At 42.7% G+C, this 288,358-nt stretch overlaps 9 protein-coding genes and 2 long non-coding RNA genes across 27 annotated transcripts; 7 read left to right on the top strand and 4 right to left on the bottom strand.

The window, feature by feature from the left end:
- The first annotated feature begins 3,869 nt into the window (after positions 1–3,869).
- LOC124067420 lies at positions 3,870–4,713 on the top strand. The gene is made up of 3 exons (XR_006844751.1): positions 3,870–4,034; positions 4,375–4,420; positions 4,588–4,713. It is a non-coding gene; the product is annotated as an uncharacterized LOC124067420 (long non-coding RNA).
- Positions 4,714–14,674: 9,961 nt separating this feature from the next.
- LOC124066615 (minichromosome maintenance complex component 3 associated protein) lies at positions 14,675–29,445 on the bottom strand. Its single transcript, XM_046403154.1, has 29 exons — positions 29,316–29,445; positions 27,450–29,090; positions 26,837–27,084; positions 26,551–26,632; positions 26,177–26,321; positions 25,844–26,037; positions 25,619–25,758; positions 25,238–25,435; positions 24,540–24,808; positions 24,210–24,372; positions 23,864–24,021; positions 23,320–23,543; positions 21,288–21,490; positions 20,963–21,063; positions 20,669–20,800; positions 20,148–20,261; positions 19,893–20,045; positions 19,340–19,537; positions 19,065–19,133; positions 18,850–18,984; positions 18,589–18,742; positions 17,845–18,094; positions 17,561–17,658; positions 16,928–17,318; positions 16,525–16,761; positions 16,302–16,431; positions 15,718–15,903; positions 15,455–15,605; positions 14,675–15,263 (listed from the first exon to the last, which is right to left on the bottom strand). The coding sequence occupies exons 2-29, from the start codon at positions 28,963–28,965 to the stop codon at positions 15,096–15,098; spliced, it is 6,207 nt and encodes a 2,068-aa protein (XP_046259110.1). The 5' UTR covers positions 28,966–29,090; positions 29,316–29,445; the 3' UTR covers positions 14,675–15,095.
- Positions 29,446–29,801: 356 nt separating this feature from the next.
- Positions 29,802–31,196, top strand: ybey (ybeY metalloendoribonuclease). Its single transcript, XM_046403158.1, has 4 exons — positions 29,802–30,013; positions 30,125–30,256; positions 30,417–30,485; positions 30,811–31,196. Exons 1-4 carry the CDS (start codon positions 29,804–29,806, stop codon positions 30,904–30,906), a joined length of 507 nt encoding a protein of 168 aa, XP_046259114.1. The 5' UTR covers positions 29,802–29,803; the 3' UTR covers positions 30,907–31,196.
- Positions 31,197–32,396: 1,200 nt separating this feature from the next.
- Positions 32,397–43,344, bottom strand: usp37 (ubiquitin specific peptidase 37). Its single transcript, XM_046403156.1, has 24 exons — positions 43,162–43,344; positions 42,062–42,290; positions 40,925–41,075; positions 40,325–40,413; positions 40,114–40,229; positions 39,672–39,749; positions 39,351–39,439; positions 38,504–38,597; positions 38,151–38,306; positions 37,700–37,831; positions 37,385–37,508; positions 36,858–37,105; positions 36,654–36,771; positions 36,413–36,492; positions 36,046–36,210; positions 35,580–35,633; positions 35,219–35,366; positions 34,908–35,124; positions 34,554–34,720; positions 34,294–34,354; positions 33,862–33,977; positions 33,533–33,602; positions 33,124–33,262; positions 32,397–32,969 (listed from the first exon to the last, which is right to left on the bottom strand). The coding sequence occupies exons 2-24, from the start codon at positions 42,233–42,235 to the stop codon at positions 32,882–32,884; spliced, it is 2,874 nt and encodes a 957-aa protein (XP_046259112.1). The 5' UTR covers positions 42,236–42,290; positions 43,162–43,344; the 3' UTR covers positions 32,397–32,881.
- Positions 43,345–43,386: 42 nt separating this feature from the next.
- LOC124066617 (CCR4-NOT transcription complex subunit 9-like) lies at positions 43,387–48,002 on the top strand. Its single transcript, XM_046403157.1, has 8 exons — positions 43,387–43,778; positions 44,295–44,480; positions 45,429–45,544; positions 46,029–46,138; positions 46,241–46,350; positions 46,568–46,666; positions 46,791–46,882; positions 47,708–48,002. The coding sequence occupies exons 1-8, from the start codon at positions 43,761–43,763 to the stop codon at positions 47,874–47,876; spliced, it is 900 nt and encodes a 299-aa protein (XP_046259113.1). The 5' UTR covers positions 43,387–43,760; the 3' UTR covers positions 47,877–48,002.
- Positions 48,003–50,139: 2,137 nt separating this feature from the next.
- On the top strand, positions 50,140–63,492 carry plcd4b (phospholipase C, delta 4b). Of its 2 annotated transcripts, XM_046403362.1 has the most exons (16): positions 50,140–50,370; positions 52,765–52,847; positions 52,964–53,122; positions 53,795–54,023; positions 54,724–54,853; positions 55,000–55,231; positions 56,287–56,488; positions 56,760–56,904; positions 57,562–57,714; positions 59,283–59,453; positions 60,560–60,716; positions 60,965–61,081; positions 61,478–61,656; positions 61,755–61,887; positions 62,063–62,212; positions 62,699–63,492. In XM_046403362.1, the coding sequence occupies exons 2-16, from the start codon at positions 52,829–52,831 to the stop codon at positions 62,788–62,790; spliced, it is 2,268 nt and encodes a 755-aa protein (XP_046259318.1). In that variant the 5' UTR covers positions 50,140–50,370; positions 52,765–52,828; the 3' UTR covers positions 62,791–63,492. The 2 variants fall into 2 exon arrangements, with proteins under 2 accessions (XP_046259318.1, XP_046259319.1); XM_046403363.1 differs by lacking the exon at positions 50,140–50,370 and having other exon boundaries at positions 50,387–52,847.
- Positions 63,491–71,777, bottom strand: znf142 (zinc finger protein 142). 4 transcript variants are annotated; one of them, XM_046403359.1, is made up of 9 exons: positions 71,444–71,777; positions 71,333–71,359; positions 70,515–71,006; positions 70,164–70,391; positions 68,662–69,486; positions 68,348–68,525; positions 65,022–67,881; positions 64,608–64,713; positions 63,491–64,355 (listed from the first exon to the last, which is right to left on the bottom strand). In XM_046403359.1, exons 2-9 carry the CDS (start codon positions 71,352–71,354, stop codon positions 63,859–63,861), a joined length of 5,208 nt encoding a protein of 1,735 aa, XP_046259315.1. In that variant the 5' UTR covers positions 71,355–71,359; positions 71,444–71,777; the 3' UTR covers positions 63,491–63,858. The 4 variants fall into 4 exon arrangements, with proteins under 4 accessions (XP_046259315.1, XP_046259316.1, XP_046259314.1 ...); XM_046403360.1 differs by having other exon boundaries at positions 71,267–71,359; positions 71,506–71,777; XM_046403358.1 differs by having other exon boundaries at positions 71,506–71,777.
- LOC124066698 (mitochondrial chaperone BCS1) lies at positions 71,773–75,114 on the top strand. Its single transcript, XM_046403367.1, has 7 exons — positions 71,773–72,531; positions 72,663–72,802; positions 72,959–73,153; positions 73,712–73,775; positions 73,877–74,049; positions 74,277–74,394; positions 74,702–75,114. The coding sequence occupies exons 1-7, from the start codon at positions 72,212–72,214 to the stop codon at positions 74,952–74,954; spliced, it is 1,263 nt and encodes a 420-aa protein (XP_046259323.1). The 5' UTR covers positions 71,773–72,211; the 3' UTR covers positions 74,955–75,114.
- A 145-nt stretch (positions 75,115–75,259) lies between these two features.
- On the top strand, positions 75,260–81,314 carry LOC124066697 (sterol 26-hydroxylase, mitochondrial). 2 transcript variants are annotated; one of them, XM_046403366.1, is made up of 9 exons: positions 75,260–76,081; positions 76,565–76,746; positions 77,680–77,879; positions 78,039–78,236; positions 78,956–79,119; positions 79,312–79,478; positions 79,623–79,704; positions 79,976–80,176; positions 80,601–81,314. In XM_046403366.1, the coding sequence occupies exons 1-9, from the start codon at positions 75,860–75,862 to the stop codon at positions 80,730–80,732; spliced, it is 1,548 nt and encodes a 515-aa protein (XP_046259322.1). In that variant the 5' UTR covers positions 75,260–75,859; the 3' UTR covers positions 80,733–81,314. The 2 variants fall into 2 exon arrangements, with proteins under 2 accessions (XP_046259322.1, XP_046259321.1); XM_046403365.1 differs by having other exon boundaries at positions 79,566–79,704.
- A 616-nt stretch (positions 81,315–81,930) lies between these two features.
- On the top strand, positions 81,931–228,358 carry tns1b (tensin 1b). Of its 12 annotated transcripts, none has more exons than XM_046403346.1 (34): positions 81,931–82,208; positions 124,481–124,595; positions 135,841–135,878; positions 158,913–158,951; positions 174,192–174,233; positions 179,711–179,760; positions 183,386–183,557; positions 184,176–184,226; positions 184,320–184,442; positions 185,853–185,917; positions 187,137–187,220; positions 187,786–187,898; positions 187,974–188,034; positions 189,249–189,324; positions 191,918–192,047; positions 192,242–192,307; positions 192,672–192,788; positions 206,923–208,410; positions 209,681–209,761; positions 212,743–212,936; positions 213,027–213,165; positions 216,735–216,830; positions 217,516–217,696; positions 217,943–218,988; positions 219,131–219,217; positions 220,632–220,760; positions 220,997–221,089; positions 221,907–221,984; positions 222,425–222,493; positions 222,635–222,661; positions 223,066–223,234; positions 225,016–225,084; positions 225,267–225,296; positions 225,644–228,358. In XM_046403346.1, exons 1-34 carry the CDS (start codon positions 82,101–82,103, stop codon positions 225,780–225,782), a joined length of 5,565 nt encoding a protein of 1,854 aa, XP_046259302.1. In that variant the 5' UTR covers positions 81,931–82,100; the 3' UTR covers positions 225,783–228,358. The 12 variants fall into 12 exon arrangements, with proteins under 12 accessions (XP_046259302.1, XP_046259306.1, XP_046259301.1 ...); XM_046403350.1 differs by having other exon boundaries at positions 192,666–192,788; positions 213,027–213,102; XM_046403345.1 differs by having other exon boundaries at positions 192,666–192,788.
- On the bottom strand, positions 225,777–262,756 carry LOC124066699. Its single transcript, XR_006844642.1, has 3 exons — positions 262,127–262,756; positions 229,134–229,307; positions 225,777–226,113 (listed from the first exon to the last, which is right to left on the bottom strand). It is a non-coding gene; the product is annotated as an uncharacterized LOC124066699 (long non-coding RNA).
- Positions 262,757–288,358: the final 25,602 nt, after the last annotated feature.

Here is a 288,358-nt window from a genome sequence, read left to right as displayed (position 1 = left end):
GAGGAGGGCAGGGTGGCATTGGCTGAGGACAGTAGCCAGACCCTGAACCGCCAAATCCACCTGCAGGGTAGCACACATATGGGCCACCAAACTGAGGAGGGCAGGGCTGAGGAGGACACATCTGAGGAGGTGCAGGACCTGGAGGACACTGAGGGTATCCTCCTCCTCCCATTGGCTGAGGATAACAGCGGTTTCCTAGTCAAACAGAAGGGGGTGGAGCTCATCATTTTCTCTTTTAGTTTGTACACAGCAGATGTCAAATGACTGGGATGGGTTCAAGTAAAAGTGAGACGGACTGACAACGAAGAAAGTTACAGCAAGTGAGTTACTCACCTGAGTTCATGCCGTACATTTTGCAATTTCAGATCAGATCCAAACCTTGAAATCAAAGAAGGTGTTGTTAAAATGTAAAAGCAGATTCAACCAGTTGTAAAACCTAAAATGTTACATCGCATAGAAATTCAAAAACAAAACTGCAGTTCACTGTGTGCTTTATTAAATATCAGAAAACAGTCAGTGCAGGCCAGAAGAAAATTCATCACAAAGCCTTCAGCATGTCTGACTGATGACAGAATGAAACAACACGGCTAACAAAGGAAATACAGGATTAGAAATCTATGGACACACACACACACACACACACAGCTCAGCCACTAGTGGACTTACTGAGTGCTGGAGTGCAGATCCACAGACACAGCAGTGAACTGACTGCTTTTCTTACTGCTTTTATACTGTGAGAGGCCACACCTCAGACAGAAACAATCCAGAGCCTGACATCCAGTGGAGGACAAAGGACACCACTCCATTACTTCAGTAAAGTATAAGTACTCCTGCTCAAATATTACTCCAATCCAAGGGAGAGTGGAGCTCTTGCATTCAACAACACTTTCATGTTCTATAAGGAACTCTGAAGTGGTCCTGAATCGGTCTCACTTTAATACTGATGACATTACATGACCTGCATGAGAGACCATCAGCAACAAGAGCGGCTGTGTTTATGCAGTGAATATTAATGTCTGCCACCAGCTCAGATGTTGAAAGTGAATACAGTTTTTCCTGCTGCTCTGTAGTCTGGTGGAGCAGCAGCTGATGCTCCTGTATGGCCAAACGGGAGCGGGACAATGAGCTTCTGACTTCATTTTTGTCGTCCTGGTTACTGAGGTATATATTGCTGTTGGCTTGTTGTCCTGAAGACATCACATTGAATGTTGGTGGTTTTAGCGTTAGCTCAACAAAAGTAGCAGACGACCTCAGAATGAAACTCAACAGTTGCTCGCTGGTGTTTTTAAAAACAGAAAGCAGAGAATCCTGCATGTTACAGCGAGTCTCATGAATCAGGGAGCCTCTTAGATCCTTTAGATTCTTTACTGCAAGCTGAGAAGTAAGGTGACAGATTTCACTGACATCAAAAAAAAGAAGATTTTAAACAAAAATGATAGTAACAACAATGACAAGAAACCTCTAATGAACAAATGTGCAAGAAGTCGGGCAATTCTCAAAGATACTCGAATGTGGGCATCCGTTCGTCACCAGGCTGTGTGATGTAGCCAGTTAGTTCAACAGCTTTTTTGAAACCAACATTGTGAATAGTTTGAGATTTTATATGCAGTTAGATTTTATTAACTCGCAACAGCATTAACAGTGTTGTCAGTGATTAAACATGTTTTGCATTTGATAAGGTTAACCAGGACAAAGTCGCCTTGGCGAGGCTGAAACATTGTCTGGCGTAGATAAGCTGGGTGGAATTTAGGCCAGGCTGCTTTGCAGTGTAATATGTCATATCTTTATGAGATGTTTACTCTGCTGGATCTTAGAACAAAGCCTGATTTTGTCTGAATGAGACTTAACACAGATCGATGACAGGAAGCTGGTAGGGGCTGCCATCTTTTTGATTTGATTTCACTGCTGTCGTGTTGTGTGTGTATGACTGCGGTGTTATTGGTGTTTAACTCGGGCCTGGTTGAAGAGTTCCCTCACAGTGAGTGTTTTTCATTAGAAGAAGTGATCTTGCATCGTGAAGCCGCTTGGAGCCACTTTTGCTGTCCATTTTAATAAACAATTTGCCATAAGGGAGGGATGTTGTGGTTTTTAAATCCATGACTCAGTCTCAGACTTTTGATTCTAAGGTCACAAATCCATTTCCGATTTAATTTTTTTCAGCACTTAAACTATTGAACCTTGATTTGAAACCTGTTTGCTCTGTCACGACTGCTTCCTGTATGATGTTTTAACAGCTACATGTTTTGTTTTAATTTGGGCAGTCATTGTGAGATTGTGAAAGAGAGTTTGCTATCAGTGACTTGTTCAAATAAAGCTGAAGCTGATGCTGATAATTAAATAAACTTTAATTAAGGTCAAAGATAACAAATTAAGCTGCCACAGCTGCTCAAGAATGTCTTCATGTTTCAGTCCAACAGCAAATAAAACTATAAACACTCCAATGTTTCAGAGAGAACAATCAAGCAGTCACCGCAGCCCATTTTGGTTCTGATAAGGTTGCTCAGAATGTGCTTGTAATCACAAAACCTGGTCAGAGAATGACTCCCTGGAGGCATCGACAAAAACTGCTCAACTCGAGCAAAACACCATCCAAAAGTCCGCAGGACTCATCCTGTCAAAGTGAAGTTCTTAGCCCTCCTTTGGGCCAGATGATCTACTGCTGTGAAGGCTTTACAAATCCAGTCTTAATGTCTTGCAGCAGCTCTCAGTGTCTCATCTCGTCCGTGTTGACTGCGTCTCTCCAACCACTTGAGATCAAGTGAGGTGCTGCATTGATCCCTCTTGCAGGATATTCTTAAATATCCTGTGGTTTGTGAGGCACCTTTATTTTTAAATCTGGTAGCGTGCGCATGGTTGACATCAGACAGAAGATAATCTGTGAAGTCTGAGTTTGGCTTAAAGTAACAAAAGCATAGAGATTCTTAGTTTCAGGTGATTGAACACCAATGAAAATGTAATGATGAATATCAGATTCAGTGTGCACCAGTAAATCCCCCTGAACTCTGCATCGTGGACCTAATCCCCCTGATGGACTTGGAGTAAGTCTGAGGATCTTTCATGAGGCATATCAAGGAAATCGTGCGTTTTTTAAGGAAACTTATCAATACTAGTGATAAAATACCAGCTATAAAAGCACAGTATCAGAATACAAGTTGTTTGTGTTAGTGAAGGGAAATCAGAACACCTGCACGCTGACCCCACCTGAACCCACTTCACTGGCTAAGCCTGTTCCAGGGCTTTGCCAAAAGGCGTTGATAAGTAATCACAACTGCCTCGTCATTTGTGTCACCACGAAGCCTGCAAAGCTGCAAAGGCAGCTGCAAAGCCTTTGCAGATAAGTCTATTTAATATGTGTGGACAATTCTGCACATTGCTGTAGCTTTTAGCGATATCTACTTCCACAAATTGACACAATGCAGTAATTGCATTGCAATCATGATTTTTTGCTCTGAAGTTTGGGGGTTGAACCCAGCTGGGGGTCTTTCTGTGCAGAGTTTTCATGTTCTCCCCGTACAGGTTTTCTCTGGGGGCTCTGCTTTCCTGGCATACAGGTTAGGTTAAGTGGGAACTCTAAACTGCCCGTAGGTGTGGATGTGAGCGTGGGTGGTTGTGTCTTTGATCTGTCCAGGATGTACCAGAGTCTCAGCTGTGACTCCCCAGTGGATAAGCATGTGTAACTATCTATATGTGCTCAGTCACACAAACCTTTCATCGGAATTTCATGCTTTGTCTCCTATGGACAGAAAACCTAACGTCTCCATTGTGTTTATGAACTGCATGACTGCTCTCAGCTTAAGTTGTGTTGTTGTCTATTCCATCAAAGAGACATTTCACCTTTAAACTGAAATATAATAATAAAAGCTGCAGGTGGGAGTTGAGGCTCTGGCCCTGATGTTGGCCTCTGGATTGTTTCCAGCTGAGGTGGGGCTTCTTACTGTATAAAAGCAGAGTCGGTTCACTGCTGCGTCTGTGGATCTGCACTCCAGCACTCAGTGAGTCCACCAGCAGCTTTCTGAGCTTCATCACCATAAAATGTGTGTGTGTGTGTGTCTGAGTTTGTGTGTTGATTGATGTGTACTCATCTTGTATTTCCTTTCTTAACTGTATTGTATTATTCTGTCCTCATGTCAGACATGCTGATGTCTTTATGATGTGTTCATCACTGACTGCACGATGCAGGACTTCTGACTTCCACTGTCTAATGTTTAACAGAACACGCAGTCTTTTCCTCAGTGGACTGCAGTTTCTGTCTTTCTAAACAATATAATATTTTAGGCTTTACAACTGTTTAAATCTGCTTTTCATTAAAATTGTATTTCTCTCCTTATGTTAAATGGGGTTTGTGTTTAAATTATGTGGCTTTTTTAATTTCAGGCTTTGGATCTGACCTGAAGTTCGGCAATGTCGTGGTATAGCGGAGGTAAATACTTCAGCTCTCAGTCTTTTGTTTATTCTCCATTTTTTCACTTTTACTAAAACCCCACTGCTGTCCTTTTTGTCAAACTTGAATCTGAAGGAGCAAAAATTGACATCAAGTGTATCCAAACTTAAGCAGAGAATAATAAGCTCCGCCTCTTTTTTGACTAGGACACCAGTATCCCCATGGCTGCTTTCCTGAGCCAGGAGGATACCATCAGTGTCCACCGTGGACTGCCCCTCCTCAGGTCTGCCCTCATCAGCCCTGTGGTCCTCGGCCCTGTGGTCCTCCTCCCTGCCCTCATCAGCCCTGGGGTCCTCCTCCTCCCTGCCCTCATCAGCCCTGGGGTCCTCCCCCTCCCTGGCCTCATCAGCCCTGTGGTCCTCGGCCCTGTGGTCCTCCTCCCTGCCCTCATCAGCCCTGGGGTCCTCCTCCTCCCTGCCCTCATCAGCCCTGTGGCCCAGCTCTCCAGTGTGGACCAAGGCCTTGTTGGGCAAGTTGGGGCCATGGCCATGGACAAGGATGTGGTCCTGGACAAGGATGTGGCCCTGGACAAGGATGTGGCCCTGGACAAGGATGTGGTCCTGGACAAGGATGTGGCCCTGGACAAGGATGTGGTCCTGGACAAGGATGTGGTCCTGGACAAGGATGTGGCCCCGGCCAGAAACTTGCTGAAAAGTGCAGGCACAAGCACAAGTGTGGCCACCAGCACGTCAGGTGTCACAAGAAGGGGACGGAGTGTCACGGGGTAAGATTCAGTCGTGTTCACTTTATTCACAACAGGAAGTGTGGTTGGTTCAGTGTTCAGAGAAACAACAAGCTTAAAGGGTTTGTTTCTGTTGAAATAACAGAAATACTTTGTCATTCATGTTATAACTAAAATATTTTAAAGATTTTTTTATCCAGGGGAAAAACAGAGACTACAGATTATGTTTTTAATAATCTTTGAAGGTTCAGTGTGCTTGTGGGTGAACGAGCAATCATCCATAATGACAATAATCAGGAGTTGCAGGTTCATGAGCGTTAAAAGGTTGTCCTGACTGATGGACGCTTCCTGTTTGTCTCTGCTGCAGTCCTCCAGCAGCTCCTGCAGCAGCGACTCTGACTAGAGGAAGACGTCTGGATGGGAGGAGACACAAGACGAGCTGCCACCCGAAAACCTTCATCCTGCTGCCAATCGTCATCATAATCACTTTATCTGACCACTTAAAATTCAAAGTGTGTGTTTCAAAACTTTCTTTTCAAATACTGCAGCGTTGCTTTGTGTGAAAACGACTTCAGCATCAGTCAGTGTGTGACGCTGTGTTTGCTTTTCATGTATCAGACGCTGATCAGAATCATTTCCTCCTGATAAACAACGTAAAACTGCCTTCTGTCTAATAAAAGCAAGTCATCTCTACCAAACTTTGTCTCTCTGTTCTCTTTTCCACGTCACAACACATCTTTGTTGGATGAAACAAAAATCTCCCGTCACTCATTCAATTGTCAATTTTTTATTTATTTTTGTTCCAATGAAATAAACACCTACATGCTTCTGAGCAGCAACCAAACATCAGACCAAATTAGCAGCTGGTGATCAGGGCTGCCAGCTGGTCCCTTTAGTCCAGAACGAGATCCAGGATCAGTGAAGTCGGAGTATTTTATGATTAGACCTTCGGTTACTCCACCAGCTGCAGCTCATCACTTCTCAGCCACCAAAGTGGAAGGTGTGGTTGACCAAAAATCAAAGGCCAAACTTTGAGACCAAACTTAACTGGAAGTGAATTAACTTAACTTGGATTTTTCTTACTGATTGTGTCTTTAGGTGCCCTCACACTGAAAAGACCACAAAGAGCTGAACAAATACCAAAACCTGACGGTGCAACACCAAGCCTTCGCTACACGCTGGTCTGCTCAGACTGTCTGCTGAACGCAAAGCTCTCATTCACATGGTTGTTTAAATGTCAGCAGGGGCTGTTCTAGGATCAGTGGAGATCAGGTGCTCAGCCCTGAAATCTCTGATCTGAGTCTCGATCGATAAACATTCCAGTATAAACAAGAGCTGTATGAACAAAATGAAAACACAAAGTTTGGTAGAGATGACTTGCTTTTATTAGACAGAAGGCAGTTTTATGCTGTTTATCAGGAGGAAATGATTCTGATCAGCGTCTGATACATGAAAAGCAAACACAGCAAACATGGCGTCCCATCACTCAGAAGCTTTAAAACAGAGAAATTTGAATGTGAAGCGCTGAACTGAACTGATCGTGATGAGAATCAGCAGCAGGATGAAGGTCTCCAGGCGGCAGCTCGTCTTGTGTCTCCTCCCATCCAGACGTCTTCACCTCAGAGTCGCTGCTGCAGGAGCTGCTGGAGGACGACAGCAGAGACAAACTCTGTCAGCTCACTCAGTCAGTCAGCTCTTCAGGTCGTGAATTCATGATTTAACGGAATATCAGTAACACTTCAAATAAATTCCTTCTTGTTTCTTCCATTTCTTTCTTTCTTTTCGAGGGCAGCAAAAACCATCTGTGAACTTAAGACTGACGGCTCGCGTCCAGCAGACGCAGAGCAACGTTAGCGTCCATTAGGAGTCGTGTCTCTGTCTACCACAGAGGCTGCATGAGGAAATGTTCATATGTGTCATCTTTGGAACAGCTGAACCAGTTGGACTTGAAAGACCAAAAGAGATCAAATTAAAATGATTTAAATTCTTCCTTTCAGGATCATTTTTGTCGGATGGAAAATTGTTTTTTTTTTCTTGTTTGTTTTTGTGTTTGTTTTTTAATTTTTCTAACAATGTGGGCTGTGACTGAATTGCTCTCGGTTGTATTTAACTAACATTTTGATTGCATAAGTGAAATTAATATGACTTCCATGTAACACTTACACTTTGTCAGTGCTCTGCAGTGCAGCATTTAGAGACTCAGTGATTGACACTTCACAGAGGATCTTACCCTGACTGCCAAGTACCCACAGCACCACGCTCCAGGTCCCGGTCTTCACCACGGACAGCGGCGAGTCGTGGTATAGTAAGCAAATTTACCAGAAGACTGAGGAGGGCACCATTGTGGTCTTTGCTGAGGAAAGCAGCCAGTCCATGAACCGCCCGGGCGACTGTAGACAGTCGACACAAAGGGCGGAGTGCAGGACTGGTGTCGCACAAAGCCTGGACGACACTGAGCGTATCCTCCTGGCTGAGAATAGCATCCATAGGGATACTGGTTTCCTGGTCAAACAACAGGAGTGGAGCTCATCATTTTCTCTTTTAGTTTGCATGCACGACGATCTGTCAGTTTTTGATCTTTCAAGTGTTAAGAAAAAGACAGCGACGGGATTTTAGTGAAGGCAAAAAAGACAGAAGAGAGAAGAACTGGAGTTTTTACCTCTGTTGTTGAACGACATTTCTGTATTTCAGATCGGATCCAAACCCTGAAATTACAAAAGCCACGTAATTTAAACATAAATCTGACTTGTTGTCATGAAAAAGCAGATTTAAGCAGTTGTCAAACCTAAAATGTAAATTTTTTTCTGCAGTCCACTGCATGTTTCATTAGATATTAGAAAACAGTGCAGGTCAGATGTCCTGCATCAAGACAAAGAAGATAAAGACATGATGACGGAATAATACAATACAATTAACAAAGGAACTTACTGAGTGCTGGAGTGCAGATCCACAGACACAGCAGTGAACTGACTGCTTTGCTTACTGCTTTTATACCGTGAGAGGCCACACCTCACCTCGCTGCAGCAGGTGTATCATTAGTTAACTTTACCAAGTTACACATTTTGGTCAATGCCAAGATGAACTTTTGTTTAACATGAGAGCCACATCACGTTCATACTGGGTGTGTCTGCCTTAAATGTCACGTTAATTACCTTGCAGAACATGACAAGAACACAAGGCCAAAAGGTGAGTAAATTTCAGTCCCTTTTGTGGATGACACAATCTTACTTCACTTAACAAAATACCAAAAGGGTGGAGCAGCTTAGCTGAATCAGCTGAGGTTTGATGATAGTTAAGGTGTGACAACAACTCATCAGACCACATTTCTTTTATTCTTTGTTCAAAGTGTTACACCCACAGGGATAATATCAGCCCTTGTAAACAGTTTGTCTCAGCACAGAGCACACTGTCATAACAACACAAAATAAAACTAATGTGTTTGCAGAATGCTACCAACTGAATATGCTCTTCTTATACCCAAACTTTTCCAATCGTGTCCAATGTGGATCACCAACAGGCAGCCTGGACTCATTCGTTAGCTGAGTCGTATCGAGTACTGACTGTCTCCAGGGTTTTCCAGCTAAGCGTCCAGTTATCATTACGGTCCTCCCATGTTTTTAAGAGTCTGGTCCTGGAGATAACATTAATTTTCTAAGTGAAAAATGAAAGTGAAAATGTTTTTAAAAAAGGCTAATTAGGCTAATAATTCAGTAAATCAGATCAAAATATTTGGGCCCTTGGACAAGTGTTGATGACCCCTACGGTGCCTTTCAGGTAACATGAAAACCCAAACACACACATAAAGGCCCTCTGTAGTCTCAGTGTTGGGTGGACTCAGTGAGTCCCCCCCCCCCACTCCCGTTGCAGCTAACGTTAGCTAGCATCGTACTGTTCGCAGGTTAAAGCTGACGGTTGAAATCTCCAACACACTGCGTCTTCTGACCATTTCCCCATCCAGACTTGTTGAACCTTCCTCTTTGTTTGCTCTCACTGCAGAGCATCACTGCCTCCTTTAAAACTCCTGTAGTTTCAGTGCATCTTAATACAGAGATTCACATCCTGGACCCGACACAGTGGACCTGAGCGACCTGATGGACTTGGAGTAGTTTTGAGGAACTTTGGGTAGGCCTGTCATGGAAGTCACGTGTATTGTAAGGAAACGCACTAACACTGGCAGTGATTAAAAACATGTCTGTGAAAGAAATGAAAATGCAGAATTGGAGTTGGGCGTGTTAATGAAAGGAAATCAGGACGCCTGCACACTGATCTCCACTGCACCCAAACTGCACCCACGTCACTGTCTAAACCTGCACCAGGATTTTACTAAAAAGCTTTGATTAGTAAACACAACTGCCTCGTGCAAAAGAGGACACGCTGATATTTCTGCAGGTCACGTGGTTAATTGCAGGTTTGGTATTTGGTTTGGCAGAACACTGTTGTTGTTGTTGTTGTTGCTGCTGTTGTGTGAATCACCACACAGGAAGCACAGCGAAGCACAGCAGGTCAGTGATTTTACGAAGACGCATTGAACAAATGGTCAGTTTAACTGCAGTTCATCATGTGGTTTGTCCAAAGGGGTGTTTCTGTACTTACAGTAGCTCTCTATGAAGGCTCAGACCTTGTAGCCACTCAGACCAGGTAGTGACAGGTAGTGATAGTAGTGACCTGAGCAAACGGGATGTGGGATGAGTATCGAAGTACCAGTACATTCAGAAGGGACAGTGTACTTCTTGTACTGCTTGTGTGTTACAGTCTCCATCCTGTGGTGTTCACTGAAAGAGAGTAATCAGTAGAATAAATGAGACGCTCAGATTATTTTTCATGTCATTTATTTATAATGTCGATGTGTGCGTAGTTCACTGGTAGAATAGTGAACAAACACCCTGTAGACAATCAGTGTCGAGGATTCACCCACATGTTGGTATAGTTTCTAATAGTTTTACAGTCACAGGGACGTATACTTTAAGTACACATGAACTGCTTGCAGAGTTTGGCTTAAGTAACATTTTGGCTGCAGGACTGCTTGTAAACATAGTTGTTTACACAGTGCAGTATTGGTACTTTTACTACGATGTGTACTTCCTCCACCCAGACTGTCTGCCTCAGAAATGGTGCTCCAAGACTGAAAAATTCAGAACTGATGAGCGAGAGGCTCCCCCCCTCCATTAGCCGGCTGATGTGCCCTTGAGCAAGGCACTTAACCCCCCAATATGCTCCCCGGGCGCTTGATGCTGCCCACTGCTCCTGTGTGTGTTTCACTGCATGTGTGTGTTCAACTAAGGATGGGTCAAATGCAGAAGACAAATTCAGTGTGTGTATGTAAAAAAATATATACTGTCAATAAAGCTGATTCTTTCTCTTCTTCTTAAAACTTCAGTCGTCTTCTTCACTTTCACTAAAATCACCGTCCTTTTCGACAGGCTTGAATTTGGAGAACATATCAGCTGTCTTTAGTCTTGGGAATTTAACATACAGCAAAATGAACACGAACCAATGCTGAAAACAAATGCCGTTTGCATCTGTGGTGTGCATTGCCGCCTGCCACAGCGTCATTGTTGACATGACCACCAGATGGCGCCAAACTAAGACATTTTGAAATCAATTTGATTATGTGTGAATGAGATCCAGTATCAGTGTGGTCGAAGTATTTTATGATGAGGCCTTCTGTAACTTTAGCAGCTGCAGGAGTCGGAGTCTTAAACACATAAAGATACTCAGAGTACAGTGATGCCAATGAGGTCAAATGAAAAAGAGATTCAAAGTTTTGTAGAGATGATTTGCTTTTATTAGACAGAAGGCAGCTTTATGTTGTTTATCAGGAGGAAATGATTCTGATACATGAAAAGAAGAGTTTAGATTCTCTCACATTTTATGCAAGGTAGGAAAGTATGTGACTTTTAAATGCATTAATTAGCCCGATAAAACAAAAAACAGAAGAAATTTGAATGTGAAGCGCTGAACTGAACTGATCGTGATGTGAATCGGCAGCAGGATGAAGGTTTCCAGGCGGCAGCTCGTCTTGTGTCTCCTCCCATCCAGACGTCTTCACCTCAGAGTCGCTGCTGCAGGAGCTGCTGGAGGACGACAGCAGAGACAAACTCAGTCAGTTCACTCAGTCAGTCAGCTCTTTAGGTCGTGAATTCATGATTTAACGGAATATCAGTAACACTGTAGATAAATGAAACAGGATAAGAATCAATTTATGAAAGCATTAAAGAGTTTAAACAGTTAACAGTTAAACAGGTTGATTTAAAAAGCACATGACTCTTTTAAGCATTTTACAGCATTTAATTTGGTATGTCAATAAATCAACTTACCCTGGCAGTCCAGGACCTTAGCGACATCCAAATCCCCAAGAAGGCCCACACACATAGGGCTGGGGTGGAGGACCGCAGGGCTGTGGAGGACAGGGTGGAGGACCACAGGGCTGTGGAGGACAGGGCTGGGATGGGAAAGTCCATGGTGGACACTGAGGGTATCCTCCCATTTGCTGAGGATAACAGCCAGGATACTGGTTTCCTGGTCAAACAAAGGGGGCGGAGCTCATTATTTTCACTTTTAGTTTGCACGAAGCTGATGTCAATTTTTGCCCTTTCAAGTTCAATAAACAAAGTTTGGTTTGACAGAAAGGACGGCCAGGTGGTGTCGGCAAAAGAGTTACTCACCGTACATTTTGGAGTTTCAGATCAGATCCAAACCCTGAAGTGAAAGAAGACACTGAATTAGACACATCTGACATAACAAATCAATACACACACACATTTTATGGTGATGAAGCTCAGAAAGCTGCTGGTGGACTCACTGAGTGCTGGAGTGCAGATCCATAGACGCAGCAGTGAACCGACTCTGCTTTTATACAGTAAGAAGCCCCACCTCAGCTGGAAACAATCCAGAGGCCAACATCAGGGCCAGAGCCTCAACTCCCACCTGCAGCTCTAATTTCTTAAGATTTCTTAAGAATTTCTTAAGAACCTTAAGAACACACATCACACAACATTTTAACTATTTCTGACTGTTTTTAAAACAGTATGGCAGCTCATTATTCAGTTCTTGACTGAAGAGTCAGAATGAGTTTGACTCTCGTTAATCAGTTTTTCAGTCTGGGAGCAGAGAAAAGAGAAACTTTGATTCACCAGTTGACTCCTGAGACAAGACAGTCAGTGGGGGGCAAAGTATTCATATCGTTTACTTATGGAAAAGTTCTCAGAAAGTAACAGCATCACTCTGTGAAAATACTCTGTTACATGTGAAAGTCCTGCACTGAAACTTTTGTTTCAGTAAAAGTGTGTCAGTACAGGAGAATGTACTTAAAGTATTAAAAGTAAAAGAACTGCATTAAGGAGGATTTTACTGTTGAAGCTGGTTGAGGTGGAGCGATTTGAAACTCCTTTTGTGTAAAACTGCAACTAGTGATTATCTTCATTATGGGTGGATCTACTGATTATTTTCTCCTTTAATCAGCTAATTAGCTTGTTTTTTAAAAATTCTTAAAATAGTGAAAATTGTCACACAGCAACCTGTTTTATCCAACCAACAGTTAAACATCCAAATTACCAAAAAAAAAAATAATAATAAAAATAATAATTAAAATATTGTAAAGGCAAAACAGTAAATTTGTACATTTCTGCAGCTGAAATAATGAAAACTGAGTTAAAGGATTATTAAAATATGTTTTGATTTTCTGTCAGTTCAATAAAACAAAACTTTCATGCTTCACATTTCTCCAAATTCTGAACAAAATCCACTTTTTGTAGTGAACGAACTGAACACATTCAGTACATGTGAAAGAAAAGAAACGAGGATTAATCACAAGCAGCCGTGTTATTTAGCTCAGTCGTGTCTAAACATTTCAAAACCTCAAACCCTGGGAGCAAATAAAAGTCTTTCCACGCAATAAATAAAAAGACAGAGAAACACCTTTACAAAACATTAATGGATGGATGGATGAACCTGGATTTGAACTTTAATGACATGAAAACAGTTGGCGTCAGCTTTAAATGTGAGGGCACAGAATGGGAGTGCGAATGTGTCGATATCTGTGTTGTAACAGTCTCAAAATGCTGAACCTTTCAAGATCACTTTGTTACACAAGAACTGACATCTGGTCTCATCGATACGATTCAGACGCCTGCTTGATCAGCATCGTCTCCTGTGAGGGATTATTTTGTCTACACGAAAGATTTGCTTTAGGTTCCACATGTGCTGTAAGATATGGAAACATTCACACAGGTACACGTTCACACACCTGGAAGCTGCTCAGTGCAGCCACAGTCTGATCTGCCAATCACTGAGCAGCTCCACTGGAGGTGTTGGAGTTTGAGGGTCAGTGGTCAGACCCACAAGAGATCTGAATGAAGAACAGATTTTGTTTGGATTTTTTCAGAGCAAATAAATAAATAAAATACACATAAATGACTGAAGGCTAAACTTAACAGGAGACCTTCAGTCTGATCTGAAAAAATCAGCTGCTTTAGTTAGTAATTAGTTTTGTTGAGTGTTGTTCGAGTTTCATTAACTGCATTAGACTTCTGTCTCATTCAGTGATTAAAACTAACACAGTTTAAGTGTGTATAAATACATGATATATGCAGTCAATGTAAATGTAAATGCAGTGTTGAGTGCTCAGAGTCTGTATTACTGCTGAGGTACAAACCACATGGGTAAAATCTGTCCTCATGTCGCCTGTCTGTATGTGAGAGACAGACAGATGGACAGAGAGACACTGTGTTAGTATTAAATGTCACATTTCACAACACATACTGCATCCTCCCGCTGACAGGGAAAAACAGGATCCATTTTCTACTGAAGTCACCACAATGTTGCTACATATTCAGGGCGTAAAGGGAAAGTCTCCCACACTTTGAAGTTTGAAAGCAAACAGAAATGTTGTGTTAATATTTGGGTTCTTGTTCCTCTTTCATATTAGCAGGTTGAGTAACACTAGGAAACCTCGCAGTGAACTGAGCTCCTTTACAAGACTGAAGGTTAAGTCAGACAGACAAACTTACACGATGCTGTCATTAAATGTTTTTGATACCCAGAAATTAATTCAGTATGTTTTTCTGTACATTTTAGGCCTGTTTTTAATCATTAGCTATGGACTACTACTTTATGTGCATTAAATCTGCACTGACAGTACAGTGGTGGCAACAGACCTGCCAAAACACCAAGGCTGGTGTGGAAGAACTTGACTGGCCCACACAGAGTCCTGACCTCAACCCCATCCAACACCTTTGGGATGAACTGGAACGGAGATTGTGAGCCAGGCCTTTTGGTCCAACATCAGTGTGTGACCTCACAAATGCTCTACTGCATGAATGGGCACAAATTCCCACAGAAACACTCCAACATGTTGTGGAAAGCCTTCACAGAAGAGTGGAAGCTGTTAGAGCTGCAAAGCTGTCTGTGTGTTTACAATGAGACGTCATTAAAGTCCCTGTTGGTGTGATGGTCACATGTCCCAACACTTTTTGTCTATATAGTGTAGTTAAGAAAAGTTCCTTATCTTGCAGGCTGATCCACCGAGACCCTGTGTCCTCACACATGAGCAGTTTACATAAAAAAACAACACTTTTATTCAGTATTCAGCTGTTGGATGTTTTCATCAGTACAAAAATAAGTTCAAACCACACAGAAGTCAATCCAAATAATTCAACATGTTTAAGACGAGAAAAGTAGCTTTTCTAGAGGCTTTAGCACACTTTGAGAGTCATAAGGTTTGTGCAAAACCCAACACACACAATACACACACACATGAAAGTTAGAAAGGCAAAATCAAAAATTAAACCAAGAATAAAAATCTTGATTTTCTTTTCATATTGTACAAACCCAGACCTTAATTCACACAAAAATAGACACAGATTGTTGCAATCAGTGAAGTCCTAACAGAGTGAACCCAGAATGGTTTCTCAGTGTTCTGCTGTTGTCACACATTTCCAAAGCGCAGTCATCTGTTAAAAGATTTTTCCTTCATCAATCATCCACGATGCTCAGCAGACCACTCAGCTTCAGTCTGCAGGCCAGCTCCTCCTCTTGGCTAGCCAGAATCTCTCGCTCCAGTTCCTTCAGTCGCCATGCCACAGACATGGGCGTGGCTTTAGGTCGGTCCGCTCTGTCTGACGGATCATCAGGCTCCGACTTCTGGACAGTCCAAACAGGGAAAATGTGTGATTACTGCATTTCATAGACTGAAACATTTAGAAAATGTTGTTGCTGATGATGATTAACAAATTAGCTGTTATTAACTACAAACCTGCCACCTTCGCCATTTCTAGCAAAACAGTTTGGCAGTTTGAAAAAGGACATAACTGGTCCCAGGGCACACGTCGTACCTGTATGAGTGCAGGGCCTCGGGCTTTGGCTGTGGGTGTTTGTGTTATTGTTGTGGGCATGGACAACAGAGTGGAGGATGGAATGAAAAGCGGTGTGGACAAGTGGTCCACGGGGTCTCCGTCCAGCCAACGCTGAAGCTGGTCCATGCTCCTGTAAAACACAAACACAACGTGTACATTATATTTTACATAATAACTGTAATGGAGCCTTTCTGTGCGGGGTTGAATTCTATGCCAAAGTCATTGGTACTCAGTCGTTCCACCTTTTGCTTTCAGCCTTCTCCTCCTGTAAGCTCTGCAGGACTTTGTGGGCCAGCAGCTCCTGGGCCGTGGGGGTGTGTGTGATGTCCAGCGGGGCTGCCGGAGCGCCGACGGGCTCCACCAGACTGTGGAACAACCTCTGTCTGAGGGTCTGACTGGTGGGCGTGGCACAAGCAGCTGCACTCGCCCTGAGGGTCGAGGAGGAAGAGTAATTGGAAAAAGGAGAGAACAAAGAGACGACAATGAGATCTTCAGGGTCATGAAATCTTTGTCTTTTTTAAAAGTGAGTGGAAGGGACAGGAAGTCAAGGTTAGTTCATGGATGGAAGGTGCAGCACTGTGCAAGGACTGTGTACATGTGGAGGCCTGCACTGTCCAGTGTTTTACTTTAACATGTGATGCAGTGACAGATGTCAGTTACCTGACAGCAACTAAATCTCACCAAATTGATAAATGCTGCAGCACTAATTTTACCAGCTGGAGGTTAACGAAGAGTTCAATGCCCTGAACTGCCTCAAGGTCACAGGTTGCTGCCAGCTGTTTTAAAGTAAAGATGATGGCGGTGGCGGGTTTTTGGAGTTTCTCACCCTTCCTTCTCTTCTTGCTTCTCCCTGTGAGTTTGTCTGATGGCCTCAGTCCATTCCTCGGGTGGCTGGAAACCCTTCAAAGACTCAGTGGAGAAGTAGACCAGGATCTCCCCGTCCTCAGTCACAGCATCTTACATGACAAAACAAACAAATACACACTGAATGCGAGCCACACCTCATTGGTTCTTCACAGAGGAATAACCTTCTCCATGACTGTCCTCACCTTCGCAGACAGGTGGCCCAGGGATCTGCCAGTCTTTCAGCTTGTGGTCTATGCATATCATCAGAATGTCGTCCCAAGGGATCTGACTGAAGGCCGGACAAACAGTACGATGAAGCTTTAGCCTGACCCTTTCCAGAAGGTTTTCCAGCCGTGACATCAGCAGGGGCTGAGTGCGGCGGGAGACTGGGATCTGAGTGGCGTAGCCAAAGATGGAGGAGCAGAGCTCAGACCACGAGTCTAGTGGAAGAGATAATAACAAAGGTGGTGGAGAGAGGGAAAGATGGTTCATGAATACACATACCTGCTCTGTGTTCCTTTTGTACTCAAGAGGATTTTGTACAGTCAGGGAAGCATAAGAGAAAACCCTGCAGAGATAAATCAAAATGACATCTCAGTCACTGACCTGTGGCAGACAGCTGCTCCCACTGTGGCAGCTGCAGGCTCAGGATGACTTTGCGTAGCCAGGCCAAGTGAGCGACAGAGTTCCAGCCCATATGAGGGACAAAGTCACGGGTATCAGGCTGGCAGAACTCCCCTGGTGGCCACGAGAGTCTGCTGAGCTCCTGCGATGCCACTTTGTCAGCAATGTGAGCCAGGACAGCGTTGTAGAGTCGGATGACGGGCGCAGGGTCCTCAGAAGGCAGACACGCAGCAGCCCGCTCCTGGCGGTGGGCATAAACTCTGGGACTGAACTCACGACTCAAACTGGCCTCTATGAGCTGCACCAGGGTCTGGCAGGAGAGTGGGAAGGGTGGCGGAGCACGAGCCAGCAGCCAATGCAGAGCCTGTCTTAGCTAGACACACAGGACAAGAGCAGAGAAGGTGGTGAAGGCCATAAAGACTGGGAAGACTGGGATCTGAACCTTTTTGGCTTACACTGAAGGAGAGTCTACTTGTAAAACCTTACTGTACATCATATATAAATTGTGGGCAGTAAACTCATGTTTAGAAAAGTGAAGGACATTAAATACAAATGGTGAAACGGTTCAAAGAACTGTCTGTGTGTGGTGGGTCTCTGCATGTGGATGTGCAGTACCTGTTTGGATCCCTGAAGGTCACTTGTGGTCTCTGGTATGAAGAGGAACATGTACTCTGATATCAGGCCTTCCTTGACCAGTGTGTGCAGCATCAGGGCTGAGAGATGAAGCACCGTGACAGGAACATTTCAGTGTTTACACATTTTGTCCAGATTAATTCAGCTACTGCACCAAGAATGAAGCCTGACACAGAATACACCTTCTACAGCCAGCCTAAAATCCCAGTTTTGACTTTAATCGTAGAATATATTAACTAGAAACATATCGAGCTGTTATTAGCTACCTTCTTCCAGTTTCTGCGTATCCCCACCAACAGGCCCTGGCACCAGGATGACCAGAGGCAGCGGGCAGTGCCAGGTGCTGGCCTGTTGGAGCTGTTTGAGCTGAAGCAGGGCTGACAGCAGAGGCACATCCTGCTCCTCGAGTCCCATCAACATGGCGGGGAGCAGCGTGATAAGAGCTCCCGCCCCATGCAGCTCACAGCACTCCTCCATTTTGGACAAGCCGTCTTCGGTCAGAGGGCCCCGGGATGCCTGCAAAAAAATCATGTGATGTTCAGCACGGAGGCACAGAAGTTAATATCTTCATCTACATAAATAACAATTAATCAGCACCAACCTGGGTTGCTAATAAGTCGAGATACACTGTGTTTGACAGCTTTGCTGAACATCACTGACTGTGTTCAGAACATGCTGATCTCTGAGGAACATTATAAGTACGACCGTTTGTTGTCTCATGGTAACGGGTTCCTTCAAAGCTTGCTTCTCGAGATAATGAGATACTCGTGATCTCAATTTAATGACAGAAAAACCACAGATGACATTTCATTTTATCTTTGAATTCTAATCCCTGATATTTCTTCTAATTCTTATCTTCAGCTCAACCTTAAGACTATGCCATGTTGTGTTTCACCGCACATACGGTATGAGCATGTGACATCAGCGTCAGCAGAGACGAGCTCCACTGACTCAGAAACGTTCAGGTCTGTTTGACTGCAGTCACCCTGTAAGCTGCTGTCTGGTCTTACCTTGATGCTGATGTGCACTTTGTGAATGTGCTGTTCTTTTTCCTGGAGTGTGCTGGTGACACGGAGGGTCTGCAGAGTGCCATCAAGCTGCTCCTCACTCGACCCTGACCCCTTGTCACCACCGAGCTTCGCCTCCAGCCAGTCTGACAGGATCCTGCAGGAGAGGACACGCTTGATGAAAGGTTCGGTGAACACCGGGAGCCTCCGATCTTAACAGATAATCAAGGTGACCTGTTGTCATACTTAAGCACTGCTGCTCACCTGTCAGCCAGGCTGGTTACACTCTCGTGGTCGCTTGGTAAGAGGACAACAGCTTTCCAGAAGATTCGGTCGGGTGGGTTGGCGATATTCTCTGTCACCAGGGATGGCAGGTCGAGTGGCGCCCACACTGTTTCACTGAGACAAACGGCAAAAAGAGGTCAAAGTGCCGTTTTGTGATGTCGACCACTGACCAGATGAACATACTGACGACTTACTCGAGCAGCTGCTGATAGTAGTGGTGGACTCTCATTTGGTGAATCACTTCTTGTCTCATTTTCAACAACCTTGACAAAACACAAAACATGTGACTGGAGCAGAAAAGTGACATTTACTTCAAGTCGTATGTAGCGGGAAGGAGCACACAAGTTTGTAAAAAGAGCGGGAAACAATGTTGGCAAATTATGAACCATATTCACCACGTCTTCATCAAACCCTCATGTGCATCCCACAGACACACTGGTGTAACAACAGTGATTTAAAAGGAACAAACCTGGTGCTGGACAGGGCCAGGGTGCCGGCGTTTCCCAGGTTGACCAGACCGCGAGCCAGATCTGACATGGAGGGCTGTGCAGGGGCGCTGGGAGCCAGAGCCTTCAGTTTGAATCGAGGGTCCACACAGCAAGGAGCTGCTGGGAAGCTTCTCATCTGCCTCTTCAGCTGCCGGCGCACTGCGACCACATCACGCCACCTGGTGGTACAGATGAGACAAAACGGGACACAAGACACTTTGGTTTGGGCAGATTTTTAAAAGTTAAAAACATACAAGCATTTGTTTTTCAAGGAGAATATTCAAATTCAAGCATGTTTTTAACTTCTGTTAGGTAAAACTGAGCATTTACTAAACTTCCAAGACTTTGTACAAATACTGTAATAAATAGTAAGCCTTCTACTGGAGTGGTTCACTGATGTGTCAATATAACTGATTGACGGTAGCCCGTTATCAGATATTTATGATCGGCTGAGCAAAGAAATTCTTGGTTTTCATTGAAGAGTTTAGAGTCATGTGATTTCTCTGACTTTCCCACATTTTCGCTGTTTCTTACCTATTGATGTACTTGTGGATGCGTTGCAGCTCAGCCTCAAGGATGTCTTCAACCAGCAGAGTGATGTCTGCATTCAGAGTCTCCTCAACTAGACTGGCACAGACCTGCTCTGTGCATTTGGCCACACGGTCTGCTTTCTCGTTCACTGCCCGCCTGAAAAAGGAGGAAAAACAGGCGCCAGTTTAAATTCACTGAACCTCACTCGTGAAAATATTTGTGCCACTGGAAGACATGAAACTTGATGATAAGCCGTACTGCATCTCTGAGGTGGCGGCCTCCTTGATGGTCTCATCTAAAACTTCATGGATGAGCTCTGTGCAGAGCGAGAAGCTGAACTGGGCCAAGAAGGCCTCGTGCTCCTGCCTCCTCCTGCCACCGACAGACATGGAGAAGAAAATGTGAGTGAGCTGTAGCAAGTCTAATTTGATAATTGCTGTGATTATAATGCCCGACTGCAACTGTTGATCTTGTAGAAAAGGTACAGTAGTTGCTTTGCACTATAAATACTATTTTAATTTATTATATCCAACAATGATGCTGTGAAATGAAATCTGCATCTCTCACGGTGAAGTCCACGAGTGTTTTTGTGGAAAATGACTATGCAGCCCTCCTCCAGATGTCCGGATGCTTTAACAGTTTACAGTATGCTTGTAGAAATGGAAGTGTGTGTGTAACCTCCACACACAGACAGACTTATATCCTGTGTTTTGGGAACTTTCTTAACTGAGCTGAATGATAAAACACATCAGGCCGCCTGCAACTGTCGGTAGACCAACCTGGCTTCTTCAAGCTTGCGTTTCTCTTCAGCCACACGCTGCTGTTCCAGCTTGATCTCAGCGGAGGACATCTCCTGCAGCATCTGTCCCAACACCTCACTCACCAGAGACTCTGCCTGCATGCTGCTCTCGCTGCAGACCCAAAGGCAATGATACAGAAAGTTAAACAACTGGGTTGGGTTTGGACCTCCTCTGCCTCTGCACACCCACTAATTCAACAACATTAATAATAAGTGCAAGGAAAGGAAGTAAAACATGATTTCAACGTATCATGAATGAACAACTCAAACTTACGCAAGAGCTGCCGTGGCGTAGCTACTGGCAGCTTCAGCGACCTCTCGCGCTGTGGCATCGACCACCTCTTCAATCACACTATCCAGTACAGCCGAGACGTCCTGCAGGAGAGCACAAAAACAGCACAGCTACTGTCATGCACAGTAAAAACAAAAAGGACAGCAAGTTCAGCATCGCTTCAGTGATCACTAACCAATAAATCTGATTCTCTCCTTAATTAGTAATATCAAATGTCAGGAAGAAGCTAAAAAAAATCCTAACTTCTGCTAAAGTCCAAGCCATCTTCGATGGGTGCTGAGATAAAGAGCTGAGAGATGGCGCTCACCTCATTGCTGTACACAGGCTGAGGTTTGGGTGGAGGCGATGGCGGTTTGACGGGCTGAGGTTCGGGTATCGGCTGGAACAGCTGCGGGGCGTCTGCTGGGCGGGCCGAGCTGTCCGTAACAGCTGGAGGCAACCTGAACACGGAGGGCACGTCTGGAACCTTGACGGCAGGTGCTGCTTTGAATTCAACCTTCGGAGCAGAAGCTGAGAAGAAACATTGCAGCTTTAGTTAACCTGTTTGTGCAGATAGGGTTAAAACGGACCCGCCGGCGGGTCCAGATCAAATTCGGGGATTTACTGCTCATATACGTCTCCCATTTTCGAAATACAAACAAAATACCCATATATCTATCTTCTGTCATGTCAGAGCTTTGTGCTAAAGGAAAATTGGCTTATGTTATAAATACGTTATTCAGAAATAGTCACATTAGCTTAGCATAGCAATTCCCATTGACGAACACAGGAAGTAACATCCTTCTAAAACATTCATATTTATAAAGTTTTAACATTTCGAGTGAGCGCAAATGAAGGCATAATGTCATTATTTACCTTTTAGTCGTGTGGAAACTGGTCTTCATTGCATGGGAAAGGTCAAAACAATGCTTTATGTCCTTAGTCATTCCATCGTGTAAAATAGTCGTATTTCCCCATAAAAATCCACCGCGGTCTTCTCTAACTCGTTCTGACCAGCAATCGCAAATTTACTCGTAATGTTATACATGAATAGAAACTTGAAGATGTCCTCTACAAAACCAAAAGGTATTTATTTGTAATCCGCTGAGTAATTTCCGAAGCAGACGCTGTGTTTCATGTGTGCGCCGTGCACCCGAGTTGTAAACACAAAAGCATCGTCCAACTTTCTTCCTTGTTGCCGGTGTCAGGCTCATCTGAAGTGATTGACACCTCTTTCAACGAATAGTAAACCGACAAATGAACATTTAGGGGTTAGGGTGTCATGATTGCCCCAATGATGTCTGTGGACAGGAGGCGTGCGTAAAGCCCTGCGCCAATGATGTCTGTGGACAGGAGGTGTGCGTAAAGCCCTGCGCCAATGATGTCTGTGGACAGGAGGCTTGTGTAAAGCCCTGCGCCGCAGCTGAACTCATCGGGAGTCATTGACCGACGTCATTACGCATGTGTAACCTGGCGAATTAGCAAGTGTCACCGTGTTGTTGGCAAACTTTTGTTTGTTTGGTGAAGTTTGCAGTTTGAAGTTTGCAGTTTGCAGTTCCTGCAAGTTTTTACCTCTACACATCATGGCCAGGCCTAAACGGACTGTTTTCACTTATATACTCACAATCACTCCAAAACATATTATTTAGTAGGTACTATATAGGTATTTATAGGTATTTATAGTATTTATAGGTACTGAAGTTCTTGTGAATTTTAGTCTGGAATGCAGTAAAATGTATTTGTACTATTTCAAAATGAAGGAAAAAAAATATTACAATCACCCCCTTTTGTATGGTGCAATTTTTTTTTTGGAGAGCTTGGAGAGGTTTTGGAGAGGTTTTTGGAGAGGTTGGAGACGCCTATTTGTACCCTATGGAAATGGTTGTGTAGCACCTATGTACTTTTATGTATCTACTTCAAATTTTGGATTTTACTTTCCAAGACCATGTAGAATCAGGGCATGTACAGTTTGACAGTTTGATCTTTTCTTATCAGCCTTGAACTCACTGAAAACTAAAAAAAAGTTAGGCGATTTTTACTTTTTTGACATTTTATGCTATGTATGATCTTCTGAAATGGACACTTAATGAGTAAAATAAACAGCTAGACATCAATACATGTCTTGGCCCATGTGTCTTCTTTAATTTAAGCCCCCATTTAGCCATGTGCTACATGTATAGCATGAGATAATGAATGCTGAAGGCTATGTCTACAAAACGTCTCCAAATTTTGCTGAATTCCTATTTGCAGAAAGGGGTTAATGAGGCTGATTCTCTACATTCTCACAGACGTGATGAGGTTACATACGACTTCACGTGAGGCAGATTCAAGGCTTGGGCTCAGTGAAATCGAGTCTGTACCTTTAATCCGGCTTGGACCGGGCTCAGCCAGCAGACCTTCTCCAAGGTACTTGTTCTGGGAGTCAAAGCTGCAGACAGGAGTGTGCTGAGGGGGGTTGGGGAGGGGGCCGCCGTTCACCACCTCACCGGTCAGCACAGTTTTCTTTGCGAGGATGACCTCTGACTTCTTCTGGGACAGCGGCAGGTCTGGCTCCTGATAGGTTATCCGACTCAGCTCCACCACACTGTGAGCAATGTGTTATGAAACTTTAATTGGATATTTGCACAACATACTCTGAAGTCATGATGCTTCTTTCTCAGGGTTTAAAGTAATTTCATTTTGGATCTTGTTTGTCTGATATTAAAAAACAACATTTCACTGAAATGTACAGAACAGCAACATGATGCAGCATTCTATGAAGATAATTACATTTTTGCTCATAGTTACTAAACTCTGACATACACAATTGTTTTTATGTGTGACGGCGGGGCTATCATCAGGAGTTCACAACTTTTTATTATCAAATTAAGCCAAATGTCTATCAGACCACTAACAGACACTCACTCATCATTGACATTGAGGCCGTACTGCTGGATGAAGTCAGTGGCCTCTGCGCTGCTGCAGAACATCAACATCCGAACTATGTCCTCAAGTGGAAACACAGTCGATCGTGGACCCACAGTGTGGGCCAAGTTCAGGGTCTTCAAGGCCTTAGCTCTGACCTGAAGATCGAAACCCAAATCGAAGGGGATGCGAGGGAAAAATACATCAAATCATACCATTGTAAATGAGGTTATGTGAAGTTTGGAAAGAGAAATAAGAGGACATTAAATATGATCTCTAGGATTCTTCTGATTTTGGATGTCTTTGAGATTGATCTCGTCTGTCCATGATGGAAACAGTTTCTAACCTGATTGAAGTATCTGTGCATTAGGCAGCTGGCGAGATAGGAGCCTCCTTTCACCAGCTTGAAGAAACGCACAAAGTTGTTGCTGTTGACTGCTGCGAACGCTTGCACGGCAAACTTAACCTCAGGGGAATTGCGGACTTCATCGCGGAACTGCTGCACCTCACTGCGGACATGAAGTGTGAGGAAGTATTTCATTACAACTCAGTCACAGCAGGAGATGTATAAAGTCATTTTCTTGGGAAAAAAAAGAGCAGGAGTTTTACACATCCATCAATGACATTTCAGCATTTTTAATCAACCATTTTTGTATGTGCGATTTGACAGACTGACCGAAGGATGTCACCGTCGTTGAGTTTCAGCAGCACGCTGTACTGGCGAAACTCTGCCTCCTGGGGGCAGTAGGTTTGACGCATGGCCAAGTCCTGGTACATTTCTTTGAGACTCTGGAGGCACTTTGTCATGTTCTCGTTGTTGATCTTGGCATCGAAAGATGAGATGTGCTCCTCGCAGAGGTGGTGAGCGCAGTGAATATGAAAGCGCGTGCACTTCTCAATCAGAGACACCGTGTGTGGGCAGCACAGGCGCTGCTGGGTGATGTCCTGTTGGTGTGAGAGAGGAAAGGCCGGGCTTCGAAATCAGTCTACAAAACACGTGACATGACTTCACCCAGACAGTTTGTTGAAACAACTGATGGCCAGCATCTACAGTTCAGTCAGCTGTGTGTGAAGAAGAGCTCGTAGCAAATATTGGTATTTGAACTTAAGGGTTTTATGAGCTTCACTCAGATAGCTACAAGTTTCCCTAAAACTGATGTGTCTGAAGTTAGAATTTGGAGATAAACACATAAAATGAGAGAGGAAACCATTCAGTCTTCAGTCTTGCCTGCATCGGTATAAAGTGTTTTTTTTTACTATCCACTTGTGGGAATGCTTGTGAACTGACAAAGTATTTTCAGCACACAATAAACCTAATCCCACACACAGTCTGTACTGCTCAGTGACAGCTGAGATCTGAAGAGGCCAGCTTACCTTGCGGATGCCGCGGGTTCTATTCCAGACAAAGTCATACCAGTCGCGGTAGTTATCGCTGCCCTGGTCCATGATCTGAGTCACCAGATAGTCCATGGTCATGCTGAGCACAGGAAGGGGGCGCAACTCATGGGGCAGGGGCTCCTCCTGGTCGGCTGACGAACGACTGTACTCTTTAATGGCTGCTGTGTGATCCACCTAATCAAGACAGGATACATACACATACGAATATGCAGATGTACCCACATAACTTTTCTGCGCTGCAAAAGCCAAAAAAAGGTGCCAAAGACATGATGAAACACGCGCACAGTACTGTTTGTGAGGTCTGATAAAAACCTGTACAGAATACAAGCTGAAGGCAGAAGACATTTAAGACCTTACCAGCTCAGTATCTGTGATGACCTCGAATAAGCTCAGCTGCTTCCGTGTTTCCCTCATGTACCTCTCTTTCTCTGGACACATGTCAGGACAAGTACCCACAAACACCTGAGACAGGTTCAGGTCTGTCCTCTTAGGCCGACCTGTGCGGATTTTTTAAGCTCAGAGTTAGAGTGTCTCCCATGTTTTTAGACCTTATTAATAGACTGGTGTGGGAGGTGGCTTGACCTTGACGCAGGATCTTGTCTTTCTGCTCCAGGAGGCGGTACTTGTCCTCAGATGTCTCAGCCACTTGGCCAATGAGTTGGAGGAGGGAGGAGGGTATCGGGCGCTCTGAGCTCGGGGGCTCTGTGCTGCTGTCTTTCTGGGGTTCAGTGTCAAACTGCAGACACTTGGCCAACGATGGCCTCTTCACAGGAGACCTGACCCATGAAAAGACACAAGTGAGACAGTCACAGCACTAGAGCAACTTTTCCATTGCCATCTAAAAAATCTGACATAAATCTAACTCTGAAGTGCTGTTATGATGGAAAACACTTTTCACAAAGGTGCAGGCGTTACCTGCTGGTTAAGGACATCACGCTGCTGACTGCAGGGCCTCTGAGTGTCGGTCTTCTGAGAGGGGAGGAAGACGCTGTGTCCTCCTGAGTTTCCCCCTCTGTCTCCTCTGCTCTTGCTGCAGGTCTGCTCTCTTTGTCACCTGGACCTAATCCAGAAAAATAATAAAAATAACCCAGAATCTATGCAACAACTCATTGAAAGGAATTAAAGGCAATAGAAAATAAACTGCTGCTTGCAAGTTCTGATTCGAAATCATTTTTGCTTGTTTGTCTGCAAACAAGCAAAGTGATATCAATACAGCAGATAATTAGCTGTTGAGTACTACCATTTGCTTTTCTGTTATTTGAGTTTTCCTACAAATATTAAATATTTACTCTGCTTCTTCTTCTGCCACAAGAGAAGGAGTTCTTGTCGATGCAGGACTCTGCCTTTCTTCTTTGCTTTAGCTGCTGATGCCTGAAAGAGATAACAGTTTGTGAGAAATCATTTTGTGATTTCACTGAAAACTACACACCAACTCTGGAGTTAAAATGAGCTTAGTTGGGCAGGGAAGTGAGGTCACAGGCTCAAGTTTCAGTTTTGGCAAAGCCAAAAAACTCAAATTGGCCAAAGTATGATGAACTTGCTTTAATATGGATAAGTAGCATAAAGTTAACTCACGTGGTCATCAAAGTGAACGATGGCCAGGTTCTTGGCAGGTCGACAGAAGACCTTGCGAACTTTGCCAAAACGACCAAAGTGCTTTTCGATTACGTCCTTCTTGTTGAGGGCTACAGGCACATTCCTGCACTGGATGGCGGTGCAGTCGGTGGGAGACATGTTTCCCAGGCTCTCCGAGCTCTCCCTGCGCACGCTGCGTTTCACAGGGGTTGTGGTTTCCAGCTTCGGGTCTGGGGCTTTTGCTGAGTCTAGAGAGGGATGATGAGCAGGCGAGTATATTTTAATGATGAAAACCAACATTTTAAGTCATTTAAGATATCCACATGAAATTCAGCAAGATGAAGTTTTTGTACTTCATCAAAACCAAAAATTGTTGTGATTTTCATAAAAGAGGCGAGGGGAACTAAATGTGCATGTTCCGTGCTGCCAGAAATATCACAAATATGGATTAATTCCTACCAATTATCATATTACAAACTAGTCAGCTAATCTGAAAAATCATTTAGGCCACAGTCATATAAATGTCATTTTTATCATCAAAGTTGTGCTTTAATACACCCATGTTGGTGCAAAATGCATATAATACATAGTATGTATGATCTGGATGTCTCACCCGAATCTTCAACTTTTTCCAGCACGTCCTTGGACCCTGCTTGCACTGTGGGTGGTGTAGCAGGTAGGTCATCGCTCTGAGCCTGGACTTCCCTCACTGTTTCCTCTGTGGTTGATACTTGCTGCTGTGTGTCCTGTGGGGCATCTCGCCTCACTGGATTAGGGCCATCCCTACGAAGATCACTCAGTGCCCGACCAAATAAACCTCCCGGTGGGCCACGGGGCCTCATTAGGGGTCTCTTTGAGGGTTGTCTTGGTGAATCTGCTTCTGCTGGAACGTCTTCCTCTGTGGCAGGCTTCTCTGGACCAGTACTGCTGACAGCCGGATCTTCTTTGCGCTTGGTGCCTTTGCTCAATCGCGCAAATATATTTGTATCCCCTAGAGCTTCAGGGTTGCTCCCTTTCTCATCTGTACTAGGTTCTGTTTTAGCTTTGGTGTCTGCAAAGGCAGAAGGCTGACCAAAACTGGTTCCTCCAAACAGGGGTGTTGCCTGGGGCTGGGTGGCTTTGGCTGAGAAGCTGAAAGTTGATGGGGTAGTGGGCTGGGAAGTGGGAGCCTGAGTGCTGGAGCTGGATGGGGCAGCTGGCTGGGAAAAGGTGAACTGCAGAGTGTTGGAGGGACCCCTGCTGTTGTCAGTTGTTAGTGGGTTGTTTTGAGCAGAGACAGAGGGGGCTGCAGCTGGTTGTGAAAAGCTGAAGCCCAGTGGCCCAGAATTAGCCCCTGTCAGTAGGGAAAAGCCAGTGGTGGTGGCACTGCTGCTACTTATCATACTGGTACTCGTCTGGGACCCACTGCTGCCAAAAGGTGAGCTGGACACTGAAGTAGTTTGAGGGTTAGTGGGCTCAGGGCTGGAACTGAAGATAGGTTTGAAAAGCGCCTCGTTGGCTGGCTTGAAACTAAACTCGGATGGTCCAAAGCTTCTGTTTTGGGTCACACTCTGAGCTGTGCCAAATACACTGGTGGTGACACTGGTAGATGAGGGCTGTCCAAACACAGACTGTCCAAAAGCCAGTGGCTGAGGTTGTCCTAAGGAAGTGGTCGAGCCAGAAGTCATCTGGGGGTTTCCAAACCCAGGCGGTTGTTGCCCAAACCCTGGTGGCTGTTTGCCAAATCCTGGTGCCTGTCCAAATGCAGAAGGCTGCCCAAATGCAGGTATCTGCCCAAAGACTGAACTCTGGTTCGGTCCACTGATCTGGCCAAAAGCTGGTGTGGTGCTACTGCCAAAGCCCGAGCTACTCATTCCTAATGACGGCTGTCCAAAAGCAGGAGTTTGACTTACGGTAGGCAGCGAGGGCGGCTGTGTAGAGGTCTGTCCAAAGGCTGGGGTCTGTCCGAAGATGGTACTTCCATGAGGTGAGGGCTGTGCGAACGCTGAGGGTTGGTAAAAACCCATAGTTTGGGACTGATTGTTTGAACTTTGCTGCCCAAATGACTGGAACAAACCAGCCTTTAAAGTATTGCTCGGGGCTTGGAAAGCTCCACCCTGTGGGCTGCCAAACGGATTGGATGGATTCATGGCGCAAATATTAACGGATGTTTAGTATCGCAGGCTTTTGCACTCCGAAATGTTTCTCATCCAGGCATTCAAACAGCACAAATCTGTTGCACTGCTCCCGTCTCTCGGCTTTCTGGTGTAACACCCTACCACGTCAAAAAACAATAGAACATTATGAAGGCAGAAAATAATAAACATGCGCTGATCGGCCGCTAGCATAAGCTAACGCCAAAACACTGTTCAAGTTATCTCCGCAAAGTTTGTTTCGTTGCCCTTAAGGTTGTGTTACTGACACAGTAAAAAAGTCTGGAAACATGGCAAAATCAGACATATCTAACAAGAAAAAGGAAAGAAAATCTCATCTCTCACACCTTATGCCTGCTATGTTGAGTTTTTGCTCCAGTTCAAACACATAGTCCCACATCCGGTTCCGGTCCGACGATGTTTGAGGTCCCCATTCAATGCGGGGTTCCGTGTGGTGTTAGTCAACGTTGCGACCGCCTCGTTGTTCGAATGGATTTTGAACGGGCAAGCGACCGCTTTTCATAGACGATAGGATATGTTTAATTTCTCCTACTTGCATTGTAATATCTAGTACTAAGAGAACGCTTACGTGGTCGGTTTCTGGGAACTAAATGTTGATACTGCCGCTGGGACGTGTCACCTTGAATTCTGTCTGTCCGGACTGGCTAACCATCGCTGACCACGAAAGTAAAGGAGTCCCTTCTCGTAGACGTGCCACCACAGAAATATTGTAACTGCTCGTTGTTGGAGTCACCACAGCAGGTTAGGTTTAACTTCCACTTATGCGTCAAGATTTTTTAGATTGTCCCTTTCTCTTCTTACGCCGAATGTAAAAATGGGAGTAGTACTGCGGAACCTCCAGAAGGTGGTGCCTCTTCGCCGCGCCAGGCTGCGCAGGGATGTTGACATGCTAAGACATATATTGGGCGTTCAGAAATTCGACCTGGGCATCGTTTGCGTGGACAACCGAAAGATTCAGCAAATAAATAGCATATACAGAAAGAAAAATGTGCCTACGGATGTTCTCTCATTTCCTTTCTACGAGGTAACACTTGCTAACACATGGAGTCATCAGACTTGACTAAGAATTCTCCATTAGTTTTTCCAATTTTTCTTTGACTAATCACAATTGCGATGATACCTTTCAACTTTTCAGGACCTGAGACCCGGTAAGCTGCCTTGCCCCCTTCACAGAGATGAGCTGAACCTTGGGGACATTTTCTTGGGAGTGGAATTTGTGATGAAGCAGTGTCAGGAGGAGTCTGTAGATCTGTACGGAGCCCTCACTGTGAGTAGCTGCGCCACTGAACACTATCTTTCAAACACGCGTGTCGACTTCCACCCACGGTCATGTGTTGAGATTTGCAGCGACGTCTTTCAGGGTGCAGAATTCGTTTTGTTAAATAAATCAGTCAATGGAATTGTTCCTCTTTTGCCTCGTGTTTTAGGTTATCACTGCACATGGCATCTGTCACCTGCTGGGCTACAGACATGAGACTGAGGACGAATGGACTGAGGTTTGTACGGCGAGTGTGGCTGAACCCGCACTTTAACTGAAGAAAGGGTGCAAACTGCCTGGAGAAAAGCGTCATTGCTTTTGTTTCTATCTCTCTCTGAAAGGCATTTTCATCTGTTGAGCACAGACGCACCCCATCACAAGTTTAAAAAGCAAACTCTGCTGACACGATTGTTTTAGTTGTGTACGATTTGATGTCTGGTTTGATGCGCCCAGGTTCATCTGGATGTGAATTTTTTAACTCTATGAACTACAACTATTACAGAGGAAATATGTTTCAAATGTGGGGTTTAATTTGTTGTTGTTGTTTTTAAATTTGCTTCCAGATGCTGCAGAAGGAAAAGTACGTTCTGAGTGAGTACAACAGACTCACAGGAAGTCATCTGGAGCCGCTGACCAAGAAATGCACTCAGGACAGGTGACAACGGAGCTCACCTGTTGGCTTTACACTTGCATTTGGTGCACCACGGTGGGAGTTCGCCGTCCGATGATCAGGTGGACTGCTATTTGAATAAAGTAGTTTTATTAATCCCCCCCCCCCTTTTACAAACACACATTGGATGCTGCCTTCTCCACAACCACGGTTATTTGCAGCTACTGTTTTAAAAGGACTTTTATCAACTGGCAGCAGACCTGTTTGGTTGCGGGTGTCCTTTTCAAACACTGGATGTTAGTTAAACATTGAATAAAGAAAAGTCAGTTCATGTTGTAATATTTTATTAAAATCTGCTTTAGGAAGAGTCAGTTGTGTATGAAGGGTAGAAAAAGCTGTTCATTTTTTCTTAAAACAAATACATCGTACCCTCTTTACACTGCATTTGGGACAGGATTTCCAGGAAAGCAAAATGTTTCAGAAATTTAAATCTAAGGCAGACACAAAGAAAAGGAACCAGTTTAAGCAACTTATCTGCAGTCACAAGTGATGCATTCAAGGTGCAACAGAATACTGTACCTCCAGGAGTCAGCTGATAACGCTCACTTCCTAAAAACCACAACTACAAAGGAGAAGGTATCGAGAATACCGTATTCAGTCCATACTGATATTTTATTATATTTTTATGTTTTATAATGCTATGTCATTTAGATTCTCATCTGTAATGCGGGGAGTTGAGGGAATAATCTGATGTGGTCTGAAACTGTCCAGCAGACACAACATTTTAACGCAGCACATTAGCCACAGTGTACTGAAATGTGACTTCATTTTTACAGTGCTAACAAATAAGAGCCATACAACCAGTTTCTCGTACTGAAACCAAGAGAGGAATAACAAAACACTTTCTGCTGCTCCATTCTATAAGCATGCCTGATAGGAACTAGTCAAACAGCATTAGCAGAGCATTAAGGTGATAAGTACTGTATACTGGCCTTAACGGTGGTGAAACAAAAGACATGACATCACAGCTAACTTCCCTGGAGTATTAATGACGTCTCTTTGCCGTGGCATAAACTGCTGGGTTAATTACCGTACGTTAAAATCAACCCTCTGCTGCAATAAATAGAAAATCTTGGCTTCTTAGGAAGGGAAATCTGACTTACACATTGCTGACAAACATATTCAAAAACAAGGTTGTGCAACATTCAAAGTAAAGCTTGTGTACACATTTATAAAAAGATTTCTTGGGAGGCACAAGGTCAAAACCCCAAAAGAATTAAGAGGGATTTACTGAGAAAAGATCAGTAAAAACAGGCTTCTTATTGATGGGCTCATGGATTTTTTTATATGGATTTTTGTCTATAATATGGAGACAACCACACGCACACAAATTAGTTCATAAGTAAAGCACAGAAAGCAACTGGGCAAACATCCACACACACTGTGATAGAAAGCAGATTTGAACTGGCCAGTTTGTGCCAGAACATAAATATTGCACCAAATGTACCCGCTAAATACAACAACCCTCTAACTCTATAATAGCTTATACTCAACATAGAATATATCTTTATTTAGTTTATATAGGAAATAAAGGGTCCGGAAAACATACAATCCATGAAGCACCAGTAGCACCTGGTGTTTGATAGTGAAAGTCTGAATGAATGGCATTAAAGTTTAAAGAAGTGTATCAAGAAACAAACAGAAAAAAAAAACTTTACAAAACAGTTTGATAAAATCAAAGCAAAGAAAAACTTCAGCCCCAAAAACATGGCGGCATTTTGATCCACTGAACATTTTTAACTGCATTTCTGGTATCTAAAGGAGTCTAGACAGTTTAGCGCCTGTGCTGACACTTACAGGTGCTAATTTAGCAGGCCATTTAGTAATTTGTCGAGGAAAAGAAGTGCCTGAAAACGACCAAAAACAGGACGGCAATCAGTAGTACTCAAGGCTGTTCAGAGGAGAACTCCATCTACCAGGGTCCAAGCCGTGGATGTGTGGGTGGCTGTCCAACGAAGCGCCACTCAGAGAGGCTGCAGGACGTTCCTTCCTGCCTCTGAAGTGGCGCTGGCTCCAGATCTCTCCATTTCAGACAGCTGCTCGAACACGTCCCTGAGCACACACAAGAGGAGAACGTGTCAGAAGAAAAAACACAGATGCCTTCCATCAAAAGAAGCTGGACAGGATCCACCAGGTTCATTATGGATACAAATGCTACACTGACACAGGACAGGAGTTATTTCAGATCACTCATCTGGCTACTCACTTGTGCATGTAGAAGAAGATGTAACCGCTGCGGTCGCGGTCTCTCTGGACGGCTGCTTCCTGCGTGCGTGACACGTCCAGGTCATTGTAGGTCAGCCACGACTGCTTCTTCATGTCGTACACGTCACTGATGTAATGGCCTGGGATGGAAAGTGAATAAAGTGGTGAGGTGATTTCACTGGCAAGCTGAATGTTGTGCAACATCAAGAGCTAAGAAACCAGCCTGGACAGCCTCTATCAGCTATTATCAGCTCATCAAACAACATGGAGCGTAAACAATACAATACTTTTGCATCAACACACAAGCACGTAAAAGTTGGCACCATGCTCCTCAGGTTTTATATGCAGATGTTCAGTCTGAAATCTTTTTGGCTTTATTTACAGACAGAGACACACGAGTGTATGCTCACCTGAGGAGGAGCTGCTCCCGATGTGACTGACGACACTGATGAGTCTAAAAGAGTTGGCCAAGTCTCCGCTCTGTGGATTATAGTGTTTATAAGCAGGTTACAATGAATGACACGTGGTTCAGTGTATCCAGTGCAGACTGTTTATCATTAGTGCAGCCGGAACGTTTAGCAGACATGTTGTAGCAGACTACGTATCTTCAGTATGTCTGCAGTGTATAATGTTTGCCTTTCAGTTTATTGTGGAAGTAGAACTCTACTCATGATCCAGATCGCTCTACGTGTTTAAAGATCACAAGGTGGATGGTGTGTCACAGCAGACTGTTGCCTACCTCAGCGTTCCTCTTCAGACTCTCAGCCTCTGCCTCAGTGTACTCCATGTCCAGCACATCCTCGTTGCCAGAATCGTCATCTGAGCACAGCAGCTCAGGCAGAGAGTTGTTAAACTCTGTTGTGTGAACAGGAGACAGTTGTGCTGGTCACGTATAACGGTGTCATTATGTGGAATAATTTAAAACATTAAAAACAGCCGACACTGTAATGTGCTGCTTTGCACTGATGCTGTCAGCCTGGGGTCGTTTGCATGTTTAAGAAGGAAAGGACAACGGGGGAAAAACACGGGAAACTGGACTGAATTTTGGATTCTTTTAACAGTCTCAGTGATGACCTCCACACCACCACTTTTACATACTCAGCCATCACCAACATGCAATAATCAGGCCCATGAGGCAGCGACTCAACATTCAGTCAGTCTTGGTTCTTACCTTGCAAACTGAGCTCAGTGGCCCTCTTCAGATCGTCATCCTCTCTCATCTCTTGGGCCTCCTACATGGGGTGAGGTATTATTACTTCACAGATATAGAGTAAGAAATTTCAACATTGCATGTTCACTCAAGTCATGTCTGCTGGGTGTTACAGGTCTGCTTCCACATCAGCAACATGCTTCAGTGGAGCAATGAGGGATGTATTTAGATGGAGCAGCACTGTTCCAATCCTGCAGATGACATGTAGCCTTTAATCTTACATGCTCCTGCAGACTCTGGGCCAGAGCCTGCTGTAGCTCCTGTTCTTCTCTCTCTTGATCCAGACTGTACTGCTGGACCCAGTCCAGTTCTCCCTGCTGCTGCACACTCTCTGGAGTCTGGTTCTCCTTGTTCTCATCCATGGTCAAGTCCAGCGAATCCAGCACATCTACACAAGATCACACTAGTGAGTTTAATAATGACAATGATGCCTTGCCTACAACTTAAAAATCTTCAGCCAGTCAAGTTAACACATTTTACTATGATGCCTAAAATCCCTCTATTATATATTTATATAAGTCCTTTAATAGAAACCCCATCTACTGAAATGTTATAGCCACATGGCGATGGACAACCTGCAGGCTGTTTGGTGTCAGTTTCCAGCAGATCTGCATGATAGGCCAGGTCATGTGCATCTGTGTCCCCAAAACCTGTGTCGGGGCTGCTGGTTGGCTCATCCTCCAGGGAGGGTGGAGCAGACAGCCCTGCCTCTTGCCGACTCATCTCCAGCACGGCCTCGAGCATTTCGTCATCATTAATACCACTGAAGTCCGCAGAATCTATTGCTGGTCTCTGCAGTAAACACATAAACAGGGTCAAAACACACAGAGACAAATAAAAAATGAGGCGGAATCATAATAGTTGAGGTTAGTTAGCAAATGCTCACCTCTTCGGGTCGGTCGTCGTCTTCAGGCAGACAGCTGCTGAGGCGTCGCTTTCGGCTGGCGCTCACCTTTCTGTTAGGCTCTTCTTCACTGTCAGAGTCCACGAGGACAGAAGTGCAGCTGGCGTTGGCCACCTTTCCTCCAGTCCGCCTACATGCACAATCATAAGATTCAGTGAAGCAAAAAGTAGAAAACCAAGTCTGGGCACACTTCAAGTCCTTCTTACATCATGCAATATGTGACACATATGTAAATCAGGGAGGACGAGCACAGAGGAAGCTGCAGCACATTTGGGAATCCTGTGGTGTTCACTCTGAATGTAACACTTCCTTTATTTGAGATTCTTGAACGAGCAGCACTTACCGAAGAGGTGCTGTGGAGGAGCTGATCAACTGTGACGTTTTGAGCGTTCTGGACCTTTGAGAACAACAAAGAAAACATTTAGAGGCCTAATTACTCGTTCCATCATCTCTCAGCCAATAGGGCCAAATCAACAGAGTCCTTAAACTGAGAATTGGCTTAATGATTTTGGTGATTCAGGTTCCCTTGCCACAAAGTCAAGTCAATTCAAGGTTTTTTGGCTTTTTACTTTTGGTGAATGAATTTATGCTTCAAAAACCATAAAAGTTCAGATTACCATTATAAACAAAACATGTGCCATAAACTTTTATTTGCTTATTTTTGGCAATAATCCACAATTGAGCGGAAAAATTCCACTGGCTTCTTGCTGAGGCAACCTGGCCGAGGCTCTCTCAAAGTCTCGGTAACAGGCCAGATTGCGAAATGTTTGAAGTTATTTTTCATTTATGGAATGTTTAGGATGTCTTACATGGAGGCTTGGGAACTCCAGCTGAGGCTTATCGGGGGTCGTGTGGATTCAGTGCAGTGGGACAGTAAGGTCAGGTATCGTGGAATCACCACCTGCTGGCCCAGCTTGCTGTTCAGAGACAGCTGAGCGTTAAAGCTGTACCGTTTCAGGTGTAGGATGAGCACTCTGAGGGGAGAAAAGAGCCATCAGAACTCATAACTGGCATCTTTGTTTATCTTACAGTAACTACTAGCTGTGGGTGAACAGTGACTAAACGTACAGTGTGTTTGAAATGCAGGAAGCTTCTGCTCAACTCGGAAATATGTTCAACTTCAAGTATTTGACAATGAGTGTGACAACCTCCAATGGTGCACGTGCATTTAGATACCTGGGCAGTTTGCTGAATTTATGCGTAACAGTGGCTGCTTTTCCATTGCACTTTTCACACGAGTACTCAATTTCCTCCATCTACAAAAGGAAAAGGTAACATATCATTATATATCTACATGATGTTCGTCATTTCATGTGAGGATAATTACTTTCAAAAGAAAAAAAGAAGCTTGGAAAGTGCTCAGATATTAACATTTCATAGCATTTATTAGAACTATAACCTGTTTACACAGACTCACTCTGAAAAAGAGATCCAGAGAATCCTGAATAGAGCGCAGCGGAAGGGTTTTTTTCCTGCGCGGTAGGTCGATGGACAAGTCATTGAACTGTTCTCGCTTGGTCACCACCTCACCACAGCTGCAAAACAAAACGAAGGTTACTGCATTATAATGAAACATTTCAAGGATAAAATTCTTATGATCCAGCAGGAAAACAGGCCTTACCCCTTGCAGATGATGGTGTGCTGCACCTCAAACTCCATGTTTACCGCCACAGGGCAGGTGTAGATGCGGGAGGTGTCCACTTCTTCACCGGGCTCTGTCTTGGCTGCTGACGATGTTGCCTCCAGGCCATTTTCACCCACCACCGAGGACGATGAGGATGCCACATGTTCATTTGTCCAGCTCTTATTAATTTTCTCTACATCGTCCTTTAACTGGTCCAAACACTGACTCAGGAACTCATGTGCATCCTGGTTACCAGTGTGAGAAGCACAATGAATAAATTTAATAGGAGGGTGTGTATGTATGTTATGTCTTCAGTTTTCTGATATGAAAAGATAACACTGATTAGAGGTTTGTGAATGAAAGCAGGTGCAGAGCTTCACAAACAACAGTATATATTTGTTTTCTGGTAAGATATATGGCATGATATCCTCTGTAACAACCACACAACACTTGACTGGGGTACTTTTTCATGTACCAGTCCACCACAACTGCTCTGAACTGTTAATTCTACAGGGAGATCTTACATTCTGCATGTTTCCAGAAAAACGCTCCGCTGTGGAGGAGATGGCACTCTTCACTTTTCTCAAAAGGTCTTTCTTTGTTTCCGGACAGCCCACGTCCTTCTTGGCCATAAGGTGAGCAAAACGTCTACAGGTAGTCAAGACAGCACAGAATCATGTAGAACTACTCAACAAGTACCATAAAATTGCTACAAACACCTTCAAGAAAAGAGGTCTGCTCAACAAGCACATGAACAAACTATTTTCTACACAGATTCTTCAACAGGAATCACAGTCCCCCCTTAAATCTGGCCCAGTCTACAGAGTCTGACGCAGTACCTGAGCAATGCATTGATGGGCACCTTCTTCCATGGGATGCTCTGCCTCAGCATGTCATTGGAGAAGGAGGGGAGGCTGAAGAGGGACTGCAGGATGGCGTTCATATAGCAAGTGTTACCCAGATTGGAGAATCTGCAATATATGAATTAAAGAATTCACATATTGGATGAAAAAAAGGAAGAATAATGTAAGACACTATACCCTTTTCCAGGACTTACAGAGGCGTGGTTTTAATGATGTTACAAATGTTTATGTTTGGGATCATAAAAGTAAAACTACCTCTGAGGGACCAATATTTCCCTTTCTCACTAATAGCTAAGATGGGCAGCTCTTTCTGATTTCCCTTGTGTGTCATATGCTGTACAATAACAACACAAATGCAATCCAGTCTCTTTTCACATACACTGATTGCTTCTGCTCACACTCGGAGCTCATTGTGGCTTATTCTTACCCTTGCAATGGCGGCTGAGGCTGGGTGAGAGTGGAAGGCCTCTGCTTGTTCCAGCCACTGTAGTCCAGAGAGGGGCGCACCTTCTTGAAGGGAGTGGAGTGATTGGGCAGCATGAGGCTTCTCTTGACTGTGGTGCTCTGTGCTGTACTGGATGGCCTTCAGTACAAATTATACAGATGTGAGTGACTGACCTGACCATAAGATTGTTCAATTTGACAGTTAAATTTAAATGTGCTTGAAACAACAAATTCCTCCAGTAATCAACAGACAAAACTATATATCCATAAACTAAACATGTGCAATAATGTGACACTGTTCTCTTTATGTTTTACTGCAGCACTCGAAAAACTCACCTGTCCAGGAAAGAGTGACTCTGGCTGTAGTCTTTAGTGACAGATCCTCTGCCGTAGAACGACGTTGGCTGAAGGGGCGTTGAACCCAGTGGAGCTGAGGGTGATGGGATAAAGTGTTAAAAAAATGAACCTTTCTGTTCTGAATATACAGGTTAATGTTCCATTTATTATGTCAAAATTTGCAGATGACATTTACCCAAGTGCTCTAAAATGAATGAATGAATGGGAGTGTAGAAGCACCACAATTCACCAGGGCAAAGGTGACACGTCATAAAAAACTTTTCTTCTTCTTGAGAGAAGACTGACATAGCCACATTAAGTGCATATGAGAACCCTGCAAATCAGTGTGTGTCCCACTCTGAAACATTACTGGGTTATTATTCTGAAATGGATATAGGAAGTGTTGGTCAGTGTAGTGCAGGAACTTTAACAGGGTGTACAAAGCTTTGTACTAAGTATTGTTGCATGTAACACAATATTAAATGAAATAACCCGCACCACCTCGTGACTCATAACAGTTTCCTCTTTTATGGACATCGGACAGTCGTGTAGCAGCACTGTGTGCACATCTCAACTCTAGTTCATCATTCCAAAACTCAGGGCAACAACACCCTGTGGTGTTGAGCTAACTGGTCATCTGAGGGTTCCTGCTAGCTAGCTGCACACTGCTATCTCTCTCTACCTATACCTGACAAATACCAGGTCAGTTAGTTGGCATGGTATCAAACTGGTTTAAGCTTGTACACTGGAATGGAAAAACTGAAAACCTGCCCAACCCGAACAAACGGTTAAATTCAACAAGCAAGGTGCTTTAAAGATAGTGCTGTTGCTGAGTATGGCAGTTTACCTGAGCTCCGGTTCTCCTCTGCTTGCTTCAGTTTATCTTTGCAGCTCAACAGAAACTTCCTGGATGGATCTGAAGTGGCTTTGTTGTTGCTAAAAAAAAAAAAAAAACCAAACCAAAACCAAACCAAAACAAAAAAATATGTAAAACCTGTGTCTGCACAATGATTGTCAGTGTTATGTCCATACACGATGATCAGTGATACAATGTACAATACTGAACACATTAACATTATGGTATCTGTCTAATCACCAGATACGACAAAAATACCACCAAAAAACACCACAACATTCCAGTCTGGGCAGCAAAGTGTGTAGCTTTTACCTTGAGGAGTCATTTTCTTTGGGGTAGTCCTCAGACAGGTCACTTTCAGAGTTAAGGAGTCTCTTTCTCTTCTCGCTCCTGAAAAACAGTGTCACGGAACAATTCATTTAGCAAGCCTGAGGTGACCATTTTTAAATAGGAGAAAGACAAAAACACAACACCTAAAAAAGACGAGTCAAAGCTCTCCTTTAGGAGGACAGTGGCATGCAAAGTGGCAGTGGCAGGAAAACAGGCCCAGGGCATGTTGTTGTGGTCAGGATAAACAAAAAACCATTCCTAAACTTTATGAAAAAATACTGAATGCAGCTATTTTCAATTTTTGGATGATGAGTTTTGCTGTAATAATGTCAAGCATCATCACCCCCAGGTTATGTTTAAAAATGATCAAATTGTTCACATGACATAATTTACAGAGCAACAGCAACATGAATTTCCATCAGACCTATTCTCAGAGAGACCAGTGCGAGTCGGAGTGGAGGCAGCTCTGCTTGGACTGCCCAGAGGCTTCCTGGGTGTTGTGTCCTCCCGGCCTTCTGCACTCTGCCGCCTCGGTGTCGTCTGGAAGATATAAGGACATGTCTGGATATTTAAAATCAAATATAAGTGTATGGTTATCTACGTATTTTCAAGGTAAAAAATGTGTTCTTGCTCACCTGAGACCCTGATGGACTGGTCTCATTTTTCACAGAGCGGTTCCCAAGCACACTGAAGTTTGCACTTCCAAGGGATGATTTTAAAACCGCTGAAAGAATAGAAAAATAAGAACTGAGGACAAAGCCTGTGAATGAAAAGATTCCTTGGACAATTCAGTCTGGAGTTATAGCAGACTATACTGTTCCCCTTCTCACCCACCATAATATTTTACTTCACAGTAGGTGTAAGCGTGTAACAGCACATAAAATTTATGTGTCCACATGTATTTCAGTTTCAAGGTTGCGGTTTGGTACATTTCTTTTCAAGGAAGCAGAGAAAAGAAAAAAAATGTAGACAATAACATTTGTCTCATTTATTTTGACAAAATGTAAACATTCAACAGTGGTTCAGTGGTAACCATGGTATTTAAAAAAAAGAAAAAATCAAATATGTATATCATTCTAGTAATACACAAATGATTATATCGTGTAAATAATCAAGTGGAGTAGTTAGAAGTTGTTTGTTCTTTTGTTTATCAGTTCATCCTGTTGGCTTCTCACTATTCATTCAATGTTATGGTTCTTTAAACTCTCAAAAAAACAAAGCAGTGGTGTAATTACCTGTTTTTGCCTGCTTCAGCTTTTCCAGGTATTCTTTAGTCCTCTGAACCAAAGTTGGTGGCAGCTTATCCAGAGTGATGACACTGTTGTCCTTTAAAGTCAGTTGGATTCGGTTCAAATTCTGATTGATGGTCTTCACGTTCTGGTTCAGCTGATGGCAAGAAAAACAAGAGTGTCATACTAAAATATTTCATTTCAATCCTGACACACACCAACCAGTCCACTCTTTAGTGTGCAAGACATCTGCAGCTCATTCAGATTGTCTGAATTTGTACTGTAATAAATACAACGTACCTTCATGACTGGCTTCTGCTCAAAATTCTTTCACAATTAGTACCTTTATAAACAAAACATAAGACCCAAGCCAACTAGTCATTTAATTTGTAGGAAAGGTAGCCAATAAATGATCTATGACAGATCAGTACTCAAACGGTGCAATGGCAGGAGGTGACAGGCTTTGATATTCTTTTGCTTACCACCGTATGAGTTCTTACACTTTTATTTATTCATTTTTACAGCAGACATTTTACTTGTCTTGGTGGGAAACAGCATTTTACCGCTAACGTTTATGAGCTAGCATGCACAACTGCAGTAAGAGGGATGTACTAAATAGTTCAAACCTTTATTTGTAACAATCAATTTTAAATGCTGCACAATTTTTCCCCATTTCTATCCATTGTGCTTAAATCTGCTAATCCTGCAGATAAAAATTAAACTACAATAATATTACTGGTATTAGAATTAGCACCTGTATTAATTTGGCGGTCCAGCAGCACCACAAATTCATATCACCAAAATAACAAACAATCTTTTTTGCTTTACCTTTAACCTTCCCTGTTCTACTTAGGGAGAGTTTTCCTTTCTTTACTAGTGTTGGGACTAACCCCTTCACACTTCCAGCAGTAGGGAAACAAGACATGAGAATTTCACTTTGGTCAGGAGAAGCTGCAGTCTCAATGTACTGACAAACTGTAACCTGGACTACACATTTAATGCTAAAATGCCAACTCACAGTTCAATCTTTCCACTCTCCTCCTACACAATGCTCACACACACACACACACACTACACTTCAGAATCCAAAGCAATGTATCAGCATGTCCACCCATTATTGAATAAATTCAAATTAAATGATACCTGGAAAATTTTGGAAGCTCCGCCACAGCTGAACCTCAGACAAAGGTTGACTTTGTTGTCCTTTTCCAGAATCTCAAAAGTTCCCTCTCTCCATCTGGTGGTACCCCGGTCCATGCTGGTAAAGCGGATCTTAACAGCGCCACCGCTGGAGAGTTTGGGCACTGTGGTTGCCATGGCTTACTATCCAGTTGGTGCACTTTGGAGGCAGGGACTTGTGATGAGACAAATCCTACACAAGAGGAAAAATTGAAATAATTTTGTCAGTACAACCTCCGCATGTCATTCATAACCCACTCTCTGTGTCTAGACTAACTAACTAACCATACACAGAGCACATTGTATCTTCAACCAGGACGTTAAAGTAGCCTAACGAGCTAAAGCTTAATGATTCGAAACAAATCATCAGCGCTAATATTGCACGGCTTATTACAATCACAGCATAATTGAAATTTGTTTAGTTTACATTAGTTGAGTAAAAAAAACAACAACGCACTTAAACGAGCCCGCTATGACCAACACTTCACAACTGAGCGCCTGTTCAAAGTCACAACAAACTCCAAGTCAACCACAACCAACGTAGCAAAACAGCTACACCCGTTTTAACCGCCGACTTGCAACACAACATATGCTACACTCGTAGCGAATGAGACTGAATGCTCACAGAGTGGGGAAGCACATGCCACTTATACTGACTGCCTAGCGGTTCCATTAAGAGGCAATGAAGCCTGGTTTGCATTAGCCATCCAACTAGCCCCATGGCCAATCGGTATCGCGCAGAAAAGACGGGCGAAGGTGCCCGACACATTACGGTCAGCGTTCGTTATTTCTTAACGTTATTTTGACGAGACCAACAGTCACAAAATGTGCTAAACCAACAAAGTTACGAAAGAGCAAACCACGGTGGTACTACAGCAGAGCTGAATGTTCGGGATGCTGATAATGTCGTCCCATCATCAACAGACGCTGAATGGATGGAGGAGGCCGACATTAGCAAGTCGGCTAGCAGGCTAGCGGGCGCTAGCTAACTGGCTAATTTGCCTGATTGTAATTTGGTGATGAAAACAGTGTCACGGTTTCATTACATCGTCACAGTTCTTTACCTGTCGATGATATGTCCTCGTCTTGAAACTTTTAAATTACAGTATCGTTTATGTAGGTCCTCCGAGGGCAGAAAGTTTGTTTTGCCGGCATTCACCTGCTCTTCGTACGTCTGTTGTTGACAGTGTGGACCCGCACACGACGCCTCGAAGCAACACTACGCGATGATGGCGGGAATGTGAAAATTTACAACGGAAATGAAAACCGAGAGTTCTTCCTCCTCTCGCGATATTTATTTTTTTGTGTTTAGGTTACCTCCATGGCCGAAGAAAAACTCGCTAGCGGATTAACTATGTTATCTGACCTATAGCATTCCGTTTTGAGCTCTTGATGCTGTAATTGCTATAGATAATGCGAATATTGATGTTTTGTTCTCTTATCTCAATGAAGTTATGTTGCTTGTAAAACTGATTTACGCGCGTACTCAATTTCATTTGTCAAGACATTTAGCAGCTAGCTTGGGCTAGCTGCCCATACTTCGTGTTAGCGTTAGTTACGCCAACTTTATTTCATTGCATCCGCTTCATTTTGACATTACACCACTCTTCAGCTGACATAATAGTTCTAAACAACACAGTGGGACCACAAAGAGCCTCAGAGAATGCTTGCGACGGGAGCAGTAAGTATCTAATAGCATTCTGTACGGTACCTACCGTATTATTATACGTTTTCCCTTTGTTTCCCAATAAATTGGTTTAAGGTTGTGAAAGCGTAACGTATGTGTTATCTTCTGAAATTTGGGTATCTCCATCCTCAAATGACTGTAGATTCTCTGATCGGTGGACCACAGAAAAAATTTATCTTCTGGTTTCTGCCGTAACCAGGTGAACGGATAATGACAATAATAAGATCTCAGTAAAATTGGCAGTTCATTAGCATCGAGCCAGAATAAAGCTATTCGCTCCCATACAATCAGATGGAACTGTATGTTTTTGAATACCTTGATATCAATCATATGATGCTATATTGTGTGTATGTGTAGTGGTAACAAACATAAAAAATATATGTTGTATTGTTATGATAAACAAAATCACAGGTATTCTCCTTTCTCATGCTGTCAAATTGACACACAGTACTTATTCGGGATTTAACTGTGTGTTTATTATGGATGTACTCTTTGTCCTTCTTTTTACAGGCTGTTACTAACGTCACAGCCCTGGCCCAGGTAGACCGGGAAAAGATCTACCAATGGATCAATGAGTTGTCCAGTCCAGAGACCAGAGAAAACGCCTTGCTGGAGTTGAGCAAGAAACGCGAGTCTGTGCCGGACCTGGCCCCAATGCTCTGGCACTCCTGTGGCACCATTGCTGCCCTGTTGCAGGTATGTCTATGTGCCAACCTTAAGTATGCTGTTAAGACAAAAAAGAAATCCATATTTCTGACCCTCCCAGTCTTGTCCCTCACTAAATTGGTCTTGAGTCAAATTATTGTAACAAATCAAGGTGTCACCATGGACCAGACTCTGACTCCAGACCAACATGTCAAGCTGTTGATTCTTGTTTTTTGTTTTCTAGCTGAGAAACATTAAAACACTCAGGTCACTGTGTCTCACATGGAGATGAAAATATTAGGTCATATTTTTATATTGTCCAGTTTTGATTATTCTAACCTCCTTTTCACCCACTTTAGCAAATCTTCCCTGAATTATTTTCAAGTGGTTTAAATGCTGCTGCTGAACTGTTAACATGGGTCCTCTGACACAGATCTCTTTTGCTCAGGCCTGTTTTCACACTGACTTTTTGCAAACAAATGAAAAGTAAAAACGAAAAGTAAAACATGAAGTTATATAGGCTGACCAGTAGCTTCTTTTGGCCACTGGCATCCTGTGTGTGGGGAAATCAAACTGTGGTGACTGACAGTAGGTGTGAGAGCACCCTAAGGTCTCCAGATGAGGGTGTCTGTTCATAGAAGAAGAAGAAGAAGAAGAAGAATCAACTTTATTGACAGTATATATATTTTTACATACACATACTGAATTTGACTTCTGCATTTGACCCATCCTTAGTTGAACACACATGCGACACCCGGCAAATTACATGCAGTGAAACACACACAGGAGCAGGAGCAGTGGGCAGCGTCAAGCGCCCGGGGAGCATATTGGGGGGGGGGTTAAATGCCTTGCTCAAGGGCACATCAGCCGTCTAAGGAGGGTGGGGAGCATTTTTCGCAATAATCACTCCACCAGACCCAAAAAATCGTAACTGCTGTTGTGTGGCTTCAGTGTTAACTTTATCTTTTTTTCCCTTGTCTTTTTTCTTTCTCTTTTTAGGAAATAGTGAACATCTATCCATCTATAAACCCACCTACACTTACAGCTCACCAGTCTAACAGAGTGTGCAACGCCCTGGCACTTCTGCAATGTGTCGCCTCACACCCAGAGACACGGTAATGAGGAGTTCAGTTTAAGTTAAAAGAAGCTTCTACTACGTTTTCCTCCAGAAAGCTGTTGCTACTCAGTCTCAGGCTGTGTATTCCATGATGTAATTTGCTCTGAATTTGTTGAAATCTTGTGAAATGGTTCATTTATATTCCAGAACACAGTCAAAAGCCAAAAATCACTAGCAAAAAGTATTTGTGTGACAGTATAGTTCTTTAATGAATGTTGAAGGTAAAGCGCCAGAAGTGACTTCTTTATCAGACATGACACATTGCTCATTTCCTTTTAAAAATATGTCTTTATTGACACAGGAATATGTTTTGCGTCTGAAAACCGGGACTTTGATTCTTGCACTTCATTATTTGTAATGTTAATATAGCTTTTTATTTTTGACTCCATTGACAGTAGAATCTGTAAGGTTGACTTTGGAGTTTACATCTTTACTGTGCATTTAATTCTGTTCAGGTTGATTACATCTTTGTTTCTTTCCAGGTCAGCTTTTCTTGCTGCGCACATTCCTCTTTTCCTTTACCCTTTTCTGCACACTGTGAGCAAAACAAGGCCATTTGAGTACCTGCGACTTACCAGCCTCGGGGTCATAGGTAACCTTTACCCCTGCTTAGGCCTTTTATTTCTTGATTGAGGTGAATTTTACAAAATGTTTTCTTGATCTTTCTCATTAATGCTCTCTGTTTTTTCTGCAGGTGCCTTGGTGAAAACAGATGAACAAGAAGTGATTAACTTCCTCCTCACTACTGAAATCATCCCACTGTGTCTGCGCATCATGGAATCGGGGAGTGAACTCTCCAAGACGGTACTTAACTGTCCAATTTGTTTCCTGTCATTTAAAAACATATAAATACCTAATCTAATACCAGTTGTTTCTCTCAGCCCTCTGTTTATTAACGAGATTATGAGCATGTAACTGTCTTATTTTTCTCTCCTAAGATTGTAAAGAAAGAATATATTAACTGACAGGGTTATGACTTTAATTACCATCTTATCGTTCATCCCTTCATTTGCTTTGGCAGGTTGCCACATTCATCCTGCAGAAGATCCTGTTGGATGACACAGGCCTGGCTTACATATGTCAGACGTATGAACGCTTCTCCCACGTGGCCATGATTCTTGTATGTATCCCTTGAGAAACATCTGAATTTGATTGAATTTACTGCGCTGGTCTCTGCGCACTCCGTGACACTCAGTTATAAGAGAAGATCCTCTGTCATGATATTTTCGTCTTTTTTCTTGCAGGGTAAAATGGTGCTCCAGCTCTCTAAAGAACCATCAGCTCGACTGTTGAAGCATGTTGTTCGCTGCTACCTTCGCCTCTCAGATAATCTCAGGTAGAGCAACGTTGTACAAACACATTACATTGTGTGGTGATCTCTGTAAGCTGAGCTCCCTGGAAGCCTTTAACTTGGTAGAGAACATGAAAAAGCTGATGGCCAGTGCTTGCCACTAGGTGGAGCCACGATATAAACACAGTGTGTGGTGACTGTCAGAACTTAATGTTTACACACTAACTGCAATAATTAGACAATGATCAGAAAATGAATTACTGCTTTGGTGGTTAGTGAAGTGATACTTTTGCCCTTTTGGCTTCTTCCAGAATCTAAGAAAGCAACTTTTCAATGTTGCTTTGAGGTCTGGTAACTTCTAATGAGCTATTGCCATTTTTTAAATGTACATGATTTACATACAACACAACACATACTGTCTGGGTTGTAGCTGCTGTGATAGCAGGTCAGTCGCAAGTCATCTTAAATTGACAGCACTGAAGCAAAACCGAACAAGTTGTTGTTTTTTTTCTAGCTCCTCCAGAAAAGCCTTGTGTGTTTTATTAAAGTTTACCGATATAGTTTATCGACCTCATAGGTAATATGTAGCTCATTATAGCAAGCGTCTGTCCTTTTAAGGAGAATCAATAATTCATATCAGGGAAGCACGTTTCATAATAGAAGTTGTGCTTTTAAAGCTTTTTAATAATTTATTTATTTCATTTATCTGAGGGCTCCCTCTCCTCTGTGCGAGGCAGGGAGAGAAGTACAGACCTTATTTAAAGGTTGATCTCGTCACCATTTGGAGCCGTGAAAGGCGACGTGTTTGATAGCAAGGTGTCACTGACAGAAAAGCACATTGCTTTGTGACATGTGCGATTCCTTCCTCAGAGCCAGAGAAGCCCTGCGTCAGTGTCTGCCCGACCAGCTGAAAGACAGCACCTTCGCCCAGGTGCTGAAAGACGACACCACCACCAAACGCTGGCTGGCACAGCTGGTCAAGAACCTGCAGGAGGGCCAAGTCACCGATGCCAGAGGGATCCCACTGGCTCCGCAGTGACGGGGACAAAGACACAGAGGGACTCTCTCGTCACTGTCTAGATTTTGTATTTTGCCTAAAGTGGTGCTAAGACTGACTGCAACACGAAGGACATAATAAAGGAAGATTTGTTTTTGTTTCTGGGTAGATGGATTGATTTACGCCAGTTTGTCACCTGCACACACAAGGTCGCTATTACAAGCTAAAATGTGTTTCAGGAGTGAGACTGATAGACTGTCAAATCCAATACTGACATTGATATTTGAGAATGATTTAAATCCAGTAATGATATATTGACTGTTATTTGTTAAGATGTAAATGATTCTCCCTCACATTCGGTTTGTAGTGATGAAGACATGTCTGGGTTAGGATATTTCACAATCAAACTATTGACTTCACTATTAAAACAATGACAGTATTTTTTAACAGTAAACTGAAAACAACAGAAGAAGAACATGTTAAATTTCAAAAAAAAGTTCATTAATGGCCTATAAAACATTTTATGCTGCAGTTAACTGCACTGCATTGTTTACCTGGATGCCTGTCAGAATATCAATATTGATCTATCAGTCATCAGTCAGTTTCTGCTGCTAATGTCAGCTCTGATCTTTTGCTGTGTATCACTGACTGTAACACTTCATAGTTGGAGCAGTTATTTCTTTGCTTCTTGCCTTTCAAATAAGACTTTTTAATCTTCTACATGATTGGTTTTGTCTCTTCCTGCCTGAAATCACAGTATGTCCTTCTGTATAGTTTCATGTTTTTACCGCCTTCATATTTGGTGAGCGAGTATTATGTATAGTACTTCTGTCCAGAGCGAAATGTCTCGATCAAGATATTTCATACGTAGTTTTCCACCCAAGAAGAGCTGCTTCCAGTCTCACTCGCCGGAAAGACAGCATTGATTATGAAGGCCATATTTGACTTATTGTCTCATGGAGCCAGGAGCAGGAAGGGCTATTGGAGACACTCTCATTCTCTATGTCCCCCCTCACTGTGTGGTCTGGGAGGCTAGGTGCTATCCCAGCATGCATTGAGACAAAGATGGGGAACACCTTTGGACAAATGAGTCCAAATAGTTGGACTCAATGAATTGATTCAACCTTGTATTTGAGTCTTGGCTCCAAGTACAGCAGCTCAGATGACTCACTGTGTAAATAAAGAAAAACATCCAGTTTTGTGCAAGATGGATTTTTAATTGGTGGACACTTTAGAGTTACTTTAGCTTCACTCTTTGGCTGTCAGATGAGATACTGTCTCACCTGTGCTGTCTGAGTGCTCCATCTAACACGGGCCCCGATGGGCCTTCACTTCCTGTTACTGGAACATTAACAGACTGTTGCCCCTATAGGTTCCATTATCCTAAACGACCGAGATGGACGTCATGCATAGCGGAAACACCTATGATCCATTCCATTTGTGAGCACATCTGATGCCGTGGGAGATGTTTCTAAGTGTGCATTGTGTGTTTTTGTCTGCTTGCCTTTTATAAGAGAATGAGCCACAGTAGCTAAAGTCATTATAGGTCCAGGGAGCCTTTTAAATGAGTACATTAGAGCGACTGGGCTGAGAAAAGGGTTTTTTCCTACATCTGCCAGCCAATAAAATTCTTTCATGATTTCTTTGCATGGTAGAAGAAGTTCACACCACAGTTGCTGCATATTTACATGGATGTCGAACTGCAGTGAAAGACAAATTAAAGTGAACATTATAATGAAAACTGTCTGAAGCCAGTCAGAGCTCTGCAGCACGTGGCATACAGCCAAGCTCTACAGTAGTCCTAAATCAGTTTGTGCTCAGACTGCCATCTTTTGTTAGATATCAGAGATTTTATCAAGTAAAAGAAATTATAGGAGACCCATGCTGACTTGGGATTAATCCTGCAGATGTTGACTTTTTTCAAGCACAATTTCTTATTGTGTTATGATTTGGCTTGTTTCCCCAACACAGGCGGACCTTTTCCCAGCATTGTGTTGCTTGTTATCAGTGCTGATGGAGAGACATGAAAGTCACGCTACATTCTCAATCACCCATGGGATCAAGGAGAAGGGCAGGCAGAGCAAAGCACACCAAGTGGAGTGCCCTTCACCAGATGAACCAGTGAAAAGTCTGTGTATGGCGGAGTGAGGGAGTGGCAGGAAAGGAAGGAAGGCTGGTGGTGGTGGTGGGGTGTAAGGAAGGAGGAAGAGGAGGATGAGGATGGGAATGAGGAGGGGAGGGAGCAGAGCAGAGCGTCACGGCTTGTGGCAGCAGTGACTAAGGAATCAGATTTGTGGAGAGAGGGGAGGGAGCGGGAGGCTGAGCCAGATTTCCTTTCGCATACTCCCAGTCTTTTAAAGCCCTGAGCTCATAACGGTCCCTGGACTCTCCTTGAGTCTGGATCTGAGCGCATATACACCAATCTGAATCTTCTCTTTGGCCAGCCATCCAGGGTCCCACCCCTCCCTGGGAGAGCTGTCTCCTGAAGAGAGGCCACCTCTGGAGGTCTGACTCATAATACTGAACTGTATTTTAGGTAAGTGTAACTCTATTTCTCTGTCAAGGAACAAAGCAAATTGTAGTTTGTCTCTGTCTTTTTTCTTTTGCTGCAGTTGCATACAAACTTTGCTGAGGAGATGTTTTCATGTCTCGTATCACTGCTTCTGGTGCTAATTTGCTGTGCACAGCGATGGTTTAGACTCATATGGGTTTTACTGGATGGGCACTGCCTGATCAGTTGTTTGGTGAATTCTTTGCATAACTGTGTGCAGGACAGAAATCCCACTGTACAGAGGAATGTTCCTATTATGGAAAAAAAAAACAGATTTAAACTAAACTTAGAAGCACGTGAGGCAAAAGAACAAAGCTGATGTTTTTCATGTCTCAGTTTTTTATTCCCTATTTCCATCCAGTCAAATATCCCTATTAGTCATGTGTGTGTGTGTGTGTGTGTGTGTGTGGTCAGTGATCTCTCTGAAGAGGTGGCCTTCTGTGACTCATTTGGGCTAAGCAGAGCGCCTTTCCAAAACAGTTAAGCATGGTCCCAAAAATATAAAAGCTTAATGTGACCTAATTGTAGCTTAAAAGTCTGGAGGTGAAGTATGAAGGAGGGTGTGTGTTTGTCTGTTTCACAAGCAGAGTCTGAAAAAGTCAGATGGAAAATGTCTTTCACGTGGCTCTGCAGGAAAAGTGCAAAATATAAAAGCAAATAGCTGTGGAACAAAATGAGCCTCGCCTTCATGATCAGTCTGGGTTTTTTCCAGTGGGTGGTGATATTAAATTGTGAAGCAACTGTGAATACATTCCTTGCAACATGTCAGTCATAATGTGGTGAGAAGTCAGTCTCATGTTCTCATGAACTTGTGAGGCGTGTGGGGGAGCTGGAACAAGGAGGGAGTGAAACATCAAGAACCCAAGATCTGATCTTGTTGTTTCAGGGGACAATAAGAGGAAAGGGTAGCTGTCAGACAGGAATACAGACACACAGACTCAAGAAAATCTTCCTTTTCGGGAAGTGTTTGATCATATTTATCAGAGGACAGCAGAGACAGTAGGACTGTAAGGACTGTATTAGTTTTCACCATTAAGCAGAGCACCTGCAGCGCATTTGTCTGTTTGGGTCTGTTTTTAATGGGACACATTATGTTGGATGTATGGGATGATGCAGACTGCCCAACTCTCTGAGAGACACTCATGAGTCATAAAAAGTAACTTCTTTCATAAAACAACAGTTTTGCTTAGTAGATACACACTGAGCAGATGATGTACTTCTGTAAGAGCAGCAGTATCACAATGTAAAAATACTTTTAGATGTAAAAAATTTTGACTTATCGATCCAAATATACATAAAGTGAAGAGAGATGTGATTGTTCTATTGCTGTTTTACCTTTTTGTTTGTTTGTTTATATTTATTTTATTTTATATTGCTGTGCCAGCCATAAGGTTTAAGGGTTTGTTTTCAAATGTGTTAAATGTTTAATATGGGTCTTTGTTTTTAGCTGCGCAGCTAAAAGGGTCAGGGGGATCTCCAGAGTCATTAGAGTTCATCATGAGGGAACCATGATTGTTAATACCAAATGTAAGGGAAATCCATCCAATAGTTCTCAAGAGACATCAGTCAAAACCACGTTCTAGTGGTGCCAGAAGAAAAGTCACAGGATCACCAAAGTCACTGCGATGCGACTTCTGGAAACCCTGAATGTCCATATCAAATTTCATAATAATTCGAAATCCATCCAGTACAGGAAAGATTTAAGTCTGGACCAAGTTGGTGAATTGATGGACTGACAGAACAACGCGGCGGTATGTTTTTTGGATTTTCATTTTCCTAACAATTCTAATCTTATAGCGACCGCATTACAATCATGTACATAAATCAATTTTTAAAAAATCGGCTGGCCTTGATTTCTATCTGATCAGGCTGAGGCGGGCGCAGCACAGACTGCTGAGAGTGTAAGATTTTTATGAGTCAGCACACAGACTGCGGCAGCTGCCTTCCATGAGACTGTCAGTCTACTTGCAGCTAATGACTGACTAACGATTAATGTCGGCGTGAGTGGATTAAGATTAAAATGCTGACTGTGAAAATACCTTACTGGTTAGCGCGTGGAGTCCAGCACATCCTTGCAGATTGTGTCTTTCAGTATTTTGCTCAGGGATACTTCAGGGGCTCAGTGACTTACCAACAGGGGCCTGAACCCAGATCCACAGTAAGTCCCCTCACATCCCACTGCGCAACCTTTTCTGCTCCAATGAAACTCTTTCATGTCAAACAAGAGAGAACTAAATATAACTTTGAGGATGATGCTGAAAGTGTGCTCAGCAAGCCTCCTGTGGACAGTTGAAGCTTAGTGTTGTGCTGTAATCATTTGCATTTAGCTAGTTAATGTGTACATACAGCATTTACAAAATGTATTTTGTTTGGAAACAGGGAAAGCACCTGGAAGAAATCATCAGTTTCATCTGCAGCACATTTCCAGTGGCATGGTTCAAGAATGGCTCCTGAAGGCTCCCGTGAGTAAATGTTGTTTGCAGAGACTGAAGATAGAGAGCGTGTGTTCTGATGGTGTAGCAGGCTGTCTGAGGTATGACACAATCAGGACTTTTGACTTTTTGCACTAACTGATCAGGTATCCAAGATGATCCCCATGTCAAGGTGATGCTGGCAGGGTCGACGCTGAGAAAAGTCAAGTCCCGTTCATGGAAGAAGCAGAGGCATTTCCGCCTCCTTGAGGACGGCCTGACCATCTGGTACAAGTCCAGATGGGCAGGTAGAGGCCACTCCACATGTGAGTTTACCAACAGCATTGTACAAACATAGGAACTGTTGTTTTATTTGTATGATTTCATTAGCCAATCTCTGAAACCACTTTACACATGCACATATGCTTGCAGAGAGTTAAGTATGAGGATCAACATCACAGGTTAGCTTAGCTAGCATAAAGACTGAGAGGGAAACAACAATCCTGACTCTGTCCCAAGGTAACAAAAACCACCCATCGGCACCTTTGAGTTAACCCGCAAAAGCCCCAAGTTCACTCCATATCATTTTGTGCAAAGTTATTTACAATAGGGTACCAACGAAATTTTTTGCCTCAGGAGTCCCTAACAGTCCAGCTGTGGTGTAGCTTAATATAATTTGATTAGTTGTAATACAAAAACAGGAAAATAATCCAACAATAATCAGAATAAAAATAGTATAAACACTAACTATTACTTTAACACAACATTTTTCATGTTAAGGACCCTGATTCAATAAGATTTCTGCATTAAATGCTGTTTTTACAGAAACTGAGTGAAATCCTTGACCAAAATAGTCACACATTCTGTCATTGTGTCATATGTAGTAAATAATTACCCTTTTTGCTTGGGACCCCTTGAACCACTTGAGGGATCCCTGGGGGGTCCCCAGACCCCACATTGAGAAGCGCTGTGTTAACCGTACACTGATCATGTCTCAGTCTCAATCAGCGAGGTGGAGGCCGTGAGAGAGGGCCACCAGTCAGAGGTCCTGCTGAGCATTGCTGAGGAGTTCCCCGCTGACCTCTGCTTCACCTTGGTGTTTCACGGTCGCCAAGGCAACCTGGACCTGGTGGCAGAGTCGCCAGAGGAGGCCCAGGCCTGGATCCAGGGAGTGCGCAAGTTGATTCACAAGACTCAAACGATGGACGAGAAAGAGAGGCTGGACCAGTATCCTCTTAAAAAACAAACACATTTGTAGTGACATAAATAGAAATTATGGATGATAAAGAATGATGACTGATTGTTTCTATTAATGTCACAGAACTGATATTTGTGGCCTTGGAAGAACAGTGAACAAGAGTTATCAGGCAGGGTACAGTATGATGAGGAAGGAAATTATGTAACTTATCCAGGAAAAACAACAAAGCAAAATAATTGAGATAAAACCATTAAAAGGGCGGCACGGTGGTGCAGTGGTTAGCACTGTCGCCTCATAGCAAGAGGGTTCCAGGTTCGAATTTCGGTCTGGGCCCTTCTATGTGGAGTCTGCATGTTCTCCCTGTGCCTGCGTGGGTTTTCTCCGGGTACTCCGGCTTCCTCCCACAATACCAAAAACATGCACATCAGGTTAATTGGCTACTCTAAATTGCCCCTAGGTGTGAGTGTGAGAGTGTGTGGTTGTTTGTCTTTGTGTGTTGGCCCTGCGATTGGCTGGCGACCAGTCCAGGGTGTACCCCGCCTCTCGCCCGTAGTCAGCTGGGATAGGCTCCACCTCCCCCGCGACCCTGACGGATAAGCGGTATAGAAAATGGATGGATGGAAAACCATTAAAGTCTGCTCAACCCGTCAGATTGTTTCAGCTGTGGATTTTTCTCCAGCTGTTTGTGAGAGCAGTTCTGAGCTGGTGTTTCCCTCAGCATCTTCTCAGGTGGGTCTGGGACTGGTTTCAGAAAGCTGACAAAAACAAAGATGGAAAGATGAACTTCAAAGAGGTGCGGAAACTTCTGAAGATGATGAACGTAGACATGAATGAGGAACACGCTCTGCACCTCTTCACGGTGAGTGGATACTGTTGCTTCATCAGTGGAGAAAATGTGATTGAGGTAGAGTTGGCTCATTTTGCTTAAACAACTAGTTTTAAGGAGTGTGAACCATGTAGTAAAACCAAACCCATCTCAAGTGATGTATTATTTTATTTCAACAGATGGCTGACAAGTCGGAGAGTGGATCTTTGGAAATTGAGCAGTTTGTCCTCTTCTATAAGATGCTAACTCAGAGGGATGAAGTGTGGAAGGTGTTCCAGGACTACTCCGGAGATGGAGAGAAGTTAATGCTGGAGGAGCTGGAGAACTTCCTGAGGGTGGAGCAGCATGAGGGAGAGCAGAGTGCCCAGCGTGCCGCAGAGCTGATTGACCGCTATGAACCCTCTGAATCAGGTAAAGAGGGCTGACAGCAGTGCATCTTTATAAATAATACGGTACTTCAGTCTTCAGACTTCAAGAGGCCTCAAGACTTTTCTTGGACCTCAAGAGAAGTTAGCCATTGCAACAAAATGCGGTCTCACGTGATCTGTGCAATAGTAGGATTGTGCATAAGCTGTACTAATATTAAATATCATTTTAGATAAAAATCTAATGTTCTCTCAGTATTTTTCTGAGAGCAGTAGCACTTTGTTTTATTAACTTTTATGGTTTACATCCTCTTCATACATCAATATATGTGCACATCTTAATGTGATGTGTGTGTGTGTGTGTGAGAATCCTCTGGCTTTTAAGGTTTAAAATTTCAGTAATATTGCATTACTATGCAAGATGTGTTTGGACTTTCACTTATTGTTAACTTGCTTTCAATGATTAAACAAAGATAGACCAACTCTTTCCTTAGGGTTGAATGTCCAAGATGCCAAATTGTCATTACTTACTGAAATTTGTTACTCCATCTTGATCTTTATGATCTTCTAAATTGATAGATAGAATCGATTTTAGAGTGAATGATTGAACAGAGCAATGAAGTCCAGTCTAGATGGCAAATGAAAATGTTCCTGGGGATGTTAATGAAACTGAAAAACACTTACTTAAATGAAACAGTCTGGAGACGAAGTCTACAGGCGTCTGCACAATGAAATCTGTGCAGTCGTTTCAGTTAGTTTTAGACTGCATTCATAGATTTAGACAAACAAAACTCTATGCAGTTTATAGGATATATAAAGGATAATAAAGGAATCGTGTTCTTTGCTATACTAAGACCAAATGCCAATGATAATATTCCATCATTATCAATATGACAATAAGAACATGCTGATATTTACCAGGTTCACAATTATGATTTAGCATGTTAGTATGCTAATATTTGCTAATTAGCACTAAACAAAATTGCTTACAGCTCAGGCTGGGCTGTAACGTATGTGATTTTAAAGTCAAATAAAAAAAACAATAATAAAGCCTGGTTGTGCATTTGTGCTAACACCATCTCTATCCCGTCCTCTGTGCAGCCAAGAAGCAAGGCGCCATGTCGTTCGATGGCTTCCAGATGTACCTCTGCTCAAAGGAGGGCTCCATATTTAAACCTGAACATCTGGAGCTTCACCAGGACATGAGCCAACCTCTTAGCCACTACTTCATCTCCTCCTCACACAACACCTACCTGTTGGAGGATCAGCTGCGGGGACTCAGCAGCCTGGAGGCATACATCCAGTGAGTTTAGACAATCACATAAAACATACGGAAGTGAGTTTGCTGTGTTCACTGGAAAGCAACTTGACAGAGAGTTGACTTTATTTAAGGTTTAGACAAACATGAGAGCTGAGAATCACTTTGGAATAATTTTATCATGAGGTGAGGGACACAGAGGAAGGCTTCCCATAATTCATAAAAGCCTTCTTTTATAGATTAAAATGTGACACACACTTTCAGCTGAATCAAAACAATGATGTGTGTGTGTGTGTGTGTGTCTGTACGCACTTAGGGCCCTGAAGAGAGGCTGCCGATGTGTAGAGGTGGACTGCTGGGACGGCAGTGATGGTGAACCCATTGTGTATCATGGTCACACTCTTACTTCCAAGATTCTGTTTAGAGACGTAATTTCAACGCTGAAAGAATACGCCTTCAAGGTGAGGAACCCTTTTTCTGAAAAAAGATTTGTTTTGGTCAATTTACACAGAACACAAATTTGATCAGTTTGCCCTTGTGGTTTCCAAACGTGCAGCCCAGTCAAGATCTGATATTATATTTAAAAGTAAAAGTAAAATTTCTTGCTGAAACAGTTCACATGTGTTTCATATAATAACAAGGATGATTCACTAAAAAAAGATGCTGAACCACAAATGAAATTCCATTCACAGAGATGTGGCTACAAGCCACTAAAAGTGCCTGAAGAAAAGCATGGTTCTGGTAGTAAACAAACCCTTGAGAGCAGTTATAAACTGAACTCCCAGGACTGTCTGTGTGCCAGTGAAAAGTGTGAAATCCAGATGGAGAAGTTGGTAACGTTCCCTGCACATGGACTCAGATGTACCCGTGCTGGCTGAGTCACATGGAAAACAACCAGGAACTTCTCTTATGTCTCCACTCTCTTATTTTAACCCAGTCAAACCTTCCTACTCAGCTTTAGCTAAACATAATGAAGAAACAGTTTTGGGAGGATTGTGAAAACTCATGCTTAATGAAAATACTTGTGATGACTTTCATCACTGGGTTTGCTGGAGCAGATATGTCAGCATAAATAGCACAGAAAAGCTTTAAAGTGTCTTCTCCTTCCTGTTTGACAGGCATCGGACTTCCCAGTCATCCTGTCCCTGGAGAATCACTGTGGTGTGGAGCAGCAGACGGTCATGGCCCAACACCTCAGTCAGATCCTGGGTAACACGTTACTGACCACCCTGCTGGATGGGCAGATCCCTCAACAGCTTCCCTCCCCACAGGTGAGAATCCATTTGAGTTTTGTCACAAAACCTTTACAAAACAACGTAAATGCTTCAAATCCAGCAACTTCTTCTGCTTTGACAATTGAAACACTTTGTCCTGGCAGTGAATGACAAAATGAACAAAAAACAGACTATCTGACAATGTAAGGAAAACCGAACTGTTTAATATACAAATCAAAACATTGATTGAAATTTCAACCTCATAGTGAAACTAGATGAGAAGTAGTGGGATTGGCAGAGATTACAAAGGCTGTGAATGTCAGAAGCCTTCATTCAATTACCCTCAATTTGTGTTACAAAACATCATTCCAGATTCAGTGGATCTACATAAAACTCATTCAGACATGCCAGCACCACAGCTGATGGGTCAGTCCAACATGTCGAATTATCTCAACGCCTATTACATGCCATGAAATCTTATAGAGAGTGAATATACTTTAGTGACTTGTCTTTTAGTGTCACCACAGTGTTCCTATTTATGGTTTTGAGTGTTTTGAACTGTATGGGCCACTATTGGATGGGTTGCTATGGAATTTAGGACAGACACTCATGGTCCTCAGAGAATGACATGTAATATAACTTGGTGATCCTCTTAATTTCCATATGGCATCATCATCAGGTCATAATTTCAATTTGTCCAACACTTTGGTTTATAACTTATTCACTATAAGTGGAAAGACCTTGCAGGGGTGAAAAGTAAAGCCATGCGGAAGTGTCTTAAACCTGCATTCTTTCTAATGGCCAGCAGGGGGTACCTCTACTGGTTTCAAAAAGAAGTCTGAGTGTATGTGAGCTTATGAGAAAATGAGATTCTCACTCGGTTTATGACATCAGTAAACGGCTTTGTAATGAGTTTATGCCTTTAGTTGCTAGTTTCATATCTTCTTCAATATGGCATGATGTCCATATTGATAATAATGGTTGACTTCAGAGAAAAATATCTGATAAAGTGGCTACCTTTTTGACTGACAACTCGCTATAATGGCTTTTCCTTGGGTTCTGAAGCAAATCCAATCCAGATAGAGGCATAGCAATGCAAATCTTCCTCAGTGCCTCAGATGAAATGTTTCAAACAATACCCAGGGTAATCAGGGTACTACAGGTATCATTAACAATTCAGAGGCATTTTAAAGATTTATGGTTTGTGTGTGTCTTGTCATTACTCTTCCGATCCTAAAAGCTGTATAACTTCCAAACTCTTTTCCATTAGAGCACTTAGGACAATCAATGCTAACTTTATGATAAGATAAATACTATGAGGAATTCCACTGAGGATTTTGTCAATTAAATAGAGGAACATGGCTGCATTTAGTTAGAAGATAGCAAAGTGCAGGATGATGGACCACCTTCAGGAGTAGTGTGGGTACTGAGGACAGCAAGTGCTCGGACACAGTGACATCTGAGTGTCTTGTCAGTTTCTCTGCTGGGCCATCCTGCAATCCATCAGTCATTTAATCTACTTGTTTGTGCTTTCAAAGTGGAAAACATCTACAGATGAAGTGAAGCGATTATCATGCAGAGTATGAAGCAAACTGCTCACACTATTGTGTTGGTGTTCATTACAGGAACTAAAAGGAAAAATTTTGCTGAAAGCCAAGAAGATTGGCGGCCTGGAAGACTGTCTCGATGAAGCTCTCACATATGAAGTCAGCGATGAGGAGGAGACGGCCGACGGTGATGCTGAAAGTATGTCTACAGAGGACCCGCCTGCTGAGTGCCAGAACCACAGTGCCAAGGTGCATGAACTTGATGGGATTTTGCCACACTTCTTCATTCGAAGCCTTATTGCTTCTTAAGTATATAGATTTTTCTTACAGCAGGAGTGAAGTAAGACAGAAGACAGAGACGTCAGAAGTGATAGTGAATCAAGACAGAAGTGAGCTTGATAGTAAAGAGAGACAGGAAACTGGGTGGGACATATGAGACAGTGAGGCGAGACTGGGGTGAAACAAGGGAGATAGTGAACAGAAACAGGAAACAGGGATATTTAAAAGGAGAAAGATAGTTAAGTGAGAAAGAAATCAGCTTCTCCTTAGCTGTGGGAAAAACAGACCTCTGTGAACGCATGTTTGAAGATGTACGACTCCGCATTTCATATTTAACTTGGCAAGTTAGCCAAGAATGTGTGTTAACTTTGACAGTTATGTTGAGTGAATGAGCTGCCTGGTGAGGCTACAGCATTTCCCTGCTGGGCAGTTAACTGGAAGCATTTGTGGTTTTAATAATTCAATTAGAGCTGTTGAGGCAGAGAGAGGAAATTCAAATCATCCTTCCCAGAGTTCTGCTAAAGCTGATGCTGTAAAGCTTTGATTGATTTTTAACCCTGTAAATTACAAGCCTGTAATTAAATGCACAGTACGTAATTTCTGTCGCCCTCAATCCAAAAACAAAAGACACAAGCAGTGTAGGATCATGGGAGTTGTCTTCACTGTTAAACCAACAACACTGCAGATGAAAATCTAACTGATGAGACTAAGACAGAAATGTGCACAGACAAGGTAAAGCTTTGAAGTTTAATTCATGTTAAGTTTAGTCATGTTTGTCGACTTCCTTCTTCACTGTCTGACTCGCTCCTGGAAGTTTCAGGCGACCAAAGGAAATCAGAAACTCTTTCAGTCTTTCAGTTTTGTTGTCAACAAGTTATTATTTTTTCATTTCTACTCTTTTAACACTAATAAGTTTCTATTAGTGATAAACAAATTACCACACAGTTATTATATAATCAATGTGCTTTAATGTCCTGGGTTGCCTTCAAAATATATGGCCAATATTCACCCTTTGAGGTGACAGGAAAAGGTTTGTTTGTTCACTAATTTTGCATTTTATTCACCCTTTTTTGCAGAAGTCCAAGTCCAAACTGTCCAAAGAGCTGTCAGACTTGGTGGTTTACTGCAAGAGTGTGCACTTCCATGGCTTTGAGCATGCTCGTTTACACGCCAAATGCTATGAGATGTCCTCATTCTCTGAATCCAAAGCTAAAAGGCTCGCTAAGGAAACAGGTATCATGAACATGAAAAGAATGGAAAAGAGTGGGGAAATATTATATTTATATATTGGTGTATGTCACATTCCTCAGTTGAAACAATATGTCTGTTTTATTTTTTAATATATTATATGTAATCAACATAGTGGATCTCCTCAATGATAATTAAGTGTAGACAGTTAATAATTCTCTGTCATAGGCAGAGAAACAGGTGGATTTCTCTCTGTTCATGCTATAGAAATATGTTGTCTTTCTTCTCTTCAGGGACAAATTTTGTGCAGTACAACACAAGGCAGCTGAGCAGGATCTACCCCAGTGGCCTCAGGACAGACTCCTCCAACTACAACCCTCAGGAGATATGGAACATGGGCTGCCAGATAGGTGAGCGAGAAGGTCGCCCTCTGCTGGTTAAACTGAGCTTCTTCTCTGAAATCACTCAAGTTGCTATTGTTGAGGAGAGAATGATGATTGTATGGCATCCAGCTTATATCACGAGCAATTTAAACAAAAATAACAAAAAGTAAAGCACATAAGTATACTGTGTCTTTTCTGACAGTGTATTGAGGAGTAATTCTCTCTGTACATGCCCTCAGCACCAGGCCTGCCTCCCCTGCAGGGATGTTTGAGATCAGGTTCAGATACAGATGCTGACTGTTCTGGAACGACACCTGGACTCGCATGAACTTTGATAACTAGCTAGATGCTCTGGGAAATTACAGCCACTTGAAAAAAAAATCACTCCTAATTGCATTATTTCTTTTCTTCCTCTTTCCCAAGTGGCTTTAAACTTCCAGACAGCTGGTCTAGAAATGGATCTTAACGATGGGCTGTTCAGGCAGAATGGCTGCTGCGGCTACGTCCTCAAGCCGGATTTCATGAGAGATGGGAGCACTCAGTTCAGTCCAGAGAAACCAGAGGAGCGGCAGGGCTACAAACCACTTCGCTTGTCCATACAGGTTCAGAAACACACTGACGAACCATACAAGAAGAGACGAATTGTCTTAAGTTAATACCTACATTCTATATCTAACATGCAAACATGTTTGATTTTCAGGTGATCAGTGGGCAGCAGCTACCAAAGGTGAATCAGAAAGAGGGCTCTATTGTAGACCCCCTGGTCAGAGTGGAGATCTACGGAGCGCCACAGGACCAGACCAAGGAAGAGACAAGTCACATTAACAACAACGGTGAGGGTGTATTTCACATGAAACAGACATTCATTTACTTAGATGGTTTTGATGATATGGGGGCCAAGTTGTGAAAGAAAAGTTAGTACGAGTGCGAAAACATTAAGGTAACTCAATAAAGAAATGTGGGAATAAATGATATCATACTCACTCTTCTACCTTCCTGTTCCTGCAGGTTTTAACCCAGTGTGGAATGAAACTTTAAATTTTGTCATCCACGCCCCTGAGTTGGCGCTGGTTCGCTTTGTGGTCGAGGACTACGACAAGGCGTCCAGGAACGACTTCATTGGACAGTTCACTCTTCCCTTCATGAGCATCCAAGCAGGTGAGGGAAGAGTAAAGTGAGACCGCGAATTGCAGTGCTTATTTTACATGTGGATAAAAGGTCATTTTGTGTCAAATATTAGCAGCAGGGACCTGTCAACAGAAATGACTTGGTCCCAGAAAAGGTCCAGTAGATGGACCCTCTTCAGAGACATCCCTCTCTTTGCTATTATTGTCATTATCCTCATTCTCACAGGTGGCGGCTCCTTGGCTGACATTAACCCCCTCTTGGCTACTAACATTAGCTCTCATGTTTGTGACCTGGCTCGGAGCAGCTTCCTGAGCCGACTCAAAACAGTGGTCATTACATTATTATTTGAGCCTAAGGCTCTTGTCAGCTCCCACTTTTTCCTTCTCCCTCCTTTTCTGGAGTCCTGATTTAGGATTTAGGCTGGGCTCTAACACTCCCCTGCCCTTTTATTGGTGACCCTGCAGCAGCCCCAGGATTCACTCATTTCTGATCCTCTCAATGTCCGTACCTTTCCAGGATATCGTCACATACATCTGCTCTCTAAAGATGGAACAGCCATCCCTCCGTCCTCCCTCTTTGTCAGCGTCAGCATCTCAGAACTCACATGAAGAAGTCCAGGCTGAGGATATGAAGCGAAAGCTGGTCACACAAGTCTCAAAGGATGAGAAGCACCTGATCCATCCCCTTCACCAAATTCACCAGGAAATCAGACAACTACGCAGAAACAGGGACAGTTCATGTAGTTCTAAGAAAGCAAACTGTCTGTTTGTATTTATTTATATTAAATATTCGTGATTTTTAATTCAACTTTTTGTGGAAACATTACGTACAGGCTTTTCAGTGTTTATTGTCTATAAATGAAGGAACATGAAGAATTGCTGCATGTCTAAATATACCCGTTTACCTTTAAATGTACTGTATATCTTGAAGTAACAGATAACTCAGCATGTGTAGGACGTAATACAGGAACAGACATGAACATGCTGTGTATGATGTAAATGTGTGTGTATAGGCCTGTGAATATTCTCATTCATCCAGGTCATGGTTATCTCAAGGAAATTCAATCGAATGCAACTGCACTTAGTTATTTGTCTTTGAAGACGTTTCACCTCTCATCCAAGAAGCTTCATCAGTTCATGCTCGCTTGACTAGGCTGGGACTAGTCCTAAGTCCAGTTGCATTCGATTGAATTTCCTTGAGATATGTGTGTGTGTATACACTATAGGCCTGTAAATACATGCAGTACATTTTCTGAAGGGTTTCAACACCACACAGTAAAATTCAGCCATAAATAAACATTTTGGACTCTTTCACAGTTCAAGTTCATTTATTCACTTAAAGGCAGTTTTTTCACAGGACACACTTTCCTTCAGTCCAGTTTCTCACACTTGACGTTTACTGATTCGCCTTTTACAAGCTAATACAAAATATAAAATCAAGTCGTCAGGTAATACTGATGTGAAAGTTAAATTCCTTAAGGCAGTGACAGCCATCAGCAGGTGACCAGTGCACTGCACAGAAAGATAACCGCGACACTTTTGTTTTTCGCTGCCGTTTTTCAGGAGTTGAAACACAGAAAAAGTCTTTCCTCTTCTACTTCAACTCAAAAACAGGAACCAAAACTATTTCTAATTTTGCACAATTTATTTTTATGCTCTTATGATCGTGCCCTGTCTTCAGCCTCTTTGCACAACCTCTTCAACTACTTCTTCCTCCTCCTTCTCCTCCTCCATCTCTGCTGCTCTCTCATCCAGTGTCCCCCGCAAGGCTTCCTTCAGGGTCAGGCTGACTGCCTCAGAGTCCCTCACTACCCCCTGCTCCACTGACACCTCTGGATGGTGTCTCTGCAAATGTTTGGCCACCTGGAACTTCTGTTTGGCTCTGTAGGAGCAGTGGCGGCAGCAGAAAGGCTGCTGCTTGGTGTGCGAGAGGTAGTGATGTCTGAGACCGGCCGGCCACCGGAAGGCCTTGTGGCACAAGCCGCACGCGTAGGGCCGATCGTCACTGTGTTGACGCTGGTGGGTCTTCAGAATAAAACTGGTCTTGAAGGCTTTGCCGCATTTCTCGCAGATGTAAGGGCGTGCGTCACAGTGCTGCGTGTCCCGGTGGGCCCGGAGAGCATCCGCCCTGTTAGTGCGGTAGTCACATTCGTCGCAGGCGTACGGCTTGTCCCCTGCAGAAGAAGAACACACGATGCTGTTGTCCTTTTTAAACACACTTGTAAACTACATGGACAAAAACAAACTGTTCTCTAAAAAACATCCACGCAGCCAAGATATTATGTATTACTAAACTAAGTTCAGCTGATTTACAAGAATATTCTGGTTCTCATTTATAACATGATACCACAAAGTCTTGGTTCAAGTAGTTCCCTAATCTACCATAAAGTGCCAGAGTAAAATCATCAGTCACATGTGGCCTATACCTGTGTGTTTGGTCATGTGGTACTTCAGCTGAGTTGCCCACTTGCATTTGTAGCCACACTGTGGACAAAGGTACTTCCTCTCGTCTTGGTGAACCCTCATGTGAAGCTAAGAAGTTTTTAAAATACACAAAAATACAAAGGAACATTTCATTATGCTGTCAATGTCATATTTAAGTATGATTATTATACAGATCACTTTCACTTTCAAGGACCAATGCAACATATTGACTGGTATTAATTTTTTACTTAAATAAAGAAATGAACAATTTTGTTAAATACTTGGTTGCTTAAGAAATTTGTCAAAGATATGTAGTGACATTCCTTTAAAAGAAAACAATAAATAAATCTTCACATAAAACAGCACTTTTCATGGACTTTCATTTCAAAAACAACACGCTCACTCTCGAAGCTTACCTTCAACCTGGACGGATCAGTGCAGGTGTAAGTGCACCGCTCACAGCTGTAAGGCTTCTCCCCGGTGTGTATGCGAATGTGCCACGTGATCTTCTGCTTGTTCTGGGTCGAATACTCGCAGACTGTGCATTTGTACAGCCGCTTGCCTCCGTGTGAACGTAGGTGCTGCTCTAACACCAGCTGATGCCGGCAAGCAAACTGACAGGTGCTGCACCTGAGAGGCTTATCCTCGGGAGATCCCTCCTCGTGTTCATTCAGAAGGTGTTGAGCCAACAGCTGCCTTGTTTTGGTAGCAAAGGGGCACAGCTGGCACTGGTGAGCCAGGTGGCTTCTCTGATGAACCGCAAGGATTTCCTTTGTCTTAAAGGACTCCTGACAGGTGGGGCACTTTACCTGAGGGTGCTTGTTCTCTTGGTGGGTCTTCAGCGTGACCTCATTGCTACATGTGTAGTCGCACTGTTTACACGAGAAACGGACCTGGAGCTGGTGCACACGCTTACAGTGGTTTCTCAGGGCAACTTCTGAACTAAACTGAGCATCACAATGAGTGCAAGCATGGTCTAAGTCCCCCGTGTGGCATCTGAGATTGTGCCGTCTTACATCGTCAAGCGTGTAGCCACCAAAGTCACAGAGCGAGCAGGAGTGTGCTGGCTGTTTGTCGTGGATGCGCATCTTGTGCTGGCGCAGTTTGGCTGCAGCCCCGAAGGTCTTATCGCACATATTGCAGCTGTGGCGACCGATTCCTGTGTGAAGAGATTCATGCTCCTCCAAGCGATAGCGTCTTGTGGTGCTAAAAGGACAATACTGACAGCGGTGAGGTCGGGCACCTTTGTGCTTGAGCGCAACATGTTGGGCCATGCATCGTTCTTGTTTACAGGTGAAAGAACACTGCTGGCAATGTAAACGTTTAGGCTTAACAGCAGCAAGCTTTTTTCTGGTATGGGCATGCAGGGTGTGACGGATCAAAGCCGTTTTAGATTTGGCTACATATGAACATGTGTTGCACTGGACTTCACCTGGCTTTAAGCAGCCTTTCATTTCATGACTGTCCAATGCCCTTTTCTGGTTGCATTTAAATGCACAAGTTGGACAAGAGAAGGTCTGAAGTTTGTCGGAAGTTCTTTGATGGTGCTCTTCTATCAAATCCTCTTTTGCTCTGACTGACTCGTTATCACACTCATGACTATCTGTGTTCATTAAAGTGTCCCTGCAGGATGAGAGGTGTCTTTCAATCATTGCAACCCTGACTGACATAAAATTGCACAGCTTGCATTTGAATTTCCCATTATTTTCTATGTAAAGTGACTGCAGTGTAGCATTTTTTTGGTTATTGGAAGACATATGCTTTTTCGCAAGTTTGCCTTTCAAAAGTTTTTTTGTCTGAATTTTGTGTGGCTGGTGTTCTAATTCACTTGCTTCTCTGCGACAAAACTTCTGATCATTTGTGCAAATCCAATTTTGTGGTTGAAGGCCCATCTGACTGGAATGTGTTCTTTCATCCAATTGTTTGGATCCTTCCTGATCTACAATGGAGCTGTCCTCTAAAACCGAGCTTGCATTTGAAATGCCTACAAATACCCTTGTTTTTGGCCGAAGTGTTGGGCACTTCTTTGCACGGTGGCTGTCAAGGCCTCGCTTCTGTTTGAACTGTGCACCACAGTCCTGACACTTGTGTTCCTTCATCCTACTGTGGCACAAAGCCTGGCGGTGGTACTTCAAAGCAGTCTCCTTACTGGTTACATAAGGGCACTTGTCACACTGATAAATGTTTTTAGTTGGCACCACAAGCATCTGCACCCGTCCCTCCAAAACCATGGCCTCTGCTTGGTCCTTGTCGTGCTTCTTCATAGCTTTCAGACGCAGCGCGGATGAAAAACTGGAACTGATTGTTCCACCATCGTTCTCTCCCTCATGAGTTTGAATGTGACACTCCTCAGGATCAAATGGTTGGCTTGCATTAGTCAGAGGCTCATGGATGTGGTCAACATCACAGGGTTCATATTCCGGATCTGTCAAAGCTACATCGTCTTCTCCTGATGAAGACGCAGAGAACTCTGCCTTTTCTTGTGATGTGTCAGACTCATGACGGTTTGATTTGAGTGGGCTGGGAATTTGATTTGCACAGATCTCTTCCTCGTTTTGAAATGAGGGGGTCTGGTAGTCAGTGGTCGACAGTGTTGTTAAAACAAGAGTACAGTATTCCTCAGAACTGTTCACAGATGGAGGACTAACTGAAGGACGTTCATTAACAACCTGCTGAGTAACAACATCAAAAACATCCACAGAATCAACAGTTTGTGAAGCTGTTACACTTTCTTTGCTGGCACTGCGAGTTGCCGAGCCAAAAAGGTCGGACTGTTCTCGTCGAGATGATGGAGGTCCTTCAGAAGTGGACTGTTCAAACTGCTCAAGAGCTGTTGAGGATTTATTGTAAAAGTCCTGCATGAACTCAGTTGAATTCCTCTCGTTTTCCTTTGCAGCGTAGTTCTCAAGCCATGCTTTGTCCCCTGGCACATACCCATGAGCTTTCCTCTTGTGCAGGAAGAGGCTGATGTTACTGAAGGAGGAATACAAGCAGAGGGCACAGCGAAACTCTTTCAGCTTGGTATGTTTGCAGTTCTCATGGTTTTGGAGGGCTTGTCTGTAACTGGTTGTGTATGTGCAGTATTTGCACTTATAGACAGATGGTTGTTTGTCCTTTCCAGAATGTTTCGCCAACATGTGATTACGGAGCTCATATTTACGCTTGCAGGCATAAGCACAGATCTCACACATGAGTGATTTGGCCTGATGTCGCAATTTGTGGCTATTTAACTGATCCATGCGGTGGCTGCGGTAGGGACACTGATCACACTGATACCTAGGAGAGGAGAAGGGAAGTTCAGTCATAACACCAACAGTATATAAAATACTGCACCAGAGAGTTCTGTAGTACACTGTACACTGTAGTACGATTGTTGTTTCATAAAGTATAAACAAATTATGTCCAGTAGCCACAGGACACACAACCACTTAAATGCCTAGATGTTGGAGCGGCTACCTCAGTTACAAAGCGTTTGGGAAACACTGGAGACGATGTTGTGGTCATGTTTCATCCCACTAAAATCAATTACAGTATGACTGTACTTACTAACACTTAAAAGGATCGGGATGCCTCAGTACTACCACCACAGACAGAACCAAAGTAACAGGAGAATCAGAGGAACGTCAGTCACATGGTTTGTGCACAGCACTGTTACTATCAGCAAAACTCTTTGACAATTCTGTCTACTGAGCAGAGTAAATAAGGACACAGCCAATGGCTGTATGAGAAACCACTGAGGTACCTGAGGTCTCCAGCATGTTTCCTCATATGGACATTAAGATAGTGTTTCCATTTAGTCACATATCCACATTCAGTGCACATGAAGTTCTTGTCGTCTGAGTGGGTGAGCATGTGTTTAGAGAGGTAGGACTCATCTCGGCACCTAAAGTCACACAGGCTACACTTGTGTGGCTTCTCACCTATTACAGAAAGAAAAAGACTGAATGAGGAGATGTAGTGCCAAAAGTAGAAACTTTTACAAGAACAATCTAAGCAATAATCTAAAGATCAGAGGAGAAAAAAGGTTAAAACATTAAACATCTATTCCCTCCTCACCGCTGTGCATCAGCATGTGTCGCTTCAAGCCGCGTTTATGCGAGGTCACGTAGATGCACTGAGAGCAGCGATGGATCTTCTCATTGGCGTGCAAATGTCCAATGTGCTGCTCAAACTCCACGGGGTTAAATGTGACAAAGGAGCAAAAGTCACAGCAAAGCTTGTCATTTCCTGGGTGACCACGCCGCTGGTGCAGGAGGAAGACGTTCTTATTGGAGCAAGAGAAATCACACTGTGAACAGTGGTAGGCGAGGTGTGTCCGATAATGAGCCTCCATGTCCGTCTCGCTTTGAAAGATGGCACCACAGGCGTGATGGCGACATTCTAGAGCCGTGACCCCGTGCACTTCGGCGGCATGTCTAAGAAGATCTTTGCGCGAAGAACTCTGGAAAGAGCAATCCTCTTGAAAGCAGGCCAGTGGCTTACTGTCTGAGAGGATGTTGTGCGTCTTCATGTGGGCCTTAAGAGACCTGCTCTGGCAAAAGCTTTGACCACATGTGGGGCAGGGATAGCTCTGAATGTTCATGTCATCTCCTGCCCCTTCAGCGTGCACGCTGATGAGGTGGCGGCGGATTGCGTTCCGCTCCACGGCAGAATATTCACAGAAGGGGCAATGGTGAAGCTTTGCACCTGCCTCGCGGAGTCTATGTACACGCAGCTTGCTCTTGCTGGTGAAGAAACGCTTGCAGGTCGGACACTGGAGACTGGGGTCAGGAAAGTGTAAATGGAGGTGCTCCTGCAGGTGGGAGCGCATCTTGAAGCAGCGTCGGCATTTGGGGCAGGTGTGAGTGCGATAGATGTGCTCTGATCCCTCTGCAAGGTAGTCTGAAGGAAAACAATAGAAGAAATTATTTTTAAAAATAGTGACAAGGTTTGTGACAAAAGTAAGCACATTTTCCAATGACACATAAATGAAATAATTAAAACAACAGTAAAACATTTTGTTCCACTGTTCTCCGTGCTGTCAGATCAATGACGGCTGAATTCCATTTAGCTGCTTCAGTGTCAGGGCCCTGGTATTGTGTCCTCCCCTCGCACCCTTTTTTTGTCAAATGACATGTTCACCAATCACACACAGGTGTATTGTTCATAGGTCTTCATATTTTAAGCTATTCTGGGCAAACAGTAAGTCCATCAGTTAGATGTCCCATTTGAAATGGCTGTTTTACTAACCTTTAGTTAGACATTTAGTTTCTGTTGGGGCAAATCATTCATACATGGCACGTAAAATTCTCGTGCAAATGATCTCTTACTTCTTCAAGCATCTTTGTAAACGACTGTATGAATGATTGTCACATTTGGACTTACTTTATACTTACCAATCCAAACTGTCTCGTGATGTTAATACTTTAAGCAGATGTTTGCGTTTACCTTATTATTTTTGGTGCGTCTTGTTCTATTAGACTACCTGTATGTTTTAATGTCACTCCTCTGTGCTTTATTATTTCATTTAAAATTGACGCCTACTCAGTATGATGTACTAAGCAGATGGGTGTGCATACCTTTGGATGGCAGTGATGCAGTGTCCACTGCTGAAGGTCTGCCTCTTTCCATTGTTTTTCTCTTTCTTTTAATATTTTGCCTTTTTCCATCAGGCTGATCCCCACTTCGATCGACTGGTAAAGATGATACATAACCTGGATTGGATATCGGGTTTTGTTTTGGGCTGCCAGACACCTGAAGCTGGTGGCTTCCTTTAGTAGATACAGGTGTGGCTTCAGTCTCTTCCCCTATGGACAGATGTGCCAAAAACATATACTTATAGTCAGAAACAAAGCAATAGCATTACAGCCAACAAGACAAGATTTCTGCATTGTTTAACATAAAGCCATCTCCTTGCTTTGTCTGTTTACCTTGAGCGTTAGCTGGCTGATGGCTGTGCTCCGAGATGTGGTCTCTCAGGTCTTTTACATTTTGAGTGACAAACTGACACTGAAAGCAGCCAAAAGGCATGTGGTCTGGCAAGTGTCTCTCCATCTCACTTTGCGTGAGGAATGACAGTTTGCAGGACTGGAGGGTGCAAGGAACAAGAGTGAGACCATGTGTGGACATCATGTGGGTTTGATATTCTTGACGCTTGCTGCTGCTGAACTGGCAGCTTTGCTCAGTGCAGGGGAATGGACCTTTAGGGTCAGGTCCACTGTGGGTGCTTTTAAAGTGCCGTTTCAGGACACCTGACTTGGCAAAAGTCTCACTGCACTGAGAGCACTTGTATTTCCTCAATTGCTTTTTACTCACTGGAGCAGTCAGCCTATCTAAGCAGGAGTGAGAGGCAAACAAGTCTCTGTCTGAGAAAGTCTGCCCACATTTTTCACATGGTTGAGCTTCCACTGTGTCCATTGTGTCTGGAAGAACAGAACACGCAGCAGTTAGCCACAATGTAACTTAACAGCATGTTTTGTATCAATTCAATATTATTCTGGGTGGGCATGCACACATAACACTTTTATAGGTGATAGCTTTTAGTTGGCTGCTAGACATTGAACCCATATTAACCAAATGTTTATCTGTTCGGGTTCTGGAAAAAGTAAAAACACAACAGTCATGCGAAGACTGTACATGCATTGTGACCAAATAATAAACACTTGTAGTAATATACACGTACCACAAATGATCGCTTCACCGCATCAACATTCATCGACGTTACGCCACAAACACAATTTCAACCTACTGCCTGAGTTTCCGAGATCCATTCTATCTGAAAAACAGAAAACCAACCATTATTAGTTGAACAGTATCCTGCTCGTATAATTCATCTAGCGTTGTAATGCTACTTACTTACTTAGATGGCTGCCTCAACTTACAGTGGCCGAAATTTAATTTATTTTTTAATAGTAATCTCACCTGGTACCAATATTGTTCCACTCACGTCGCTGTTAAAGCTAGCTGAGCTAACGTTAGCTTCTTGTGATTTTGCTCGCAAACTGCTCAAGTTTTAGTTCCCGTTAGCAGGTAATGTCGCTGTTTCGGTCCGTATATGTCACAGTAAAATGCTCAAACTATATTATCCAATAAAATATTTATCTTAATTACTACTTATGTTGCATTGTCCGCAAAATTATGTAAAACAATAACAGTAATAAGAAAGAGGAACGAATGTTTGTACGCAGGCGAGTGGTCGGGATGATATTTTCCACACACAGGAAGTGCAGTAGAGGTCGCTGTCACTGCATAGCATCCATACATTGCACACATGGGGAGTTTAGTCGGCTGAACAGCGCTGTTTTCAAAGAAACTGTCAGTGCTTATTTGTAGTGGAAACTACGATAGTCTCCAAGATAGCCGTATGAAATGAAAACAGAGAAAGCAAGTCTGTGGGATATCAGCTAATTATATCACATGACTGGATGAATCTTTAGAAACCATCTGTTATTAGATTCACAACAGCACGTTTTTGGATCGACGGACGTCGTATGTTTTTTCAAGTCTATTTTCTGGACTTCGGCGCAGATTAAATGAGTTTACACCTTGTGTGTACCTCCGCGGACCAACAATGTGTTAGAACAGCTGTGTAGCGTAATTCCACTCAGGGCGTGCAGATAAAAGCAACATGCCCCTGTCGGACTTTCTGGACAGCCTGAAGGACAACCCGTACTTTGGGGCCGGGTTTGGACTGGTTGGCGTTGGGACAGCGTTGGCAGTGGCCAGGAAAGGTGCGCAGGTGGGGATGGTCTTCTTCCGCCGGCACTACATGATCACTCTGGAGGTCCCTAGCAGGGATAAGAGCTACCACTGGCTCCTGAGCTGGATCACCAAGCACGCCAGGCACACTCAGCACCTGAGCGTGGAGACCTCCTACCTGGCCCATGAGAGTGGACGTGTTCACACACAGTTTGACTTCCACCCAAGCCCCGGGAATCACATCATCTGGTCAGAAGATCGACTATATATTTCTCGAAATCTAGAGAGATGATGCCTGCATTTATTAATGTGCTTTATAAATGCTATTCTCTTCATCAGTAATACAGCACCTGATAACTGTATTCCATTGTGGTCTGCAGGTATGGGAGGAAGTGGATCAGGGTTGAGCGGACCAGAGAGAAGCAGATGGTGGATCTGCACACTGGAACCCCATGGGAGTCTGTAACCTTCACCGCTTTAGGCAGAGACCGACAGATTTTCTTTAATATCTTACAAGAAGGTAAAGGTTTACATCGGCCTACAGTTTGTGCCTGACACAAATTTACACTTTCAAATCTCACATATTCCTGTATGAGAACTTTGGTACGCTTGAACTGTGTTGTGTCTCTTTTCCACCGGGGCGTCATTTAGTGCAGTTGTTGATCATGTTTTACAGCGAGAGAATTGGCCCTGAAGCAGGAGGAGGGACGTACGGTGATGTACACAGCGATGGGTGCTGAGTGGAGGCCCTTTGGGTTTCCACGGCGACGCAGACCCCTCAGCTCTGTGGTCCTGGAAGCGGGTGTGGGTGAAAGGATTGTGGACGATGTGAAGGAGTTCATTGGAAACCCCAAGTGGTACACAGACAGAGGTAGATTATCCCGTCATTAGCCATGTGCTCACACCTACTCATTCATTGTATATGAATGTTGTCTTTGAGTATGACCTGGTTACGTAGTTCATGTTTTTGTGTCAGGACACTTATTGTTGTGAGGTGTTGTGCTTGTGAGCAGTGTCTGTTATTAAAAGTCTTTCTTGTTGGGGCATAATTGAGTCTTGGGCAAATGCAATTTCCCATATGGACCTGAATGCATCAACTCAGCAGAATTTCTTGTTGTTCTCAGTCAGAACTGCAGTGCCAGGACTTGAGAACAAACCACTGAAATCAACAAAAACAGAGAAATTAAACAGCAGATTTTTATACTCTACTGGCATATAAGGAAAATTCCTGTCTGGAATATGGGAAGTGGTTGCATAATTGGATAATGCTAGTAATGGTAGAAAAGTAGCATATGTACAATTTATAGTTAAACTGAATAATTTTTTCCTCAATTGTCCGCTTTAAGAAGCAGAATGTAGTCAAACTTTAAGTTATTCTGTGATGGTCATCTGTACGATCTTGTTAAATCTCTGTTGTTTGTCTCTGCAGGCATCCCCTACAGAAGAGGGTATCTGCTGTATGGCCCTCCAGGATGTGGAAAAAGCAGCTTTATGTGAGTGTGTGTTGGATTTTAAACCCTTCCTGTTTAGACTGACTGTATGTCAAGTACTTGTATATGAGTTCCTATACATATTTGTGACTCTTATATTTCAGCACGGCACTGGCGGGCGAGCTGGGCTACAGCATCTGTCTAATGAGTCTGAGTGACCGATCCCTTTCGGATGACCGTCTGAACCACCTCCTGAGTGTGGCGCCACAGCAAAGCATCATACTGTTGGAGGATGTGGATGCAGCGTTTGTCAGCCGAGACCTGCTTCCCACAGAGAGTAAGTAGCACGGAAACACCGTTTGATTGGTTTTGAATGGTACATTTCAAATCCCAGCTTACGTTAGCTGATGACATATTTTCATTGATTGGTCACCTTGTATTTTGGGCTTAGAACAGGTAGAACGAACTGCTAAGATGACTGCAGTTGTTCAGACACACCCTGTCTTTGTGTTTCTTTGTGTTTTGGGGATCCCTTTTTAAGCCCCTTTTGTCTTTACCTCCCAGACCCTCTGGCCTACCAGGGAATGGGAAGACTGACTTTTAGTGGCCTGCTCAACTCTCTGGACGGAGTGGCTTCATCTGAGGCCAGAATAGTTTTCATGACCACCAACTTCATTGACAGGTACTGTTGGAAGACAATCTGTGAACACTCTGCTCTCCTGAACCCTGTTTCCAGCCCCAAACAGCAGACAGTTAAGGTTAGCAACTAGCTGGTAAACACAGTCCAGCATTCAGTGGCAGATGGACAGAAGTTTTTCTCAGGAGTCAAAAAAAAATCAGCCGCTTGCGTTATTAATGTTAAAATGGCCGTAAAATCCTGCATGATCCGACCTGAGTGTGTTCTTTGATGTTTCACTGCTGAGTTTTGCACATATTTAGTATTTTCTGTGACCTTAAGCACCAGTCATGCTTGTAATGTCTGCACACAGGTTAGACGCAGCGCTGATCCGACCCGGCCGTGTCGACCTGAAGCAGTACATTGGTTATTGCTCTCACTGGCAGCTCTCACACATGTTCCGGCGGTTCTACCCTGACGAGCCTGCCTCAGAGGGAGAGCGGTTCGCGGAGCGTGCGCTGGCCACACACTCGGAGATCAGCGCTGCTCAGGTCCAAGGACACTTTCTGCTGCACAAGATGGACCCTGCAGGATCTATAGACAATGTTGCCCAAATGAAAGAATGACAGGAGTGGAAGGCGTTTGGAGATTCATTGCTGAATGAAGAGAAACATTTGTCATTTTTACACTTCCTGTTTAAGTTATGGTATGACATGTGCATCGATGCCACAGACTGTATATGCCGTTTATGGTTGATACCAAATAAATCAATTTCTGGTCAGTGCATTCCATCATGTAAAAGGCTTCTTCTGTAGAGCTGATCAATGGGCAGGAGTAAAGGAGGTTCTCAGTCCACAGGCGTAGTTTAAATGCACAGACAAAGGTTTTGCCACCGCGAAATACAGCTCATTAAAATTATAGTTTTCGGCTGAAAAATGTCTCAGTTGAGGTGGTTTCCCTCTTGGCAGCTGTCCCAGCAATGTCTCTGCTGTCCCCTCCTCCTCCGGATGCGTGTACTCAACTAATCCTTTGACTGACAGATCTGAATGCTTATTTGCTTGTACTTTTTTATTCAGTTCTTTCTTTAAGTCTCAGCGGGAAACAAATCTCGGGGAGGATGTTCTGTGTAGCTGCTTCTCTTGTTTTAGCTGATATTTGACCTCATGTATATATCAACATGGATCTGTCCTTTTTATTCTCTACAGTCAACAGTTTTCACTTGTTATTTAGTCGTTTATTTGGATGGTATTTCTGTTTCTGTTCATTACACTTATGTACATGAAAGGATGCTGTTATCATACATTTGAGTGATGTTATGTTAGTCAGAATCACATAATTTCACACTTAACCAGCACACTGAAAATGGCTTTTCAGAATTTTAATTATTCACCACAGATGAATGGCCCTTGGTCCTGGATCCTTGAGAGCTGTGCTGGAAGGGTTAAATGTTTTGTGAGACGTGGCCCCTCCCTGCTCTGCTACTCTCTTGGATATCACCGAAGCCCTGTGCATTTGCTAGTCTGCCCTCGTCATGGCTGCACGGCTGTCTTGGAGTGTGGTGTGGAGGAAACGCCCCGATGCTGTAGCCCGAGTCTGTTCCAGGGGGGTGGGAAGCGTCTCCTCTCCCACGGGGTCCCTCTCTACCTTCCAGGACAAGCCTCGGACAGTAGAGGACCTCCCACGTGTCAGCACCTTGGAGCTTTTATACAGACTGACATTTCAGGGTTTCTACAACCGTATGCATGAGCTACAGGTACGCCATGGTCTCCGGATGACAGATGTGCACATTCAGCAAGCTACAGTGACACGAGTGTTTTAATCTGCATCAGATTTTTATGCTTTTTAGAAATTTGCGATATAACTTTGCTCTGGTTGCTGAGCTGACCTGCTGACAATGTTGGTAATTTATAGGAGGGACTGAGAGACAGAAAATGTCAGGCTGCGTGCTTTAACAACAGCTGCTTACAGCAGCCAGTTTCAGCTGACTCTCACACGAGACGATTGTTCGCCTTCTTTGCAGGACCACTTTATATGAGGTGAACAGCATCTGGTCACTCTCTCGCTCGCTCACTCCTGTCATACTGGCTTTATATAAATACATTGTATTTATGTCTAATTTCATGTATTTGCTTGATGACATTCAAACTTATATGTTTATGTTTGTTCTTCTTACCTGATGAGATTGCTCACCGAAGGTTTTTCTGTTCACTCATCTGCCTTGCCTTCACTTTGTCAGATCTACGAGAAACAGCGATATGGGCCCATATTCAGAGATGGAATGAACGGAGTGTGCGTGAACACTCCGAAGCTGCTGGAGGAGGTCTTGAGAAATGACGACAAATTCCCTGTCCGAGGAGACATGTCCCTGTGGAAAGAGTATCGCGACATGAGAGGATACGGCTATGGGCCGTTCACAGAGTAAGACTGTAGAATGAACAATGTTCTACTTCTTCCAAGGCCTGAGTCCTGTCATGTGAGTGGAGTGGTTTGATTATGACCCGCTAACTGCTCTCACACTGGAAGGTTCATGTTCAGATCCTCAACAATCTTTGCCTATTGGGTTGAGTGAAATAATCAAGCACATTTTTAAGTATTCTGCTCAGTAGGACACCATTCAAACCAGCCATCATTCAAATGAGTCACTGGGACTGAAGTCTTTTTCAAGGTCATCCTGAATAAAATAATAATAATAATTATGTAATACAATACATGCATGTACAATACAACAAACAGTTAAAGACAACGCGTACATTCACAGTTCATTCAGCACATTCCAAGCCAGTCAAAGGGATCTTAATCTGCTCTAAATGGACCAGCCCTTCTAACTTTGCACATTCCTGCCTTTTGTTGAGCTTAATATTTAAGAGCCAGTTTCTCAATCTCAGTCTTACAGTGGTGACTTACAAGGGAAATGTTCAAACTTAATAATAAATATTAATAATAATCATAGTCTAAAAGTTTTATGGGTTTTATGTGCTGGATTGTTTCTCTGTCTGCATTTAGACGCTGAGATCTTCGACTCTAGAAGTTAACGCAGACAGCAAAGAAACAGTCCTTGTAAAATTACAAAAGCTTTCGTGAGTGTCAGTGTTGAATCAACTCTAGCAGCGTTTGAGGCTCCTGTTTGGATCATCCTGGATTGCATAGTGTTTTGATGTGTTGTAGTCGGTATACAGTCATGAAATGAGTGCTGAGTGCGGGCATCCAACAGCTGGGTGGAGCTTTGTTCACAATGCAGGACCTTAGTTCATCCTTCACTGGACACAATCAGTCTCTGGTGTTCATGTTATCATTGTCACCTGCAGCATGGAAAAAGATTTACCTGCTTTGTGACTTGATTTGTGTTCCCAGGAATGGGGAGAAGTGGTACAACTTCAGGGTGCTGCTGAACAAGCGCATGCTGCATCCGAGGGACTCTGCACAGTATAGCGACGTTGTCAATGTCATTGTTACAGACTTCATCAAGAGGATCTACTACCTGCGTCAGTGCAGCCCCACAGGAGATCTGGTGACCGATATGGCCAATGAGCTCTATCGTTTCTCACTAGAGGGTATGTAGAAATGTCTGTTCGAGCTGCAAAATGAGTGCCGAATCAGTTACATTGTGCACATTTGTTTTAATGATTTGCAGATAGGTTCTCGATCATTTCTCTTTCTTATTTTAAATATGAACCTTTTTTTTTTATTATATATTAATTAACCTCACTCAGCTATATCGTCCATACTGCTTGAGACAAGGCTTGGGTGTCTGGAAAAGGAAGTCCCAGAAGGTACGCAAGAGTTCATCAACGCCATATCCAAGATGTTCACCAACAACTTTATTGTGATGATGATGCCCAAATGGAGCCGCCGTCTGCTGCCCTACTGGGGGCGCTACATTGCAGGCTGGGATGGCATCTTCAGCTTTGGTGAGTAGTGAAGGAGAGAAATGCAGCTGAGCGACAGCGGAGATGTTTTAGGTGATTTGTTATGCATCTGCTTCTACTATTAATGCCACTTATTGCTTCAACAGTCTGTTCTGCTGCTCTACATTTATGTGTAATGTTACCATGCGTGTACAGCACTGTATGGATGACCTTTATGTATGTATTTTCTGTTGCTAGAGAATCCCTTAACCAAAACAAAAACAAAAAAAAAGGATGACGTTGTGTTGGATCATGGGGGTTGTGGTTTTCATCATTAAACAACCATCACTGCAGATAAAAATTGGGCTGCAAATGACTTATTTCTCTGGGTTTGAATGTTGTTGGAAATATTTAGGATAATGAAGGTGCACAACCCAACAAAAAAATACAATAGGTCCAATCATTTCACACATTTAAATGAGGAAATAACATGTTATGCCTCTGGAGCAAATGTTAAACAGCTTGGGAAATATGCTTATTTGCTGTCTTGTCTAAAGTTAGATGAGAAAATGGATTTTTACACTTTGGTTTTTGCACGCATTCAACAAACAAGATATAGCAAGTTAATTAGTGAGCTGTAGGATTGTTTGGCTTAAGGTTGTAGCTTACCTCTCAGTGTACAAACATGATGGCGGTGTCAATCTTTGGCGAGAAACTGCTGTTTGCTTTTATTTTGCAAGAGTAGGAGTTAATCTTCACTTCCATTCCTTTACTTATTGTAGCTACAAACTTGATTGATAAGAAGCTGGAGCTCATTCAGCAGCGCTTGGACAACAACCAGGATGTGAAGGGCGAATATCTAACATACCTTCTCACAAACACTCAGATGAGCACTGAAGACGTGTATGGCAACATCTCTGAGCTTTTGTTGGCTGGAGTGGACACGGTAAATCCGATTCTCTATCCGTTCCAACAGAAAAAGTCTCCTCTTGCATTGTAAGCTGTAGAAAAAGAGAAAAATAAAAATGAATCCACATTAAATCCCACCTTTTCCTCTGCAAAAGCATGTGAGGCATGTGTTTGTACAGCTATGCATCTCTCTGCCTGTTTAACTCAATGAAATTGTTTTGTTGTCAAGACCTCCAATACCCTCACATGGACTTTGCACCTGCTGTCCACGTACCCTGAATATCAGGACAAGCTTTATAAAGAAGTGTCCACTGCAGTACCGGCAGACCGGATACCGTCTGCTGAGGAGGTCACACAGATGCCATATTTGAAGGCTGTCATCAAGGAATCTCTGAGGTGAGGCCTGTCAGAGAGGCTACGGTGTTCAGCTTCCACACGGGCCATCACAGTGCAGATGACACGACAGACTTATGTCTTTTGCAGCAGTCAGGAATCAGTCCTAAACCAAAGCACACGAAATGATTCGCTGCTGTTTTGCAGGATGTACCCTGTGGTTCCTCTGAACGGAAGGGTCGTGGCTGACAAGGACCTTGTGGTTGGTGGCTATCAGTTTTCGAAGAACGTGAGTCTACTTTTTTAAGCATTTTCAGTCTTTCTGTACTTGTTTTGCATCTGTTTGTATGATAACTTCATTGCATAAAGGCCTGTGATGTTGAGTAATTTTAAAGTTGTGTTTAATTCTCTAACATTAACTACTGCAAATTACTACAAATATAGAACTATTAAAAGTGTGTGTGTTCTCTTCAAAAACCTGATAAAATGAAGCTGTAAAAACCAACCAAACAAATTCCCCAGAATTTCAATCCATTTTCTCTCCGCTGCTGTTTCTCCAGACCGGTTTCACGTTTTGTAACTACGCCATCAGTCACGATGAGGACACATTCCCGGAGTCGTTCACGTTTAAGCCGGAGAGGTGGCTCCGTGACGGCCATGACAGGCCAAACGCCTTTGGCACCATCCCGTTTGGCTTCGGAGTGAGGAGCTGTGTAGGCCGCCGGGTTGCTGAGCTTGAGATGTATTTGGCTCTGTTTCGGGTGAGTGACGAGTGAGAAAAACCCACAGCTGAAGAGCGACCATGAGCTCCTGATTACACGTGTGAAAGAAACAGACTTTTATTTGCTTATTTATTTTTTGCACAGGATAAGAATATTTATTTCAAAGCCCAGTAACTCGGGAAGCATTGATATCATTCATGGATCTGCAGAGCTGGGTGATGATTGTCTGTGGGTTTGTCAGATGGCTTTTTGTAAGCTTCATGCTAATAAAGCCATTGAATTGAAGACTGATTTGACGTGGCTGCCAGCAACACATAAGCAAGTGAGCCACAAGAGATTCCAGAATAAGATCCAGCAACGAGTTCAACTGTGTAATTAATACAAAAACTGGGAGGCCGTGGCCTCACTCTGCCGGGGGAAAAAATAAACGAACTTCACTAACATATTTTTCTCTTTCCTCCAGCTAATCAGGCAGTTTGAAATCAAGCCAGACGCCACAATGGGGGAGCTGAAATGTCTCAGCCGTACTGTTCTGATACCAGACAAACCAGTAAACCTGCACTTTGTGGACCGGGGAGGCAAAAACGCAGCCTGATCGGCCTTGCAGGTTGATCTGAATGTAAATGTTGCATATGAATGGAAAAACTTTTAAACTGTAGAAACACTTCTAAGAAAGTCAGACACAGTAAGAGAGTGAGAAAATGTCAGCAGGCCTGAAACCTGGACAACAAGGACTTTTGTAAGAACTGAGGAATCACCGAGCATCATGTACGTGTCAGAAAGATGGCGCAGAAGTTCATCAAGATTTTCTAAGAACGGGACGAGCAATGAGGAAACACACAACACTTTTTAGCTCAACAAGGTGGCTGATGATGCGAGCTTCAGACTTCCACTGTTTCCTACCTCCTTGTACTCGACTCCCTTCATTTAAATTCAAAGTTCCGCTCTGCTTTTCATGGTTTAATAATAATAATCATCATTCACAACACCTTTAGAGGGTGGCGGCAAGAATTTTATATGTGTGTGCGTGTGTGAACTGAAAGTTCAACTCCAGCCTCATTTCTGTTCCTTTCATAGCAAACTCAGATGTGAAGCCTTCACTTTGTATGGATAGAAAACTTCATATCTCGTATTCATGGATAAAACTTAAAGTGAATGAATAAAGATCAATAATGTGCAACATCTGTGAGCAGTTTCTGTAAACGCTTTGTAGGCCATTAAAGATAATTCTGAGAAATAGTAGCACTGCAACTTTGGTAAGTTTTGATTATATTTTAAGCAACAGAAACACAAAAAGGATGAAAAGAAAGGTTTTGCAAGCACACAAAGCAGCCCTGGAGAAAATTAATAGCATCCACTCTGTATACCACTTCAGAAAACAGCCAGCAGGGGGCAGCGTGACTACCTGAAACTAACACAGCTCTTGAACTTCACTCCAGGGACTCCTGCACTGTGCGAAAACTGATCTCAGTGCAGGTCGCTGATGAGCCCGGGACGCATGTGGACAACTGAGGTGAAAATCGAGCCAGTGGACACATTTTGCTCTAACTGGAAGGTTTGAAACCTATTAAGGAACCACTCAGCCCTCCTGAGTGACAGCCAATCACAAAATCACGTGAAAGCGCAAACCTAAAATTGTATGTGTGTGTGTGTGTGTGCTTGAGAAACACTTCGCTTGTTGCTCTCTGTGGTCTACCTGTTTGTCCTCCGCAGTAGTCTGTCTCCGGTGGGACGTGTCCTCCCCTCTGCGGGGCAGGCGGGGAGCAGCACTGCCTCCACGCTGCTGTCCGATGCTTGACTGACAGCGCAGTGATGCCAGACTGACTGCGCACATTTGTCGCCTGTTTGAGCTGAATGAAGCCACAGTGACCTCCGGCCGCAGCAGAGGCGTGACAGCAGGGCACCGAGCGGCTCGAGTTTTGAATGGGTTAGGACGACGTGTGCGCGCTGGCGTTTCGCTCGGATGGGATGCACGGTGAGCTTCATCTGCTGTGAAGAGGACTTTCTACAGATGCCTGTTTACCAACATGAGGTCGAAGAGGAGAAGAAGAAGAAAGAGAGTCTGAAAAAGGTAAGAGCCGCTGGCTGGAGAAACGCGCTCAGGGGGCGAGTGGGCGACAAGACGCGAGCTGACACTGAAGTTTGTCCAGACTTGTTTGTTCAGGTTGTTTGTGTGCAGTTGAATGTATGTTTTAGAGTTGACTATCTTTATATCGGACCATTAAAGAGAAGGACTTTCGAGCTTTGCTTCCACTTGAACTATACATAAAATGTGTGGACAAACAACAGCGACAACAAACGCGTTTTAATCAGCTCACAGTGGCACATAAACAGCCCGCGCAGCAGCAGCCACGAATCCAGGTGTGTTGTGTGTCTGCTAACTGCTTTGACATTAGGCATTCAAACGGTGAGGTTATTCACTGCCAAGTGACTGCCAAGGGCGACTCTGACAAGTCCAGGTTCAGTCGTGTTTACCCTCCATGACAAAAGGCGCAGGGATCATGAGACGCGGGTCTACCTGCACTGATGGAAGTGACGTCTCCTCCCTCTGATCCTGCTGCTGGTTAGTTCTGAAGTTAAATTTGAAGAAGTCGTTAAATCTAAGAGTGATTTTTGGCAGGCTGAGGCTCTAATTTTTGGCCTGTGGAATGTGGTGACCTGTGACCCCCACCTCCCCCTCCTCCCCCCTCTGTCTGACCCCAAATCTCACCTCACACAGCAGACCAGTCAGGGTTTTCTGTACATGTGAGTCTTCCAAGCTCCTCCACCTTATCACAGAAAAATCATCACTCTGAAATCTGCGTGATCTTGAACGTGTCACAGTGTCAAATTGTGCCTGTGGTAGGTGAGTTCACTTGGTGACAGCTTTTCCACATCCACAGGGCTCATATTAGGCCGACTGTTTCAACTGAACTGAGATTAAGCCAAAAGGCTGCGTGATTTCGTGAGACGTACGGCAGAATGTTTATGTGATTCGTGATTTATGCTCACTAAGACCACAGTCCCGTGTTGTCCTCCTTTGACGCGCCTTCATGTGCGTTTCCACTGCTTTTTTGCTGTGGTCAGGGTTTCTGTGTGATGGCGCCCCGCAGCCCCGTCAGATGAACTCAGAGTCAGAGTACCCCTTCATCAGCACCACCCGTCCTGTTTCAAATGTGTCCATTTGAACTGATGTCAAAGCAGAAATTGCAAACTAGTTTTCACAAACTTGCAATCTGCGAGGTTTTAAGACTGACTGAGGCTTTTTCGGGGGCGTATTTTGTGCAGCTGGAGTGACGTAGCTGGCAGTTAATTGGCTGTTGTGTCAATAAATGTGCTTTAATTAAAATACATATGGTTTTGTTTTCCATAATTTCTATTTTTCTTGTTTGTGCTTGTCTACCGTTTGTCAAGGTGCCCAACAACCACAGCTCCACCCCTGGTCTGGAATTAGCGGTAGGTGACACCTTGTAGTTGTGTCAGTGGAAAATACTTTTATTGCTGATATGATGCGTGCACTGCATATCCACAATAATTCCTGTGCTGCTGGGAAGTAACACTACACAGCCACTTTTCGACACGTCGTACGACTTTTCCTGGATATGCTGACTCGTCTGGTGGCACAGAGTAGGGCTGTGGGAAACGAACGGCCCGAAGTGATGAAGTGGTGCTAAAGTGTTGAAAATAGTCTCTCAAGTTAAGCAGGCAAGTGTCAGTCATGTTGCGTTTAAACAATCAGCACTGACTTTTCAGGAACATTTTAAGAGAATCTTGGAATATGTGGAGCTGTTTGTGGCTGAGGTTGAGTCCCAGTTTTCGTGTTGTCATCTGAGTCACTCAATCACCAAGTGCTGTAATTGTTCCTGGTTTGTCCTAAAGGCACTGTTGTGCATGTAATGCTGCTCAGCTTTTGTACTGAATGTTTTTCCATATCCTGAGCTTATATTTGCCTTCTTTTCTTCGTGCTTGTGTTTTATATCGTGTGAATTTGCTTCCTGTGGTAATTGCTCCTTGTGTATGTGTGACGATTGTGGTTTGTGTCCCACATGAAGAAGAGAGCTTGGATGCTCCTGTCAGCAGCGCTCAGGGAGGCCCACAGCGCAGAACTTTGAAGAGCGATAACAATCGGCCAAAAAGCAAAACCCTCATGTGAAACCAAAGTACACAACCGAGTCTTTGAAACAGATGAGGGGGTCTTGAAAAAGCTTCCAGAAGACCGTGTCTGCGCTGTGTGTTTTGAATCTGTGGGTTGTTCTTTAAAGGCGGTACACGGGCTGATGTAAGACCAGAACACAACCTGACTGTAAAGACCCCTTCACAAGAAGGTCGTTAAATGAAGACGATGCATCATCAGGGGCAGATTGGAGAAAGCAGTCCTACACAGAAACGTGAATTTTAATAATATTTAGAATCATGAAGACAATAATCATATAAACTATAAATGGCACGTGAAAATACTGTCTGTTTGGCCATTTCCACTGACAGTCAGTTTTCTTTAGGCCCGATCGGTTCGTTGTTCTGGTTCCCTCCTTCTGTATGATGGAATCCCAAAAGCTTGTGCTAAACACCCCAAATAAAACCCTGTGCAGCCCCTCCCAGCACATGGGCCCAGTAGCTGATACTGTACTGTTGATGTGAACGAGCAGCTGGTGAAGAGAGTGAAACGCAGCCGTGTTCAGATTGAATTTTCATCTTGTCTCACGGCATCATCTATTTCAGCCACCTCTGTCTTTCCTTTGATTCTGCGTGTAAGTAGGAAGGTAACACATGAGCCATATGATAAGCTGACAGTACATTGACCCTCCTTTTCTGCATCAGAGGGAGGCGCGTGAGGCATTTTAAGTACATTTCTCTGGTCTTGAGATAAAGTTGCTGTATAAGTCAAGTTCATGGTCGTGATGGCTGTTGCACTGGTGTGTGTGTGTGAGTGAGTGAATCTCACCTTGGGGCTTTGGACAGGAAGCGTTGTGGCGCTCCTGATGAGCTGGTCAGCACTGTGCATGGCAGCCTCTGCCCTCGATGTGAATGGCTGAATGTGGGAAGTGTCGCAAAGTGCTTTGAGGAGTCGACAGATTGGAACAGTGATTCACAACCGGGAGTACTTGTACCCCAGAGGCTACTTGTGGTGTAGCCAGGGAGCTTAATTAATTGGAAAGTCCAGCTTTTCCACTCCGTGTGGTCGTTTTACAGCTGAAAAGCTGACCAAACCCATTCATTCATTTAAGTGAAAATGTTGTCATTATATCCACTTTGATATGGTTAACAGGTTAATAACGTGAAGTTTTAAATTAATTCAATGAACATATTTGGGGCGTAAGTGGTGGTGATGATGAAGACGATCCGACTGGGATGCAGGTTTGCCTCTTACGATTATGGTTGGGATCTCAGGACCAGAAAAGCGCTATGTAAATGGGGACTCCACTTACTGTACGTATGTAGAGCCTGCACTTGGTCAGAGCCGGTCTCGCTGCTGGGCTCTAATCTTCATTTCAGTTTGATGCATGTCAGGTCCAGCTCTCCATCTTCCCCTGCTTCTGAATTCCCACCAAAGTGTCAGACGGCAGGCTGGGGCTTTCCTGGGATTTGAAGATTTTCGATAAAGGCACACGGTGAACTGAAAGTTACCTGCCGGCCCATATTGCATTCCAGTGGATGCTTTAGCTGTGGGGAAACAGTGCGTCCTCTGTGCTGTGTCTCTGGGGAGACCTATCATTTCACTCCTACCTGCCGGTGCTGACCTGCTCATGGGCTGCAGAACAAGACCCTCTCTGTGTGTTCCTCTGTGGAAAGCTGCCCAGTGTGTGCTTGACCCGGGAGACGGGTGTGATGCCTGAGTAAGGTTAACCCCCGTCATTTTCCCTTTAATGCCCATGCACACAGGAATTTAACCTTTATTTCAGAGCAGGAAGCTTCTTATACTGCAGTGCAGCATCAGAATGTCAGACAAAAACAAACGTGCACGTCGTTCATTCAGTTAGGCAGTTCTCATCAAAAATGAGAAAAGAGGTGTCCAAGGTGTCGTACCGGGCCGCCATGTTGTAAACAGACGCGATGAGGACAGAGAGGAACTGACATGCAGGACGCTATCATTCCACTAAATCTTTATAGAAAATAGTTGTTTACTGCTTGTTATTCACATGGCAATCAGTGCAGAATTTGCTGTATTTATTGGCAATATGTAAAGGATTCATATGAGAGAAGATATCAAAGAGAGCCAAGCTTGTGAGGTAAGCTGATATAAGCTGAACACGTAGATCCAGAATTGTGTGGATCCCTGCATCGGGCTGTCTTGATGTGGTATACGTCCCCCCTCCACATGCTGTTGCCAGCAGGTCAATCCAGCACTGACCAGCAAATAATCTGATTTCAGACACTTTTAAATGCTTCTCTGCTGCGCTGTTAGTCTCCTTATCTACTTATCAACTTCAGATGCATTCATTGTCATGCATGTATGAATATATTTCAGTGAGAAAGAGCAGATGTAAAGGAACACAACCATGATAACGAAAACACTTATGACCATTAAGTTTACACTGATATTTCAGTTTACTTTAGTCTCAGTTTTCACATCAGGTCACATCATATGTTTGTTTGACATGAGCTCCAGATAATGAACTCCCAGTCTTTAAGTGTGAAAATATCAAGTTTAGTGCTAATGCTGTATACATCAGTTTATTTGTGTAAACGTGTACTACGTCAGATATTCAAAATGCTGTCCAGGAATGTGTGTGTGTTTGTGTGCGCGCATACATGTGTTGAATTGCACAATCTGCAAGGAAACCCTTCAGCTTGAGCCAACAGCTAGCATGGAATCGTCTAATAACTTGAGCCTTTTTATCCATTCTGGAAGTCAACGCCTTTACTTTCAACGCTTCGCAGTCAAAGGATGTGTGAATCCGATGAGCGGATATTTCTTTTCCAAACAGCCTTTCAAGACATTAATGATTCGGTGATGCGTAACGTTACCCACAAAGCCTGTGGAACAAGGAGATAATGGGATACAAAAGGCGTTCATTGAGCTTCTTAGAGTGTCTTTAATTCACTTGGCAATGCACAGTGGATAGAATGACAGTCAGAACGATAGATTAAGGCACAGGGCGACTGTATTTTCCCTCCAGAGTCACGGTTGTGCGCCCCTTTTCTTGGAATGTAAAGCAGAGGCCTAACTTCCACCTCGGACTCGGACCTTGTGGCTTCAGTGCAGCATTATGTGCTCCGTTTAGCCATACACCACGCAGCCTCTATGGCTTTGTGTGCCTTTGAATGTGCCTCTTTATGCTGCAGTTTTGTTGATATTTCTCTACGTGGGGGGATTTTCTTGTCTTCTCCCTAATACTTGGCAAGGCGATGTGGCATTCGCTCTTGGCAACGTCCAAATCCCACAAAGTCTCACTCCGGGGGCCTTTGTAGCCATTCACAACACTTCCGAGTGATGGACAGGGAGCTCGGCTCTCCCAGGTCGCATCCCTTTTGCCTCAAAATGCGTCTTTTGTTGATATTTGTGGCTCTTCTTTTTTCCCGGGGTGTTTTTCATCAAGGTCGGATGCCACGGGGCTCCAAGGGTAATTACTGTGACAGTGGAGCAGAAGTTAGGCTGGGCTACCCAGGTCGCCCAATCATGTTTTCGTCATCGGGAGAATGTTTTTCTATGGGGACATAATAAATCCCCCCCTTTGACATGCTGCATTTACTCTGAATACACACAGGAAGAAAGACCCCACATTTTTTTTCCTCTTCTCTCTTTCTGTTTTGCACCGATGCTTGTAACAAGCCGAGGCAGATCATTGTTGCTGGTTCGCCCTCACGGCTTTTAAAAGGATAGGTTTGCACACTTAGGCATTCCACTGTGGAGGAATTTCATAGGTATTTGCATTGGAATGTGGTTTCTTACTGGACTGGGAGGGGGAAATATAATGGGATTTTCGAAACGTAACCATGAAGTGTTTAGTAAACATATAGACCGCTCGCTGTCTCAGGTAAGGCTGCTGGATTCACTGGACGTGGCTGACCTTTTGGGCCAAGGCCACGTCAATGGAAATGCATGCATTGTGAACACATTAATGTACTTCTTTATTAATGTTTTTGGAGAAACCCAAGTCTTCTCTTTACATGTGTAATACTGTATCTCCCGTGCCCCGAAGAGAACATGGGGACAGACCAGTTGATTGTTCTCTCTGCTGTGCCGTTATTATTAGTAGAACAGGAGTAGAAACTCAATAGCCCTCCATAAAAAAACAAAAAACAAAAAACGGCACATGTTCCACGTGCCGTCCTGATCCGTGTTAATGAGAGCAGGCGTGTCCCATCCTATGCACTGGGCAACGGAATCTTTAATTAAATCACACTCATGGACCCGATGCCACACATGTGTTGCACACGCCTGAAATCCTACACAAGCATCACCGGCGTGCCGCACATTTATAGCTTACACACAGGCTGAGAGTTTATTTACGGTTTCCCCAAGGCCGTGTTCACTCTGAATCTGGAAATATCCTCATTCTATTTTGTTCTTATGAGTATATAAGGCGATAAACTGATATGTAACATCAGATGCTAATAACTTGTGTCCAGTTTGAGTTCTGCCTTGTTGGGCTGTAAGTCGCAGGGCAGGGCTGCTTTACAAACAGTTTTGGTTTTGTATGGGAAGTTTTAAGCACAGATGAATTGAAAAGTATTTCATTGACATGTGATACCACATTTTTTTTGAAGTACAGAATTACTAGAGTATTATTACTAAATCCTAGTATGTACAATCGAGTTTCATATGTATGTTTGGAAAGCGTTTGATGGTCGTAATCATTCATCCTGTCCACATGAAGACACCCATTCCAAAAGAGGCTTCAAAGTGATGATACACAAAATCCCAACTCTTTGTTCTGAAGCTAATAAGAGGTTTCAGCAAAAATCTCATGCAGTGCGTCCTTGCTGAGCTGCACTGAAGGGACAGTAACGAAAATTAAAGATGGATACCCACTTAATGAGTCTCAAACAATTTGCTGACGCCTTCTGTTTGCTTTGGATGAACATCAGAACGTACAGAACGAGCGTCACGAGTTTAATTCGATCGAAAATCGATTGAAACAAGCTTTCAGTTTCAGTCATCGAAATCAAAAGCAAGTTGTGCAAACCTGGTTGTGCTTTTCTACCCTGTCTTGTTTAATGTTTAATTCCTGAAGTTTTTTTTTGTCTTTCTGAACGGTGGAATATTTTGGGTGAATATTATTTGAACTTGCCTGAACCAAAGCTGTAAAGTCAAGCTGTTGTTGTAAAATACTCCAGTCTTTTTGAAAGTTTAAATGAAAGTTGTCCTAGCAGAAAACCGATGATCTGTTGAGCTTGACAAATCCAGATGCTACAGTCCAACCATAGCATCAACTTTAACTGTGATAGAGCTTAAATTAAAAATTGAATTGAATCCTGACCTTACAGTCGAAGGTTGATTGGAATTGTGGATTTGGAGAATCGTGACGTCCATCATAAATAGTGTTGCGTTTGACCTGAACAATACTGGATTTCTGAGGCAGATGGTGAGACTGATAAAATAGGTCTTAAAGTGCCATGTTTTTACCTCACACATGCTCATTATAAACACTCACCACAGAGAAGCAGCAATTAGGATTAAATAACATCAGCAACAAACTATAGTATAAAGGCCTGTTAGTCTTAACGCATACTGAGTTTCTTATGTAATACATGGACTTTCCCAGACTGCAAGAATAGCATATTGGATTACCTAAATTGAGGGGTTTTACCCTTTAAGCCCATTTCATTTTACATCACATTAGTCACAAAAGTTCTGAGAACATAATCTGCTGCTGCTTTGCCTTCTGCGTGCTTGTCTGCCCTGGCAAGCCTTCACTGCCTGACTCGGAAAATAGTCTGAATACCTCCACATCAGTGCCCTGCGTTGTCAGGGGCTGTTAAACTGTGTACCAAGCTGTTATGTGTGCAGGTTGTGAACGTCTTGACAACGTAGGACAGCTAGATTGATGATACTTCTGTGAGTAGAGATTAAAGTTACATTTCGCCGTGCTATCACTGACGCCAACTTGACCCATATTTCTGTGGCAGTCAAAGGAAAGTGTTTATCACCAGGTGTGTGCTTATTACAAAAGCTGAGGAAGGTTGAGCATATCACATCGTATGTAGTAAAGTCTAATGAGTTATTTCTACACAAGATATGCAGATCTTTTATTTAGATACAGTATTTACATTGATATTATATTATATTTAATCCCAGAACAAAGAATTTGCAGGGGGAAAAAACGCACACTCAATATGTTTCACTGCTGTACTTTATCTTGGGTTGGTTGGGCTCCTCTCGTCAGAGATAACAGTAATGGGTTCAACAGTCTCCAGTCAGATAAAGTGCCTTGACAGCATTAGATGAAACAGGCCAAGCTGTTTTTAATGGCTGCACTATCAGTTAGCAGCTCCCTCCACTGCGACGCTGTTACTTATCACGTCACTGGGGTAACATTCCTGGGACCTCTTTGTCACTTTGTGTGATTGTCTTGTGTCTTATATTACCGCTAAGCTCTGCTGCAGCCAATCCTGTAACACCTGCCATCAGCATTCGTAAGGCTCCTCTCTGAGCTTACTGATAGCAGGATGTCATGCAGCAGGGCCAAGACACTCATCCGCTACCCAAAACAAATTCATGTTTTCGGTGAAAGTCTTGAATGATTGTTAATTGCAGGAAATCTTTGCTGCACTGTAGCACAACAATGCGGTTGAATTTTGTTTATTACTAGAACACTAAGTCATTCATGACTTAGGGGCTCTTTTATAACACTGGCTCAATATGCGTTTTCAGATACTGTTTGAAACTGAAAATTAGATGAAGTTGACACTTTAAGTCTTCATTAATCCAATCTGAAAGGGACCTGAAATCTGTTGAATTAATTAAAAAAGCAGATTTTACCAGCCATACTCAGCATTTGTTGTTAAATTCATGTCTGTTCATGTCTGCAACTCTACAAAAATCAAACCCATCAAGATTACAGAAACTTGTTTGCTTCGTATTATCTCAGACACTGGCCAAACATTTGAATTTCCATGGCTCTTTTATCTGCTGGGGAAAACCATGTGACGTTGTTTGCTTGGCGTCTGGGTGGGTCTCTGCCCTGCTGACTGGGGACAAGCTGACAAGCTGAAAGGAGAAGGAGGAAAACCAGTAAACAGTGAATACATTCCTCCTTTCACACTGCGACTTGTAGCCAAAACAGTGACAGAGTGCAGTACTTTATCCAAAGGCGGTTTTCTAAGATGCTCAGGCGCTTCAAAGTAGAGCTCACGACTTCTCACAGTTGTATGATTTTAATGATACTGTGCTTTTTAACCAGCAGGTGGGGACGTTGCCATTTAATTTTTTTTTTCCTCATTTAAACTGGCAGTTCCCACGCACTGAGCCTGAGACTCATGCAGTTGACTCACATCTCGCACCACATGTGCCTTTTCTCCAGTTAACTTCACCTCTCAGGGGTGTTTTTCAGTGCTGACGAGCTGCTCACTCTTCGCAGATGTCCCTGAACGCATCGCTCATCATCTCATCAAAAGGGTGCAACCACACATCATCGTTATGCACATTGCAACGGAGCAAGTGACTTTCACATAGCGTTAGAAGCTAATATTTACAGAAAGCCGTGCAGACGTCTGTCAGTGGGCTCCTTTTGTGAAGTCAGTGGGACGTCAGAGGAGCGTGTTGATGCTGAGCAGTAAGTTTAATCATATGCAGTGTAATCTGCACAGAGTATATCACGCTTCAGAGTAGTGCTGTAGATGTTGAAGCTGACGCTGTGGCAGCTGTGTGTGTGCATGTGTGGACATGAGTGAGTGTAACGTTTACACACAGATGGTTTACTTCAGTGAAGAAATGAACACACCTGTTTGAATTTAGCAGACAATTAATGAATAAACATCACAGCTTAGCTTGAATGAGGCATCTGACTGAAAGATCAAGCAGCTGAATTTGGTTCCTTATTGGATGTTTTGGGAGGTGGGGGCTCACACCTGATCTATGGCTGAGGCTGAGGGTTAGAGGACAGCAGCCCCCCCCAGGCTGAAGTCAAAAGTTGGCAGCCCTGACTATGACAACATAAACAATGTGCTACATCAGGACTTGCGAGGGTGTGGTTTGACAGATTTATTGGCGCCATCATAAACGGCCCAATGACTGTCATTATATTTTGATTTAAATCCAGCTGAATTCTGACTGGTTCACAGAAATATGCGTTTTGATCGTTTTGTGTTCATGCACTGCAGGACCACATGGCTGGTAGTAAGAAGATGATTGGGAAAATATGTTTCCACGGCCCAACAACAACAACTTTTTCTATGGACTGGGCTTTTTTTGAAGTGACTGCACAAGTAAGTCGGATTAAGACACAACTGTGACATTTTCCATGAGGGGGGGCTGAAACGTGACATGAAATGACAGAAAGGTGACAGGAAGGAGTCTTTTAAATGGAGACTTTTGACTTGCTAACCTGTTATGTTCAGAGGCTGACGAAAGTCTCCTCCTAGCTCCTAAAAAGCAAATGTTACCAAGTTATAAAATTTTCTAAAAGAGAAACCCCTTTTCTTGTAAAGCAGTGAATGATTCCAGTGTAAACACCATTAAAAGCTCCCATGCCGGGGTGATGGCTGTGTGATGTCCCGTCGCTCTCCTGCAACACGGCCTGTTCCTGAGAAGTTAATTCAATTAAAGCAGACAAAAGGCCACTGGCACCAATAAAGTTTGGGTGAAATGTGAAGCCGTGCGATGGACACACACACTGTCTTGTGTCCAGTCAAGCGTGATTTACATTTGCATAATGCTGGGCCACTGGGCAAGCTCACCGTCTCCATGGGTTACTGTCGGTGCCGAGAAGAAATTTAGCACTGCGTCCAGTGGATGTATCTGGTCTGAAGCTGACGGGCAGGGTGTCCTCCCTGTCATTACCACACACAACGACAAATACACACACACACACTTGTATATTACTACTGTAAGTTGTACTTGTAAAGACGGTGTTTGCTTCCTAACACCTGTAAGACTTTACTTCGAGCCTCTCATCAGCAGCCTTTATCTACATTTAAATCTCAGCGTTCCAAGTGCTGAATGACCTTAACTGTTAGACGCAGCACAGCAAGAAGGAGGATTAGAGTTCACAGAAGTGTGACAAGACATACAAGGCACAGACTGTGAAGGGGAACATTGAACTCAAGCTTCACCTGATGTGCAGGATATGACTGACACACATGATAGAGACAGTAATATGACCCACTGCTGTTGAGAATTTAGTTCTTCAGTCACGTTTTGGCTCTGAATTGCTCAGGCACAAAGCTGAAGTCACGCGTGCTAATTTGCATCAGCTGTTATTCATTCAGGCAAGTGTTGTTGGTGTTTATGAAAGGGGAATCGGATTTCCCAAACAGAATTGTGATTGCTGCTCATATTCTTTGAGAGCTGCCTCAAAGAGCGGAGACTTGTCTTTCAAATCCAGCTATCCAACAGTGATTGTTATTCATTTGTTTTATTTTCAAGTTTAATGTGTCAGATCGTTGGCTTGTTTCATCACATTCGCAGCAAGAGATAATTTGCTCCAATTCTGACTCCTTTCACTAATAAAATAGGAAATATTTTGGCCCATGCTAGAGCATTTGAAAGCCCTGCATGACCCCTGAATCTTTCTGCAGTTTGTGTGACTCCACAGTTTGCAGTCAGAGGTGGATCCTTCCATCTGGAAGATGCAGAGGGCCTTTAGATGTCATCTTGCCAGGGTACATTCTGTAGGATGTGCCAGGGGAGATACTTTATTTGCTCATTTATTTGATTTGCTGCCAATTATACTAAAACCTGGATTAGTGGTGAAAAGCAGTTGAGTGCATGGAGCTTTCTGGTCCATCAAAAACGCCAGATTAAAGACCTAATTGTTGATGAACTGAACTTGAAACAGCAGCATTTCATGTGGTTGTTCGCTCATCTTTCATCAAAGGCAGTCTGTCTCAGTTAGTTTTCATTCCAGGACTGTATCCACATAAACCATAAATCTTTGAGGATTACAGTTTTGCCTGTCATCCTTAGTAATCTGCCAGCGTCATCCCAAATGCGTCATTTCTTGCATGTATGGAATGTATAGCCTCTCAAAGGATGCTCTAAGCTGTTAGCAAAGCCACAGTGTTTCTTGGAAATTCTGTAAGAGATGTTTGAACTCGCCCTGTTTGCAGCTAAATAAATGTTTAAGGGATTTTATGTGTATGTTGGTTACTTGCCTGTATGAAGAAGAATATAAAAGATGTACGTAGAGTGCCATGTTTGCTGCCTGGCCAGTGGCTTTAGTGGCCTCTTGACACCGGCACCACTAAGTGTTGTGTGGTTTGGTTGCTCTTCAGATGATTCTGACAGTTGGCGATTGTGGTGAAAAGAGGCCAGCAGGGGGCAGTCAGTGTTGAGATCTGTTGGTGCAGTGAAGCTGCAGCAGTTATTTGTGCTAAAGAGGCGGCCCACTGTAATGTAGTGTTCATGTGGTTTAATCAGAAATGACAAGTGTGAGCTCATGCAACATGCACTTCCAATTTAAACCCATGTCTTTGCCTTTGCACACATGGAAGGCAGGACTACAGATATTTCAGACTCCCCTTTTGGCACCAGGATTGACGGAGGCCTCACTCATGGCTTAGCACTTTGAGGAGCGATAACAATCGTCCAGAAAGTAAACCCCCCTGTGTTAAAACCTAAGCACACAATGCGGTCTTTGATCCATCTGAGGTGGGGTTTGAAGGGCTTTAGGAAGAATGAGCCCTACATGGTTTCGACTCGGAGCTTCACAGTCTTTACGGTGCAGACATAGTTATGATTCATCGGTCTGCATATACATGCATGAAACACATTCTCAGCTTGCTTGTGACAGTTAACAATAGTTAGGTTTGGTCCAACACACTCAGAGATTTTTAATCAGTAGCTAATGAAGAGCGTGTGGTAGGATTGAATTAGGCCTCCTGGATCGGCACACTTTCAGTGTGTGTGTTCTGCTGATGATCCCCCCTCAGAGGCCAGCAGGCTGCCGCTGTGTTTTCATCACCAGCAAAGTAAATATCACCTCTTTCTTCAAAACCCTGTAAAAGTCATGTAGAGTGAAGAGTCAACTGGAAGAATGTTAATGTCCGATGCAGCTCCTGTTCCTTACCCGGCATGCTCTGCTTGCTAAGTCCCTCCACCGTCATGGATGAGTGACACTGAATCCGTCAGTTTCCATTAACTGTCAGTTAAAAAAAGTTACTTGGTCAGGGAACCTCTTCACCTCAACTGCCAGCACCTTCAGTGTGTTCATTCACTTGCCTGGAAGAGTTTTGTACCTTTTTGTAGCAGGAAAAACGCAAAGAGTAGACAGTGTTCTATGCAGGAGTCTATTCATTCTATCTTTATATTGTGAAATGCAGATAAACTGATATTAACAGCAAATTAAATGAACCGTAATCGAATTAACTTGGTCTTAGTAATGACATCGTACAGTGAGTCATTACTTTCCTTCATGCTTTCGGCACTCTTAATACAATCATGAAACTGAATTGGATGATTTTTCAGCAAGATTAAGATTATAAGAGACTTTGGATTTTGTTTGTAAGACAGTGTTGTGTTGTCTCTTACATCCCTTCAGCAGATTTCAAAAAGCTGACGGTGTCGTTTAAAGGTCCCCGATGTAGTAATGCATAATAATTATTTTATGTGTGTCTGGTCTCATCAAAAGGTATGAATTACACACCAACAGAGTTTCTTTAAATTGCTTGATCCAAAACCTGCAAGCATGTGGTGAAATCCGGATTCGACTGCCATAAAAAGCAAGTCCGCTCCGTTGATGGTTTAAACACTGACTTTGGCAAAAGTGCAAGAAACAAAAAAATCTCAGAGAGCAAACAACAGCTCCTGCTCGTCTCACTTTCAGTTAGGATCGCCTGACGCTGGCTTTCCATACTGTGTGATTGTGTATGTGTGTGCGTGTGTGTTTCCTCTCCCCTTGCTAACAATGCAGTAGAGGAAGTATGTCAGGATAAGGGCCAGACTGCGAGGCTCTCTTTGGTCAGTGCACCCAGCTTTGAGGGACAATAACATAGTCTTGCTAATCCCAGAAAAGCTAGCTCAGTGTTCAAGAAAGCCGTGGATCTGTGAGAAGGAATTACTGGCCCAGGTGTCTTCAAAGAGAACTCGGCGATGTCCCTCTGGCTGGTGAGTGCTGTTGCAACATGTCATGTTTAACTGTGGGTGGTCAGCGACTCGCTCCCATCGCCAGGTCAGTCCATCCGCAGCAAGCCAAACGGTGAAGCTGAGTCAAAGGACTTTCCAGGTCTCTTTGCCTGTTTTACTTTATCAACTTGCAGTTTTACTTAATGTCACCAAACTTCATGTTGTCTTTAGCTGTTGTCCAGAGAGACGATTCTGTGTCTTGTTTTCCAGTTTCCAAAACCAAACTAAGGTGTGGATTTTAAGGTTTTATCGAATCTGACTCCAGTACTGAATCTGATTCCTTTCCCAACTCCTTTTGAATCTTGTCTTAAGTTGATCGCTCGATTCAGCCCCATTAACTGCTCCTCGTTCATGAGGAGGTGTGAGATTTTAATTGTGAAATTTGATTATGAGCATATCAAGTGCATAAGACCAGCAGTGGAAACCACACTTTTATAGTCTGGTGTCAGTCAGGCTCAGGTGATCTAAGTTTGTTTTTGATTTGTCCTTTCCTGTGGACAGTGTAGTGTCCTCGTAGTGGAAATGAAATGCTCTTTTAGGCCACTTTGCCTTGTGGTGTTTATTGTGTGCGTTTTGACCTCGGACAGAGACAGTCTGTGCTGAGTCCATTCGTCTGCATGCCATGTCTCTCTGTCTCTGCCTCCTTTGTCCTGTCCTCCGATGTGGAAGTGTCACTCTCTGAGGTGTCCGTGCAGCTAATTAGTTTATGGCGGCGCAGAACGCAGTAACTTTCACACTGATGGCTGTTTCACAAGGCGTCGCCTCTCGTGACGGGAGCGGGGCCCACATGTGTCATTGTCTCTTAGGCAGTGGTCATCCTCAGCTGGTTGTCTCTTTTGTGAAAACAGGACACTCCTGTATTTATTCTTCATTTAAATGAAGGCAAAATGAAGAGATTAATTTAACCTGTAGAAGCTCTTGCTGGGTGACCACATGAGACGGCCACTGACATGAAGAAAGCACATTAAAATGTTTTTAAGCTCTAAGAAATCTTAAAGGGTGTTTCTTCACTAAGTGAAGAAAGACAATCCAGCACTTCACTGGACCTTCGTACCTTTTCATCACCTTGGCCTGCATCCTGTTCATTTCTGCCCCGTTTGGGCTTTTATGAGGCAGCTGATGACGGCTTAGAGGCCTTTGGTGTTTGAGGCCATTTGATAATTGTTGCTGGAAAGGTAAGATGGTTGCTGTGCTTTGTGTTTGGTTTCTGTGGATGATAATTGAATTGCTCACCCAGATTGTTTGTCATTTCAGAGATACTGTGGGGTATTTTTTTATGTTATTTTATTATTTATTCACTTATGATTCATTTGTTCCAGTAGCAGAAATGTAGTTGTATATGTATATATGTAAATGAGAATGTAAAATTCTTAATATTGCAGGATCACATTGATTGTTAATCATTTTAATTGGTGTAGTTTACATTTTGATGCTTTAAAGAGATCTCTCTGTGTACTAAAGTCAGAAGGGTGTTAATCTTCTCGCTGTCACATTGTGATACTCAAACTGAATGGAGGATCGCAGTGAAAGGTCTCACTCTTTTTAAAGTGGAGCAGTGCACTTAATTTCTTTTGTGTCAGTGATCCATTAAAACATTCTGGTTCAGGAAAAATGATGGAAAAACAAATACAGATTTTCACAGTTTACTGCTGCATGGCATCGAATTCTGAATATTCTTTATCAATTCTCCCCAGACAGCATTATCAGAGGTTTGAGCTGCAGTATCACTTGCATGCAGCCGCTGAGATTTGAACTTGTGCCCAGGAAGCTTTGTTATGCTTTGTCCCTTCGTCTGTCCAAAGAGGCTTTGGATTATAGCCTTTCTTAAAAAACAGGATGCATCTAAATGTGCTCCATTTTGTCACCAATCCGGACTTACATTTCCCAGGATTACCGATTCACCAAAACTATTCCCACCTGCCGACTTAAGATAGAGCAAATTCTCTTGGCTGTGTTCAAAGATGAAATGAGATTTCACTTAATTCCTTGTGGCTTCCTGCCACATTCACTGAGCACTCAATCCAAAAAAATGGGCGCCTTGGATCAATAGCGGGAGGGGCGGGAGATAATTGCCGCATTAATCACGGCCACTTTGTTGGGACCAGTAACATGAAATGCAGTATTAAAATGAGTGGGACTCCAATGCAAATGTTATTATTGGCTATTAGTTAATTTCATTTTAAATTAGTACTCCCTTTGCAGCTGTGACAGCCAACAGATTCGGGAATACTCTCTGTATGTCGCCGTGTAATTGACTCTCCCAGCAGCTGTGTGCATACTGGCACTCCGCTGCCGACGGCTGAAATGCATCTGAAATGTGGTGCACAGTTTCATCAGAGTCTGGAGTGAGCTGCAGTTTGGCGCTGGGTCTGAATGTAATAAGGCTGATGAGGAGGCTGCGGCTGACTGGCAGTGAATACTGAATCTTAACTCGGGTTGCTGTTGTATTTTTAAAGTTGACTTGATATTCCACAGAGACCTATAGTTATCTTTTTTTCTTTGGCTGCTTTGCTTGGTGCTTTCAGAATTACACTGCATGATGACAATGGGAAATACAAAAATTAAATTGGTGAGTGCATACCACCAGCTGTGACCAAAACCTCCGTCAGCCCCTCCACCAAAGCCATGAGCGGCCATGACCGGTCACTCCCCCTCTTGTTCTCTCTGCAACAATGACCCTTTACTCCCTAACCTCTCATCTGGCTTCCTCGAATGAACAACAGACCTGATGCTGCCAGATTGAGACTTGAAGCCAGCTCATTGTTTGTACTACAGAGAGGCAGGAAGTGCGCATGATATTGTCCCCACTCTGAAACTTCTCTGTCCCTTAGCCAGTGTTGTGTAATCTTCTTTAACAGGAGCACAGGAGAGTGGTCTTGTGGTGAGACCATGCTGAAACCCCATTGTATTTGAGCAGCAGAATCTGGTTTAACTGCAATTGCCAGCCGAGGCAAAGCAAATTAGCGATGTGATTGTGGGTCATTGACAGATTCCAAACTGTGTTGATGTGACTGACTGCTGAGGCAATGAAAATCTGACAAAGTTGGAAGAGCAGGACTCGGGTACAAATACACATTGCTGCCATTCTGTCAGGTCAGCTAATAAGGTAGCTAGCTTGCTAACATGGTGCATAGAAATTACAGAACATAGTACAGCCTCCTTTTGTTTGATCGATAACGTTTATGTTGGCTGGTAAAATACAAAAGAAATACTTGTATGTCTGTTAAAAATCAGAAAGGCACTTAAAGCAAATGACACAGTGGTACAATGCATTAATATCAGGCAATACGGTAATCTCCAGACATTTTGTAAAAATCAGAAGTGGGCCTTTACAAGGGAGAAAACCCCTGCTGGATGCGATACTGCAGTGGTGCAGCAGCTATAAAGAGTAGGACGAGCAGTTCGCACTTTACACCATAACCGTTTTATTTTCCATCACTTTGCTATGTTTTTTGGATGTGGATCTGGAAAATGCTGATCACAGAAAAGACAAACACAGGAACAATGCACCCATATAGGGCAGTGGTCCTGTCTTACAGTGTTCTCGCCAAACAGTCAGGCTTCCATCTCTCATTTCCCCTGAACGGAAGCAAAGCATGGATGAGCTTCCTGTGTCGCTCCATGATCTGGAACATGTTGTTGTTTGGTAAGGTTGTAATGTGACAGTCGCCAGAACACAGAGCCAAATGTTCTGGTTTGATGCTTTGAATTGTTTTAAAGACAAACTGTCTCAGGATCACAGAGAAGTTAAATTGAAGACTTTATCAGCAGAATTTCACAAACTTCCTTTTAAATAATTTGACTCATTCAGTGTTTTTGGGAGGGAGGTGTCAGGTGTTTTCATTATGGCTCTTCTCAAAAACATTTTTGTGTTCTCCTCTTGAGTTGTTTCCATATTGTTAGAGTTCATTTCATGTGCCATGCAGCTAAAAATGCAGTTCAGATGCTGGTTCAAGTGACTGATGCACTTTATACTAATTAGTCAGATTGCATACAGGCTCAGGGGCATCCTGGGTCATATGTGATTGGTCTGACAGTGACTGTCTTCATTAGGGGCCCCCTGACAATCCCCTGAGTGCAAGTGCCTGCATCATAATTTGTATCTACAGCTCCATTTTAATTACCGAGACTTCACTCTTACTCCTCTCAACAGATCTTTCATTCATTGTTCTTTCACCGCACCAAGAATCCTTCCAAGCCACCCCCCCCTTTCTACAATAAATTGCAGTCCCCCCCCTTCTTTTTTCCATCACTATAAGTGCCTCCTTCTTTACCAGACGGCTCTGCCCGACTCACCCCACCTCCGCCCATTTCTGTCCTCCCCTCTCCTCATGTTTTACCTCCTGATGCTTTCAATGGAGGAGCCTGCAGCATCCAGAGGAAGAGGGGATGTAGCAGGGATGCAGGGAGGCGTTTAGGAATGACTTCAATAACACTTTACAAGCGCTTGTTGTCACTGAAACTCTAGGGAAATGTGCAGTTTCTTGAATTAGATCAACAGCCATCCCAGGATTCTGTCCAGGACTAACTAGTGCTGCTGAAGGACAAGCTGAAGAGGGAGGGGAGACGAAGAGCGGCAGCTATTATACAGTGGAGGACGTGAGGAGATTTTCAGGAGAGAATGGGCGGACTAGGCTGGTGTCTTGCCACAATCTTCAGTTGGGCAAAATTTTTCTTCCACTGCATCTTCCCGTTTTGGAAACATAAGAGCAAAAACAAGGTACGGTTCATGTTCTATATGTCACGTAAATAAGAAGGGGGTTTTGCCGAAGCTTCGGTGTGTTTTTCACAATTTACTCAGTTTAATTTTCATGTTGCACTTGGCGTCATGATTGTGGCAGTTTTTCTTATTTGAAACAGAGAGAAACTGCTTATTGCTTGCAGTAGTGCTGCGTTAACTCTGGGTTAGTTGAGGCCGATATTATTTGCAGCCAAGCTAGCAGTGTGGCTGTAGAAATGGTTATGTTGCTTGGTGAGTTGGTTGGTTTGTCTTGTTGGTTCAGACTGAAATATTTATATATATAACTATTGCATGGATTACCAGGAAAGTTTGTATTGCCATTCTTCGTCTCCAGAGGATGAATCCCACTTATTTTTGTTTTTCCTCTGTCTGGTCCTCAGCCCAAGAAGGAAGCTGGAGTGATGATGAAAGATAACATTTGATATTTTGATTAGTTGTAATTTTTTGTGGTTCCAGTTTGATCGTTGATTGTCTATGAAGACGTTTTTATCTTCGGACTAATCCAAAAAAAAAATCTTGAAAAAGCAAATTGTCTCAAATTCGGGCTCCGTGCACTAATTGATGGGGGCCCTTCACAAGAAGAAGTCTGGGAATCCCTGATGTGTCCTGTTGACCTTTCCTCTAGCGCCATCATCTGGTCATACATTTATCCAATACGTTAGTTTGTGCTAATTAGCACGTTAAACTGGTCTACATGGTAAACATTCAACATGCGAAACATCAGTTGGCATTTAGCTCAAAGCACTGCTGTACAGACTCACAGAACGGCTAACATGGCTGGAGATGTGATTCAGTCGAAACGCACATTTTCTGTAATCTTTCATTGCTTTTTTCCACACTAATAATATGCAGAGCCTTCGTTTTAAAAGGAAATGACACCTACTCTTTCACAGACTGGGATGTAATTTCAGTTCGTCTTTGTACCAACTCAAGGTGACATTCAGCGTGACCAAATAAAGTAGTGACCTAAGGAATCATAGTCTCTGACTGTGGATGTATGAAATGTTAGGATCGTGACCGTGCGTGACTCCATCCCCAGAGGTCCCAACATTTCCTTCTGCTGATGCCGACTGACAGTGGAAATCAAATTAATATTTGGATGATGCCCAGCTTGTGATAGGCCTGCTATGAGCACAGAGGATGTGACAGGCTGGAGAGATAAGCGCACACACACACACACACACACACACACACACACACACACCATCAGGATATTGCCAGTTTGACTTGGGCATTTTCCCTGTGGGTCTGTGCTGTCAGACAGAGCCATTAATCCTGCAAATGCAGCCGCTGCTCAGTGTCTTAGTACACGCACCCTGATATGCACGTAGTATTCATCTACACACACCAAACTCAGCCCTGATTAAAGCAGAAGGTGTTTTTAGTAAATGGCTGCCCGTCTGGTCACAGACACATTGATGATGTTTAACATGCGTCTCCCTCTCTGGAGGGTCTGCATCTTCTCTCTGTGCCATGAGGGGGCATTCGGCAGGGGCCAACGGACACTTTACCCGTGGGGGTCCTCAGTTCTGGCCAGTCTACGTTGGCTGTGAGTGACTAAATTGTTAGCAACGGCAGCTTAGCGGGGCAGCGTGGTGGTGCAATGAGGACGGCTGTTGTTTTTGCCACAGAATCAAACTGACACAGTTTTGACTTGCATGCATTTATTGTTAGATGTATTGATTTATTGTATTTATAATCGACGCCCACCACAATTTCATAGACTGCATAGCAGTGTCATCCATGGTTTTGTCCAGATCCCCAGAAATCGCAAAGCGGCGGCAGCTTGTATAAAAATATCAAAACCACAGGGTATTGTACTACATACTAATACATTTGAGTGCATTTCTGTTTATTATTGTTATTTAATCAAATATCTGTCATATTTGGTCTGCGTTCTGACACAAAAGCAGATTGTTTCCTTCTTCCAGCTACTCACTTCTTGTATTTGTGCCAGTTAGCCAGTGTGGTGGTTTACATACGTTGAAAAAGCGGGTCTACAGGATGAATGTATGCAAACTAGGAGCTCCAGGAAAAACATGTCCTGTATTGCTGTACATACTCTTGAAACCACTTGCTACAAAGCTCTCCAAATCGAAATAATATAATGCCCAGACTTGCTGTTGTCAGAGTGAGCCCACAGACCCACAAGGCTTCTGTCCATGTGCTGTTGGAGCTCTGCTGTTGTGTTCATGGGTCAGTGTGTTCTGGTGAAGGGTGGACGCTCCTTCTTCTCCGTGTTACGCAGCACAGAGAACAGAGGAAAACGTGCACACACATGTGAGTGTTGTGCAAAGGGAGGGCCCGGGGTCTGTATTGTTTTCAACAGATGGGAGTCACGGGGGTGAGAAAGGGTGTGTGCATGTGCTTTTTTTGGGGAGGAGGAGGGGGGCTGCTGGAGTGTGTTCTTCCTCTGTCTGTCAACAAATGACCCCCCCCCCCCCCCCCCCCCCCCCCCGCCGCCTTCATGTAACAGCCTCTAGGACGCCAGCCAATATGAGAGAACAGCACACGCCCCCCCCCCGTTTACACATTCACCCTGTCCTTATCTGTTTATCTACTACCTCTCTCTGTCTGTCTGATTATGTGTTACCTCAGAATGCGTTTCTTCTGTTTCTATCATTTTTTTCCTCCTCTGTCTGACAAGCTTCCTCTCTCGCTTTGGTTTTTCTCTGCTGGATCCAAAGTAAAACGGTACACAGCTTTGATCCATCTCTGCTGTTTACCCGTCTTTGCCTGGTTCAAGGACAGTGACCTGACACTGGTTAATCTTCCTAATTGTGTAAGTGCCTCGTTGTCCACTCTCTGCTTTGGTTAACAAAAGACGACATAAATGGTCAAGGTTAAAGAGGTACTGAAACAAATCCCGCAAGTGATCTGATTAGCCTTGGAAATATGCCCACCCTCCTTTTGGCAGACCCCAGCTCACACACACACACACACACACACACACACACACACACACACACACTCCCTCCCTCCCTCCGTTGTCTCTGCAGTCCTATATTTAATAACTCTGAACAAGTGTTTGTGTCTCAGTTATAAATGCGGAGGCAGTTCCATCAGTGGCCACCAGTGGGAGCTGCGGCTGCACTTGGTTGCTGTATTAACTGTGCATGGTGTTAACAGAGTAACTCAGTGGGGTAATACAGTCTGTCACCAGCGCTATGCCAAAAGACTGTTAGTCCTGGATCACTTTGTCCTGGCATAGTCAGGCTGTCAAATCATGACATTTCATTCCCAAAAACTGCAAAAGCTTTCTGTCATTTATTATTATTTTTTATTTCTAACTTCTCCATATTATTGTTATTGTTTTGAGGTTAAACTTTATTTTTCTCATGTGTTTTTTTTTTATATTGGCTTTGCAGTAAATAATGATGTGTTTATGCATAGAAGATATTCTGTTTATCAAACCCGTCACCCCAGACTGCTGACAGGGAACTGGAAGAGAACAACATAGCAGGGCTGTGACCATGAAGTTTTTATTTCGGTACAACTAAGCTCTGCTGGACATCACTGAAGTGCACAGTTGCTGTGTGTCTTCATCATCTAAAATAGCCTCAAGCAGTTGTATACACTTCAATGTGTAAATTAATGGAGTTAGATTAAATTAGAAGAGATTTAAAGCTGTTATGATGAATTATTTTTCGTATTAATAATGGATCAAAGTCTGTGTAATGTGAAAGGTGTCGTTTCTAATGATGAACCCAAACAGAATTCTCAACCAACCAAACCTACACTCCTTAAGAGCCAGATATTTCCCTCAGGAGTTGGTGGAGACCAGAACAAAGTTAACTTGAACTCAAGTGGCCGGAAGCACGACTCCAAACGACTGCTAATGTTTCTCAGAGTTTTTTGAATTGGTAAAAATAAGCAAATGTTTTCCATTTCAACGTGAAAGATTATCAGTTAAAGTTGTATTTGCAGCTGGATTTTACTGATCAGAAAATATCAGTTAAAACCGTTTTAAAGGTACATTCCATGAAATTTTGCATTGTTGCACTGTCAGGTGAGCTGTGAAAGTGTGACAGGTGTGAGCATGTTCTGACGTACTGACGTTATGGGCCATCAGAACAGAAGCTGTGGTTGTGTTGGTAATGATGTGTAGATGAATGGATATGCTTAGATTTGCTGCTTTTCTCCATTTCTGGTGACCGTGAGAACATCTCTTAGCTGACTGGTGACGTGCTAAGGTTCTTTAGGTGAAGCTAAAAGCTGTAAAAGATTCCGATATGCAGTGAAAGGCTGCAACGTTCTTGGATTTTATCAAGATCCATGTGGAGTGAGCGTGTTTGGATGTATGTGCGTTGGTTTCGGGGATTAACTTTAAATGTTTTCTCCTCATTGTCTCCTCTGGTGAATTTGTCTCTGTAGGGGTGGCCTGCAGGAAATACCAGGGGATTAATCCTCTGGGTGCCACTGGGTGAGTGTTAGTGTTCGTGTGTTTGTATGTTTCTGTATGTGGGTGGGTTTGTGTATTTATGCAGTGTATAAGAATGATGTGATGGTGATGATGTGTGTGTTTGTGTGTGAGAGAGGAGGGGGGGTGGGTAGGAGAGATAGGTGGTGGTTATTGCAGAATGTTTATGTATATGCTTACGGAGAGTTTGATAGTTTAAACTATGTGTGTTTATGTTTCCAGGAAGTTGTGGGCCTTTGACTTTGCAAATTTCTGTCATGTCTTGAATCCTTGTGTGTATGTTAGATAAATTATGGGTCCGTGAATGTTTACAGGTGCACGTAGCCCACCGCTGAGTAATGGTTACACTTGTGTGAAGTACTTGTGCGTGTGAAAAAAGAAGTACCCACACAAGGGGATAAAGAGTCACGCATGGGGCCAACACAGCCGCTGACGATCAGTGGGAACTTAATGACGCAGCTTTTACTCCTCAGCCGCTCTGCTTTCGGAGTCTGTGGTTAAGAGTTGAGGTGGAGGAGGGTGGGGTTATGTTTGAAGCGCCTACTACTGCCAACGCATGATAATGTGGGGAGGAAGAGATCGGGGAGCTTGGAAAGGTAAGAGTGTCCGATGTCATCAAATAAGGCTTTTGATTTTATTTTTGTTTCATTGTTAGCAAATACAAGAAAGAGATGAAAACCAACAAGTGCTGTGTGAGCATCCGCAGGCTGATTTATCTTCTGCCCCTTTGCCTCAGAGGCTCATTGAGCTCTGATGCTGTCATAGCAGTGAGACACCCTGTTGACGTGCTCCTTCATTACCGCACACACACACACTGGACTTTATTTTTTTAAGTAATCCTACTGCTGTTAATACACACTAGCATAGCAAATGCATATCAATCCACCGCTGAAAGTAGTCCCCATGTAATGAAGTTTAAAAACTACACCAAAGAGACTAAGCATTTGTGATGAGCCTTTTGTGATTTATGTCTGTAGTATCAAAAAATGGACTTGGAGCCGAATGCCAAAAAGAGTAGGGAAACAACAGATGGATTAACACATGTTTGCTGATTTATTGATGATCAGAAAAATTTAAACATTATCTGTTGAGTGTAATACTGAGGGGACAAGGTGCTTTATTTTAATATTGCATGTACCGGTCTTTGATTTGAATCCCATCCAGAGACACATAACGGTATGTATGACTCATGAATGTACATTTTATTCAGTGCACTGACTGGTCCTGCACTAATTTAAATCTGGTTGGGACAGATACCTTTGTGAGTTTCTCCGACTGGGAATTGTTCAAAGTTGTGCACCAAATAATATCAATGTTGAGGATGACTTTGTGTGGATTTCAGGCACTTTGAACAGTCTGAATAGCAGGTGTCTTTTCTGACATCCAAAATGATTCAGAAGAGCGTTGGGAGAACATGGGTGAATACAATGTGAATACAATGTGACACAGAGTTTATGAAGCCTTAAAGTGGACGCAGTTCAGAAATACAGAGGGGAAACGGTGCTAGATAGAGAGAGAGAGAGAGAGAGAGAGATGCAGGGAGGGGGAGGTGAAGTGCGACGGATGCTGAGGGGGACAAACAGGGGGAGGGGGTGGGATCAAGGAATGAATGAAATTAAAAGTGGTGAGACTTAGAGGGGTAAAGAGGGAGGGAGACATGGGATGAGAGACAGAAAGAGAGAGAGAGAGGAGGGGCAAAAGAGATGTATAATAAGCAGAACACCCCCTCCCCCTTTGCTTTGAGCGGTGGGGGGCAGCCTGACCCCCCCCTCCAAAAAAAAAAAAGAAAAGCTTTGTGAAACTTTCCCCAGCAGAGGGGAAGAGAGCCAGAGTGAGCGCAGAAGAGAGGCAGTCAGGATCCAGCTTGGAGGAGAGACACTAGAGGAGGAGGAGAAAGCAAGTCAGACAGTGAGGAAGACGGTGTTCAGGTCCAGGATAGTCATGGCTGCGCTGCGCTGGGCAACTTTTCCCCTGCCTGGATTACACATTAGGAAGCCCACTGGTCTGTAGCAGCAGCATCCCTCCTGCTCGTCACCATGCCGTCCGTCTCTCTAAGCCTGCCAACAGCTCTGGCTGGACCTGCACGCACCTGGGTCTGCCTGTCCTGCATGTTCTGGGTGAGATCACCTATCCAGTTTCTTCTCTGGGTCATGATTGATTTGTACCTGTCTGCGCCGGGCTTCTGTCACATCTCTGACCAATTTGCAGGGGAAAGGAGACCTCGGCGTGCGAGTCATGCATTGTCTTGCCATGCAGATCTAATGACTTGCAAACTTCAGTGGCGTTATGTCATAGTAGAAACACGAGTGTGGAAGTGTCCCGGTGCAGGAGTGAGTCGAGTGGCGGATAGAATCAGCCACAGTGCTTTTGTTGCGATTCTGTGCCACATGAAAAAAGGTTGCCGGTTTATTCAGTGGGTGATGCTTGCCATTGGGGAAACCCTGATGAAATCAAGCTGGTCAGGGAATCTGTTGGGTGGTCTGCTTGTCGGGGGTTGGGTGGAGGGTTGGGACCTCAGCTGTGGGGGGCCTTGGCACAGTGACACATTTGAATGAGGGAGATATTATGGAGGAGAATGGGAGGGTGTGCGAACGCCAGACAAACTCTGTATTGTTTTCTCCCTTGAGAAACATTCAAAATAAGCTCCATGCTCCAACTAAAAACTAAAAGCTCTGCAACTAGGCTGAATTAAATGAATCTCCTGCTCTCTTCACCCCAGCCTCTCTCTCTCTCTCACCCTTTCCCTCACTATGTGTCCCACTCTGTCTCACTCTCGGTGGTTGGGACACTCGGCTATTTTTGCTTTCTCTTGTATAATTCAATCTGCCGAGCATTCCCGCTCACAGTGAGGGGTTGTTTGTGCACTTGTGTGCCCTCTAAGCTGTGATTTGGTCAGTGAAGAAGTATGTTTATGTGTGTGTGTCTGCACTAAAAGCATTGTGACCGTGGTCTCGACGTTTGTCTTAAAACACTGTGAGTGCTTTTCCTAAATTGTGCTGATATGAAAGAACATTCCTGGCTCAAATATACGACATTGCATGGTGCTCTTCTCTTTTTTCAGCTGAATAGAGGATGAAAGAGGAGAGTAGCTGAATAGACCATTGAGATCCATCCTTCCCCATTCTGCAGTGGTCCTTTGGGACATGACTGCACACCACTGGCAGTGCTGGAGTCCTTGGCGAGGAGACTGGATAATCTTACAGAGCTCTTCATCAGTTAATTACCGTTCTTTCTTTTGAGGAGCGGGAGGCGAGTTGAAAGGGGGGTCGTAAAAGAATCTCAAAGCCCCCCAGCTAAGCTCTGGGTCACTGATTGACTGCATCAGAGCACTGTATGACAAAGTGAACTCACTTAAGGGGGCGGGGTTCAATCTGAGCCCTTGCGTTAATAGCAGATCTTTGTTTGGCCCTAAAACAACCTTAATTTGGGTACACCATATTCCAGTGGATCGGGGTTAGGGTCAGCAGTAATGCTAAGCCTTCTCTGAGAATGCATCCTTTCATTCTAGATGAGAAAATACACTTTGAAAAAATGCTTACATTTTATTAAAATGTTAACTTATTTCTGGCGATAAATTGCTGCGATTGCTTTGAGAATGATCAGGTTTGCACAACATGGATACAGACGCACTCCTTGGACAGCTGGGGAAGTGAGTTCAGCTGCAAAAGCTGTTAAGAAGCAAAGAAGGAGTAGAAGACGGAGATATGAGAGTGAGTGACTACAGATGCAGGAAACGGACCATCTTCAAGAACTAAACAAGATCTATTCTGTAGCCTGGCCTCAAATGGGAGGGTTTCCTCCTGTAAGAGCAGGATGGTCCTGGATAAAGGGAGATATTTCCAGCATAGAACAAGAAAGTGAACTGTCAGGAAAATATAGGAAATGATAGGAACAACTTGAAGGACAAAGGAAATGAACAGAAGATGCTCTGGGCAAGAGCGGAGCCCTTGAAAGAAGACATTTGGAAGAGCGCCTGTCTCTCTCACCAAACACTGTGAATAATTAATGAAGACCAAAAAGGGTTTTGGGGAGAATTTTATCGGGTTTCTCTGCAAGGACTACAAAACCAGCCAAATGCCCTTTACCGACCATATGCTGAGAGAAAGTTTAAAAGCCAAGGAAATGTTGTTGACATTTAAGAATTACAGGCTATGAATGCATACTCTGAATGTGGCTTTTGCACCAAACAGGTCTCAATGAAAGGATGTGTGCAAGGCAGTTGCACACGGTAATTGTCTTTGTAGTGGTGGACAGGTGCCTCTAATCCAACATGGTGCTGTTGTAGCACTGTCCCAGATTGCCTCCTCACAGTTGTGTCAGTGCAGGTATTGACCCTTTGCTAAGCCTTCAGAATTGTCATGGTTCAAAGAACTCCTCGGGATGATCGATATCCTTTACCGTACTCTCAGTCCATCTAGGTTAAGAGTTGGGTCTCAAAAAGATCGCTCTGGGAAATGGTGTCATCTCAGGAATGTCAGGTCATTGGTCTTTAGTTGTCTGGACTTGAAAATAGACAAACAACAAACCTGTTACTCTCTTTACTCCCTGTTAGTAACTTTGATCTATAACTTCTGCTTATGAAAATAGGACAAGAGCATTTGCTTATTCTTGTCTCTTCTCCTCCTGTACTCATCTCCTTTTCCACCCTCCCTTTTCTCTTTTCTGGTCTGTTGCTAGTTTGATTCTCCCCCATCCGAGTTCCTGAAATCACCTCTGATTTCATTTGAAAAATGTTCCACATGTGGGACCCCTTTGAAATACAGCAACATTTGTGTAATTGTAACATCTGGGTTTAAGTCGCCCCAGTGTTTTTCACCATAATGGATTTGCCATGCGGTTGTTTTCCGGGCTTGACAGTCACCCTGTTGTTGCCCTCCTGGGGGACTTTGCAACAGGATTGCTGCCATCTCATCTTAGTATTGCTCTTTGGGTCTTGCTTGAAAAATCTTGAACAACAAAAAGGGAAGTTTAACCCTTGCTCAGTTGATTTATGAGAGTTGTTGGGCTTTGTGTAACCCCTCCCACCCACTCCTCTGGCTCCTGAAGAGACCCCCAACTTTGTGCATGCCTCACTGGGCACATTGGCCTTAAATCTCCCATGCATGGCCTTCTGGCTTTCCCTGGAAGGAGTTTTGAGATTCAGAAATTTGACTGGGTTTTAGTTTCCCAGTTTTCCTCTCACTGATCCATTAATATTAACTAAACCACAGTACAGTCAGTTTATCCTCATTTTTATCTCTGTTATGTTTCCCCAAATGGGCAAATGTATTGTATATTTTATGCAGGTTTTTCTCATGCATTCTCCTCTGCATCTTGTAGATTGTGTAATGTTGCATGCTGATATTGCATGGCTTAAGATAAGCAGATAAAAGCATGTGAAGCGTTACATTACGTGTTCGAGCAGTAATGCACTATAGTTCTCTCATTGTTTTCCTCTGTTCTGACACCTAGTAGTATCATCTTTGTATCGTTTCTGACATTGTGACTCTAACTTTTGTGTCTGATTTATTGCAGTATCGTGTCATGTCTCTAATGGGCTTTAACCAGCTTGACCTCCCTAAAGCTGATAATATTTGTCCTTGTAACCCCTAATTATGTCCAATGAAGCATCCATCACATGCAGACAGTAATGGACCAGAAATATCTCTTACATATTTGCTTTTTTAACTTTGGAAAAGAATGCTACAATCTTGATGGATCCTGGTTGTACCTCCCGTAATCATGAAGTCTGCATGGATGCGGTGGTAGAAATGAACAGATTGCCATCATGAATCCTGTAGGACAGACACTTCTGTTCATTTCTCTTCATTAACTTTTCTCTTGTTACTCTTCAGATCACAGCTCCTACTCTGCTAATATATGGCACCATATTGGGTTGTCACTGTGGTTCTGTATCTTCACTGCGGTACTTAAATCAGTTCTTGTTGGCAGTGAATTATACAGGTGACCAAAGAAACGCCTGTTAGACCCCTGGGAACAAGGAAAGTCAGAGGTCATTGCTGTGAAGTGAAACAGCTCTGGGGACTGGTTGTAGACTTTGCTCTAGAGCCTGTGGAGGTGTTTGGACCTGGTAGTAGTTAAGATTGGACAGCCAACAGGAAACGCAATGTGGGGTCTGGCCCCCTCAGCACTGGAGCCAAGACATTGCAAAACAAATTGCTGGTAATTTTGTCTTGTGATACAGTGATGTTGATGCCACAGGCATAAGTTGTTTTTACTTGGTGATTGTTGAACAGAAAACAAACCTTAACCTAAAAATTTAAGACAAATTGAGATTAGGTCATGGGTTTAGACAGGAACATGAAACCATTTGTGCCACCCAGATGATGTTCTTATGTCGTTTCTACTCAGGAGGCGTTTTGGTCGTGTTGTTCAGTCGTCTGTCTCTTGCATGTCTGATGGAACAGATGCACTTCTGTTTTAATCAATCTGACTGTTCAGGATATGGAGCCGTGAAGCGTACCTTTACTCTTAAAGGCTACTTTCTTACATTTTAGACTTGTAACTGCATTGATTGTGTATTGTGTATTGGAGTGTATTGTGTGATGTCAAAATGCCTATAACTCTGAAGGAACGCATGCTGTGTAGACACACACTGTAGCTGCTGCTGTGTTAAAGTGTGAAGACTCTTTTCACAGAATGACTGTTGTGACTGTATTAACCCTTAACATCCAGCTGAGATTGCTGCTGTGGAGGAGTTAGTAGATGTCATAGGTTTGAATAATCTTAACATGTAAGAGTGTGAAACTTTTGTGAGAAGAAATAGCACAATCTGCCTCTTACAAATGAAAAGTTTAATTTACAAGGAAGAACACACAACTGTGCTCAATTCAAAACACTTGGTGTGGTAAGACCAGCTTATTGGTTTGTAAAATAATGGAGGTAAACACACCAGCAAATGTTACATAGTCTGACTTGTTTATCGACCCCCTGTAAACCACCTTATATGGCTGTGCTCCACATCTCATTTGTGCAGTTATTATAAGCCGAAACATTCCTTACATGTGGACTCAAACTGTGTGCTTCTTCACTGCCAGAGCATAAAGGAGCGGCCAAGTTAAACTTATGTAAAAGATCTTTTAACAAGACACTGCTTTTACACAGAAACAAATTACAAAAGCCCAGTGCGTTTATTTGTGTCAGTAAAAGCTGTGAGGTCATGACAAAAATGAAGAGCTTTCTCCTTTACACCACCATTTATTTCTGGCTTATGCCAGCTGTGCAGTCTGGATTGTTTGAGGAGATTGGGATCTTTTTTGGCATCATTCATCATGCATCAGTCTGTCGGTGAAGGGCCTTTGCTGAAGAGGCCCACAGAACTTGTTAATGCCATGATAACCTCTAACTGTGGATGTGATCTGAGACCTCCTGTTGTTACCTATGCATTCAAGTGTGAGGCCAAATAATGCTCACTGGAAGTGGCACTGACAGCATCCTGCGGCGCGGCCTGCGCATTTATCCAAAAGAGACGGGGGATTTGGACTTGAGGGTTTCACTCATTCGTTTGAGTTGACTTAATTTGCAGTTGTGTCAGTGCCGCACGCGAATTGTTGGACTTATTTGCTTATTTCTTGTATTATAGGAAACAATCAGAATTTTTTTTTATGTAGGCTGTAAGAACAGAAGAGGCACCCTTAAGGAAATTTTGAGATCTAATCATAAGAACAAAATCCTCAAAAGACATGTCATCTCCATCCTTCCCACAGAACATTTTGGTTTATGGTTTTAGTTTCATCGGTCTCGTCCAAATGCCTGAGCCGCTGCCAGCCCAGCGCGATATGGAACACGTGCTGTTTTCTCTTGGCAGTTGGCTCTTATGATGAACTTTTGGCTGTCTTTGATTAAACTTGTTTTATCCCACTGAATTAATGCCATTGGCAAGGACCATCCTTCTCGCTTTTATGTGGGCCTCACAGCCATCTTTGTTCCACATGTATAACTTATTTTCATAGGCTGCTATATCACAACGCTGTGAGAGAAAGTTCAGAGCTTTGTTTTCTTAAAACAGAAAGCTTATCTCTGGGGTTGATTTTGAGCTTTTCGCTGAAAACAAATTAAACAAAACTTTTCTGGGTTGCTTAATATGGATTAGCAGTAAGATTTCAAAACACATAACTGAACGCGGGCCAGGAAATCACAATGTAACTGTGGTACAACAATAATAAAGGATTTATTTTACACTAACTTTGCTTGGCAGATTGCTTGGAGGTACAAAATCAAAACAACGGGCTATAAATAAGAGTCTTGTTCTCTGGAGAAAAGGACATTCAGAGACTAACCCTGAATTGTTGGAAACATCCTCGTACAAACAAATCATAAAATCACTTTGGAATTTTTTAGTGCTTTGTCTTGGCTGTCTACCATTTGCTTCATTTACTCGGAGATGCTTGAGGTGCTTTTACTGATAAAATCACCTCATAAACCTACATGAACAGTCTTTGTTGTTGGTTGTTGTTTGTGTGGTTCAGTTAAGTATTTTAAGATTTAAGGATAGTAAGAAAATATTTAATTCTACTGTACTAAACTACTAAAATTAACATAGCTAACAAAGCTGCTGCAGAACAGCTGTGTGGCTCATCATTTGTCACTGCTCCAACTCTGACCAAACAGATGAGTGCATGCAAAGCCGATATCAATGGTAGACCTTAATATGTAAAGATATAAATGTTGCTAGCATGCTGACATTTGCTAATTTGCATTAAATACAGTGTAGGTGGTGATGAAGAGAAGATCAAGCCAATTATTTTGGCATGAGATGACGCCTCAAGGGACAACTGAACGTGTTACCGCTCATCAGTGGGGCCGTGAATGTGCGTATCAATGGGGAAAGGTTCAGGTTTGAACTTGATCTCATATTCCATAAATTGCCATAGTTTGAAAGTGCAGATTCTCAGTGCAGAATGATGATCGAAAAATGAAACTGAGATATTTAGCAAAAACGATAACAAAAGAAGATGACATTAACAAAATCAAGATTTTTCTCGAGAAACATGGCGTTCCAGAATGCAACACTTTCAAGTAACCTATAAGCTGTACATGCTCAGGAGGGGCTGGAGCCAATCGCAGAGAGGCAGGGTGCACCTTGGACAGGTCGCCAGCCGATCACAGGGCTGTCCCATAGAGAGTGACGGCCATTTAGGACCATTTTTAGGACTATTTTTTACCAGAAAACAGTTTTTGACATGTTTTGACTCAATATGTTTCCTAGTTGGAGAGCTGCTGGTCCCCCACCTCCACAAAAAAAACATCCTCTTTCACCCCTCGTTCCACTTAAATAGCTGAATGACTACTAAATCCTGACAGCCAAGACGAGATGATGACCACTCTGTGTTGCTCTCTCTGCGCTGCAATGGTCTGTGAAATAGAAGGGATTTTTTCCCCCTCTTCACTTCTGGATGACTGACTAATTTCCTCCCTGGGATCCACCTCACTGAGATGAAATGCATGTAGGGAGAGTGGAGTTAGAGAGGGGGGTGCAGGAGGATGCCTGGGGTGCATTTTTCCCCCAAATGAAAAGCAGGTGACTGTTCATTGTAAGACCATTTGGTTAGTGGGAAGTGGAGAGCGGAAGAAAAGGGAGGAAGCAAAGGTTGGAAAAAACAGAAGAGAAACCCCTCTTCTTTCTGGTGCTTAGCTGTGAATTGCTGCCTGTTCTGATTGTCCTGTAGACTGTTTACAATTAGGGGATTCCCGGACGTTTCCTCCTTTGACTGCTGGATGTATTGTAACATGTCATTCAGGAAAAGTTCCTTAATTGGAACCAGACTTTTTCTGTAGTTTAGTCACTTTCTTCTGTCCTCTGGTTGTCCTTTTAAAACCTGATGAAAAAGCAACCGCACGGCTGCCTTATCAGGAAATATTTGCAGCTTGTAGTATTTTTCTATCTGAAGCTGCATGATAATCATAACCAACAGGGAGTAATACAGATGCTGGCAGTGTTAAGGCTTGTGTAGACAGACAGAAAAATGGGATCAGCAGAAAACAGTGCAGGTGTTTCGTTGGGACGACAAAGCCTCCTTCTGCTGTTGAAGCTTGTGCTTCTCACGCTCATAACCTTATCTTACCGCTGTGTGTTGGGGTGGGATGAATAATTCAGTCGCTTCATTGTATAGTAGATGACTCATAGGTTTATACTTCACGTGGATTTCACTCATGGGCGGTGAAGGTAAATGTTTCTTGTGTGGTTTTTGTATTTTGCACCTGTGGTTTGTGTTACTGTTGTGTTGGTGCTTTTCTTTCAGCTGTTTAGTCTGTACGTTCACTCTGGAGCCAGAGTGATTTACTGAAGTGACATTGAATATTACACCGAATGTACACTGTGAAATGTCTGCATGGCAAAACTCACAGGAGTATTTAATAAACACGTGAACATTTCATTTGTCATAAAAAAGGAAATTAAACAGTGAAGCGCAGATACACGAGTCACAGTTTGACTTTGACATCCAGTTTATGTCGTGTCATGATAACTTCATCTCCCATCTGCCCTTCTTATCTGCCCTCCTTAGCTTGTGTGTTATCTTTCACACATGGACTTTATACTTGGTTTGTGATAACAGCTGAAGGTTCCTGTGGGAGCTTCCCAAAGTCTGAAAAGTCTCTGATTGGGTAGAGACGGCGTTCAGTAGGAAAAGGTGTGCAGTTTGACATAAGAGGGCATGTAGGACTCTGATAAAATCCTCTACTGAGTTGCATCATGGGATCTGTTGTTTTTGAGACTTGACCCACTAGTATGTTCTTAAAGTGAGGAGAACAACAAACACCTGATTATCAAACCATAAAAAGTGAAATTCTGGAGTGCAAACATAATGAAAATAAAACTTCCGTTGATTTTCAATACGTCTTCCTCAACCTTATGTGTCATTAATGTAAGAGTTTTTAATGACTGAAAGCACATCAGTGCGGTTTTAAATGAAGACTGCGGCAGATGTAAAGTAAATCCTTGTCTCTGAATGGATTTTCCTGCTCGGATCACTTGAGAGCAACTCTTAAAGGTCTGAAGTACACTCGCCTGTAAGCGGGAGGAAGTTCCTTTATGTTCCTCGTTTTCCACAAAGAACTTCATTCATAAGTTGGCTCTTGAGAAAGTGAAAGTCCCGGGTATCTCAGAGAAGGATGAGAAGACCTAGACGGATAGAATGTATTAAATAGAATTTCTGTTGCATGATTGTGTGTGTTGGGGTGTTTTGACACAAGCCACAGCTAAAACCTCATCAGAGGAGCTGCTCTGATTGATCACAGCAAGGATTTCATTGATTTCCTTTTCGCTCAAAGTGTGAGCCTCCCTGTGTTTCCCCCATGCAGCTTCAGTATGAACCTGCAGAGGAGCTGTTTGGGTTCTTTATAGTCACAGAACCACATGATGGGGGCTATGGGGGGTTGGGAAAAGCTGGATGAGCAGGAGAAGTGGAATACGAGTTGAGGAAAGTCTTGACTAGCCGAGGACACAGTGTGGAGGAACGAGGTCAGGCCGAGGGGAAGTGGAGGAAGGTCAAAGGTCTTGCCTGTCTTGCCTGTTCTGGTTTAGCTGAGAAAGATGAAGAATAGCTGCCCTTGTGAAAAGGGGAACACGCCCAGTGGGACACGGGACAGGACAAGACAGGAGAGGAGAGGAAAATAAACCCCTGGAAACTTGAATGTTCAGAGTTAGTTTTTACTTGCTTACACACTCAGAGTCAGTGAACGTCTCATATAGACACACACAGTCACAGATGGAGACATGCGGTCGTCACCCCAGTGCGTCTTGTTAAAATGTCCATCCAAGCATATGGTGTCCCATATGAGAGACGGCAGTGTGCTAACTCGCTGATTAACCCAGTTGACTGGAGAGGTCTCGTTGGGTCTTCTGGCTCCTCCGCGATGAACAATGGCCTGTGATTGGTGGGGGCGAGGATGTAGCGCTGTCCTGTGTGTATGTGTGTATGCTTTTCATTGACTTCATTCAGACTGTAGGAAATCGCTGTGACACAGAAAGGGAGGCCAGACTGCTCGCTTGTCTGTCTCGTCTGTTGTTAGCGGCTTGTCTGTCGGCCTACCAGTCTGTCTGTCCATCCCCTCGTCTTTTTGTGTCTGACACCACCGCTGTGTGCGTGTCCCAGCTCTGATTTCTTTACCCACACTTAACCTGTTAGAGATCTGGTGTTTCCTGGTGGACATAAGCACCAAGAACTTCCAGGTTTGTGAACATCAGGATCGCGTTGAGTGTTTTGGGCCTGGCTATAGCAATAATCGCACAGTGTGGTGGAGTGGTGTGACGAGCACTGTCTGAGAGCCACTGTTCAAAGTGCCCTGTGCGCTTTTCTTTACCTTTGAGTTGTGTGAACCTTGAGGTCTAACATGTATGCTGTCCTTTAGTGAATGCTAAAGGCCGCTCTGCTCAGAGGTTTTAAAAGTTAGGTGCAAAAGGTTTTAGTTTCTTGAAATGTGTTCCATGTGCAATAAAGTCACTTAAAAATGTACATTGAAATCATCATTATTATCATTATTATTATAATATATTGTTAGGAATATTTTGAGCTAGAGGAATCGGGTTAAAGGTACATCTATTATAGTCTAATTCAAGTAAATCTGTCTTTTCCTCTTGGCCATCGGGTCTCAGATAAAAGTTTCTGCCCACCCGTAAACAGAAGTACATGAGACACACGCCACAATTAAGACTTGAGCGTGAATGTGTCACCTGGACTGTCTGTGCTTCTACTGACTTGCATGTGTGCATGTGTGTGAGTGTGCATTAAACACATGCAAACATGTTTCCGTGTGTACATGAGGTAATGCATGAAGTGCTTAGAGTGAATGCCAGCGTAATCAGAGGTGAAATCAGCGTCTCTGCGTGAGTCACACTTCTGAAGCTGTTGAGGTAATAGCTTTGAGTTCTAAACTTGAGGAGAAAAACAGCCTGTTGGTTACCTTATTCAGCAGGAATGTCTGTCGCAGAGCGGAGTCTGGAAGGGTTTATCTCCCTGCTGTAACATTACCTAACGCGCGCTGAAACTGCTCAGTGTCAACAGTTTGATCCGACAACACTGGGTATTCGTGATGAGATAAACACTGCTATCTGAAATTTGTGACTCAGGGTTTGACAAACACCAGATTTCCAGATGTCTTCAGACTTTGACTTAAATTTAGGTGGATTTTTTTTGTTTGTTTTGCCACACTGTGGGTGTCCTGTAGTATTTTAATGAATCACGTGTTGCAGGAAATCAGGATGGATGACGTGAAATGCTGTCTGTTTTCCTGTCTTCAGAGTGTGTGTCAGTTTGTTTAATGTGCTGGGCAGTTTTTGATCGTACCAGCGGTAGAACAGAGACTCGGTTCAGGATGACCGTCAGTCAGGCCCGTCTGTGCTCATCTTTCTGTTCCTGTCTGCATGTCTCCACGTTTTCCTGCCCGTCTTTACTTTGGCAGAGCATCCTGGTCAGCTGGAATACACGTTGATCAGATTCACTTGCAGCTGATGCGGGCGTTAGATTTCAGTCACTAACAGATAAATAAATAAATATGACCTCATTGTGGTTTGTAGTCTTAAGCTCGCAAACAGCTGTGTGTATCCCACATCTTCTCTGTCCTGTCGCTTCAGCTCACAGAACATTTCATTTTTGTTAACCATTAAAGCTAAAACTGAAGGTCAAATTCCAAAGAAATGTCTGCTAAACGTGGACCAGAAGAGTCTGTGATTGCACAGAGCTTTGTAACTCTTCTGCTTGATGCAGTTTGTGTTTGTTTTTTGTGTCTCTTCTGTTGAACTTTGTTTATTGTTGGAGCAAGAAAAAAAATCTCTAAACTTTGAAGATTTACTCGGCCTTACAGGGCAGACCGATGGAGAGAGCAACGAGCAGGTGAACACAGTGGAGCATTTAGCAGCCAATGGCCAGAAGCACAAGTCCAAATGAGTGACAATGTTGCTCACTGTGTGCTGGATGTCTAAATAAGCAGCTGTTTACTAAGACCTTTCATCATATGTTGTGTTTCATCTTCATGTGGCCAGAAAAAGCCTTTAAAGCAGCTTCAAGTTGTGACTGGGATCACCGAGGCTCGCTGGACTGGACTTTTTGTCGACGTCAGTATAACATGTGAAGTGTTAAGGGCAGGACTGAAGCTAAGGTGGGGGAATTCAGCACCTCCCTTGAGGGTTCCTAGAATTCCTGTGAAATTAAAAATGACAGGGCAAAAATGCTCCTGATGATTAGAAGAAACAGCAGACGGGGTCAATACACACACACACACACACACACACACACACACACACACACACTCTACTGTGTCGTTAAAAAGCAAGCACAAGCAGCATTTTCGCCACAAACGATAAGGAAAACTAAATCGTAGTGGAGGGATGGAAGTTGCTGTTTGGAGCTTCTGTTTGAGGCCTTTCACCAGCGAGCACAACAGCACAAGCAGTGTGGGACATGTGAGAGGTGCCTGGGCATGTGTATGATGTAAAAGTGTGTTCATCTGTGTGTGTGTCTTTGCACATATTCATGCACGATGGTGCCTGTTTTGGCCGTGTGTGCTAATGAGTGTGAGGCAGGAGATTATGCGTGCGTCTCTAAGGGAACCGGACTCTGTTCCCAGGAGCTGCACTGCCTGAGCTGAGGGGGGTATGTGTATACCCTGACCCCAGCTTTCGGGGGGTCCCGGTTGCCTGTCTGAAACCATTTCCTTCCTTTGTGGCCCATTTGAGAGCTCGGAGTGTGACGCGAATGTGAAGGACCGAGGCCATTTGCGTGGTTCTGCAACACGCTGAAACAGAAAATACTCGGCCTGGGCCACATCTCTGAATGTACTGGCAGGGTTGCCTTTAACTCTTTAATTCTCTGCTCCCCTCCCCCATACCTCTCCCCCTCACCCATATCTCCCCCACGCGACTCGTATACTCCAGTCACCCCCCCCCCCCCCAAACAACAAACAAACTCAGAGCACTGAGTGCATTGCTAATGATGGGAAACAATTAAGGGCCCACAAAAGGGAGCGTCGTGCTATATTGCTCTGTTTCGTATTTACATAGTGTTTTGAGGTTAAATGACTGGAGCCTGGATCTCTGCTGAGGGCAAGCGGACTAAAATAGACAGGCGTGCTGAAGAGATCCGTCTTTTGTTCGGCTTTGTAAAGAAGGACGTGTTGGACGACTAACCACTCCAGTGATGGTGGGGAATTAAACCCTTGAAGGTGAAGGAATTTCAGTATGAGCACCCCAGAGCTCGATGCACCCCTCGAACCTTCTGCCCCCAGAAATAAGAGAGTTACAAAACGTGTAAACCGGACAAGTGGCACACCAGTGGATGGCTGGAGCCCCCACCCCACCCCACCCCACCAAGCATCCGTCCTACTGGGTAAACCCTGGTGTGTGAAGGCTGGGAAAGTGTGAGAACGCTCAAGAGGCCACTGAATGGGCCGCTAGATTGAGACATTCTGCCTGTTTAAGTGTATAGGTGTGTGTGTGTGTGTGTGTGTGAGAGGCAGAGAAAGAGGCAGAGTGAAAGCCAAGCCCTTTACTTACATGCAGTACGTTACCCTGCTGCCTTCCTCCGTCTGTCAAAGTGATGGCTTTTTGTCATTCAGACATAAGCGTCTGTTATGTAAACGTTCCTCAAGGCTTAACTCAGACATGACAGAGCTGTTCATGCTGAGAGGCGATATTTCAATATATGAAAAGGATTTTTCCTGTTTTTCACACGCGTCCTTGGCTTGAATGAAAATTGAAAATATAAATCGGGAGTCTGGGATTACTGCTGTGGTTGTAGTGCAGTGTTGTCGGTTCTCACAGGCTGATCACTAAAAAAATATAACAGTATATAAGCTGAAGAAAAATCAGTCTAGTATAGTTTGTTAAAATGATTTTCTGATTTTGTGCAGAAGAGATGAAAATCACTGATCTTAAGAAGGCAGAAATTTACAGAAATTTACACTTATTTAACAAAGAAAGTTCATAAGAGATATAGAATTGGAATTTTAAATTGGCAGTGAGTAAGTTGCCCAGGAACATTGAGGGTGACGCTGAACTGCATCTACAGTGGGAAAACATAGCTTGTTGCTATAGCAACATGGACTGATTAAAGTGTTACACCCCACGTCGCAGAAGCAATTTAATTTGGAATCTGGAAAATGTGTTTTGTGCATAAACCATCAGACAGAAAACACATGCACAGAAACGCATGTGTGCTTCTCAGTCATGTTTTTGATTTTTATTTACAAAATGAACATAAGGCACAGCTAATAGAACAAAAGCACGACGTTTGTTAACGTCCTTTCGCCATAATCTCTGTGGTGATGGCGCAGATTACTGCATTTCAGACGAAAACTTCCGTTCCTGTGGATTTAATGACTGTTTTGGATGATGCGGTGCGAGAGTAGATTGACGAAAGCGGTTTCACGGGGTGTTCCTCTCGCCTGCAGCCGTGTCATATCCTCTCCGCTGACAGGGTTGACTGCTTTTAAGTTGACATTTGATTCCTAAACAGCGTGGAAGTGAAACCAGAGGATTGTTTTGAGTCAAAACACAGCGTGTGTGCTGCCTCATTCCACAGGTATCGATTCCCACAAAGCCTGGTGTCATTTTGACAGAATAGAGAAGTATTTAGAGTCGCAGACACACACACACACACACTCATCCACAATCAAACCCACTTATTGCCCCTTCCCGCATCCCCTCTAATCCATATCAAGGCTCCCAACCCAGCAGGTGCCAGCTGGAGCGCTGGCATGGCGGCGCCTTGGATAACACCATGTGTGGATGCCAGGCAGAGACCTCCAGCCCTCCCCAGAAAAGCCCCCTTGCCAACATGGCGCGGCCTGCACAGCCGTGGTCATTATTTCAGCCTAACTAGATTAAGTTAATCACGTTATGTAGTGGTAAGGCGTAGCCGGGAGATGGAATGAAGAGTCGGCTGTCCTGCTGTTGCCATGTGGCTCTGAAATACAAACACTGAACTGTCACGTAGAGCTTCATAAACACCAGAGGTGACTTCAGTCTGTTTCACTCTGTTTGAGTTTAGTAACCTCAGGATGAGCTCGTGAAAAAAGGACAATTAAGAACCTCTAATTAGTGTACATTATTCAGAGTACGGTTTTATTGCAAAATCTCAATGCTTTTCAAAGTTTACTGTTCATTAAAATAGAAATATTGTCTTTATATTGTCTTTGACAGTCTGTTAAAAATCCAGTCTTACACTTGATAAAGTTGCAGTCCCAGAGACGACATTATACACTTTTCACTGACTGATTTATGTAGAATAGAACAAAACGTGATGTGTAATGAGACGCCTTCTTCCACACGTGCACTGACTGGAAATAACACATCATGGGAAACAGACATTAGCTTTCCTTTCTTTCTGCTAAGTCAGTTCCTTCTGCTAATAACAGGACAGTCAGTGGATTGAGGAGCGAGGAAAGTCCAACAGATACTCTGCTTTATCATTCAAGTGTTAGGACTTTACTGTGATTGCACACCCTAAGCTGCTTTTCCAACACGTTGCCTTTTAGGATTGATGAGTTGGAAAAAAAAGGGGGGTCATTAGTGGTTATAAGGTTACTGTGGTTGGTTAGCTGGGATTTTTTTCAGAAAGGGAACTGCTGTGTATTCTTTGCCGTGCTTTGAGATTCGATGTTCTCCCCATATGAAAATTCCTGTGCCCCAGTATGCCCACCACATGGCCACTTTTAGCCGTGTCCAGCGTGCACACGGACGCTTAATGGAAGCCTCATGTCTGGATGCTGTGCTAAACCGGCTCTTCCTGCCTTGAAAATGCATGCACTTTTTCTCATATGAAAACATGAAAGGCATTTAGCTACATTTAAGACAGAAATGTGTCTTAAATGTGGTGTTTGATTGTTTATTGTGTTATATTGTCTTGAACTGTCACAGTCAAAACAAAAGCAAATATTCTCCAATGGCCAGTAAGATTTCTATTGCTTCCTTTGTCTCGCCAATACTTCGCCTGTCAGTGGATTAATTGCATACGTCATGTTGCGTTATTTGCACTACATTAAATAAAAAGGTTCACAGAGAAAGCAAATCATTTAACATGTTGTCTTATTGGGAATGACTCTGCTGCCTTTGGAGCCAACCTCAAGTGGCCACTCGAGGGACTGCGTTGGCTTCGGTTTTCAGCCCTGGAGGTTGCTGCTTGGTTAATTGTAGGTTACATTAAATGTCATTCCATCTGATGAAATATAAAACTGTTGTGGCTAAGTACTTTTACAACTTAATAACTATGACATAAAAATTTGGTAAGCTTGTCTAGTTTAAAGGGGGATTGATTGGACCACTGTTCCCAGAGGGTTAAACCTCCAAGTAAAAACGGGGACCAGCTGAGCAAATACACCACAGAAATGATGTCACATTTCCCCGCGGTTGGTCATTAGGGGGCAGATGGAAACGCGATGCAGTTTTCTTGTAAAGACACCGCAGGAAACAATCAAACTTCCAAAGCTTCACTTTTCTGTTTGTTCTCGAGCGCTGCTGAGCGCCAAGTTTACAAAGCCAACAGGAAAAGGGCTGGGGAGCTGAGATGGTATACAGTAGAGGAAAAACAGCAGGCTGCAGACCGACCCAGACGGATGTTTAACTGGGTGGGGAGTACTGTCAGAGGTTCTCCAAAGAGTTGCATAACACACCTGCTAGGAGGGAAATGAGCTGACAGGAGGAGGAGGGTGAAAAAAAGAAAACAAATGAGATGATTGTGACAACCTAAGCCCCTGCAACTATACTTTGACTTTACAGGACCTTATGACCACTTTATTATACGCATACATTTCTGAACGTAGACTTGCTCTTCCTGTAATGCTAAGGACAAGAGGGCCACTGCGGTCAATGTGAGAATGGATGTAAGTAAAAATGCGTGTAGTCATGTGTTGATTTTATGGGTTGCAAATCAACTAAGAATTTTTCTTTGCAAAAACACATGAGATGACTCACGTCACCGGGTCACAACATTTTCACACTAACATTCCCACCTCTTTTGTCTTTTGTCGGCGTTTTCTCCGCAGCCAGAGGAGTTGGAAGCTCTTCATTCCCATACTTTCCGGGTGAAGACTTTCAAGAAGGCCAAGCACTGCAGCGTTTGCAAACAGACCATCATCCAAGACGGACTCATCTGCCGAGGTCAGTCACCTGTCCTGAAACATCGTGAACTTAACGTAGTTTTCATGGGGGTCCCAGACGCTGCGAGAAATTTTTTTTCTGAAATGTTGTGACTAAACTTTTCAGCTTACTGTGCTGATGCACAGGTGTACTCCAGGACACAGTGACATCACTGTTGGGTGGGTTTACAGGTGCAATCTCATGAACAGCCAAACAGTGATTTTCAGCCTGTGGTTAAATACATTTACGCATTGAAATGTTTAAAATGACTAGATGTATGTTGAGCTGTATTATCTGAGCATGAGTTCCAACAGCATTCAACCCCAGAAAAATCAGTCATTTTGTTTAAGGTCACCTGTCAGAACGTGAGGAAGGAATTTCGTGAACGTAACCAAATGTAACATGAATAAAAATGTCCCGTTAGGTAGATTTTACATCGGCAGTGATGGCTGCCATGGCTCCCATAATCCCACACTGCTTCATTACATCATCAAACTACGTCTTTTGATTTCACGGTTTTGACTGGGAGACTCAGAAATTACGTTTAAGTTACTGTTTTAGATAAGAATCTAAAGGCCTGACTGTCAGATGCTTTAGTGCAAACGTCCACCTTAGAAACCTTTTAGCTGTTGGCCATTGTTTTGCAGTTAAAAGTCTTTTCACATGTAAGATCTTATCTCGTTCTTCCTGTTTAGTCGAGGGCTATTTCAGTGCTCATTTGAGGTCCAAACTCTAGCCGCTAAATTGGGTTGACATTTAAAATGCAACCTGTCATGAGTTGCGGCTTACAATTGAAACGGGGAACATAAGCTGCAAAACTCAAGTGTTGGAATATTTAAATTTCTACCAACCAGACCCACACCCACTGAGGGAATCTAATAAGTGTTCTAACCTGCTGGGACAACCATGGCACAATATCTGTTACAGCATCCATCAGTGAGGGGTCATCTGAGGTTACCTGAGGTCATCTTAGTGTCAGGATTTAGTCAGTCAGTTGACAGAGGAGGGCAGAAGAAGCCTCAGAAAGGCTAAGGGTTAACAGCTTCTCAGTTTCCTTAATGGTATGTACTGAAGGAGCAACAGACTGGTGATAGAAGGTGATTTGTGTGGTTTGATTGATGCAGTCATCTTTAACAGAATATGGCTCGAAACATGTTTTTTCTTTTTGAAAATTCCCCATTTCAGAGGATCTTTGTTGCTTGAGTTGATGGTGTTGTACAAACACGTCATGCCTGCTTCCTGAACACATTCACTAGGTGCCAGCATCAAGCAGTATTTCATGCTTGCTTTTTGTTGTTTTTCTTAGTCAGTGCAGGTGCCAGTTGAAGTATAATGCGAAACAACAAACAATTGTGGGAAAGAAACTGACATTCACTCATGGACTTTAATGTGGTCACCAGTCTCCGTGAAGTTAACCCTTCCCATCTGGCGCTCCAAGTGGGTTAAAAGGAAATCGAAGAATATATGACCCCCGGTCTGCTCGCCACATCATGTTTAGTGGAAATGTCTGTTTTCAGACAGATAAGATCAATGAAACCCTGCGGAAGCGGCTGGTTGTTTGGTTTGGCGCTCTCGGGGGGGAATAATTCAGCTTACAGTTTCCCAAACCTGACACGGGACGGATAGATGTTTGAAGGGCACGGCTTGGAAAAACAAGAGTATTCTCTGCACGTTGGTATCTTTTGGACCATAAAGGCTGTTTTGACAGAATGACGGTTTGTTCTTGTGCTGTACTGAGTGCAGGTCCAGGCTCATGCTGGAGAAGTGGCCTATTGAACACTGATTAAAAACAGTCAGTCCATCAATTTAACACACTCATTACGATACTGTAAAGTATAAGGTTGGACTGTAATCATGTTGTGATTATTTTGGCTGCTACTGCGATTGTTATACGAGTCAGGGTTTTAGTGGTGATGCTAATTTTAACGTTTCAGAAATACTGAAAATACAAGTTAAGGTCTTGTGAGAGAAAATGTGTTGGTACCGTCCTGAGGAATATACTCTGTGTTATGTGTACATTTGGTCGTTTGGATCAGTCGTAATTGCAGTGTTAATATACTGAAGCAATACAGAGAAAACAGCTCACTGAGGGGTTGAAGTGCCAGAAGCGAACCGGATATCTGTAGGTTGTTGAAGTGAGCACTGAGAGCTTGTTTTCACACAAAGTTTGTGGTTTGAAGCCCTGATGGTTTGGGAAAAGCTGGTTGTGACTGACCAGCACTGCTCTCTCTGCACAGCTCACCACCTGCATTTACTCTGCATTTGACTTTGTGATCTGACTGGCGATTCCAGATGTTGTTGTTGTGCAGTGGGACGTGGCTGTCATTAATCATTTTGCAGATTTGTATGTGGTGTGACTTCATCATTATAAAGAGAGCCCTTGAATATTGTGAACCACTGCTGTTACAAGCAGTGTTCATATCAATCTGATTCTTAATGGATAAATGTGACCTTCTGATCCTGAGTAAATGGGAACTTTTCTAAGAAAGCGATCTCTGCATTACACTGAAGTTACCATTTCTTTGTTTGGAATGATGATGTTTATATTTTGTTGATATCTCCATGACCTGCTCTGGCGCTTCGCATCACTCTGTCCTGGATAAATAATGTTCAGTTGTGTGTGTGCAGACAGTTGCTTAAATGTTCCCATAAAATGGCACAAGCCAACACCTGGGCCCATCATTTGGAAGAGCTGATTTATAGGAGATATAAAGCATCATGACAGGACTGCCTTTCAGTCTGATTTAATTTACCTCAGTGCGATTCTCGCTGCCTGCTCATACCTGGCTTTGGTCACGTGTACGAGCAAATGGTATGTGTGAACAGCAGCTTTCTGCAACAGACGGCACACACACTGTTCTCTGTCTGTCTCTCTGTCTTATGCTTACCTAAATGGCAGTTTTTTTACAAGCATCTAGCAAAATGGAGTGCCAGGGCCAAAGGCCGGAGACACCCGAGTTGTAGTACTGCAGTTGAGTATTTGAGTGCTTCAGTATGATACACATCAGGGTCATCGGTGGTTGTATGAAGTCGTCTTTGGCTCTGGAGGAGCTTCGACATGTCTGGAAAAATAACCCTGTTTATGTCATCGGGTTATTAAGAGTCTGGAGATGTAGATTTATCACAGAAAGTCTTTAGAACAAACTGGGGGCAGGACGCTTAAAAAACTTCCCTCCTTTAGTCCAAAATATGCTGTTAGGTTGCAGACTGCAGCATAGGAAATGTAGTAGCATTTTTCTCTTTAGCTTGACATATTTTTGGACTGAAAGTCAGGACTTCTCAGTTTTAACCGTGTTCCCCATCCCTCAGCAGAAGCCCAATACCAAATTGCAAGTGTTTAAAGGAATCTTTAAAGGAATAGTTTGTCATTTTGGGAAACACAGTAGTTTCCTTTCTTTCTAAGAGCTACACAAGAGACTGATAGTAATCTCATGTCAGTATGTTAAATGTAAAGCTGTAGCCAGCAGCTGGTTAGCTTATCTTTGCACAAAGCCTGGAATAAAGGGGGAACAGCAATCTCTGTTAAATAATTAACCCGTCATATCTCGTTTGTGTGAAGTGTAAAAGGACATGAAGGATTTATGGAGCCATTGCAGGAGATGCCATTTTATTGCCACATGTTTACATCCTTTAGAGATTCCCAACTAACTCTGAACCAGAGAGTGAATGAGCCTGACTCCCAGAATGTTAAAGCGTTGGTTAAGGAATTTGTTAGTCTTATATCCAGACCCCTTCATGGGCTCAAACATGAAATACTACGAGCATTGAACATTACAGTAGAGATAAACTTCTCATGATGTTATTCATGATGAAGCCTTACAGGATCCAGCCGCTCCCTCGGTCACGCCGCACTTCCTTTCTGCCGCTCTTGTTTACTAACATTCTCCAGTCACATGGTCTCGTAATGGCACGAGCTCTCGCACTTCCTCTCTCGTTAGCGGTTGCCAGGATACAAGGTGTTAGTTGCTTTCACAATAGCATGTTGACGCAGGTCAGGACCGCAGTTTTCCAGTTAAAAAAAGGTGGGGGGGGGCTCGGTGGAAGGGTATTTCTGGAGAACTTGGCCTCAGGGCAGGAACTGGCTTTTATATCCATTCACTGTGGAGCAGCTCAGGATAAATAGATGGTTTGTGTGCAGGTCCGGGTCAGTGGAGTGTTAGCGTGACTTTAAAAGGGAAAGTACAACTGAGAATGTGATCATTTGGTACTTGATATAGTTTAAGAGGACACGTTATCTTTTGTTAATAATTGAGTTTGCCTCCTCAGTCTGAAGGAAAACGCGAAAATGTGGCAGCAGTTTTCCTCTTCTCACAGCTGCTGTGTGCAGCTCTTGTAAAGGCATCATACAAAGCCAGTCCAGCTCAAAGAAAAACTTCCAGCCACCTTCAAACAAATGTACAAAAATCGATCGGAGGTGCTTTTATCCAAAGAAAAGGGCGTAGCTGTTGTGCTGCGTCCTTGTTCTGGAGGCGACCACACCGCCGAGATTCATTGTAAACACAGATCTTCAAAGAGCAGCTGGAGACGCACCACAATGGCAGGTGTGTGTGTGTGTGAGAGTGTGTGAGCGAAGGTTATCAAAGCTGTCTTCTTGACTGCTGAGCTCATCCGGTTGGTATGCAGTAAATCTCAATGAGGGTTGAAACACAATCAGACATGCAGAATCGGCTGCCTATGGAGCTCAAGTGTGATGCACTGATGTTACAGAGACATTATCATCATTATCATTGTGAGAACATTTTGTTACTGCACAATGTGAGAATAGCTTAACTGCTTGCCAGCAGGGAGCACTTGCCTCAGTCGGCCATAGTTTACACACACATAATATATACAGTACACAGAGCCATAGCATTCAACTTAATCCCCATTTTCCTTTCCTGTGCCTCGGAGCCTCTCCTTCCTTTGGCAAAGTCATTAGTCTAATAGGAGGAGCAGATGGATGAAGACGAGTGTTTTCTGTCTGTCCCAGTCTGATATCATTATCCTAATCTACTAAACTGAGCAGACAATGACTTTCCATGAACAGGGCACAGAGGCTCAGTGTGCTCCGTCACAGGGAGTGCCTGCATGTCGCTGATGAACTGTACATGTGCTCATCTGAGTCATACAGAATTGCTCGTTGTCCTTTCACTTCGAGCCATTTTGTTTGTGAATTGTTATTTGTGCTGAAAATCACAGAAAGTTTCAACAAATGACTCGGCGTTGGCAGCTTCACAGCAGTTCAGAGTCAGAAGAGTCAGGGAGCCACCTGCTGGGTGAGTTGAAACATTACAACTGAACTGTAGTTGAACCTTTTTAAAGACCAGGGACTCTTGAATTGGATCTACTGTTCAGCTAAACGTGTGTGATGGCAAATTTATCTTTTATTTTATGTATTCATTCACACGTTTTTTTGTAATGCTGTTTTATACTGGCCAGATCAGTAGGGAGGTAGATTTCAAATACTGAATTAATTTTTAAGAAACACATAATTGTGTTTTGAGCCCATAGGTCATGAAACATCTTGAACAATAATAAATGAAAATGGAACATGTAGGGTAAATAAAAAAACGATGAGGAATGGATCCACAGAACTGTATCTTATATAGTAAAATTCAAGCTTCAGTATCTCAGGCCTCCCACCTGTAGTATCTCTTCCAGCCACTGGGGGGCAGCAGAGTCCTTTGTTTTCAGTGGAATACCTTTATTCATTTGTACAGCCATATCTGCTGCTGACATCCAAGGTAAATTTCCAAAGTTTTCAGCACAAACCTCAACCCTGAACTTGTGCACAATGTGTTGTGCCGTTTGTCAGGCTTCTTGTTATATTTACACGCTAATTTGCTGTGTTGTTGGCAGCAGCAGCTTGAATCAAGGGAAACAGCTGTTTCAACCAAAGTCAGACTAATACTCACATATACACAAAAACAGACAGAAAGGTAAACAAACAGAAGCTCTGTTTTGTCAGGTCGAAGCAAACAAATGACACAGATCACACAGAACGGTTCCATGGGAACTCCCAGTCAGGATTTATTCTGCTGTCCTGCGCTGTTTTCTGGAATCTCCCATGTTAGGAAAGCCTTAGCAGCTGGATGAAGGTGGGGCTTTTCCACAGAAACCCAACACTGGCAGGGATTTCGGCTGGGGAAGATGTTTGTGGGATGAATGATGACACCCTGTATGAGTCAAACGATGGATAGTTTTGACTGAGTGTCAATATTTACCAATGTTAATACTACACAGAAACTGCACAGAGTACACAACAGAGGATCAGAGTATTAGCGAGAGTGTGTAGGCGCATGAAACCTAAGCTTTCCGCTGTTTAGAAGAGGAGGTTTAGTCATGTAAGGTCATCAGCTGCTGACGGCCACCTTAGTGGAACAGCTAAGTACTTCTGAAGCCCGTGTCCTTGTGTACCTCCTCGGCTGGTTAGCCCTTGAGCCTGAGGCCAGCCATTCTCTCAGACAGAGCTGACTTGCAGTTTTCACTTACCCCAATCAAAAATACCATAAAAGTTGTTAACTTCCATATTTTTGCATAATCACTCAGAGTTGGATTGCACACGCATGGAAGGAGGCCTGTGTAACCTGTATCTCAGGCCACCCTTCGTATTTGTCTAACCTGACCTGACATGAGCACCATCTGCAGCTCAAAATGTCTGCCTCGCCACACGTTTTCAGAGTTCTTAGAGAGTTGGTATGTGCCTGTACACAGGAGTGACGTACTGTTAATGTCATTGCGCTGTATGTACACGTGTTGGCGCTCACGTGTTTGAAATCGTCCATGAAAAGGAGAGGGATAGTGAGAGTGAGGCGAGAGGAAGAGGAAATTCTCCAGCCCTGCCCTCTGATTGTGTTCAGTGTTGTAAGGGGGTCCAGCCCAGCCCTGTGGGAGTATACGCTCATTCCAAGGGACCAGGGGAAGGAAACCACCCAGCCTTGGTCACACACCCCCTCCCTCCCCTCCTCCCTCCCATGTTGTGTAGCATACCACAGACCAGGAGTCAGATAGCAACTGGTGCTTCACACTCCTCATCATCTCCTCATTTTGACCAACTCCCATCCCAGTCGTACACTCATTTACGTGTGACTGATCCGAGCAGTTGTTTCACCCCCAATCTGTTATTCATCCTTTCCATCCTTCCATTTCTCTCCTCATCTTCCATCCCTCCTCATCCCTGCTCTGCCCCTCCTCCTCCTCCTTTTCTTCTTTCTCTCCACCAGGAACGTTTCTGCTCTGTTTATTCTCCAAGGCTCCAACTTCCTAACAAGGTAAAGCCTAACCCGAGTCCTCTGGCCTCAGCGCTTTCACACCCAATATGGAAGTCCTGCTTCTTCCCATGTGGCCTAGGAGTGTTGTTTACTGGGGACTCACGTGCTGGGAATGGTACTGGACATTGTCCTGATGAAAACGCACATGGCTTTTCTGCTTATCGCGCAATCGGCCTAGTATGTTCGAATTTCACATCTATGAGATCATTCCATGTGACTCGTGTCACATCTAGTATGTCAGAGGTAGTTTGGGTGGACCTCCGTGGAATTTCACTCTTGTGCATTGTACAACAAAAATCAGAAATGTGGTGGAAAATCTCAGGGCTTTGACTGCATGTTAAACGTTTGTAAAGACGGGATAAAGTTCAGCATCAAATCTCCCCGTAAGGGCTTTAAAATGAGAACCAGCGTGAAATACTCCATTGACTCAAATGCTGCCGATATAACCGGTCAATAACCGATCGCTTTTTGGTCAATAACCGGGCGCTTTTGCGAAATATTTTTCTTATTTTGCTCAGTGAGTGTGTAGATTTTGAAAAGCACAGTAGGTCTGCATCTGCCAGTGGGCCACCACAATGAGAGTCGGCCCAACAATATGCTGATTGAGTTACAGGGGAGACTCGATGTTCTCTGCAGATATGTGGAGAAAACAAGTACATGTGTCCGTATTGACAAATGGCCAAAATGAGTCGGAACAGATGTAGTAAAATGTAGTATCCCTACTCCAAACTCCAATTTCATACATTTTTACTTTTTTTTTTTTTAAATAAAATTTCTAAAAGAAACAAAATAAAAACTAAGACGTAAAACAACATTTGCAGCCTGAATGGAAAAGAGATGTGGGCCTCTTTGGACTGAGAAAATGCTTTGACACCTTCGGATAATCAAGAGTTAATCAGAAATGTGAAATTCACTAATTTAGAGCATGTGGTTCAGAAATGTTTCTCAGTTTTCGTCAGCCTCTGGCCTCAGTCTGTACTCTGTGAGAGACTACACGGGCCGAGCTGTATGGAAGAACTCCATTCGGTTTGACCCTGGGAACTCGAGTACTTTTTGATGTCTTGGAAATGTGTATCCTAGTAGTATTTCTTGGTGCCACCAAGATTTAAAGGTCTGTAATTAAGTAGTCAAACTGACTTTAAAATGTTACCCCCCAAAGTACAAATATATTTCTGTGTGTCTCTAAATAGAAACTAACTGCAGCATGATGTAATTACACATTAGGCTTTAAAAAGGAAGCTTCTGACTTTACCCAGTTTCAGCACAACACACTCTTTGTCTGTTGGTTTATTTAGTTAGAAGTTAATTAAAAAATTTCATCTTATTCACATGTTAAAGTGAACATCATTTTGTTGTACAGCTGATACATGCTGTGGTATCAGGAAATGAAGAGACTTAGCAGTGATGCATCAGTCAAATAAAACATGACTGCAGGTTATCTGAATACAAGTTTCCTTAAAATGAGTGAATGATTCCAGTAAATAAACAGAACGTTAATGTTTGCTTGAAGCTTGAAGCTGTTTGTTGATCCCAAGCTGCTCAGGACACTTAACCTTTAACTCTGAACCAGGATGATGGCGATTTAAGGCTTATAAGGAGCTATAGAGCTGCAGAGAAAGATCTAATCTCATCTGTTGCTTTCAGTACATGATAAGGTTAATATATTAAACTTTAAACTGGTTGTAAAGCATTCTGTTTATGGATTTGTTATGTTAAAATACTCATTCAGTTATCAGCTCTGAGGGAAGTGAGGTATACAGCTGTGCTCAGACAGCAGGCAAAGCACACTTTTGCATCATGCAGTTTGCATGAATTTGACTGCTGGGCTGTTTGTAACGCTTGTAAAGCTGGACAAAATGAGTGAGCCGTCTCTTTATGAAGCGCATTCTTAAAAACCTCAGCATGAATGTGCATTTCTTCGCTGAAACATGTTGAGCTCACGCAGACATGTGTGCCGCCCTGGGTGTGAATTCATCTCACATCTGTCCACCGACTTTATGAGTGATCGCGTCACTTCTCTAAAGTCTGCTCTGGGTTCTGTCTCAGCACAGCGCAGAGCTGAAAGTTCACTGCTTTGAGAGGAAGGATTTATCCATATTACACACTAAAACACATGGTTTCAAGAACAAAGAGTTTAAGGACTTTGTTTGAGAAATATGCTGTGGGATTAAGGGACGTACATCAGAGAGAACAAAGTGTTTAAGAAGCAGACTGTACATCTGAGGCGAGAGGAGTTGCAGCGAGTGTAGGCTTCAGAAAACATACGACTGATGACATAAGGTCTGGCTGCCTCCCAAATTCATATCAATAACCTAACAACTAATCACAACAGATATTACACTTGCTTTGAAAAATGTGGCTCAAGACAGGAAGAATAACTCATTACATAAGGTATAGCGTGTTCCAGTAAAAGCATACAGTCTTCTCCTTTATTTGGAAAGCTTACGCCTCAGCACACTGAGCCGTGTTTTCATTCTCTGTCCTTGTGACGATTTATGAGCCGCTGGTCCAGGTGCTCTCCCCTGTTGACCCTTATTTGTAGAGCCGGTGGGAGTCCGGAGAGGGGGCTCGGGGGCTGAAGGGAAGCTGCCAAAAAATGTGTTGAAATTCAGTGGAACAATGTCTTTTATCTTCTTGTTGATTGTGTGCTAGATTTTTATGAATTTTCCTCTCACCTTTGACTCCCACACCGCAAGACTTTTATTGTTTAATTTCCTCTTCTTTGCAATGACTATAAATGATGTTTTTATATAAATAATGGCACACTAACTATTTGTATATGAATTATCGCTTGACTCTGCAGTTCATGTGTGAAAAAGAAAAAGAAAGTAGCTAGCATAACAACTTAAAATGTACCAATGAGTCACATCATATGACACACATGTGTTTAAAGCTAATTTCTGCTGCCTCCAACTGTCCAAAAAGCCTATAAAGTGCAATATTGGTTGAGTGGTCGGCTACTTTAGTTCAGAATTAAATGTAATATAGATTGCAGCGATTTGATACAAATATTTTACAGGAATCTGCTAGCAGCTTGGCGCAAGCTTTGGTTCATCCGTTTGTGGGTGGTTCTCCTAATTTTTTATGTAGCCCTGCCAGTATGTTTGAGTGAAATGTCCCACCTGCTGTCACCGTGAAATCTGGTTTGTATTGTTGTTGGAAGTTTGACACCTACAGACCCACACTGGGAAATGTTATAACCTTCATCTCTATGATTTGAATAAGCAACGTCGTTCGGTTTACGACCAAATATATGAAAAACCGATGAAAATCCCATCAGCTTCAGCCATAGCTTTGTGCAAAGTGGCAAATGTTAGCATGCTAACAAGCTAAATGATGGACCAAAGACAACAAAGATGGACGATGGTACATGTGTGTAACAGAGAAAGAAGAAATAGGCTCAATTATTTACTGGATTGAAATTTATTTAGTCTGGAAACTGATGTGCTGTTCTGTAACTCAAAGTATTTTCCTTATTATGAGCAGTTGAGTTTTGTCTATTTTATCTCGATAAGCATCTCGGAACAACACGATAAGCATCTCCCTTGAACATCTGTGCAGCTGTTCTGGTATGGTGGATAAAATGAAGCTTGTCACTCATCAGACCACTTTCAGCAGAAGACCAACACTCTGTCATTGATTTTACTATTATTTATTACACTGTATGTTCAACGCAAAGGTGTCCCACTGATAAGAAGATTAAAGTTAAACAGCCACAGGCGGCACATCTTTCAAAATGTCTTTCAGAATAATGAATTAAGACTTTGACAGAGAGCCGGAGTTCAGAGTGCACAGAGCTGACATTACCCTGCTAACAGCAGATGATATTTGACTTTGACCGCAGAAGAAACACTCTGTGGAATCTGAATGAACCTCTTGCTATTTCATACCCCCTTGACAACTACTCAATGCCATGATTCATGCTGGACCACAGTGTTTGGTTTTCTGCACAATGTTTGGGAGATTTTTATGAACTGTGAAGTTGATTTCATTTTCTATTTTTCTGTTTTCTCCAGTGTGCCGAATAGCTTGCCACAAGAAATGTGAAGTCAAGGTAAGAGGATTCTTTTTATTGCAGAAAACAGGAAAAAAAGTCATGTTTGTTTCAGCAGATTTTCTTATGGTTTTATGCATTAGACGTGTGTTGCTTTTCCAAAAGAGAAAAGGCTCAACAATCTGAACTAGTGAGCTTATCAGGAGGAAATATAATGCTTTAGGTGGAGTCAGCATTCCCTCTGTGTGTGTGTGTGTGTGTGTGTGTGTGTGTGAGAGAGAGTGTATATACATGCAGATGTTGGGTAGGTGGAGTTTAGGGAGTTTATGTTGTGCAAAAAAATCTTAAGAATGTCCAAACAAGTCCTCTTTGTACCAGAATGTGTTTATATTGGATAAACTCTTGCGTCTTGGAGATCGCCCCGTGTCTAAAAATAAAAGACCTCTGGATGGAGCCATCGCTTGATTCATCTTGTTTTGGAGAGTCAAAGAGCACGTAGAAGAAAACGGGAGGGAAAACAGATGAAGCTGAAGTCCCTGCAGGGTTGTTAGCGATGGAAGCTTGTGCAGCACTGCCATGAGCCATGCACAGGAGATTTTGCACACATAACCACTTATATACAGTACATATGCACACCTCTGTAAACACACATGCTTCATCTGGTACCCATTATTGAAATGGGTGCTGCTTGCCAGCTTTGCCCGATTTCCTCTTTTAAATGCCAGGCGTGCAGGGCAGGCAGGCCATGCTAGGAACGAGATGGGAGCTTCGGCCAGCCATGCAGGACGGGCCTCCAGTGGAAAGTTATCGAAGAAAACGGCCAAAACCCCGTACCACCCTTCTCATTTGTCTGTGTATTGCAATACTGTAAATTTTACCGTTGAAAGTGCCACTGGATTTGGAAGGTTTAATGAAGTGGTATCCAGGCTTGCTTGAGTTTTATTTTTAATCATTCAGTTGTTTAGATCTCAGACTTCTGCTCCAAAACCCCCAAAATAAAATTTGAATGGTATTTTGTTTTTAGCGTATTTATAGCATTGGAAAAACGACATTTCCACAATGTAAAGTTAGATCTCTTTCCAGAAACTTTGTCATCAACATCTCTCTGAATAATGCACAGAAGAGGATATTACAATCGTTGTATGGACAGTTTTGTTTTTATTTACCACACACAAGTGATTTCAGAGAATTTGTGACTCTCAGAGTTTTCTCTTGGGTTCAAAAGTCCCAAATGTGCAGATAATCTGCCTGTGCGAACTGAACATTTCATGGCGTATTAGGGCACAAACTTTTACTTTGCAGAGGAAAATTCTCACACTTTTAAAGATGTTATTTAGTGTCTTACCTCATGTTAATTTATTTCAGTTTTAATCATCTGTCACAGCACAGTGCTGCTCTGATGACACATCACTGGCAGCTTTACTATCAGCTGTGAAATCCCTTTTACTCTTTGACTTCATTGAGAATTTAACTTGCTCAGTTAGCCTAATGTGGCACTGATTATGCTAATGATGAAATCTCATGAGCTGCTGCCATTCTTTAGGATGAAATGAGCGACATGTGACAACTTTGAGCAGTTCAGAGAGTTTGGGGAGTCCAACTTGGAAAACAAGTTGGAACCAAATAAAAGAGACTCTTAGGATAAGAAAACACGAAGCTCATCGTTTCATTTAAACATATGTATCAAGTTAGCATTCACAAGAGCCCACAGAGTGTATTATACGGCTGCACTGAAGAAGTGCAAGTGTGATGTACGACAGCGTCCACTGCAGACGTGATAACAGTTGAATTTCAGGAAGTCAGGGTTCAGATTTGTGGGAGGAGCCCAGAACAAACTCCCAGTGTCTATATATACAAAAGTGAAACTTTCCATCTCCAAAAATCACAGCAGCATTTCCTTTTCTAAACATTTCAACCAAAAATGTCAAAGCTTTGGCAGGAAGCAATTTGCTAACAAGCCCAAGATGAAAAACAAGGGAGTGACCGTGACAGGGTCAAGCTTGATCACTATCTGCACTCAGAGCAGGCCTGTCGGGTACATTTTTATGGATTATTTATTTTTAAAAAATGAATAAAGCTCTTTTTTTGTGTTCTGTCAGTCATATATAATCTTACATGCAAGGAATCTGAACTCCTGATAACGACTCTAAGCCGGGACAGTTGTCTCAAGGTCTCAAGTACGCACCACAGTTATCAATCTCTGCCTCGAGATAAGACTAATGTGTGGTGCATATTTAACCTGGCAACTGGAAGCAAATGGTCAGATGGGTGTGTGTGTGTGTGTGTGTGTGTGTGTGTGTGTGTGTGTGTGTGTGAGAGAGAGAGAGAGAGTTTGCTCACAGCTGGCTGTGAAAAATGCTCTAAATCTTGTCAGTAAGATTTCACTGCTGGGTGATGACAGGAAGGAGCCAGAGAACCTATCAGTTCACCCTGGAAGATGAGACGAGAGGGACTGCGAGGCCAGTTTTCCCAAACCCTCGTGCAGTTGATCTGATCGCCCTACCTGTCATTTCTCCCTGCCTCCGTCACCCCTTCTTCCTTTTGCTCAGGCTTGACATCTTTATAAAAGTGGCAGGATGTCTGTGACTTCCCGACTGCACTGCTGCGACGGCTTTAAGGCAAAGAAAACATCAGGCTGCTCAAAGAGCCGTCGTTCTGTTTCGCCCACAGACATACAGTGTGAAAGCAGCTGTAGTGGAAGCTCCCAGCAGCCGCCCACCATTCAAAAACACAAATCTACTGCAGCCTCTTCCTGTTTTGTGCAACATTTTCCCTTTATGCTCTAAAGTAATTCAACAGATTTCCTTTTAAGTCTGACACACAGTGTAAACAGCATGTAGAAAATATTGTGCTTTTTAATCTTCACCTTTCTTGCAGCTACAAAAATATTTTTCAAGCCTCCCTAAGTGACTGGAGGAAAATTCATGACCCTAAAAAAATCTTTAAAATCTAAAACTATAGTGTGTAAGTAAAAATACCTCTAGTAAACACAGAAGGTCTGTATTTTAACTTGAACATTCATTCATTTTTTGATATTTACTGTGTATAACCAAGCTTTCTTTATTACTAATTATAAAAACTCTGAATCGTATTAATTTGATCTGAATTTGTTAGTACTTTTCTGTTGTGTCTGTTCAACATTTCACCGTTGCTTTCACAGTGTGTCATACTTATGTCTCAGAAATTAAAACCGACTAAAATATCAGCCCCCCGACCTGACACGGCGGTCAGGCTCTAATGGGTCGCTCGAACTTAAAGTCAGGAATAAATTGAGGTGCTGAGTACAACCGATTGGGTTTCACTGATCCTGCGTTGCCTGTCAAGTGTGTTTTGAAAAGGAAACTACCATGTTCCACTGTTAATGAGGAGGGAGGTCTGAGAAAGCCAAGTGGAAGAACGTGAACACACTCTCGCTCCACTGGTTTTTCATTCTCCGCTCTGAAATGATGAAGCACTTGTTTTCATTTTTCCCAGCTCCTGAAATTCTCAGAATGCATGTTTTTTAAAAGTCTGGAGAAAAATCACGTGTTCCTTTGTGCTGGCTGGCCTCCTCCGTGTGTTTTTCGTTATTTCAGTTTGGTTGTTTGTGACCACTTGAGTTCGTTTCATTAAGCACAATATGCTTCCGCTTGTCGCTTGCAGCTTGCTGATGTCCGCATTTTGATGTTCATGTTTGCCAAGTGAAAAGCTGGAAAATGCTGCTTTGTATTTCTGAATTCGGTAAGAATCTTAAGTTCACTTGGTTCTGAGGACTGAGGAACTTATACAGTAGATCATTTAGAAGGATAATCAATCAAGTCAGTGACTTATGTTCTGTAGTTGTGATCACACATCTACATTTGTGATTGATTACATAAGCTTTGTTCTTACTTTGAAGTCTCTGGGTAGAAGTACGTACCGCTGTGTTTGAACAAACATTCATTTTGGCACCAAGTGGCGCCCACTCCCCAACATTTTTAACATTTCTGAGCGATCATCTGGAGATAAAAAGTCCTCGGTGTGGCTGAAGGTAAGACAGATCATCCATCTCTTATTATATATTAGCTCCAGGTCTTTGACACATGCAGACGCCTGTGCCCACACATGTGAGGAGCGTTTTTGAGAGAGAACATCAGGTTTGCAGCTGGTCCTTCCCTCACTTGTCGAACACAGCTTTGAGATAGATATGTGGAAGGAATACAGTAGCTGTCTGGTCACCAGGAGCCTGGTAGAATCAGTCTTCAAAGAGACCATCCTTCAGCTGTCAGACCAAGTGATAGCAAGCGTACGTTCAGTTGTAGTTTATGAACAAAAAACTGAATCCCCGCTGGCTCCCAGGCTTCTGACTTTGACCTCTGTAGGACAACATCTGATGATTTCTTTCATTTTTGATTCATTTGCTCATTATTTTTGGATTATTTGCTTCACCGTTTACTCCATAGCCCAAGTCATTACAGTCATTGCCTATGACCTAATCTAAACCTTAATATCAGAAAAGTAGTGAAAAATGCCCGTCATAACCTCAGAGTCCATGAGGATCTTTTTGAAATTGCTGGTTTTGTATGACCAAAAAAACTTATAGTTAATCAATTTTGAATGATCAGAAACAGATAACAGCAGCATATCATCACATTTGAGACACTGGAACCACAGAGTGTTTGACATTTTTAGCTGTGCGCTCAACGGCGGGATGGCTGTCAGTCTGTTGGTCCACAGCTTTAATGCAGGCTAAAATATCTGGATGGATTGCGATAAAATTTGCTGGTCCCCAGAGGATGAAACCTTTGGTGATTCTCTGACTTTTCATTACATGGATTGCTGAGAAATTTAGAAGAAACATTCGCATTCCCCTCAGGCAACATGCTCTCCTCCTGCCACTTTGTCACCATCCCTCAGTGTCGAGATACTGAGTTTGTGTGTGACTTGCAAAGTCCTTTTAATATGATATTAACTTGAAAGGGCGCTTTGGTTGGGTTTAGGAACAAAAGCTACTTGGTTATGTTTAGGAAAACGTTGATGGTTTCGTAAAGGATTCAGACTTTGGTCTCCTGGGGGAGACGATTTGTGTTTATTCCTCGCACCTTTGTAAGACTTTGATGCGTACTTGCCTTCAGTGTTGATGACTTGCTTTGCATTTACTGCTTCTTTGTTTGCTGTGCAGTTTTTAGCCATCCTGGGACTTACACTAACATCACAGCACTGCTAATCCACACCAGAGGGTGAGATAAACTAGCCATTAGAGACAACACATTGTTCTTTGACTAAGTGCAGGAAGGGTTACATAACCCCAAGTAAAGTTTCTAAGATGTCAGCATGGTATTGAATCCCAGTAACAGCATTAACAACTTCCTTCCTCCTCCATGTGGCGGCAGCTCGCTTAGGAATGGGAGTTACAGTAGGAAGGGGAGCATTGGGGAGGAGGGGTGAACTCCTCTTAAGAAAACATACAAGAAGCCTGGTCAAAGTGGTGTCGCTGCGGCAGACTGAGGGCAGGACATGAAATGGACGGGGTATGGTGATAATCAGAGTATTCCCTTGGGTCTTTGACATGGCATCTGCATGTGCTGATCAAATGCAGAGTGAACCAAAAGCTCTGCTAATTGAATTAGCAGTCACAGGACGGGACACATGCTGTCTACTCTGCCCGCCTCCTCGTGTCAACAAGCATCTGTGGGGACAACAACACGAGCACATGATAAATCATACGGCCTCTAAATTGAGAACTCGTACTGAATTAGAAATTGTGTTTCCGATTCTGCTTTTGTCAGGATTTTCAGCCAGTTTCGGAGATGTTAAAGTAATGCAGTCTTGGGTTGGGCTCATCTGTTTTTTAGGCCATTTTGGGTGCAGTGAAACAAGTAGTAAACAACACTGACATAACCTCTCATGTTAGCGTGTTAGCGAACGGCTGATCATATAAACCTCCAGCAGACACGGAGCATTTGCGTTGGAGTCCCGTTTCTGGCCACCTGGGGGTTAATGAGAGCAGGGGGACTGAACCAGAACAGTAAAGTTGCAGGCTGTAAAATCAAAACAGGGAGCAGAACAATGCTACAATGTTCATAAGAGTTGACAGGACCTGTAGAGCTCACTTGTTGACACCTGCCACCTTACTCATACCCATTTAATCCATTGTTGACACAGAAATGTTGATATCTGCAGCTTGACCTTCAAAACAAAGGATGCTGTTTTCTACTTAAGCTCAAATATGAGCTTTGAGGTTTTCTGATCTGTAGAGCCTGTCAGCTCTCCTTATTCCACTGCCTGAGTGAATGGATTACACAAGGAGCGGTGGCTTATGGCCATGTATTTAGTAACTGCATGGTAGCGACATGTGCATAGATACAGCGAAGAAAACAAACAGGAACGCCCAGCCTTTGACATGATGGAGTAATCAAGAGCTGCTGGAAAGAATGTCAACCGTGGGCCAAGTGCATGCAGGAGGCAGCGATGGAAGAAATAACTGAGGGGGATGACTTCGTACACCAACCAAATTACATGCGATTTCATTTCACTGACCTACAAAACTTGTTTTCAAAGCTGCAGCCTCGTGTCCGGCATCGCTACGCTCCCCTGACCACTACAGCAGCTGTGGGCGAGGTGCCTCGCTGGAGGACACATCCTCAGCACATACTGAAGAAGCTTTTTTTTTGTTCAGGTTCTCCGCCCACGTAGTTCCAAAGTGCCTTTTGATTTAAAGTGACAACTTTTCTGTCTTATGCCTGCCTCCAGCTGTCTAATCATGACCATCCAGGAGAAAAATCCATGTCAAATCTGGTCTGTAAGCTGCATGGGCGTTGGTGAAATGTTCCACTGGGCGCCGGGGGACGGCGATCTGCTCGGCTCTGCTGTTGCTTGGGAAAGCCTGAGTCAGACTCATGAAACTGGACCTCACCCACACAACTCTCCCTCACTACATCCCTCCCTTTCTTTTTGTCTTATTCCCTGTTTATCTTTCACTTTAACTGTTCCTCCCACTGCTTGTCTTTTCTACTTCTTCTTCTGTGACTGTGTCTCTTCCATTCCCTCGCATCCACCCAACAGCAAAATCTGCATTGATGTCTTGATCCGTTCAGGTTTGCTTATCGCTCAACATTCCTGGAAGGTCCACCAAAGTCCAATTAAAGAACAGCAATAGGTGTGTTTGTCCAGTCCCATACAGGAAAGATTCAGGATGTCACCTGTCCATGATTTTTAGTGATTTAACTTACTCGAAGTTGTGTCTTTCTCAGGTTCCTCCCAATGAACCTTAGCCTTGCTAAGTAAGAAAAGGGATTTATTGTTGTGATGGTTGTCTCTTGTAACGCTGGTGTGACAGCGAGGACACAGGAAGTCGACCAGACTAAAGCAGATAACTTTCCCGTGCTTTTCCATACCTAACATACTGGTATGGGTAATTGCATTGCAGTAAGTGGGGACAAACATACACTGTTAAAAAAACTAAACAAAACGAGGGGAATTCCCACTTCTCTCAGATCAGCCAGCTTCCTACACTAAAGGTGTGCGTCTCACCATTAACAAGCATGTTGTTTTGTTACTGTAAACCACATGTCTCCTCTCTGGCAGTCCTCCCTTCCTTCCTGGCTCCTTGTCATTAATAGTGAATTAAACAACGCTTACTGAGGCCGACATCTGGTGAACACGGCTTCAGCTGAAGGTGTTACTTTTAGAGCTAGCTTCCATGTAATTGCTTCCAAGAAACATCAAAGACAGTGGCCATTCTTTCCAGGTTGCGACATAATACTTAATGTGCCACAAATTTGTACCAAGCATTCCTCTGTAATGTCCCTTTGTCTGCTACTGGATAATAGCTGGTGAGGTTTTAAATGGCACAGTGCTTACTTTAAGACTAGCTGAATATGATCCTGATTCCTGGTGAGATGTTCCTTATTGACAAATTTCTTGATTTGTCATTTCTGGCAGCAGCTTTGAAGCATCACAGAACAGAACAACACCTTCTGTTTTCTGTGCAACCGAATGCTCGAGAGGTCAGCGATGCCTCTGGCGAACCAGCGGACAAATGAAATTACTCTGGTTTTACTGCAGCCGACTTTACCTAATTTAAGATGGAGTCTGAGTGATTAATATGTTATCAGCTGCAGAGTTAGATGACAATCCGCAGCACCTTTTCCTCTCAATGTGCCAGTCACAGCTGATCTCACAGCAGTCTTGTGGCTCTAATGCCTAAGTTCATTTATATGTTGTGTACAGAAACATTTAAAACAGAAAATGGTCAAAACACGTGCCTGGGGTTTTTTAACGACAACACTATGTATCCTGATTGTGTGTGAGTTTGTGTATGCTGCTCTATGATTGGCTGAAAATTAACCAACACAGTAAGTGTTTGGGCTTTGAGGGGTTAAATCCAAATCCAGATTTACATTTAAAGTCACAGAGCTCCTTTCTGATCAGAGCACAGGCCACGTCGTTTGATTTTTTTTATATATTAAGATTGATAAGCTGGCTTGGTGGCCGTAGGGCAGCGCAGGAGAGGAACGTCTACCAGCTGAGATCTGAGATCAGGAAGCAAGTAGGTTTCTGTCAGTTCTGTTCTTAAGGATGGCTCCAGATGTGGTGTAGAAAATCTTCCACAATGTGTTCGTCAACAGAGAGAAAGCTGAATTTAGTTTTTTGCAGGTAAAAATTTAATCAACAAATAAATGTTTTTTTTCTTTTGAAACTGGTTGGAATTAATTCACTGTACAGCAGTCAAATGGTGATTAGTCATCTTCAACTGCCCTGCTGTGTTATATAATGTTGAATCCAAGTTGTAATCCAAAGTTCAGATGGAAATCTCATTATATCACTACACATTAGGACAGAGCTGATTTATTGTCACTGAGTTGAAAGACACACTGAGCTGCTGAGTGATAAGTATGTACCTCCACGCTGCTGACACTGTTTGACTTTGGAGTTGCAGTGCAGTCAATGGATTCATTCATGGTACCTTCTCTCTCGTTACAGCCGCAGAGTGTGTGTGTGTGTGTGTGTGAGTGTGAGTGTGAGACAGAGAGAGAAAGTCGGGCAGAAAGGGGAAAGAGGCAGAAAAGGCGGGTGAGTAGGGGGACGGCGACTCGTATTTAACCTGTAACTTGAGAAGCTGATAACAAGGAGAGAATGGAGAATAAGCTTGTGAGGAAGGAGTGTGTGAAAAAGAGAGACAGACGGTGAGACAGAGAAAGACAAGAGCCCTGCTTTTGTTTCCTCGAGCTCATGTCCTTCCCCCGATCTCCCTGGGAAATTCAGTTCGATATTTTTTCCCCTTTCTTGTTACTCGTGTGTCTCCCCGTTTGGGAGGAGGGTGAAAATGGACTGAACAGGAGGGAGGAGAAAGCGAGGGAAACGACTATAGCTCGTATCCAGACTTTGCCTGCTTATTCAGCTCTGAGTGCTGCACTGCGCCGTTTCCAGCGGTGGGATGTTAAGATTTGCCTTTGGCTGCACTTCTCCCCACTCTCGCTCTCACATAAAGACTCTTTAGACATTTTTATGCTCATTTTCTTGGAGGAGGAGTGAGAGAGCGAGAGACAAGCCAGACCTATTAGCCTGGAGCCTGAAAAACACACACGCCAACTCTCTCTCACACACACACACACACACACTTGTACACTCCTCCAGTTCCGCGCTGCACCAAGGTAACAGTGAGTGGATTTAGCTGTAGCCATCTGGACGGAGTGCAGAGAAAACCCTCTCTGCTGCACAGAGGGGAAAAAGGAAAGGACGATGCAGCACTAAAACACAGCCGGAGAGAGAGAGAGAGAGAGAGAACCAAAGACTGAAACAGAGAAGGACACTCACACACACCCACACCTACACACAAACATACTGAGGCAGGATGGCCACCGCAGTGTTTCAGGTAAGGAGTGTAGTTGTGAGAGGGGAAGAGAGCTGCTGCCTGTCTGTCCCATGTGTTGGCTGTGGCTGAGCTCTGTTTCACAGCAAACCCTCCGCATTGTGGACTCGCTTTATTTGGTCGGGTGGAGCAGAAAGTTGGAGTGCTCTCAGATGCATGTGTTAACCTGGCAGCGGGGGTTCCTGTGGTACATGGCTCATGTTGAATGTGGCAGCACTTCTGATCTGTTCTTGCTTATGTGCTTACACAGCAGATGCACAGTTTGTGTGTGCATTTGTATGGACTACAAACATCCTGCATGTTTGCACAGCAGAATGCTTTGCTGCTTCTCGTATGCCAGCTGGTATGGATGGCAGGAATGTGTGTAAACGAGCATGCAGCGGAGATAAATCGAAACTTCTGATTGTTGTATTAGCGTAGACTTTTTGTGTGTTTATGTATGTGAAGCTCTGCTTGTTTCTGTAATTCCTGTGCTTGTGTGTGGTCTCCTTGGCTTTCCATGTTTTGTGGTTGGTGGCCCCTGGTCATGGCCAGAATGACGATGGTGGTGTATACTTTATGTCTGCTTTTGTTTTTAGTCTTTTTTTTTTCTTTTTAACTGTGTAGGTGTGTGTCTGTTTTTTTTTCCACCATACTGTGCTAAGTAGACCCAGAGGTCGAAGCACATTTTAGAAAAAGAAATTGCCAGGGAATCATTTGTAGAAAGTGATATTTCATCTGTTGAAAACGTTTTGTGTTTTTCATCTGAATCAGAATGTGTGTGTGTGTGTGTGTGTGTGTGTGTGTGTGTGTGTGTGTGTGTGTGTGTTAGCCTTCCTCCACTGATTTCATACTTGGTGTATCTGCAGCCGTGAACTCAGCCGCAGTGTTTCACAACAGGACCTTGCAAAAGTTGTTGCACAGAAAAAAAAAATCACCCCGGGCGTGAGAAAACCCTCTGCACTCTGGGAATTTTTGGCATGTAGCGTGAGTTACAATTGCCTCCAATTTGCTACAAATTGGGGAGAAAAAGAATAAGGGCATAGTGTGAAAACATAGGACATATTCTTAAACAGATTTGTAAGATAGCACCGTACGCTGACAGCTGTGATTATCCCAGTCAGGCCTGTCTGTGTGGGTGTCTGGGTCCTTAATGGCTTTTTTCTTTTTTTTTTTTTTTTTTTAAAAACAGGATGTTGTGTTGCCAGTACTACAGTATACTATCTAAGGGTTAAATTGTGCTTAGTCCTTTCAGTGTGGCTTTAATAAATACAATGATGTGCTGTAGTTAAGTGGAGCTGTAAGAGCACAATGGCAGCCACTGGCAGGTCCCAGAGTATCATCCCATCCCTGTGATGTTCTATTTGTGCAGCCCCCCACCCCCCCCCAGCTCTCTGTGCATTGTGAATACACCCAGGTTCTCATCAAGCACACCGTGCACAGCAGCCTACTTTATACATTAGGCAGTATATTCAAGAAGACCCAGAAGCCAGTCAGTGCTCACACTAAACTAACTGAGGTCTTAAAACTAGGGTTTGGAACAGGGCCTCTCTACACGACGCAACAAAAATGTCATGTTCAACCACAGACACTCACACTCATATGCGTAAAGTACCGCCAGCCCCCAATTAAAACAAAAAAAATAAACTGTGCTGTGACAGGCAACCATGCACCACAGTCCAACATAATCATTAGCCAATGTAATCTTAATCATCACTTACCAAACTGCCATTATTACTACCAGTTCTAGTATTATGGGGGACTGCATTTCAAACATATTAAAAAGTAGAAGACTTGAATGTAACATCAGTGTAGTCAAATGTGAATGATAGTTGTAAGAAAAAGCTGATTTATGCAGTGTTAATGTTAATTCCTACCAGAACGTTGGCTAACCAGCAAACATTCTGTACATTCGCTCACAGGTAGATAAAAATATCAGCCATTTATTTTGCGCTGCTGTTAATACATTGAAAAACACTGATTGTGTTTAAACGTTCCCAGCGTGTAATATTTGACCTCATATTTGCTGTATGATGTATGACCCACACATTCTGTGGAAGCATTCCTTGTCCAACACAAATGTAACACGGCACTGTCCTGTCCGGGCAGCAGCATTACCCATGATGACTCCTGGTTGTGTGGGAATGGCGTACATCCACTGGCAGGGAGCCCGTGCCGGACTGGATTTCAGAGGAGACATTTTTCATCATTACCATCTGCCAGGGAAACAGGGCTCCAGTCAAGCCCCCGTCCCTCCTTTAGGCAACTCATGATAGATGCCTAACCACAGTCTCACACACACAGACACAAGCACACACGCAGCCAGGACGGGAAGGTTTGGGAAGGTGCGTGTTGGGTAACTGTGTGTGTGTGTGTGCATGAACATGCATTTCTGGGATTAGGGGTAAGGCAGTGGTCCATGACCATATACTGTAAAACCACCAGCATGAATTGTCATGCTTCTCTGCTGACGTAATCCTTCCTTGGTGTGTGCGTATCTGTGTTTCAGACACAGATTAACCTCTAGCCTTACTGTGGATTGTAAAATTTTGTTTTTTAGTGCTCCTTTTTTATAAAAGTGGAAGCTCTGTTTCACCACCACCTCTTTTCCCATCTCTCTATTCATTTTGTCCTCTGCTTAAAGAGATAGCCGGTTAAAGTTTGGCAATGGGCCTTTATTCAAGGGCATGAAGGTACATTGAAATGTAAGCACAGTGAACCTGCACTACATTACCGACATAAATAATCTATCTGTGCCAAAGCATCACACCTTACAGTTGGGCTTTTAGTATAATTAATAGCATCCAATGACGGCCCAGTAAAAGCTTAGCATTTTTCAAGGGCGTCATACAGGGCGTTATGGTAGTTACTTAGCAGGTTGTCTGGCACACATGACAAACTGCTGTCATGGGCCCAGAGGAAGGCGTTTAAGGAGTGTGTGAAGGAGCGTATCCGGAGACTAATGCTGCTGTTAAAATGAACAGTGGACCCCTTTAGAATTTACTGCTTTGAGACTATAGCAGCTCAGTACCGTTGAGGCACCACAGAGCCCACCAACTTGGACGAAATCAGGCCCCCCTCATTCACTCAGAACTGATGTAATGTTTCCAGTTTAATTGTTCGGTTTTGTTTTCGGCTGCAAATCAAAGTCACTCTGACTGAAGTTGTGCTCCAGATCAGGTTTGTATTTCAGACTTTTTGGGCACAAAGTTGTGATCGCTCCAAATGAAAGCCACAGTCCATGTTTCTCGTCATTTGTCCTTCGGTCATAACTGGTGCCAGCACGCTCAGACGAAAGCTTTCTGCAGACCCTCACAGTCTAATACTCCTTAAATAGAGGAACTACTTATAATACCCCTAAAAAGAGAAACATTATAGTGAAACATTTAATGACGGCTAATCTTTTAAATGACTCCTTGCAATCAAGCTTAAAGCCTGGTATAATGGCCCTCATAGTCAAGGAACGTATTTAGCAAGCAGGAAAAACGTTACCAGTCTTTGACGTGGCCTTTTAGTTTGACAAGCGGCTTTACATTCTTGATCACTAGTACGCCAACATGGCCGCCCTATCAGTTTCCAAACTACCCACACTAATGACTGCACACTGTCTCTTTGTCATCATATTGGTGGAGATCTTTACAGCCTTATTTGACCCTAACAGGACTCCGTCTCATGAGCACAGACCTTTTTTAGCTTCAAAGCAACGTGACGCTTATTGAATGTGGCTCTTCCAATGAAACTCAGCTGAAATGTCTCAGTGTTTAGGTGAGGAATGTCAGTTTGGGTTAATTTTGCTTTTGATAACCTGACACCAATTAGCAGATAGTGAACCAGTTAGCTTTTAAGGTAAAAAAAAAAAAAAGAAAAAAAAAACACAGAAAAGCGTGACACATAAGTAAAAGTGTAGTTGATTGGCAATAAGATGACACAGAAACTGGCTTTATTGACTTTGAGCTCATCCTTCTTCTGAAAGTGCAGATCAACCTGTAGACTGACATGATCTAAAATATTCCCAGTGAGATCCCTAATTTAGGCCAAACTTTTAGTCAGATGGACATTAATGTTTGCCTTGTTTCCTGTGTGTGGTGCAGAGCGACATGGACACCAATCTGTCAGCCTGGTACCCAACAGTACAGAAGATAAACAGGGTTGGTGGTTTACATTTTCCAGCAATTTACATAGAAACTTAAACATCTGTTTTCAATTTTAATGATTAAACCCTCAGAGGATAATTTTGCCCTGTAAATAGTTTAGAGGATGGTTAGTCTGGATGTTTTACCTCGCGACTCTTCTCGTTTTTCTTCCTACTAACAAAATAATGATTTTTTTGAAGCATTTTAAGCGCGTCATAAAATGTCAAGACAGCCAGGCACAAGCACAGTTTAATTTGCAAGTAGTTTAATTTGAGATTAAGTTTCTGTTGAGAGCACAAACTCAATGTTTTAGGTCTGCAGGATGTTGGAGAGCATCACCGTTTTGTAAACCATTAGACAATCCACAACATGGAAACACTTTGCTAACATGTAATAGGTGAACTGGAAAGAGACAGAAAACTTCAGATGTTGTAGTTTCATGGTTTCCCCTGCACCACAAGCCCAGCTCCAGTTTTCGGCATCTTTCAGTGTGTTTGTTCAGGAGGTTTAAGAAAGACAAGGCTGCATGATGTCATATTTTAGGATTTCACCTCCAACTCCACTAATCAGTTTGTTCCTTAAGTCATTCACTCGAGATTTAGCTGTTGACTTTGACTCTTTGGCACAAATCTAACAGGCTCTGACAAGCTGCCATCACTTGGAACCTCAGTCATATCACGTCGCTGCTTACAGCTCCTTTTAAGATCCATGGCAGAGTTGAAGAAGCAGCTCCTGACTGCTCTGAAGGCCTCGGCTCATGGTAGAAGTTGCAGGAATGAATGGAGTGGGTATTGCTATGTGTTGCTTCCAGTAAATCCAGCCCACAAAACAATCCACCAATTTACTGGAAACTGTATAAACTAATATGCACTTTTTTTTTCTTTTTTACTGGAAATGTGGCAGACATTAAGAGTAGGCTCCAAAGTTTGTATAACAAATTGTAATTTTGTTATCGTAATGTAATTAATCCTTTGTAAGAAGAATTTAAGATTATGCTACAATTTGAATGTGTTGGAAAAGTGATGGACAAAGCCTGAAATTCATCAGCACAATTCACTTAAATTAATGTAAAAGAAAAAAAAAAAAATCACGTTTGTTTCCATATGACTGAGCATCCATGTGAACGCTATGCGAAGTATGTGCCCTGTGTGTGTGTGTGTGTGTGTGTGTGTGTGTGTGTGTGAAGGTGGAGAGGTTGTTTTCTTTTTTTTTTCCCTTATCAAGCCGTCATGTCTCTTAGAGGAATGTTTATAGAAAGCAGGCACGTTTCCTTAGTTTTGCCAGAAAGCCTTCATATTGTTGTTTGATTTTCATGGCTGATTGATGAGGAAGGGGGCTTGGTCTCCATCAGAAAGACAGGAAACATCGGTGCCAGGTTCCCGGATCTGTCGGAGCAGCTGAGACGTGAGGATTAGTGTGCTAAAAGATGAGGGGATGTTTGTCTGGGCCTAAACAACGTGTGTAAACAGCATTAATGTGTTTTCTGTTTTCTGTGCATCAAAACAAGACTGTGAAGACTTGATTTAACTGTGGAAATATTGGAAGACAACATTTTTTTTGGCTTGATATTTGCCCAGATTGCTTAAGACCTGCTAATGGCAGTCCTGATTCTGCCTTAATATATCTTGGATATATTTTGATCTCATCTCATTATTATTATTATTATGAGGGGTGGTAGGTTATGCATGATATATGGGATGGAGTCACTGAAAGCAGTTTGAGTCTTTCTTGTCTGTACAAAACAATATGGAGCAGCAAGAGTCCTCACGGCTCATTCTCACTGCTTGAGTAAATCGTGAATCAGTTCTAACATTCGCTGTGTTCGACTTTTGATGCGTGTAAAAAAAAATCAAAAGGGGGAAGCTGAAGGAGAAGTGGATGAAGGAGGACATGAAGAGAAAAACGGGAAGACACTTTAAATCAAATGCGAAACCCAAACGTGCTCATCCATCTGTCGTTGGATACAGCAAAGTGTGTGAGTGTGAGGAGTTAGTGTGGCAGTAAGATCCTCACATGTCTGAGATATAAGTTCACAGTTTTGTGCTAAATGTCAGCGTGGTTAGTGCAGGCTCGCCTCAGCTTGTCCCGTCCGCCTCCTGACATCAAGAGACCGAGGCGCCGCTCGTACAGAGTCGATGCAGCCCAAACAAAAGCCCGGGGTCCATTTAGGGGCCGGTGTGAGCCTTTCAGTCCTTTCACGTGATCTTCATCTGCAGATGGACTTGCTCAGTCGTCATGGAATTGCCAGTCCTCACAGAAATACAAACATTTTGTACATTTCCATGTCTTCTGGGCAAATCCATCTGCTGATGAAGATCATGTGATATGATTAAAAGCTCCAAAGCAGCCACTAAATGGACCCTGTGGTGAGACTGTTTTTGTCAGGAGCACAGCACAGGGATAAAAGCTTATGGTTGAGACTGCGGCAGATCCTGCACTCTTCCACGTTAAATATTAGTGCACACACTTACCACAGTACCAATAACCACACAATGAGAACCACAATATGACATTATGTGGTGATTTTTCTGTGTATTTAAGGGTCCAGTAGAGGGCATTCACCATAATAGTTGATTTTTCATTTATTTTTTGACCTCCTGTGGTTTAAGGGTAGAATAAACTTCATAGTCTGCTCAAAAATATGTTTTGGCTTATTGTTTCTTCGCTTGGATGTTTGCAGATTGGTGTATGACTACAGTGTGACACTAAGAGGCTGTCCGTCAGCTGCAGGAAAAGCTTCTTTGTGCTCACCTTAAGTCTCAGTTTAACACGTACGAGAGGATTTGTGACATTAAGAGTAAATTTGAAGCCAGTTGCCGTCCAAGTGCAACTTATTCAAGTGTGTTGTGAAAAACTTGAAACCTCCATGAATGAAGTGGATGTGGTTTTTATCATTTTTAATGACGTAATTGATCATTTCTTTGTGAAAATACTGTAAGACACTCGTATTGTATATCCCACAGGGGATTTTATTTTTTTTTACAATTTTCTCTCTTACTTGGACTCAGTCAGTCCTGCATCATTTTTCTGTTTATGTCACTCTTGTTCGATGTGTTCAGTCTGCGTGCATGTCTTTGCACTGCTTCCTGCGTGCGAGCAGATGTCCAAATGACAACATGTGGAAAAGTGTTTTCATCCTAACGGTGTCACTGGGGTAGAAAATGTAGAGATGCTGTAGGACCGTTTTCCACAGGGTGCAGTTTTCCCCTTAGCTCAGCTAAGCAAAACACCTCAGAGACGTTTCTCCGTGCTGTACGTACAGGAATGAAATAACTATTGATCTTCACTTATGTCTCTGTGCAAGACTGCAAACAAGCACTTTGCCCAAAATGTCAAAGAGTTGCTTCAGGGCGGAATGACTTCAGATGGGATTTTCTGTGAAAAAACCTTTAATTGCTGTGAAAAAACCTTAAATTGGTTAGCTTCTCATCAAAAATACCACAGCAGAGTGGAAATGCAACCGACTCTTTAAGCAAGGGACTTTAACTATGGATGCCAAAGGGCGTACACCCCTCCCTCAACCCTGAGTCTTCATGGCTGCCGTCTTCACTTGTCCCCCCCCCCGGCTGCTGGTCCTTCACCCCTTGGTCGGGTGCCAGGCAGCGAGAGCCATGCCGAATGTGTAAATTAGCGTGCTGTTAAATACCGGCTCTTAGCTGAAAGAGCCTGGGAAGGGAACGTGACCCCTGCTGTAACTTTGGAACAAAAGAAACAAGCTGTAGCTTCTCCCCACACCGGGCTGTCAGTCCTGTCCAACAAAGACGGGGTGAGAATGAACAGACAGTCCGCTGGGCAGGGAGCCACTTTGAGTCCCAGCTGTGGACAAGAAACATGACGGGGACATCCAGAGACCGTCCATCCCTCTGGGAATCAAATTATTCATACACAAGCAGAATAAAGTCTTGTACTTTATCGTTCCTTATCATCATATTTATGCGTGTTATCTCTGCTTGGTTATTTGCTACTGCAATGACGTCGTTCTTTATCTTTGTAAAGTATACCTACAGACCGGCTCCATGATGCTGTCATAGAGTATGCACACAGATGGTGCACATACACAGGCTGACTTAAAGTAACAATTATTTTATTTTCAATGAATCACTCAATTTAAAAAAAGAAAAAATTAAATTTGTTCACAACACATCCAAAGTGACTTGAGCAACAACCATAAGTGTTCAGTTTACAGTGACTAATAGCAGCAAATCCTCACAATGAAGTAGCTCAAACCTGAGAATGTTTGCTGTATTATTTGTCAAATGACTGAAACGATGATTGAGTTGTGGATAAATTTTTTGTTGATTGACTCATTTGGACTAACTGTTGCTGCTCCCCAGTACAAATATGCATGAAGACATGAAAATCACTAGAAACGGACACAAACACACACACACACACATTTGTTATGCTCTGAAACATAAACCGGTGGCAGCGGGACAAGGAACCATGTTTGGAGACCGCTGTTCAGTTGTGTACATGTTCTCCAGTCCAATCTGCTCAATAAACCTGAGATTTTCCACAACTTTACCTGGAGTGAAACAGACGCCATAACTTTCCCAGAAACAGAACGAAGAGAAGATCTAAAAGAAATTAGATGCAGAGAGGCAGAAAGGCAAGTTAATGAGCACGAAATGAGCGTGGAGATCGAGATTCTAGTAAATGATCATTCGGTATACGTACAGGAGGTGCATCAAAACAGTCGTAAATCAGTGGTTAGAAATGGAGAAGCAGATAAAGCGATAGGGCATGGGCGCTTGGACCAGAGCTCTCCCATCATTCCTTTGTGCTTTGATAATATCCCAACAAGTCCATACGGACCCGCACTCTGGCACACTCCAGCATCACGGCGGCAGAAAAATCCTTCTGTTGCTGGTTACAGCTCACAAATTGAATTTGCACACTGAATAGTTCTGCTGGGATGTGCCAGATGCGAGGAGCTGGATAAACATAAAAGCACTCAGGGCAGCCGTGTGTTTATATGCCAGCTCAGTGGGCCGGGGAAAGTTTTGTTAGCTGCAGCGCACGTCCCCACGCTGGTTTCCACGGTGGAATCAAGCTAACCTGCGTGGCAGTCGCTGCACAGAGTAAAGCTGGAATGAGCTTTTCTCTGCCACGATTTATCACTGCCCTGTCTGATTCTCCTACTTGAAGTGTGAGATTTATAGACATAAGCACAGCAGAGGTTTCACTGCAGGTTGTTTGCCCATATGAGTCAGTTCATCATTTATTTAAGGCTCTACCCCGGTCATGTCATTAGCGAGGGTCATTATTATATTCAGACCTGCGATACTGTCATCAGTTACGTAACAGGACTGTGTCTGGAGTGTGTCAGAGGAAGCTGCATGTGAACGCTGCCCTACAAGATGGAGACGTCTGACATGGACTTTTGTCTGCAGGAAATGGGCCCTTGTTTATTGCTGTTTACACAAGTATGTACGGAATGCGGCAGCACAATTATTCTTTATTATATTACACTCATTTGAATACTCCCGATAGCATCAACACACATTCTTGCCAGACCTCCTCCCCACGCACAGCAGAGCACAGACAAAGGCTTCGTGGAGGTTTTCGTCCAAATGCAAACGTGATGCAGAAGCTTTTGGTTACGCTGCCCTCACTGCATTACTCACCTTTCCCTTTGCACTGATTACATTTATGAGTTGTTTCCATGTTTGATTCAAATGTAAAAATAGATGCTTCATTTTGGTTCATTGGACCTGATCTGTTTCTGCTCCCCTCTTGGCTCACTATTGCAGCGTGTAAATATGTGGGTATTTTCTATGTATTATGTAAATGTAAATAGTTGTGCGTAATCTCATCCCGTTATTGTAGTGTTTTGTGCCATCTGTCATATAATTATCTGGGCTGTTTTTGACTGCCATTGGCTCTTACTGCTGTATAGGTGAGTTCTCACCCAGATTGCTTGTGGTCTGCAGCACTGATGAAGACTTGGTGGTTGAAACGTGTTGTTTAATGATTTGGCTCGTTTAATGATTCAGCCACTCTAATAAAGGCTCATTTAACTCAACCACAAATGTCAACCTTAATGGCAGTGCTGGAGTAAAAAATCAAGTATCGCAAAAGTTGGTAGAACAATTTATCTGATCGTTGAGATATTTCCGTCTAGTCCAAAGTGCTGGACTGACCGCACTGGTAATATGACTTAAAAAAGCGCTTCATTGGATAAGATGATGTTGTGTATGTTTCACCTTTTGGTGAAAATGTTTTCTTGGCTGTAAATGCTTTAACAGACTGCAGTACTGCAAACTCCAGCCACAAGTTAAGCGACAACTGCTTGGCACGTGGAAGACTGTGAGCTATGCTGATGTGGGCAGACTACTCACCCGCTACCCACTCAATCTGACCTTTACATCAGAGGCTTTATTACACTGGGGACATTGGCTAACTTGGCATTAATGTTGTCTCAGTCGTAATTAACTGTTTAGCAAAAATGAAAAGCATGAATCTTATTAGATCTGACATTCAGCTAAATGTCACATACAAAAGTCTGGCCATTGCTCTTTGTGCTTTGTTTTGCCCTCTCGTTTGCTGGAGCAGTGTCCACAGAAAGTCACATTTCATAATTAAATTTCCCTTTAAGTCCTCACAGTGTATCAACACTTAATCTGACAGCTGTGTGGTTGTACTGGTGTGGACATGTTGCTGCAAGGTACAACTATGACGAATTATGAACCAAAACATCCAATCTGAATGCCAATAGTAGCTTGGCTAAATGCTATAAGGTCATGTTTCTCAAAATTCTAACTGTGCTTCTATAGTGCAGACATACTCAGTGGTTTCTGACTGCAGGTGGAGTATCTGTCAGCAGCTTGCAGGGCAGAGGCAGGTGGAAACACTGACCAGGCCCGAGGAGTTGGGGCAGAAGGACGGCACCCGAAGTAGCAGGGCCTCTGAGAAAAGAACGGCATGTCGCTGTGCTCGGAGTGATAAGGACGGCGGAGTAGAAAGAGGGTTATGGAAGGGTTAGAATAACTTGTAATGGAGGTGATGTGAGCCAGACGGAGATACAGTATCCTGTCAACTCCAGACACACTCCACCATGCCAGACAAAGTCTCAAAAACAGAGATGCATTCCACTGAGATGCCATCATTCAGGAGTATGAGGTGTTGGGTAACTGTGACAGAAAGCAGTCACCGAGGAACATTTGGATCCTATGGAAGATGTTGTGATGGTCTTATGGACGTACCAACAGCTAGAGTATCAGAGTATGCGTTGAATTTAGGCACAGCCTCTTTTCATATCAGTGTATCAGCTGCTCCTACTGCTAAAGGAACACGTAATCTGATAAAGCTTATTTCCTGTTTAGAGACAACATTCCTGTATTCCACATTTGGAAACGGCTATAAAAGAGACTATAAGAGACTTTAATGACCCAAGGTGACTCACACATCCTCAACTTTGTGAATCTAATCAGTTATCGTAACATCTCAGTGGCAGTCATCCAGTGGTCTGTTTAGTTTGGTTTTGAAAGCATCCACTGCTGGTGGACAGTCCAGCATGCTACACCTCAGAAGTACATCCGATTGTTTATCCAGTGAAATAAAACCATCCTATAGAAGCTGTTTGGGACGTGAAAATCAATTCATTGAAACTGAATCCTGGTATCAGCGCATGTCATGGTGATGTTTAAAGCATTATCTAAAATCTGTTATCTGAACAAACCTGTGATATGTCCAGTATGTATGTCAGGCCAAAAACAGCAGCGTTGTATTTTATTTGTGCAGGCCTCCCTCAGCAGTAACACAAAGCAGACCCTGACAGAGCAGAAGGCTTGTGTCCATGCAATGACACAATTAGTCTTGGCTAAGGACTAGCATAGATGAAAGCTGCTTTTAGAGGTCAACAGCTGTGATAACCCCAACGCCTAAGCTTTCAAAGCCAACCAGACTCAGTTTTGTGATAGTAATAAAAGAGGGATGAAGGATACAAACAAGTCAAAGCCTACTGGACTCATAGGGCTGTCCTGTGCTGTCATGCTGCTCTACAGAAGAGATGGTGCTGTGCATGGCTAACTGGGGAAAATTAAGTTTGGAGGGATTTTCTTCCGTGTGCAGCCTCAGAAAAATCATGGTGAAACAGGAACAAAGGGACAGAATCCAGACATGCACAGGAAGGAAGCATCAGTGGTGACATCCTGTTTGTCTTGATCCTCATCAAGCTGTCATCTTCGTCTGGAAGCACTTAATTTGAATCTTCTGTTAGAGGTCATTATCATTATATTCTTCCTGTTTATCAGCCTCATGTGGCTGCTCCGAGCCCACAGAATGACCGTGGAAACTGTCCGATGGTAATCGGATTAGCTCGGGGACTTGACAGATCATGGGTTCTGTTGGAGCAATCCCACCACTGACTAACTTCCCTTGGCCATTTTACGGCATCAGATCGGAGTTCTAGTTGGAGAGATAAACAAACATTAAATCAGTTTATTGCACTGCTAACACATCGTTAGTACTGCCATTAGCTTATCCTTAAACTTTCTCTGTCGTTATTATGTTGTGCGAATTGTTAACCAGTGTCAGTTCAGTGTCATTTCTGATGGGAAGGCTGCATAAAGTACATTAAGATCATCGTAAACTGATTTAAAGCTGCACCGATTGATTTTTGGCCACTTGGGGGCAGCACAACATTGTGTTTTATATTAACTTTATGTTTTCAAGATGATATGGCTAGAATGTTTGCAAAGTTAAAATCCGTTTTGCATCCAGCTGATATGTTCACTGGCGAGTTCACTATTTACCGTACTGCAGTTTCTGCACTGAAAATATCTGCTGCCGCTGGAAATAAGAGGGGCGAGAGTGAAACTTAGCAGTAACGTTGTGGGCCTTAACGCCAAAACACTGAGCTGAAAGATCCTAAAACGCTCCGTAGAGTCGAAGGGAACTGCAGAGTTGGGTAATGAAGCCTGTCACTCTATTCTGCTTTGCATCTGCATGCGGTTATGGATTACAAAACTGGTGGCATGTTAAAGCTAATAGGTGCATTTTGAAGATATGAAACCATAAAACCTGATGTTAAATCCAATAAATGCAAGAATTTTGCACTTCAAGTCAGTTGCTGTGTTTTAGCTTTTTATAATAATAAAACTGGAAATAAGCAACCATGTGACTAACCATTTCTGTTTTTATTTTTAGGTGTCTTCATCTTGTGTTCCTGCAACAAACTATGAGCTGGTAAGCAACACATTTTTTAAAGTTTTTGTAACTGCTTCCATGCTGGTTATACTCAGCAGGCATTATTGGGTTCTTCGTGGTGTAGAATAATCGCAAACGGTTGGAAAGTAACAGCCTCTATCAGCCGCACTAACAAGGCAGTTACTATTGCAGATAATGAACCATTATCTGGAGGCCCCTTGAGACGGACGTGTGATTTGAGGCTGTATAAATAAACCAGGCTTTGCTGGAGTTAAGCGTTGTTTGGCAGTTGTTTTCTCTGCTTTGCTAAAATGATTTTAAAAAAGGGATTTCAAAGCATTGGATCTGTTGGTTGATGCGGCATGAAAAAAGTCATCCAGATAAAAAAGGAAAAAGAAAAACTGTGTCCCTCAATCTGTTGTATCGCGCTGACGTCTTTGCGTAGTTAAAATAACACCGAACAAATTGGGACGTAGTCTGAGTATGAAGTGATTTTGCGAGGGCAATAAAAATATTCTTGCTCTGTTGCCTTATTTGGTATTGGGATTAGAAGCCGTGTTAGACTTGGAGATGATTCCCTCACTCTCTTTCTCATATGTTGTGTGTTTAAATGGTTTTGGGTACTTTACAAACCAAAGTAAATATCCCCTGCACTTTCATACACTCGCAGAGAAAATATTTCTCGAAATGTCTTGTTTTTCTTTCATAAAGGCTGCCGTAATCAAGCAGGAACATGTTATTATCCTCTGCAGAGGCTTTTGCACTAAATGCTTTCTACATGAACACATCGGTTTAAGATGTGCAGCTGTGTGGGCTAAACTTTCTGGGCATTGTTAAAGGGCTGCTCTCAAACTGAGCTCGTTGGTTTCTGAAATGAACACCTTTGGACTGTGAGTACAAGACCCCAACACAGACTAACCCTCCCACATTACCTGTTAGCCTCCATGTGACACAAACACTCACTTCACTAACTCGATTTGTAGTGTGTTAATGCTGCTATTTATCAGCTGACAGTTCTGACTTATTGTGCTGGAATCAGTCCGCCTTGAGTTGCCTTGAGTTGCCACAAGCTCTTATGTTTACGTATTCGCAATACTGCACAGGACAGACAGACAGTACACAAGACAGTACACAAGAAAATGTTAGGGCAGTTGTTCAAATGCAGAATTTAATATCAATCCTTTGTTTTAATAGCATGAAAGTAATAGAAGCTGCAGGGCATGTCCCTCCATTTTCCCCCCTTTTTCTTTAGCTTGCCAACAAGAGTCTCCCTGGAGGCTTTTGTGCCTGCCTTATAGGTGCTGATTGCTCTCGTAAATGCTGACGAGCTGAGGTGTAAAAATGTTGTTGATAAAGCTTTATGTGTGCGATACTGGCTTTAAAAGGCCACCAGTGGTCATGCTTTATGGCCGTGGGTGATCATTGGAAAAATGTGAAGCACATGAAGTGGTAGTGCTTTTATATACCTGAAATGTTACACAGTGTTAGGGTGTCACGCTGATGCTGTAACCAGTTTATATTACATGCATGAGTAAATCATTCCACTGGTGCGTACAGTATGTGTCAACCCTCTGGTAGTGAGTTTCAGTGCCAGGAACTGGACGCTGATGTTTGTGTTTGTGTGTGGACGTGATGGAGTGCATTCCTGTAAACGTGCCCAACAGCAGCACTCCAGTCTGAGGTGTGTGCGAGCTCTCCTCAGCCCCTTGTTTGGTGAATTCCTTCGCTCGCTGCCAGAGAGCGTCGTGATTTACTGCCCCACTCAGGTGCAGACTGATTGCAGTATCGACCATATATTAACTAAGTTGGAGGAAGACGTTGGAAAGATGCACAATCCAGACATTCCACTGAGTTGGGATGAGCTACCAAATGTACAGCTTCATTACCAGATGATAATTCTGGTTTAAGAATGAAATGAAAACCTGATATTTTCATGCAGCTGTTAGCCCAGCAGAAGAATAACAAGCTGCCTGACATTTTCCTTTATTTATTATTTTAGCTAAAGAAAAGTGAAATATAATCATGGGAAATATTTATTATATTTATAATCATTATATATTTTGTAAATGTACCTTAAAAGTATGATATTTCCTTATTTGTTACCATCATCATTAAAATGTAACTTTCGTTGGAAGCGACGAGGAGTCTGTCCAACCCAAACAAGGGACTTGTTCCAAATGACAGAAGACAAACCAGCAGTTAAATCCAGTATAGCTTACAAGACTGTGAGTGTGTGTGCGTGTGTGCGTGTGTGTGTGTGTGTGTGTGCGTGTGTGTCGCTGTTGCACTCTCTGGCTCGTCTCCAAGATGTATCAACCATAAACAAAAAGCATCGTTTTGGTTTTGAAACACTGTTGATGAAACAATCTCACCTCAAGGACTTTGGGTCTTGTCTCACAGTGGTGTAGGTGTAGATTGTTCTTTTTTTTTTTGTCCCCAGATTTCCCTTTTTTGGGCCTGTGTAAGGACTTGTTGGCTTAAAGGGGAATTCCACTGATTTTACACTTCAAAGTGTGTTTACAGGTGCACAGGTGCTGGGGAGTATGTGTGAATAAAGCTGAATGAAGCCTTTTGTCGTTCTAGAGGTAGCTGCGTGAAGGGCTGATGCTGACTCAAGTGATGTCACACGAGTCAGCATCAGCTTTGGCCGAAGACTAAAAATTTGAAAGAACTAAAGTTGGAGCTTGCCAGACCTCAGTAGGCTGCTCCTCGTCTCTGCTTGAGACTAGAAGCTCGAGTCTGCATTAGCTTCTCCTAGCATGACACACATCTCGGACAGAAAGGTTGGCAGCGGAGTTTTATTGTGTGTAATATATTAGGAAAGTTAGCCACAGCTTTGGTACCTGACAGAAACAAGATGCTATAATTTCACCTGCACCAGGATGTAGTTTGAAGCTAACAACCTCTCAGAACTTACTGAAACCAACCTGCAGCTGGACGTGCGTGGCGTGCTGTAAAGTCGTGCTGGGAGCCCTCGGGCAGCTGTGCCAGGAATAGGTTTTATTTTGCACAAATGCAAAGCCTGGGTGAGGGGATGGCAGGAGAGGGAGAGAGGGATTCTGGTGAGCACAGGCCCCCCTGAAAAACACACAAAGAGAGAGCATGCACTCACAGGCAAAGATGTGCACACAGACGCAGAAAACCATAAACCGATAACACCTACGTCATCCAGCTTCCTTTTTTTATACGTCTGGTGGGGGAACAGGGCCAGGACATTGCTGAGTAATGACTAACTGCAGGGCAAAGATGGTCTAGATGTGGTCCAATTAGCACTGTGTTTAGAACCACACATATTTCCCCGATGTGTCCTGTATTACGCTACATATACAAGCACCAGTCAGACATCCGGCAACGATATACAGTAAGATCTCAGTTTCCTGGGAATGTGCAGACTAAACTATAAAATACATGTTTAATATTGAACTAAGAGCCACTTGTCATGTCTTCGTGGTTATGTGGTCAGATGTGATAATCCAGCAACATCAAGTGTGTGTATATATGTTTCATAAAACTTAAGGGTGCTCAGATGATGGAGGGAGGATAAAATGAGCTTGTTGAGCATCACATTGAACTGATTTTTCCTGAACATTCGTCTCAAATGAATGATGGTGGGAAAGAGATTTGATGCATTTTTCTGTCTTGTTTGACCTAATTGATGAGCCAAATGCAAGCAAAAGTGTTAGCTTACTACTAAAAGTAAGAGTTAAAGAAGGCATCTCACCAAGTTAGGTTCTGCAGTGAAGAGAGTCAAAGCAATTCCAGTGGTATTCACTGTGACATATTATCATAATGGACTAGTCTGCACACTAAGCTGTAATTTATTCCCTCCAGTTCTCCTACTGGTGTTCGAGAGTACAGTATAAAGAGACATCGACTCAGACTGTGGTCACTCATGTCAGGATTTCCGAACTTGAGCAATCACATGCCAGCGTCCTCCTTCTCATGTGCATCAACCGTTGCATTTTGGTGTGGTTTCCTGTTGTCGGTCCAGTGGTTTCATTTGATAAACAGTTCTGTTCCAAGAAAAAAAAAAAACAAATAAGAATAGACCCGAGACTTTTCACACTTTGGGACGGGCTCTGATTGTTTAGTGCCACTTGAGCTTTATTAATGCCTTTCTGATCTAAAAGAGCTCACACGAACCTTTTGCGGCTCCACGTTATGACTGTTTTCTCTCAGTTGCAAAGGAACAGAAGTTTGACGTTGGTACAGAAACAGCCTCATGATACATGGGACTTCTGGCTGGATGATTGGCTGAAAAAAGGATGAGACTTTGACACAGTGGACCACTATTCACATCTCATTTCCTACAAGCAGTCAGCGTTGGTTTCCTCTAACCATGACTGCCCAAGTCATTTTCATCCAAACAAATGTATAAATGGAAATGTTAGCTGTTAGGTCAGCCACTGAAAATGAAATGTCTCAACAGTTATTTGATGGATTGACATTAAGTTTACTACATACAGCACATTCACAGTGCTCAGATGATGAATCCTAATGACTGTGGTGATCCACTGACTTTTCCTCTAGCACCACCATGAAGATCACGTTTGTTATTTTGGGTGAAATATCTTGACAGCTATTGGATGGATTGCCATGAAATTTGGTAAAGACTTTCATGTCCCCCAAAGGATGAAACTGCAATAGCTTATTAAATATAGCTTATTTTGGCAGGAATACACAGGTCAGTTATTGTTTTGTTGGGCCTTAACAGTCTTCTGAATAATTTTTCTAATGACATTTTGTAAAGCCCTGATTTACAGCCTACTTTATCGACTGCATTACACTCATAATTGTCTATTATTATGACTAATTAATTATTGCATAATGCAGAACATCTCATTTTTCACATGTATGAGCTCAGCCAAGCCAAAGAAATGAGTAGTGATGTGTAGTGCAGCAGTCTAGATAAGACTTGAACAATTGCTTTTGGTGTTTTTCTCTTTTATAATCCTGATTTATTTATTTTTTGGCATTATTACCCTGCTGGCACATATGCAGACACACACACGCACACACTGACACGCCTGCAGAGTGAAAGTGCTTGGCTGATGCCTGTAGAGCCTCCCTCCTCTCTCACATGTTGGGGGAGGCTTCTGGTTACATAACACACAGTGAGCGCTCGGGTTCGTATCAGTGGAAGCAGGGACAGGCGGGGTGAGAAACACACAGAAGTCAGAGGTGGTTTTGGGTCACAGACGGCACAGGGGTTTTTCCCACAATGAGGACTGTCCACTCTCCTCTCCTCTGGTCCTAAGAGATCCCTGGCATTTTGGACCCCCTCCCCCCACCGCAAAGGGATGGGAATGGGAATACGCATACACAACACAAACCCGAACCCTGGATACACACAGCTCCTCCTTCCTCAGCGCTGTGTTTACATTTCTGTGACATGGCTGTGTGAAAGCTGCAGATGAAGGACCATGGAGCATGAGAGAGGAACAGCTGTGTGTGTGTGTGTGTGTGTGTTATTGAGATTGATGAAGTAGTAGGGCTGGGCCGTATGTGAATATTAGCGTATCGTTTTTTTAAAACTTCAGTAGTACCGTGTTGTTATGAATATGACCGTATTGTATTAATGACTTGACCAAATTCCGTTTGTGCCTGTGTAAACCCTGTGCACATGTGTGTATCATACATTTGTTGCATGAGAGAGGATAAAGTGTGGATGCTTGCATGATTTACCCTGAAAACTGTGAACTAATAGTCTTTGCAGGCGACCACAAACATTCCACTTGTCCTCTAATTTCTAAGCATCAGATTTTCAGAATTGGCTCTGGGGTAGCTTCAGCTGCAGTGAAGCAGGATTGCCTTTTTAGGCAGCCACTCGTGGGGGAAAACATTTGTTAAGACTTTTGCCAAACAGCTGTGCTTTTACTTTGAAGGCAAACAAATACAGTCACAGTTTTCACCTATTTCCTAAAAGGAAGACCTCTGATGCTCTGTCGCTGAAGCAATGACCATCATTTAGACTTTATACGTTCTCAGAGTTACAAAATAGCTATAGATGGATATTTACAATGACCGAGCGGATTTTGCTGTAAAAGACAAGGCTTCAGGTAAACTATCATGTCAGCTCATCTCCAGGTCTGCAGTTTGAGTTTTTCCCACTAGAAGGCGCTACTGCACACGTCAGAGTGATGGTGTCACGTCCGTCGCCCTCCGAGACGTGTTGGACACAAATGAGCAAGTCACAAAACCAAGATGTGTGGAAAGTCAGAGGTATTTTGAAGTCCTCACCAGAGACGGAGCTGCTCTGATGCTGTGACTCCCATTGGATCAATCACAATTTATTTGCGAATGTAAATCAGCTGAGTCTCATTCACAGTGAGTCGTAAGTGGCCTCTCCTTTGAACCAGTCACTGTTCGGGTTTTTCCCTCAGACTGCATTGTGCTGGGAATGCAAACATGTATCCCGGTCATGATCAGGTTTTTGATTGGGTTATGTTTTGCGTATGTAAAAGACCTTATCCCGGTTTCAGAAACCTGGATAAGACCTCGTGTCAGTTTTAAAAGAGTGGGAGATATTACCTGGAGTACTCCCACAGAAACCAGAATTCTGGGGCGTGTAAACACCTTTTCCAGGTTTCTGAACCACCTCACAGGGACTGAGATGGTGAGAAATCATGATACACCTGCAGGCAGACAATCATAAACCTGTGAAATCATGAAGGCAGGAATATGAATGAGGTTTAATGATCAAAAACAGGATACAAAGGCACATGTAAAACACTGACAGGCAAGATGTGCACATTTTCTGCTGTTCTGGGAAGTGTTTCATTCGCTGCATTTAGGACCCTTTAACGATAATTTGACGTAACATGCCTATCGAAATTCACGTTTAGCTCTTCATCTTCTCATTTCATTACAGACGAGGAATGCTGCGTAATTTCTCATCAAAGCGAAATGAAAGTTTGCGGATCATCCCAGCAGCTTAGTTGAAACTGAAGCACATCGAGGCTTGTCTGAGACCGCAGAGCTCTCAGTGTGGGCTATTGTCCAACGTGCAGCGTAAACATGCGAGTAGAGCTCCAAAGAAAGCAATTGTCCTAAAAATGAACGAAGCTGCCCGGGGAGAAAGAGGGAGAGGAGGGAGGTGTGGAGGAGAGGAAAGGATGAGTGGCATTCACCGGTGGCCTGACTCACACACACTCATATAGACACAAGGATCTACGCTAGAAGAAACAGCAGAGCTTCCCGTGTGTGCCGAGTGACGACCAACACTCGCTCTGCCCACACGCCCAGCAAACGCAAGATCACACACGCAGAATCATGAATATGAACTATGTGACTATGAATTAAGTGCTACAAGAACAAAATGGAAAGAAGTTTTCTTTCATTCTTGTCAGTTTCACACGTGCACACACACACACACACACACATTCGGTTGTTGCCTGCACAGCTCACATACTGAAGGTAAACACTGAATCACTCAGTCGGCGCAGCCTGTTCCCTCTCACCCAGCAATACTCTGGTCCTCTCCCTGTCTGTCTGTCCTTGACTCACACCCAAAGTGCTGATTTTAACCGCTCTGCTGTCCATGCTGAGCTGGCTGAGCTGGCTGAGCTGAGTGTAATGGGCTGTCTCGAGCTCTAAAGATGCACAGCTGTATATTTAGCCCTGGGTCATTTCCCCAGAGACTCTGCTCTCGGCTACGTTTATCCGTCAGGGGGGAAACTCCCAGCATTGCAAGCTACCTCTGCTTTCCTCAAAGAGTGGGCTGTAATTTGGTAAATTGGTCAAAGGAGCCACTGTGCTCATGTGAAAGAAAGCACATGGCACAGTGCTGGCACAGATGAAGACTCCAGCAGAGCTGTGGGTGAAAGTCTCGCTGATATGCTGTACTTACAGGAGAAAGACACGTGGCTGCGTCCACGGTCGCTCGCCATTCTGTGTGTTTTCGCGTGACAGTTTTTATAAGGACACTTGAACATGTGTAACAAGGCGGAAGGCTCCTGAACTCGGTCCTGTTGCAGATAATTAGTTCCTTTCTGTGAATAAGCTGTGTGTTGCATTCTGGCAGGGATGTACAGCTTAAAATGGTAATAAAGGGAGACTTATTAGACCTCTTTTTATCCAGAAACCTCCTGGACAAGAACTGAATTTGGCTAAACTTTAAGCTCAGCCTTTTCTTTGTAACCTTGTTGTGTTTTTGTCTTTGTAGAGATGTTATACATTCCCTCAAATCTTGTAAAAAAGGTTTTCTAAAGCTAAAAACGTCTGATAAACTTCTGAAAAAGTTCAGATAAACCAGAATAGGCCTAAAATTACCCTGCCTGGTGGACCGTGAGCAGAAGTTTTACAAAATGGATGCCAGTGTCAGTAGATTTTGACACAACACAGCTGTGGTAATGATCCACGACAACTTTCTCCCCTCCCAGATATATTCATTACAAGCTTTGTAGCAGGAAATACTGAACTTCTCTTCCTTCATTTACCCTACTCTTTGTCTATTACTGTGTCTGTCGCTACATTTCTACCACACTGGAGATCAGCAGCCCGTATTTAGCTCCTCTCATGAGAACTTTGTAATATGATGCTCAGATGACTTGGCTGAAGGTGAAGTCATGGCTCAGAGCTAGGGATGTGCTAAGGAGTCAGAAAATCTGAGGATCTACAGTGAAAATGTTTTCTTCCTTTTAAGTTGATAGAACTGCTGTTGGACCGATACACACAGAGTATTGGGCCTGATCAGAGGTGTGTAATTGGAGCTGTAGTGTTGGTGTTGTCACTCTCTGCAGGTGCTGCAGAGCTCTTGGCTGGAGATCTTTCGTAATTGTGTTTAAAGACCATGCAGGATTTTTGTGTACAGCAGTCTGCTCTGTGGTTGCTGGTGTGCCTCAGTACATGCAGGTGCAGTGCAGAAATGCTCAGCTGTTTGACAGAAACTCAGACTTTGTCATTGTAACATCAAGCTGCATGTAATTATGGACAAACACGAGAAACATCATTTTCTCTTTCAGAACTAATAATTAAACTGGTGTGTTTTTTTCCCCTCATGATTCAGGACTCTGCTGTGCATGACTGTCTCCATTGATCCCTCCATTGAGGGGACACTGAAGTCTGACAATTCACGTTAGATACACATTGTGTCAGCCAGTTAGCAAAGGGAGAATAACACAGACGTATGTGTACCGTTAATTTCTGTCTCATAGCTGTCTGTAAATCATTGCTCGTTTTTTGAGGCCTTTGTATGCTGACAGAGGAGGTTAAATAAAATTGGATGCTGCAACGCAGCTTTTTGACTTTCTGGTTTTCCATCCTCCTTAAAGTACTGATGGGACAGCTTGTTCTTGGTCAATAGCAAATACCCACAAGTTCACCAATGTTGAGCTTAACTTGAAAGTTTCATGGATAGATAGATAGATAGATGGATAGATACTTTATTGATCCCTAGGGAAATTCAAGAAAATAAACACACTTTTCAGTGGCCTGCAAAGCCCCCAATGGCGGTGGGGGGGACCTGTCCCGACTGGCGAGAGACGGGGTTACGTCCTGGACTGGTCACCTGACAAAAGACAGACAACCACACATGTGCATACACTCACACCGAGGGCCACAAAAAACAACACAAAAACATGAAAGCCCCTCTCCCAGACCCAGTGTTTGGTTTGTCCATTCTGGGCTTCTGTAGAAACATGACAGGCCTTGTGTAAGCGGACCTGCTGCCTCTGTAGATATAAAAGGCTCATTTTAAGGTAACATCAACACATCGATTCAAAACGCATCAAGATGAAAACATGATGAGAAATATTATATTCCATATTCCCTAAATCCTACACACTGTTGGACCTTCTAAGTGTGTGTTCTCAGGGTTTGATTTACAGCCAGCTTGTAAATGTAGACTTGACTGATGCTGTCTAGTTTTGGACATCACAGCCAGTAGCCTGTTCATCCATTTTGACTCTGAATGCCAGTCTGGGCCCTGAGGATTGACCTCGATTCTCAGCTTCACTGTGACACAGCAGATTCTGACTTGGAGTTTGAACCATTTAATCATTTGAGTCCATGAAACAGACGGTCCATGAAAGCCAAGACCCAGTCCTGGCTTTGAATTTGTACTAAGATGGACATTTATTGTTCATGGCTTGTGAGAACTGCCATGACGAAATGAAAAGTCTTTGATATCATTATGAACCTCAGCGTCACAGTTTCCCTTCAAATGTTTCCTTTGAAGACGTCTAAGAGAAACGTCCAACATTTTGCTGATACACAACTTCCCAGACTTTCTGAGTCACTTGCATGTCCCAACGACAGTTCACACACACACACACACACACACACACACACACACACACACACACACACACTCCGGCCATCTGGCTGCAATTATAGAAAGCGGAAAGACACATGTTAGGATATATCAGTGTGAGAATTGTTTGTGTCTGTTTTCCTTGGTGTGCACACAATAGGGCCTATTTGTGTGAAAATGCTTGCGGCTGCAAAATTTGGCCTTTGAGCAAATCCGCTGTCCACATCCGTCTGGTGTTTCCTTTTTCTTCCATTCACAGAAGTCACCCTGTCCTCCACGTGTCTGATGCACTGCAACACACCTGCCTGGTACAGAAAGCAGATGTCAGTCATGGTCTCACGTTAGGTTAAATCTCTAACTCTGTTGGTTGTCATTCTGTTGGTTATTTAATCACCATTTTCTTGATTTTTTTTTTGGTTTTTTTGGCTGTCTGTAAATGTTGTTATGTTGTAAGTTGGTATGTCACTGGGTAGGCTGGAGTTGAGGTAAAGTTAGGATGATTTTCTGGTCGGTGGTTTGCTCTGGGCGTTTCGACTCTGCACTCTGGGGCCAGCACAGTCAGACTATAATTTGCCCTTTGCATTTACTGTTTATATTCCACTGAAGCTTTCAGAACATCTCCTTGTGGGACTGTCAATGGCAGTTGTTTTCTGCATAAATGTTTTTTTTGTTTTGTTTTGGGTTTTTTTTTCCCAAGTCAGGCACTGGCAAGTTAAAACAGTTGTCTGATTGAATGAGAGCTGATGAAAGAATCTGACCAGGCGCTCACTGCCAACTTTCAATACTTTTTACAGTTTTATGAGCTGTTTGTGGGCATTCAAAAATCATTGAAGTTTAATACCATCCCCCCTGTCATTATTTCATAATTATTTAGATCTCAGTGAGGACAAAGAAGTCACACAGGTGACAGAAATGCGTTATGAGGTACAGTCAAACAGCTCTGAACTGGTGACAAATGGACAACAATTGCCATTAAACTTTTATTCATTAGATAATTTAATTTTTGAGCCTAATGGTCATTTTTGGGCATCCAACACCACAGTGTACATGCTGTGGTACAAGAAGACAAGACTTGCATTGAAATGTTACTTCAGCTAAAGTATGTGCATGTAGTCAGGAAAATATGCTTAAAGTATTAGAAGTGCTGAGTGCAGATTTCCCTGTGAGTGTCGTATTGCTGTATCTGATCTGTTCAGATGGTTCTGACTCCTGCATTAATTTAATGTTGAAGCAGGATTTTGCTGTTGAAGTTTGTCGAGCTGGAGCTCATTTTAAACTTTTTTGCACAGGACTGCAGCTAATGGTTATTTTATATTTTCATTATTTTGTCCAATAACTGACTGATTGGTTGGTTTTAAAAATGCAGAAAATAGTCACAATCATTCAGAGGAAAAGCAGCAAAACGTCACCTCCGACAAGCTGCAGCCGACATGTTTTCATGTTGAAAACTGCCAAAACATCATCACTATAGTTGACATTTCATTTCAATCGTTATTTCAGCTACACTTCTTCAAACTGCTTAATTTACAACAAAACATTTTATAAACTCATTTTTGTACAAATGTTTTTTTTTTTTGGTTTTTTTTTTCGCAAAGAACTGACCAGTGCAAATTTTAGGAAAAAAAAAAAGTGTTTAGGTGCGCTTAGCTACGGTTGCTAGGCTGCATGTTTCCAGGCTGGTCCTTGTTGTTTCTTTCCTTTTAAGTGGTTGGAATGTGATGACATCAAAGGAGTCAAAGTTCTTTTGATACACGTGAACACTGGATCTACTCCATAAATAGGACGTAGATTCCGTTTAATTTCATATCTGAATTTGCAGAACACGTTAGCAGCACTTTAAATCTAAGATGACGTGCAGGAGCATCGATAAAGTGACTCAAAGTGAAACAGCATCAGATAAGATGGAGGATTCGATTACTCTTGTGGAAGTTTATTCCAAAGAAAGCGTCATCTTTACGGTCACAGAAACTATCAAGAACATCCTGGAGGAACAGGCGAATAGTATAAGCGTCATCAATAAAGACGACTTCTCAGAACAAGAATACGAACAGCTTGTGTCCAGCACCTCCCAGGATACTAACGAGGCAACATCGGCGATTGTAAAAGACATAATGGAAGAGCTTGAGTCAGAGAGAGAGTCTGAACCAGAGGCCGAAACATCCTGCTGGAAGAAGGTGGGAAATAAAGTAAAGGCCCTGTTTGCTCTCCGATATGCCAGAGAGTCGATCATTGGGGTCATGGCCAAACTGAAGAAGAGATATGATTGCTGGACACCTGATGAACAGGCATCCCTGCAGCAGATACTTGATGTGGGGGGAGAGCTGGTCCGAGACATGATGTCGTCCATGGAAGATGACGAGATAAGAAAGGAGACAGCAGACACCTCAAGCAGCCAGAAGGAGATCTGTAATCAGCTGGTTGCTGCACTGTTCTGCCACCTCGGACCAAGGCGATTCTACGCAAATTATCTCATGGTGATCCGAGCCGAAGTGGACACATTTTTCAAGCTGATGTGGAACCGGCTCAACCAGGAGACACAAGAACAAGAGGAAAAGAGGAGGATGACTCTAAGCTTAATCAGGAGAGAGGTGGCAGATCTTTCAGCAAACACAGAAGGCCCGTCAGAAGAGAAAAGAGACGCAACAACAGCCACCACTGCTGTCACTGACGAACCAGCTGTCGGTGATGAAGCAGCTGCTTCTGCTATTGAGGAAGCAGCGGAGAGTGAGGAAATGCCTGCTTCTGTTGAACCAGCTATCTGTGAAGAAGCTGATGAAGAGCGGGAACAACTCTGCGATCTGATGGTGATGGCGCTTGTTAACCGGATTCTCAAAGATGACTGGATTCATGTGTCTGTAGATGAACTCAGGAACATCATCACAACACTCAAACAGATGCTCTTGAGGGAGATCGCAGACTCTGACATTATTGTCAAGCCAAGTGGCCGCCGTATCACAAAGATCACCAAGGCGGTAAAGAGAGACTTGAAAAAGAAGATGGTCGACTCAGGGACAGTCCGACTGAACCTGATAATAAAGAACGAAGATCTCTTCAGAGACATAACTGAGGGACTGAAAAAACATCTTACACCAAAGCAGAGCAGGGTTAAGAAGTTTTTCACAAGGTTTATTGAGAGCGTGGTCCAGCCTTTCACTGACTGCTGCATAACTTGCGCCAGAGGAAGGACCATGGCATTCTCAGGTTGGGCGGTATAGAGAGCTGAGGTCCCCCCTCATGTCCAACTGAACACTCTGTGCTACCAGGCTGGTAGCACAGAGTGTTTAACATGGATATGACACAGGACTTCAGGTTTCAGAGGAGCACAGATGCCTCAGTGTTAAACACTGTGGCCTCACAGCATCAAGGTGACGGTTCAATGCCAGGGCTTCATCTTCTTGCTGTGACGAGCCCACTGTGTTCCTCTGTGGAGTTTACTCCGAGTGCTTCGGTTTTCTCCCACTCTTAAATAATAATAATACTAATAAAAAATGAATATTATATATTATTGAGAGCGTGGTCCAGCCTTTCACCGACTGCTCCCTAACTTGTGCCAGAGGAAGACCATGGCATTCTCAGGTTGGGCGGTGTGAACCTTTTCCACATCAGATTATGTCCAAAAAAATATGTTCAAAAAAAAAACCCCAAACAAACAAAAAAGCTTAAATTGAGCAATATTATATGTATATATATGTATATATGTGTGTGTGTGAAAATTTGTCTTCTGGTTTTCAGCATAGACGTGCATGCAAATCAGATTAAGTTGTGCTGGTTGAAAGATCAGATTATTCTAACTGGGCTCATCATGATGAGTTGTTCTAAATGAACAAAGCAGATGGTGGCCAGTGCCGTACTGACGTGTCTTTGAAAGACAACATAAAATAAAGTTTTAGGCATGAAATGCTCACAGTGTGTTGGCAGTATCTGCAGCAGTTAACTCATGCTGTCCTGAACCTTTCAAAGCCACATGGCAAGATGTAAAAGGGCAGATTGGAGAACTTGGGAATACGGTCATCCCAATGGACTCTGTGCTGTATTTACTTTGTGTGCCACCCCACAATGTGAGGGAAAACAAAGATAAAAACTCCACCGATTGCTTGAAAAACATGATCTCAAGTCCACAGAGTGGAGCATGTTTTATTTTATACGTTACTCACATTCAGCCAAATAAACGAAACAAACTCATGTCAACATGGAGGCTTGGGAAGTCTTATGGACATATTAAATAATTTCTTGATATTTAACAGAGTAAAAAGCATATATACATTGTAGTGAACAGATTAATGGGTAATCGAAGTAATCTTCTGTTGCAGCACTACAGTGAACTATTCACTGAATTTTGACTGTGCTGTGAGCTGGAAAAGATGCTCGATGTTGATGTTGTACTGTGACGGGATCCTCATTTAGTGATCACAAAAGATCCAACTCACATGCACTCTTTGCTGTATCTTTTGTATTGTATTTCAAGTTTCAAGTTCTTTGTTTCATTTAGTCCGTAACATCTGTGCCTGTATGGAGGTCTGCGGAGAGCCGAGCCCACACCAGCTCATGACATCACGGTTTTCACCCTGATGTTTTCTTCTTCTGCTCTCTGCCTGTCTTTACCTTCATCTTTCTCCTTCTGTGCTCCCAAGCCAGCCTGTCCCTCTATTTCTTCTCTTTAATCTTCTTCTTTTCCCTGTCCCCTTTTTCTCTCCAGCCTTCCCTCTCTCTCTGACCATAGCTGTATATGGCGCTGAATAAGAGAGCTCCACGGATGGACTCTCTGGTCTTGGCTAATGGAAGTAGACTTGTCTCTTCGTGTAAATATTTGCACAGAGGGATTATAGATGGTCCCACGCATTCAAGGTGGAGCCCTGCTCTGCTCCAGGCCACATTAGGGCAAAGAATGGCGCTGAGTGTAGCTTCCACATAGCATGAGAGCAGATGATGTGACGTGACACAACATAACATAACATAACGTGGTGATAAAATGTTGCGGGTGTTGACCTCTCTCGTTTTTTCTGTTCCCGTCTGTCTTTTCTGTGCAGGCACCGAGCAGCGACCTCCCTCTCAAACATGTAGACACCATGGTGAGTTTCAACCTGCATGACGTTTTTGTCTTTTCACCTCACTCACTATTCACTCTCAGGTCCAGTCGCCTCTTTGGTTTACGTTACTGAGTCGAAGGAGTCGATTACTCTGACTCTGTGACGCAAGCAGACTGATCATGAGGACGGTGGCTTTTTTAGTTGCCATACACCTAATACACCATAAAACAGCTGATACCTTTATCAGTCAATTGCTTTGAAAAACAACAACAACTTGATACATAACAGTCTGTGAATCATTCATTTGTCCTTTGAAGTGTGCGTTGTTCTCTGTCTGCAGTTTGGACTGGCCTTATCCAGCACAAATCTAATCAACTCGTGGAATTTCCAAAGAAAAATTTCCACATATCGTTCACATAAAAGACACGTTCCAGCTTCCAACATGGTGACTTAAAGTGCTGTGTTGAAACAAGACAATCAGGGATTCCTGTGCTGGGCATCAAACCAGGCTGCTGCCTCCTGTTAGATGCTTCTCCTTGACTGTCTTCAAAGGTACATCCCTCAGTGTGAGCCTGAGGGCGTCACACTGAGGGATGAGCTGCTGATTCATCTGTGGGATGTAACGTGATGCAGAGTTTTCTGCTGGCGTCTCCTGTGGTGCACACACACACGCACACACACACATGTGCTGGAAGGCTAAAGGTGGAGGTCAGCTACAGAGTGCTGAAGTTCGTTAACAAACTGACATGGTTTTAGAAACTCTTAAACTCAAGTCAGATAGACACAAAAAGTGATGCAAATCCTGGACAAAGTACTGGATTGTAGTGCTGTATGTACAAACGTAAATAGTAAATAATAATTCAGTACATTTATATCCACAACTTCAAAGTCATCTGATGTTTGTTTTTTTGTATTGCAAGTGTAAGCGTATATACATTATGATTCACCACACGCAACCTTTTGCAAACTTCAATTTGCGGCCGTACATGCTGTTAGATAATTGACTCGATCTCCATGGGTTTTTGCCCTGGATGTATTGGATGGGAGCCCAGACGTCCCAGGTAGTGATGGGTAATAAGACACCAATTGCACACTAATTGTCCACATGTGGTTGTTTGAGAAAAAGTGATGGAACTTTATTGAAATGGTTAATCCCACTCCTCCATACGTGTGTGTCAGGTCAACATGTCAACATGTGCAGAAATTGCAGTACACATGTTGGCCATCGACTTCAGGCGTCGATGACACAACTTCCTGTGAGTTGTATTTTGTCTGGGAAAGGAAGGATCAAGTAACCGATTTAGAGTTGCCACCCAAAGCTAAGTATCCACTTTCTCCACAAGGACCAAAATAAACACAAACTTACCAGCGTTTGTGTGTGTGTGTGTGTGTGTGTGTGTGCGTGTGTGCGTGTGGGGGGCTGCTTGCGTTGGCATTTCCTATGTTATTCTTCAGTTTTTCCTGACTGCGTATACAGAGGATCACCAGCTTCTCTGCTTCTGTCAGGAAACCATGCAGGAGCTGACTGGGGTTATCAATTTTTGGTCTGCTTACTAACTAATGTGCAGAGTCTGAAACGCACACTGATTATAAGTCTGTATTCTGTCGGTGTGTTGGAGTGTGCATGAGTTTATGTCTGCGTGTGAGTGCAGCTGCTACTGTCTGGTCATGGGCTTTTGCTGTGTGGTTACGCCGTGACGTCTGGGAGATGTTTGGCCCACCTCGGAGCATCGAAGAGGATTTGTCTTATGACTACATGAGCTTCTCTCGCTTCACTGGAGCAGCTTGTAGCTCGGATGGTTGGGTGTTTGTCTGCTTCTTCACTTTGGTAATTCTTGCTATTTACTTTCTGGATGTAGACATTAAAAATGGACTCTGTTATTAAGTCACAAGGTGGCTTTGTGAAGGAGCAACTTTCTGCAGCCTTTAAAAAGTACCGACATGACATGTAGAATGAACTTCGCTCCAATCTTGGTGACTCTTCTTGTATTTGTGATGGAAAGTCTCATAGGAATAAGATTTTACAGTTGAATCCACACACATTTTAAAAAAAAATGACATAACACACAAAGCAATGAAGAGTTACAGTCAGCTGATTTATGTGTGAGTGTGTTTGTGTGTATACAAATGTGCTTCAGACCCCACATGTTCACCAAAAGACACAGAGAGAGAGAGAGAGTTTTCAGTTGCAATTTAGATCAGTACACAGATATGAAGGAGAGGGAGGGAAAAGTTGAATATGAGGGGAGATAACGTGATGGGAGGCTGAGGGGGAGGGTGGCCAGTGCACAGACAGAGAGGGGAGGAAAGAGAGAGCGAGAGAACACAGATCGGGCAGAAGGACGAGACGAGGAGCGCTGTGGAGGAGTCTGGTCTGAGCTGGAGCATGCAGTGGCCCGCTGCAGGCAGCTCCCCAAAATAGAGCCCTTGGTTTTTGTTTTTTTTTTTTTTTTTCCTTCCCTTTCTTCTTCTTCCCCTTCTCGTCCTCCGCTGCTCAGAGAAAAGGGAGAGGTTTCACAGAGGAATCATCACTGCCGGACAGAAAGCAGTGAGAGGCAGAAGGAGCTCCGAGGAGATGAACCGAGGAGGCTCTTTGAGAAGGCGGCTCTCCTCGCTGAGGGGGGCATGGCGATGGAGTACGGGCTACCTTTTCAGGAAGGTAGGGCGCGATGGAGGGGCGCACGGATAGACGGCTGGATGGATTTAGTCAACATGGGTGTTGTGGCTTGTACCTTTCTTGTCCGCTCCTTCATCGCTTGTTTTTTTTCTTTGTTATGGAATAGTTTCTCTCGTCTCCTCCACAGACTTTTACCAGCCCCCAACGTCTTTTGCCCTCCTTCCCTCCCCCCTTTGCTCCCCTGCTCTTTCTCAGATGGTTAATTTGAATGGCCTGCTTGTAAAGTCAACCTCCACAGATGGTTTTCATCTGGAAACAGGCCTGCTGGACCCCCCACTCCAGTTCCCACCTCCTCCCCCTCCTCCTCACCCACTACCTCGTCTCCCCCCTGTTCTTCCCAACACAAGTTCTGAAAGGAGCGAAGCAGGTCTCAGGGAGCAGATTGTGTGATGTTCAGAGCTAATGTTGAGGTTTCGGTCCACTGCAGAGCTGCCACACAGGGATAACGCTTTGGACATAAGAAACAAATGAAAGTATGATTTTTATTGTTGCTTCTTAAAATATTGCAGCTGTGATGTGGAAATGGAGCAACAATGAACTCAAGATTCACTAAACTTTATTGCTACACAATACGCTCTTTTCATAGCATCACAGTAGTTGAACATCATGATGTTTCTCAGTGACGAAAACATCAATGTGACCACAAAGAAAGTTCTTGTCTCGTTGCTGACCGTAGCGTCATTGTGACACTTTGATTTAGCCAGCTGGTTGCACTTTAACTTAAACATTGTGGCTCATAAAATGCTCTGCACACCAATTCAGACTAATTTGAAGCAAAAACTATGAATTAACTGCCATTTTTGCAGCACAATATAAACACGGTCTCCCCAAGACTCTCTCCCAGTCTCTAATTAAGATATTTGTTTGCATGCTGGTTGAACTGGTGGCACCATGTAACTCGTGCTGGCGTTCAGCTACCGACGTTTCTCAGATATGTTTACCTTGCTGAGGATGTTTTGATCACCTCTCAGTGGGCCTTTTAAGAGCGTTTTGGACTCTCTCATGTCTCATAGCTCCACTTTAGCGCTCTTAACCCTCTTCGTGCTCTGCGTCTGCCTCTGAACCCTCTCTGTTAGCCCGTTTCTTGCTCATTCATCTTTGTCCTCCTCTGGCGACTCTGCACTTTATAGCAACTTGCAACATACTGAAACGTTTAGGCCGAAGCACAGACAGAAAGTGGGGGATTTGCTTCGTATAGCCTCAGTCGAGCCACGGTCCCATGTGAATACTTGGGTGGAAGATAGAGCAAAGGCATGAAAGTGGATTTGCTGGGAACACAGCTTTATGTCCATTTTTGTGCAAGTGTATGGATGGATATTCATTCAGTCCACTGAGATAAAAGTAAATCTGTTTTTCCCCGCAGGAAATGGTCAAACTGTAGCCCTGCTGTATGCATGTAGCCTCCTTTTTTTTTATTTCCAGGACAGATTGTGCCAGTGTGGGCTTAGAAAGTTATGTACTCCCATTATCATTTCAGTATATTTCCCTGTAGCTCCACCAAGACTGCAGAATTCAGTTCAGCTGCAGGGGTTCAGTGAGCTGAAGGAGAAACTTTCTATAAAGCAGAGAGAATCTCTCGCATTCGTTCATCAGCGCAGTCTGATGTACTGATGTTCTCTTTTGATGTCAAGTTAAATCTCCTGGCTGGATATGTTTCATTAAGGTGTATTATTTACATTTTAAAGATAAAGTTGCTAAAAGATGTGAGACGTCTTTTCTCGTTTATCTGTGCAGCCTCATTTGAATGAACTTCCTGCCTGCTCGGCACCAGGGCCAATAGACTCACTCCAAGGGGGAAAAAGATCTCAGGGAGACATTTAAAAAAGTGTTTGGTTTGCACCAGCGACTCATCCTCAGAAATTCCCAAACTAGTTTTTGGTGTCACAATTTTTTTTTCTTTACAGCCGACTTGCAGTTTTTACGTGCTACTCTCAGTGTATTGCAAAATGAAAACAAATGTATTATTTATAATATGTAATTATTTTTTATTTATTAGCACATTTTCCCAAAAATCAAAATGTGCTCGCTGACAGACAGTCAGGCGTTAGGAGGGCAGAGCAGGCTGAAACTCATCCAGTGGTGCTCTTGACACTGGTGGTTAGCCAGCCAGTCTGATCTAATGGATGATGATGGATATCCCCCCCATGTGAACAAGTCCACATGACCTCTGACCTCCCCTCCGGCTGGTCTGAGGGGGAGGCGAGGCAGGCGAGGCCTAGTGGAGCCAAACACAGTCCATCACCTTCAGCCACACTTCCTCTGTGAGGGCTTCTCTGTTTTGCCATGTGACATCCCCCTCACATGGTGCTGCACGGGGGAGCCCCATGGCAAGGTGCATGTAGGCACTTCTGAAGAGCAAAAAGTTGAACTTAGGTTTAGTTTTAGAGGGATGAATCCAGTTTCAAACTACATGCAGCTGCCTGTTATGATGTCATACATCACAGCTTTGGAGCAAGTTGGTTCTTACACGTGTTTTACCTCATTCAGGTTCATTTCAGCCATGCTGAGTACTGGTTTGCTGAAGATATCCCGCTCACTGAAATGGAAAGTATCTGCAGAACTTTTGTAGCTCCTAAATTATACTACAAACTCTTCTAAATCTGTCATATTTTATGGACTTTATATATGGAAGTCTTAACACAAAAAATAACAAACAACCTTAACAAAGAACGGTTAGAAATAAAACTGGTGATGCTGAAGTGGTCTCCAACAAACTCTGGTGTTGGACATGTGGTATATTTTCATGTCTTGTCACTGTGAGTATATTTAAAGTACTGTTCGTATGAAAATTATCGGCATGGGCCACTGGTAAAGTTGGTGTGTTTCTCTTTGTGTTTTGCAGGGCTCAACAAAATCCTCCAAGAGTGTGGAGTCACGGCGCAGACCATCAAGGTAGGAGCTTCTCCTCTCTTCTGTTCTCTCAGAAGGAGGTGAAACAGATATTAAGCACAACGCTATGCATCCTCCATCACATCCAGCTTGAAGCTTTTTACATGAAAAGCTTAGATGTAATGTGATACCTGCTGATGTTAGCAGGGGAATTAGTGAAGCAACATGCCCCGCCATTGAACTGGACCTCACGCTGCTTTGTTGGACAAAAAGATATTTGGTGTCAACACCTCTCACCTCGGTCTGTAGGGAGTCGCAGATGTTGTCAGTTGTGCAATTAATGTGTAAAACCTGACACCACAACGGTTTGTGCTGTTGGGTTTGAGTGACAACTTGACTTCTTCTCTGCAAACCAAAGAGCTGACACGCGGTTATCGAGACAGTTCAGCGAGCGAGACATCAGGACATGCAGATCAGTCAAACATGTCCACTCAGGATTCTTTTTATCTGCTTATTGCTTCTGATTGTACGTGAACGCACCGCGTGTCATTCATTTCTGATGTTCCACTGTTGCAGAAATTCTTCATTGTGTAGTGCAGGTTTTTTTTTTCATTCAATTTAATATGCAAATTTGGAAACAGTAAGAGCAGTCAGTGGAAGAGCTGAGATATGACTTGCAGGTTGCAACTTGTCTCATTTCTACAGCTCATCTCCAAACTACACCTTTGAACCAATAAACATTTACCTGAAGACGCAGCTAAGGCTCAGTGAAGCACATGTACAATACGAATTTCAAGTTTGAAGTTCCCGTTTGCATATTAACGGTTTGAAGTTGCTGTCTTGTTCTCGGGAATATTTACTCTGTTGCTCAACAACAACGTGCAGGTAGAGCTCTGATCAAACTGAGCTGCTTTTTCTGTTGGGTGATGGTCGCTTGGGGACAGCTGAACACGTTTTATCACCTTATGAAAGTTTTTATGCTAAGCATTTAAAAAAAAAAAAAAAAAAAAACCTTCTGGACAACCAACAGATGTAAGTGGGATCATTGTCATCACTACTGGTGGTAAAGTCACCAAAGTGAGTTGCTGATTCAGTCCCAAACACCAAAACGTTGAGCTAAAACGGCTGTGAGGGTTCATGGATAGAGAATAAGCGATCTTGTGTTGACAAACTGAGTTCAACCCAGACTGATCACTGACCCCTGAGATCATGAGAAACTGCAGGTATTCAGCATCAGGAAGACTGATGACACAAGCTGGGATCAAGGAGGCCTGTCAGTATTTTAAACAGAAGAGACACAAGTCCCGCTTGTCCCACTTTTATTACTGAGAAGTATCTGGCGAGATTTTTTACGGCCTAAATGTCTCAGGTTTCCTAATAAAACATTCTCGATTCAGTTGGTGTTTTTCCAAACGCACAAATGAGATCACTGCAGCGCTGAAATTGAGCGTGTGGAGATAATGCGTCATTCGTCAAATGCGATCTGCAGGGGAGAAAAAAAAAGGAGCAATCGCTTCATCTCTGCAGCTGATGAGAAGCAGGTCGGAGCTCAGCCGGGCAGCTCATGCTGGTGGATCTGGAACAGCACCAAACCACTGGTCTGCATTGGCCCTGACTGCACCCAGAGGCCTGAGATGTGCAAATGCAGAGACAGAGACAGAGATGCAAACTCAAAAAGGATAAAAACAAAGGAACAGAAGTTGTGCCTAATCAGGAACCTAAAAAGCTTTTCAGGCAAAATCCAAAGTAAGATGTTTGTCGAGACACATGAGGGAGAACATGTGTGACGTATCAGCTGCTCTTCTATCACTAGTGATGAATAATTTCCAGTAAGCAGCTTTTGAGTGGGTCCAGATGTACAGCGCAGAGCAGGTTACAGTATTTGTACAGTGAACCTGAAGAGATCTTTTCTCCCAGACATATGAGCAATTTCCTGTGGGGCTTTTCACAGCTGACAAATATGGGAAATATGCTGCAGTCTGGGCGCTAAGGGCCCAGACACCTCTCCCTCAGCCTCCCCGCCTCACAGCCCACGTCCTCTGTAGAGATTTTAAAAAAGATCAGATCAGCTCGGCCACCTAAAGGAGTTCAGCCCGAAATGAAGAATCTGCCGTGGTCTTTTCAAAGTAGGAAGAAGCTGTTGAAATTAAAGCAGTAGTTCCGCATTTAGAAAATATACCTCAAGTCAGATGAGAAGATTAACTCTCATATTTGTCCAGTAAATACGCAGCAGCAGCCAGCGGCTGGTTAGCCTGGCTTAGTACAAAGACCGCTAACGGCTTGTTTGGCTCTGTCCAAAGCTAACCGAAATGTAAAAGTTAGAGATGGGTTATGTGCAGGACTGGTTCTTGGTGCTGATGGGGACCAGGTAGGAGCCAGGCTAGCTGTTTCCCTTGTTTTCTAGTCTTTATGCTAAGCTTATGCTCAGCTTTATGCTGATTTTTATCACTGGCCAAACTCTAAAGAAAATCTAAAACATTTCTCACAAGTAGTATCATTTGTGGCAAGTCATGACGACAATGAGATGAGTGTGAGACTCAATTACAGATCAATTAAGAATTTCGACTCTGAGGTGGTTGAAGAGTAAGCGACTGAGTTATTTGGACTCTTCCTTTACAGTTACTTCCTCTTTTTTCAACTTCATCTGACTGAAATCACATCTCGGCTAACTTTGTTTTTCCACATCAGCGACGATCACGTTTGGTTTGGTCTGTGATGCACACACGCAGAGTAAACTTTATGCTGCAGTGTTGTCCTAATCTGACGTGTTTGTCTACTTAATCATGTTGTCCTCGCTGAGTTTCCTCTGTCATTGTCAACTCTTGTTTAATGCAGGGGAGAGAGTTTACACTTTGGAGACAAATTTGAACCCCTCCGGGACTAAATGATGCCTCTGTGGACTTAGTATTCATGTGGTGTTTTTCTTTTCCGCATCAGGTTTGTTGTTGTTTGTTGTAGACTGTTGTGTTCAGCTGAATCTGGAATGTAATTTACGTAATTTGCTGCATTAAGGACGCATGACTTTCAGTGTAACAAGCAGCAACGCCACTGTTTTATGCCTTGGCTCCAAATTAGCAACTCTTTGGACTGATTGGGGTTAAAGTACAGAATAACCTGAAATCCCGTCATAATACTGCTGTTGTCTTGTGACATCTCAATGAAAGAAACAAGTGTTTCCATATTAAATCACAGGAATGAATCACGCGGCGCTGACTTCATCTGTATTAAACATTTCCACCAGAGGATTTTTGGAAACGGATATTTTTTTTAGGGGATGATGAACAATTCACATACTTTACTCTTAAAATAACACAAAGGAAAATGTTAATATAAAGAAGAGCTTATTGCCTTACTGAGAGGAGGATCCATCACTTGAGTTTGTTTTTTTTAATAAGATGTATGGTCATGGATAAAACCCCTGTGAAGACATGGTACATAGAAACAGAGAAGGTCTTAGCATAGCCTTGTCCCGGGTGTGCTATGCTTAAAGTGATCACACACTGGCTGACCTGATGTTTATAAATCACATGTGCTGCATTACTTCTGGATATTAAGTTCCATGCTGTCTTTTGCGGTCCAGCAGCCCACCTCGGTCTTGGAGCTGTGGAGCTGCTGATATGCAAAATTGCTCAGAGCAGTTCAAACAAGCCAACGCTGTGGGGTAAAAGCTTCTCTGCCTGTCCGACAGGAGTGCGAGTCTGCTGCAGGCCCTGGAGGAGAACTACGAGCTGGACCTGATCTACATCACAGAGAGGATCATCTCCGTCTCCTTCCCCAGCAGCGTGGAGGAGCAGAGCTACGCCGCCAACCTGCGGGAGGTGGCCTCCATGCTGCGCTCCAAACACGGCCACAACTACCTGGTAGGTTTGATCCTGGCAGGAATTGAACTTTCAGTAACTTGGAGAATGAAAGAGGCAAAGAGCGTTCAGGCAGGGACATGAGAGCTGACCTCAGTCCCAACCGCACATCTGCACACATTCACTCAGCAGAGCGCTTATGTAACATCTGTGTGCGTCCCTTTACGTCTGTGTGTGTTGTTGTTGCAATCTGGTCTTCACTTGCCAGTGGCTGCTGCTACACGTCATGCTGAAACCTCACCACCCAAACTCCCAGCCTTCCACTGTAGTTTATAGATTTAAAGGGACAGTTCACCCCCTAACTGTGTCTTGGCTTGAGCTGTGAGTTTTGGAGATATCGGCTGTAGAGACGCCTACCTTATGAAATTACATCCTGTTTTAATGGCTTTTTTTTTTTATTTTTTTGGTTTTTTCCAAGTAATCTAAAAGTAATCAGTACTCAGATTAGATTCCTGTTATAATCCGAGCACATTACTAATTCCTCAAAGTGCCATGTAATTTGTACTCAGTAACTGACTACAATTCAAAGTAGTGTGACTCAACCCTGATTACTCTTCTGCGTCAGTACGATGTGATGGTAAATATATCTAATTATATTGTTTATTTTTACTTCTGTGTTAGCTCTTCAACCTCAGTGAGAAGCGCTATGACATCAGCCAACTTAATCCAAAGGTAAACCCAACAGCCTCCCCTCCTCCACCCTCCCCTCCTCTCCCCTCGCTTTCTCTCACTGACTGACAGTCTCTCTCTGCTCTCCTTTGTCAGGTGCTGGACTTTGGTTGGCCTGACCACCATGCTCCAGCCCTGGACAAAATCTGCAGTATCTGCAAGGCCATGGACACCTGGCTGAGTGCGGACAGCCACAACGTGGTGGTCATTCACAACAAGGTGAGGCTAAGAGCCGAGCGGATGCCATGAGAGTGGGGCGAGTACGTAGGCAGTAGGTGGTGCTCGCCGGCTGCTCTCAGGACCCTCACTTCCCCTGAGGCTGCAGCTGTTTGCTGTGTGTGTGTGTGTGTGTGTTTCTGTAATGATGTCCTCCCTCCCTGAAACACCGACATTCAGGGCGGTGTGTTTGTGTGACAGAGTTTGCCTCTTTCTGTGCTTGTTTGGGTTCGTTTGCGCTGGACGAGGGTTAGGAAAGCGCAAATTAGGGGGTTAAGTCGCTCCACTCATCATGGCTACTTAAGTTTATTTACCCTTAAACTCCCAACAATACCATAAAAATTGAATCGACCAATGTTTTCCTGCTGTTGCCTAAATTTAGTTGCATCACATTATAGCCTTGAGGCAAACCACACTCATCTGGCTCCCAAGAACGCCGAAACAAACCATAAAAAGTATGTCCAAATACAACTACCAGGCCAAGGTCCCAACTGTAATCCCTAATCATTTTCACGTTGACCCTACAGTGTTTCTGATTGTGTTTTGCAACTTAAGAATTAACCAGTGAATCCTGAAGCTCGGTGCCTCATTCCAACATGTTCCCACGGGGAGGTTACAAACAAGTCGGCTGCCATAACAACTGCTGTTATTTTTCTGCAAGTTGAGTAACGCTGGTGATGAGAGCGAGCGCTTGTGGTGGTCACTAAGGAAGCAGGCCGTGTTGGGTTTCCACATGTCAACAAATCATTTCCACTGGGCTCCACGCTGTTTAAGCGGCTGTGATATTTATAATGTGGAACACACTTATCCTCCACAGCGATCCTTGTTATAAAGATGGATAGGCGTGTAAAGCACTTGCAATCTGAGACTGGTTTGTGGCAGTAGTAACATGTGCTTGGACGCAGTCAGTATTTTTTTTAACCAGATAAATTACAGGTACTGTCACCAATGGAACTTTTTTATGATTTAAATTGATATCACAACTGCGAGTAAATATCTAAAGGGGTACTCCGCAGTCAGCTGTGGTCAACCCTTGAGGTGCAGTGTTTAGCCTGTAAAAACAATTTTAAAATTTCTTCTGTGGTTAAGGAGGCCCTGATGACATCATGTTTGACACTTTAAATGTATAACAGAAAGCCTGAGCTACAAACTGAATGAAAAGATGTGAGCATTTACTGGTCTTAGCCAAAAGATGTTCCCAGGTTGCAACTGCAGGATCCTGCAATTTTAGGTTCTGGCCTCCACCAGGAACTAACACTGCAACATTTCAAGTGGGAGGTCAATAGTTTAGAGTACATTCCAGTGTTTTTCAAAATCTCTTTTAGGGTGATCAGTTTTGTAAATTGTTCTTGGGACCCGATTGTGGCATTGAAGCTCAAATCTGTAGTTGATTTTTGTTTGATGTCTTTTCAGGGCAACCGGGGCAGAACCGGAGTGGTGGTGGCAGCCTACATGCATTACAGCAACATATCCGCCAGGTAGGCATATGAGCCCGTGTGTGGTGTACCTGCACAGGGTCAGTAAAGAAAAACATGGAGGAGGAGGAGGAGGAGGAGGAGGAGAATTTAGAGAAAATAAAAGGTAAACCATCGATGTTCGTCACAAGACTTAAGCCCACATCTGAAGCACAGACACGAGATGTGATGAACAGATGAAGGAGCATTAGGCTGAAGAACAACGGTGTCATTTGGAGAAATCCAGGAAAATGCGTTTGATATAATAATTATGAGCATAAAGCAGTGAGTTACCTTAAAAGTCACAGGATCATGAGACTCACATTAAAAGTGCCACTTTTTTTAAATTGCATTTGTTTTCATATATTCCAAAACAGGGCGTTCTGTTACAGAAGCCCAACAGCAGAAAGCGCATGACTCCCTGTTGTTTCTGAAAGCAACACTGATTGGCCAGAAAAAGATAAAGTTAACACTCTTCCTGTGAAAGTATTAGATTTCTCTATAATCCCATTATCTCACTAGTCAGTTCAAAGCTGCCGTGAAGTCGCTTTGAAACCTTGAATAGCAGCCAGATGCCTGAACATGAAGAGACGTTGCGTAAAACACTGCATTAAGATGTTTTGCTGTGTGTAATGGAGGTCAATGGAGGCAGAAGCTGTCAGGCATAAATACTGAGGCCACTTGTGTGCGGTATCACAAGATTATGTGCACGACTAACATTGTCGCAAACACTGCATGACATGATAGGAAACATGATGAATCTCTACACCCACACTAAAGAATGTATCACACCTGTGTGATGATCTAAAGGGAATTTCCTCTTATTATTTTATTATATATCATTGTGCCATCATGTTTCATTCTTCATTCTTAATGATGGAGTGAAGAGTGATGGTGTGCAAACATTTCAGATTTCATTTTACTGTATACACCTGAAAAACCGGATTCAAACATCACATATACCGAAGTGGAAAGGTCCCGTGTGCAGGACTTAGTGGCGTCTAGCGGTCGTCTCACCCTGTCCCGCGGTGGTCACTAACAATGAGACCGTCTCTGCAGCCAGTGCTTAGTTTAGTCCATCTGAGCTCCTGTAGAAACATGGTGGACTCTGTGGAGGAGGACGCACTCCCTCTGTGACTACACACACACTTAGGACACACACGTCCCCAAATATCTACACACCGGACATTTAAAAGTGAAATAACCACACGTGCACTGACCAGACTTCTCCGTTGTGGTGCAGTGCGGATCAGGCACTGGACAGGTTTGCCATGAAGCGCTTCTATGAAGACAAAGTGCTTCCTGTGGGCCAGCCATCTCAGAAAAGGTCAGTGTTGCCTCTTTTGTTCTTTGTAGTATGAGTTTGACCCAGAAGTGAACTGACTCACAAAAAATCAACAACAACTTTACTTTTCTATCAGTTGAAAAGCTGATTTAATTAATTTTAAGTTTCATGCTGATCTTCTCTGGTTTGTTCTCTACCAACGCTTTAGGAAAGGAAAAATATCCACTTAAGTGTTAAATTCGTCACTCTGTTCACCAGCCAGTTGCTAGCTTTTATACTGAAGACGGCTGAATGGTGTAGCTGGAATCTGTGCTCATGGGAAAACTAAAGAGGTTAAAGGGGGACAACAGAGTTTGGTGGAAAGTTTCTTGCCGACTCTCTCACATCACAAACAGCCGTTTAATTCAGTGTTAATATAGATAAAAGGTTCATTAGTTTAGCTTTATTGATTGAGGTGCACGACTGGCTCATTCATGACTGACACGTTGAAAGCATTTGTTGTTAGTAGCAGTTGTAGTGATGAACACAGGATTATGACTTGGAATCCTGATACAAGCTGATAGCAGGACATTCGTGTTTTCCTTTTCTGCACCGCTGCTTTGCTCAGGTATGTGGAGTACTTCAGCGGCTTGCTGTCCGGACACATCAAGATCAACAACAAACCGCTGTTCCTCCACCACGTCATCATGCACGGCATCCCCAACTTCGAGTCCAAAGGAGGTGAGTCTCACTCACACGCAAGTATTTCCACACACGTTCTTTATCTTTTTTAACTTTTTGAAAATTGTTTTCCAGGTTGTCGTCCTTTTCTCAAAATCTACCAGGCCATGCAGCCTGTGTACACATCTGGGATCTAGTAAGTCTTAAAACACACTTACACTCAAATGCTTTTACAAGATTCCAGGGATAGCAAGTTCCTAATGGCTCAATAATAAAACCCCTGATTTTCCTTTATAGCCTTTCCCTCAACTCCCCAGCCCCCCAATATACACATACATCATCCCTCTTGCCAGTTTACTCTCTGTGCTTGCCTCACATTATTGTATTTAGCTAGCCTCCCCAGCTGCAGGCTCTTGTTTCCCTACTTTAGATCCCGCAATCACTTCTTGTATTATTTGTGACTGGAGAGCCAATGAAACAGGCAGTCAGGCATCTGTGTGGACGCCTGCAGGGTTTTTCTGCCAGAGGACCCTGCTGGTTCCCAGGGCCAGACAGGAAATAATGGATTCTGTGCTTTTGTTGTTGTTTTTGGAAGAGAGGAGGTTAGAGGAGAGGACAGGAGAGGTGAATCATGTGAGCAAGTTTGAGTTCAACTTTGCTGATGCTGATTTAGCCACAGTATGCGATGGTTACAGCCCAAATTTGCACATGTGCAAAGCATTGGTTGTAGCTGCTGCTCGTATTTTGTGACAAATTAAAACGTTTGCTCTGATTGGCTACGAGCTAAATCGTACAGATAGTTATTTTCTTCCCCAGTTCGGGCACAAAATGATCAAACGGAAGAATCGACTGGGGAAGCATGAATGCTGCTTTGTGTTTAGGTTGTTTCTTTGTTTTTTTTACTCTGCAGCTTTAAAGTCCCTGATCCTTCTGTCCTGTCCATATTTACTCATTTCCCCATTTTTTCCTTACAGCCTTTATGAAGTTACTACTGTACATAGTGAAGCCCGCTGGTGTTGAACCGTTTCTACTTATACAGCGTCAGTGCACATATGCCTCCAGACTCTCAACCCCTTGCAGACCAAAATCATGTTCCTCCCCACTTCCTCTCACATGATCCCTATTAGCATTCTCCACCCTTTGATCCGACTCTCCCAGTCAGACAATCATGTAGACACTAATACCCAAAATTAGCCCAGTGCCGCACTGCGGTTACGCCCTGCGAAGGCCACTGTTGAAGCAAATAAGGGATTTTCAGTAGACTGTGTGGATCATGTGCATGTGGTTCTACCCAGACAAGCAACTTCAAAAAGAAAACTGATGGCATGGATTGTGCTGTGATCATTTTCACAGCAGTAATTATTAAGGCAGGCTCACTCTCTAACACATTGTGGCTATTTTCTCTCACAGTAATGTTCAGGGTGACAGCCAGACCAGCATCTGCATCACCATTGAACCTGGTCTTCTTCTCAAAGGAGACATCCTGGTAAGAAACTCTGGAAATCTTTCTTTTCTTTTTTCTTTTTCTTTTTTTTGGGGGTTTTTAATCTCAGTGGGTCAAGTGTGAAGGCAACAGGAGCAAAGCTTATTGTTTCACTTTTCTGCCAGGTAACATGTCGGATATTAAATTATGCTGAACACAGAATTCCCATGAAAATAGTTGCAGAAATGTGCAGAGGATGCACAGAAATGCAGATTTTTTTTAAATTATTTATTAGTAATGACACTGAGTGTGTGTACTGTGTGTGTGTGTGCTGTAGCAGTTTATATTGTCCAATCACAGAAGAAGCAGTGCCATTAAAAACCTCGGGGAAGACTGTTGGACTGGGTCCTATAGCTCAGTTTATAGACCCTCATTAGCACACAATATGTTGGCTGGAAACTATGACGTCAAAATACCAACGTACTTCCTTTCCAACAGCGTTTGGGATACACAGGGTTCCATTTTAGGTTGACATATTCATTTAAAAGTAAGTTGTCAGATGGGCACTTTTAATGAGAGATTTTCACAAGATTTTTATAAAATTGTTCTTCTCTGTGAAGTAGCACTTGTGGCTTATTTTGCATTTAGCACACATCAGCAAACTGTCTGCTTCTGCTGTCATTCAGGCCATAATGTTATCCATGAGATGTCCTCAGGGCTCACAGTCTCAGCATGGAGGAATTCAGAGGAGCTGTTGTGTTTTGGCCCCTCCCCTCGGACCCGAGCTCGTGTCTCATGCTTTATTTAAGACGGACTAATGGATTCTGCTGAATGCATCATCTCACTGAGCTGTGCCTGCTGATGCTTGTTATTATTACAGTAATACAGAGGCGCTGTGGCCTTATGGGACAAATGGGACAGATGTTGGCCAGCTTGGAGTGTGCGGTCCTGCGTTTAAAACTGCACTGATGTGTGCTGGTGCGGTGGAACTGAGATGTGGATAACGTGACTGCCAAAAAATTACTAATTACTGACTGGTTAGATGAAAAGAAGATAATCACAGAGGAAAATCTTAATAAACATGATTTGAATTCTTTAGGTTTTGGCTGTTTTCTTCTCTCATTGGCTGGTATTAGTCACTTTGATTCCAAGTTCAGTTTTAAGTAATGAAAAAGCTAAAGACTTTAGAGCCATAGCTCAACGTTTTGGGCAATGTACTCGTTCACGCATTGAGACTGGGTGAAAAGGTCTGTACTGTAAATATGAAGCCTGAGCCACAAGGTTAGCAAGCTAACTGAGGATGGAGCAATATTTCAGGGACTATGCTGGTACGGCCATGTGAATGAAAGCAGTAATATTGCAGGGACAAGCACGTGAACACGGTTACATACCTCACAAACATGTTGAAAGTTAAATTTGCAGTGGACAGGAAAGGCTCCTTGCCCACCATGTTTCTAAAAAATAATAGAAGTAGACGTACATCCGGCCTTGTCCCATCGACTACTTCTTCTGTTGAGTTTTATGGTAGTTGGCGTCCACGTGTTCCATTACTGCCACCTGCTGGACCGTCCTCTGGCCCATCTGTTCCAGCCATTGCTGTGGCGCGTGGAAATGTTACTGAACGTAGCTGCACGTGTGAAAGAGGCTTCAGTCTTCTTATTTATTTATTTATTACAAATTACACAAATGTTAATCGGTCAGCCTTACTGGAGTGCACCAATCTTCTCATCAACGAACCTGAGTTAGGCCGCTCCATAAAATGTTGAGCTATTGCTTTAACATTAATATTTTTTGCAATTTATGCACCCGATGAAGGAAAAGGAAAGGGCTTTGGTTAGTTTCAAGCCTGTGCGTGAAGATTAAAATTTGTTTGGGCTACATTTAAGCTTCCAATGAATGTTTTCCTCCTCGTGTTTTTCTGTTCTGGCTCAGCAGCATTGTTTTGCTCATGAAACAGACCCCTCGGTGGGAGGTTTGCCATAGCCCAGAAAGCTGCACTAAGCCACAGGATATTCTGCTTTGCCTTCCTCTCAGCCTCAGTTCTTTATGTGTTTGTGTGGATTGGGAACCTTATGTGGCTTTGTCTTATTTGGCCACACAAGGAGAAAAAATAAATCAGTTCTACCTTCCTCAAAGTTGTGTTTGAAAAATGAGTTTTTAGCTGCTGCTGATTTCCTGCAATATTTTTCTGTATTATGTCCAAAGAAACCTTTAAAAGCTCATTGTCACAGTAGCAGTGGGGTTTGTCAGTTTATTTATGCTTTTCTGTCTGAGTTTGTGAGCTGTTCAGATTGAGGGTAAATAATCCTGCAGTACCTGTAAGAACCTGACAGGTCCAGGCTGCCCATCACGAAGCGGCAGGAGGGAGGAGATTTTCCTGTGTGGGTTTTTAAAGCTGTTGGTGCTGGGAGAAACTGGTCAGAGAGAGAAAAGGCCCTGAAACAAGATGGCGTGTGTCAGGCTCATGTACACTGCTTTGTTGAAAGCTTCGTCCTGTAACGCTTGTTTTATTTAACATTCAGTGTACCTGTTGAGCTACTGAAGAATCTGTGCACCTGCAGTCAGACCAGGTTAAACTGACCAGTTGAGCTGTGTTGGTCCTGCTTGTTCAAATCCAGTTTGGTTTGAATTTCTCCTGACGGTTTTCGCCCTCCAGCTCAAGTGCTACCACAAGCGCTACCGCAGCCCGTGTCGAGATGTGATATTCCGGGTGCAGTTTCACACCTGCGCTGTTCACGACCTGGGGATCGTCTTTGGGAAAGACGAGCTTGATGAGACATTCAAGGGTAAGAAAAAGTTCTCAACTTTTTGCAGTAGTGAGTACCTAATGAGTCAGATTTACACCTCTTCAAATATTGCACCATTATAATATGCTATCTGTTCACTGTTGTAAAGACTGTTGATGTAAGATTAAACATTTCATCATTCTGCTGAAAACCAAAGACCCAAAGACTCCTTTTTTTTTATTTCCTGTGTGCAGATGAAAGGTTCCCAGAATATGGAAAAGTGGAGTTTATTTTCTCCTTTGGACCCGAGAAAATTCATGGTAAGAGTGCACTGGGGCATTTTTCACACTGTATTTCACCTTCATATGTATGTGCTTTTTCATTGACATGTAGTATGTAGTAGACAGCAGGGGATGTCAGCCAGCGTGATGCCCTGAACCATCATATTTCTGATTTCCTTTTAGTTGCAAAAGTTTGTTAATTCAGTGAACAAAAACACTGATAGCTCTAACTGAAATCAGTCATAAATCAAATAAAGGTAATACGTGTTTTCACTGTAGTAAAGTAAAGGAGAACATTATGGACTCATTCATTTTCACATTTTGAATGTGGTCTTTTTCCTTCTTTTTGACGATTTAAAGACATTCACGATGTCTGCTCTCTCTCTCTGTACTTCTGGTCCAGGTGTGGACCACCTAGAAAACGGGCCGAGCGTCTCGGTCGACTATAACACACAAGATTCTCTGATTCGCTGGGACTCCTACGAAAACTTCAATCAGAATTATGAGGACACCGCAGACGGTAAGTAGAGCTGGACAATAGATTGAAACCCAACAGATTCTGTTCTGCATGCATCACACACACACTCACACGCTCACACACACACTGAGACAGTCCGAACATCATCAAGTGTATACACAAGCAGCAGTTGGTAAAGATTTGACTCGGTATCAACCTCGATGCACAAAAAGCACAATTCAGAATGAATACATGTAGAGACACAAACCCACACGCAGAAGGCAGAACTCACTGTGCTCCCCCTCGTGTGTGTTGTAAAGTTAACGAGGTTGTTAATTACACTGACTCTTTACAGCCGTGGTGCTTATGGCCACTTTAGGGTACGCAGTAAGCTTTCCTACAGCTTGTGTTTCTAACTTCAGCAGACAAATGATCAGACGCATGAACCTGCCTGAGACTCGTTGCTGCTCACTTTTCTCTCATTACTTGAACTTTTCGGTAGGATTTAAATTCTCACAACAGACACAAGCCGTATCTGTTGTTTACGCTGTACGTGTGACTGTGGAAATGCATTTCGGAGCGTCTGAGAGGAAGTTGGGATTTTATTTTAGCTTCTGTAGTCTCTTTCTCACTTTCTCTGTCACACAGAAACAGCATGTAACGAGGCTGACCTCTGGAACAGGACTGTTTTAGTCTTTGTGCGTGACAGAGGAAAGATTCAGCCTGCATCCTAACAGGCTTTGAAGACTTTGTCACACTTTCTTCTCTTTAAAACTCCCACACGACAGGGTCAAACTGAAGGCACATTGAAGTTCAAACCAGCGATTGGGTGTTTTGAAACGCTTGATATCAGTGTTGTATGATCAGAGGTATCATATCATCATGGGAAGAAAGTAAATAAAAAAAAGGAAGTCTGTGGCTCATGCGTGTATCAGAAATCAACATAAATAAGCAGCGCAGAGTTTTCTTGGATGTAAATAGTAAATTGTGTTGTGAAAGAGAGGAGAGGCATCGATACCACTGGAACCATTTGTGGTGAAATTGTGACCGCAGAGCAGCCGAAGGCCCTGTGGGACGCGAGCGCAGTGCGAGACATTCCTGCGTCCAGCCACAGGCATGGACAGAGTCTTCCTGTTGAGGGAGCGGTGGTCACTCTGTGGCCAAAGTGCTGCCTTCTCTGCCACCCAAAAAAAGGAAGCGAAGCTACGCCCTTAGCGATAGCAGCGAGCTGTTGTTCTGCCTCTCAGAGAACCGCGGGTGTCGGGGCGCTCGGCTTGTTTGTTTTTGTTTTTTTTTGTAAAGAACAAAACAAAAAGCTGATATCTTTTGATAATGGCGCAGAGGAATTTGTTATGTCTTGATGGTATTGCATAACCCTGAGGGAAACCGATGTGATCTGGTATGCATATGGTTATGCCACTTTGTAGTGTAAATCATTATTTACAGATGCAGTGATTACATGGTCATTTGCTGCATGAACCCACATCGATTTTGCAGTCCATTACATGAGCTCATGCAGCTCTCGTCCAGCACCTGCTCAGACTCGACTTGTCTGGTGGCAGTTTCACTCCTGCTTGTGCAGGGGATGCAGGACAGTAACTGAGTGTGCAGGACGTCCTTATCGGAACGCAGTGGTGGATGAAGTATTCAAATGCTTTACGTCAGTGAAAGTAGCAGTACTACAATGTAAAATATTCTGTTCAAAGGAAAAAAATCCCACATAATATTATTTCTAACCACTGGTTATCAGTGTTGGGAAAGTTCACTTTCGACATGAACTAGTTCAGTTCACAGATTTTAAAACGAACTGGTTCAGTTCATGGTTCATAATACAAAATTTTGAACTAAGTTCAAGGTTCCAAAAACGAACCAGGTCATAGTTCTTTTTTTCTTCAATACGCTGCTGTGAGCTATTATTTGTCAAAATTATTGCCGCAGCCCATAAAGAACTACAGACAGCAATTATTTTATCAGTTCTAACACTGAAACTGTGTGGTCTGGGTCAGTTGTGCCTTTTGCATAAAATTCTTTCAAATAGTCAAACGCCGTGGAGTCTGAGCGGTCCGAGCTCGCGCTGCCTTCGTCCACGCTCCGTATGTTGATGACGTATTTGTTAGTGCGACAGGTATGACAGCTGTTGCCAGGTTGGGTGGTTTTTCCGCTACACAGTAAGGGCGGTTTACGGTGTGTTTGCCGTGGGTTTTCGCCCGGAAGGCTTCATGGAAATCAGGTGCGCTCTTGAACGAAATTATACTGCGAGAGGGCGCCGAGAACGCGTTCACAATAACGTTCATCAAGCAGAAATACAACGCGTTCAGTTCACGTTCAACCAAAATATGAACGAGTTCGTGAACGATCGTTCATTGAACGCGCTAAGGCACAACACTGCTGATTATAGGACTGAGGTGTTAAATCAATAATAACGCAACATATTTTATAAAGTGATCATGCGATTTGTCTGTAAAGTATGACTTTGCTAACTAACTCTGTATGTTATGTCACCTAAATGTAGTGAAGAACAAATTGCAGTAGTTCCCTTTGAATGTAGTGAGGTGGATGTATGAAGTAAACTCATACAGCGGCTGATAACAAAAGAAACAAGAAAAAAAAAATTGCACAGAAGCATCCACAGTTCAGATATGATGAGTTACGTTTATACCTGCAGTCCAGACTGTATGCTGTTCAGGAAACAAGTGACCATTTACAAACTTACTGCAATTCAGAGATGTCCAGTGTCTGCAAAGTAAAGTAAATGACAAAGTGAGTTTTTTACAAGAGGGATTTAATGTCCTTGATTTCCCTCCCTGAGTGTTTTTATTGGTCTCCCAGATAGCCAAAGGTCAGAGGTGTCTTGGATACCTTCTATCACAGCCCATAAAATATCTACCACACACTCGGCAGCAGCTTGAAATAGGCCTCGCTAAAATAGAATAAGTGTGGGTCTCCTCTCATTCTGTTTCAGTGGAGGTGAGCTTGTGTGTGTGTGTGTGTGTGTGTGTGTGTGTGTGTGTGTGTGTCCAGTCCAGTTCAGTCCCAGTCGCCTGTCTCATCTGATGGTGATACTGTGATCAAGGCAGACATGAGCAGACACGAGCAGAAATGCATGATAAGCGAGCACACAAACACCCGCGCGCACAATCACAAGCTCTTATTGAGCTGCTTCAGACTCGCTGTCCTCGATAAGACTTCAGTCGCGTCCCGTCAGTAGCCTTTTGTGCCGGGACTTTATTTAGTGATACACACTGCATTTTGAATGAGCCTCGCTTGCAAATAGCCTTTCAAGTAACCGTTAACAATGTTTCCCTCTCACAGACACAAAAGGGAAACGGTTTCCAGGAAACTGGAGAGTTTCCACTGTCATTTGGCTTCACACTTGTTAGCACTGAAAAGGCAATTAGGTCCTCTGACTGAGTAGCTTCTAGAGCTGAGAGGGAAAAACAGGAGAGGGTGTATATCTTCACGAGTGCTGGTTCGAAACAAAAGGTATTGTTGTTGTTGGGTTCGCAGTTTGTTAGGATTGCAGCTGCCTTTCAGGAACGCGCTAGGCTACTTACAGCAAGTTTTATGCCCCCGTTGCTTATCAAGGCATTGCAAAAGACTTTAAATTATAGGGCTGATGTTTTGTTGGGATCAACTTTGGGTAAGTGCTGTCTATGTGGTTGTTGGTTTCCAAAGATTGATGTCGACTTTTCATTGTGTTTATTCGGTAAAAACAGCTACAGCTGCTGTGGGCGAGTTTCAGCACAGATTTTTGTCATGCCTGCACCTTGCATACAACACACCAAGAGAGTGTCCAAAACATCACACTCAAACAAGAAGTCACCGTATCCTTTACACAGATGACACAGTTAGAAATGATGTGTGTCGAACTGCCAAAACCTTCGTTGTCAAACAAGTCATTTTGTCTCATGGTCCTGAAGTCCTGTTTGAGGAACATATTCAGTGAGTCTGATCCCTGTCGTCAGCCAGTAAAATACCAGGGATGCAGACTCCCTTGTGTCGAAGCTTTCGGATGGCGTTGCAGCAAACACTGAGCCGTGTCCGACTTTGCTGGATGACCCTGCAGTTTTTTGGCGGAGCCCTCTGTGTTGGAACCCTTGCTGTCCCGAGCCAAACCAGCCGTGTCAGTGAAATGAATGAGGAGGCTGTTTTTCCTGAGTGTTGCTGCTGTCCGAACTCAGACGGTGACCAAAGACCAAAGAGAACGCTGGTCATCGACATGCCAGGCTTACAACATACAGAATGCATGGATTTCTCAAGACAGCACAGTATTAGTTCAGTTTTATTAATGGGCATCAGCTGCTTCATTCATGCTTCACAATATCAGTGGGTTCAATAAACTCACAGCATAACCTTTTGCTATAAATGACAAATTCTCGTGTCCTGATCATGTCAGTCACCTGGCTCATACACCAGTCTAATCAGCCCTGCGACGTGGTTTGTAATTAATAATTGCAAACGTGAAGCAAAATGCAGGAATGTCTGAAAGCCCAAGTTGAGACGAGTGGATCATATTTTTGTGGGTGGATCCCGATCGTCATTTGAATGACAGACTTCTTGTGTTTTTGTTTACCACTCAGTCGTATGATCGACTCGGCTCGACCGACCCGCTTCATCTCTGGCATATTGGAATGAAAGATAAGAGAGAAAAACACTGAGACGTAATGTGGAAGCACAGAGAATCCGATTTCACAAGGCATAACCTCGTGGTATAACCTAACCTATAATCACTTAAACAGCTAAATAGTACATTTTTCAGTGATTTTTATGATTATATAAAGTACATTCATCTAATTTAGCCATAGATGTATTAACGGCATACAGAACCTCTTCGTTAACATGTAACACAAGTACTTAGCTGATCTGAAGTCAGTGTTTTGGCTTTTTCTAAATCTCCATTTCCTTCTAGTCGTGAACAGAGTTTTGTCATTTGTTCAAACCTTTGGCCACGCTGAATCCCAAACGGTCTTAAACTGGCACCGAATGCTGCTCTCGCTCGGCCGGGGAGGCGGAGGAGTTAAAGGCAGACTCCGCCGCTCCACTGTGAAGCTCTTTTGTGCACACATTCACAGGAGGAGGAGGAGGAGGAGTGACGCAGAATGTCAGTGTGGCTCTGCTGCTCAGCACACACTCGCACACACACACTTCCTAAGAGTTGCACAGTGAGATTTCTTTGATTTCCTTTTCTTCGAGCTTTGACAGCTACTGAAGAGCTCATTCGTCAGCGCGCGTCCAGTTTGTCCTCTGCTCGTTCGTAACGCCGGAGAGAAAAGCTGTCACATATTCAGCAGCTGACGTCTTTCACAACATGTGAGTAGCAGCTCAGTACTGTAGATGTGGAGGTGCGATTTGCAGCAAAGGAGAAACTTGATGTGCTTATTTCCTTACTGACATCAGGTTGTCTGTTATCCAAACACTTGACCGCATTGTGTTTCATATGTTAATCTTTTTTCACTGTTTCAACTGCATTCACATGGAAAGTTACCCTTTGAAGCTTAATCTTTTACAAAAGCTTTTATCCAGCACTGATCAAACGCCGAGGCACATTATAGGCACATGAAGGATCATTTAGATTTAGTGCTTCTTATCTCTATTTTTGTAGTTTTTCCCCTTCATTCCTGTCGGGAATACTAGCATTGCACTCACCAAGTTAATTGCCAGGATCTGGGAATACAACAAGTCTAATTTGCCAAACTTATTAGGAAGAAAACAAATGCAAAATGGGAATTTTTTATCCAGACCTTGTACATTGCAAAGTAGAAGTGTTTCCAGATCTGAACAGATTTTTTATGATAGAAATACAAAAATAAGTTTGGATCAAAAAACTGTACATGAAGGGAATTTAAGCTCTGTGAAAGTTTTCAGCCACTGTAGCAAATTCTAGAAATGTGTCATGTGTCCCTGATTTCTCTGTGCAAGCTTATTTTCCAGTGCCATTAAGTTACTGTTTATCCAAGATCCAAAAAGCATTTCCCCGTGTTGAGAAGTGGCAGCCCAGGTGTGTGTGTGTGTGTGTGTGTGTTGTTTTGCACATTCTCTCCTGGAGGTTAATGCTTCTTCTTTGATCCCATACACATTAGTCACAGGGAGATGTCTGTGTCCCAGCCTTAACTTATCCAGCAGACCAGATGAGTTGACCATGCCTGCCCGGTTGGGCACAGACTATTTGTTGCTGCGTTCCTGAAGCAAGAGAGAGAAAGGTTCAGATGAGTCAAGTCTGTATTTATGTTGCCGGCTGAGCTACACATGGGTGGGATGGGGTGCGGGTTTACGTAATCTTGGTGGAGATAGAAGTTGATGCAACAGTATGATATCACTGCTGAGGCTGTTTGGTCCCAACGGATGACTGAGATTCAAATGGTCCGTCAGCCCAAGAGTAGTTCAGGAACCAGGTGAGCTGTAAATTACCGCAGACAGCAGTGACATTTAGTCATTACTAATTCTGAATGATTGTGCTCTTCTTAAACCATACACACCAAAGCCAATACTGAATGACTCCTGTTCATTAAGCATTTGATATTGACTAACTCTGCATCTTCTGGTTCTTCGGGGGGTTTGGCCCAGTGTAAAAATTTTAAAACCAGGGTTGACATTGAGCTTTAGACCACATTGGACCAGTATGCTGGATTTTATCACAAGGTGTGGCACATGTCCACGAATGAGAGGATAGCACCACCACAGTACATCAGGACAACTGTTAAACATCAAAATTAAAAAATAAAATAAGACTTTAGCCTGGTGCAGAAAAGATGGCAGTCAGTTCGATTTCCGCAACACATTCTTACAGATGTTTCACAATAAAAGCCTTCAAAAGAACTGAAGGTTGCATGTCCGCTGAAATGCTAGAGGCTTTTTAATTTGAAACTGATGCAGGAAATGTTGTTTTGTATTAACAGCATATTGCTGCAACTCAAGCCAAATGGGAGCAGATAAAAAAAGACATTGTACTAAAGTGTAGTAGCATGGATCATAACATTAGACACCATAACCTGCCCTTTTATATGGAGTGAGCGTCTCGCCCAGGGGCCCTTCAGTAAGCTAAAATAGGGGAGCATGAACTTCCATCACTCATTTGAAGGTTGGGCTTCAGATCAGTTGTTTCTTCATTAACTGGAGATGAGATCAACTTGTACATTTGTGTGAGAACTGATTTGAGTGTGAACATCAGGCTCTGGACAGCAGCTGTCCACCTCTCGTGATATCTGCTGACCTGAATATTGTGGTGTCTGACACTTCTCGGTTGACTCTGACTACCATCCCCTGGATGATAACTTTCTCCATGAGAACATGACCTCATTGAAACACAGACATTGTCAGGCTGTGGCTCCAAGAAGATGCAGAGGTGAAATGTCTGGTCCTTTGTGTTGGCAACAAGCCTTCATATCAGTCCTTCAGTCTGGTCTGAGGCTTTAGGGAGGATAAGGCTGCTTTCACTCCAAACTTTGCTCAGTTCTCATTGCATAACAGCCAAGACAGGAAAATAAAGGCCTTCTAGGAAGGACTGCATTGGACAAAAAGAGAGAACAAGCGCCTTGTGTTGTGCAGTGTCCCCATTTGGACTCTGGCTGCGGGGGCACAGGAACAGGGGTTTCTGACAGCCACTGACTGTGGGGCAAGTGTTTGTGTGCTACACCAAATATAGCAACTCCTCATATAGAGGTTATCTAACTTTGATATAGGAGAAGCTAAAGGTGACTAACTTCCGCTATATACAAATGCTTAGAGGCTGAATTTCACACGGGAAAATAGATGGTGTGCTTGTGTTTTTGTACAATGATACATGAGTGTTATAAAGTTCTTTGCAGGATATTGCTAATCCTGGGAGACAGAGTGCTGGTTATCAGGCGTCCATAATGTGTGGGAATGAATAAGTGCTCTGTTACCTCCTCACAGATACAGCTTTACCCCAGCTGTTGGCCAGACATTCTCTTTGCCTCTTTCTTTCTCTCCAGCCATCTTTACACAGCTGATCTGGCTAAAAATGCCATGGCAGAGCCAGGGCATAATTAATCATGATCACTTTCCACAAGCTCTTCTCACAAAATCCGCCCTCTATTGATCTTTTATCCACTGATGTCTTTTCACTATAGGTTGAAGAGGGAGAGGATCCTTAGAATCAGAATCAGAATCTCTTTATTCGCCAGATGTACACCATCTCACCATCACCTCATCTTGGTCAGCAGTAAGCCTTTGCTTATGGATGTTATCATATTTAACCAGGACATTTATAAGTCCGCTAAACAAGCCGATCTTTGCTAACTTAACGTTACTCTTTTACATTCACCCTAAGTAGACTGCCAGCTGACAGTTAACAAAAATCATCCAGCTTTCTTGTAAATTATGAACTACTTATTGTGCTTATTTGACATAAGATGGCTTTACATAAGGACTTGTCCAGCAGCTGATCCCCTTGACCCTTTTTGTGTTAAGTGTTTATGCTTTTTAGACTCAAGTAAAAGCAAAGAATGGGAGACAAGTTGGGAGACCAAGAGTTGCATTTTCTTTATTAGGCACCACTGCCTTGTTACGGGTGTGTTATTGGCCTGGGCCTCCTTCTGCATGGGTCACTTAGCTTACTAAATAGACCCCTCCTGAGCCAAGGGGTGGATGGACACAGTAGATGAACTTTACAAGAAAAAGGGGGCTAAGTTTTCAGCATGAACTCAAACACTTTCATTTTAGCTCCATTGGGAACACTGGCCGCTCCTCTTTTGTTATTATCTTTCATTTTAAAGAGAGTTCTTTTCATGCACCGGCCTTTCCTGGTCTCTGGTATAACACTGTTCTTCACTTCACAAGAAGCAGTACTTGAAAAAGTAGAGTTATACTAGATATTATTGCTGATATTGGCACAGGGTCAAACCGCTGCTCCCATTCAGTCCCTGAATGTTCATCAGAGCAACACAAATCCAGGAACAGTGAGAACCTGTGAGGGGTCATAGCCTTGTCATTGTCATACTAATTGTGGCTGTTTAGGGCACCTGCAAGGGTGGCTATGGAAGGAAGTGTCCAATCAAGAGCAAGCAGCTCATCAGACGCTCTCCTCATTTGGCCCTCAAGATTTTCCCTGCACAATCCTGCTGCTAACGACTGCTAAGGACATTTCCTGAGACACAACCTCATCCAGAACGAAACATAATGCTGTGCATGGATGAACTGCTACGCTACGCTTTTGTGTGTGTGTGTGTGTTTTGTTTTTTTTTTTTCAGTAGTATTTTGATAAATATAGTCTGATCAATACTGCTGTCAGGCTACTGGTTAGTTTGCACTGAGAAGTAATATTTTAGAAACTGACTTTGTGTTCAACTTTGAAGCATATTTGTGGAACAAATAGTACTTCTTGTAGCCATGCCATACAGGCAGGGTTGGCCAGATTCAAGGCCAGCAAAGCATCAATATAAATCAATATTCTCCCCTTTTTTAAATCACCCTCCATTACCTTGTCCTTTGTTTCCCCAATCCCAGCAAGCTTGCACTCGCACATTGATCCAGTAATCTTTCATGTATATTTAATGAGCTGCAGGGCAAGTGTTCATTAAGCCAGAACAAGTTCCTGTACTTACATTTCACTAGGCATTTTAGAGCTATGACCAAACTGTATTTAAAGGAACTGTGTATCTTGGTGTGCTTCTGTACCAAGAGTTTTGCAACATTTGCTTACTATTTGGAATTGTAAATTGTGATCCAGTTTGAATACTGCAAAGTGAAGAATTTTGTTCTCTCACAATCAGTAAGCCACTTACAAGACAAGCATTTGTTGCTTTAATTTATCAGGTCAGTTTCATGACCTCCCTGTTGACTCTTTTAATTCATCATTTTCCTCTGATCTTAACAAGTCAAATTAACCCAGCTCATAAGATTTAATAACGTCTTACGTAAATCATTTACGAGGCCACAGTATTATTCTAATAGGTGTCCTTGAGCCCACTCACTCTGTAAAAGCAGGCCTGATCAATAGTTCAGCCATTAACTTTAACCAAAAATGGTTCTAGGCTTGACTTGCATACTGTTAGACTATCATCAACTGACGCTCTTTATTCTCTTGGGCTTCATAAATGTAAATATACTTTATTCTTGTTAGGCTATTAGTGGTTTTAGCAGTTGAGGCCTGAGGGGATGTTCTCAGAAAATGTTTCATCATTGCTGTTTTATTAATGTCACACTTGTGGTCAGTAGACATGGACCCCCAGCTGTTTCGGAATGCCCACACGCACAAACACGGAGTAGCACATGGTGTGTTTGTTCATGTAAGCTAGAGGGGAAACACGCTATTTCCGCTGTAATGGGGGATCTATTGCCACAGGGGTCAGAGCTCAGAGTTTAAAGATCAGCAGGTCACACAGTTGGACCATCTGGCCGACAGAACCTCAAAATATCTGGCAGTGCCTTCCGTCTGTGACACTTTGTTATTCGTAGAGTTCAGTTTTAGATGTGCGGTGTTGTAGATCTGCGTGCTACATCTTACAATCATGAAGCGCTTCTTTTGTTTTAACTTCTGTCTGCTGCTGCTTTCTAAAACATTTTGTGATAAACCTAACTGATTTTTGCCCCTTGCTGATGAAGAGGATGTAGCGACGCAATCAGTCGGTCACTCCAGACTAGTTAAACATGCTTCACTCTCCCCTGCTGTTGTATAATTAGGGCTATGAGGTCAGGATCGCAGGCATTCTCCTCTGACTAATGTGCTTGGGATCACAGAGCAAGTATTTACCTCCTGGGGAGTATGTATAAACAGAAACAGTGTAAGATATCACACATACGTATTTCTTATTACATGAAGGAATAACGTCAAAGGTTATTTGCAGAGGCTTGAAAACAGCAGCAGACATAGCACCTCACACAGAAGCTGTCTGAACATAAATAGTCTGCTTGCCGTAAAAAGTCTCACCAGTGTGAAGTGACGGATAAGATTTCTTGTAGTACAAATGGGGATTCTGTGGATCGCTCATCAGTCACGTTGTCTCCAAAGTGAAGACATGATCTAGTTAAAGAGGCCTGACTAAAATGAGCTTCCAGCTGATGTGAGAGTGGGACCACAGCACAGCTGGCCTCATCGCAGTCGTGGCATTACGAGAGAAAAGAGGAGCTGATAATCTGTGAGTCAAATGAGTGAAAACACAATCCATAATCATGTAACTTCCAATGTATCTACTTGAAATGAGAATGTAGAAAAATGTTTTTGTGGAGGCTGAAGTCACATGATTATTGATATTAGACAGAATGATGAATGTGTGCTGTTGTCAATTGTTCTGGGTTGTGTGACTGTCCTGCATGCTAATGTGTAGAGATGGCAAGGTGATATGAAGCAGACCATGAACTGAAGAGTTTTCAGGCTGTGGGAAAAAGGTTCCCATATGTTGATCCCAGTGAATGTAAATCACCTACGTCTGGCTTTATCTGTCATTTTTTTAGTGAGACAATGAGCTCCTTTTGTATTCAGCCACTCAATGTATTCATCTTTCTATTTTTGACTCACTAGGCTTTTCTGTTTTCTCCATCTGGCTGCAGCAGGGTGGAGCTTTCTCCCTGCTTCCTAGCTTGGAGAGAGCTCGTTAAATGACTGTTGTTGGACGAAGTAACTCTTTCCATTACATGAGTGTTTTCAACACCAGTGGGATAAAGGAGGGGCATCTCCTTGTATGTGTGCATGGAAAGGGCTCATTTCTATGGATATCGTTGGATGCCTTAATATATTTTTTAATGCAGTTATTTCAGCTACAGCATAAACAAGGTTTATATACTGGATTAATTTGCAGGCAAAATTATTGGAATAAAAAGTCTTTTAGTGAAGAAAAAACCCTTTTATTCATGCGATAGGGGCTGGTAAGACTTCTTGAGGGGCTCAAGGAAGTTGGTGTGTGAGATAGAGGAACCTACAGGGAGTGATGTCATTCTATCAAACTCCATGCTGTAGATTTCAATGGTCCCTTACCCCCCCTCCTCCCACATACACTGTCAAACAGGCTGTTGTGATAGACCTCCCACATACGCACACACAGCACGGGCAGCCTTTAGACTATGGCGAGCCACTGAGCAGCAAGCAACAGGGAGTAGCTGTCCTGATCTGGCCAGACAGAAGAGGGAGGAGGAGGAGGAACAGTAGTCAAAACCAACTCCACAGATCCCCTAACTCCTGCTGTAATCCCTCATGTCCCACCCGGGGGCTCCTCTGCAGGGCTTTTCCCAGCTTAGACTGGGACTGTATCGTCATCCGCTGCTCACACAGGTAGGGGAGCTTCTTCCTGTGGAGGTGTTTCTGTTGTTTCCTTTGACAAGGCTTTGACTTTGCAATGACTTGTTTACATGTTGTACTTCAGCCTTTCAGCTGAGCTTTGTGACCATCGTAATTGCATTGAGTCACATTTGGCTATGGGGCAGGTGATTCTAAGGGTACTGAAATGGAGAAAGTTAAGGGAGCTCTTCTTTCATGGGTTATGTCTATGTTTATCAGCAAGACTGAGGCATCAAAAGTGAGTGTAGGCATATGTGGATGGAAATGCGTGCACAGTTCCGAACCTGATACTTAAGCAGTTTCATGAGCTGTATAAAAGTGTAATGACGACTTAATTTTGGAGCCTCCTGTATTAGCATCTAACGTTTCAGGGGAGACTACTGACTTTAGTCGACAGAGCACATTAACAGCCACAAAAATATCAAAACATTTGCATCATAATTGGTCTTTTATTGGCTATGGTCTGTATTTATTGTGCTAATCATGACAGCTACCATGAGTATTGATACACTAAGCTGATTAAACCACGGGGACAAACATCGTCTGTATGGCATGTGATGCTACATAAAGCCATTATCCTTACATGCTAGAGGTTACCATAGCCCAATTTTCCCACATGTGGTCCACCAATGTACCAATCAAAGTAAACTAAAGGATTAGTAGCAGGGAACATAGACTGTGAAGAAGTACCAGATTTGTTTCCAGTGCTACAATGCGACATTGCTTTGGCAAGTTGCCTTGAGCCAGCCAAAGAGACCTTGCGGTACCCAGCTTGTGTACGCCCACTGAGCTCCATTACAGAGCTCTGTATTCACTAAGGCTGAGATGTGAGATATCTATAAGTTACTGAGACACAGACAGCTTCTTTGTACAGCTGTAGAACCTGATTCGATTGCCTCATCATGGGTTATGAGGCTTGTTGAGAACTTAAATTGACATTAAAAGAAGAATTATCTGACATAGTATTGGTTTTGTCTTTGCTCCCCTGAAGTACCACACAACTCGGTGCAGAGGATGTGAGGTAGTTAGTTGTGTTTTTCAGACATTACCCTTTTTGATCACATGACAGCATTGACAAATCTGTCTGCAGTTCACTTTGGAAAAGCTGGAAAAAAGAGCTAACTTGATGTAAGTTTGTGTTTGTGTGTTTAAACCTTTTCAGTGTGGCTCTCAGTATGTTGAGCTTTTGTTTTGCTTTGAGTTTCAGAGGCCAAGAAAAGCCCCCAGGCCTTCCTCACTTAGTGAGGCTGATTTTCCAGTGATGACTAAATTCTTCTGATTGGGGCACCCTGCTTCCTCTTCACTGGATTTGGGTGTGGCCATGTGTGAATGTGTATGTGCACAGGCGTGTGTGTACAGTATGTGTGCATGTGCAGTAATGTTCAGTGTACACAGTCTACCTTACAGCTTTCTGTCCAAGTTAGTAAGTAAACAAATTAATGATTAAAATCCTGTGATGTCCATTCATCCAACTGGTTTTTACATCAGGGTATCCTGAGGAGGATCATAAGCACATAAAATCAACAACTGATCAATCTTCCCTTATGCCAGTATCCCTCAGGTGGCACAGATTAACCCGACTGGCTTGAGAAAGTGCAAGGCAGGCTCCTGTTATTTCATCGTTTTTTCCACAGTGCATGCCACAGACTCTGATCATTTCCTGAAGCTGGTAGAGCAGGTGGACATGAGCCAATGTTTAATTTAACCGCAGCTGTTTTGGCCATGCCCACTCAATCTCCTGATACCCCTGCTTCTTTCAATGATAGCTCCTCACTCTGTGCTTCTTAAGGTCTTGATGAATCTTGTGTGCTTATGATTAGAGGATTGCACCTTTATTTATGTAATTGTCAAAGTACTGTGAGTACTTGAGTGTATGAAAATTAAAGGGTTGTGCAGAGCTGAATGACTTGATTGTCCTGTTTGGCTGAATCTCTAATGAGCCTCTGTCATACTTGTCTGTTTTAGAAGTCATCCATACCCAAGGACCCCTGGACGGCAGCCTGTATGCCAAAGTTCGCAAAAAGGAGTCTGTTGATGGAACCGTCACAGCCAACGGTCTCCCGCCCAGTGCTGTTGAACACGCCCTACCTGCAGTTGACCATGCCTTGTCTGTGAGCAGCGACTCAGGAAACTCTACTGCCTCCATCAAAACTGACCGAACTGATGATGCAACAGCAGCCCCTCAGAATTCCACAGTGAGCCAGACGCATGTTCCTATAGGTGAGGAGCCACCCTCAGTCCACCAGCAGACCCCGCCTACACAACAGTCAATAAGTCCCCAAGAGAAGCAGGAGCTTGAGCAGCTGTTGAGCGGCTTGGAGGGGCCCATGCATCGACAGGACTACCTGTCCACCCCGACCTCTGCTGCTGGAGGTATGCGTCACTTGGTGCCTGCCCAGGTCCATGTCAATGGGCACAGTAGCATTGACCGTGAGACTGACATTTTAGATGATGAACTGCCTACCAGTCAAGAGGGCAACAGTGTGGACAGTTTAGGGACATTCTCCTCCACAGACGGGCGGGCTACACCAGCTGATCTCTACTACCAGTCTGAGTCACTCATCAATGGCCAGGATCATGTGCCGTATCTGGAGCGTAGCCTCCCAGAAAAACCTCTGGAAACCGTCCAGCGACAGGTCGGAGTGTCCAACAAACCTGTCACCTTGACCCAAAGTGAGTCAGCCCAATCCTCGGGTAATGACATGGCTATCCAGAATGGCAGTTTGAGCCGCTCTCAGTCATTTGGTGCAGAGCCAAACACTATGCCACAGGCTCCTGCCCGCACCACCAGTAGTAGGGATGCCGTCCAGCGTGGCCTCAATGTATGGCACCAGTTCGGTGTACCTGAGGAGCCAGTAACTGAAGGCCTCACTTTTAGTCCACCTCCATCTGTAGCAGCAATTCCCAGCCACCACAGCCTCCCGCAGTTCCCTCATCGACACAGCGCCTCCCAGCAAGAAATTGAGCAATCTATTGAAACCCTTAATCTTCTAATGTTGGACCTGGAACCAGGCCGTTCGCTGGTGCCAAAGTCCCAAAGTGCTCCACTGCGCGAAAACAGTGCCGTAGTGACTACCCAGCCGTCCTTCTCCCAGAGCCAAACGAGGCCCTCCTACCAGGCAGATGCTGCCATTCATACCCACTTTTCTGGCCCTATCTCCAGCCTGGCCAGCCACTCCTCACCGGCTCAGATGTCACCAGGGAAACCTAGTACACCAGAACCTGCAACTGTGCAGGGATCTCTGAGTCCTTCCTCACAAAGCTTCCCCACTGTAGCTGGTCAAATTCAGCTCAAGCCTGTTGATGCCTACCCTCCAAGCACACTGCCCCAGCCTGCAGAGGTCTCTGAGCCCCACAGAAGCCCTAGTGGTGCCTCAGTGTCACCACAGCCAAGAGATAGTGAGCCGGATGAAGTCTTCAATGTTGAAGGCCTGGTCGCCCAAAGAGTAGCTGGTAAGACTTTAAATTAAATTATTTCATCCTGATACTTCCATACTTCCATTTGTGTTCTCAGAACTTGTTAATTCTGTTTAAAAATGCGAACTACATGCTATTCGGCAAGAGGCTGCATCTTCATATGTATTTATGTGATTTCTATAGTCTGCCCAGAACGATAAAAAAACAACCCTAAAATACAATATTTTACTCTTCACTATTGCAGCCTGTCATAAACAAGGGTATTGGCACTGACCTACAATACTTCAAACAAACTAAGATGGGAGAGTCTGGTGGAGTATTGGATTTAAACACCCTTTCGTGTTTGAGATCACAAAAGTGCATGTAAAGGGAAACTGGCTACTGGAAAATAAATGAAAACATTTTAGATTTCATTCATAAGGTTTGTGTTAGGAAGATGAAATGACTGCTGAGATGTGGCTAGCTGATACCTAAACCACACCAAGTGCAACCATTTGGTTAATTATTTCCACAGCTTTTATCCAGTAGAGACAACAATATTATCCTGTTGTTTAATGGTGTTTGCTGATTCAAAATTCTAAATTAAATATTATTCATTTCACTGAATTTTATTCATTGTACCACCTGTGTATACTTTGTTTACTGTGATAGCAGAACATTTACTGATCAGTGATGTTAATGCTGTGCACTGTACACATGCTCTTGGAAAACACTGCTCCGTCCGTATCTCATTTCCTGAGCTGCACCTCGTCAGTCCCCAGCACTCAGGCTCAAACAGGAAGTGTTCTCTTCAATCCACCAGGTCGACTGTCTTCAGATAAGCACGGCGGACATCCTGCAGAGCAGCAAGAAATGGAGCAAAGTCAACATAAAGCAGTGTGATAGCTGAGCCCTCAGATAACACATGCCAAAAAGAGGTTTTCTAGAATCAACAGTATGGTTCACTTCACTTTACTGCCATTTAGATGTACAGTCAGTTACGCACTTCTAAATGCTAGTTTCACACCATTAGGGAGATGGAAATATAGAGAATTGTTTGTGTGAAATCCATGCCAGATTGGTTTCTACTTCCTGTATCTTAGAAATCTTCGTTTTTTCATGACTTGTTTGGAGACAGTAAATACAAAACTATTTCACTTAAACTAGCATAGCTTTGACATGTTCCACTTACATAAAAGATGCTTATTCCTGTTACCAGTTAACTGCTTATTCTCTTGTTCTTTCATAGGCGGGTGCTCATCTTCTTGTTTTCTTTTTCCCAGTTTTCATCCTTGTTCTTTCTCTCATCATTCATCTGTTTACCCAGAATACTCGGCTCGTGTCCAAAGTGTCATCCCCAGCATGACCTCCTCTCAGTCTGAGCACCGCCGTTCTCACTCCCTCTCGGGTTGGTTCTCACACCCTGTCTGAAGGGAACGCTTAAGAAAAAAAAAAGGAGGACCTCTCCTTTTTTTTAGTGTTCCTTCAGCCTGGTCTGCTTTGCCTATGAGTGTGGTGGAGTGTGTTTCTTCTTGTTTCACTTCCTCTTTTTCCCTTTCATACATAACAAATTTGTCTTCATCTGGTTTGCAAAGCAGAAGCATCAAACTAACCACTGATTCCTCTCTGCATACATACTCACTCGTCAGTCCTGTTTGTTCTGAGTTGCAGTTTTCTACCTCAAGGTTAGCGACTCACTTCAACTGTGACGCAGAAAAAAAAAAACTCAACTGGGTAATGTTAAAGTTTCACAAGAACGAGACAGGGGACACACAAAGGAGGCTCTGTCCCTTCCCAGGAGAGTGCATGTCACAAGATCCATTTTGCCAAACTCAGGGAACAATACCAAGGCCAGGATACACTAGCCTCATTCAGGGCTGCTTTTTTCACTTGCACTGTTTTGAAGATTTACAAAGCCAAACAAAGGACACCAAATCTAGGAGAGAGACCACAGTCCTAGTTGGAAACATCACTAAAGCTCTGTGCGTCCACTGGGAGACAGTGACCACAATGCAAACAGGATTGTTCTCTTTAGAGCCCCTAGGGTCTCAGGGACCAGTCTGGGCTCTTTACCGCAGACAGCAATATCCTTTTTGGTGATGCAACACGACATCAAATTTAAGTCTCATAGAGTAGATTTTGGATTATTCATGGGAATCGGATTAGTCATTGTGGTGTTTCTATCCTACAAGTAGTAATCACACATTTTTTTGCACCAGATTTTAAAGAAATAATTAAATATAATTGATCTGAACTGTCCTTGCAGGAATGCAATCTCCTCACTCTTACCTTAGGTAACCTCTCTCGGTTGCAGGTGTGCACATATGGAGACAGTAGTTTTCCCTTCCTTGAAAATAGAAAAAAAAAAAAAAAAATCAACCAAAAATCAATCAATCAAGTTTTTGTTTTTGGAATCAGCCCTATGCTTATCCACATGATGACTGGATTTTAAATAGCTGAGAAATGTCAGTCCGAGATCTCCCGCCATCCCAGCTGGAAAAAATTAGGCGTCACTAGGGCAACAGCACAGTGTTTGACAGTAGTCTGCTGTAGAGCAGTGCATCGTGGGTACATCTGGTTCTCAGTTTCCAGGCTCGGTGCGATGGAGGTGTTCACTACATGCTTTTCAAGGTTGATGTTTCTAACCAACACCCTGTCAACATGAAGGTATTTGATACTGGAGATAAATCAAGTATCCTAGCAGATGGCTTGACTGGCATGGCTTATCATTTCTTTGTATTATGTAAAAATGATACATGAAGTTCAGTGATTTATAAACCATAACTAAATGATGGTAATAAAAAACACATTGAAGTTTGGAAGGTAACGTTCTTAATACCTCAGATTTTTTTAATTTTGTGGCAATGGCAGCTAACTTCATTCCTAAGTATTTAACAGTTCAGATTTTCACAGCTGCTATCGCTAATGTTTCTCCTCAGATATTTGGCGAGGATTTTGCTCCCCCACTTCAAAGTGGAACTGAGTGAAATGGATATTAATATTTTCATGATTTCCATAACAGCTAAGCTTGTTGGGTGTGGCTACATGTTTTTCCATGTAAGGAAAGGTCTGTCAGTGTGAAACTGAGAGGAACCTTGACTCACATTTTTCAGGTCACTATCAGCTTGTGTTTGTTTTCAGTTTTTCCATGAGATCATTCCCAATGACCGAGACATTTTCTCATTTAGGTGTGAAAGAGAAGCTCAGAAAAAATAACAAATAGAAGCTTCAGGTCTATCAAACATTTTATTTAGCCAACTGTTGCAATGACAGAACTTGAAGCATCAAGAAGGTAGCATTTCTGTAGTATAAGCTGCCTCAGCACAAAGAACACCACACAGTTGTTTTTCCCAATATATCCACTTGTTTCTTAAACCTATTGTACTTCCCTTCTTTCTTCCGTTAACCTTCATCATGTTCCAGAGTGCAGGGCAGCCAGTGATAATCTTTCACGTTGGCTTTGCTGCTTTGACCAGCATTTCATGCTTTGCCACCTTGTTTAGCCAGTCAATGGCATCACATATTAGCTTAATGCTTAAATCAAATCCTATTTGTTTTATGGCGGTAGCTTTCTCTGTCTCTCTCCGGCCCTCTCAGTTGAAGCCAGATTAACTGAAATGAGCTTACTGACTGCTTTGAACTGCAGCCAGATCTGTCCAAATTGACGCACTAGATAACCAACAGTTTGTACCAGCGAATCTGAAGGTCTTGATTGTTTGTGTGAGAGAACATTTTCCCCCTAGCATTCCAATAAATAGTTACTTGTTATACTGTAGCTCAGACCTGGGCAAACTGTTCCACAAAGGGCCGGTGTGGCTGCAGGTTTTCTTTCCAACCAAGCAGCAGCACACCAGACTTGACTCATTTAATCAACTGATCTCAGTCTTCAGACAGTTGATTGGTCAAACTGTGTGCTCTTGGTTGGTTGGAGCAAAAACCCGCAGCCACACCGGCCCTTTGTGCCCAGGTCATGCTCAAAGGGGCGGACATTGCTTTTGGTAAAGTTTCCAAGGTCACATTTTTATTATCCCTAAACATTGAAACACAGTAGTTTGTATGTCTTGTTTTGTGAAGAATATACTTCATGAAGAGTTTTTTTTATTCAAGTTTTAATGACTGACTTAATGGGATTCAGTCTGACGAGCAGCTAGCTCTTCATTAACCTTGTGTGTGCGCATGTTCAATTCAAAAGATTTAAGAGCCACAGCCTCCTGCAAATCCTTTGTGTTTGTCTGCAAAATGCACACGATGTCCTGTGCAGTGAGCATTCTTAGTGGCTGACAACCATTAACCTCTGACAGTGATGGAATTGCCGGAGGAAAGCAGTGTAATGGTACAGCAATGACCAGCCCTTGCTTAACTTTGACACTTACTTTTATGCCGGCTCAGGTGTACAGGCCCGTACTGTGTCCTTGGAAGAGCCTGCAACTCTGCCCCGCCGTCGCATCACCAGTGAGGGCACTTACCAGAGTGGTCAAGATGACGGTTCCTCTGCAGATGTCCCAGTTCGCTCTCCAGTCCGATGTGTTTCTCCAGAGTTTGTCAATGCCATAGCGATGAACCCCGGTGGACGACCTAAAGAGGTACCAATTGTACATTTTGGAGCATTTTTTTTTTTTTTGCAAGTTGACATGCTTAGGGTTTTTTTTTCATGTAACTGTTCTGCTCTCCAGAGACACATGCACAGCTACCGTGAGGCCTTCGAGGAGATGGACAGTGGCCCCATCAGTCCTACACCCTTAGTTGGTGGTGAGGTGTTTCCCCAAACCCCTGCCTTCCCCATCTCACCGCAAACCCCTTACTTCAACCTGTGTAAGTTCCCCCTCCGGCTGACAAGGCACTGTGGAGCTTAGGCGTAGTTACTGTAGATGTTCAAAATGATAAAGCATTTTATATCAAATCCTGTCTGAAGGTTGTATTTGACAATGGTATTACTCTGGAGGTTAGTCTTTAGATTTGTGTCCTTATGTGGCATGTCAGGTTAAATATCCTCCATGTGTTTCTCATACTGAAAGTCTTTTTTCTTTTTCTTTTGTAGTTTCAAATTTATACATAAATGGCTCAGTTCACAGGTCATTGTATATCATGTCCTTGAGTAATTTAATGAAGATTCACTTTTGAATGGCAATACTTTTTTGAGTGATGCGATTACTTAAGATTCATCAACATCAAGTTGACTCTTGTTTGTCGTTAAGAATACTTTAACTTGACTTACAATAGTTTCTTTCTTTTTGTACTTCAGTTGGTTTCACATGTTCCAAATAGTGACAAAATATCCTCACTGTTAGCTCATCTCATTGTCACTCAGACTGAAAATAGGCTGTCCAGTGTACGAGACGTCCTTGTTTTGGCTCGTGAAAATTCCTCTGCGGCCACATCTTGTCCACAATGAATCCCTCTTTGCTTACAAGAATGTCCGCACTTGTTCAGTAAATATGGAAATGCAGAACAAAAAAAACAAAAGAAAGATGGAAAAAGGCCAAGTCAGTTTGGCGTTAACTGATGTCCAACGTCTGAGCTGCTACTTGATTTTCATCTCCAAGAAAGATGAAAAAGGATAAATAAGTTGATCTTACAGGAAAAAACATATTTGAGTTATTCACTAAGTCTATGAAAAAGAGAATATATAAACAAACCAGTAGGCAGACACCCATCAATCTCCCCCTCTCAGTCTCACATACACTCTATACTAAAACAAAAGGCACCTATTAGGTAACTCATCATTTGCCAACTCTACCAATTACCTCATCCATTCCTCCTGCCTATCTCCCTCAGGGAACACCCATAAAAGTTAGTCATAAAAACATAACATATTTTAACACCTGTTCTGTGGCGTAACATCCCTCCTTCCCTTCCCTCAAACCGAGGGAACGGAACAGTAACCTTTTCTGAAATAAACATCTTGTTTTTTTAATTAATTAATATGGACAAATTTTCATTACAAATGTATTTGTGAAAAAACATGTGAGTTCCATCATTATCTGCATTTTTAATGGACCTTGAAACTAGATTTTTCCCAGCTAAGCACAAAATCTGTCATCAGATAAGATAAGATGGGCCTTTATCAGTCCCACAGAGGGGAAATTCTCATCGTCTCAGTTAACTGAGAATAGTTTTGCAGTTATTTGCAAAACTTGTTAAAGGTGCATGTTTAGCTGATTGATTAATGCATGTGACATTAGATTTACTTCCTGTGATACAGCCATCTTGACTAGTGTGTCTTCAAATCACCCAACTGTTCACTTACCTGCCCCCACACACATACACACACATCAGCCACAATTAGATGTGCGGCTTCTCAGTTGCAAGTACAAAGAATTGATTTGGATTCTTTGGTAAGTGGACGATGCACGTCTCTCTACCGGAGTTCCACTGTCCCAGAGCCTCAGCCAACTGATCTCCCCGTCCCGTCCCTCCCCTCTGTCTGAGTGAGCCTCTACCCGTCACTTATCACAGTTCTGCACCGCTTTGGCACGAGAGCCACACGAGAGCAGCACTGGCAACACATCACATAGAGCAGCAATACACAAACTCACCCCAGACATACCAAACAGTTCACTTTGTTTGACTCAAAAAGTGAAGAAACTGCAGGTTTCTTGTTGATAATATAAACATGTAGTACAGGAAGGCTACAGAATCTGTTGCCATGCTAGTGGCAGCATGTTTACATGCTCACAGTGGCATTGCAGACATTGCAAATACACCAATTTTTATTGGGCAAAATGTTTACTATGTTAATCATCTTAGTTTAGCATGTAGCATTCTAACATGTAGTACTTGGCACAAACACAAAGTACAGCTGAAGTCAAAGTATGTCATGTTAACACTGCAGATATTTGGACATACACCACACTTTCTGACAAATTTGAATTTTAACCTGATGATGACACTAGATGAAAAGTCAGAGCAAGTTATCACAACCCTGTTGGGATGAGTGAAAGCTGACCAGCTGGTGGCACTAAATGAAAGGGCAGGACATCGGCAAGGTCATTAGACTTCATCCCCTGGACACCATCAGTATCTTTACCAAAGTTAATGGCAGCCCATCCTATAGTTATGAAGACATTTCACTAAAAATCAAAACTGTCAAGGTGATGGTGGTGTTAGAGGAAAAGAATCACCAAATTCAATTTGTTTCGTCCTCTACAGACCATGACTGTCTGCACCAAATTTCATGGCAACCCCTCCAGTAGTAGTTGAAGTATTTGGACCAGAGTGGTGAACCAACTGACCAACATCGACATCCCCAAAGACATACTGCTAGCATGGCTAAAAAACAGGGAACAAAAAGCAGAATTACAGACTGACAGTCAGAAATAAACCAGTCTTAACACAGATACACACAAACACATACCTACAGACCCACACATGTAAAGCAGAGTGATCTACACTCATTAGCTTCCACTGTCTCAACAGCTGCTGCTCTCTGTGTTGCTGTTGTCATCTTTGTTTGGGTTCCTGTTGCTGCCTTGTTTCACCGCAACTAGCACCCTGCTTGCCCTCCCCTGACAGTCCTAATAATCATGTCATTTATGTATTGTCTTTTGATAACTGTGCAAGCAGTATGCGCTTATCGCAACAGTTTGTTTTTTTTCTCCACATGATTTGTGTTTACGCTGGAGGGCAATAAAGGAGTAGTTGGCACTGACTGCAGGTCCATGACAGATTGGTGAAGCGCAAAGAGTCCCCTTGGATAAAACACAATCATGGTTAGGATGATTATAGTAATAGATGTCTCAAAATGATAAAGGTTGAAATGGAGGTCCACTCTACTCCTCACCTTTCCCTCCAGTGGTAGTGTAGCAGAGACTGTGTCAAAGTTCTTCTTCTTTCATGGGCGCTGTTAACTTTGTGGATTCAAAGGAACACTGGGATGAACTTTGTTGGAAGATAAAGAATGTAAAACTAAAACTACAGTCTAAAAACTCTTTCTGAGTTCTGTTTGACCCAGCTCTGCTTCGATGTCAACTTGTTTTCAAGACACACTTTATTCTGCTGATGGTAGAGTGAGGTGATGTCCCTGCCAGTTTGCCACATTGTGATTGGTCACGTGCATGTTTTATCCCTCCATCAGAGCATGAGCACACCCCTCTCAACTTGTTGCTCTTGATGATGCGTGTTGCCTTGACAGCTGTTTACCTGCATATTAATATACAAGACTGAACTATAAAACTAGATTATTAAAAAAATACTGTATGCTGTATGGAAATTTAAAGGATATTATGAAATGTTTTGGTCTTTTGTGTAATCTCTAGACTTTAGTAATTTTTCTCACTGTCTTCTGATAAATCATTGTTAGACTGCACCAACTGGTAACAGCTGTCAAGATTGTGTCTACCATGTGTCATTTTGTGTGGTGATAACTGTCCCTTTCTCTTCAGGTCGGTCCCCTCCTGGTCTTGCCAAGACTCCACTGTCAGCCCTGGGTTTGAAGCCCCACAACCCAGCGGAAATCCTCCTCAATCAAACAGGCTCAGGTTGGTTGTAACACTAATTACAGTCAACCTTTGGTGGTCGCTCTGGCAGCTGAGACATGGAGAGGATAATTAGGAAGAAGCTAAATCCAGTCCTGTCCAGAACGAAATACTCTCTTTGTGTGTGGAACTAAAGGCTATATGTGAACACTTATTAACCACTAGTAGTTCCTTTTACATTCCCTATCATACACACACTCCCCACAAACACCAAATTAAATAGACATAGCACAGAAAAAGACAAATCATTCTTTCCAACTCCCTTGCTGTACACCTGTTCCTTTACATTGTTCTGTTTCTCTGGATTATCTCCAATGATGCACCACAGATGATGAGAGCACTGAGGTTGAGGAAGGTAAGCGTGCTGCTATAATGTCACTGATCATCATCAGCTGAAGGTTTCAGTATCTTTCACCTCCTTTTCCTCTACCTTGTTCAGATGAGCTCCACCTACATATCATGTGTGTCATTTGCTCGCTGTCATTTGTTGTCAGGAAAAGTCACAACAACCCCAACAATAGAACAATATGACTAAGTATTAGGTGTATTATATCATATCTTAATCCATTCTGTCAGCAGACATCTGTTTTCACAGTTTTCTTTATTTTTTGCAGTATGTCACAATGCTAGAAAGCAGAAGTGAAGTAAATCTGTGGCTCATAAAGAACATTTTCTCGTTCACACGCAGCACCAAGAAGCTATGTAGAGTCTGTGGCAAGGTCGGCAGTGACAGGTGGAGAGCAGCCTTCGTCACCTCGGAGCCTGAGCCCACCAGGAGAGACTACAGTCCAGCAGAGAAGTCCAAGTCCCTCTTCCCACACACTGAACCCACCTTTGTCCAGCAGCAGCCCCATCCAGAGCTCACAGGGGTGAGTGAAAACATATTCCTCTTTCTCTTTTCGGTTCAAGGTTAGGTGTTTAAACACGATTTCTCTTTCGTAAGTACCATCCTGTCATTCGCTCTTTGTTTGTACTTAGTATTTACATGTTCTAATCTGAGGATTGATGCTTTTCAGTCTGACAAGTCATGCCTCTAAATTAACATGTTGATGTGTATTAAAATGTCTGAGGATACATTTTAAGGAAGTTAATAAACTTTTCCAATTCACTTTCAGTGATCAGCCCTTAATAGAGAGCAGTGTCAGCACCCCGTCCCAACCCACTACTGATTCGGGCTTCCGCTCCCAGGCTACAGAAAGTGCCCACCCCACTCCCACCCCGTCATATCAAGCCCCGAATTCCCCCACTTCCTCCTACCTAGATTCCAGCTCCCCTAACTCTTCCTACATGGGCACAGCTACCCCTACACTGTCCCACCTTGGCCCCAACACCCTACTGGGGAGCTATGTGACCTCAGACCCCAGCCCACCCACATCAGAACCCTCTCAGACAACAATCAGTCACGGAAGTCCTCATGCACAGCACAGGACCAACCTCCTTGGCTACCCCACCCACAACCCCATTATCCAGCAGTGTTCAAGCGCTAATCAAGACAGGCCCATCATGGCCCACCAAATATCAGCGACTAATGGCTTCGAGGTGGGTATGGTAGGTCTAAGTGGCAGTCCCATCCTTGGTCGTCGTCTGTCTCAGGGAGCTCAGAGCAGCCCGGTCCTCAGCAGACAGGCCTCCTTGGGACAGGGATCTCAGCGGAGCCCAGTCCTGAGCAGACAGCCATCCCTGGGCCAGCCCATGCAGAGCAGCCCTGTGCTCAGCCGACAGCCATCTGTCACACATCCCCAAGGAAGTCCAGTTTTGGGCCGCCACCCATCTGTATCGCAGGTGTCCCAAAGAAGTCCCAGTTTGGACCGGCACCCCATGCACAGCGGTTACACCACCCCAGATGAGAGACACGGGAACCTATCACGACAGAGCAGCTCTTCTGGCTACCAGGGACCACCTACACCATCCTTCCCCATCTCGCCTGCAGGCTACCAGGATGGGGGGATGTTGGGGATGGGTGTCGGTTTCCGGCAGGGTAGCCCGGCCCCTGGTTTCCAGCCCCAGCTTCCAGAGAAGAGACGCATGTCAAGCGGTGATAGACCAAATGGAGCACTGTCCTATGGCACAATGAACGGGAGGATAATGTCCCCAGTCAGTGGAGGAAGCACTCCAAGCTACTTCCACACCCTCTCTGACTTTTCAAGGTTCAATTTGCCCGGTAAGGATACACATTATTTGAACAACATTCTGTATTGTCGTACCTTGGCTGATCCATTTCACAGGTATTTCACACTGTCTTGATTATATAGATTGATGTTGGGCACTTGATGTTCTATGATTTATTTTTTTTCCCCTTGCAGATGGAAGCCCTGAGAGCAGGCTGAATGTCAAGTTTGTCCAAGACACGTCCAAGTTCTGGTACAAGCCGGACATTTCCAGGGAGCAAGGTAAAATGCTGAAAGACCTTATCCTGAACTGACCTTTAGACTGCTGTTGTAATGATGTTTGAACTTTTGTGATGTTTGAACTTAATTTTCTTCATTGTTTGTGTTTGCACTGAGATGGGAAAAGAGGCTTTCATGTTCTCTTCCCCTGCAGCTGATACCAGTTAGGGCCGTTAAAAATGTGTTGAACAGTCTGAAAGAAAATTCATTTGGAATTTGAATTGCCAGCTAGTCACAAAGACTGCTTTGCTTTTTCCTTGTCCTACTGGTGCCAGGTACTTGCTGAGGATCAGCTGGGTCAGTGTGTCCCAGTGTAAAAAAATATTTAAACAATTATATTAAGGAATTGTGGTTGGGTTGATTGAACTCTTGTCATTTAGTGTGAGTGGTGTGCAAAACACAAAGTCAACACCAGCTATTAATTTTAATCAATTTAATCATCTTTAATGCTTTTGTTTAATTCAAAGTCATTGCTTTAGTTTGCACACAAACAAGTCCTAATAGAGTCACTTTTGTTAAAAGCATGTACACAAAAATACGTACATACACGCCTCTGTACATACATGTTTGTGCGTTTTGGTTGTGAGGTCAGTGGCTCTTGGCTGTCCCATCTGTACTTGTTCATGGCCCATATTGGATAATATCTTGTTAAATACAAGCACATGCTTAACTGTTATGACATCACACACACACACACACTCGGAGTTTATACTTAGTGACATGCACTCTCAGAAGAAAAGCCACACCATATGTAGAGAATTAAGGAACATCTGCATGTGTTGCTCATCTCATTCATCTTCTTTCCTTAAACTATCACATGTGGACAGACTGAGGCACTGAACTAAATAGTGAAGTAATGAATCTAGTTCTTCTTGAACAACTGCGTGTCTTAAATAAAGTGTCATGTTAGAAGTTGTAGCTTTAATGAAATACAGACTGATGGCACAGAAAGGGTCAAGACGATCTTTTAACTTTTTGCTGCCTTTTCGTTCATTCACCATCACCTTTAATGACTTTCTTTGACCTCCAAAGTCTGTCACGCACTGAAGCCAGTGCAGTATAAAAGGCTTTTCCATTGCCAGTATAACTACTGTTTGCTGATATTTCAAGTATTGTACTGCTGTGCAGGTGTCTTCTGCTGTTTGGAGGGTGTTTATCATGTTCGCCATCTTAGTTTTGGTAGCAACAGTTTCTACTTAGCACTTGTACAGCTGAGGCTGACGGACATGTTTTTAATTCTGCAGGTACTGGACAAATTAAAAGTTTGACTTGATTGCACTAGATGGTACAGTTGTTCTTATAGCAAATTTCATGGCAATCCATTTGGTAATTGAGTCATTTCACTAACAACCAAATAACCTCACCCTCACCGTTAATGGTTTGACTGTGAAATAACTGAATGTCCATTGTGTTACAGCTATCGGCCTGCTGAGAGAGAGGGAGCCTGGAGCCTTTGTTATTCGTGACAGTCACTCGTTCAGGGGGGCTTACGGCTTGGCTATGAAGGTGGCCTCTCCTCCACCCTCAGTGCATCAGAACAAGAAAGGTAAAGAAGAGGACGGTGGTTTACGTATCAAAGTCCTTACTAAGTGCAACAGATATTTATTTGGTTTACTCTGGTGTTTTGCTTAGCTCTTCCTTCTCCCTGTTTTGGTCTTCACTCAGGGTGGAGACAAAATTAAAGTTAATATCTTAATACCAAAGATATGAGGTGATGTCTCCGTGTTATTCAGTTGTGTAATACCTCAGCTCGGTCAACCCTCTCCCGCTCTTTTGTTGCAGGTGACATCAGCAATGAGCTGGTGAGGCACTTCCTGATTGAGAGCAGCCCTAAAGGAGTGAAACTGAAGGGTTGTCCCAACGAGCCTTACTTTGGTTAGTGGAAGTCTGCTGCCCTCACATGTACAAAGACAGCTTAGTGAAGCCAAAGAGAGTTGGGAGGAAAAGTCAAACAAGTGTACTCGATCCCGCCTGTGTTTCTGTCAAAGATACGATCCCGTTTCCAAGTTCTATAACCTGTAATCCTACTGTAATTATAGTATTGAATGAAGTGATCCAAGTCATGTTCTCCCTACTAATTACACTGCATGGCTGGTGTGTGTGTATGTTACGGAGAGAGACAAAGGTCCTCTGCCAAATCCAAAATGGGGCAAGCTGTTAATTTTTGTCTTGCGTTTTTGTTTCTTCCTATTCATTTTTTCTTTCTGTCCTGCCTTCAACTCACACCTTAATTCATCACTCCTTTGAGTATATTTTTCTTGCTATTACAAGTCAAATTAACCCAATACATCCTTACCAAAAAAGATGAATTCTGGGGAGTGACAGCAAGTCAAAAGTGTGACATTTTAAACAGACAGTGAAGTTGGAAAGCAGTGATGTTACCAGACCTCTGTAGCCTACTCCACTGTTTAATGCTGCCTTTGCAGCTGCTAGCATAGCAGACTTGAATCTCCAACAGAAATGAGCTGCATAAACATGAAAAACACTGTCATCACAGGAACATAGCCACAATCTAAAGCAAGGCGTAAAAAGGGCATTATAAGTTTTCTTTTTGATGAACAAGGACACCAGGAGTTCACTCTGAGTGTGAGCTTTCCAAAGACGAGAATGACATGAAACTCAAGGAAAATTTGAAACACATGGTGTTTGATAATTGTTTGCGTCTGACTGTGTGTCTTTGTCTGTTTGACAGGTTGTCTGTCGGCCTTGGTCTACCAACATGCTATCACACCACTGGCCCTACCCTGCAAGCTACTTATTCCCACAACAGGTCTGTGGAATGACAGACGTTCAAAATGATTAGTTGTTGTTTCCAAGTGTATTTTTGATCACATCATGTTAAGAGTTTTACAGACAGAAGCTCTATTCAAGGAATCCAATGTATCGAGGGAGAGAGAATTAAGTATAATTTCAAAAAATATCACAAGCAGCTACAAAGCACAAGGGATTTTAGGTTTTACCCACATGCACTTTCTTCCAGCAATTTCCATACATAATATTTTTCTTGCTGGATATGATTCAGAATTGCTTTAAAATTCTTTTGTTGCAGGTGGATATGAAGTCTCAGTGGTGAGACAGTGCTGACACTTAGTGAAGCAAATGATGATGAACATTGTCTGTGTAGCCACTATAAGAGCCCTTGATGCAACAAAATAAAAATGTAACTTTTTGCCGAAACCAGTAACTTAACCTCTTTCTCATTTTATGCAGATCTCATCGAGGAAGTGCCAGACGCTGCGACAACAAATCCGCTGACTGACAGGCTGAAACAAGGAGCAGGTAAAACATCAACTCGTTGTTAAAAAGAAGTCCCGAGACAGCCAACGCTGCTTTGAGATTGTAGGACATTAATGCCAACATAATGCGTCCTGAATCGTCCTGTTCACTTATTCTGACAACATGACATCCTTGTTATCCCAGTGCAGAGGCCCCCTGCTGATTCCCATGGTAAACCCTGTGCACTTGTATTTGAAAGCCTATGTCTGGAATGTGCATCTTATCTGTTTGTTGTTTGTCTGTGTATGTTGTAACCTGCTCACATGAAGAGAGATTATTAATGGCCCAGTGTAACTGAACTCCTTGACATGTTTTTAGATTATGTCTGTTAACTTTATTGTCCAGCTTCTTGTTCATAACAGACAGAATGTTTTATGTGGAATGACTTGGATGAATTTGTTTCTGAAATGGTTTGAGCCTAGCTTTACTCCAGACAGCATGGAAATCAGTATTTTTGCATGACCAAGTCAAATCAGGAACTAATAACAAAATTTATTTTGCAACAAATAATATTCCAGTTACACTGCACAGCTGAAATTTCTTGATAAAGTATCTTTTGTTATATTTGTTCCCAGCATGCAACGTGCTCTACATCAACTCAGTGGAGATGGAGTCCCTGACGGGCCCTCAGGCTATTGCCAAGGCCATATCTGAGACACTGGCTGCCACTTCTCCACCTAGTGCCACCGTTGTGCACTTCAAGGTGTCTTCACAAGGCATCACGCTGACCGACAACCAGAGGAAGTAAGTCTGCCAGCTAGTTGTTTAAATGTTGCTACACTCCCTAGTCGACACCAGAAACTCTAGTGGGCTATCAAACTAATTATTCAATTAATGTACATGTTGGACACCATGTTGGTCCAGTAGGTGGCAACTTTGTGCTTTAGGTCAACTTTCACTCACAAATAGTTTCCTGAGCACTGTGCTGCGTTAGTGAAATGTTTGGCTGTATGGAGATGTTTGGACAGCGGTTATAGATTCTTGCATGTAACAAGTTACATTAATGGTGAGCAATAAAGATTCCATCAAAGACCAGAAGCAGAAGTCAGACTCTATGGTGAGTGTGGCACTTATTAGCCTGTCTGTGCAGCCCCTCAGTGGCTTTAAGTTTAAGTTTAGCTGCTACAGGACATTATTACATACCAGCATCATTTACACTGACAGGTCATGTCTTCATAGTCAGATGTTGCTTTGTAAAAAACAAGCATCTGTTGATATTCTAACAATGCTGGTTAATTTGGGTCTAAGATGTCAGTGAAGAATGCGAATGACAGTTTCAAATTGCTCTTGTAATGTACACTATATTGTTTGGACAGTGCTTTATGTTACAGATAAAATTGTGCTCAATTTCGACTGTTTTCTGACAGTTTTCTTACATTTAGACTTACTGACTTTAAACCTCCTGTTTAAACATCAGGGAAGTTGGCTGTTCGGAACATCTGCAGTCTGGATACCACCCGTCTGCTCTGTAATGACGTCTTGAAATGTTTGAAAGATGCCTCACAAGATAAACATTGCATGACATCTGGAGATATTGCTGCAGACAGTATTTGATGACTAAACATGTTTTGTTTTTGAAGGGCAAGTGCGAACATGAGCTACGACACACAATCAGAAGCAATAAATAATGGCTAACACATGATTAAAGGATCAAGGTCTTATTTACTACAGCATCTCAAGCAAGAGCCCAGTTTTGTTTTGTGCAAGGTGCCAGAAAGAATAGAACTTTCAATTAAACCATACATCATCTGCAAAACTACAGCGGAACAGTTAAAGGGACAGTTCACACTAAAAATTCCATAGTCTTACCTGTAGTGCTGCTTATCCTTCTTGATTGTTTTGGCAGTACTGATTGAGATGTCTACATTGTGTTGAATATAATGGAACTAGATGGCTCTTCACTTTTTGTACGCAAAGGAAACAAAAAATTCATTTGGGAAAACTCAGTAGGAATGTCTCTCTCCAGAAATCATGACCTGGTTGCTCAAGATAATCCACAGACTTTGTTGTGGGCAGTTTAATGTAGGAACTTTTTTGGGACTGCTTTGGATGTGAAGATTAATGGTGTTCACCTTGACTGAGCTGCAGTGTGCAGCTTAGTTATCACATCTCTTGTCCATGAGTAGATGCACGCTTCCTTTTCAGCAGTGATACGGAAAGAAAATAGTTCCTACATGAAACTGCCCACAACTAGGTCTGTGGATTATCACGAGTGACTGGGTCACGATTCTTGGAAAGAGAGATTCCTGTTGAGTTTTTCCAAATGTGTTTTTTGGCGATTTGAGCACCACAAGTGATATGCCATCTAGTTTCATTAAATTTGAGAGAAGGCAGACATCTCTATGCCAGACATGTTGAAGTTAGTTTGAAGTTCATATTAATCAGCTGGACTGTGATCAATGTGCCAATGGAAACCAGGTGCTGGTCATACTCTAATTATAAACATTTTAAATGATGTGATTAAACTAATTTTAACTTGCACTGACGTATTTTGGTATTTATCTACTCTGTTTTGGTTTTTGTAGACTTTTCTTCCGGCGCCACTATCCAAGCAACACTGTCACGTTCTGCGACACTGACCCTCAGGACAGAAAGTGAGTACGGAGACTCACTAAGCTAAAAATACTTTGAAATTCAAAGTTCTACTTTTGGTACTACTGTTGTGTGAATCCTGTGTTTCTCTCTCAAACCTAAAAATACACAACCAAGTCTGCGGTTCATCAGTATCTGGCTGTGTTAAGATGTTTTCACACACTCTTTCCTCTTATCTTTTCAGGTGGAACAAGCCTGAGGGAGGCACAGCCAAGTAAGTGAACTTCTGTGGATCACAATTCTGCTGTTGAGCTGACATTTTCTACAAGACAAGGGCGGACAGGAAGCACTTCCTTCTTTGGAACATATTTATGACAGATATGTGGTCCTCGGGTGCCAAAAAACCTATTTATATTTGTCCTTATGAACTAAATGGCCGCGTCAAGGTTTCGAACTTGTACATAATTCAAATTTTGCACCTGTGATGGTAAATATCCCACTTTATCTAAACCTAAATATATGTCTATATCTAAAAAAATTATCACTTTGTCAGACAAGGAGTCAGTTTAAAAACATAACATTTGTTATGTTACAAATAAATCTCTAACGTTGTCATTCCAGGCTGTTCGGCTTTGTGGCACGCAAGCAGGGAAGCACAACCGACAACGTCAGCCACCTCTTCGCTGAGATGGACCCTGACCAGCCTGCCAACGCCATCGTCAACTTCGTCTTGAAGATGATAAGCTCACAGAAACGATGAGAGCTCACAGCAAACCCTGGCGCTTTTTGTAATGCCTTTGGTTATTTTCTTTCCTTTTAACCACAGACACTTAACTTTCTGTTTTGGACGATTTAGCCTTTGGTTTTTACGTGTCACCTTATTTTCCCTGCTCTTTTACTCGTGTGTGTGTGTGTGGGTGTGTTTACGGATGTAAGCCAATGAAACAGACCGAGTGGCTGTGGTGTATTTGTGTGTGCTGCTTACATGCATGTGCTTTTCTTCTTGGACGGACTCCAGAACGGATCAGAGGAAGTGCAGGATGGGGCGTGGCTGTGTTTTGGCGATGGGACGGGAGGCGATTCTGTTCTCCCTGGCAGGGTAACACATGAACAGGAAGAGAGAATGACGTTGTGTGTGCAAAATGTTATATTTTTAGCGATTGTTTCTTTTTTTTTTTTTAAAGAAGAAGTCAAGTTGTGTGATGTAAAAGTGGATTGTAAATCTATCAGGCTTTTGACAACCAAAGATTTTAAAAAAGTAGTCAGGGCGTGTATAGTGTGCCACTGTCGGAAGTATTCTTTTGTAAAACAAATATGGCTGCTTAATCAAAAAATACTGAACTGTTTCTCTCTGTATGTACTGATACTGTAGGTCAATTCTGCACCTTGCCATCTTGCAAACAGTGTTTTTAGACATTTTTGCAGCTGGTGAGGTCTGTGTAAATATTCTAGATTGCTTTCTGAGTAGGACTGTTCTAGGTGACATTTGGTGCCTGACTTTCTTTTGTATTGCAGAGCTTTTTAAGAAAAAGAACTAATCTTCCAGTCTGTCTTAAATATGCAAACTTGGAAATAAGGTTATTCTTCAAAATTCCACAGGTCTTTCCATATCCACCGCAGTAGTGTCGCTAAAGATGCAACAGATGTTAATCCTCTGAAGTGCAGCTGGAGTCTGAGGCTATTTTCTTTGGTGCATGTCCATGTGGAGACAGGAAAGCATCAGTTAGACAGCCACTGAATCTTTGCATCCACACTAAGGATTAGTTTCCATTCTGTCAACTTTCTTTGTTCAGTCTGTACAGCACATAGCCGCACTCATTAGCGAAGGGCCTGAAGCCGTCTTGTGAGGACAATCTCTGTAGAGAAGCGTTGTCCTGCCTCACTGCTCTGTGCTGAAAGTTTCCGTCAATGGGAAGAAGCTCTTTGCGTCAGCTGGCCAAAACTGTTAACACTCACACCCTACCCAAAAGTAAGCTATACATATAAATATACATATATAGATATATATTAAAAATCCAAACAGTGACTTAAGATATTTATTTTTTTGCTTTGTTGCTCTATGTTATCTTGTATACATGTATTATAAAGTATACATCAAGATTACTGAAAGCGAGAAGAAAAGATTGCTTTTTATTTTGGCTATCGTCGAGTGCATTGACATATAAGGTGTAAAGTGTGTGCATTTATAAGTGTATCACTGTTGTTTTTGAATGGTTTTTTTTTCCACATCATTACTTCTTTTGTTTTTAACGTTCATGTTGTCTTCTGGAGGCTTTTTTTAAGAGATGGAGAATATTTTCTATGAAAGATTGTTGTTACTAAAGTCCCAATTTGAGCTATTCTAAAGTGATGCCAACAAAATTGTTTTATTAACTTAAAAACCTGCCGAGAAAATACATTGTCCAAGTTGAGCACTTAAACGTTTAAGTATTATCAGTGTGTTTCTACATGTCAAAAGAGAACATTGACCCGTTACTGGTTCCTCAGTCGCGTTCCACACAGCACCTCAGCCGGGAGCCGAGTCTGAGGTCAGTATGTGCTGCCCCCATGTGGTGTCAAAAGATCATTACAAAGGAGCCACTTTAATTCTAATACAGTGTTTTAGCTGTGATTATGGCATGTCAAATGGTAAACTTTGAGTTAAGTCATTTAATCCCTGAGAAAATGAACTTAGTAAACTTTAATTTTAATGTTGATTCATATGCTAGTTTTCTTAGCAAATGAGTTTTTTTTCATATTCGAGAATTGAGCATCACGACTCCCTCATTTATGCCTGATGCTTAAGGATCAGCTGGCAGCATGATATAAAGTAAATTAGGGTTGGTTTGGGATCCTACGTTGACTCCAGTATCCTTCTTCAAAAACAGACAATACAGCACTTACAGGGCCTGTATATCTAACTAGAATGTTCCATTATTTATTAGCAAAAGCCTGCATGCTCAAGTCGAGTTGTTACCTTAAAGCTGCTGACTGTAACCTGTACACAGCATCCTCAAGTCTTACTCAACCCAGCCCTTTCCAGAAAGGCGCCCATAGATAGTTAAACAGGTTTTGATTTTTTGATGATTGTATCTTGACTTGGCTTTTTGCCTACAAAATGCTTGTTGAGATAAGGAGGACGTCCTCAACTCCAAACTGTTGAATGTTAGCCATTTGCCTGCCAAGATGGAAACTCCAGTGGCGTCTGCCCTCTTTGACAGATCAGTCTGGACTGCAGAATGTGTGTGAATGAGCTACTATGCCTGTATACAGCTTTTGTCATTTTTGGTTTGCTACAATGTATGGCTTTTACTATTTCTGATGGAAAGACACATTAAAAAGCAGTACAAATCAAAATATATGAATGTGATTGTTTTTCTTTTGGCCAAACATGCAGTTTTACAAAATGGTTTAGTTGGTAAATTTTTAAGATAATTTTCCACACATCTAAATAATCCATGAAATCTTTCCAGTGTTGTAGTTGTGGTGATAAAAGTTTATGCCTGCACGTTGGATATGTTTAAAGAGTATCTCTTTTCCATCTGATGACATATTTTCGAGTGAAACAGGACTAGCAGACTGGACGTAACACTGGGAGGAGTTTGATTTGAATGTTGTCACACATTTAAACAGCTAGCTAACTAATAAATCTCATCTCTGTGCTGCTAAAATTTGAAGATGGATGGATGGGCTGCATTGATAATATTGGTTGAAATTTGTTGGCTTACGTCATTTCATTTGAGGGTGAAAAAACAAAAACATAATTGAATTTTGATAATAGAACACAAAGAATTTTTTAAGCATATATTGTTAAAGCAGTGTAGTATAAGCAGACATCTTAAAGGGTTAAAAAAGTCTTTTTAAAGATTTCTTTATCTGTGTAAAATTATTCAAGGTGGCGTTAGCCCTTTGCTAACAAGAATCCCCTGAAGTTAACGTCACTGATTTGTTGGTTCAAACACCAAAAAACAGTAACATGAATCATTTTTGTAATGGCTATTGTTCATCTTTTTTCATCCTATTGTTTTCATTTAGTTTGGATGGTTTGAACTCCTGTGTTGAGTAATCAAACGCTCATTGTTAAACTTCTTCATAGATCTCATGTAAAAAGACCAACACGCTATTCACTTACTTGGTTGGGGAAGTTTGGTATCAGACTTCAGGAGGACGAGACACGTCTTCGTCACTGTACTTTGTGATTACACCAAGTAGCAACAAATGGCTCCTCTGCTGAAGTACACAGTCCAGTCCGGCGTCAGCTGCCAGGATCGTTGGTAGTGCAGTCTCATGACATCAGCGCATTAGTCTATAAAAGTTTGAAATTGTTATAGTAAAACTTTATGGGACAGTAATTTTCTGTACCCTTACCAGCTTAATAAAATCATGAAAAAAATGCAGACATTTAAAATGTGCAGGCTGCAGGAATGTGACACTATTAATTTTTCTCTGGACATTGTCATTCATTTTATTCCAGTGATGTAATGAGGTTTTTTCCAGTCCTGAGAACTCCAAACTCATAAAAAGAAAGGCCATAAAAAGCATGACAATGTTAAGGAACAGCTTTGTTTTAAATACATTTTCAAGTCTTTTCATGTTTTGTTTTTCTTTCTTTCCCCAAACTGATAATGTAATGCATTTGATGGATAATGTAATTATTTTCAGTCCAGAGTTCTCCATTAAGAATGTGATATACATCGGATTTGCAATGACAGAACAGAGATGTTACAGGGACGACCACAGATTCAGTTAATTCCTCAGGGGGATGTCAGTTCCAGCTTTCATGCCAATCGATCCCACAGTCGTCTGGGCATTTCACTAAATCAGCCTCAGGGTGGAGCTGCAGGAACAGCCACAGGATAGCCAACGCCACCAGGTATCACACTCTGGAGACCATGAATGTCAAATCATCCAGTAGTTACATGAATAAACAACAGACATTACTCTTCCCTACTGGTGCTGTGACTCTGGGGATGAATATGTGACACACTGAACTAACTCATGCTTATCTTAGCAATCATTTGTCAGTTTGACATTACACGGGAGCACCGTGTCATTGTTGGAATGGGACTAGAAATACTGTCCTGGATAGATCCGAGGCTAGCGGTTATTTCATTATCTGATAATCTGCCAATTATCATCATGTGAAATGCCAAAAAAAAAAAAACAGTGGAAAATCTGCATCATTCCCAGACCCCAAACTGACATCTTCAGATTGCTTCTTATACCCAACCAACAGTCCCAAACAAAAAGAAAAACTCTTAATTCACTGTCATAAATGACAAAAAGCAGCAAATTCTTGATATTTAACAGGCTAAAAATGACAAACTGACAGTTGACATTTTGCTTGAAAACATGGCAAACAACTAACTGATTATCAAAATAATTGGCCACCAATTTTATTTCAGTTGTTGATGCAGCTCTAACACCCACAAACGGCCCACAAATGGCACACTTGTGATGCTGAAAGACAAATGGTTTGTCTTAGACCAATAAACAAGCCTTGTTTGCCAAGTTTGAGCCTGTAAATGATGTGGCGGATGTAATCAAAGCTCTAAATTCCATCAAGACCCACAAAAACCACTAGAATTTTTAAATGCCAAGACTTCAACACATGAACAACAGATGGCAAATCAATGGCAAAAGACACTTCCTGTTTCATCCCTGTCTGACCTTGCATGCCACCTGTCCAAACTTATTCACAGATTTAATCAAAACAGCTGCATCAACTGCATCAACAGCAATGGTTACCACTGGCCCAGACTTTAGTACACACAGATGTGACCTCAACGATTGTGTGATGCTCCATCAAAACTCTGAGGACTCAGTGATGAAGCAGCACTGTGTTTTTGTTTCACATTCCTGAATAAGCTTGTTAAATTGAGCAAATAAACAGGCAGCTTGTGCTTGTTGAGCTTTAAATGTGAAACATAACACTAAAAACATGAGTGTCATCAGTGGCAGACTTTTGGAAATTAAAAAGGCATCTACCAAACATCTCCGGACCTGCACAATGCATAATTTCCATGCTCCTGTCATCATGCGAGTGTGAAGCATTAATTTCTGCACTCTCTGCTGTTAAATACTGAAGCTCAAACAGACTGACTAAACCATGAAGGTCTGATTAAAAGTGTGGAAGAAAGAAATGTTGTCAGGTTGGTGCACAGCTGATCTTTGGACAAATTCTCACTAACGCATATTTGTGGTTTCTGTGAAAAAAACTATACATTTTAGTTACCATATACATTTAAAATATTATATATGTTATATACAAGAGAATGTGTTTTAAAATGCAAAATGGCTGCAAGAAAACAAATGGCAGTAATAATGAAAATGACCAAATATCAAAACTCCCAGAAATTTTAAGGGGCTTGCATGTGGTTGTTTAATTAAATTACAGCTAACCTGTCAAATGATTACACTAACGTTACTTCACTCTTTGAATTCACTGCATGAAAGCAGCTCATTGTAGGAGTGTGCGTCCAGTAGTAGTAATACTGTTTGACCACTAGATGCCAGTGTTTCCTTTTCAAATCGAACAAAGGCCAACAGGCAGTTTGCCGCTAAATCCACTGACGCTTGCCCAAAAAAAGTACAAGCTTCAGTTCATGGGGAAATGCTTTCTATTACTTTAACCAAGTATTATCAGTTGCATAAACTACCAGAACTACATATGAAGCATGAGGGGGTAGCAGATTATCAGACGCTAATATGAGCACCTTAGGAAGGTGCTGACAAATGACCGGGTTTGTTGTAAAGACCAGATTGACTTCTTCTATTGCACTTCCTCCAACAACCTCCTGATATATATATATATATATATATTACTTACTGTATTTATTGCTATTTACTGTTGTAAGGTCAGAGACAGCATGCGACTGGACAAGAGCAGACAGTCAGGAGGACACACCTCTACTACAGCAGGACAGTGTCTCAGTCACCTGCCTCAGTCAGTCTTCGCTTGTGTCAGCTGGCACAAAACAGATTTTAGCTTAGTTCAAGTTCAAGGCTTAAAAAAGTGAATATGAAGGTGATTTTGTCATTGTTGCTCTGTGACTTTAAAACAGCAGCCTTCAATCTGCCAGACACATCATTTCCCTGAGTTATACATCATGTATTGTTTCTACATGTCCTCTTGTCCATCTCTCTTTTTCTTCATATTTTTCTGCAAAGTGCTCTGTAGTATCTGTTTTATTTTTTAATGGAATTAAAGTTTACTGACTAACATGAGTGAAAATCTGAAAATCAATACTTGATTGGCATAATCAGACCAGAGCAACACGTGTCTTGTTTCCTGCTAAATCCTGCTGCGCTTTGTCACGCATGGAAACATGTCACCATTTGGACAGAAAGAGTGTCAGGCCTCCTGCCTCCAATTGGATACACACAGAAGTCAGTTTACACTTTGCCAGATGGAGTGTAAACCTTCAACGCAGAAAGCAAACGCATACACTGTACTGTATTCATCCTCCTCGGCTTTAATGCAATATATTAAAAACACAAATGCTGGCAAATGGTCCACAAGCAGATTCTGGTTTGTCAGTAAATGACAACAGCAATAAGTCAATAGTCCAAGTCACTAGTCCCCCCACCTCAAAAAATAAATAAACGAATAAGATGACAAAAACATCAGAGAGAAAAATGATTGCTCGTGTGCACCGTGTATCTGTAAGGTTGCACTTTTTAAGTTGTGTACTGGACGTTTGTGGCTGCCACAGCTCACTGATGTGTGCAAGAAACAAACAGCGTGTGATTCAAAAACAGTACACAGAATGTTTGTTCACATGCACGCATAAATTGTATATGTGCGTGTTTTCTGCAGTCATGAGTGACTGTCCATCCTGTGACCGGTACCTGTGACTCACTCTTATTCCAAATGTTTCCATCTTGGCGCCTCAAAGGCAAAACCATCAGAGTGCTGTCACCATCTGGACAGTAAGGGCCCTCCTGGGCTGCCCGCCTCATGTCCCTGACTCAAAGACTTTAACTAAAAATATAACCTCCAGGATGTTATTGTAAAAGCACCAATACATGACTGGCCTGGATTTCTCTGTCTCTGGCTCTTGATGTTTCTGTTTCCTTTCCATAAATAACGAAGGCGAAATTGCTCACACACGCATCATACAGTAGTAATAATGTTGTCACGCTGTCTAATAGGCATGCAATGGCTTTGATGAAACACAGTTCCTGAGAATGAAGTCAATTTTGGGGTTTTATGCTGTGGATTTATAAAGCTGCACTAGTCTATGTTTAATATTCAACAAATGGTATTGTGAAAAGAGTCACTTGTAGTGACAAACTCAGAGATTTATCATCAGCTCAGCATTTCCCCTCCGGACCACTGAGTATTTTGTGGTATTTTAGCTCTTTGTTTTGGTTTTACAGTATGTTCTCACCCTTCTTCACACCTAATGGCTAAAGAGAGATTTCCTCAGGAGGTGGTAGAGACCAAAACAGTGATAAAAGAATGAATGATAATGTTGCTCCAAGTCTGCTGGAGGTGTAAACAGGCAGCTGTTAAACTTTAGGCTGGATGAAAACATTGCTGCAATATTAGGTGGCTCAGGAGTTGCCTGTGAGTCAGAGACTTAATACGACAACCAGTGACTGCAAACTACTTATGATGACTTTGCTGTGTTACCTGATAAAGAATCACCTCTGACACTGCAGAGAGTCGGGTTTGGTCACTGATATTGCTAGGGTTTTAACCGTACCACTACTTTTACCAATACCGCTTATCAGTCTGGTGATTTGAAAGTACTCTTTTCAGTTCTTTTTGATATTCTTTAAGAGGGAAAAAGAAACAAATTGAAACAGTTTACTTTAGTTCACCTCACTAAATATGCCCCCGCTCCAAATGATCAGAAACTGATGCTCTGACCATTTCAGACTCAACTTATAAAGGCATCCATAACAATTAGCTGATTAACAGTAACTTTTTATCATCAAGCCACGTTCATATAATTAGTTAACTCTATGTCTGGGCTCCATGCTGCTAGCATACACAACATAGCTAGGCCAATGACAGATGAACTACATGATAGGCTGTCAAAAACATTTCTTCGTCTTTATGTGATGCACTAGATATTTAGACAATACAAGATCTGTGCCAATGAGAATTGACATTGACTGGCTAATGTGACCCCAGCTGAGTATATAATATACTCAATAATACCACAGCTTAACGATACTACGGTGTTTATTCATTGTGGGTGACAGCCTCACCCTGATCTGTCCAAATGAACACAGAAATGGGCAGCAAACATCAACAGGTGGAACCATGTACAACCTTTTAGCAGCAACAAGAGGGGCTTTTAGGAAACAAAGCTGGCTGTTGGTTGATCTTCCATGCGTTCTGTCTAAACTATTTGCACATTTTTCTAGTTTCATTGCTGCAAAGAACCCAACTGCACAGTGGGTTGTTGAATGTTGGAGCTCACGTTGAGCAGACCAAACTTTCCTGTGGCATTTGGGTGCTCATTTTTCATTTGTGTATTTATCAATCTCCTAACATATCCTACTGTAAAAATGTGCGTTGCCATGGTAAATAAAACTCACAGTTGACAGGAGCCAGATTTTTTATACTGGTTTTCTAGGACTGTCATTATTAACTTTAGTGAAGCCAGGTACTCCAGTGGGAGGCTGACTAGGCTGAACTCCTTGAAATAAGTCCCCGAGGTACAGCTCATAAGCACTTTATATGACTTATTTAATCCTACTGAGAGCAGTGCATGTCTAGCCGCATGGGAAAATGTGCACCAAAATTTTCACAGAGCCTCAGTGTGGTAAAATCTACCCATGCAGTAAAATTAGAGCCCTTGAAAACAAGATTGTACAGCTGAAGGCAGCATTATCCCAAAACATAATAAATATAAACAGCAAACAAATGCAGATGTTTTGAGGATAAGATCATTTCATGCAACTTGGGAAACTGATTATTTGTATTTCAGGGAGAGTGGGCAGTCTGCCTCCTCCTCCTCCTCCTGATGGGTTTTCTGGCAGCACTTGTGGCTCCAATGAAGAAAGACAGCAGGCAGAGATTGATGCGACACTGTAACATGAGCCAGTACTCATCCCAAGCTGTTGTGAATGTATGCTGTGGTCTTTTAACAGAATGATCCAGTGCAGTGCTTCCAGATAAATGGACAGGCAGCCATACTAAAGCAGACAGGTGTTAAAAATTACATTTTCTGGAAAACCTTGGCAACGTGTCACTTTGAACTCATCACCAATTCAGGAGCCCCAATTCCAACCCCTGCTCCACCCCTCAGCCCACTCCACACTGGCCAATCAACACATCCCAGAGCACCATAACAGATGGCTGCAGGGGTCAGCAAGGGTTAGCAAGGGGGGTGGAGGGGGTTGGCTAAGGTTAGGCTAGGGCACAGGGTTGTTTGGGATTGTTGTGACATGGCCTGTCTGTCTGTCAGTATGCAGGTGGATGAGTAGCATGTGGCCAGCAATTCCCTCCTCCCGCCCCGTACTCTCCCAAAGTCAGGGCTTTGATTGCGGGTCAAGAAGCCAGGATGGAGGGATTCAGTGGTCATCCCAGACCAATCCCCACGAGTCTACATATTCAGCTTACTCAGCACCGCCTCACACCTGCTCTGGAAAAGTGCAGTGTTAAACTGTGGAGGGGGCAATAGACAAAGCAAACACAGGGCACAAGGAGAAACTAATGAACCTGGCCAATATGGAACCATGTTTAATCCGTGCTTATTAACCCCCAACACCTTTGACCTTTTTGGCGAAGGTTTATAATTTAAAAATGTCCTGTTTTACTGCCGGACAAGTTTGTTTGACTTGAGCATGGCAGAAATTAAGATTTTGCAACCTTGCAGCAATACTTAACTAATCTGTTTAGCAACGCTTGCAGCATGACTCTAAATATAAAAATCTTTTTTTCTGTTGGTTAGTCCACCACTTTGGTCACAGACTGAAGTATGTTGACAGCTATGGGATGAATTGGCATGAAATTTGGTTCAGGCATTCATGTTTTTCAGAGCGTGAATCCGTCTGACTTTGTGATCCCTGACTCTTCCTCCAGTGCCATCAGCATGTTGACATTTTTGGCTTGCAAGGGAAGTCTTCACAAATATTGGATGGATTGCTGTGAAATTTGGTGCAGACATTTCTGATTCTCAGACAATGAATCCTATGTACCATTTCCAATATAACTAGATGAGATCTTTGTGGTATCAATGCCAAAATATCCCACACTCTCCAGGCACAGTAAGCCACGACCAAAATTCCTTGATTACAGTCAGAGGTGAAGAGAAGAAAACACTAAAGGAGGAGAAAAAATGAAGGAACGGGAGATGGGCAGATTGGTTTCATAGGTGAAAAGCAAACACTGAACCTCACTTCTTGCCTACAAAGCGTCTAGACTCTGTTCACCGCCTGCTCCACAACCTGAGTATGAACTCGTGTCCAGCCGTACCTGCTTTGGCATCCTCTGTGGCCCTCACTCCCTCCCGTCTCTCTGTCATGCCTTAAAACATAGCCCCTTTCTTATACCTTCCAAATCCCACGATGCCTATTACAGTTCGCATACTGATCAAAAGTTTTCACTGCCACATTCTTTCCAGTGTCTGGCCATGCCACAAACAGGGCAGGCTGCTGATATTAAGACTAACCTTGGAGAACTTCCTGACTCGACACAAAAGAAGGTGATGTCTGGGTCGTTAGCTGTCCACCTCACAGCACGCAAAGCTACAACACATCAAGCATGCACTCTAGACACTAGACATAAAAACGGATAACGATGTTATGTGTAGTTATTTATGTCTGAACATCCTGAAAACACAGATGCTATAGAGGAAGGGCAGCACAACGGGTCCTCAGGGTTTCCACGGCTCACTGGACCACCGTTTACTCTCTGAAGATAGTCTGCTAAAATAAAGGCAACAGCAGAGGCAAACGAGCAAGAAATGAAAACAATGAAAAGCAGTAGTGACTGACACGACATCAGGGGTTTTTTTTTTTTGTGTGTGTGTGTGTGTATGGCTGTGCGTGCTTCTGAGTGTGTTTGCTCACATATGTACGTCACTGATATCTCTGGGAAAGTGTTCTCTTGCTCAGGCCGGATCTTCACCGGCAGATGCATTTGCCTGGTGGGACTGTGGGGATGTGTGTGTCTGTGTGGAAGGGGTGGGCTGTAATTGTGGCAACTGTAAACAGTCTCTGGTATTGAGTTCTTCCTTCTTCCCCTCTTTCGCAGTCTACTTCCCGCATTAGTTGCGTGCCAGTGCATGTGTCTGTCTATGTCTGTCACCGCCTGTGAGCAATGTCCAGATCTCTCCTCCAACAACACTGCCTGCACGGGGCGCCTGTGACGTGAGATGTGACTGCAGTCTGCTTATATTAGTTTGGATCACATCTGGATGAGGGTCAGTTAAAAATACACCAAGTATTTAAACTTTGGACTAAACCAAGGCCAAAAATTAGGGACCTATCCAATAGCTTCTGAGATTCAGTCAGATCTCAGCACTCAAAAAGGCGGTGCACAGGACAGCGGGCTAACATCTGGTCTCAAAGTGTGAAGGTTAACAGATATCACAGTCTCTGACAAGGCTTGTTGCTCAAATTCAGACAATGACTTCACATAAAAAGAGATGCAGATATTGAGAGGAAATTTCATGGAAAAGGATGAAGTCTGTTACATAATATAAAATAATCCAAAACATGTTGTAATGTCAGGTCCAATCACTGCTTGTGACACCTGTTCTCATGACAATTCCTCTTGTAAGCCAGATGAGGAAGGAGTCTGCCACTCACAGCGGAAAGCTGGCGTCATTGTCACGTTTGCACTTATGCTGTGAAAGAGGAGACCTTGACATGAACCCAAACCACTTGCTGGCTCGGCTTCTGGCTCCCACCACAATAAAACAACAAGTTATCGTCTCAGAGTTTCATTAAGTTAACAAGATCTACGCATTTCTTTTTTTCTGCACTTCAAAATCCAGAGATTTTCCCTAAAAATCCTCAGACTAAACCTCGACATGCAGTCCTGAATGATCCAGGATGTTCTGGCCCAACTACACACCGTCCCACACAATCCACATGACACAAACTGTCAAGTTTCAATTCAACAGTCAGCCTCCAAATAAAAACAAGTAATAAAAACCAATGGTGTCTGTGCAGAGTTTTCTAAGCTGGTATCTTCATAATCTTCCGGACAGAATGAACAATGAGACTCAGATGAGCAGGCGAAACCAACGACAGCAGAAGCGAAATGAGACAAAGTGCAGGGGAAGCAGGCTAAGCAGATGAATCCTCACGTATGTGTCTCTTGTATGCTCTTCTTCTGCGGTGGTTTAAATGGCACCCAACCGGAGAATTAGGGCCACAAATGCTGATCTCAGTGAGCCAGACTCACTGAGTGGAAAGTAAGTGTTCATTTAACCAATAATTGATAATTTTAACTGGGCATCTTGAAGTCTTTTCCAATTGCAAGTTTGTTTACACAGAAAGGATTTTGTCTGCATGGCCTTGTAAAACAGTCTGAATAACTGGAGAGGGTAAAGTCCAGTCGGAGCTGATGAGGGAGGAGCCATCAGAAGACTAATCAAACCCCTGTCGTCCACACAAAGGTCACAACAGAAAGCCCCATCTGCTCGCTGACCTTGACCCCTGCGTCCAATCACACTCAGCTGTGTGTATATGAGTGTGTCGATGTGTACATGTGTGACAGCGGTGCTGCAGGGGTTGAAGGGCAGGTTGGGTGTGTGTGTCGGGGGGTGGGGGGGTGTGGGGGTGGGGTTGAGAGGTGGAAAGGTGGCAACCCTTGACCTCTCTCCATTTCTGTGGACTCAGTGTCACAGCCACAGCTGCAACATCCAGCAGGTGTGGCGACTCATTTTCAGCTCAGAGCTGCAAGTCTGAAGGCTGCAAAGGCGTTGAGTGTTCAGGCAGGCGGAATTTGAGGCTCGATACGCTCCAAAACACCGGAGGGATGCAACAGAATATTCCATATTACATATTAACTACAATTTATGCAGTTAAAACACTAATCAGGGAATTAACTTTTCTGGCCAAATAAACTGTGTTACACAGGGAACAGAGTCTGCTTTAGAGGCCAAATATACACAGAAGATCCATCCTGGCTATGGAGTCTAATCTGACATTTATACTCCACGGCATCTGAGCACAACATGTGGCTCCAATAGAGGTTAGGCCAAATTTGTACAACTAAGTATGCCTATAGACCACTAAATAACACCGGAAAACAAACCAAAGTAAGACACATAAGCATACCATACACCACATATGAAGAAAAAAAATAGATAAAGAAAATATATTTTAACTTCGGTAGGAATTTAAATCATGAACAGATTTGGTTTCAGTCTGTGAGAGTGACCCAATATCTGGAACCATGTCCAGGAAATACAGCATCACCAGCCACACAACACCCATAATTAAAAGAATTGCTCATATTGATGCATGCGTTGAAGCATTCATTCTGAGTGCTCTATTGGCAGCTGGTGGGGGCAGTCCACCCTCCTGGAGGTCTTGTGGGGGCTACACGGACTCCTTTCCAAACAGTGAATGGTGTGTGTGTGTGTGTGTTTATGTGTGTGCATTCTATCAACTCTCCAAGATCTACAGTTTGTGCCAATATACATACTATTTTACATGGACAAGCAGTCCACAGACAGGAGTGTAAATCTGCCTTTGCTTGGCAGCGAGTGCTCATCTTTGGCAGATGGGCACGCTGTGTGCCAGGCCTTGCCAGGGGGCCGTGCCGTACCAGATCTGCAGTTGGGTTTTGGGCGGCAGCCTCGCAGCACAGCAGCCTGGCAGGCAGCACTGGCTCTTGGCTGACCTCTGCCTCCACCAGGCTGCCCTCACTCACTCACCTCATTAGCTTGACAGGAGCAACTAAACAAATTGAGGGCACCATAGAGCTCACAGTACTTCCATGGGAACATTTTTTTTTATAGCCCCCTTCTTTTTTCTTTGTCATTTTGGTGTATGTGTTGTACACAAACACACACCCACACGTAAGCACTGACTTCTACATAAGAGGGTGTCAGAATCTGTGTTTGAACAAACAGACGGACAAGAAGACGCACGCAGGCCAACATGCAGGCATGCGCACGTTTCTCCATGCATATGCAGGGAAGCAGACACATTTAACTGCATCCAGGTTTGCGAAGCAAGGCCAGGTACAGTATGAGATCATGCTACGTTTGACCCCCAACTCGAGAGGCTCCACTACATAAAATCAACACAAGGCCTCATTTTGTTTATGTTAAGCTCAAACTATTGTGCTTAATGTAAACAACAGATTTATAAACAACTTAAATCTGTTGTTTGACTTGACAGATTTATAAACAAGTGAAACAACCCTTAAGGGGATGATGTTGCACTGCGAAGATGAGCTATCATTTCTCATTGTTTAATGTAGCCTTTTGATGACAAATAAAAAACAACTCCCTGCTTGAAGGAGAAAAATACCCTGGAGGTGAAGCTGAAGACATACGTCACTGCATATATGAAATAATGACAGAAAGGGCTCCGACCAGTTCATCCACTGTGTTGGTTCTCGTGTAACTGGGGGATACCAAACAATGGTGTGATTTATTTCATGTAACACCCTTTTGAACCTGCTTTGTGAATTGTGATCCCATTGTGCAATTGTGTGGCTTGCACACACTCAGCTTTGAGATCATAGCGTAATTCAACATGCCCTCATGCATATGGTATGCTGTGCGAGTGGCTTGTCAAACACACATTTGGGCTCTCATTCATGTTGTTTCGTGGTGACTGTGGCTGATTTGATCTGATGAGCGGCACACCTTCTGTTAAACAGAGGTCAGTCTGTGGCGTGGGCTAACGTAAGACACACACGGCCATTTCTTCCACTAAAACCAGTGGCAAAACTTTAATATATTCCACTTTGTTTTACTGAGCCATCTACCATTTGTCTGCAGTGGTTGGACGACGGTCGATTAATCGGCTAACTGCTTAACAGCAGTGCACTATGATGAAATGAGTTGACTGCATCATTACTGAATCCTTTACCCGTTATTCATTAGTGAATCTCTTCACTAATGAAATCCATCGTAACTGCCGATGTGAACCCTACGGGTGCTGAGCCTTTCACATTCAAAAGATGCATCGGAAGACACTTGAACCCGACACAGAAATCAATGCAGGATGAGTCCCACCCTCTCAGAGGTGCACATTGTCCCCCTTCCTTAGTGTTCAGTACTAATGGGATGAAGAGGACCTGACAATTAATTGTCCTCGTCCTGCTGTACTGGAAAGGGGGAGGAAGTTTTGACCCAAACTAGCAGGCCATCAAGCAACAGGCCAAGCAGTGGGCGGTGTTTGAAAAAACTGGGCCAGAGCTGGAGGTGAAATAAGTCACAGGTGGTGTTAAAGAGGTGTTAAAGAGATGGCAGCCAGCAGGGAGACAGAAAGATGGATGTGCTCTGGTACTTCACAGCCAAGTGAAGTGGAGTAGAGCGAAACCCGAGGCCCTTAACAAACTGATTATACTTACATGAAATGCCACCTTCTGTCGTACAAATTACACTGCTTTGCAGCGTCCTTTGATCAAACCCCACATACTTTTGTGCGAATCTACACATAAACCGATAAACAGAACCGTTCCTGTACATAGCTTTTAGCCCAGTGCTTTGGTTGCATAAGCACATGAACTTTGTTTTGGTTGATTCCCACCACTCATCAAAGACAGCTGTCAACCAAAGTTAGTGATTTGTCAGATTGCCAGGACACTTCAAAGCATGACAATGGGTCTTTGTGTCTGGTAGATGTGAGATTAGGCACTTGTTTGTTAAAGGATCAGTCACAGCAATTTGATAAGCCAGTGGTACATCACAAGGTGTTGAGCTTTTTGTTGTTCGGTCTGTCGTGTGTCCATGGCTGTCGGGTGTTGTACAGGGGTGTGCAAAGAGTTAGTGGTTCAAGGACAAAGGTCAAAGAATGTTAATACTTCATACTTCATAAGAGCTGAAAGGGAAAGGGGATGGGTTCTGTTTCAGAGAAAAGAGACCCAATAAAGTTGCATGACTGTGCAGCTTTCTTCCACCAGTGAAGACTGTCCCTGTTTTTAAGTTCCTGTCTTTTCAAATGCAGCCTACGCATGAAAAAAAGGAAAGGAGGAGGAGAAGGGACACGGAGACAAAGAGAGATAAATGAGCGGATCTGGGTAATACAACTGATTAACATGTAGACATCACCTCATATGTTCAGTATTCATGAAGAAGACATCGTAGAGAGACAGAGAAGCCCACCTACAAGTGCATAGACAACAGCAGCTTGCATGTGCATGCAATATCGAGGGGTATAGGAAGCTAATTTTAGCGAAAACAGAGCAAAAATTAAACACAGGCTCACTGTAAACAGTAACCACCATGAACAAATGATCCAAGAGTCATTCATAGCTCATGTAAAGGCTTTTATGAACACAACAACATGCACATCTGTTTTTGAACAGCTTCTTTTACCGTCTTACATTTCAATAGAGGTGGGCGATATGTTCAAAATCCTCTATCACACTATGTAATTCACAGAAACAGTATATATCACAATACAGCAACTCCTCCGTAAATCCAGTTGTAGGAGCCAAATGCAATGTTACGGGGAAGCAGGGTGAATCTGTATTTGTTGTGGGTACCATAGGGGGCGCTGTGGTCATTCAGGTCATAAATGGTATAAAGGTAATGGGAAATCTGGGGTCGCCAGGTGTTGTGTGACCCCGGAAGGGCAAACGGTTTTTGACCGCTAAGACACAGGTGCTGAATGCTGGGAAGATGAATGGACACACATTTTTTGTTGCACGGAGAATAAACCTTGTATGATGGAACAATCAATGGAGACGTGTGGACACATTGCTGATCTAGTAAGGAAATTTGGACAACTTAGCGCGTCAGATAGGTCACTCCGGGGTCAAATAGCTCAATAGCTTGTAAGAGACTAAAGTCCTATATCAGTGAAGAAATGGTTTATAATACTAGTACATACTAGTTCATCATCTTTGACTATTGTGTTTTGTTATTTTGGAATTCCACACAACTGTCTCACGTGAGATGACATTTGGGTTACAAACAAGACTAAAAACACTAAAACTAATGTTCTTTCAAAGCTTTAAAGGTTCCAAATAGGAGCAATAACTTCAAGTACTAACAGGTGGAAATAAACACCAGCCTGTCAGTGACAGCAATGTAAACAAATCACACAAAATTTGTCCTGGGATCCATCCTGGTTTGTGTTTAAAATTTCATTCTCCTCCATGTTTTCTCATCACTCTCTTCTTCTGTGGCAGCTGGCAAACCATCTTAGAATTTTGTTAGGCACCAACGTCAAGTGAGAACCTGGTAAACAGTCCTGCTGCCCGAATTGCAAGGCCAGTGGATTCATGAGCTCAAGCTACTGTCCCATGCATACTTCTATACTAGATGTGCATCTCACGATCAGTGTTAACAGAGACCTATCGTGCTTATACAACACGACCATGTAAATATACACACTGTGTCTTTAGGCCTGCTGATGCTGCTGACGTTGGTACGCACTAAATCATTTCAATGCATGTGAAGGGCGTACTACCGCAGCCTCAATTGTGGCACATAAATGTATTTTTAGCTTGCGGTCTCACTAGCTCCACACAGCCCGTAGTCCTGACCATCTTCTTGATAAAAAGACATGAAATATGATGTGTCCCTAATGCGAACCATACTCTCTGGGCGTGCAGAGAGTACGCTTCTCTCCCAGCCCCTGTGCCTCCTGCACGCTCTATTATTGAAGAATAAAAACATCTTCCATTTCAGAATGAGTGGGCTCATCTGCTGGTGCCTTTACACATGGATCTCCAGTGAACTTCCTTGAGTGAAGCTAGGGTTCAATCGTCAGGCCACAGAGTATTTATTAAGCCACATCTGGGATTGTCATTACAGAGCCGGAGCGCTGGCAAAAGGCAACGGGAAGGGAATGTGACTGAATGGCGCAGAGAGTACACGAGGGAATAGAGAGGAGCAGGGAGACAAAACGCAGGGAAAGATAAATTCAGAGGATCCTGTTTTCCTGTCAGGGCGCAATGTTAGTGTAGGGAGTAAGAATAACTTTAAATGACTCATTCATTCTCATTCCTGCACTAATTTTTGCCTTTGACATGTTCAAACTGTCTCATTTGAAACATCATTCCTAAATGGTTCTTGTCTCTGAACAGAACTGAAACCTCAGGGTGACTTTAGCTACGGTGTGAACACACTGCAAAGACAAAAACATTCTACTTTCTAGACATCTGGCTGTAACATACAACAACAGTGAGCCAGCACAGCACCAAAACAGTCAAGAGGCAACAGTGTTCACAGCTGCAGCGGTCAGAAACTAAAGCCACCAAACACAGAAAATGAAATCTATCCTTGGAATCTGTTTTGAAAGTATGACTATTTGTCTCTTTTTTTTGTTTGTTCCTGTATCTGTCTGTTATTTTGCATGTGTGTGTGTGTGTGTGTGTGTGTGTGTGTCCTGTTCTTTTCCCATTGCTTGGAACCACATGAAAGGTGGACACAAGAAGTTCAGCATCCTTTGCTGGGTGAGGTCCAAGGACCCACTGAGCATATGAAAGGGACTGCAGAGGAAAAGGCTAAGTGAACTACAGAAGTTGAGACACATTAATTCTTAAACAAAGCCAGAGGTTTGGGATGACGCTTCACACCGGAAGATCAGTACAGAAGGGTTTCTGGAAAGTACCCTGAAAAGCATGGCCATCAGTTAATACAGTGAAATTATCTGGACAGCAAAGTGGAAAAAATGCTACTCTGAAGTGGAGATTTGGATCTGCTATGTAGTGGGTTTGTGTTTCTGGTTTTTTAAAACATGTAAGACTGATGATTGAAAAAATACTCACACATGAGTACTTTTTCCAGTCGCTGGTGTTCGCACCGCAGGGCTCTAGCAGGCCCTTTCATCTTTGCATGTGTCCGGCAGCAGTGCTTTTGGGTGCCCCTTGATTGCATTGAAGTGGTTGATGCCAGTCTCTTATGTGAGGTCAACCAGGATATGTTGGAACAGCTTTGGAAGTCTGTAATGGTGGGCTGCATGCATGTGACTAGAACACATTCTTTATGTTGTGTGAGTTTCACGACGGGGGGTAAGTGCATGGCTTTGCCTCGCTAAACCTAAAGAAACTGTTAGAAAGTGAAGCTTGTATGAAATGGAATGAAGAATTAGCACTGGCAGAGGTTTCTTACATGTTCCTCCTAAAACCACTGACCCTAGCTTTGGTCAGGGTGCTCACACAAAAGGTTCAGGCTCATACTGACTGGCCGAGCAACTCCACAAAGCTCCTCTCTGTAGTGAAGTACGGTCAGGTCTGTAAAACAGAACTGTTTAACCTTTCCAAACAAGCAGCAATGTTTGCAAGTGTAGGATTGAAGGGGATCTTTTGTCAGAAATGATTGATGTTTTCATTTGTGTATAATAACCTGAAAATAAGAACTGTTGTTTCCATTTCCTCAGAATGAGCTCTCTGTATCTCGAGAATGAGCGGGGCCTGTTTCACAGAGCCCACCACGTTGCACCAACGTGTTTCTACAGTAGAGTCGAGAGGTATTCAGTTGGTACTTCAACCACCATCCAATTAGGCCAAGGAAACACAAGCCTCAGTTAGCTTTTTAACATTTTAAGGGTTACCAAACTGGTACTTGAACAATACAGATAAACGCTGAGTTGTCTTTTAGCAGAAGGCTGCAGTCTCTGGGTTGACCGTGCACTACTTAGAGCGTGATCTAGTTTTCACAGGTTTGAAAGTAATCTACAGTATTTGAATGACCCACACAAAGAACTGCTGTAGTAAAAAGAGCCATTTGAGTTGTGAATGCAATGCCTATAGGTAGGTCGGTCTATATTAGCCTGGAAAACTCTGACAGGGAACATGCGTGAAGGCATGTGCTTAATATCCAGTAGTAGGCTTTGCACGCGGATCACACCCTTTAGGAATTTGTCCATGTGTCTGGATGAGGAACAGATAATAGTAGCCGTAGTAGCAACAATATAAGCATGAATGTCAGTTTGTGAGAACAAAGAAACTGTTTCCAAAACTCTATTCTAGCCTAAAAAATAAAGCTTCTAAAGACTCACTTCCTTTTTCCAGCAATCATTTTGTTTCTGGCTTCTTTTCAGAATGTGGGAAACTCTTTAATCACAGCAAATATGGTCTTCAGTAATTGAAATGTTCCAATTTCATGTTGAAACAGGATGTTTTCCTGTTTCAACTTACGCTATGTAAACATAAGACAAATTGGAAATGCATTTTCAAATTAGCAGTGTACAAATTTAAAGCAGTTTTTCCAATAATTTGCTGTTATTATTAGAGTGTACCTTTTCCTTTTTGTATTTTTGAAGAGATTTATGCCAAAAAAATATAAATAATAATAATAATAATAAAAATATTGAAACATGAGTGAGGTCGTAAGATAGGATCAGAGCAAAATGCAAATGACCATAATTACATTTGTGCCGTGGATTTTGTTCCAGTGTGGTCATGCAGTGGTCAGACAAACATAACAACGAAGCCAGTTCAAACAACCCCGATAGACTGCTGAGAGGATACAGTATTAACCACTCCTAAAGGGAAATACTACTTATTCTTAAAAAATATTTTTCTGTACTCAAGGAAATAGACATTGATATTTCTGACTGTGACTGACTCTACTTCAAAGCTACAACATAGAAAACCTGGGAAGCTATCGGCAGCTACAATCTAGAGTGACCTTATGCGAAACAGACAGGAAACAACAGGAAACTGAAGGAGAGATTTTCTGGGAATTCAGGTACTTTTTCCACAGATGTAATACCGGAAAATTATGTATGTGGATAAAATCAAAACAAACAAGAACAACATTGAGGTAGACAGGTCACAGGTTCAACAACCAAGTCCCCTGATAATCATTTCAATTTTTGTCTTATGCAGATTTTCACAACATCACGCATACAAGTAATAACTATTGATTCTACTGAAAAATATTTTGATTGGACCTCGCCTGGCTACAATTCATCGCTAGATGCAGTGTGCTAGAACACGACCTGACGTCACTTCTGAAATTCAGCTGTTTTGACATTAGTGCGTATGGAGGGCTGAACATCAGCAAAGCCCAAACACACACCCACTTCATGCTCGTCCAGCCACAGAGTCACACACAGACTAGTGATAGTGTTGCTCTTTTACGCAGCTGGAAACATATCAGAATCCTGTGATGTGATGAGGGAAACTGAGGCCAGAGAGGGCTGTAATTGCCTTGTGAGAGGTTAACATTATGTCACTGTGTCGTTCATGAGTTTACTCTGAGTAGAAAATAACCTCCTCCCATGGCCACAACACTCCACCACGCCACAAAAATGAATTTTTAATAAAAGGGAAAAGACCTTTCTGTCATTTTACCAATATGCAAGTTCAAAAGTCACCTAATGCTTTTGAAAACTCAAGGGATATAAGGATATGGATATAGGGATAGGGATGTTATAAAAATGAACTGAAAAGTAATAGTGAACAATTAAAAACTTGGTTTTAGATTAGAGACCTGCTTCTATCTGTTACCTGTACATCACATCCATCAATGAGACGTAGGCTCAAATTTCTTCACGTTGTTTCTTAATCTCCTCGGTCCTTCTTCTCAAGTCACAGAAAACATCGCTGATAACTTTGTCAACGCTTGTAGTCACCGACAGTGATCATGTTTTATTGAGCAAATAAACGATAACGAAGCCTGCATGTTCCGCCCATCTAGGCCAACATCAGTCATGCTGCAAACGATAATGTTTATTGTGTGTAACCAATCTCTTAAGGCACATAGCATTTAATATTTAATTTTCATTGTGTCTTTAATTGATCACTATTAATTTTCAGTGAGTTTTCATAACATCCACCCATCTTACGAGGGAAGCTGTAAACTAAAACTAACTAATAACTTTCAGTAACCAATGCTGACATCTAAGTGTAAAATCACATCATCAGGGTCCTGAATGCTATCAGTTAGTTTACATAAAACAGGTAGGCTGTCTTTCTATCATTCATCAGCCCGGGTGTTCTCTGGGAATTTGTACTTGGCATATATGACAAGGTCCAACTGTGATCGCTCAAGGCATGGCTGTATGGTAACAAGGTTACTAAGGAGCTTCTGCTCAATGGAATGGATAACGTATATTTACAGACACAGAATATCTGTAAAATCTGGACAGGAACTGAATGATGTACTGAACTTTTTCTTTATCTTTACAAAGACTTGTGCACAAAGTCGTGATGCTTTGATAAGGTGCTTCAAAACTATTTCAGGGATTTTTTTACTTCATCATGTACATGCATGTCTAACATTTCGAGGAAAGAAAAACATTTCATGTGTTCATTTCAACAAGTGTAATACATGTTTTAGCAAGCAGCGAAACTTTGAACAATCATGTCACTGACACAAAACAAAGTCTTTTTAACCATAAAGGCTTCTATAGGGCTTTCATGCTTGCCTTCCGTTCAGCCTTACACCAACACTGAAACTTGCTCGTATGCTGGTACCTTCATTCAACGTGATAATCTAAATATACTCAGGCAGTATTTACACAAGCCTTATCTGCTAGATTTCTTCTTCTTCTAACACTGATTACAGTGCATTTTGGGGCTTTGAGTCTTCTGCACTCATGTTTTCCTTAAGTATACAAAAATGCCTCTATAGAAATGTGGCAGACATTGAACATTGTTCAGCTGTAGCTTTAGTCTTGTACAGCTGGATAAACCTGACACTCTGTGATGGACATGCACACTTTTGCTTACAGACAAGTGCCTTTCTATTAAAAAAAAAAAAAAAAAACTGAGAGGGAGACACGTGGGAACATGCAAAGTATTGTTCCCAGAATTACTGAAGGTCTCAATAAACCCCCGTCCTCTCCAGCAGGTTTTAAGATGAACCCCAGGAACCGCCAAAGACAGGCAGCATAACTTTAGAGCTGCTGACAGAAAGTTGGCCTGACAGGATGTCCCACAGCAGGAGTCATACAGTCCACATCTGAGGATAGCCCAGAGCTCAGCTTAACAAGCTGTGGACAGTAGACCATGTCTGGGTTTGAGGATGAGTTGGTCTCTGAGAGCCCATCTCAAGGTCAAGATCAATGGCATAATCTCAACTTGTATCCAGAATGACTCCAATAAAGTCAGTGCTGGTGTCCAATAAACTCGTCATTCCTGCACATAGACAGAGAAGTAAACACTTCTCAAAGCCATGAGAGCCAATATTTTATTAAGTTTCTTGCACACTGAATGTATTAGAACTATTAGTGAAAAAACATTTTCACCACAAATTCACTCTGAAATTCTGAAAATTCTATTGTAAGCCACTTTATATGCTGCGTGTTTGTACTCTCTGAATAATCTAAAATCTCTAAATTGTGAGTGATTATAAAGTAGTGAATAGCAGAAACACAGACGACAGCTGCTATATCTTAAAATTAAAGTAGACAGCAATCAGTTTTTATTAAGTTGGAGGCAAAAAGTTAACATTAATGGGAGGCAATTGAAATGGGCCCTGCTTAAGCCCCCTTTGGTGGTATTTGGCAGAAAAAGAGTTCATTTGGTTCTTGGCAGAGGCTGTGACAGGGGTGTTAACCTTTTGGCACAGAAATCAAAAATAGAACCACATTATAATGAGAAACTGATTAGGTTACAAAAACTGTTATACTGAAAGCTCTTTGGTAAACTTCTAATAAGTTTTATCACCTCAAGTTTTGTAGTTTTCACACAGATGTTTGCATGGTTGCAGAAAAGTGCCGCTTCAGTGCTTATGCCTGAAATAATTCACTAAATCACTCGTCCATGAAATGAAAGTGTAAAAGGAAAAATCAAACCATTTATTAATCTTACTGTGATCAGCATTGTCACCCTTAAGAACGTGGAAACATCTTGCTGACAGCGTGACGGTAAGTGGTATTATTACCTGGCAAGTGTTCCCTTAAAAAACTCCAAAAGTGAATAAAACTGTGGCATTGAGATAACAGTTTTGATCATGCATACACTGCCAATAAGCTGCTTAGATGCATCTTCACGTATGTTATCTTGTGCTGTTTATCTTGTGTTAACTGGCAGACGGGTTCCCACGCACTGAGTTCAGATCTGTTCTGTTATATTCAATTTAAAAAACAGATTGTTTGTTATCCGTTTTCTTTCCCTTCATTGTTTAACCAATTACATATCTCCCAGACACTTTGACCTCAGTTCAGTCCACAAGGACATGACCATCAGCAATGATTCTGAATTTTCACAAAACTGAACCCCATCACATCGCTGTGCTTTGCGGTAGACCCCACTGATGTCATCCAGTTGTCTTTGGCGTCTTGCATCAGAGCCATATGACGCTCCCATGTTCCTCCACTGATGCGTGTTGGTCTGGTTGTGGCCTGTCTAAATACACCAGTGATTTGTGGTCACGTGGATACTGTTGTAAACATTCCAGCTTTAGTGCAACTGCTGCTTCCCATTTAAAGGCATCTGTCTGTTTGGGTATGTCTACTGGAAGTGCTAGTCTCTTTAAGTGGCTGACTTTGCAGCTTCTTCTAAAACCAAATGTCACAGTTTTGGGGGCATGGGTAAATGGTAACCCTTGGCTTGAAGACAAACCAAACTTAAAGAATCTGAGAGATGCCACCAACATGCACCAGAAATCGACTTGTTGGACTGTGAGAAATGTCCCTTTGAATGAACACCCATCCCTCAAGCTTTGGTAAGGCTGAAGTGCAACTGTTTCACAATTTAGGCTCCATGACAACATGTCCAGGGCCCAACAATAAGGATGGCCCATATATTACAGTACTTTACTTTAATAAAGCTTGGCGGTGATATCAACTAAGGTAGATACAACAGCTCATAAACACATCATTACTATGAGAAAAAGTATTGTGCAAAACATATGTTAATTTCAGTGCAGAACAACATGATGACACATTCAAGAGGAAAAACATACACAACTACACACACACACACACACACACACACACACACACTAACTGTGACACTAAAACAAATGGCTCATTTACACAAAGTACTAAAAGGTATGCTTTCACCATCTCTCATGCAAAGTAGCCATGTGAATTGAAATGGAGTTGGCATGGCTGTTGCCTTCTTACGAGAAAGTCAACAAACCCAAGAGCTCTGGTTTAAATCTCAGGGCTGGCAAGGCACTCAGTCACCTCCTCCTCCTCCTCCTTCCAGACTGCATGTTCACTGCTCGCCTCATGAAGTTTGGACATGGCGCTTGTTTTCTTAGTGCTCCAAACCTCCAATGGTACCAGCACATTAAAAGACTTGTGCTGCTCCTATTCCCTCCCCTCCCTGTCCTCATCTTACTTGATCTGTTTTGCCAGAGGTGTCTTTCTTCATTAAGAGAAAATGCCCTCAAAAACAGTAACACACAGCTGGCCTCTCCCACCTCCTGTGAACCCCTCACTGCACATTAGGATATGGTGCTTGTGTCTGCTCACTGTCCCTCTGCCAATCTACAATGTGGCTGGCTGTGCAGTGGTGAACTGTGCGGCGGACCACGCCTGTGTAGCCTGATTTACACTCTTTTCTCCATGGGCAGCCACTAGACAGCAGCCAGCTCCTGGAGGGACCAACGGCGGCTTCAGCTAAGGGGCCAAGCCCGGGGCCCATTTGGTTTTGGTTTCCTTTCGCCTGCCACTGTGCCACACCTAGCATGAGTTGGGCTAAATGAGACCAGTGTGTAGATTCAAAGATTGGGCTTAAACTGAAACCAATAAAAGGCGAGGCTATACAAACGGCTGTGCAGCCACTCGCAGGTCATATGTCTGTCTGTCTGTCAATTTATTCATGTTCTACCAGACCCACCCTGTCTCTAACTCATTTATGCATAAATTCCTTGTGCACGCTATCACGTTGAAGCATTGAGAGTCAAGGGCCATGGTTCATGGGTGGACGCTAGCATTCATTCCACTCTCCCTCTTTACCTCTGCACTATGGGCAGAAACATGCACATCAAACATTCCTTCCACCGCACCTCCACTCTTTCATTCCTGAGCTCTCAGGGAGTGAAGAACTCTGTCTGTAGACTCTCAGCACAAATGACCCTGCTATTCTAAATTTGTACAGCCACAATTCCAAAAATCATTGCGATCAAATGAACGTTGCTTCCTGTCAATGGTTTTACCAAGTGTTTCAGAGCCCATGCAGTGATAACATTTATACATTCATCTCCTTGCTTGTGACAACAACAACTGAACAACAACTGAACCTTTCATGCATATGGCTGCAACCAACAGTTATTTTTTATTAATGATTACTCTTCGTATTGTTTTCACAATTAATCTGTTAATTGTGAAAATAATAAAATGTCAAAAGATTGCAAAAATATTCAAGATAAGGAAGTTTTTATACATATACCCTGCTTTTTCAGCTTTACATACCTTAACTGCATGTGTATAGCATGGCATAGTCTTACGTGGTTCATCAGATCTGAGTGTAAGTACACAGTTAGAACTGAAATTCAAGATTATACTCTTATGTTACTCGAGCATTATTCATGCCAAATTCAGAGGAAGCAAAAAACTGTCAGATGCAGTCTCTTCAAATCATCGTGTTAGTCAGACAAATGACAGATGTCTCAATAACACAAAGTTTATAAAGATGAATTCTACCTTTATAATTGCAGCTGCTGGAAACAGTACAAGTCATGTTAGAACTGCCTTCTGGCATCGTAGAAAGTAAGAGTTTCAAGAGGGGTGAGTTTCATTTTGTATTCCCAGAGCTGCTTGATGGTTTTTGAGGCCCTGGGGCTGACAATCCTACACGCAATAATAATCCCTTCAATCGCTCTCATTTAGTGTGTTGATTCTTTTTGCTGATTGATGCTACCAACCAGTTCACTGCTGCTGAAATATGGATAATTCTCTGAACATTTTGATAGTTTCACTGCCATACTGATTAAAGTCTGGTAACTTGTCATGTGGGCAGTTCTTCTATGTAAATTGAAAACAGATCGCTTTCATCACACTAAAAATCTAATGGCACCTCAGCTGACACTTATTTAGACCAATCAGACTCTAACTACGACAATGACTCATTTCTTTCAAGTGTGAAAGCCAACCACATATACATACACACACACACAAATACACTTGTAAATACTTGTATGGAGCACAGACACAGATAACTGTCTGACAGATGGCTGAAGCTGCTGAAAACCTCTCCAAGAAGTGCACTCATTTTGGATGAAGATTGTCTAGCAAGAGCGAGTATGCGGACAAATCACTGATACTCTGTATCGAGGACAACATAACACTTTGTTTTCACCATATCTATACTCGTAATGTCTGAACATCCCCGTAAGTTATTACATTTAATTTGCATCTCTTTTTCAGCAATCTATAGTTCCCCCGTCTACAGTGAATGGCCCAAGTGTATTTAGGGTTGTGGTCCCCAGACTTTTTTCCTTGAACCCCCTAAACACCTCTACCCAAATTGTCCCTAACAAAAACTAAGCCCCACACATACAAGACAACAGCGCAGGCGTCGCAACTCCTTCCTCTGGAAAAAACACTATAAAACAAAGTACAGGACTACTGATTTGGATGGTGATTACCAATGGCAGTAGTCAAAATTTTCAGGTTAGCCCTAACTGTTAGCAGCAGAAAACCTAGTCGAAGGTCATTGGCACAGTGGCTTTGAGCTGCCTCAACATAGCAATGCGCCAACAGTGTATGTGACCATACTTCATCGGGCATGAAAATCACAACTGTGTAGTTTGTAAACTAGAAATGACACTTGCACTGTGCTGCATGCTGTGCAGTGTAAGATGGGACCCTTTCAGATGTTTTCAATGGGGTGGTGGTCAGACTCTGGAGTATTGCTGCTTTTCAACAAAAAAGTACAGTTCTGCACACTTAAAAACGGTATTTTCTGACAGCTCTGCATGGCTTTTTGATCATATTTGATTCACGTGAACCACTTCACAGAGTTCAAGATTTAAACAATTGTTTATTTTGAAAGAAAGACAAGGAAAGAAGGAGCGTGGGGAGGGGGAAATTCAGAGAAAGTTTACAGTAATGATTCATAAGCAACACACACAGTAAACCCGGTGTGTGGTTAAATGTGGGTAGGATTGAGACAGAGGGTGTGTTTCATGTATGTTTTCCTGTATCTGGGTGGGTGAAGGTGTACGTCATACCATTTGTGTATGCTGTCTGTTTTCCCAACACTGACCTATATTTCATCATGTGTTTGATCTCAAGCATCTGTGTGTTTTGTGTGTGCACGTGTGTTAAAGCCAGAGCTCAATAATGAATCATCTCAAGCATGAGTACGATAAAACAAAAGTGTCTGATTTGTTCCTGTGTGTAACTTTGTCCGCTGCTGCTTTGTGTGTGTGTGTGTGTGCGCGTGTGAGCTCATCTGTGCACTTCCAGTAAGAGAGTGTAGTGTAGTGACATGACAACTTTCAGTGGACTGTGAGTTAATCTGTAGTCTGACAGATCCTATAATCTTCTAGTTGTCAGAACAATGGCACATCGAACACAAAGAGCTCTGCTGCCCAGGACTGGACTTAAACTTAAAGCTTCACCACTGAAGAGTAGCTTAAAGTGTAGCCTGGTAACATTTTGAACACAAGTTATTTTCCTTTTTCTAGTACATCTGTAATCTAAATTCCCAAATAAATATTCAAAAGAAAACTGAGGCAACATCACATGAAAATACAAAACTACTGTCAGTGTGGTCTTATGGTTATGTAATAATTTCAGTTCCACTACAACTAGTCAGCTAGTAGTTTGCAGTGCCAATTGGTGTTTATGGAAAACAATCAACACATTCAAATGCCATAACACCAGTCTGCCACTCTGCATTTCCTCTGCTGCTTAGTGTTCAAACTAAAATGGGGAGTCAAACTTCTGTTTGAGTCAACATCAATGTTGTTGTCCAACACTGGTCACTGTCAAGTTCAGAGACTAATCAGTTGTCATCACAAAAATGCATCTATAAAGTATCTTAAAGCTAAAAGCTGTGAAGCATTTTTTTGTAGCTGGGAACATTCAGTATAATGTTGATAAGCTTATCAGGGGTCTCTGAGTCTCCTCAAAACAAAGCTTGCACATAATATATATATATATATTAGACTAGTTATGTAATCAAGTGAGCATTTCTTCTTCTTCCTCAAAAAAGATAAAGCATGTAAATAAAATGTATTTTAATCGTCAGTAGTTGCTTGTGTTTGTTGCACCTAACTTAAACTGAGTGCCACCTGGTATGGTGGACAGTGGATTTGATGCTCTGTTTGTTTGAGTCAGCAAAAGGCAGTTCTATAAAAAGCTTTTGCTCAGTGACCCTTTGTGAAGCCAAAGGCTTGGCAGCCTGCCCAATGCACGAAACATAGAAGGGAAAGTACTTGTCTTAAGGAGGAAAGCACAACACAGAAGGTATGTTGTGCTTGAGTACCATGCCACTGGAGCAGAGGTGATTTGATTCTAAAAATACCTGCCTCCCACCACACTCGCACTGGAAGACCTAACAGCTTGATGGCAATTACAGCAAAATTGCTCTTATTTTCTCTAAGTCTTCATAATTTCCAGTCAACTTGTAATTCATCAGTTCATGTGAGTCTGCATCAAGTGAGCCGGAGGAGGAAATGGGTAACGCCCTGCTGCTATTTAAAGCCTGAACTATTCCAGGTAGGTCCTGAAACTTTGCTTACTCGAGCATGCCAAACATTTACCAAAAGTCTCTGCTTGACACCTGTAACCAAGTCATGCGAAAGCAATTAGAGAAAACCAAACACAGACATTTCTTGTGTAATTGAGGCCACCCAAACCCGTTAGTTATACAAGACTAAGCAGTAAAACCATTACAAGACGATTAAAAATCACTCAGAGTAAATGTAGTTGTTGTTTTTTTTACTTAACTTATAGTAGTAGACATCATGCATGCATGTGTTCAGCGTTCACACACCATATGGCTTTAACAGTCACCAACTGTAGCTGAGGCTCTTGTGGATACATGTCAACTTCAACTATGTAACACACTATATTCCATAAATGTCACATCTCACACCATCCTTTTTTCCAAGCACTGAAATATATGCATGTGACAGTGGTTTGACCCCGTCCAGGTGGTTTGCATTTGGAGGACAATCTATTTATGGGCCAGTTAAACACGAGCCAGGTGTTGCCAAAAAGGCAACAGGCAGCTCTGGTCTACTCTCTGGTGTCATGCGCACCATACTTGGTACACATACGAGACATGGACAGCAATGGCAGCTGGGAAAAAAACTTGAAGACTTTAGAAAGCCATTCTGAACTGTAGTCATGCTAACCGAGCTATGCTACCAATCAATCAGTCTGTATATAAATGTGGGTTACATGAGAGCTCCCCAAAAGTGAGGTCAAAACAACTTGATCGCCCGCAGGTGGCTGGCTCCACCATAGGTCATAAATCCTGCCCCTTCCATGTAACAGATGGGACATGGGACAAGCTAAAAACAGTAAGATAGATGCCAATATTGATATCTTTCCCTCAAGTGGCTGATGAATTACAGACACATGCTATCTGTACTGTTGTGAATTCTGTCCTGACAATCTATTCAAAATGACCTACTTGGGACCCATAAATGTATACATACTGTAACAAAAATTGTCTTAATATGTATTTCCTGTGGTTCAAAAATGTCCACATACTGACAAAAAGGCATCCAAGCTGCATCTTAATATGAAAGGTGGATCACAAATCAAAAGCATTATTATTATTACTGCAGGTAAAACTTGCCAACTTGGAGCTTGAGCGATGTACTCTAAACAGACCTGGAAAACCGGCTACCTTTGATCCGAGGAAATAAAGGCAATAGCTTGCTGACTACAGATGCCATCCAGTTGGCTGTCCTCTAGTTTCAATTTTTTTTTTTTACAATTCCTTATGGCTGCCAACCCACAAGGCTCTGCCTACTTCCATTCTCCACTCCATCACTTTAAATCTGATCCTCTGAGTCTTGATTCAAAACACGTATTGGTCAGTAGTCTGGGTTTTGGTCCACCACAGTCAAACACAATCCCTCTCCTGCTGGCGCTTTGCCCCCATGGTAGACAGGAACGGGAAGACAAAATGTCAAAAATGAAATGTGAAAACGATGCATATGTTCAATCCAAGCCACTTTTGTAGACTTGCTCTTCAGTTCCTCAAGAAAAGATCTCAGAGCTGGAAGTTACTAGATAATGCAACATTGTCTTTTGGTGTTTTCTTTTACAAACCATACCACTGATCCCCATCCATGATCAGAAAAAAAAACAAACCATTTGCTTTCACAGCACTGCTACTCTTGTTTTTTAGGTTAGGTACCTACTTAACATTCTCAGAAATACCCCATCCTGATAATCTATGTGAAGATGAGGGAATGAGATTTAGAAAGCAGCAGTACTTTTGGATTTCTGTCTGCACTTGTTGATAGTTCAGAGTTTTCTTTTACAAAAACACACTACACTTCTACAGCTAGACGGTTTGTACCTATCTAAACCGAGTCAAATAGCATACAACTGTGGAAGAACAATGCTGCTAATGCATTGAAAAATATAAAGCATATGGTCACATCAAGTTCTTGTTGACTAAGAATAATAAACATCTGGATGACTTCAAGCACAAGCTGTGCGCACAAATTCATTCAATGAAGCATACAGCAACTTAAATATATCTCAGCACTTGGGAACAGAGGTTACAAAGAGTTTTTGTTCTTAAATACTGTTGTATAATTCATGATTCTGAAAAACCATACATGTTGTATTTTGCAAGAGATGTAGCTCTCTTCTGGAATGAAACCATTCATACTGTAACAGCAACCTGGACCTAATACAGAGTAGGAAACTTTAACGTGAATACATTCCATGCTGCCATTTGCAGTTTAATTTGCTGTTGAAATGCGTGCTGTTGTACCTATCAACACAGATATTCATCAGCTCTGTTTATAAATTTTGGGTGGTGCGAGCAGCAGACGAGGAAACAGTATTTTTCACCTCAAAGTGCTCTCTTGTCAGTGCCCCAGTCAGCTCTGATTTCCATGGTTTGGCCGCACCAGGTTCAGCTCCACTGCCTTTAAGGCGTGCTGGTCTTACGTCTGTGGCATCCGTAGAGGAATGTGATGAATGCTGTCTGCACCAATCTGACAGCGCTATACTTGCATGATTTGCACCCAGACGATCTGCTCCACCCTGATGCTTGGGATTGAGGCTGATGTTTATACTTAGATTTTTTAAATGCTTGAAGTACCAGCCGCTGAACATATTACATTTAATTTTATATGTCCAAAAATACTCAACCAGTATATAACAAGCAGAGACGTATTCCACTATAGACTAACTGTATAACTGAACTGGAGTTAAAACCGCAAGGCATATTTGTAGATGAGTGATGTGCACCCCTTTTCACAAGAGAAGTCAACCATGCAGCTGCTATTACAGGTGCACACGCAAGTTTTCCAGCCAAACTACAAATACGTTGACAAGAGCAACAGATATACATCATGATATGAATTCATGCTATCTGATGGAAAAATTTAGCTGTAATTCAAGCCTGCATGAATCTGCAAGGTACAGAAGGAGTTGCATCATCATCATCACCTGTGTCATGAACTGCACTTTTTCACTTAGCCTATTGGCTAAATAAAAAATTAAATGGGAAGTTTAAACCTAGACTAGTCAACTAAAGAAAACATTCTGAAAACAGCCAAAATTGAGCACAATTCAATCTAAAAGTTGTCCAAAAATATTTCAGGTAATAGCCATTCGAAATAATTTATCACATCCTTCAATAACAAATTAGACACAATAGTTAACCAGCATTGTTAACAGGTGCTTATTTTCTATTCTTCACACTGTGGAAGGGTTAAGGGTAATATACTAATCTGACAACACTGCAAGTGTGAAATCGCCTTCAAAGAATATGAACACACAAATCACATGAACAAAAGTTATAAAGTTAAAAAGGCTATTTTCAAATTCCAAAATAAATCAACAAGACTAAAATCCTACAGCCAATGCGAGCAGCTCTGTGAGGTCGCTCTGTGGCTGAGCAGTGATTTGAGCTGAATGGTTCAAAATGACACTGACAGGTACAACATTTACCATCTTCATCGCTCTATTTGCCACATTTGCCAATTAGAATTGGACACAAAGTACAACTGAGGCTCACTTCTATTTATAAAACAAAACAGCAGATAAATTTAAAGTTTTACTTGCTAACAGTCCTAAATAGAAGGTTAACAGCCTTTTAAAGCTAAATGCCATGGTAATACATTAGATGTGTTTTTTCCCTAGGATTCATCCACCTGGGATCAAGAATGTGTGTAATGTCACCAAACCAAGAATGAAAGTTGTTCACAAGCACCCTCAAGAAGTCCCACAATGGAACAAAGAAGTACTTTACTTTGAGCTAATAATGTCACAGTCTTTTGGGCTGATTAGTAACAAGGACAATTAATCATCGAGTATTATGTATTCTAATACTCGTAAGCAGTGCTAGCTATCAGATAGGAATTTCAGCTGCGGTTTCAGTCATCCATCTCACACAAAGCTCAAACTTCTGTTTTAATCAATCCAGCTGTATATACAGGCTCTATGTTACAGTTCATCGTGATGTAAAAGTGATATCGTAAGACGAGCTTGCCAAATCTAAGTAACCACAAATCTCATCCATGCACCCACATCAAGAATATTTTGTTTAATATATCAAGTCTGTTAATTAGGTTTGATGCTGCTTTAATTGCTCATAACTTTAGGCAGAGACAAGCTATCATCAAGCATTTAATGAAAAAGTTTTTGTATAATGTCTTCTCCACAGTTCCAAGACACTAAATTTCCACTGTCGTGTCAGCAACTTTAAGCACACGACCCTGTGTTAAAAGGTCACGACTTAATCCCTCTGAACTGTGCCCTCAAGAGTATTTATGGTTTAGCATTCCAATCTAATAAATTATCCCACACACATTAAAAAAAAAACTATTGTAAAGAAATGAGCTTTGGAGCAAAGCTGAAGTCCGGTCAATGATGAGAAGTCTACTCGTGTTTGTGGACTCTGGTGCATGTTATGCATGACTTCGAGTTGTAATTAAAACGGGCAGGAAGAGAACTGCGTCAAAAAGCAATATAAAGCTGTTATGAGTTTCTGACATGCAAGTATTACACAAACCCTACATGACTGACTGTAGTTAATTAAGAAACCGTGTCACCACCGGTTGTTACTGAATTGTGGATACTGAGTTAGTAAAATGCACTTTAGAGCTGAACCACAGTAAACCTGACTTGGCTGAAATGGACAGCACTTTTCATATAAAGACAAACAGCCATTAATGCCCACTTTAAAGGCTTAGGACAATTCAGAGTCACCAGTCAACATAACCTGTTTGTCTCTGGGGAGGGAAGGCCAACATATAAACTCCAGACAGAAAGGCCCTGGCTGGCTGGCTGGCTGGCTGGCAGGTTCAAACCCAGAAGCTTCTCATACGAATCTATCTCAAAGTACAAAGGGCTTCACAGTATTGCAATATGTGGGTACAGTATTATTCATTCACAGATTCACATGTTGAACGGTCAACAGCTGACAGCACCCTGCAAACAGGCACACTACATTTCGATAGTATGACCTCCACTACTTTAACACACCTCAGCCTGCATGATGAGCACAGGGACAAGCTAGCAGAGCACGGCCACAGACAGACAGAAACACAGACAGACAGACAGGCTGTATCTGATTCACACTGTTTGAGAATGAAGGTTGCTCTCTTTTCCTTCATGGAGGAGGTTGGGTGACGTCCATGTCATAAAATATTCCACTGATTGTTGCTTGGATGGTAAAATCGGAAAATCTCCAACGTCCGTCTCACATAATCACGGTAACTGATATAATTAACTGGAAAATCAGTGAGCTAACTCTCTCAGCTATGAATCTGAATGACATTAAATTAAATTTGCTAATTTACTTTAACTTGTTTGAGACCAGAATACCACGGGTCTCCCTTTTTCTCTCCCAGAGTCCTGATGGTTGATAATCTTGATGTGTGATGACAGTGAACACACTTGTTTATTTATAATCAAATGATGCCAACAGCCCTCCTGCCTCCTCCTCTTCTTCTTCAAAATATTGAGAAATTCTGTTACAGTTAAACAAGTAAAAGCAAAAAAATAAATAAGCACCTACCACTAACATTAACCACTCTGGTTGACAGTTGTTGTTATTGAAGAATGAGCTGAATAGTTTAAAATGGCGCTCACCTGGACAACTTTGAGACTTAACTGTGCTCAAACAAAACATGCAGAAAACCTTTGTACTTTTGAAGCCAGAATGTTTTAATTTACACGATAAGCTACTTAAAGGATTATTAAATTAGTTGTCAATTAAATTCTTGACAATCTGTTATTTCAGCTTGTAGGCAATAAACTGTTGTGCATAACAAAGCGTCATATCGTATAAGCTCTCCATGAGTTTTGTAGGCTATGCAAAAATCTTGTAAACTCACTAAAGAAGCTAAAGCTGTCAGACAATTGCAGCAAAGTAAAAAGTACAACATTCCGTACACTGTCATACTTAGTCCCATCTAATTTTACAGTCCATCATAATACCATCAATATGACACAACGGCTCGAGTATCCATACAGAACCACACTTAAACATTACATCACCTTAATATAGGCTAGTCGAACAGCACTTCCGGAGCATTTAAAATCAATAAGAGTAGGAAACCAAGGTCACGGATACTGTCAAAACTCAAAAAATAAAAGAGGGGATTAATGGGATTAATTAAAGTTTGTCCATCAAAAGCACGTGAACTTAAACAAGTTTGTCCAACAAACTGCGTGTTATCGCCGTTTCATATAAGTCACCAACGAGACGATAACGAAACAAACTATTCATTGATAATCAAAGTGATCGGATTATTTGCGTTTGTTTTTCAGACCATGCAACAATAAAACAATTGAACATGTTGGCCTCCAATGCACCACGTTATTTACAATATAAATTACAGATGATCCGAATTTATTTTTTAATTTTTAGTGTTTTAGTCATTTTACCAATGGTTTAATACTGACGTGATAGAATGACGTATGTAAACACATTAAAAATAAAATGTTTGCACTCACCAACACGGATCTCCACGCAACACGCAAATCCAGTGTAGCTCCAAAAACCAAATCGATCAGTTCCAAGCGACAGGTATTCCCAGCAGTACAATCTGTAGCGTTTCTCAAAAACTGTGAGCGTCATATCGATCACGGTTGCTTGTCTGAAAATGGCGGACGAACCCTTTTTCCTGCTGGGACAGGCTGGTTAGCATAGTGGTTGGCCGACCTCTTCTTCACAAGATCCAGCTTTTCCTGAAAGGTCCGTTTTGAAAATGGCGTGCCAAGTATATCTGCAACCAAATCTACCTCTTCTCCTCCTTCAGCCATCATGGGTCAAGAAATAAATACAGCAATAGCAGCAGTAACGGATCGATCTCTATCGCTAACGTATTTCCCTCTTTCAGGCTCTCACGAGGGCTTACCCAATCACAGGACGCGTACATGTCAAGTTCAGCGTAAGGCCTGCTAGCTGGCCTTGATGTAGCAGACTCGAGATCTGATTGGCTATGAACGGAGACAGTCAGTTGCGATAGCCAACTGCGCTGTAAGTGAACGGCGTTCACGTACGCATGGGACACTGCAGTGTTGATTCTGCAGGCCTCAGGCAGATTTCATAGAACCTGACAACACAAGCTAGCTGAAATATGATTGGATAAAAACACTCTCAGCAGCTCAACCAAGTGGATAAAATGTGGCACGAAGAGAACAGACTATGGAGAATATTTTTTATTTTAATTTTATTTATTTATTTAAATCATATTATTTACATATTTACAACAAAATAAATAAATAAATTTATTTTTTTGAGTATGTTTAGGTCAGCAGAGCAGACCTTGCTGGCCCTGATGGCCCACCACTGGTATATATAGTATGAAGTATCAATAAATGGGAATAACCAAGTACAAATACCTTGAATTTGTGTTTAGTACTTGAGTAAATGCTGTCAAAAAAACAAAGAAACTGATTGATTTGCTTTATTGTAGTGACAATGATTCAAGCTTTCTGGAGAAAATGCAACTGCATTTTATGTGATTGCACAGTGGGGTTAAGGCTTGATGTTGGGCCTTTGCCTTTGAATGAGGCATGAAGGATGAGATGAGTGGAAAGGCATTAAAGGGCACAGAGAGTGTAAGGAAGCATCTTAAGCACCAGGCCAGTGAGACTCCATTTCACATTTAGTAAAAATATAAAAAGCTATTAAACTGAAAGATATTCCTGTACAGTAGGATCCATTTTAAATTTAACCTTTAGAAACAAATATTTGACAAAAAGTGCCTGTTACAGCTGTGCTTTCATGGCGTCCTTCTCTGTTACGTGAAAATATTACTTGAATTTGGTTTATTAGTTTATTAGCTGCTTCTCATGTACTGTGCAAGTCTAAAACAGCTTTACATATTATAACACATCAGTATGTTAGGCAGGCCACACACATTACATTATTTACATGTTGTATAACATACTGTGCAAGTTATATACAACACACGCAAGCAAATATAGAACCTGAAATGTGTGTTTGGCTTTGGGGGGAATTGAGAGCACCTGGCAACAAGAACACGGTGATCCACACTCCATACAGAAATGACTGGGAAACAGGAAACAACACCAGCAATTACAATAGTTTTATTTTTTCTTTTAATGGAGCTCTTATGATGCGTTGCTGCTTCCGTCACCCACACACAGATTCTGACGAGAGCAGTGACCAATATATTTACGATTGTAACTTGTAATATCTAGCTCCCAGTGGAGTGTTTACAAAAGGCAGGAAATTACATGAGTTTGGAACTTGTGTCGGTTCCCACGCCGAGTGGGTGGCAGTGACAACAGGAAAGATGGCCAGTGGGAAGCCTGTAGCTCACAGGTTCATAGGCCTTTATAATCAATGTGTCCATCTTTATCCAAACTTACTTCAGGTAAATACCCACTTTGACGATACTTGCTGAACTTTAAATGTTTCCTGTTCAAGAGAAAACTCCTAGCTCTGTTTTCAGATATTTGAAAACACAAGGAAAACACCAGATTGGGCTAAAAGGCTTTTGTCAGACTTACGTGATTCACTTCTGTATTCATCATTATTATTGTTCTTAAGAGAATTGGAGCAGCACGGCCCTTGGTAACTTTTCTTTATTGAGAAAATCCATCACAATCTCATTTTGGGATCTCTTAAGGCAAACCCATGGTTTAGAATAAAAAGAAGGTTTCCTCTGGACAACATGACAAATTAATGACGTGTCTGCAGTTACTTTCATCTCCATTGGCAGTGCTGTGAATATTTCATCCACTTGGGCAAGCCCTTGGAATACACTGGCTAGGCTAACTTATAGGACACTCTGGCTCTTTTTTCAGTCAGTTCTGGTTGGCATCCACTACAGACAGCTTGGCCAGGGGCTTGAGGAGCCGGTCCAAAAGGCCCCTGCCATGTTTACTGTACTGCACAAGCCCCGGCACGGCACGACATGGGTGGCCCTGCTATGCAGTCGCCTTCAGTCTCAGTGAAAATGCAGCACTATTATGGAAACACCGCACCCGTCTGGCTCAGGTTTTACCCAGCGTATAACAAGTCGCTCCTTCTATCCTGCATATGAGCTATATGGCAGCCCTTCAGTGGAGGTTTGCTCATGTTCCTATACATGGCTGTTGATGAAGCATAATGGGAAAAAAGGCAAGCATTTTTGAAGAATGAGATAGTACAAAAACAGTTGCATGGCTTTGTTTCCAAGTGTGGGCTCCTCACGTGTGATATCATTTAAAGTAAAGCAAAAACCTAAAGTAAAGCTATCTTTACTATAACTAGAAATGAATGAAAATCTGGAAAATCTCAATTAGGACAGATGACACCACAAGCGACAATTGTCTGTCAGTGACTTCAGAGTAGAGAATTGTTATCCGAGACCACATCTCATCAGCTTTATGCTAAAGGTCAGACACCCAAGACGTGCTGATTATTGTGTAACTGCTCCTCAATTAAAGATGCTTGCCCTTTAGTGCCCTAACAGCACCTCAGCTAAACAATGTGTCCTTCAGTCTTTGCTCTATGTTCCTATCACCATGTATTTTGCATGTGTGCCCAAGGAAGTGTTTGCATTATAAATGTGACATGCTACCCTACAGTGACGCACAACTTAGCATATGGTCTGCCTGCAGTCTGCCGCACTCAACATGGACCTCAGACCTCAGTCAGAACATTTCTGTAAATAACTGGTGGTCCCTGTTGAACTTCACAGAGGTCGGACTGTTTTGTTTTTTTTTAAAGTTCACATAACTGACCTGATGTCACTGAAAATCTTTCTTGCGTATTATCAGTCTAGTCAGAGCTTGAGTGGTTTCCAGCTGAACGTCCAGAGCCCAAACGTGATGCCTTTGCAGGTCTCCGGGAAAATGAATCATTTAATTTCACTGGTATTTAATTTCACTAGTACAGCACTTGGCTTAAAATCACAGAAAAACACAAACACACTCAAATATATGCACACACACACGCACACATGCTCACTCACAGGAACAGTTTCGGATGGCCAGTCTTTCTTGAACCATTAACTACCCACGGGCCAGGATGACTCACAGGCGTTTCATTTGTTTTAAGTGTCCACTACAGCAGCGGATCCAAAGTCTTGCAAAATCTGACCAACTGCTGAGCTGCTCCCTCATCCGCTCTGCCCTGTTTTTACAAGGGCTCAAAACTTTCACTGACTTTGCACCCATCCTGTGATGGGTCACGGGTCGGTGTAATTCAGCATGTGCTTTCAGATGGTAGTCGTTCAATTTTCCTCTCCCTTTCATGTGCTTCTCTGAGCGGCACTTGCCGTTACTGCCATTTTCCAAGATAACAACTGTCAAACAAGACTAATTATATTTTTGGGGGGGTGGAGGGGTTGGGGTTGGCATGACTGATTTGATTAATGGAACAGTAATGGAAAAGTAAGTTCCTTCTTCAGCAGCCAAAAATGCTTAATGAATTGGAACTGAACAAGAAAAGGGAAAGTGAGGTGGGAACCCAGAGAGAAAAACTGAGAAAACTAATGAAGAGTGAAAGATGGGTTCTCAGAAGATGAAACAAAGACAAAGTCAGAAAAATAAAAATTAAAATATATGATAAGGTTGTTGCTGGGCAGAAGGAGGCTATAATAACTGAAACTGAAGGTTTTCACAGATTTAACTGAGTCTGAGGTGTTAATGCGGCTCACATCATATTCAGATTACATGCATATGGGCTGATAATCCTATTGGGGGGTGGAGGGGTTGGTGGTGATGTGACACATGAGCAAGTAAGAGGCCACTGTTTGAGACCTCTTCAACCAACCAGCAAACAAACCAGGTCATTTTAGTGACTGCCGGGACATTTTGTAGCCGTCTTTGTGGCACCAAAAGTGAATATTTTGAACAACATACGGGAGATTTTCAAGCTGTGTTTGGGGCGACTAAAGCAAATATTTTGACTGAGACATTGGGAGAGTTTCCAGCAGTGTTTGTGGTTGCAAAACCAGGTATTTTAAGGGAAAACATGAACTTGTACTATGCCAACTGACCAAGTGCTTTTGTGCCTAAACCTAACCAGATGTTAAGCACAGCATAAAACTGAACACTCAGAAATGTGCACAATCCCAACATTGGTCAATGTATATGATTCAACAAATGGTAATTAGTGTATACATACGGGAAAGAGATAAGGTGGCGTTGCCCTTCACAGCCGGCACATCCTTTATTCCTCAAACATTTTCCAAACATCACCCTGCCCTCTTTGCCCTGTTCCTCCTGTTCCTCCCGTTCCTCCACCCAGAACATTTCCTGCTACCCTCCTCTCCTACTCCGCAAACTCCCTAAACTCGCCCCATCCATACGCTCTGTTTTTCCCTCACATTCTACATGTAATTAACAGTGCTATATCTTAAACTCTTTCCTGCACATTCCATTAATCTTTCCTATCTGCATCAGAAGAAACATCCACCGCACAGACACACACATCCACCCAGACGCTCCCAGCACAGCCAGCTGTGATAAGTCAGAGGTGTTGATTGGTTACATCTGCCACGGTGTCTTGCTCTTAAATCCATCATTCAATCAATCCATCCTTGGGTGTGTGCAAACTTTGTTTTAGGAAGTACTGAGTGATAAGAAGCTTAATGCTCTTGGAAAGGATGCTTTTTCTCAGCTAAAGAACTCAGTGTATTGTAGATCATTTGTCAATATGATGGAAAAAGGTCATTGGTTCCTGCATGATTTCAAGGCCTCAAGGACAAGGGAAAATCCCAAGCAAGAATCAGGTCTGTTGCACTCTGCATTGTTGCATTACGCTGAAATTACAGCCATTTTAAAGAATATTGAATAATGTTGACTCTCTGTTATGTGGTCACGTTGAAGGCTAAACAGATGTGAGCAGGGAGCCTGGAAAATTTGGAGAATAGCTCTGCTTACATCAGCAGCACTGGGGAGTGATGTTGGCTAACAAGCTACTCCCATGCACAGTTTGTTTACACAGACGACACCCAGATCAGAGTCTCTTCTTCTCATTACATGAAATATGCAGCGGGGGAAAATGTCATGAGTTGTATTCAATCTGCAGAGTGTGACAAGGCAACAAAGATCAGCATGACAGAGAGTAACGACAATGAACTTCTGTGGATATTACTGACATAAATAGCACTGGAGTGGAATGGACTGATACTACATATGATTGTTCACAATCCCATAATGTGAAAAGAATTTTTAGCCTGTGTTAAGTATTATTATATATTGTTTGTATTGAATTTGACAAATTTTAATGAATAAAGAAATATACAATGAATTAAAACCAGACAGTTAAATAGCTTTGACAGATACATGGTGTATTTAAGCTTGACAGTTTTGTCCATTAAAAACACTGGCTGTTTATCTTCTTGTTGTCAGTAATATAAGCCTACTGAGGAAGCTGAAAAAATGTATGCATTTTGGCTGTCTTGTCATGTGACCCTTACCTTGCAGGTGCTGGCAGTCCCTCAAGAGTATTACAGGTTCCTAACCTTCACCTGAGATCCTCAACATTGATTGAAAAAAATTATGCCTTTGTGTTTTTCACGCTGGGATCTAATCACAATATGGGCAGCATCAAGATAAAACTTATTAATTCCAGGTGTAACTACAGAGACCCGTGTCACTATCCAGGTGACATGTCCAGATACAGATTGCATGTTAATACCACCTGTAAATGTGGTGCAAAGTAATGAATTCCCCATAACACAATATGACACCTCTACATATTTTAGCACAAGAATATTCCTGTCTTAATGTGTAATGATGACATTGATTTATACACGCAAGACACTTTCAATACTCTGCTCACTTCACCTGGTTATTTACTCCCAGAGATTGCAGAACATGACAGCAGCCATATGTCAAGCAATAAATAAAAGACATATTCCTGAAGTCCAGCTCAACAGCACAGACTCATCCACTTGAAAAGACAAGACATTCAAAGCTTAAAATCAGATAAACCTTTGACAAGATGCCAGCTGTACTGTATATCCCTCGCTTAAATCACTCGTCTCTTAATGGCGGTTGATGATGCAGATATTAGAGGAAATCCAGACAGAATAAACGGCTAAAAATTCAACCCTAACAGGACGGAGGTTGACTGAGTAGGAATGTGACGTTTTTATAAGGAGACCATCTATTATTTTTATAGCATCATTAATAAAGTGTCTGGAAAGGGTTTTTAAGAGACAGCCCCTTGACAAGGATTTCACTCAGAGACAGCTGAATATAAAGGCTGTGTGGTTGGACTCCAGTCTGTCAGAATAGAGTAGTCCCAGGAGGGACACACATTAGCTCAATCAACCACCCTATGCTATGAATATAACGTAAAATAAAATATCAAGATGGTAAAAGAACATTAAATATTTGTGTAGAGGCCTATGGTTATATCTGAGCCTCTAATTTCCTAATGCCAATACCAAATGCAATCAAGTCTTAAATCACCAGTGGGTTTAGAGAATACTCCTCCTCTGCAAGCTTATTTCTGTGAGCTCTTGTTGGACAACAACTGCAGCTATTTTCACATAGCCACAACTCTTTAGTCTGTTAGCGCAGATGTAAAGGAGCACTTAGACAATTTGGGAAATAATATACCACTCTGATGCCTGTGTGGTATGTAGGAAGCTGAGGTTGGGTGCAAGTCAGCTTTTGACTAGCTTAGCATAAAGCTGGGAAGCTATGGGAAACCGATTGAACATGTTTTGCATTTTGTTTAGTAAATTGATATAAAAACCAATATGTTATAGCTAAATACATGGTAGCATTTTATTAAAAGAATCCCGTATAAATTCCAACATTGCTGTTTTTCTGACCCTTGTAGTCTCACATGGAGCATTATCTCAGCTACTTGGACGCATGTGAGGAAATCTGACAGATACTTCATTTTTCAAAGCTTGTTGTCAGTCTGGCTTCAAACTGGACAACCTTTTCCAAGTTTGAAAGCAACGAAAACAGTTGACTGTGAGAAACACTCCCCAGGAAAGCATGCCTTTGACATTTTGTCCTGTCATTCAACTGACCAATATTAGAAGGGATTGCTTTTACAAAAAAAGGAAAATAAATAAATAAAGGTAACTTTATGTCATGCAAACCATTATTTTGTATGTAATAAATTCACATTTGGGCACATGTGACTGTTAAAAATGCTGCTCTTGCAACAAATATGAAAAACCTTTGCTTACCCTCTGTATACACAAAATACCTTATTATATACTGTCATTAACCTTAAATTTTTGCAGTATATATACCCTCTGGCACGAATGGCTTTAACTGTAAAAGAAAAGCAGAGACCTTGGATGGGTTTCAAGTCTCAAAGGAGATGACTTTTGTGTTTAAGTGGGGCTTTCTGTCTAGGGAAAACCATCTATTGCTCATGCTATACTGCACAATATATATATGCTCCCTCATTTTCTCCCCCCTCTCTCTCTTCTCTCTATAATCACAGAGTGATGTTTTGACTGGCCAAATCCCTAGAATTTCTCTCGAGGTTAGTGCACAGTCAATCATAAGGGCTTTGGCCGATCTTTTAAAAGAACCTCCAGATTATGTTTCCTCCACCCAATGGGCAGCTCCATTGATCCTGTCGTGCTCTTTGTGGATGTTCACGGAGACTTCACTTCCCATGCCCTCCCTCTCTGTTATGCCACGCTCTCTTTTCAGTGACATATTTAGGTTGGTAATTAAGCCAAGATCAAAGCGCTTCTACTTTTTAGTGGTGTGAGAAGGTAAGGAGTCAACTGCTATTGGAACGGAGACTTAAAAGCGGGCCCTGGCAGCTAAGGTATAACAGAAAAATGTCAAAAGGGGGCTTATGTTTCTGAAGGCAAGATAGTCAAGGAGGTAGGTGCACTAGTGCTTTATTCTATGCTTGAAACACGTAATCATTTGAAAGAGGATAAGGTTGAAGTAAAGACATTACTGGAGCCACACCTTACCAAAACATAGTACCTAATTGTTACACTGGTGCCTAAACAAACTTTTTCCAGATGAAAAGAGAAAGGCCTGTAAAAACAATTCCTCAATGTAGTTGACTTTTGGACTGTATGTCGTTGAAGTAGAACTTTGTATTTGCCTGTCAGGCTGGTGAACACCCATGGATGTACAGTGCAAAAACATTGTTTCCAACAATGTTAGCTATGCAGCTTACTGTTACCTGAGAACTTCAGATGGTTCAAAAATGAGAAAATTGTGTACTTACTTCCATTAACCACAACTGATGTGACTGATTGTAATATGCAAAACAGATAGCATAAACTTTGTAATTGTATGGTTCCACACATTCTACCTTTTGATGAGCATGAAAAAGCTAAATAATAATGACTTTCTATTGGGCACAGTTTTCTTATTGGTACCAGTCTCCTTATGGGGAAAGCGTCTACGTGATCTGGAGATTCCTTACCTTTATAGAAGTTGCGTGGGAGCGGCAGTGACCAGTTCATCCTGGAGATCATCATCAGTGCTGCACCTAAACCAAACACAACATTTTCAAGAAGGACAGAGGAAAAAGACCCAGACTCCAGAGCACGACTGCTGTAAATATTATTAGGAAAATGTTTGCCACGAGTAAGGAATAGATAAGCAATAAAACCACAATGTATCAGAATGGAAATCCGCATGGAGCCTCTTCAACTTTGCATGGACAATAATTTATGACTTTCTACTTGGCGAGATTTGAACTTGGCATCCGTTACCACTCTCAGAGTCTGTCTCTGTCCCCCAGAGCATCTAGCATGCAAGCATACAAACAATCGCCTCTGAATGCTTGGGTAAATCAAACCTGGATTGGGTTTCTGCAGAGCCAGGAGATTGTTGGAGATAAGACAGCAAGAAGAAGGGGTTGAACAAAGTAGAAGACTATGTTTTTTCTGAGTAACAGTATTTAGAGAAGCCTCCCTTTCCAGCTAAAGTTTAAATTCTAAAGAACTTGCTGTCATCAACTAACAGCTTTGTGAATCTTGGCTGTTTTCTATCTGGTTTATATATAATGACACAATTGGAAATCAAACTAGTCTAGTTACATCATGTGTCAGATAAGGTGCAGATGAGGTGCATTTATTTTTATTTGCCTCACATGGCTTGAGAAAAGTCAATCTTCTACCACTTCAGACAGTAAATTGGATGTATTGCTATGAAGTTTGGTACAGATGTCAATATTCCTGAGAGGATGTATCATAATGACTTCGGTGATCCCTTGACTTCTCATCTAGCAACACTTGAAATTTTTCACTTTCTCAGTCAAATATCACCACATCTACAAAATGAATTGGCACAGACAGTACAGACTTGGTACAGACAACCATCCTCCCCAGAGGGGAATGTTGGACTCTGCACTTGTAGAATGGAAGGCCAACAACTGTTTAAAGGATTTCCAAGCAATTTATTCCACACACAGTCTTTATGAACCCCTTACTTTTCATGTGGTGCCATCATTGGTCAAAATTTCAATATAGTCAATGCTGGTTGGTCTATCTCTCAATTTGTATCTGTATTCTGTACAGTGAACCCTATAGCCTCATAGAGACTCTAGCATGGCTGCAGACTACTAAGGGTGCTTTTAGACAGTGAGCAGTTGCTACTAGGATCCTGGCTACCTCCAGTCCTTTCAGTCTCTACAACTAGTATAAAATCTGCTGCAAAATGGAGTAAGATGTAGCTTAAAATGATTACCATAATGGGACAAATGAGAGAGCAATTTTCATCCACTAGTATCATATACGTTGGTTAGTATTGTTATTTGAGAGCAATGCATTATTTGCAAGTAGATCTCTCATAACCTTTGAGAACTACTGTATTTACCCTCATATTGTTTCCTAATAGATGGGAAATCAATACAAGTTGGCTTCTCCTGAGTTAAAATATTCTTGTCTGAGTGCCAGTGTGAGTCCATATGGCTAAACCCACACTGTCAATATGCTGTAAAGGGTGATGATGTGCCTTCTTGTCCCACATTTCTTCTGGAAACTGGAAAACCTCCTAAATTCCCCACCACCAGTCTTCTGTGATTGTACTACACCTTGTGTTTTTTGGCCATTACTGCAAGGCCTTCCAATCGTGCAACTTTGTTAGTGGCTGCAAATGTGTGGTTTGTAATTTTTTTTTGTTTTAAATGCCACCTCACTGAGCAAAATGGCATTTTATTATCCACACAGAAGAACTTTAGACTCTTAGTGTGCTATCCATGGAAAAGAGCCATTTTTAGTTGAATCACCTCTTATAAATCTCCCTTTCAGTTTAATCACTTCGCAGCTGGTTGAAGTCGGCGGTTGTGCCAGTTTTCCTTCCTGTAGTTATGAAGACAGCCTGTCGTCTCTCATTATGAGACGTGTTAAGTCTAGAATGTCCCAGAGCAACCCACGAACCTCAGTCTTTCGAAGTATGGTGTGCTAAAAAACAATGAAAAAAGGGAGAAAACATTTTTGTCCTGAAGTGTGGTGAGTCATAGACAGAATGAGAAAGGGACACAAAGCAAAGACATGCAATTACACACAAATACTACTACAATGCATAGGAAAAAAATTATACATTTACATACTTCACTGAACCATCAAAATCTGTAGCAGAATATCAATCACTTTTTATGTGTATGTGTCTGTTATCAAAAGCACATTATTTTATTCTGCAGCATGGCCAGTTCTCTTCTGTGCCTTTGATCATGCAGATTTTATCTGCTCTGATCATTTTGCCCTTGATAGCCAAGCCAATGATGATAACATGCAATAAAACTGGAATACATGACATGAAACAGACATGAAAACAGAGTTGGGCTGTTTAGGACTGATGGGGGTTTGATATATGTATTTTCATGTTCAAGCTCCTTGAAAAGAAGATGAATTTTAGAGCTTCACTTTTACATTTTCTAATATCCTGAAATTGTACCTAATGCACTAAAATATTTATACTAATCTAAAATCTGATAATGTTCAAGGCCTCAGTGTTCAGCCCGTCTACTCTGTTATTAATCTTTACAGGCTTACTGCCAGTCATGGGATATTCCAGTACTCCATCTAAGCTTCAACATAGATCTGAAGATCAAAAAGAGAGAATTTCCTGATATTTAATTTGCCTGCAGCTTTGAAGTCTTGGGGCTTCAGCCCCTATGAATAATCCATATATGGCCAATTGAAGGCTGCCAAGGCTGTAAAGCTATCATAACAAAGCACAGAGTTATCTCTGATGGGCTCTGTGAGGCGAGACCAGGAGAAGCCAGCTTCTCCACATCCAAAAGTGGGGAGGGACTGAAGAATGACGCATGTGATGGGTTAGAATTCACAATTGGTAACCAGTGCTGCGGCGCCCAAGCAGTGGGCCACAGTGGGAGGTACATGTCTGTTTTCGTAAGCCAGCGTGGCTCAGACAATGGTGCTGCCTCACTGTTTGTCACATCATAGCAACACCCGCCACTTCTGCTCAGAAGGCTGCAGACTGCCAGCAGAAACTGCCAGGCTTGGTCATAGACTTCAGAGGAGAAAAGACCAAGTGAGGTTGTGTGGTGGAGTTGTGGCCGTTGATCTGGTTTGGCAATATGAGCATGTGATCATCAGACTGGCAGTTTTTGCAATAAAAGCCAGGGAACTGAGTCAGACTTCAAAGTCTCACAACAGTTGAAGGCATTAAAAAGGTCAGCAAATACTGACTTAACTAATTAGGTAGCAATATTTGATTTATTTTTCAATTAGTTTTCAACTTCAGCTATGGTCTTGATAAATATAAAACTGTGAGAAATGGTTGCTGTCTGTCCTCAGCTCACTGCATAATAAGACTCTTGTCCTAACTCCAAAAATATGTCGTTTATACACATCCTAGCAAACGTTTGCTAACAGAGGAGGCAGATGGTGCAGCTGCTTCCAATTTTTATGAATGAAGTCTGAGAAAACACAACTGATCAATAGACCATAGTAGGAAAGACACACCCTTACTGTAGACAGTCCATATGCTCTGTCTACATCCGCCGAGGGTGTGGTGGCCAGTCTTTACATTGCCCTCTCCCTTCATCCACTTGTACTCTGCCAAACGTATTCATAAGACGATGTTTTATTGGAGACATGACAGTTTTTTAATGGCATTACACAAATCCAGGACAATCATTGCCTGTGTGCTTGAAATACACGGTATACCTTATAGGTTTAAAGACTTGGAACTTTGTAGAGTAACAGTTCTGCCAACCAAGTCTATCCACACTGCAAGAAATCTCAGCTCGTATGGATATAGTCAATACGTTTAAACATGATCATTTTTTATATAATATAATTTTCAAATCGAAAGTGTGTCTGATCTTTCTCCCTTCTAAAACTACTGCAGCCCAAACAGACTTAACGACTGTGCAGGACTCAAGTCATGGGACAGCCAGAATAATGGCAAAAAAGGTCCTGCAGCTAAGAAACTGTTGTTAAAAACACATTTGTTAAGTACTTCATAACCAAAACACAAACACTCCCTATACAAGACTTATCTAATTCCCCACTGGTTCATGACTTATGTTTTGGAAAGCTAACATCTCCAAACAGACTGGATTTATGACTGGAGGAAATAGTTTTAAACAATTTGCAATCAGATTTTGGCTCGTGGTTATGTTCAAGGCTATACTTCATTGAGAGTGTGATTCCAGAATAGCATAATGACACCTGACTTCACGCAGTTGATAAGGATGCCTGTAGAAATGCTGCACGCTGGTTGTTTAGTGTTAGCAATGCTGTTATGGTGTTTGGTAACTGATGATGGATTGTTGTGTAATTACTTGCTTCATACAGGTTTAGAGAACATTTGTAAAAGCAATACTCTTGGATGAGCTTGTTAATCCCTATAATAACATTTTTATAATAATATAAAAACAGTTGCTGTGCTGATCCAACTTAGACTCAGTAACCATAAGCTGCTCCCAGCGAGCCATGGGAGACTCTCTGTGGAAGAAAGGAAATAGTGAAGAAGATCATAAAACAACTGGCCTTTCAGCAACACAGAGAAGAACACAGAAAAGCTATTAGTCGACCTGCTCTTCATTTACTCTTTCACAAATTTTAAAACATAAAAACTGATTTACAGCCATCTAAAGTCTTTCTTTCATTTGATACTTCATCTACTATAAATATCCATACAATGACCACATTTGAGCCCTTTCAACATTTTACAAATCACTGAGTTTTCCTAAAGTTCCCGTGTCTGCATAGTTAAAAACTTCCAACAGCACTGTTCAGAATGTTGGACAAATACCAGATGAGCACAGCTCAATACCTCTGTGATTCATGGTCTGTGAGACAACACCATAACAGCTGGCACAGCCAAAAGTGGTCAACCAGCAATAAACATGCTAACACATTAGCTTGTTCTTGGTGGTAGTGGTCAATCAAGTTCTCCCATAAGAAAAGATGTTTTTCTTTTCTTCTGCAAAACCCCCCCAAAACAAAACAAAAAAACAACCAACCAAACAAACAAACCAAAACAAACAAACAAACAAACCAAAACAAACAAAAAAAACAGACAACAAACAAACAAAAACCCCAAAATGCTCATGATGCTGTCTGAGCTTGATAGGTTAAGAAATATGACACTACAGCTTCACTGATCAAAGTAGCATGTTGTTCCCCTGATATGGTTAAAATGCAGTTCAATTCAATGCACTTTTTGAGAACTGACAGACACAATTATTACGGTTGGTGTTGGTGTTTAATACTGAATTCAACTAGCATGTCATATCCTAGTATTAGTCCTTCAACATTCCATCTGCAATATATCTATATCTATATCTATATATAGATATATATATATACATATATATAAACCTTACACATTAGCACAATCTTTCCACAGAGACGAGTGTGGGGTGTGTTCTGTCTAAATTCGTCCAGGCTGAGGGGAGCATTAAACACAACTAAGAGCAAAAAACACTAGAAGGCCAGGAACGGCTGTCACTGTGACCTCTGCACACTTGAGCTTTACTTTGTTACACTTTGCCTCACAGTGCAGGAGTGGACAGGAGTATAGCGTGACAGCAGTCGTGCAACAGGAGTGCAAAACGACCTTGTGAGAAGATCAAGGAGCAGAGAGGTTTTTGAAGTACTTCCTCCTGTGCTTCCCACACTATTTCAAAGCCCCACAGTGACTTACTGACTGAGACAGGACCGTTACCTTTGTCTTGTAGAAGACCCAGCAGCCCAGCAGTTAGGCAGTGAAATGTAATGGTGTTCTAAGACAATGCTACAGAAGGGTTGCACTGTAAGTCACTGGAAGTCATCTTTTACAGAGAAGATTTTTTTTATTTATTTACCCAACAACCAATACCTAAAGCTGCTGTAACCAAGATTTTTATTTGTCATTTGGTGGAACATCAAGTTGCTGATAGTGACGAGTCACTCCGCTGTGCAGTTCTTTGTTTTGTTTCAATCTTGCCACTGTCATTAAAGAAGATAACATTTCTGTTTTAATATGTCTAAAAATGATTAGGCCTTTTTTATATGACAAGTCTTTAAATACACACCAAAAGGTGTCTGGGCTTGTAGCTGCTAAGTTAGCTAGATGCTAACTGCCCATTGTTTGGTGCTTGGCAGTCAGCTCACAGTGGATTTGTTGAAGCTTGTTCGCTGTAAACATCTAGCTGCGGCTGAAACTTGGCTTTCCAAAGCAGTTAGGCTGACAAATGCTGATCATGGTTTCTGTCTGGAACTTTTTACTTGGATCTTGTTTATATAAAAATATGTATTAGTGACCCTAACTTTTGAATAAAGAGGCAATAATTGTGTGCCCAATTCATCCTAATGTTACATACTCCTTATTAATGTCATCATCACAGGGAATCCACTTCATAAGAGTCTTGTCCACAACATGCAATCTGCAATTTTTATGAGACAGCGTTGAAGCCATACTAGGGAACAAAGTGTGTTCCTTGTGATGGAATTTACTGCGTAAGAAAGCCACAGGGGGCCCACCCACAAGCTTCATTATTTGTTCTGGGGCTGTGGACAGATATGAAGCAGTGATGTTGGAAAAATTGTGGAGCCCACCTGTCGGCTGACAGTGGGAGACCAGCCAGGCCTTTTAAGGTCTGCCCAAGATCCTTTGGCTCTATTCAGATCTTGCACGCATGGTCAGGCACACATGCCCATTTGCAAGGGATGCAGACAAAGACATGGACACACACACAACAGTGCACGCCACCAAAGTGATGCTGTGCCTACAGCATGAGGTCACATGTTTAATGGTGGCTGAGCTAAGCTCCATCCCCTCCCTACTCGTCTTTGAAAAGCCTGCTCTGTCCAGGGAGAATTTCAGCACAACATTATTGACGATGATGATACTGGTGCTGATTAAATGAAGGTAGGGTGGAGAGAAGGAAGGGGGAAGTCGGTCATTTTCATCTCTTCCTTCCAAATGGAGTCTTGGCTGTGTGTGCATGTGTTCAGGGTGTGTGGGAGGGGGTTGTGATTGTCACCTTTTCCTTTTGACTAGAGTCCATCTTCCTTCCCACAGCTGGACATGCATAAGCCTTCCCACCATCCAGCAGCTGGGCTTGTCAGCCAATCAGGCACCTGCTTGATTACCAACAGCTGGAAAAGTAAAAAGCAGTGGGCGGAGGGGGTCTGGGGAGGGGCTGCAGAGGCATGGGGTGGTGGTGAGGGAAAGGGGCCAAAGGCATTTGAAAAAGAAAGAAAAAGAGGAAGGGAGGCATGGACCGGAGGTTTGCAATGAAATAACAGGGAGAAAAAAAGGACAAATGAGGAAAACAGTGACATTAAGACCAAGTAAAGTAGGGATTTGTAGCATTTTTTGGAAAATATTTATCCTTTCTTAATCAGTCATTCTGCATATCTTCTCTGAGAACACTTTTTAAATCCTCTGACGGTCCCTTTAGTGGACTGAGTATCCCTTTACATTGTGCTTTACAAAAATCACATGGTATCATTGCAGATGTCCTTTATTGCCTTGTTGTGCGATAATTATGTGAGGTCACACACTTGAAGGGTGAGAACCCTCGATATGAAACACATGCATCGGCCTTTTGGGTGTAATAAGTATTTGCTGGAGTTCATAAATTGGCGACAAAATCTTGGGTTCTGCTCATGGATATTCATACTTTCTGTCCCACTTTGAAACCTTCTGGTTTTTTCTAGCTGCATATGAGTCATATATGCCTTTTATGAGTGTCAGTGGCACAAGGGGTGAACTTCATTTTAAAGGCAGTAATAGAGTTCTTCATTCATTGCATGGGTGAATTGGAAATATAAAGCGCCTGAACTCTGAGTAGCCTGAGGAAGCTAACTGCTTCTTCCATCTTCACATGTTCCTCCTGCCTCAGTGCTTCCCTTGTGACCTCTCCCAAACTGTACACAATAAACATAACATCCTGGCAACGCTTTCAAGTTTTCAACCATAACATAGTGAGTGTTTTTAATGACACCTCTTTCGGTTGTCAGACTAAGGGCAGCACACTCACCTCTCAGTGGCTTTCTGAGCCACCTTGGTTTGATTGTGCTTTCTCTGAAATACACTGCGGTTATGAGGACATTCATCACTCTTGCCTTAGTGGTATTAAAGTTTTCCATGAGGAGGGGGAACATCTACGGTGAAGTGAAAGAACATCACAGGGATTTTTAAAAATCTTTTTGTGAAATAACACATCTTCTTCTGAATTCACTGATGATTCAAAAAGAAAGTGGATGCTCTTTATATAATTTGAAGATTCTCAGGTGAAAGTAAAGCTGGTCTGAAATGTCTATGATAAAAGTTAGTTAATAGTTTTATTATTTTGTTTACATTTTGTCAAATCTGCATCATCAATCTGGCTACTAGTGTTTGCTGTTAGCACTGCACATAAAACAATTACAGAATTACTTCAACACTAAAGAAAAGTAAACCTAACCCTAACTCTAACATCAGAATTTAGAGGACATTAGAGATCCCGCTGCTTTTATAAAGAGTAGGTTCTATTGCAGTTTCATGTCTGTGTGCTTCAATTTGCACCAGTTGTGATAATGAGAATCAGTTATCTAACATATGTGACAAATTGTTTCAATGGACTGCCCAGGAAAAATAATACAGTAAAAAATCCAGAGCTATCAGATCCGCTGATCTGTAATATTAAATAAACCGTAACATCTCTGAGTTGGGACACACTGCAGGTGTTTCAAACAATGAGCCACAGAACACAGACATTAAAACAGTAATGCTTCCTGTCATCGTTTCAGTAAAATGGGGGGGTAAACCTTTCATGCCGAGGTGTTGTTCTCCAGCATGCTGCATAGGGGTGAGATGAAAGCGAGACAGAGGAGGAAGACGCAGTGGCAGGACAGCGCCATGCTTTCCTGTATCAATCTAATCTGGACGTAAACACAGCTGCTGTTCAGGAACTCATGCATGGCCCATATACCATCTGGCTGTGTGAAATGAACTTTGACCCAACAGTGAGCCTACGTCTAGTGAGGAAACCACCACTAGCCTCAGAGGATGAATTCCTCTAGTTGGGTATATATCAGTCCAAGGGGACAGGCTTTTGTCTATGAGGCAATCACTTATGTCAGCTGTGCCTCTTTCTCAACCCATACATAAGCTCACATTCATTTGGGTGCACAAACACGCCTGTATATGCTCCGTCTCTTCCTCTTTCACACATACAAGCCATGGAGTGAAATATTCATATTCTTCAGTCCCTTCAGCATGCCACCTAAATGAGACCATCTGGCCGTGGAGCATATAGCACGCTGCCAGTGAACAAAGCAAGGCCATTACTGTAGGAGAGAAAAGGAGACAGTGAGAGATGGCAGAAAAAGACGGGAATGGGGGGGTGGGGGGTAAGTAGGGCTATGCAATTTTAAAGACGGTCTTAACACTACCCGGCGTTGTCATCATGGAGTCTGCCATGACTCAGAGCCTTGAATCAGGTAACTCTGCAACAGCTTTTGGAGATGACATCATCCCTTAGTAAAGAGAATGACTCACAGGCTGAAAACTCAATCCCATGCCCCCAGTAGAGTGAGGGATCTTCACTCGCTCGCTCCCTCAGCAGTCAGGAGAAAAGCTCAATTATTTATTAGTTCAGCTGAATATCTGGTTTTGTGGCACGGATCATCTAAATTTATCTACTCTACATTGCGACACATTTCCCTAAATTAGTGTGTTTTCATTTCATTGTTTGCTTTCTCACTTGATGACTGACGATGGTGCTAACATGGAAAGGATGTGCAGGGATTTGCTTTGATTTCAAGGCTGAATGAGATGTTTCCTCGAAAAAACTTTCCCTCGTTTGGTGGGTGTGGCAGACGTATCGACCAATCAGTGCTGATGTGCATTAAACTCCTGCCCAGGCAGACGAGACAGTGCACTTAACACAACAGATTACCATTTAAATAAACATTAGGTTTTGTCGAGGCTGAACGTCCCCCAGGTGCTGGCAGTGTAGACTGTGAATTGGATTTAATTCTGGCCTGAAGAGTATGTTCCAGACTTACTGTGCCTCTAAATGTCTCAGTGGAAACACTGATGTTACCAACATAACTAATTGATTTTTATTGTCTGTTTAATTTTACTGCTGCTATTAAAATGGGCCCACGTCCACACAGCATTTTCTGTCTGAGTACCAGCATTTTCTTTCAGTCGTTCCCAATGGGAAGAGAGCGATTGGAGCAGCACTCGGCGTCTTTTTTCAGAGCACTACGTCCTTTCTGCGTGTCTTCTCCAACCGCTTTGAATTGAAAATATCTGAAATTTTCACTGTCGCTCTTTTTCAGACAACCAATAATATATTAGATGAGGCAGGATGCGTTGTCCCTCATCCTTGTATCTAACAAAAAGGAGCAGTTGCTTGTTCTGGATGAAGGCTGAGCTTTATTCTATCACAGCAGACACAGAAAATCTCATTTATGGTCGCAGATTGGCCAGACACTGAATGTCCCTGATGAGTGTTGTTTGTTGTTATTCTGCACAGTCAACCCTCTGTTAACGTAGCACTAAGTTAGTTACCTAACTGTTGTCACGAGAGCTTCATCCCAGCGTTTCTGTTATCGATGCCACTTGTTTACTGTACATTGACGTTAAGAAAAAGTAAACAACAGAGTTCGGAACCGAGTTTCTGTTTCCCTTAACTCATCCTGATCAGCAGTTACATGTATAACAATAAAACACGTAAGAGAGAGATGCTAATAGAAAAGAAAGGAAAGGATGCTCAGTAGATTTTCCCACATTGCTTCAACTTGCAAAACCTGGGAACGGCTGTGTGAAGTTCAAGATGCACGAGGGCAGCTCACAGCGAGATCCGGTATATCAAAACACAGCAAGGACGGCGTAACATCCAAAACAAATCCAACACACAATCCTACTGCAACATTTGAAGAGACAAGGAGAGAAAGAGGGCAGGGGTGAGATAACAGACGACTACTACCAATAAAACCCTCAGAAGTTTATGAATGTTTTCCTTCTTGGATTATTGCGTCTTTTTGGCTGCTGCTCTGTTTGTTCTGTTGTTTCTTATTGTTTGTGAAGAACGATGCTGAGCAAACACCGAGTCTAATCTAAAAACACATATGTTTGACAGGAAATTAAATAATGTGGCCACTCTATGCCTACCTTCCCAGAAATCTGGGTTTATTTTGAACTGAATTCACAAGAACAAATGGTGCTGGTAGATGACACATGATCAGAGGGAATAAATAAATAGCTAATTAGTTTAACTCAGCCAGGGATGGAAAATCCCAAAAACGCTGGAGCACACAGTCTAACTGGAGTCTGACTTTTCCTTTGATTGATTATGGAAAATAATAATTAAAACAATTTCTATGCTTACTAATGGAAAATTCTTTGTAAGTAATGGAAGAGAGACATGACTCCATTCTGACATAAGAGCATCTGTGTGCAAGCAGGCTGCAGCAGGGTGAGAGGCCTGGACGGAAGCACTGTCCTCCAGCTTGATTTGCTCCTGCTTTCACATGGTTTTGGGAGGGACAAAAACTGTCCAAGAATCAGCTCTAAAGATTGATACTTTCATTTGCGATCACCCACAGACCTCAAAGTTTCCATTCAGGCGAGTGTAGCATTTAGTCCTCCAAGGGAGACTTCAGAGGTAAGCGTGTAGGTACTGGGCTGGTGTCAAAGGGAAACAAATGAAAATAAGAAATTGGACAGACGTGGTGCACTTTGTTGGAACATCTGAATGTTTCACTTCAAACTCAATCTCGCCACGTCAGGAAAAATGAATCCGTTTTGGTTTCAGAGGTTTCGAGCTCTTATATTCCCAGACTGATCACCAACCAACTATCTTTTTAAAACCAAAATAATTTAATTAATCATGGTAGTCAATCTTACCTGGGAACTACCTCTTGTCAACAAAGGGGCCGAAGACTGGAGAGAAACCACAAGTGGAAAACAAAATGTTGGATAAACTGAAGTCCAACAAATCTCCACAAGGCCACCAATACAGAAACTGTCCCCAAGTCATTTGTGCTCTAAAAGCTGTGTGAGAAGTGGCCATGTTGTTATTTATCCACCATTTACTTGCCTTATATTTACAAGCCTGCAGAGAGGGAGAGAAATGCAGAAGAACTATTCAGGTTCAAACGAGCTGGAGGCCAAAACGCTGAAACTGACAGGAGCTCTGTGCCTTTGATTTATACAGTTTTAGCTGTGCTGTGCTCAAGAGACACGTCATGAGAAGATAGGATTGCTTTACCAAGAAAGGAAAGCATGGGTGACAAGCAGGCAAGGCAAGGCAAGGCCCACAGGAAAACTGACGAGGGAGAAATTCATACCAGGCCACACAGTTTGACCCAAGGGTGACCTCCCGATTCCTTAGGCCTCACACCAGATGAGCAACACAACTTCAGAACTACGATTACTCATGGTTAGGAAAGAAACCAGTCCCAACACACATTAGACTGGGGTGAAACACAATACGGATAGATCATTTCATTTTCGCAGCTGACAGAAAATAAGGGCAATGAGGGCTTGAATGACTAAGCCTCTCTGGACCTGAGATTAGGCCTCCATCTCTACATCCTCGTCATGGCTGTAAATTACTCTGCTCCCACATGAAGGGGTTTGTGTAATTGTTCATCAGGAGAGGTGGGAATAAACATTCAGTTGGCTAAAAGTAAAGAAAAGGAGAATGTGGCCCTGAGAGCAGGCAGCATGTGGTTTGTGGTAACTCTATGGAGGGAGATTATCTGTTTGTGCCAGCTCCACATTTCTCAACGTAAAGTTTGGGTTTCAGATTACCAGACAAAGTGAGAAGGGGTTTTGTAATTCGGTACCTGTGGACAAACTGCACTTATTTGAAGTAATCTACACTACTCACTTTTAATCCTTCTCAGTTTAAGATTGTAAAAAATAAGCTCTGCTTGCACCACTTTAGTCAATCAAGTTTATTACCTTGAAGGTTCATGAAAAGGCTAATGAACGAGAAATTATGTGGTTTGCAGTAAACGGCTTAGAAACCAAACTTGCACAAGTTTTGTCTGTAAATTTCATAAACTGCAAGCAGAATGCAAAAAAAAGCAGTCAAAGAAAACATTACCAAATACAAGAAAACATTATAAAGAACACTATGTCAAACAACTCTGAATGAACTAGAGCAAAAAATTGTTCGGGCCAACCTGCCCTCCTTTTAGGACTTGTCAGAAGCCAGGAAACGTGCAGGAAACATCATGGGATCCTGGACACAACCTGTTCCAACTTCTCCTCTGTGGTAGGCGCTATAGAGCTCTGCACAGAGCTCTGTTTCTTCCCACAGGCCGTCACTCTGAGGACGGCACAGTAATCACATTAATCCTTTAAGACAAAAACAACAACTTGTGTTAAAATTATTCATTATATATATTGTTTAAAACGTAATTTTTAACATACAAATGCAGCCTGGGAACCAGACCAGTCTGCGAGTTTGTTCAGATTTAATTCAGTCCTTTTTGGTGTTTGATATGAAATCACCATGAAGGCTGAGAGAGGTCAGGAGAGGAAAACAGCATACATAGTCTTTCAGTCTTTATGTTAAACTAAACTGTCAGGCTGCTGGCAAAAATGTCACTTTCAACCCCATGTGAATATCATATTTTGCTTTGATCTGAGCGTGTGTTGAACTCCTAGTATTCAGTTTAAGTTGCTCAGTCTTCAGTGGCTCTTTGTGTTCTATCTCTGCTGGTTGTTGGTAGACCTGGGTTGCCAGGTTGTGGTCTTTCATTTACAGTAATGTCTATCTTTCTCAGGCTCTAGTTGCTCCACATACCCATAATAAGTTTACTGAAGTGAAGTTTACAGAGAATATTGCAGTAGCCAAACAGCATTTGTAAAAAACATCAAAACACAAAGCACACCTGAGTCCCCGCATTGTGTCTAAAGCACACACAGAACAGTCCTGACCACCAGCATCTGCACCAACAGTAAAATTCCACAAAGTTCAAGACTTCAGAAGTGCCTTTTTAAAAATGTGGCAGTTCAAGTGGGTCTGGATGAAATATACAACAGCGCTAATGCCCAAAACCACAATCCATTTCCCAAGTGAAAGCTTGCACTGGAGTATGGGTTATACACTGAAAGTACTTAATTTCTGATTTATTCATCTTGGGAACACTCTGTACACAGGGTTGCAGGAAGAATAAAGCATAATAATCAGATTTTTGCTTGCTGGATATAAAATATGCTTGCTGTGTCTTGCAGGTGAAAAAACAGTTTAGCCTTGCTGAATGATATCGGTGCCAAGCTATGGCTGAATGGTAAAACATGGCACGTGTTCCTGTTCTCTTGCGTCACTCTTCTATTATGATGAGTGGCAACGAAAACATCAGTGACAGCGGTGGTTGATATAGCAATGAAATTTTGAATTTTTAAATGTGCCCTCTGAGGCATTGTGGGTTAACACATGGTTTTAAGTGGACAAGAAATAGTGTTGATGGGCCAAGGGAGAGAGAACGACCCATGTGTAACACAGGAGTAGTAAGAAAATTAGCAGTTAGAATGAAAATGTTCAGTAAAGTCACGCTGAGGAAGAGAGGTGCTTTTTCTGCCCTGAATTTTGTCTGCAGGTATTCCACTTGGACTCAGTCAAGAGGTATGTAACCATGAACTTGGTACTAACTGCTGCTCATTTACCTTGTGTTCTGACCATATACAGTAATGAAGGAAGGCAGTTATATGCATGGCAGCATTTTTATCAGCTTCTGGCTGGACATTAAGAGGCCAGTACTCAGAGAGCAAAATATTCTGGTAAATACACATTCTTTTAGGGTATGGATAGTTCCATAAATCATGTCCTACACTGCACCAATGCCAATGCTTATTGTATATTCTGCAGTCATTTATGAGGAATCCAGAAATGTGGCTTTTGTGGGTCCTGACTCAATCAGTGAGCTACTGTATTTTCTTTCGTCCAGGCTCTGGTTCTGTTTCCTCCTTGCCACCACATTTTTACTCCGACTGTCAGTCCCACTCCCTGTAATGTATGATGTATGTAAAACTGTGCGATGGTGGTATGCTGCGTCTTCCTCTCTGAGTCCTGTTGCATCTTACTAATATTTGAAATTTCTGATTAAACATTTGGTACACAGACCTAGAATCAGAAATAATAAATAAAGTGAGTTTATTACATATAATTGCCATAAACAAAAGCAGGTTGGTTGTCGTTACGCCAAATATAAAGCCCCAGCGTCAGGCTAAACTAGCTTACTGCAATACATACAGCACTGAGCATGTATTAAAAGACACAACTAATGGTAAGGAAATCCAATTTCTTGATTTTAAGCAGCCCATATTATTACACGCCAAGTACTTAAAAATGACCCATTTGTGCTGCATGTTTTCAATTAAGCTGCCAGCTGACCTCCAGACACTGTGGTGGCTTGCTGACATGCTGGTGACCTCAAGGTGGGAGAGGATGTAGATGAGCAAGGGAAGAAGAGGAAACAGAGCCATCGCCCACTCTCAGGACTCCAATAGGGCTGCTTGTCCAGCTCTGCCATTCAGCCTCAGGAAAACTCTAAAGTTGTCTAGTTGTTTAGTTTTCTGGGTTGAAGGTCAAGCTGAGCTCTATGTCTTTTCTGTGCCTCTGTTGAAGAGAGAGCATGTCGGCAGATTCATGTCTCAGGATGATTAAAACAAGATCCTAAAAGAAGACCACAAAACAAAATATATTAGCTTGAAGGTCATGTGATGGAAATCCCTCCCAGCGTTTGTAATATTTTATTCACCAGGCAATGCAGCAATACCACCACACACAGATTTACTGCAGATGACAGTCCAGTTATCTAGACCATATATTTGAAAATGAAAACAAAAGCAAACATACTTAATATCTCAAAGTGCTGAGTAAATTGCTGTCATAAATCACAGAAAGGACAGAAAGAACTGCAAAAATAAGGCTGTAAAAGTGAATTATCAGAGCAATCAGTCCTCTAAATCAGTCTGTTTTTAGGTCATTTTTGGTTGTACTTGTTTTTTTCAGCTTTGGTGTTGCACAAGGCCAGAATAGTAGAAAAAGGTTGTAATGTTACTTATTTAAAACTTTTAATTGTATTCCTTGGATGTTGAAACAAAGGAACCTTGGCCTTGAGAGCCTTTCTGCAAACTTGACACAAGGCCTGTGTGATGTCTACTGTTGTGGATAAAACATTTGCTGCTTGATGGTTTTCCCTCCAAAATACACTTGACCCATCTCCAGGAGATAGTGGGAGACATTTCTCCCCGGACCTTTGATGGAAATTGATCTTGGCACATGTTTGAAAGCCTTGCTTCAGAGGTACATCATTTCCACACATGCTCACTGCGAGTGCCTGTGAGAACACGCTCTCCACTGGCCATGTGAACACTGTGATGGGCTTGGGAACAAATGCGGCATCTGCCTGAGTTGTGGCTGCTCCCAGGCAACTGTGTCAAAGCAAACTGAAACACACCGGCACGCAGTAACCAACTCAGCTTGTGAACTTATTTATTTTTACCTTTAGTTACTTGGCAAAGTTTGCCCTCTCATTATTTGAAATATGCTTACCTGCTATGTCGTCCAAAGTTAGATGAAAAAAGTGATACCACTCTGATGAAAATAACTTTGAAGCTACAGCCATTAGGCGATTAGCTTAGCTTAACATAAAGGCATAAAGACAGAGGAAAACAGCTATCCAGGGCTTTACCCAAAGGTGATAAATTCCAGCACCTCTAAAGATTAACAAGTTGTATCTTGTCTTGGGACTGACTGTAAAAACAAAAAAGCTGCAAGATTCATTTTTCCACGACTCCTTCAGTTACTGTGAGGTTGCCAGGCAACCACTGCAGACTCGAGGAAGCCAAGACTTAATAGTTTCTAATAATACTAAGTTACGTTTACATTCTTGCACAGCTCAAACAAGATATGATACAGTATATTAATTAATGAGCTTAACTTTTAGTTTTTGTCAGAGACATGCTAGCTGTTTCCTGCAAATAAGAAGGAAACTAATCGATTTTCCAAATTGTCAGACTATTTCTTCAAATAGTGTGAAGTTCAACTCAATGCTTAAATTTGAGACATCAAGTGACCGTTGGGCCTTCATCCAAGTCCAAAGAGGGATGTCAACACTGCAATGAATGTCTCTGTAAGAACAAACAAACAAAAAAGGCAATTTCTTAAGATTCTCATTGCTGTTTATTGTTGATCTGTCTACAGGATCTCTCTACTACTCATCAACTTCAAAATCTAAGCATAGAACTGGCATAACAGGTGTGTATTACTGAGTTGTTTTCACTGTTGGAGAGTGAATGAAAAATGTGTCAAAGGTGGAGAACATTTGACGACAAATTCTCCTCTCAGTG

This window comes from Scatophagus argus, chromosome 11 (assembly GCF_020382885.2).
Source record: "Scatophagus argus isolate fScaArg1 chromosome 11, fScaArg1.pri, whole genome shotgun sequence".
Classification (NCBI taxonomy): Eukaryota; Metazoa; Chordata; class Actinopteri; family Scatophagidae; genus Scatophagus; species Scatophagus argus.
The sequence above is the reverse complement of the archived record's forward strand: the minus strand, read 5'-3'. Positions and strand labels throughout refer to the sequence as shown.

What these genes read in the sequence shown, in the direction of transcription:
- LOC124066698 (XM_046403367.1), top strand. Translation starts at nt 72,212, where the DNA reads ATGCCCCTGTCGGACTTTCTGGACAGCCTGAAGGACAACCCGTACTTT. An exon ending in CCCGGGAATCACATCATCTG is followed by an intron (nt 72,532 to 72,662) that starts GTCAGAAGATCG and finishes TGTGGTCTGCAG; the next exon opens with GTATGGGAGGAAGTGGATCA. An exon ending in AGACCTGCTTCCCACAGAGA is followed by an intron (nt 74,050 to 74,276) that starts GTAAGTAGCACG and finishes TTTACCTCCCAG; the next exon opens with ACCCTCTGGCCTACCAGGGA.
- LOC124066617 (XM_046403157.1), top strand. An exon ending in GCCTCACACCCAGAGACACG is followed by an intron (nt 45,545 to 46,028) that starts GTAATGAGGAGT and finishes GTTTCTTTCCAG; the next exon opens with GTCAGCTTTTCTTGCTGCGC. An exon ending in GGAGTGAACTCTCCAAGACG is followed by an intron (nt 46,351 to 46,567) that starts GTACTTAACTGT and finishes TTGCTTTGGCAG; the next exon opens with GTTGCCACATTCATCCTGCA.
- plcd4b (XM_046403362.1), top strand. An exon ending in TGAAAGAATACGCCTTCAAG is followed by an intron (nt 56,905 to 57,561) that starts GTGAGGAACCCT and finishes CCTGTTTGACAG; the next exon opens with GCATCGGACTTCCCAGTCAT. An exon ending in CTTCATGAGCATCCAAGCAG is followed by an intron (nt 62,213 to 62,698) that starts GTGAGGGAAGAG and finishes GTACCTTTCCAG; the next exon opens with GATATCGTCACATACATCTG.
- LOC124066697 (XM_046403365.1), top strand. Translation starts at nt 75,860, where the DNA reads ATGGCTGCACGGCTGTCTTGGAGTGTGGTGTGGAGGAAACGCCCCGAT. An exon ending in CTATCGTTTCTCACTAGAGG is followed by an intron (nt 77,880 to 78,038) that starts GTATGTAGAAAT and finishes AACCTCACTCAG; the next exon opens with CTATATCGTCCATACTGCTT. An exon ending in TGTATTTGGCTCTGTTTCGG is followed by an intron (nt 80,177 to 80,600) that starts GTGAGTGACGAG and finishes TCTTTCCTCCAG; the next exon opens with CTAATCAGGCAGTTTGAAAT.
- ybey (XM_046403158.1), top strand. Translation starts at nt 29,804, where the DNA reads ATGGGAGTAGTACTGCGGAACCTCCAGAAGGTGGTGCCTCTTCGCCGC. An exon ending in ATCTGTACGGAGCCCTCACT is followed by an intron (nt 30,257 to 30,416) that starts GTGAGTAGCTGC and finishes CTCGTGTTTTAG; the next exon opens with GTTATCACTGCACATGGCAT. An exon ending in CTGAGGACGAATGGACTGAG is followed by an intron (nt 30,486 to 30,810) that starts GTTTGTACGGCG and finishes ATTTGCTTCCAG; the next exon opens with ATGCTGCAGAAGGAAAAGTA.
- LOC124066615 (XM_046403154.1), bottom strand. Translation starts at nt 28,965, where the DNA reads ATGAATCCATCCAATCCGTTTGGCAGCCCACAGGGTGGAGCTTTCCAA. An exon ending in AGACAAGATCCTGCGTCAAG is followed by an intron (nt 25,759 to 25,843) that starts GTCAAGCCACCT and finishes AAATCCGCACAG; the next exon opens with GTCGGCCTAAGAGGACAGAC. An exon ending in AAGCAAGAAGAGAAGGAAGG is followed by an intron (nt 15,904 to 16,301) that starts GTGAGAAACTCC and finishes CTCGACCCTCAG; the next exon opens with GGCGAGTGCAGCTGCTTGTG.
- usp37 (XM_046403156.1), bottom strand. Translation starts at nt 42,235, where the DNA reads ATGGCAACCACAGTGCCCAAACTCTCCAGCGGTGGCGCTGTTAAGATC. An exon ending in CACACCATCATCTGCAAGGG is followed by an intron (nt 36,772 to 36,857) that starts GTAAGGCCTGTT and finishes TTTGTTTTGCAG; the next exon opens with CTGTGGTGAGGTGGTGACCA. An exon ending in TGGAGTTCCCAAGCCTCCAT is followed by an intron (nt 35,634 to 36,045) that starts GTAAGACATCCT and finishes TTGTTCTCAAAG; the next exon opens with GTCCAGAACGCTCAAAACGT.
- tns1b (XM_046403345.1), top strand. Translation starts at nt 82,101, where the DNA reads ATGGGATGCACGGTGAGCTTCATCTGCTGTGAAGAGGACTTTCTACAG. An exon ending in AACACGGCCACAACTACCTG is followed by an intron (nt 183,558 to 184,175) that starts GTAGGTTTGATC and finishes CTTCTGTGTTAG; the next exon opens with CTCTTCAACCTCAGTGAGAA. An exon ending in GCCCCCTGCTGATTCCCATG is followed by an intron (nt 222,662 to 223,065) that starts GTAAACCCTGTG and finishes ATTTGTTCCCAG; the next exon opens with CATGCAACGTGCTCTACATC.
- znf142 (XM_046403359.1), bottom strand. Translation starts at nt 71,354, where the DNA reads ATGGATCTCGGAAACTCAGGCA. An exon ending in GGATCTCGGAAACTCAGGCA is followed by an intron (nt 71,007 to 71,332) that starts GTAGGTTGAAAT and finishes CTGTTCTTCCAG; the next exon opens with ACACAATGGACACAGTGGAA. An exon ending in CCACATGACCAAACACACAG is followed by an intron (nt 64,356 to 64,607) that starts GTATAGGCCACA and finishes CTTCTTCTGCAG; the next exon opens with GGGACAAGCCGTACGCCTGC.